General features: G+C 41.1%; 7 protein-coding genes across 14 annotated transcripts; 4 read left to right on the top strand and 3 right to left on the bottom strand.

The window, feature by feature from the left end:
- The first annotated feature begins 59,604 nt into the window (after positions 1-59,604).
- Positions 59,605-124,291, top strand: nr5a2 (nuclear receptor subfamily 5, group A, member 2). The gene is made up of 7 exons (XM_052074567.1): positions 59,605-60,182; positions 62,741-62,859; positions 65,528-65,669; positions 73,297-74,009; positions 91,757-91,876; positions 94,798-94,945; positions 122,532-124,291. Exons 1-7 carry the CDS (start codon positions 60,101-60,103, stop codon positions 122,777-122,779), a joined length of 1,572 nt encoding a protein of 523 aa, XP_051930527.1. The 5' UTR covers positions 59,605-60,100; the 3' UTR covers positions 122,780-124,291.
- A 1,411-nt stretch (positions 124,292-125,702) lies between these two features.
- On the bottom strand, positions 125,703-207,530 carry LOC127606304 (adhesion G-protein coupled receptor D2). The gene is made up of 24 exons (XM_052074527.1): positions 207,231-207,530; positions 207,115-207,151; positions 206,848-206,872; positions 206,145-206,369; positions 202,098-202,283; positions 201,260-201,339; positions 200,799-201,089; positions 200,426-200,537; positions 200,054-200,200; positions 199,874-199,976; positions 197,914-198,025; positions 196,789-196,844; positions 196,578-196,704; positions 196,303-196,406; positions 192,877-192,979; positions 191,660-191,813; positions 191,318-191,451; positions 188,342-188,457; positions 186,683-186,803; positions 167,700-167,741; positions 163,297-163,350; positions 159,698-159,845; positions 141,226-141,305; positions 125,703-126,192 (listed from the first exon to the last, which is right to left on the bottom strand). Exons 2-24 carry the CDS (start codon positions 207,148-207,150, stop codon positions 126,076-126,078), a joined length of 2,673 nt encoding a protein of 890 aa, XP_051930487.1. The 5' UTR covers position 207,151; positions 207,231-207,530; the 3' UTR covers positions 125,703-126,075.
- A 245-nt stretch (positions 207,531-207,775) lies between these two features.
- On the bottom strand, positions 207,776-223,970 carry kif14 (kinesin family member 14). Of its 2 annotated transcripts, none has more exons than XM_052074437.1 (29): positions 222,750-223,970; positions 222,176-222,430; positions 221,968-222,055; positions 221,317-221,415; positions 221,120-221,172; positions 221,007-221,037; positions 220,702-220,809; positions 220,451-220,567; positions 220,205-220,323; positions 219,654-219,826; positions 218,782-218,929; positions 218,387-218,450; positions 218,122-218,306; positions 217,328-217,430; positions 217,027-217,184; positions 216,502-216,649; positions 216,134-216,280; positions 215,713-215,845; positions 214,221-214,314; positions 214,014-214,146; positions 213,645-213,751; positions 212,768-212,868; positions 212,216-212,446; positions 211,684-211,871; positions 211,070-211,222; positions 210,101-210,223; positions 209,172-209,246; positions 208,617-208,770; positions 207,776-208,459 (listed from the first exon to the last, which is right to left on the bottom strand). In XM_052074437.1, exons 1-29 carry the CDS (start codon positions 223,781-223,783, stop codon positions 208,098-208,100), a joined length of 4,884 nt encoding a protein of 1,627 aa, XP_051930397.1. In that variant the 5' UTR covers positions 223,784-223,970; the 3' UTR covers positions 207,776-208,097. The 2 variants fall into 2 exon arrangements, with proteins under 2 accessions (XP_051930397.1, XP_051930398.1); XM_052074438.1 differs by having other exon boundaries at positions 208,617-208,767.
- A 418-nt stretch (positions 223,971-224,388) lies between these two features.
- Positions 224,389-229,117, bottom strand: ddx59 (DEAD (Asp-Glu-Ala-Asp) box polypeptide 59). Its single transcript, XM_052074555.1, has 8 exons — positions 228,978-229,117; positions 227,885-228,725; positions 226,687-226,869; positions 226,487-226,576; positions 226,150-226,401; positions 225,645-225,797; positions 224,987-225,115; positions 224,389-224,909 (listed from the first exon to the last, which is right to left on the bottom strand). The coding sequence occupies exons 2-8, from the start codon at positions 228,707-228,709 to the stop codon at positions 224,652-224,654; spliced, it is 1,890 nt and encodes a 629-aa protein (XP_051930515.1). The 5' UTR covers positions 228,710-228,725; positions 228,978-229,117; the 3' UTR covers positions 224,389-224,651.
- A 508-nt stretch (positions 229,118-229,625) lies between these two features.
- Positions 229,626-270,066, top strand: camsap2a (calmodulin regulated spectrin-associated protein family, member 2a). 5 transcript variants are annotated; one of them, XM_052074469.1, is made up of 19 exons: positions 229,626-230,228; positions 233,242-233,501; positions 242,301-242,462; positions 243,078-243,161; positions 251,014-251,046; positions 251,716-251,857; positions 252,714-252,853; positions 258,379-258,475; positions 258,623-258,719; positions 258,840-258,871; positions 259,049-259,118; positions 259,239-261,303; positions 263,929-264,065; positions 264,445-264,668; positions 265,299-265,371; positions 265,954-266,019; positions 266,757-266,872; positions 267,118-267,236; positions 267,499-270,066. In XM_052074469.1, exons 1-19 carry the CDS (start codon positions 230,090-230,092, stop codon positions 267,805-267,807), a joined length of 4,365 nt encoding a protein of 1,454 aa, XP_051930429.1. In that variant the 5' UTR covers positions 229,626-230,089; the 3' UTR covers positions 267,808-270,066. The 5 variants fall into 5 exon arrangements, with proteins under 5 accessions (XP_051930429.1, XP_051930430.1, XP_051930431.1 ...); XM_052074470.1 differs by lacking the exon at positions 251,014-251,046; XM_052074471.1 differs by lacking the exon at positions 265,954-266,019.
- Positions 270,067-270,581: 515 nt separating this feature from the next.
- On the top strand, positions 270,582-283,049 carry LOC127606305 (WD repeat-containing protein 47-like). Of its 2 annotated transcripts, XM_052074529.1 has the most exons (16): positions 270,582-270,603; positions 271,918-272,109; positions 272,175-272,258; positions 272,883-272,967; positions 273,566-273,874; positions 274,168-274,607; positions 274,712-274,805; positions 276,685-276,857; positions 277,920-278,150; positions 278,347-278,419; positions 278,499-278,656; positions 278,802-278,971; positions 279,045-279,215; positions 280,027-280,158; positions 280,936-281,154; positions 281,253-283,049. In XM_052074529.1, exons 2-16 carry the CDS (start codon positions 271,952-271,954, stop codon positions 281,393-281,395), a joined length of 2,640 nt encoding a protein of 879 aa, XP_051930489.1. In that variant the 5' UTR covers positions 270,582-270,603; positions 271,918-271,951; the 3' UTR covers positions 281,396-283,049. The 2 variants fall into 2 exon arrangements, with proteins under 2 accessions (XP_051930489.1, XP_051930488.1); XM_052074528.1 differs by lacking the exon at positions 270,582-270,603 and having other exon boundaries at positions 270,672-272,109.
- Positions 283,050-283,491: 442 nt separating this feature from the next.
- Positions 283,492-287,751, top strand: lim2.2 (lens intrinsic membrane protein 2.2). 2 transcript variants are annotated; one of them, XM_052074654.1, is made up of 5 exons: positions 283,492-283,714; positions 284,659-284,866; positions 286,191-286,331; positions 286,450-286,584; positions 287,628-287,751. In XM_052074654.1, exons 2-5 carry the CDS (start codon positions 284,689-284,691, stop codon positions 287,696-287,698), a joined length of 525 nt encoding a protein of 174 aa, XP_051930614.1. In that variant the 5' UTR covers positions 283,492-283,714; positions 284,659-284,688; the 3' UTR covers positions 287,699-287,751. The 2 variants fall into 2 exon arrangements, with proteins under 2 accessions (XP_051930614.1, XP_051930613.1); XM_052074653.1 differs by having other exon boundaries at positions 283,493-283,815.
- The last annotated feature ends 607 nt before the right edge of the window (positions 287,752-288,358 follow it).

Raw genomic sequence — 288,358 nt, 5'->3', positions numbered from 1 at the left:
TTTTTGTAATTTTCCTCAACTCATCTGGGGATTTTCTTGATATTTTTAAACACTTTCCTTTTGAGTGTCTCTGAAATGCACAATGTGGATGTAAAATAAATAAAATAAAAATTCACAATGTAGATGAAATAAAACGAGCTCTTGTTTGGTTATCTGTGGATGTTGTCACAGCTAAGAATCAATCTCTGTCGAAGAGGGACAGTTGGGGCAGTGAAGCAACTCATTGCAAACAGAGATGCTCTTGTGTGACACATCCAACCTCTGTAAACAAGTAACATATCAGAAAAGTGGGCTCATTCTCACTATCTGGGAGTTTCAGTTTAATGGTCAACCATGTCTAGAAAAAAAAATCCCAACCATTTACATAATTCCAATAAAAAGCCTAAAGCCTAATTGATGAGTGGAGTTTAATGTGGTTGGTACCATATTACTTGAACCCTTACAGGGACAGTGGTTAATGCAGTGGACATTTTACCATGCTATGAGATTACAGGGTACACGGAGGGGTTCATTGAACATTGAACAAATGTAGCACATTGAATGTATGGTCTGGCTTCAGTCAGTCTTTCCAGCATCAGTGGGGCTGGATGTCAATTTCAAATGTCCCCCCCCCCCCCCCCCCGTTTAGCGAGGAGCTGGAAGCATTCCCAGTTTCACGGTAGGCTGAAGCCCCAAGTGATGACTTCACCCCTAGATGACCTAATTGGGTAACCGTCATGATATTACAGCTAAATCCTCCTGATCTAAAGCTTGACTTTGAATCATGCTGTGAATTATGGTCTTAAGAAAGTTGCCTTCTGGGATTTTCAGTCTTTTTTTTTCTTTTTTTAAATGGTGTCAGAGGACAAATAATAAAATGGGGGTGCCTGTTCTTTAGAGGACCAATTGAATGGCAAATTACATCTCGAGTCTTGTCACAAAATGCTCATGAAAGACTAAGCCTTAAAATGGGGAAATATGGTTTTCCCATGCCATTACAGTCCGAACCACGTCCAGGTTTTGATCAAAACTATATTGAACTGTCCAGGTTTGGTTGCATTTTCCCATTTTTCTGTTTGCGTTCATTTAGGTTTGTCATCCGCTCTAAAGACAAAAAAAAGCCTACATGCACAGCAATCACAACCTGACACAATTGCCTAGGCCATACCCTCATGTTGTCTCACGACCATGCCGATTTTTCCCGGTATCCTGTAAGTGGACTCCTGTGTTCACCAAGAACTTAGTGTAAATGTCGCCTTATATGTCATTTTTTTAAAATTTGGGCCCACCATTTGTAAATCCCCAACAGTATTAATGGCCAGTCATGTTTATGTACATTAACACTTCTTCAGCCAGCAACGTGCTGAGGCTCAATCAACGCTATTGTTCTTTGTTGCTGACATTCAGTACATTTTATTGCTTTAAGACACATCTGATTGCACAACATAGCCTTTTTAATACCAGTGTCTCTTACTCTGTTAATGTTGTTTTTACTTCAGGGTGTCCATAAAGTCTGGGTACATGACTACCGTACTTACTTTTATTCAATTTTAATGTTGAGAAATACAATTTTCAACATGATTCCCATAATTTTCAATGCATCATTTAATGTGTGAGGTGTTGATTGGATGATTTTGTTTGGTCACACAGAGCGTGAGGGCAGGAGTGGCTGCCCCAGGTATCTCTCCCACTGCGGAAGCATACATCACAGATACTGATAGCCCCCCAGAGGACAATACGGCCCCGTCCATGTCAATAAAGTCTGACTCTGACAAGACTGGCAAGAAGATTTTGACTTTAAACAAATTCTAAGGTCACCGGAGCTTGGAAATATATTCCCACACCTCTGGATAGACTGAGCTGAAACTTGCCAAGACCACGGGGATGTTTGAAATCTTAAAAGATAAGGAGAACAATGGAAAACAAAAATGACAACTGTAGGTTTAATATCATCACTTTTTATGGACAAATCACTTGTTCAAGTTTATAAGTTCGTGGCATTACAGACAAATATGTCAAGACATTGTAAATCAGTGGTTGTTAACTTTGTTAGAGGTACCAAACCCAACCAGTTCATATGCACGTTCATATGTGAAAAATACCCTTCATTAGTGAAAAATTAAAATATGAATTCTTACAAATTCAAGATATTAAAAAAACACACATTTATTAAAAACAGAAGACTAAAGAAAATTACATACCATAAATATATATATATATATATATAATTTTTTGTTTTAATTGTATGGTGTACTATCACACGTTGACTACTGAGCAAACTAAATGTCCCGCAGCACTGATTGGACAAGCAATGTAATGTGATCATCTGCAGCCTGCGATGGCCAAGCGGGCGTGTCAGATCTAATTGACATCCTGAGTCAGGTGTGTCTTAACCTCCATGGTAGAGGCTCCGTAGAACCCCTGAGACCAATTCACCGAACCCAGGTTAAGAGCCACTGTTGTAAATGTTTTGGTCAATCCGGTATAGTGTGTCCATGGACCCTTTTTTTCAGAAGTGTAAATCACAGTTCTTGCTGGCACATTTACTAAAAGAAATAATTCAATATCCTTTCGTGCACAAGTGTTATTTTAAGGTAGAGTTAATCTCAGCTAAATAGTTCAAGTCATAAAGAGCCAGCAAGACATAATACGCTCCACTCACATGAGCCAGTAATGATTCTATATGAGAAATGCAATTTCAAAGTAGCTGTGGAGAGATTATAGGAAATGACTTAAGAAGGAGTACAGTATTAGTAAAAGCTGGCACCAAAAGCTGTCACACCCTGAAAGTATTGGAATCGCCATGTAAATTAAATATATAAATATAAATTAAATAAGTAAGGGATACAGACGTTACAAACGTCACTACAAAACATTCAGACATGTCTTTAAATGTATTTCCGTTCTCTGTGATGATGATATGACGCACGCATGCATGTGTGTATGTGTGTGTGTGTGTGTGTGTGTGTATGTGTGTGTGCGTGTGTGTCATGGGGGCGGAAGTGTCGTCGTGTTGATTGAGTCACATCCAGCAGTGCTGCTGTGGTTGTGAAACAGCCTCCGGTATTAGCATGTATAAACAGGCTTATAAAGGAGCACTATTTGGCTGTTCATTTTCATCCCCTTAACAGTAAACAAGGCGGAACAGGCCCTGACATCCACAAATAAATAGAGGCCCAACACACGCAAAGTCAGATACCAGGCGGGTTGTTTGAGTTAAGGTCAATCCTGTTTAAATCACATTGGTAGTCAGACTGTTTTTTTTCTTTTTTGAGGGCATTTTGTTGGCAGAGCTGTTCTGCCCGGGGAATCGTGTATACAGTACTTAAATCTGACATTGTACAAAGTAGTTTTTGTACTGTTGCTGGGCAGGCATATTGTGTGTGTGTGTGTGTGTGTGTGTGAGTGGGTGTATATATAATTCTTACAATTAATGATGTAAGAATATGTTGAGTCTACATATTTCTGTTATTAGATAACATAAATGTCAATACTGTATTCAATATTTCAAGCACATGTTATCAGCACGTGTGTGTATATATATATACACACACATATATATATGCTCCTGATATGTTATTTGAATTTGATTTGCCAAGTCCATAAACTACTGGAAACAAACATCATACAAGTAAACCTATTTGTCATCCGTGTTAGCCGATCTTCTCCCCAGTGACTGCTCGAAGTATTTGTGAGTAGAGATTGGAGTGGAGGAAGGAAATAAAACAGAGTTAATTTTTAAGCAATTTCAATAATGTGACGATAAATCATTAATTACATGTATAATTGAGTCTAAACCATGAGTGATACTGTTCTTTTAAATTTTATTTGCTTTTGTGTGGAGATTAAAACCATATTTACGTTGAACACCATTCCTGGCACTGTGCAGAATATCATAAAACACACCCATGCTCAGGCTCGGTTTGTATCTTTTGCATTCACTGAGAAACAATGATTGTCGTTGGTCTGTTGTTCTGATGCCACGAGGGTTTTTCGCTCAAGGCCTAAATGGGGTTGAGGTGGAGTCGGCTTCGACCGCATCTGATCAAGACATACGTTGCACGATGTCGCCCGTCTCATTGGGATTCACGTTTTAATCGCGCTTGGCTACCTGTAAAATATGTGTCAGTTCACATGCGGATGCACAACATGCACACATGGATCCACTTGCACATGGTAATGAGGTCATTTTAGAATAAAGCTGTATAAAACGTCACAGCGAGGGGTAATGTGGGAAGTTGGGAAGAGTTCCTCATTTGCACACTATTAGTTGGAGAACTTGCGGATTTAAACATGCATAGAGCACAGTTTGAACGTCTGAAGTTGATGGTGTCCAATGCACGCGATTACTTCCTAACATTGAGAGAGCGTCATATGAGGGGAAATATTTCCTGCATCCATGCACAAATGCTTGCACGTGTGGAATGCACATGCACGGACCGCTGGCATGCATGCCTGCATGCACATTGCCAGGCACTTTAGCAATACACACTCGTCGCTCTGTTGAATTAGTTTGACGAGGTTTATAGATTAGATCATTAAGTAACTTTTTTTTGCTGTTTTCGTTGTTGCATTGCATCCAAACAATTAAAATAAGCACTACAACAGGAGTTTTAAGATAAGTGGTGGAAAATCATTCATCCGGATTGACAATTTGTTTATTTAAAACTCTTTATTAACGTGGTTGTAAAAATTCACAGGCGTTTGAATATCATTTAATTGAATATTATTGTATTATATTGAATTAGCTTGTGCAGAGCAGTGGTTGTTGGCGAGTGTAAGCCAAATGCATTGTTTTGATGGAAATATTTGAGGTATTAATTCCAGTCACACGAACCACCGCCGTGTTGGTGCAGTAAAACATTCCACCAAGCGCTCTTGCGGACCCCTCGACTCATCTGATTAAGTGTTAACTGTCAATTTAGTTTGTTGAAAAAGCACCACCTGGCACATGACATCAGCCCTGGGAAATTGAGCTACATTCTCATTCCACATGATTCTGTTCACGTTCGACGTTAGCGTCAAAGCAGGATTTCATAATATCAAGAGAGGGTCCTATCCCATCCATTAAAATTATGAGTTTAACCTTATTTTTTCTCATGATGGAAGTGCAGTATTTCCATGGAACTGTTCATTTGGCAATCACAGAGGGAAAAAAAGTGCTATATTTCATTGTCGAAAGCTTCCTGCAACCTCAGCCATGGAAATGAACATCGGCCCTGGTTTGGTTATAACACTAATCAACCTCTCAGGATCAAATCCAAGCTGCGACTGTGGCAGCCATTCCAGCAGCCTATCGGCTTCGCTCACGTCTTTATCTCTCCTTCTGTCTTCTGCAGAGAACACGAATGGGAGAAGGGAGCTGCCTACGGCGTGCGGAAGAAGGAAACGTCCAACCTAATATCCTGTCTGGGGCGTGTATATGCTCGTTCGGCCTCTATCAGTAGATCTGGTGGATGTGTGGATCAGGTGGAGGGACGACAGTGCTTCAATCATATCCGATTCTCTCTCCACCTCTCTCTCTTTACTCTCTTTTTGCATGGTACATGTCAAATAGCAGACTAATTCATGAGGAAAGAAAGCACATGTGGTATAACTTTCATACGGGAACAATGCGGTCAAGATATTTGTGAAAGGAAAGAGTAACATGAAAAATAACTACATTTGGATCAAATGATGTCAATTACAACTGTGTATTCAGTCTGCCTTGACAAAGCTAATTGTGCTCAGTTTTGATACTGAAGGTGAAATGCAGAGGAGGTGTAGCTGGCAGTGGTGAAAAACGGCAGCGCATCACACCGATGTTTTAAAAAATATATTTTACAGTTCATATTTACCTCAACAAGGTCAAATAATCTTTCTCATGTTGCAGGTATTTCACATGCCTGAGTATAAGTGTGAATGCTTCACTGAATTATTCTAAATCCATCTCCTGTGTTGGCACAAGAAAGACCGCAGAAGCAATATTGACACAGAATGCCAGAAACCAACACACGGTTTTGTCAACAAATCTTCAGCCAATAACTTCCTGATTTAGTCGAGTGCAGACAGTATTTTGTGACAGCTTAATTGAACGGGTTTTAAATTTCTCATTCCTTTTTGGTGGTGAAGAAAGAGCAGATAGACAAAGCCAGAAAAAAAGCAGACAAAAGCAAAAGAGACAAAATGATGGGTCCATAATGGCCAAAATCCTATTCATGTCCCTCTCATGTGTCCTTCTCATAAAATACAGGCTGCAAACTTCAGGAATGTTTATAAAGTGAACTCAAATTCTAGCTTGCTCTATATGATGCAACTCCCCCCAAATCCCTTTTTCCCCACCTATCACCGATAATTTTACGCCAAATTGATACGGACAATGCCAGAATGAAGTTTATTCAAGGGTGTGAGACAAAGTGGCCATCATATGAGTGTATATTTAAAGACTTGCAACCTTCTCTTCCTGAATATATTATGATCGTAAAGTGAATTCTCTAGGTCTAGGACATCAGCATAGGTGTAAAACTGGAAAACCTTTGCATATTTTTTGACAGCAAGTGGAAAATAATGTTTTTATACACCCATAGTCTGGACTAACTGAATGTAATAATATAGATTAAGGATGCCTAGTGGAGAAAATTAGAAATCAGTACATTTCTTTGGGTTATGTTTTTTTTCCCTTGGGAGAAAGAAAATACTATAGTTCATTTTTTTTTCAGAAAGAAAAAAAATGTTACATCAACTTCAGCCTTTCAAACTAATGCTGCCATTTAAATGGGTGAAAGAAAATGTATTTGTATTGAATATAGTCATTTAGTTTACGAAATGCAGATTTCCCCCTAGCGAAAAAAAAATACAATAAAATAAAAAGATCACCCACTGTAATTCATCAACATCCATGGGAATCTCTGCAGATGGAATAAGGAACAGCCAAAACCGAGTCAACAGCATAACGAGGGCACTGGGGGAGGAAAGGATCACCGTTATTACTGAGCTTATCTTACATGAACCCGAGTTAGAATAAAGCGCAGCATCTAATCAAATTGTTATTGTCATTGTTTACTTGTTATGTATTTATTTTTACTTGTCCTGAAATTGTCAATGGAGAATTTGGATGTGCAAGTATCTAAATAATGCACTTTTTATTGCCCATCCTCATTTTTTAATTTTATTTTTATTTTTTATGGATTCTTTTCTTTTTTTTTCCTTTCTTGTTTTCAAGCATGCTGGGCTAGACGAGGTAAGGGCGGTGGGGAAGATTACGGGTGGGGGGACTAAGGTTTGTGTTTGGGGGCCCTCATACAAAAACCAAAACAAAAAGACAGCCTGAGTCGTCAGCATGGGGTGCAAAGTGCAGCTGCCCCGCTAATGAGATTTTAAAACAGGCCATAATGTCCCTTTAAATTGGCCTTACATGGAGAATTATATGCTTCATGCGTTTATTCATTTAAATGGGGAGGGAGATTCCTTGAACGAACTGCATTTGTGTGTGTGTGTGTGTGTGTGTGCGTGTGTGTGTGTGTGTGTGTGTGTGTGTGTGTGTGTGTGTGTGTGTGTGTGTGTGTGTGTGTGTGTGTGTGTGTGTGTGTGTGTGTGTGTGCGTGTGTGCGTGTGTGTGTGTGTGTGTGTGTTTGACATCAATAGCCCGCAGCAAGAACAAAAATTTGTTCTCATTTATCAATAGTTGAGTACATAAATAAATACAAACAATATGTTCGTAATAATAATAATAACAACAACAACAACAACAACAACAACAATAATAATAATATGTATTATTAATATTATTATTAGTCCAGCAGGACTTTACTCAGTGATGAGTATTTACATTCCTGAATCAGGAATTAAAACAGAGTCTAAAAATATGATATTCAATTATTTATTTGAACAATAATAAGGTAAGTACGGAACAGAGGAGGTCTGGGAAAGACGTTGGATGTGCAATTGCCCAATCGTCATTAAATTCAAATGCACAAAGCAAATGGAATAAAGTGATTGCTGCCTACTTCCTGTTAAGAAATGACGTGATGTGATAGGATTACTTTACTTTACTTTATTCCAATTTGAGTCATAGGAGGAGCTCAACACATCGACTCCAAATGTTTCTAGTCTGTCTTGACATGTACAGTAGTTATTGACATTCTTCGAGAAATTCGGTGAATTTATATATATTTTTTACCAGTTTATATTATACCATTACAATATTTACGGTTATTTCTTGATGAAACAGTCTAGTCACCAAATATTGCAATTGCTTCATTTTACATTAGTGGCGGTGTTACATGATGCGGAACTGCAACAGTACTTTTCATTTCAATTTGATCTAAAGTCCATTTGGACCGAAAATTGAATTACCGGTACTACACTGCTCTTCTTGCCAAGTAAGTGAAATCCATTACTGGCCTCAATAATTCAAAGCAATACAGTGTAATTAACACTGCAATCAATACTGTTTGTGTGATCGCCAAATTCTCGATCATCACAAATCAATACATCATATCCACACAATTAGAAATTAAAAATTGGCTAATAATGAGACAGCGTCTACCATAACAACACCGACAAACATACAAACGAGTGCCTTTTCAAGTAAGCCACACATCACAATGAGACAAAGAGGTCATGTTTTGCGATACTCGCAAAAAACTTGAAGGGGTTACTCTGTCTCACGTTGTCGCGTGAATGTCTCGATGCACCCATGCACAAGACATGAATGATGTTCTAGTCACTCAAATGGTACGCTGTGTGTGTGTGTGTGCGTATGTGTGTTTGCGAGAGAGAGGACAGAGACAGAGGGTTACAGGCCGGCGTGAAGCCATCCTTTGTATGTGTGATGCGTGCTCTTTGTGGGGGGAAAATTGAACATCAGCATGAGAAAAGATGGCGACCGCTGCGCCACCGATCATTGACACTTTGCTGAAACAACCCATAGATAGAAAATGACAGCCAGCCTTTCACACACATACAAACACAAGCTCACACATAAACACGCACGCCCACAAGCTGTGTGCTAGCATTCATGGCTTTTGGTGCACTAAGTGACATCGCTTCGTTATAGAAAAAAAAAACAAACAAACAAAAAAGTGCTTCCCAAACATTTGTTTCATGTCAGTTTTTTTTCAGAGACGCTGACAAAAGTGGACTCAAAATGTTAATTTTCGGTCTCTTTCATCGCTCCTGTATTTTTTTTTTTTATATTTATTGTGCGTGTGTGTGTGTGTTATCTTGTGTATGTATGTTGATGTGTGGTTCCCCTGTGAGCGTGTGTCTGTGTGTACCAGCATCTGTAGGCTGTCTAATTAGAGACTGCGCCTGGGCCAACCTCTTGTTTTTAAGATCACGTTTCAAAGCCAGAGACGGAAAAGGCTGATTTTTGGTCGGGTACGTGTTGGTTTATCCTCAAAGCTCCCTTGATTGAAGTGCAAGGCGACTGAATACATTACACAAGTGATGTGTAAGCTTGACTTTGTGCAGTCACAAGGTGGGATTTTGACAAAGGCAATCTGTCGGTAGGTCTGAATGGTGCCACTTACTAAGAAATTGGGACATTATGTGCAAAGTTGTTGTTGTTGTTTTTTTTTTTTTTGGGGTGGTGGGGACCGATATAAAACCAGGGCCAACCATTGCCTCCATGTGAAAAGACGGACAGGCCATTGCTACTGACATCTGGTTGAAGCGTTTTAAAAAGATTGACCTGATCTTATACTTGAAATAGTACAACTCAGAACCCATATTGTTGCCAAGATAGCACACGGAGCATTTTCATCTCACATTTTTTGCTCTCGCAACACCCAAAACACCAATGCTGCAGAAATTTTTCAACATCCAACTGCTAACAAGTAGTACAATGGCTGTCTGGAAACAATGATTTGAAATTATTTCGTGCATCTGAATGTATTATTTTACCATTGGCAGGATGTTGGACCTACAGTTGCCATTTCAACATGAAGCAGGCTTGTGCATGCTTTCCCTCTTTCTTTCAGGAAGCGAAGTGAGACAACAGAACATGGTGTTTCTGCTGCTGTCTTCTCCTGCCTTTATTGTGTTGAAGAAGGAGATGCTGCCCTCTACTGGCACGTTTCATGATCGCAAGTACAGTGGTTACTCGAGGGTCTGAGGGAATAAGGAATGAAAGAATTTTAACCCTCTCAGGCTCAAAATAAGTTCTTGTTACAGGTAAAGTAAAGGTACTTGGTTGTTACAAATCTGCATCACCTGCCCTGAGAGGGTCTTAACAATGGTCATTATATACTGATTGCAAAACAATTCAGACATCTAAATTGTGACTGCAATGTCATTTTATCATTATTTGTCAGGTGTTCCTGACAAAGATTAAGCTTCAAAATAAACTTTGACAGAGAAAATCCTCAAAATCAGTAACTTTCTTGAAAACATCCATCTATCCTTTTCTGAACCGCTTTATTGGGCATGCTGGAGCCTATCCCAGCTGCCTTGTTACTATCAAGAGGTATTGGGTTAAAATCTTGCCTTGGGGCTGGAGTTTTCATGTGTGTGGTGTTTCCCCCAACTACTCTGTCTTCCTCCTACATTCTCACCCCATCGATCATGATTAAGAGAGTGAGTGAGTGAGTGAGAGAGAGAGAGAGAGAGAGAGAGAGAGAGAGAGAGAGAGAGAGAGAGAGAGAGACGACGACAATATTGTTAAATGGGATTAAGTACACACCTACCACCATTTGAAATGCCTCTTATTAACAGGAAATACATGTTCTTTTTAATGCTCTTCTAGTGGGCTTTTCCTGTCTTTTTTTTTTTTGAACAACTTTCTTTTGTTGACAATGAAGGTTGTGTTTGCGTCAAGCATACCTTGTGGGATCATGGCCAAAAGGTTCATTGCACACTTCCACAAGGTACTTGGAAGATTTTGTGCATGTGACTTCACTTAGTTACTTGAGATCTCTTCCTCTATTTTCCAATTACCAGTCAGTCAAACTGTATGACAGATGCAGTGTCGTTCGGCCTATTTTTGGAGGGAGGAGGTCAAGTCAAGTCAAGTCAACAGTATTTATATATATGTATATAGATCCCCTATAATGCTTTCGTCCTTTGTCAATCATCAGCAATAGTGGGTGTCTGTCAGTGACAGACTGACGGACAGTCCATCTGTATTGATGGAATGCTCTGCTCAATATGAAACATTTTTGCCAAGCTGCATCATGAAGAGTTGTAGAACTTGAAACTTAGGAAAGTAGTGAAACTGGTTTATTTATATATATATATATATATATATATATATATATATATATATATATATATATATATATATGTATATATATATATATGTATATGTATATGTATAGGGGCGGCCCGGTGGTTAGCATGTCGACCTCACAGTGTGGAGGTCGTGCATTTGATCCCAGCTCCGGCCTTCCTGGGCCTGCGTGGGTTTTCTCTGGGTACTCTGGTTTCCTCCAACATTCCAAAAACATGCATGGCAGGCTGACTGAACACTCTAAATTGTCCCTTAGTGTGAGTGTGAGCGTGGATGGTTGTTCGTCTGTGTGTGCCCTCTGATTGGGTGGCAACACGTTCATGGTGTCCCCCACCGACTGCCTGAATACAGCTGGGATAGGCTCCAGCACCCCCCGCGACCATTGTGAGGTTAAAGCGGATTGGAAAATGAATGGATGAATATACAGTATATTTAAATATACTGTATATATAGCTTTTTAACAGTTTTTCTTTTATTTCATTTCCCTGTACTTTTTATTCATGGTAACGTGGTGAATGCACTTAGCGCCCTCTTTTGGCCAGTGGTGTGAATTGTTGTTTGCCTATTTTTGTCCTGCGATTGACTGGATACCGTGTCTCAAATCCCACCTTTTGCGAAATTTCATCTGGATACCTCCAGATCAATGAGGACAAGCACTACTGCCTAATGTTGTTGTAATTGTGTTTTGCCTTTTATGCCTGCCTTAATGTAACTTTGACCGTAACCAGTAACGTGTAATCAGTTGCAACCCTAAACACACATCGCCATTCAGTAGGCATCACTAACACTGAATAACTGATTTAGACAAGAATACATTCATTTTTCTGCAATAGAAAATGTGTGTCTTTGTTAGATAATGAAGATTTTAAGTACATGATAATTTCTTTAGGTACACGTTAAATATGACAATGTCATCCATCCATCCATACCTTTTCTAATCCATTTATCTTCACAAGGTTGGCGGCATGTTACAGTCTATCCCAGCAGTCTTCGGGCAGTAGGCGGGGCACACCCTGAACTGTTTGCCAGCCAATCACAGGTCATAGACGAACAACCCTTCGCGCTTTCACTCACACCAAGGGACAATTTAGTGTGTTCCATTCACCTGCCATGTACGTTTTTGGAATGTGAGAGGAAACAAGAGTGCCCGCAGAAAACGCATGCAGGCACAGCGAGAACATGCAAACTCCACACAGTAAGGCCTGAATCGAACGCTGCACCTTTGCACTGTGAAGCCAACGTGCTAACCAGTCGACCACTGCGCTGCTCAACTGGGACACGGTATATGAAAATGGATAGATGGATGCATACATGGCTGGTTGTTCCTTCCATCTCATCCAGCCACAGAGCCATTGTTCTGTGAAAGGTGGGGTAGTGAGAGGGGGTTTAGACAGATGAGAACCAGCGCACGCCACGCTAGTTCACTTTCCTTCTCCTTCAGTCTGACAGGCCCTGAATTAGAATAAATGATATCCCTCCTTGGTCACAAAGTGTTTTGACCTACCACCGTCACATTCTGTAGTCTCTCACCCACCGCGACCCTCTTTAATGGGTCCCACATGGGCGGTCAAGCTCCCTAAGGACCGTGCTTGCAGTGAAGGCCACTCTTTAGGGAAAGGTTTGCAGAAGTAGCATAATGACGTGAAGCCACAGAAATACAGATTGTTGTACAAATTCACAAGTCATCGAGAGAATGCAAAAATCATTGTCTTTGAACGCTACTATTATAGTGGATGGCAGCGGAAAGGGCTCATGTTTACTTTTCAGTATGTGTAGACAAATTCTGTATGAAGCTTGGGGGAAATTGGAAGTCATAATACACAAGCTGAGGGAGTGGCAACTGCCATCAGTGTGCTTTTATGAGCCCCTTGATATTTTTCAGATGACACCTTCATTCATTTTTCACCTTCTGACCTGTTTTATTGCTGCAAATCTACATTTAATCACAGTGCCAATAAAATATTTTTTTCGAAAAGGAAAGACGAGATTGGACGGAAGACGAGAGTCTATGACCTTCCCGCAACCTGCAGTGCAGGGTCAGATGTGTCACCTTCTCATTTGTCATAATATTTGTGTACCGTATAATTCTGTGTGCACTTGAGTTTTCTAAGATGTGCTGTGGATGAGCATTTAGTGGATATGCTTCGGCTTTGTGCCAATTTAAAGTTTTTTGATTCCACTTACCTTTTTGTAATTGTTTATCCTTAATTTAAGGCAAAACATTTTTTTAAATGTGTCTACTCACCAACATATTTGTGAATAAAGTCCATTGAACGCACCTAAAAAAGTAAACAACTCTGGGTATGCGGTGACAGAATCAGTTGTATGATAGACTTGCTGTCAATCTGTTGCCAGGGTGACAATGAACGGTCACTGTGAGCACATAACCTCCTCTTGACTGTGTTTCAGTTTGCTCAGTGAAGGCACTCCAACAAAAATAGCCAACAACATTGTTGCTGGCTGGACTCCATCCATCTTCTTGATCAGTTTTCGAACTACCATTGAAGTTGTCAAAATGAACTTGATCAACATTTAGGTCTCTCGCACCAATTGCAACTCCAGGAACAGGAATTTATCAGATTACCTTATGCCAATACACACAATAGTGGTACAGGTTGAATGATTGACGGGTCCACAAAACACCTGAGATTTTGAATGTGGTTTAAAATAGACCTGAAAAAGTATCAAACATGTTTTTTGCCTGAGGCAACTCATGACAGACTGCGTTGTTGTAAAACCTTTAGCATCCAGTAAACTGCAAATGATGAAAGTGATTCCAGAACCGGAGGATGGCACGTCCAATTATACTTGTCTTGATTGTAAGTGATTTTTTGAAATCTAGTGCACCATCCTTTAAACTACTTTTTTTTTTGTTCTCTTGTCCATCCTTGTTGATGAACAATTTACCTGGCAAATATACCAAATAGACAAGGGTGACCATATTTTGATTTCCATTGAACAGGATAACCGGCTCAGCCTCGAGATACTGAAATGACTCTCAAAGATCTCATACAATTAACTCTTAGCATTTTAAAGTAAGGCCGCATTAGATTGGGAAAACGTCCAACCTGCGATATGGGTGTTGGATTTTGTAGTATCAATGATGCAATATGTAACATGTACCTAATGAAACTACATCTTTATCTCACGAAAAAATACTTTTTTTAATGAATGCATTCTTATCTAAATAAGTTAATTGGTGTTAGTGATGCTTATTGGATGGCAATGTAAATTTAAGGTCGTATCTGATTGGTCTAAGCTACATTTAGGCATGCCATTCCACATGAATTTAGTGGACATCATTTACATTCTGCACTGTGTGTGCCATTATTACAATGACAATATTTTGTCAACTTATTGGGCCTGCTATGTATAGGTAGAAAATAATAAATAAATAATAAAACTGCAGTCTCACAATTTAACAAAGAGCAAAACATCACTTCAGTCTTTAGTTTTCTTCCTCATAAATGATTTCTTCTGCACCCTGTGTTCAAAGGTCTAACAATTAACAACTTTGCACTCTTTGAACTCTCTCCTGATATAGCTTTTTGGGTGTTTATCTGTGTCGATAATTGCTCTACCATGGTAGCTCGAATGTATGTCATATTTTCGGCTCTGTTTTTAGCCGTAAAGGATGTGTCACTGAAATCAACACAACCGTGTTACTCATATGATAAGATCATTTTGAAATACCAACATTTTTCACTTCATTTTTTAAATGATGTATTCAAGTTTGTTTCTGACAACTTTACAAAGCTGCTCACAAAGCTAGCATGCACTGTTGAGCAAAAACAGTATTTGCAGCCCTGTTGCTGCTTAGACGAACATTAAAATTGAATTATAAAGTGGTATTCAGTCATTTTAAAACATACCTTTCTTTATTTAAATGCAAATGATGTATACCAGGGGTCACCAACCTTTTTGAGAGTGAGAGCTACTTCATGTGTCCTGATTGTGTGAAGGGCTACCAAATTGATACAAGTCTGAAATAACATCTGTACAAATTACATTTAATAATATAATGTGTTGTTTTTAATACTTAATGATTTGAATTTTTAGGCTCTGATCATCTTAAAGGTGTCTCACAATACTGCCAGGGTTTGCATTTTGAAACCATAATTTCAACTAGCAAATCACAATCCTACCACTGGTGGGCTATTGGTGTGGTCCTCATGGGCTACCTGGTGCCCGCGGGCATCACGTTGGTGACCCCTGATGTATACAATAAATACATAAATATTTAAATAATATTGTTACCTGTTCATCTTGAGATCGGCCTGAAGGAATAAAATGAAAACCAGCCTTTCAGTGGACAAAGGTGGACATACAAAGTAAACTGCACACATCGTTTATCATTACTTTGATTTACATTGTTTACATTTGTTTTGTGCTCGCAGTGTTTGAAGACGACTTGTAAATTTGATCAGGATCAAAAACATACATTCATCATGTCTTTTTTAATCCAACAAACATCATTTTTGAATTTGTAGACGCAGTGTGTGTCCCTTTTACGTATGCCGTTAGATGGCAGTATTGTGTCATTAAAGGCTCTCAAATTTGAATGCCATTTTCTCAACTCCACTAATCATAGAGCACTGTAAAAAAAAAAAACGAACCGCCTTGTTGTAACAAATTGCAGACAAAAGATATAACACCCACAATAAATTATAAATCCATATAAATAATAAATAATGATAAAAATAACAACAAATAATAAACGGAGGACTAAATAAATTCAATAATATTTTCTAATTTTAATAAACAAGAAGAGGCCCCTCACATTGGCATTGGGCATCCAAACGCATTTGTCAAAGCACGACACAATGTAAAAATATCCCATGTGAATTTTAAACAAACGGGCAGCACAGGAGCCATTCTACTTGGGTTACTTTCGCCTCCTGTGCCCTAAAGTGCATTGTAATTGCTGACCCACGCAATAGTGCTGCTCTCTTGATGGTCTGAACAGGTGTTTTACCATCCTACTTTGTTTCTTTATTGGTGACAAGGGAGACACCAGTTCGGTAAACCAATTTAATAGATGCGTGAGGGTTGAGCATGTCCCAATTTAGATCATCCAAGAACTCGGAGGAGGTGTGAGGGGCAAAATAAATCGCCAAAGGGAGGTCAGTAACTGCACTCAACAGTGAGAAAAGACTTCCTAGATGAATTTGAGAAACAAGTCATACTGTGTTGCAACACTTTAAAAGTAAATGTTGTGAGAGTATTGGAAATATTCTTTACATTAAATGGAAATATGCCAACATGTAGAAGGCTCATCCCTTCTGAAAAAAAAAAAACACTGTAGATTTTCTTAAGGCCATGATTCGGAATTTACAATAATGATCAAGATTATCAGTGTGTCCAGTGTTTAAAAAACAAAAAACAAAAAGTTAAGTGTACTGTAGACAAAATTCCAAGTTGGGAAATTCAACAAAGGATTTATTTAAAGTTTTGGTGATGTGAATATTGGCTTTCCCGCATTTTCAACAAAGAAATGAGTGTACAGAACATATTGTCCTTTGTATTGTTCCCCAACTTAAAGATATAAGTGAAAACATTCATTCATTCATTCATCTTCCGAGCCGCTTGATCCTCACTAGGGTCGCGGGGGGTGCTGGAGCCTATCCCAACTGTCTTCGGGCAGTAGGCGGGGGACACCCTGAATCAGTTGCCAGCCAATCGCAGGGCACACAGAAACGAACAACCATTCACACTCACACCGAGGGAAAATTTAGAGTGTTCAATCAGCCTGCCATGCATGTTTTTGGAATGTGGGAGGAAACCGGAACATCCGGAGAAAACCCAAAAGTGAAAACAACTCAGCAAATATTTTTGGAGCAAACAACTTGCTTGCAAGCTGTTGCAAGTTTGATTTGTTATGCAAACATTGTTGACATAGATGTCAATAATTCAAATAAAATACCAGTACTGTATAATGAAATATAAAATGTTAGTGGTGTTCCAACATGGTGTTTTAGCACCCCCCAAAACACAAGTTGTGTTTTTTTATTTCTATTTTGGGAAGGACAATATTGATGCACTAAATGAAATTAAAATTATTTACAGTGCACCTTATTTGTACAGAAATGTTATTGATTGATCATAGACTATTAAAGTGATCGCTACTTACATCATGTTAGTGGCACAAAATGGCTTTTACACGATGAAACCAAAACCTTATTGGTAACAGTTTGACAGGAATCAATGTATGGTCCTTTGTCAGCTCAAGTGTGATTTGTCACAATGTTGAAGAGCTGCCAGACTGATTGGTCGGGCATAACATACAACACTAGCGCCTGCAGCTGGACCAAAAAAATGACCTTAAATGGAAATTGATCATTCGTTTTGTCTGGACTAGTCTCAAAATCCCTTTTCCCCTTTTTTTCAAGACCTCTACCAGAGCAAACCTCCCATACCACACCCAGGAGTCAACCGGGGCTGAAAACGACCCAAAATAAATAAATAGAGAATGCCTCAGTGTTTCGATTTCCAGCTGTTTTCTTCAGTCCATACCTGTTGCTCAATTGTGTGAGTGTGGAAATGTGTGTGTGTGTGTGTGTGTGTCTGAGTGTGTGTGTGCGTGTGTGTGTGTGTGTGTGTGTGTGTGTGTGTGTGTGTGTGTGTGTGCGTGTGTGTTTCCATGTTGGCAGAGTGAAATCACTATTTCGGACAGTGCTGCCATGTGCCAGTGTTAGCCAGAATGGCCATGAAACCTTATGAACCTCCACATGCATGCAGGAGACACGGAGTTCAAACACACTACTGAGCCATGTTTGTGTTGAAGAAATTTACCTGTGATTGAACTTTTAAGAGATTAATTGACTTTGTTTCCGCACATTATTTGCAGTCTAATTACATTATCTTTTCTACAAAGGTTTTCAACATGGAAGTGTGTTCACTTATTATTACTACTATTATTCATTAACTATTTTGACTTCTGTACAACTGGTAAGTACATTGGGTTTATGAGAGTGTATGCACAGTTACAGATGCAAATGCCTTCTGTCGATTTTCTGTGTATCTTAACCTGTCCAGGGTCACAGATTTGGCGTTGATTTAGGATGAAAGACAGGCAACGCCCTTGATCGGTAGCCAGTCAATCTCTTACGAACAGTGCATTGAATGGGAAACAAGCAGCCAAATCTGTGAGCACCTGGATCACTAATAACCCCAAGAAGCAAACATCCACAATGGAAACTAATTGAATCCAAGATCATTTTTGTCTCTGCTAGTAATGAGACACAAGCTATGCAGGGTGCACATCAAGTTGAACGAAAACAGTCACTGGTGGCAACAGTGCTGATCCATCAAGGATAGCTGCACCTTTTACCCTGAAAATTCTGCCAACTCAGGAGGGCAATTAACACCTCTGTAGCCTGGGTCAGAAACAAGCTAAGATATCTCCCCTGTGGAAGCTGTGGTTGACCACAGAGCTCTTTGCTGATGCTCTGCTATACATGTTGGCGTCGAGTGTATGCGTGTGTGTGTGTGTGTGTGAGTTAGAGAGAGAGAGAGAAAGGAGGGCCTTTGTGAGAGCCAAATGTGTGTGTGTGTGTGTGTGTGTGTGTGTGTGTGTGTGTATCTCCGGTGGTTTTGCGTCTGCTGGAGTGTGTGCCGGGAGCTGACAGGCGATGAGAGATGTGCAGGTAAGGTGCACTGCAGGATAATTATGCGTAACCTCTGGAGAGTTCACACTTGGGTATTGAGGGTAGTTTTTGTTTATGTTAGACATTTATTTTCTTTTCTTTTCCCTCCTCACCATCATTCACATGAATGAAATATCAAACGCACCTCTGTGGCTCGTGCAAGGTTGAAAAGAGCATTCATCTGCACATTAGGCAAGAGGGAAATGTGGTCACGTCTTTACACTCCAGACACAGGTTTTGTAAATTAATATGCACCTGATAGACTGGGAGAAGACCTCTCATGAATATTCATCGGGCTTAATGTGGATGTCTGCAAATGAAAGCACCGTCTATTAGAATAAACCAGTGGTAATGTGCTTAATTGGCCAGAGTCCCATGACTGTGTAAGGTTCTCATTTTATAAACGCTCAGCATGTCGAAGTCCAATCCGCCAGCCGAACCACTTGAATATCAAAGCGTCTGACCTTTGATCAAGGAAATATCCCAGCTCCATCAATTATCAAATGATGCCGAACATGTCCCATTCATATTCACCTACAGAATAAAATCCCATCAGTCTGACATTGTTTCCTTTACCTGTAAAGATTATAAGTGAGTACACAGTTTTAACAGCCAGACAATTTTGGAAGCCAGTCCATTTCAGGTGTTGTAGCCCAATGCCCATAAATAAATGTGGCAAGCATTTGAAGGGGCCGTGGCGGTGACGGACGTCTGCCATCCATCACAGATCCTTTGCAGACTTGTGCTGGAAGCCCAAGAAACCTGAGCCTCTATTAGACAAACACATGCCACTTCCAAAATAACAATGCACTCCTGTGACAGTGTGAGGAAAGCGACCGGGGCTGTGTCCACATATGAAAGGCATGCTGACAATGAAATGTGCAGTACGGCGTTGGATATGTGAGCAGGAGCCGAATAGGATAATAGCCTTGAAGAGTTGGTGGAAGATTGCTGTGGAACCTGCCGAACTGACCTTTCACCTTGGCTTCCTCAAATCATCTCTGTCAGTGGCTTGTGTCACGATTGGGTCTTGGTTTTCGTTTATCTAGAATTTTGTGGTTTCCTGTCTCCCGTTTGAGTCCACTCTGGTAGTCATGTCACCCTCTCCATCTGATATTACCTCTCCTTCCTTTGTTTTAACCAATCGCCATACTTCATCCATTCATGTCTTGTCCTAGTTGCCTCTTTAGTCTGTGTATTTAGTTCAGTCTTTGCTTTTGGGCCGTCCCTTGTAGCATTGTGAGCGTGTTATGCCGTTTATGGATTAGTAAGGCCCTGTTTTTTCCCCAATACCTTCTTCCCCTGAACTCCTGCCCTGCCTTGCCTGCTTGCCTGCACTTGGTTCTACCTGCAACCTCGACATTCAGGTTACTTTTAAAAAGATCACTTGACATTACGTGGAGGCGAGACAAAAACATCTTTAAAAACTCATTCACTCCCAAAGACGTGTTTAAATGCCTTTTCAGACTTGGTTCAGAATTGGCTGGTACTGAATGATTTAACTGTTGTCTGGTGTGTTCAAAGCAATTTGGTTCTTGTTCTGATAAAAGGCACTGGGGCTTTTTTCATAAGAATTTCCTGAAATGAGGTCTTATAAAGCCTTCTGAAAACATTTCACTGGGATTGCTGGACAGAGAAACAGACAGATATGTACTTGTCGATAACAATGTGTCCCTCTGCCACTTTTGGTCAATATTGGTCATTATGGTGGCATGGCGGACAGATGTAATGTGGACATCAGCTGGAGGGGGAAATGTTCTGTCATCATAGAGCAGGTATCTTTCAGCAGTTTCAATCCTTTCAGGTTCCAGGCGGAGGAAGCAGCCTTGACCAGGGCCTCCTGCTACATGCAGCTGTCCTGCAGGGGTAGGCGGTAAATCTACACAAGCAGTGCGCACACAGCATGGCGAGACTGTATCCACGCAAACATCTGCACCTGCACTTGAGTGTACATTTCCGTGGTGTAAGTTAGAGGCTGATTGATAGACATGAACCATTTTTGTGTGTGTGTGTTTCTCAGTAAAAGCAGTGAAGTGCGCACACTTACGTGATTAATTTGCAATGACAAAAAAAGTAGACCCATTCCCCTTGCCTTAAATTACAATACACCGGCCTGAATATTGAACTGAATATTGCAGCCGAGACATAAAGTTAAATAGTTTGTGCTAATGCACACAAACACCACACAGGAGGATTGGAGACTACGCTCCCCCTCAAGACCTGACCTCTGATTTTCTTGTAGCTGCTCAGATTTACAGGTGCCCACCGACCTTTTAATCACACCAAGTGCCTGCCTTGCATGGGCCTTTAATCATCGTCTCCTGCTCTTCCATCCATTGCACTTCCTTGTCCCACTTTTGTTATTTTCAGCCATCTTAAACACTGCTTCAATATGTGATTTATTTATTTATTTTTTTTACCCATTAAGAGGACGAGGAAAGAACGGTGGATTGGGGATTTGTAAGACTGCAGATGAAAAAGTAAAACAAGAGTTCCCTGGAGAGAATGAAAAACAAGTTGCAGCAAGTGTGTCCAAACGTTTGAGTCATCTCTGTGGTAGCTTCATGGATTTGCTGGTTTTCTTTGATTTGCTTCATCCAGAACGAATTTGTTACCATACAGTTGGAAAGGCTAAAACATAAAATATGATACGTTTTCAATCTCAATCGCCTCATGCTGCAGCCTGTAAGTGTTGATTTCCTTGTTTTTTGCCACAGCCTGCAACCACAGATGATGCAGCCACGCTGACCACAATGACTGTAGGTTCCCATGAGAATACCCTAGAGTTAAAACTTGGAGATTTTTTTTCAAGTTAAAAAGACTATGGGATCTATATTTGTAGACATCCTTTGAGAGAGAATGACAGTTTTTCACTGTGCGAAGCTGTGTGCGTCTGCGAAAATACAAAAACCAGCCTGCCTCCACACACGATTCGACATCTCGCTGTGCTACTCATGCAGTGGGCATGAGAACTGAAACAGTCAACATGAGATGATAAAAACTGAAGGACAAATGGGGAAAACGATACAAATGAAATAAATGCATACATGAATAAATAAGGGAAAAGATAAAAAAAGAAGAAAAAAAACGAGCATATATAAAAGAATAAATAGGTGGATGAAAAATCTAAATAATTACAAAATAAACCAGTTAAAAGCAAAACCAAGACATCAGCACCTGACCACTACATCAATACTAACATTATTTTAATGTAGAATCATTATTATCTAATTATACTTTTCCTAAGAGCATCGCTTCTTAAACAGTCCATCAGTTTGTTTTTTTATTTAGCTTACCATCTGTCTTGATGGCTCTTCAGTCACAGGATTGTTGTGGTCCAGCCCACCAGAACGATTAGTGAAAATAGCCTCTTATCTACCTAAAAGCCAATTACCATCCTTGTAATAATGAACTCATGAACCGAGCGCATTTGGAACAGGCTGAGGGATGGGAATCAATAAAAACGCACAGAGAAGACAAGTGGCACATTCAGCCAGCTTCAATTTCTGATCAGGGAAGCTTCCACAAACTTGGATTTATTTGGACGTCAATGGGCGCTGCACGAATCTATCACATGAGCTCACTCGGCTTATGCAGCATTCCTTATTTGCCGAGATAGATAGTGATAGAATTAGTACCCAAATTCAGCTCCTAAAGATGGATATTTAGAGGTGTTTCCAGCAGGATGTCTCGTCTTAATGAGGAAATAATCATTTTCGATACGGGTCCCATTTTGAAAGTGTTTGCAATACAGCTTTTACTTCCGATGAATAGAACCTCAGCATTCAGAGGTCCTGCAAAGATATACTGTATGTTGCTCAATCACAGAAGCACACAACTACACACACAGGCGCACTCACTGGAACTAAATGGAACCCAACCCGAAATGGAATCAAAGTCCATTGACCCCTGTACTCCATTAAGGAGAATTAATTTGCCTGCATATCAAAACACAATTAAAAGCCTGAGGTCAGAGTCAAATGGGGCCAAGATGTGATTGATTTTGGAGTTCACATGCCTGCGCAGAGAAATGCTGTCTTACCTCACTGGTCTAAGTCAGGGAGAGATGGACATGAGAAAATGTTGCTGACAAGAAGCTCATCTCAGTGTGTACAACATAAAACTGTAATCACCTTCCGAAATGTTTCCACAACTCATGCCTGGTTATTGAGGTTTTTGTTTGTTTGTTTTTTAATCCCAAGTCTTCCCTTTGTTTTGATGATGCCTTCAAAACCTCTATTTGACTCTCATGAGGGGATGTTGTTGTGACTTTTCTTTTCTCTAAGCAAACTGTATGTCAGGGAAAGTCAGTCCTTTTGTTTTGTTATTTGTTTGCATTTACTCCATTGACTGAACTATATGTAGAGTACATCTAAACTACTTGGATAAAATCTTTAGGACACATTACTGTTAAAAACCTTGGGAACTAAGGAGGGAAGATAATACAAATCAAGGGTCCCCTTGTCACACCAATAATTGCTTCGGACACATGATCAGACAAAACTCACTATGACATACAGACATGACAACTGAAATGAACAATGAACTGAACGCAACCAGAGAACTAAATACAAGCAAACTGACGAGACAACAAGGAACACCTGGACACGAGCAATAGAAGGGAGCTGAATGGTTTACACAAGCGACCGAGCTGACGAGAACAGGTGGAAACAAAGCTTAATGAGCAAGACACACAAAAGACACACAACAAAACATCCATCTATCCATCCGTTGACCAATCCGCTGAACCTCACGAGGACGTGCTGGAGCCTATCCCAGCTCTCTTTGGGTAATAGGCGAGGTACATCCTTAACTGGTTGCCAGCTCATCGCAGGGCACACATATAAAAACAACCATTTACACTCACAATCACATCTAGGGATAAATTAGAGTGTTCCATTAACCTATAGTGCATGTTTTTGGGAATGTGGGACGAAACCAGAGTACCCGGAGAAAACCCACACAAGCACAGGAAGAATAATATGCAAACATTACACAAGAAGGGCAGGGACTGGAACTGAACCCTGCACCTCTGCACTGTGAGGTGGATGTGCTCACAAGTCAAACACCGTGCCGCCAGAAACAAACCATAACCTGAAAAAGTATGCGTAACCGAAACAACAAAAGCATGCCTAAACCATAGAGTAAAGGTGACATAGTTTTGTGCCATTTTTGGGACAAATGTTTTTGAAATGTCCGTCTTTCATGCAAATGAGCCACTGCTCATGGAACAATTGATTTTAATACTGATTTAGGTGAGTTCCTCGAAATCAGTCTTTACAGTATGCATATTAGTACCCGCATATCACCTGCATTCTCCATTCATGATCCGATGCACATGATGACAACTTATTCAGGGTATTGTTGTCATAAATGCTCTTTGCATGGCAATCATTTTAAGTGTTACAAAAGTTAAGAACGTGTGCTACTTTTGTGTTGCTCTTCGCCGTAAGGTCATTCTGTGCCAATTCTTGGAATTCTATTGACACAACTTCGCCTTCTTGATGGCACACATACAAACATTCCATCGTTCCCATTTCTGAGTTTGATGTTTGTGTACCATTTTAAACAGAGATAAGATTATTTTATAAACACATACACCACTGTGTTTAACGACGCGGGGCCTCAGACCATTGAAAGTTTCCTCTGATGTGGACTTTATTGTGCTGCTTGTCCTTTTTCCTGTTAAACAGTACCTGGCGCCTTTTTCCTAACATGGGGATAGTGGCACGGGATCCTCAGGATGGGACGTAACCGATTTCAGCACTTCCTTGCGTCATCTGCCCCTTCTGTCTGTCGTGCTACGCTTGCTTGTTTTATTGTGAGTTAGGGTAAAAACAAACAGCAGCCTGGCTCAGAGGCTTTGATCTCCCGTTTCCTGGTTCATTTTTTTACGTCTGTTTCTCACAGAGCTTTTTTTTCTGGCACTTGATTACCATGCGCTTCCTCACAAATTTTCAGTCTCAACCAAAGACAATGTGTTGCAAACAGAACGGTTTCGTCGAACAGGAAGCTATAAAGGTCTTTTAGGTTATTGTCTCCAAGGCAAGAAATAAGCGGGCTTGCATTATAGTTTGTGAGTCAAAATTTGTATTTTGTGCTTCATGTCAACACTTTGAGGATCAGTTCTGTGAAGAGCCATCAATGTGGCAAGCATCGTGTCGCGTAACCAACATGTATGTTTCTCTCTGACGAAGACGCCCACTGACATTCATTTGATCTTGTTTCAGGTCCTACGCGGCGTCTTAACAGTAACATTAATGTTAATGTACTTTACTAACATAACAGAATCCCAGCAGCGGGCTTGGTATCTGTTAATTAATCTCCCCTTAACCCATGTTGTCTAGTAGCTCAGATCAGATCGATCAAAAAAGTACATCTTTAGTAGAACCGCTGTTTTATTCGTCATGATGCAAGACAGCGTTAGTTCCTTGATACCAAGGGTCAAACCGGGGCCTGGTTTGTGCCCCAGCTTGAGTTTGATGTACGATGCAGGACTGTTTTGGGGGATGTCGCACACAAAACACATTGGAAACTTTCCGGTTACTTTGCTGTGTGCTCATGCCCTTCTTTTCAGGGAAACACTTGCTGCCCTCATCCTTCCTGGATTGCTGACAACACCTTTGGTCACTTCATTCAATACCCTGCATACTGAATGTATACATTTTAAACTCTCAAAACTCTAGCTTGATAAATTTAGATTACCACATTTAAAAGAGGGAATGTAACAATTTGCAAAATGATTAGTTTTTTTTCTTTTGCTTGTCATGGGAAAGGGATAAACAGTATTATACTAGAAGGTTTTTCCGGTGATTGACTTGTTTCATTCATCCAAAAGTGAGAAAAAACATTAACAATGCCAACAACATCTCAGACTAAGATGAATTCCTATTTTAACCTACTTTAACAACTACAAATCTAGTAAGATGTATTTCAAATCTATACTTCTGAGCGTGTCAACCAAACAGGGGATCATTACATCTGCAAAGGGATTCTTTTTTTTTTTTTGCTTAGTATTGAGATCACCCAAGAATGAAGAACCATTTGACAATCAAAACCTGAGCAGTAATTTCCTCGCTGCTACAAATTCTCATTGAATGAATCAAATCCCTGGTTACTGTGCTGCTCGTTATGGACCTGAGTAAGCTACAGACAGAAAGTGTGTTTTTTCTTTGAAACGTTTTTTCATAGTTGCAGAGTCACCTGTCGGTGACACATTGCTTCACATCTGCCGGTCAGGTTCTGGTATCAGAAGCCGTGGAGAGAACATATGGAGGGATCTGAATCACATCACTTCCTGAGCACGTACTTAACACGTGAAATAATTGAACCAGGGTTGCGGGTATTTAGATCAACATAAAAAGAGTAAAGACTTCTTTCCAACTTTAAACGTCTGAGGGGGCGAACGTGTCAAAGAGCTGGACAGATCGAGAGGGTCGGCTGGCCAAGTGGGCTTGGCATTTGCGTGTTTGAATGTAACAGTTGGGACCCTGATGACAGAGTTGTCTTTGGGAATTTAAGAGCAAGGGCTCAGAAGTGGGTGTTTCCCCCCACTCCGAACTTTGCCAGGAAGGAAGGCTTTGGCTTTCAAAGCGTCCATGGCTTTATTTATATTACATATTTTCATCGCCAGCACTCTTTTCAAAGGCAGGAGCGGGATGTTTTTTTCGATTTCCAACTTTTTGGCCTCGTGTCTTTTTCCCCGCCACCCTCCACTACAATGCGTTTATTTCCGGAGTGTGTTTGACAGAAGTCTACATGGGAGGACTGCATTTACTGTTGAAACAAAAAGTCAAAGTCATTCACAGTACGACATGAAGAGAGTCAGCAGTGGTTGCATAATGGTTTGTTCCTCACCTGTTCTCCAGTGGGGGAGAGAGAGAACAAAGCTAATTGAGCAATTGTTTAAACATCTTGGGAAAAATATGTGATGAAAGCTGTCTTCAACGCACTATGGCGACATCGGAAAACTTTTCATTGAAGTACCCTTTGTTCTAATGTTCTTATTAAAACCAAATGTAATGTGAAACGTGAACCAAAGGCTCAAACAATAACAAACAGTCAATGGCTGCATTGTTCTTGTGCTAAAATTGGTGTAAGCATGTCATACTGTATGTTCTCTAAGTGACATTTATAGTTTACAGGGGGTTGGTGGGGGGGAGGTGAATATTAGACCAAGTAAAAAAGTTATCAAATGTTTTTCCTGAATGGACTTTGCAATCACTCATGGCAATAATAAAGAGTTTTATCCATGCGCCTGGCCATCTGTTTTCTCCAGCATTTTCGTCATTACAGTTGAGGAAGAGGTGGAGACAATGCAGAAGGTGGAACCCATCACCAGTCAGTCACAGCAGCTGCATACATCACGATTAATTTCAAAGAAAGCATTCAAGATACTGGCTCAACGGATGGTTATCTTCACATTCCAGTTCGTTTCAGGTGCACCTTGGATAGTTCTGGAAAGGGTTGTTTTGAAGAACTTGCAATGTGCCAAATAAACATCTTGTCACTTTCAGCATGGACCAATCAGCACACACCAAGACTAGATGAATGAAATGTGAAAACATCATTCGTATTAAGACAAGCCTTCAGTGTAGTTTTACAGTTTGAGTTGAAGTGCTGTGAAAAAAAAATATTGACTCCTGAGTTCAAGTTATTATTGCACTTATCTATCACACAAAATATTTCAGACCGTCAAAGTAAACTCCGTTAGCTCATTTAACATGCAGTAGTGAAAAAATTCCAATCGCTCCACCTGTTGAAGGACAGACATTGCCGCCGATGCACTTTCAGTCATTTTATAGTCAAGTCAACCAAAACACAGAATGGCTAACGTTTCCACAGGTATCAGCCAGCTCTACCCTGTAGTGTGAGTGTTAGTGAGTCTCACATCATTGGACAGGCCAAGCTCCACCTTTTAAAGTCACATGCATTCTGCCACCGTCACAGATACAGTTCTGTAAAAAGTGAGAATGGTGACCACAAGTGGATAAAAAAAAATACCTACACCTCACATGCATATAGTGTTGGTAATATGCATAAAGCTTTTCACGTCAGAAAGCACGAGAACTGGGAGTCCCCAAATCATCTGAACCGACGTTACTCCTTGTTTGACAGTTTGCCCAGGCTGAAGCACCCAGGGCATCGTTAACCATCATTACAGACAGCTCCTGATAAATTAGTCATCCATCAAAGGCTCCCATATCATCTTGTGTCCTCTGATCATTATTGGAGGCAAACAATTGTGTCGCCTGGTACTCCGTCAACCTCCCACCACGTCCCAATGCTGCTTCCTCTTGGGAATGAGCACCCCCATATCCAATCAGCATCTGCGTCTCAGAGGAATAAAATTAAGAAAAAAAATCAAAGGCAAGGCCTCGCTCAGTTTGTACAAAATGCATCCAGCTCCTACCTAGATGCAGGGAACTTCCTGATAAGTGGTCAGTCAGGTGGATGGAGTTTGAATAAGAAATAAAAGAACATGGGAACATTGGGGGAGTTCTTGTCAATTTTGATGACAAGCACAAACCCGCAATCAGAATGTTGTTCACTAGTATTTAAAAAGGTACTTTTATATATTGGAAAGTATACCTCGGATTTTCTCTCAGTTTGCAAACTGCCAAACTAGTAGCCAACTACGATCCTGTGAACTGCTGAGGCAGGTCAAGAAAGACATAAAGAACAAACGCAGGGGTCATCAGTCAGAAGGAGTCATCTTGCATCATGACAACGCAAGGCCTCACACAGCAGCTCAAATGGTGCAGACCATCAACTAGTTGGGCTTGGAACAGCTCCCTCATCCCCCTTCCAGTCCAGACATTGCCCCTTTGGACTTTCACCTGTTCTGTCCCTTAAAAGAGAGGCATGAAGTTTGAAAGTGTTAGGAAGTCAAAAGTGTTGTGAGCGACTGTCTGAGACATCAGGCCATAGATTTTTTTGGCACAGATGGGAAAAGTGTGTGACAGTGCTGGGAGACTATGTTGAAGAAAAAAAAAAGCTTCTATCTCTATTCGAAGTCCTTTTACCGAAATGTTCACCTTCTTATTTATTGAATGACCTTTGTAAATTTAGATTTCCTTGCATAAATAAAATTTCAGAAGGGTGTGGTAAAAATCTTTATGACCAATTCTAAACAAAATATATATATATATATATATTTCTATGTACCGGTATATACATTTTTATACCTTATGATGTGGCCCCTGAACTTACACACTTGCAAATTGGAGACATCTTGTCGAGAAGTACCTCTTAGCTCCTGTTCCCATTGGTGGGATACTTAATTAATTAAGAGGCGCTTGCCAGTTGTCCCGTGACTCTGGGGTAATCATACAGTGCAAATAACAGCATGTGGAGCTGCGGGTCGGTAGCGAGAACTCCCTGATGCTGTTGTCATTGTTGATTAATTTGCCTGTATAGATCCTGACGCCATTGTGCACGTGTAACTTGTCACAGAGCTCCCATGTTTCATTTTATTCCTGCGTGGGAGGTGTGTGTGTGTGTGTGTGTGTGTGTGTGAGTGTGTGTGTGTGTGTGTGAGTGTGTGTGTGTGTGTGTGTGTGTGTTTGTGCTTTAGTTGACCGGATCTCAGTGTTCCTACGATTAGTGTGTAGACATGACACATAAAATGTCATGTGTATAACTCGGCTGTACTGTTTGGACGGTAACACGTGAGTGGGTTCAGTTATATTCTTGGCGTGTACAGTATGTACTTATATTATGATGTCTTCTGAATCCCAATTGATGTGTTACGTCTACGCGTGTGCATGTGTGTGATGCAGGCAGTAGCCGCAGCAGGCATGTAAATAAGTAGGTGATGCCCGATAAGAAAAGTGACATTCCTGATGACAAATGCATGATAATGTCTTGGGACAGGGTGGCAGGAGGTGGTGAGGAAGTGTATTGATTAGCCTTATTACCCAAAGCATTCGCCTTGGAAATGAGCTGAGGGAGGTAGGAGGAGTGGGAAAAATTAGCCGGAATACTCGTCTGTTGACGGACTGATTACTCCAGGGGCCCAGATGAGAACAAATGGACCCCACATGTCTACACACACACACACACACACACACACACACGCACACACACACACACACACACACACACACACATACACTCTCTCTCTCTTTCTCTCGCTTCGTCATTTATGCCTATGTATTTTTCCCCTCCAAATCTTGCACAATATAACTTTTAGGAAAACACTGTGGACAGTTAAAAAAAAATTGACATTGTATACATGCTAGGTACAACTTAAGTCAATTCTTCATAACATGTTCCAAAAGAAGTAATGTTTTAAATCGCCGGCAATTGTTTTTTCCCCATATTTTACCGACTAAAACCTATAAATTTGCAAATAGGGTTTTGCCAGTAACATCTTTTCCGTCCTGTCTTGATATTATTGGCCATGTAATGGTTCTTTGTCTATATGTGATTGCCTGCCGAGCAATCTGTGATTGTACCCTGTCTGCTGCCCAAGGGTTGGAGAATATGCCGTGGCTCAATCCATTACAGCATCAGCAATAGGTGGATCCGATTACGCACGCTGTGGTGAAGGCGTGATAGAAAAGATTCAATGATACAATGATACATGAAGCCAGTTTAAACTTCACTTGTTGAGAGTAAAGAGAAACATTTGAGAACTGGGAAATAGAAAGTGACAGGAGAGAAGGTGAAGGTCCTGGAAAAGCTTCACCAAAACGTGACTGACAGAAGCAGAACAGAACGGAGATAAAAGGCCAAAACTAAAGATAAAAGGCCGACACGTCTCGTCATCACTAACAACTACACGCAGGAGAGCCAAATGTACTGTAAGTGCAATTTTCATCAAGCAACTGTTTCAATTGAATTTGATTGTCATTATCAGAATTAGAATAATCTTTATTGGCCATTTATGTAGATCACTCAAGGAATTTGTCTCCGGTAGTACAGGCTACACGAGTATCATCACTCTACCAAATGTGTGTGTGATTTACTACGTTCATTTCAGTCGATTAATCTACATGCCTCTCCACACTACCTTCAATTTTGGTGTTAATCACATTTCACTGTAATGATCTATCTTTCCAGAGCTTATTGATGAAACCATCTCAATTACTTAGCTCAATATTTCCAACATTAGTTGGCCTTAGAAGTGTTGCACGCAGCCATTTAGCTGCATGGGTTTTTAATAGGTATAAAATTGGCTGCAAAGTGCATTCATATTTTATTCTATTCAGACATTGCTTAGCTGATGGGCTGCCGGTAATTCACCACCCTAAGTAGGCATAAGAGCCTGATGAGCACAGACGTTCCTGATAGCAGAGCGGTCTCCATGGAAGGGGTTGCTGAGCTATAAACAATTCAATAACCAGTTTTACTGCCAAGCAGCTATGAAATATTCTGCTTGTTTTCTCACACAGAGACAAAAATGATGATAAAATGCTTTTTTTCTGATACTTCCGAGCATTTTTTTCACCGATACTGCAGTATAACTTGTTTGTGGCTGATGGGGGCAAAATTACTTTTGTGAAGTGCTGACTTGTGTGATACCGGGCATGTTTGGGTCACCGTTGGGGTGAGTGTCTCGGTACTGTTAAGATGAGGTCATTTTATTCTGCTGCCTCACATTCTTTTGTCTCTCAGTGGCGAGAACAACAACACATAAAGGTATCCAGCTGTGTTATAACCTACAAACTACACAGACCGATTCATTCTTTTACAATGCCGATATTGACCAAAATCATTTTTTTATTGTTGAATGAAATAAAAGATTCACCGTCATGATCAATCGTCAGATACATTGAAGAATACATGTATTGTCCATTTAACAGAGGGTCATAATCATCTTTTCAACGATGTCTTCCAGTGGCATTATTCTTGGTTAAGAAAAGTGCCTGCTTCATTAAGGCTCCATCCTAGGTTGTTGCTGTGTTAGAGGGATCAATCAATAGCCATCTTCCCCTCACCTTACTGTAAACATGCTAAAGTATTTATGAATTAATTGACTTCCCTGATCCAACTATTAGAAGCATATTACCACAATGCAAACAGCGGTGGGCTGGTCAATTCATGTTTGTAACAAGACTTTGCGCCAAATATTTTTTGGAGATGAAATGCATAGACTTTGAAAATCGGTGTTTCCCTTAAATGGGAAATCACATCAGTGGTGGCCAATTTGAGGTGCAGATGGATGCTCATACTACCTCGTCACTTTACACTTTGTACAATGCAATATTAGCCATAACCAAATCCTTGTGTTAATTGTATTCACAAAAACTGAATGAAAATACTTTAGTTGACGCACATTTTTCATTGGACAAAAACTAGACTGGGCAAGACCAAAAACTACATAAATAAATGACAGCTAGGACTAAATCAGGATGCATTTTCATGAATGAATGAACCTGAGATGAACGTGTAGTTCATTAAAGAAATACAGGGTTAAAATCTATGGACGTTTTAGTTCACAAGCAAATATGAGACTAAAATTATGTGATTTCTTGGCAAGTGATGGCAAAATAACACAAGGCGGCAAGTTGCCAGTCACGTCAAAATAACTACTGCACAATAAAGCATTAATGGCCATGCTTTGCACGGGGCCGGCGAGAAAGAGAAGAATTGACACTGAATTAAAAATCAAACAAACAAACAAAACAAGTTCAGAAGAATAATGTGATTCATTGACATCTCTGAGATTGTTTGTTTCTTTTTATGAGTTTACGTTTCACCATTTCAACATACAGTGATTTCTGCTGCAAACTGCACTGTAATCATCGCCAAGATTTTTAAAAGTAAAATGTGACACAGCCTCCTCAATGCCTCCTCAATTTGTTCTCCAAAAATATTGTTCCTCTCACGACAATTGGGGTTTCTTCTGCAGTGTCGTATATATATATATATATATATATATATATATATATATATATATATATATATATATATATATATATATATATATATATATATATATATATATATAACATTGTTCTTCACTATTAATTTGACTATGTCAATATAACAGCTGAAACACAGATGTTATAAATCTTATAAAGATGATGTATAACATCCCTATAACCATGCATTTTTCAAATAGTGTTTCTTTTCTCATCTTAGAGCGGTTGTGCGCTTCCTTGTGTCCTGCAATGAGGACACAAGGAATTGTGTCCTGCAATTGTGTCCCTCCCCCCCTCCCAAATAAAACACACACACAAAAAAGCTCCCAGTAATGTCTGCAAATTGCAAGTTACATTTTCCAAATGTCAGGGTCTTCAGTTGCAATTAACTGCTAAACAGGTGGCAGAAGTCAGTGATGCAAAACAAAGAAAGCACAAAGTAGTGCAAGGGACTTTTTAGCCATTCTTTGCAACTGCAAAATTTGGATTCTTCAAATTAGGCTTTCTACTATTGCTTTATATTTTGTTCCTTTCTCTTGAAACCTTGTGTCTGAAATTCTGTGGTTATGTCATCACATTCATATTTGGTCGTCACCATTTGCCTTGGAAGACAGACAACTTACCCTTGGGTGGGATACAAGTAGGCGAGGGGCAAGCCTCACTTATTAAAATGAGAAACATGTTGGACATGCCTTTTCCAAATATAATGGTCAGGCAACTGTGGAAGGAGACCAGTGTAACTAATCACCTTGACATAACATTGTGGTTTGACCAGAGTTTATGATGTAAGGTTGGATATGACCAGACAGTGATTGGTGAGGGTTTACCAACAAGCATAAGTTCTCAATGATTTTTTGGTCTTGCAAGATGAACGTGTAACATTTCTGCCCATTTGCTGTGAATGAAAACATGTCATTAGGTGAAATATACAGATTTGTTTTGCAGGCTCAGTGTGTGTGTGTGTGTGTGTGTGTGGGCGCGAGCCCAGGGAGTAGGTGGGTGGAGTTTTTTTTTCTTGCCTTGGCATTTACCACATAGAGTTCACCGCCTTCCAGCTGTGATATTAACTCTTTTCTTTTAGGTGAGACCACACGTGAAGACCTTTAACTCCTGACAAGAGAAAACCAAGAGTATTTTTAGAAGGAAAAAAAAAACCCTCTCCAACTAAGACTTTTTTATTTATTTTTTTACAAAGATTGATGATTCCCCCATGTCAAGAGTAAAATGTACACAAACACCAACTAACAATATCAACCACCTACATCCTGGAAAATACTGGAGTAGAATGAAATACCTTCATTATCTCTTCATTTTCCAAGGCCATCTGTTGTGCAAGTGGCGCAAGTACTGAATGGCCTGTGACTAGAGGTCGCAGGTCCAATTCCTCTGACAAGCACCAGGATATGGGTGAGTGAATGAGCAGCACCTCCCTCCACCTACATCTACCCTGCACTCACATCTCTCAGGTCTCCCCCAATTGCACATCCTGAGGTTCTATCAATCAATATCTCAGCCAAAACACAGCTCTAAAGCCACAGAGAACTTGAACTGTCATCATATATGATGGCACACAAAACGTGATCATATTGCAATCCTAAAATATCAAATGGCTAATAGCGAATGATTCATTTTGTGTTGTTTTGTATTTTCTGTCTTATATTTTATTTTCCTGCAAATTTAAAAATCCAGTGTCACGAAACAAACTGTCACAGGGTGCAACTTATGTGACACTTTATGAATGTTACTTAGTTTGACATAAATAGGCCTTCAAACCCTGCCTCTCTTGATAATGAATAATAAAAATAGTTATTATTATATGCATATATAGTATATTATGTAATAGTTATTATTATTATTATTGATATTAACCATCCATCCATTTTTCCACTTATGCTCACGAGCGTCATGGGCTTGCCAACTCCACACAGGAAGGCCGAGAGCGAGAATCGAACTCTGCACCTCTGCACTGTCAGGCGCACGTGCTAACCAGTCGACCACCATGCCACTCTATTATTATTATTATTATTATTGTTAGTAGTAGTGGTAGTGGTAGTAGTAGTAGTAGTAGTTGGAGAAGTAGTAGTACAAAATCCCTTTATGATGAATATGATATGCACGGATATATGTTCTTGTCACACGATCTACTGAATGCATTGATAACCCGTGTAGACGTAGAGTGAGCGTTTACGTGTTTGTGCAACTTGACAACATTATCTGCATCCTCTGTGGGCTCGGACTCATTTCCGTCAGGACATTTCCAAAATAACTGACCCAACCCCCTTTCCCTCCTCACACCGCGCATACTCACACACTTGTTGCTTCCTTTTAAACATGGCAGCACATCGATCAAGTCTACGTCTGGACTTTTAATCTCTTACTTAGATAGCCAGAAGGAACCTGACCGGAAGAACATGCAAATACTGAAAGCATTAATTTGTCTAGTCCACTTTTATGTATTCAGAGTCACACAGACACAAATGGTACAGTGGGAGAGGATTGGAAAAACACAACAGTATTATTGTCCCTTTGGGGCAAACGTTACGACCTGTTAGAATGATTGACACGAATGCACAGACACAAACTCCAGATATAAATCTGCTTTCAGTAAACTGTAGATACAAAATATGGATCTGCAAAAAGGAAACTAAAAATGTGCTGCACAAACCGGTTGGTGTTGTTCAGTTTCTCAAAGACATTTTGGCAATACCTGGGAACAAAACTCCTAAGTAACTAGTTCCAGTTTTTAAGGACTGCTTGTCATCAACATTTGTTTGGAATAATCTGGTCCCTAGCTGGTCATGAACCAAGCACCTTCCTGTCCGACCCAAATGAGCAACTTCCATCCCCTATTGTCTAAATGAACATATTTTTGAAACAGATTAATCCAAATGTGCATATATTTCCTGGCAGCAGCATATTTTTAGAGAAACACTCCAAGTGCAAACCTACATTAAAGTCCCAGTGGAGGCTAATAGTTTGAATCATATCAACACATCATTTCCTCTTGCCAGTGTTCCTAATAATTTCCTATTGTCTGTCTGGTTGCATTTTTAGAGCAGCGCAACAATGTTCTCCACTTACCTGCTTAAAAAAACACCCTCTCACGCCAGCTTTCTTTAACTGATGAAACTTTGCTTGTTTTGTCCCTTAGGGAACAAAGATCCTATAATCATGATATTAAAAGATAATAAACAAAATAATAATATTTCTATGGCGGTGAGATGGAATGCTGGCTGTCAATGTTTGTCATTGTTGCGATAACACAGGAGTGAGCGTGAATTAACGGCAGTTTTTGTTCCCCCCGCAACCATCTCGTGTTTGGTGAAAATCTTGAGTGGAAAGGCAAACAGGGCTGGAGACAGCAAATAAAGAGCGGCGTCACAAACAGCTAAATTCATCACCGTGTTATCCACTGCAACAATTCATTCATTCATTCATTCATCTTCCGAGCCGCTTGATCCTCACTAGGGTCGCAGGGGGTGCTGGAGCCTATCCCAGCTGTCTTCGGGCAGTAGGCGGGGGACACCCTGAATCGGTTGCCAGCCAATCACAGGGCACACAGAGACGAACAACCATCCACGCTCACACTCACACCTAGGGACAATTTAGAGTGTTCAATCAGCCTGCCACGCATGTTTTTGGAATGTGGGAGGAAACCGGAGCACCCGGAGAAAACCCACGCAGACCCGGGGAGAACATGCAAACTCCACACAGGGAGGCCGGAGCTGGAATCGAACCCGGTACCTCTGCACTGTGAACCCGACGTGCGAACCACTGGACTTCCGGGCCGCCCTCACTGCAACAATATACAGGTATTTTGTTGCTGTTTTGCTTTGTTTTGTTAAGCGCTTTGTTACAGCTGCAGCTGTTGTGAAAGCACTATATGAATCAGGAAGTATTGTATTGTATTGTTTTGTATTGTTGCCAATCATAGATGATGAAAATTAATGATCACAATATGTTTGAAACAGAGAGGCTTGTTATGATTTGAGGGGAACTGGTGTGCTCAAATAACACAAGACAAGCTTAAAGGTTTAAGTTTGTGGAATGAAAATGCTCACAAAATGTGTGTTTTAATTACGCCTTTTGAAAACTCAAATTACCGAGCAAATATCTGAAAAAAAAGCATCAAAGAAAGTATGTAAATATTGCGACTTTTTGCTTTCTTGACTGGGTCACAAGCTTACTTTTGTTAAAATATATTTTTTGATTTCTTTTCATGCGTTATATTCACGGACGACGACTAGGATGGCTTTCAGTTTACCTGCTGATGTCACGCACGGACCCCATCAAATTTATTTATGTTCCCGCAATGTCACGCACGGCATACTTGATCGTACTGTACAAATCAGCAATGCTTCGAGGATTGGCTGGGAAAAGACAACTTCCATCCCACAACAGCACACAAGGTTGATGGAGATTGTGCCTGTCAGAACAAAGGTACCTTGATGATGAGATAATGCATTTAGTTGTGAAAGAAGGCGGTAGGCGATAGGTGAGTGTGTAGGCTACTTTTACATACACACATACACAGTACACACACACCCCCCCCCCCCACACACACACATAATACCCACGCAGCTTCCAAGCAGCAACGAGTTGTGTGGAGAAGATCCTTTCCTCCGTGCTGGAAAATAAATGACACTTAAATAGGCCTTGTGTATTGAGGAACCTGGCTGGCGATAGCTAACTATGTCATTGTAGCACGTGACTAAAGGGAGTAATCATGAGACCGAATGCACGCTGCATTCCTCACGCATCATCAATTTCTGACGTGCGCGCAGCAGGTGTTGCGGACATGTTGCGTAGCACAACCCATCACTCATATGATGCGATCTGTCCGTTGTTGGCCGCACATTGGCCTGAACATTCGACTGGACCTTCTTGTGTCCTTTTTTAATTGGTTTCCAAATGTTAAGATAGCTTTTTTTTGTCTATGCTCAAATTCATACGGTAAATACTGTAAATTGAGCATAATTACTTTGGACAGATAAGTCAAAATTCAAAGGATTCAGGAATTGAAGGAATTTTATTACTGTGAGAGTGTCCTAGTTGATAAATATACTTATTTAGTGCAGATGTGTGTTTTGGACCAAAATGACAGAATGTTCAATATGTCTCCAACGTGGTTACGGATGAACGACATCTAAACATATGCAGATGTTTCACTGGCTCGAATGTAAACAGGGAAATGTTTTTAACATGTTAATACTCGACTTGTCTGTTCTATTTATCCCATTCAGCACACACAATAAACACATGATGACATGCCAAGCCTGCCATGAAGGGGCTCCATCTCATAAATAGGAAAACAGGTCCTATTTGGGGTCCACTGAAGTCCTCTTCATAACTTCTACAGTGCCAAAGAGCCGGCATGGCTCTCTTTACTTGACCCACAAGGCTCTGCAGATATTTCCTGGGGAAAACACATCACCTCAGGCTGGACCGATCCGCTCACTGCTGAGGCAGCAGCAGCCTGAGCCCGCAATCCACCACAGGCCTCAAGTCCCACTTGCTCCGTTTTATATCTTTCTTCCTCTTCATGTTCCCATGTCACATTTAGCTTAAGCCATATTCTCTTTCTTTTTTTCTTTTCCTTTGCAAACATTCTTCTCTAATAGGAGGGAGATGCCATTACACAAGGCAACATTAGGCAGGAATGAAAATCAATAAAACACGCTTGCTTGCTTTTAACACGTCTGATCGAGACCGTAATGAACTGTATAAGTCATCCAAGGGTTCAACCCAGGAAAACTATTCTCACTGCAGGCTCTGGTCTGTTTGAACAGGTGTCTTTGTAACATGGTAACATGCCATAAACTTAAAGTGATGGCTTAACAAAATTGGTAACGAGTCTTAAACTCCCCAAAATTGTATGTAATATGTTCAGATTGCCTAAATGTAATAGGATATTGACTGAAACGTTGAGTGCCCATGTCTTTTTAAACTGTAATGTACTCCGGTTTCCTCAAACATTCAATCATGCTCACTATGTCAACTGTAGACTACATTTATTATTCATTCATTCATTTTCCAATCCGCTTTATCCTCACAGGGGGGGGGGGGGTGCTGGAGCCTATCCCAGCTGTCTTCGGGCAGTAGGCGGGGGACACCCTGAACCGGTTGCCAACCAATCGCAGGGCACACAGAGACGAAAAACCATCCATGCTCACACTCACACCAAGGGACAATTTAGAGTGTTCAATCAGCCTGTCATGCATGTTTTTAGAAAGTGGGAGGAAAACGGAGTACCCGGAGAAATCCCACGCAGGCCCGGGGAGAACATGCAAACTCCACACAGGGAGGCCAGAGTTGGGATTGAACCTGGTACCTCTGCACTGTGAGGTCGACGCGCTAACCACTGGACCACCGGGCTGCTCACATTTATTATTATTATTATTATCTTTTATTTTCCTCTAAACTGACTGGAATCAAGTACCCAAAGTCAACAAGCTCTGAAAATAAGAAGTGGATAAGTGGATGGACAGATAACATCTGAATACAAGTTATTTCCAAGCCACAATGTACTAGTAAGGTCAAACAACCATCTGATATCAACAGAGGCATTAGCTCAAGGAAGTGACGTGTCGGTATGATCATCTCAAATAAACATCCTCTGATCATTTCGTAATTTTTGTTCCAATCTTGTCGTTGGAGTTTGTACATTGCACTTTGAAATGCCATGATTCCCTTGTTACAGTATGAGACTTGACTTAGTTGATCATGATGCTTTCTTCCAACAGAAGGATGACGTGATTGAAGAACAACATTGTTTCAGGGTGATGCGCCACCATCTCCACCTATCGGAACCGAATCACAAATATGCCATTTAGGTGTTATTTTAACACAAACAAATTGAATCTGTGGCATGAGAAATGAAAGAGCATTTTGTAAATGTGCTCTATTAATCATTTTGTAATTTTGAAATGGCAAGCTATTTCATTTTGGATCCACACTATTCAGGTGCTGATTGACCCAGGTCCGCTTCTCAGGCGACACCGTTGTTGAGGCCAGAGAAAGTCAAGGCAAAGAGGCCCATTACACCACGGGGTCTATCTCACTCGGCGTCAGGAGCATCCCACTTAGCATGAAGGATGACTCTATCTGTCCCTTGTCTCATTTTGCCTGTCCGAATGCCCCTCTGGCCCAAGACCACCTCCCTATTGAATGCAGTGATTTGTCAAAATCTGATCCCAGAGATGATAATTGATTTAATTGGAGCTGATAAATGGCAGACCTTCAGAGAGTATGGATCATAAGTTGGTGACAGTCCGGGGCATAATGAGGAAAGTTTATGGGTCAAAAGCCAACATGATCTTGCTGTGGGATAGCGAGGCTGTTTGTGTGGCCTATGCTAGGTGTTTTCTTAAATTGCTTCTGAAGGGCAAGTGATGCATTTAAAAGTGCAGTTCACGTCCAGCTGGCCTTGAAGTTACAGAGTGTGTGTGTGTGTGTGTGTGTGTGTGTGTGTGTGTGTGTGTGTATGTGTATGTATATATATATATATATATATATATATATATCAGTGCTATCAAACGTACGGCCCGCAGGCCGGATCTGACCCGCAAAGGAGTTTAATCCGGCCTGCGAGATGATTATGTAAAGCGGGATGTCAAACATACAGTCCGCGGCCGGAATCGGCCCGCAAGGAGGTTCAATCAGTCCCGCAGGATAATTTAAAAGTGATGAAAATGTATAGAAGACACATAATTACTATTTTTAATAAGGTGCAATTCATCGAGTATCCCCTAGGGGACACTGTTTTGATTAGAGAAGAAAACAACAGCAGCCTCAGTCCATCACTGAGACAGACCCATGACAGCAGACGCTATCAATAGCACTCTCACATTTACACATTTAATAGCACTCTCCTTAGTTTGTAAGGTGTAGGCAGGGATTACATTTAGATTTTATATGCACGTGTAAATGGTGTAAAACTTCCTTTCTTTATAAATCTTGTTTAATCTTAAAGTGCATTACTATATTTTTCAATACCAATTACTTGTTAAAGTTTGTACAATCAGTGGGATCAGTTGCAATGCATATATGTGAATGATAAAAGTAAATTACACATTTGTCGAAGGAAATGTAAGGTCCTTCATGAAATGATTTGCCAAAGATATGTTCATTTATTTTCAACATTTTCGTAATGTTCTTGTGCTTCTTTATACCAAAACAAAGGAAAGTTTTGGTTATTTATAGCAAAGTATGGTATCATTTTAATGGTCCGGCCCACTTGACATCTACTGAGGCCGTATGTGGTCCACCATGTGAAATGAGTTTGACACCCCTGAGATAGATAGATAGATAGATAGATAGATAGATAGATAGATAGATAGATAGATAGATAGATAGATAGATAGATAGATAGATAGATAGATAGATAGATAGATAGATAGATAGATAGATAGATAGATAGATAGATAGATAGATAGATAGATAGATGTATATTTTCTCAAACTAAAATATAGTTTCTCAAATTAAAATTAATGATACAGAATCCATTTTCTAATCTATAGCATTTGTTTTCTATTTTGTGTCAGAAAAATGTCATTTGAATGTAAATGTTTCCATCTTTTTTTTTTAATTAAAGTGCCCTATGAAGAAATTAAGACAATTACAATCAGTGAATCCAGGATGCACTTCCATAGTTCAGCATTGAATATTGAGAACCTAAAGCAAAATGAAATGAACATACTTCAAACTTCACTTCGCCGCAGCACTTTAAAATAAATGCCCAAAATGTGTAGTTTTCTTGCAAAATAGATTAAGATGAAATGAAAAGAAGCGAAAGGATTGAGTGGAAGTATGTCGGATGGAAGTAAGACCGATTAAGTGAATGAGAGGGCCGGTTGGGAGGACTAGAAAGGAAAGACAAGAAGAACAAAAAACACTTTGAGAAGAAGGAAAAAGGGAGTGATGGGGGTGAAGACAGGAAACGATTGTCGGGCCAAAAGCGCATGGTGGGGGGTGAGGGGTGGGGGGCAAACCCGCGAACTCAAGAGCAAGAGCAAATGACTCCAGGAAGTTAGTGGTGAAGCGGAAGAAAGAAACGGTGAGTTTGTAGGGTGTGGGCTGCCAGGATCCGATTCCCACATTCTTCCTATCACCACACCTAAGTCCTTAATTGTGTGACCACAGACAAAGTAGTGCAGAGACCACAGCACTCCTGTTAGCCGGCGTTTGGCTGCCGAAAAACTCGCTGTTTAAATTGGTTGGTGATCCTGTCTGCATGCGAGTGGGCTTTTTGGAGCGAGCAAGAGGGAAGAAAGGAATGAAAAATAAAACCAGGCAAAGACAGGAGAAACAAATGGGAGAAAATCCTTTTCGGAATCTGAGCTTGGCGAGGGCAACTGAAAAAATAAATATGTACAAAGTTTCCTCAAATCAAATTACCACCACAACATCAGCACGTCAAATGTTTGAGAAGGAGAGTGGCGCCTAACATTTCAATTATATCTTGTTAACATATACTTGAATGTAGTTTATCTTCCCCAGTTGGTCAGATACTGAAGCCAAAGGATGAATGAAGTTTGCACATAAACACAATGTGGGTATCTACTTACAGCTGGTGAAATGGTAATAAGCAGTGCAAGAATTGCCCTTTGCAGTCATCCTTTGAACATCTTTTTTTTCACATATTTGAGAACGAGTATCAGACTGAGAAAACTATGTGCCTCAGATTTGGTATGTCGGGGAATAAAATGAAAAGCCAAACAGTTGTGAATATACTTGAATTTTGTCATCAAAATGAAAGCACTGTTCAGTCAAAAATGAAGGATTTTTTTTAGAAAATCATCATAACAAATCCATCCATCTATTTTCTGATTCACATTATCCTCACAAGGGTCGCGGGGCGTGCTGGAGCCTAACCCAGACGTCTTTGGGCAGTAGGCGGGGGACACGCAGAACCGGTTGCCAGCCAATTGTAGGGCAGACAGACGAATAACCATTCTCAATCACACTCACACCTCAGAATGTTCCATTTACCTGCCATGCATGTTTGTGGACTATGGGAGGAAACCGGGGTACCCGGAGAAAACCCAGGCATGTGCGGGGAGAACATGCAAACTCCACACGGGAAGGCCGGGGCCAAAATCGAACCCTAAACATTGAGGCGGACATGCGAACCAGTTGACTCCCATGCTGCCTTATCACAACAAATGTAAAATTGAATACCCCAAGCCTAATTTATAAACAGCCAAGGAAGCATTCCACAGGAGACGACTGAAGGGAAACATTACCCATGACTCAGTGTAATTAATCAAATTTAAATTTCAGTAAAACGCGGAAAGAATAGTGGAACCTTGAAGAGTAGCAGTGCTCAGTGAACCTGATCGTTTCCTCCTTTTCCACACACACAGCAGACATTTTCAACAATGCAGATATACCACAAGAAACATAACAATGAAGGGGTTCAAGTATAATCACATCGGACCTCACCTTTAAAACAATCAAACACTTGAAATGAGCGGTTGCTGCTAAAGCACGACTTCATAACACACCCATGTATTAAAAAAGACGGTATGAGTGTTGAGAAAGTGCAGGACAGCAGAAAGACTGGGTGTCGTGAAAGTGTGTGTCGGGGGGTAGAGGGGGGATGGGGGCTGGTGTTCCTACATAAGGCGTTGAAAACTCAGTGAGAACATTATTTTTTCTGGAGGTCAACAGGCCTCAGTGCTCCAACACTTACCCCCCCCCCCCCCCACACTCCTGACTCCACTCGACATGCCGTCTCTGATCAATAAACCTCTATTTTCACCCCCACACAAGATTTCCCATTCAATACAGCTGCCACTGGCTTTAAAAACAAAGAAGCATGATCCATTTATTATTGGATCTTACTATGATCTAACTCCTCACACAACCACCGCCACAACCTCTTCATGTTCACTGCCTATTGGGGAATGTGGGGTTGGGAAGAGTGCGGGGGGGTCTTTTTGTCTAATGCACGTGCTTTGTATTGACAGGCCTTCACTGAATCAGTCATCACACCGCCTGTGTGAATGCAGCATGGAACAAAATTAGATTCAGATGCTTCTCTGCTGGTTTTTGAAAACAAGACACACGCAATGTTTGTAAAACCGTCATTGTGGTGTTTTAATAGCAAAGTACAGTGAGGACTAACTACAGAAAGTTTCTTTCGTGGGTGGCCAAGAAGAGTTCAATCTATGTAACGTTCCGAGAACTAAAACTTTGACACACTGTTTTTTTTTCTTGGTTTTGATAGGAAAAATGACTGCCAAGACACATGTTCAAAAATGCTAGAACCTCAGCATGATTCAGGCAAAGTACTTCTCAGTTTGTAGGAAATCATCTGTGAGGTGTCTGCGTGTTGGAGGGCAATGCTGAGTGACAGCATGGCTTTTGTATTTGCACAAGGTTTGCATTTTTGCACATTGGTCTCCGTCGCTCCATATTACAACATACGGCATTCCCACAATTTAGCATGGCTATGGTCTTTGCCAAACCAAAGCTGGCTCACCATTTTCTCAGGAGGACAAAGCTGTCAGCCCTCTAGCCGCCATGAGCCCGACTCGACCTGGCCACTATGGAGGTCCTCATGAAAAGTGGTGCACTGGATGTGCACCACTTTCCAACTTATAATAGCTGCACACAACCTCAGAACAGTCTCACTGCTCGATAAAAAAAAAAAACATGGTTAATGAAGAACCGTACCTGTCATGATGCACTGGCACGTCAAGAACTCAGACTATTTATTGTGAATTAAAAATATTTTTTTCAAGGCTCCTTTGTTTTTTCATTTCGATAAAATAAATCAATTATTTACATGGTGTAAAGTAGATGTCTCGCTTTGATATTCGCACATGCGCCATGTTTTCCTTGTCGCAATGCATTGTGGGACAAATAAAGATATCTTATCTTATTATGCTCAATATGGTGAACATCGATACTTACTATTTTTCCAAGTGCATTGCAGGTAATTTTGAATTCCCTACATTTATCCACCCTGGACATGCAGACACACCTCCAAAATTACATAACCCCTTAATAGGGCATTAGTCAGGGAACTGTGTGCCCTTTCGTACACAGCATGTGATGTCATTTTCAGTTGACAACAAGTGGCAAAATAGCTGCCCTCTGAGATGGATAAAAGTGACTTGATTTTGCCACTTAATTCATCCTCCATAAACATAATATTAATCAGAATACCCTTGTTTAGACTAGTGAGGCCTCATCCAAATTATTATAGGAAAGAACATTTTTGACTTGACTTCCCCTTTAAATCATTTTTTTCTTTTAGTAATTTTACAAACATATTTTTATTTCTTTACTTTCACAATGTTTTAAATATTTTAGAAGTTTTCTCTCAGTGTGTTTAAATGTTGTTGACGTATGTTCTTTTGGAAATTTGGTAAGCAACTTTTGTTTTCTCTGCTTTGTTCATGAATGTTGTTAACTGTTCTGTTTATAAATACTTGTAGGTGTTGTGCCTTTGCTTATGTGAAGCACACTGAGTTGCCTTCTGTATGGAATGGGTTTAATCAATATAAGCGACTTGACTATATGGACACAATAAAGCCATATGTACCGGTATTTAAACATTGCTCCTGACCAGTGTTGTGGTTGTGTTTTTTAATTTATTGTTGTGTTTAATTTTTTGCTGCTGTGTTTTGCTCTTCAGGGCCACCGTGGAGAGTGGATACAGAGACAAGCATTAAAATACGTGGAAATAGAAAGAGAGCCATCGACCCACTTTGTCTCAGATGACTTCACTCAAAACTTTTAGGTCTGATTTTGTACTTATTTTCCTTGAAAGACGGCTTAATTCTGAGTATTTCGAATACCTGTTTGAAATTGGCAGGGCCCCTTCATGTGGATCGAAGGGTAGATGGGAAGATTAATGTGCAGACAGCTGAGAGGAGAATCGTTAAGAAGAAATGGTGTTAATGACGCCTTAATTTCTGTGCAAATACAACATATATAAGTTACATTAAAAAAAAGATATTGAGGCATATTCAGAGTTACTGTATTAGGTTAAGTATGGAACTGGTATTTAGACGATATTCATTTCCGATTCCACTGATCCTGTTCACAGTCACAAGGAGCAGACTAGGACAAAAAAGCACAAAAAAGTACACCCTGGATCACCTGTCATTCACAGGTTGGTGCGTATCAGCAAGAAGAGATCTCAGCCATGTGAAAAGCAAGCTCATAATGTCATTTGGAATCCCACCTGAAGTGAAACTGTTTGTCTTGGTGATATAATCAATGGTAGAAGTTACCACAAAGACAACGACACCCTCACGACTTAGGTGGCACCTCAAAACTTGCTTACAACAGGAAGTTTTTTTTCATGTCAGCGGAAAAATGATGAAGGCAACCATTTTGTCTTCATGATAAATTGGACCAGCTGACAGATCACTTCTCACTATAACTCGCCTTTTTTTCTCTATTTTGTTGTTCTCGACGATCTTTCCTTCACTCATCCCTGCACAATTAGTTTCCCTCTAACTGCGAATCTTGGCGACAGATTTCAAATGTGTGACAGATTTATGGGCTTCACCAGCAACCGAAATGCCTCAAAACCTCCATACCTCGCCGAGTCCCTCTGCCAGCCAGACGAGGTTGAAGAGTTGTTTATATCCTCTTGGGTATCAATAGAGGGCAGCTCTTATATACAACCCAAAGCCCGTAAGACGCTTCAGTATGGTTCAACCTGAAAAGTAAGCAGTGAAATGTGCTGCTAAGTACATGCGAACACACGAGACTGTCCACATATTCTCACATTGACCTCTCTTCTCCATTAGACTGCAAAGAGAGAATTCTCCCATTCCTTAAAACATGACTGGATTTCATGCAGGATGTTTATTTACTTACTGTATCAACCGCACGTGAAACATTTGGCACTGTGGGCCCGAACGAGGAACAGCTGGGAGTCATTTTCACCCCGGCCGATTATACCTCCTGCCTCGTGTCAGAGAGTTTGAGGTTTGTCGTGACGGAGTTCACAGGTGTAACAATGTCGCCGCTACTCCGCTCCCCCAACGCGCCACAAAACCAACTCACACGTGGACCATCTCAGCCAAAGAATTGAGGCATACGGGTGTTCCAAAGGCACAGAATGTATTTTGCCGATGCACCGTATCATATGTACAGTACATGTGATGTCCTCGACGCGATCTCGTTCCAACCTCTTTAACATACACAATAGGTGCGCACATCTACTTGCGCAGCTCTGAAAACTATATAGCAAGGATACTGCGCAGAACCCTCTAGCTTCCTGGCCTCTGGTAGAGGACCCGAGCTTATTGAGGGATGGACACCACCCGAGCGGGGGTGAGACGAGGAATTTTATTTTAATTAATGTGTGTGTGTGTGTGTGTGTGTGTGTGTGTGTGTGTGTGTGTATATATATATATATATATATATATCCTCAGCCCGGTAGTCCAGTGGTTAGCACGTCGGCTTCACAGTGCAGAGGTACCGGGTTCGATTCCAGCTCCGGCCTCCCTGTGTGGAGTTTGCATGTTCTCCCCGGGCCTGCGTGGGTTTTCTCCGGGTGCTCCGGTTTCCTCCCACATTCCAAAAACATGCATGGCAGGCTGATTGAACACTCTAAAATGTCCCTAGGTGTGAGTGTGAGCGTGAATGGTTGTTTGTCTCTGTGTGCCCTGCGATTGGCTGGCAACCGATTCAGGGTGTCCCCCGCCTACTGCCCGGAGAAAGCTGGGATAGGCTCCAGCACCCCCCGCGACCCTAGTGAGGATCAAGCGGCTCGGAAGATGAATGAATGAATGAATATATATCCTCATCTCACCCCTCGGGTGGTGTCCGTCCCTCAATAAGCTCGGGTCCTCTACCAGAGGCCAGGAAGCTAGAGGGTTCTGCGCAGTATCCCTGCTGTTCCCAGCACTGCACATTTCTGGACTGAGATGTCCGATGTTGTTCCCGGGATCTGTTGCAACCACTCATCTAGTTTGGGGGTCACTGCCCCGAGTGCTCCGACCACCACAGGCACGACTGTCACCTTTACCTTCCAGGCTCTCTCCAGCTCCTCTCTGAGCCCTTGGTATTTCTCGAGTTTCTCATGTTCCTTCTTCCTGATGTTTCCATCACTTGGGACCGCTACATCCACTACAACGGCTTTCCTCTGCCCTTTAATATATATATATATGACGAAAAATGAGTTATATATATATATATATATATATATATATATAGAGAGAGAGAGAGAGAGAGAGAGAGAGAGAGAGAGAGAGAGAGAGAGAGAGAGAGAGAGAGAGAGAGAGCAAGAGAGAGAGAGAGAGAGAGAGAGAGAGAGAGAAAGAGTGAGCACTTGAAATGAAGGTGAAACCAGCCTCTCTAACTGTTTTTTTTTGTCCCATTCAATGATTGACTGGTTGGCTGAATTACTGAATTTTTATGGCAGCTCAAATGCCGCCCCGCCGACTGACTGACTGGCTGATATCTAAATTATTCAATGCAGGAAGGAATCGTTCCAGATCAAATAAACACACATCTCAACTCTTCTTATGTAAAAACTCCAAGTTGTCAAGTCACCGGTGCACCTCTTTTCTCCATTTCTCATACCAGATGACTATAGAAATTTTTTCGCAGCGTGGGTTCTCATGGGAAAGTGCAATTCTTTTCAGTGTCTTTTTGAGATTTTAGGGGAATTAACAAAGACTGTTTGTGAATACCTTAATGTCAAAGTTGTAATACTGCAATGATTAAAAGCGTATTCAGAGTTATATTACAAAGTTATCACAAGTGCATCTTTTGGATCATTTTTTTTCCAAATGCACCTGCAAATAACTCAATTGGTCCCATACTCGTTTCATTTTGACTTGGCTTTCGGCTTCTGTATAAGTTTCAGTTATGGACTGGCAGTCCAGTCATTGGCTCGCTTTTGCATTTTTCGTCATTGCAGCAGCACCACTAATTGAGTTTGTTGTCAATGAGTGTGCGTACATCCATGCACCTAAAACTAAAATCAGTTTTTCTGTTTTGTTTTGTTTAGTTTTTTTAATGGTTTACTGCATTAAAAATTGTCAGTGAGTGTTGATGGATCATTTGATATATGTATTGAACGCCACTGGTCATGATATAATTATTGTGTTGTGCAAAAAATGTGTTAGTTTTTATTAATGGTTGTTTTTAGTTTTTACTGTATAAAACTTATGTTAAATAAAATTAAGATTATTTGAGCAAAATACATCTGGAGGTCGGCCAAGGAAAAGCATATCAAGAGGAGCGAATGTGACTATTTTAGAAAGTGACTTTATTTTCTTTAAAGTGATGGAAAATGATCACAGCACAAGTGGTGAAATAAAATGCCCGACTTTACATTTTGGCACATGTGGCTAGGTCCCAAATAGAAACACTGAAAACAAAGAAGGAGACAATAAAAAGGGATATGTCATTAACCTTTAGGTACATTGTTTAATCATTACAAATATAGTTGGTTCCATTTTCCATCTTGCAGCGCCACTGGACGGAATGGACAACGTTCAGTCACAGCCCCACTTCTTTCCCCTTCTGCTATGTCTAATGTTTTGATGTTATTATTCGTCCGAAAAAAATTATTTTCATTTTGGTACCTTTCTTGTTTGATGCTCACCTTTTTTGTTACAATTCGATGGCTTCCCAAATGGAGGAATTCTTTACTCAATACTTTCGGCACTCCACAAATTCACCTTAAATGTGTCACCTGAATTTAAGGTACTTCTTCCCCTGCTTCAGTTTCATTGAGTTAGAGGAGCCACATTGTGCCTATTCTATCAATGACCACATTTTATTGAACAGTTAATGTTTGCGATCTCTGTGCTCTTCATTAGTTCCTACCACCACCTCTCTATTCCCACCCCCCCAACACACACACGGTCAAAATGAACAAGTGACCAGCACATGACTCACTAAAGCCTCTCACTTTGAGATCAATAAGCATATATAAAACAACATTTAAATGAAAAAAACAACAACCTTTAGGCATTTAGAGAGGGATGGGTAAACATTCTGTACATACAAAGGAGTTGAGATTTATCATTGGAAAAACAATGACCACCCTCTACCACAGTCTAAACCCATAAAGAAGCCTTTTGTGTCTCTTCACCTGCCTGATTTTATGGATCTCTGTGCTGCAATTAGTCTTTATTACCCATTCTACGCATGACGCAGCACAATAGTTGATCTAAATAAATGGCAACACATTGATTATAGGCCGTTGCCAATGGACATCGGTCAAAATCGGGGGTGGGGGGGGTAACTTTTTATAAAAAGGTGAGTTATAAATTGAATTTGAATTGAATTGAATACAACTTTATTGTCAAATGTGCATACAGCACAGAGGAAATGTCTTCCCTCACAACATAAAATCAGAGGAGCCACTACTAAAAGTACAACAAATGTGTATTGTACCAAACATGAATGCCAATTTTGATGTTCTCCATCATTTTGCTTACTTTGGATTGTCTCTCATGCATATACAGGAGTAGAGTATACATTTAAATGTAGTTTGTTTTAATAGTTATGTCATAATGGCAGTTTTTGTATTACAATGAAATTATATATTTCTTGAATGACTGCATAGTCCATTCTAAGGAAGGGTATGTTCTTATTAGATTTTTTCCCCCCTTTTTGCATTTGTCATGCTATCGAAACAAAACATGCCTTTTGGGTTGAGCAATAAGAAAACACTTCTCCTAATTTCTTGTTTGATGTGTTTGCAGTGTACGAAACAGGGAGCAAATTTCTTAAAAATACATTCTCATTTTGATTAGCCCTTTAAAATGGTCGTATGAAGGATACAGGAATATATGGCCGTGTCATTCGTACTTTTGGCCAATCGTGTACATTGCCGGTAGATTCAATGCATTGTTCTTGAAAAACAGTCGTCAGCTATTCTCTGTGGCACCAATGGTCATAAACTTCTTTCACTTCAATGCCTATACAGTCATGAACCCAAAGAAATGAGTGAAGACGATCTGAAAAACACAAAAAAAACACTCTCCTAACACATGTTATGTAAATATGAACAAATTGATAAAGTTTACATTTGTTTAGTCAATATTGATATCTGTCTCATTAGCGTTATAATAAATGATGTAGCAGAGGTGTAAATAAAAGCTGCAGAAAAGAGGATGGGACAGATCATTGAGCAGAGTTGAGTGGGAGAGTCTGTGTGTGTGTGTGTGTGTGTGTGTGTGTGTGTGTGTGTGTGTGTGTGTGTGTGTGTGTGTGTGTGTGTGTGTGTGTGTGTGTGTGTGTGTGTGTGTGTCTGTGTGTGTGTGTGTGAGTTCATGAATGTGAGTGTGTGCGCGTGCGTGTTTGTGTTAGCGCAAAGGGTCAGCCAAAGGGGATCCAATGTGTCTGTCACAAATGACCGCTCAGCCAACACAGACAGAATTGGACCAGCCACCAGTAATTGTGTCACAGGCAGAGAAAGCAAATCAGTCCAATCCTTCTCGGACACTTTTTCACCTACCAGACTGTTACAGGCAACCGCACGTTGACCTCAGTTGTTGTTGTGAGTTTGTGTAGGTGCGTCTGGTGGAAGACAAGAGCAGTCGACAACAAACACAATCACCCGGGATCCACTTAGACCAACAGCAATGTGGATAGGGGAAAGGTTTTATAGTCAGGTGTGCGTGCACGCGTGCTTGTGTGTCTGTGTGTGTGTGTTTCTTGTATAAGTGCACCCTTGTCATGAATGACCGCACACTCACCTGGTGTCTGAAACTGATTGTGGCCTTGCTGTATCCAAATCACCTAGCTTGTATAATGAATGTGAATGATGGGGTTAAAGGATAAATCCATCTAAAGATCATATGCTATACATCATAACACTGCAGTGCTTCTTCCATTATCATTCTATTCGAAATTTAGTGATGTAGTGTACACACAGATCTCGACTTGACATTATCCTGCTCGTCGCTTTTGTAAGTCCCTCCGTCTTTCCTTTCGTGTTTATTTTTTTTTTTAAAGCAAGCATGCATTCCAGATTGCGGGGAAAAAAAAGCCCGCTGTTGTTCCAGTCCAAAATACCGTATTGGCCCGAATATAAGACGGCCCTGATTATAAGACGACCCCCTCTTTTTCAAGACTCAATTTTTGAACAACAAATTTATTTTTATACAGAAAATAGTTACAGTACATCTGGAACAAATCATTTTAACAATATATTTGAGAGAAAAAGCAAGTTATTTTGCCTCATTCAAATCTAAAGTGCAATAACATTCATAAATGAATGGCTTCTGTTTTTTTTAATGTAAATGACATTATAACTTCTCAGCTACCAGTTAATCTGACCGATCTTCGATCCAGTTTTCTCCAGATTGTCACTACGTTTCTCCATTTTCTGTTATCGCTGCTATTATTTTCTTCTCTTTTCCTTCTTACCGCTATTTTTTATTTTTCTTCTTTGTGCTAACGCTATTTTTATTCTTCGTGGCAGGGGTTCACTTTGGCCTGGGTAGTCAAGTTCAGCATTCGTTTCATTGATATCTGGCGCCATCCAGCATCGTGAATGGGTATAATGTCTTGACCCCGAAAATAAGATGACCCCCACTTTTTCAGTCTTATTTCAATGCAAAAAACACCGTCTTATATTCGTGCCAATATGGTATACAAAAACAGCGATGATGACTTTGATCTGCTTTTAATTTCGTATCAGAGTTATTATACATTACAGTCAATTACACTGATATGAAAAATTTAGTAAGCTTTTTTTTACTTTTTAGCATTTGGCAAATGTAAAGTGAATAGATGCAGAACAGATAAACACTAATCAAGTAAAACCATTCATCAATCCTGCCATTTTATTTGTACAATAAATGGGTTGTCCGCATTAGTATCACGGGTGGACTGGATACAAATCCCCCTCAAATGCTTAGATGACACCAAATATCTCTAAGAACGACTTCTTACATCAACATCAACTTCCTAGTTTTATGGAATTACTCACATAGTTTACCAGAGGTCAGGATGCTTTTTCCTTGTGGAACACCACCTGCTGACAGGTGCCAAAAAGGTAAGACAATGTCAAAGGGCAAAAGCAGTGCTTAAATGTGTTTGTCATGATGTAAGAATCAAAAGTAGCACTAAATAGTGTAACTTTGACAGAAATCACTTTCAGTACTGAGAGGGCTTGGACATGCAGAAGTAACAATTACACCCTCTGGTCTTAAAGTGTCTGGAAAGAAGGAGACACATTAATTATCATTTGCAGCATGCCAGAACGTGTGCGGGTGCATATGTATGTCTGAGAGTGTGGATGGAGAAGTGGTTGGGTTGCGTAAATCACAGCCACCGCAGCACATATTCCAGGACATTCTCAGAGAAAAATGTTTACGCAAAGGAGAATTATATGTGTGTGTGTGTGTGTATGTGTGTGTGTGTGTATGTGTGTGTGTGTGTGTGTATGTGTGTGTGTGTGAGAGAGACTACTTTCTCATACTGCTCCAGTTTTTCATTCTCCATATTTAAGGTCTCCTCGTTGAAATTCTCTCATATCAGACATCTTAAGTTGCCCTGTCGCTTCATTTTCAAACTTTGAAATGAACTCCATTTATGAGCAAATCATTCATGATAATGTAATGATTTCAATATCTTGTGATGTGAAATAATATCAGCTGTTACGTAGCTGCCACCGTTTCCATCGTGCAACAAAATACTGCTACTTCAGTTAGCTGTATCTCATTGACAATGATCAGTTGAGAGGGGCGTCTTTTCAGCATGATCAGTACAAAGAAAAATAGTTTTTCATCATTTTGAAGCCTTGTTTTTAATACCCCATTTTTAAATTATGTTTTGTCACAGTTGTGAACAACGCGCTTCTTGTTTCTCCTTAACAGGGTCTTTAAAATTGTGTAGCTCATATGAAAAGACTTTGACTGAGTACAAAAAGGCAACTGTTGCAAAGGTGGTAGTCTGCTTCCTGACCATTGTCGAGGTGCCCTTGAGCAAGGCGCCAAAACCCCAACCCCTTTTCAAGAGGTCCTCCTAAAATCATAACCAGAACTCAGCAAATAACTCAATAATGTGTGCTGTCCCACTTTGTTTCTTAAACATGCACAACATAAAAACAAGTGAGGCAAAGAATTATGGAATGACATTGACACCAGACTACCAGCTCGCCCTTTGGCCCACAAGTTTTGCTTAGTCTTTGCATATAACATATTTAAAGTATATATTTAGAAAAAAAAACAATGAAATGTCAATCCTTTTCAACCTGCACAAAAAAGTGTTCTGTTGAATGTACTCAATTTTATTTTGTCAAGTGGTTACATAAAATAAATCATCTGAACCCAGACACATTTTTAAATAGTGCATTGTCTAATGAAAATAATGTATTTGTATCCAAATGATTTTTATGTGCAACCAAACTAAAAATATGTAAATTCAACAAAAATCTGTTTTCATCCATCCATCCACCCATTTTCTAATCTGTTTATCCTCCCAAGGGTCACGGGCATGCTGGAGCCAGCCAATCGCATTGCACACATAGACAAACACTCATTGCGCTTTTCAGTTTATATTCAATTGAATACACCACAACGATCGCAATTTTGGTTCTGAACCTAATTGTGTTTTTTGCAAGTATTGATTCATTTTTAATTGAATGTTTCATAAAAACTTGGATTGGCTGGGAAAGTGGCATGTGTTACATTGCCTTTCCTTTTAACAGCAATACACATTTGGGAAATGAGGACATCGGAATTCTTTCCTATTCTTACGCCATGTACAACTTCAGTTGCTCAGCAGTCTGGGTCTCCATAATGCAGTGCACATTTTTGATGGCACACAGGCCTGGACTGCTGGCAGGCTAGTCGACTACTGACACTCTTTTACTCTGAAGCCACGCTGGTGTAACAGGTGCAGAATGTGGCTTTGCATTGTTTTGCTGAAATGAGCAGAGACGTTTCTTCCAAAGATGTTGCTTCAACAGCAGCAAATGGTCCAATGCCCGAATGCACCTTTCTACATTAACGGTGCCTTCAGAGATGTACATGTTATCCATGCTCTGGGCACTAACACACTCCATACCATCACAGTGGTGTTTGAACTTTGCCCTGAATTATCTGGAATGATCCGTTTCCTCTTTGGCCCAGAGGACACATCGTCCATTATTTCCAAAAACAATTTGAAATGTGTACTTGTCAGACAACTGCATACTTTTTCACTTTGTGTCAATCCATCACAGATTTGCTCAGGCCAAAGGAAGCCAACTTTCACTTTGCATGGTAGAATTTTGACTTACATTTGTAGATGTAGCGATTGACCATGTTCACTGGCAATGGTTTTCTGAAAACAGTTATTTCGGTTTTTAATGATAGTGCAGTTCGAGGGATCCATGGTCATGGCCATTCAATGTTGGTCTTCGGCGTTGGACCTTACATGCCAAGCTTTCTCTCAATTTGCAGAATTTTTTGATGATATTGTCTTCTTCTCGAGTCACTACGTATCATCAGATGATTCCAGTCCATTGTTGGATGCATTGTCTGGCATTTGGGGTGAGATCAGCTAGGTCCTCTTGGACAGCTGAATGATATTATGAACCACTGAAAATTCAATCCCTAACTTCCTTGCTGTTGTTCATTGAGAAACATTGTTCTTGTGTTAGATTGGTGGCTATATTTGCTTTTGTAAAAAAGTGCATGTTCACACAGTGCTGAACCTTGCTGCCTCCTTCAAATGTCAGACGACACAAATACAGCCCAATTTTGAGATGACAGATGTGCCGCAGACAAACGTAATGTCTCGTCTGCAATTTTTAGTTGTCTGGACACGTAGCCCATATAGTGTGACATATTAAATGATTGCATCCTGGGACGCTTCATGACCACGGTGACGAAAGACGTCATCACAGGCCATATATACATCTATCTGTGGCGGATGCTAGAAATTAATTTTGGCCTCCACTAATAGAATTTAATTCTGCTCCTTTTGCATCGGCTAATCAATACCACTGCTTTCCTTTCTGAACTCAAATGGATAAAGTACCGAAAATATTTACATTTGAGTATCAGTTTTAGAGCATAAAATCTAGTATGAGAGGCATCGTTATTTCAGGGGGGTAATGAGTATCTCATCACTGCCAACTGCTTGCTCTTTTTGTTGTCATTATGTGTATTTTCTCTCTGAAATACCACTCCTCGTTGAACAAAGCATATGTATGGTTGTCAGAGCATTCTGAGTTACACTGCAAAAAGACTATTACATGAAGCGAACCAAAGCTGGAGCGCCAGACCACAGTGATTTTTTTTTTCCCTCTATGCCAATTTTAGTGAGGAAAACTCTGTTTAACTCCATCGTCCATAATTCTGCAATTTTAAAGTTGTGCAAATTATCTTTGTGAAATAAATAAAGATAGACAAGTTAATCCTCACATCCACCATTAATATAAGACTATATGTCTCACTTCATCTCATATTGCTTTATGTGCCGGTTGGTGATCAGCCCCAAAAATTCTTTGTGTGGAAAGACTGATGATGACATATCTTTATGTATTTATTTGTATATGCGGTGATGCCGTTGGTAAAGGATAAGTAGTGCTCCTGTTTTTAGTTAATACGAAAGTGGAGCTTCGGTTCCATTCTAGAAGACACTCTAAGAGGTGGAATGCATCCTCACTCACTCGCTCAAATCCAACTGTTTACGTCTCCACTTGCTTATCAGACCATAAATTATGATGGTCTAACAGAGGAAGAAGGCTTGGCTGAGATATCTACAGAACAGGCTGGAGATTGACCACTTTTCAAACATAGCTGCCATGTTCAGAACGTTTAAAAAAAAAAACCTTTGTGTAATAGGAGATTCTCTTGTAAAGCAGGGGTTCGCATAATTGTGATGTTTTCTTTCCAGCCTTGATTTGCTAGAGTATTCTGCATAAATTGATTCATGTTTAATGCACTTATATTGATTAGATGTCCAGTCCTGCATCGTGTGACGACTGATGTCAACGGACTTCTAGCCCCCAAAACTTCCTCCCTTCCTCTGTGTTGTGGTCTTTTCTTCTGTGTTGATCTTTCATCTTTGCGTCATCTTCTCCTTTTCCTTCCTTCTGCGAAAACCATTAACGCCGTAACTCCCCACTGAGGCTTTGCTTGCCAGATTCACACCACACTTTTATTAAATTTACCATCTGGTTTGCTGTCCTCCATTCTGATTTGACTGACATTTCATCAGATGTGAGGAAGTGACAGGCCTTGACCTGCTCTGGGTCACGGTGCTGCACCATATTTTTGTCAACTTTTAATCCCCATGGGCCACTAATATTGATACTGTGTGTAGCCCTTTACTTTCTTATATTTAATGATGACTATACCAGTATCAAAATCGAACTGTGGTGCATTTAACAAAACAACACAGAAACAAGTTTAGTCAGAAGAGTGGTGCCCGTCTATAATCTATTCTACTCATTATTATAGTGAATCTCCTTCAAACCGCCACAGATTACGATAGGATACCTCAGTCAACAAATGTATTAATTTTGAAGAGTTTTGTGGTAGGTTTTCTTTAGAAATTATGAATATGATTTCAAGTTGTGAATTTTCCATATCTAGTTCGATATGTGTCAGGTCAAATGTCATATCAGAATGAGTTGTTACTTCCAGCCAAATTATTTTAATTGCTACACTTTGGTCGTAAAAATGTACCCAAATCTGTTTTACTTTTTTTTTTTTTTTTTGGCGACACAAATGTTTACATAGGTCTAAAATGTAAATGCATGTAATAAGGACATTTGGAGATGGTATATAATGAGATGGCGGCCCGGTGGGGCAGTGGTTAGCACGTCGGCTTCACAGTGCAGAGGTACCGGGTTTGATTCCAGCTCCGGCCTCACTGTGTGGAGTTTGCATGTTCTCCCCGGGCCTGCGTGGGTTTTCTCCGGGTGCTCCGGTTTCCTCCGACATTCCAAAAACATGCGTGGCAGGCTGATTGAACACTCTAAATTGTCCCGAGGTGTGAGTGTGAGCGTGGGTGGTTGTTCGTCTCTGTGTGTCCTGTGATTGGCTGGCGACCGATTCAGGGTGTCCCCCGCCTACTGCCCGAAGACAGCTGGGATAGCCTCCAGCACCCCCCGCGACCCTAGTGAGGATCAAGCGGTTCCGAAGATGAATGAATGAATGAATGAATATAATGAGATGCTATAAAAATAATGTTATGGGTTTTTTTTTTAATCACGGTCACATTCTTGACCAGTTAATGTGTTCCACAGACATTTAAAATAACTTACCGGTACATATGTATTTTAAAAAATTGTTATGTTTTATAAAAGTGTGCAAATGGTCTGAATAGTTATTTATCAGTTATATGTTTATTGTTTTGTGTCCTTTTGTGGAACCAGACCTCATTAAAATGTTGGTGCATGTTCTCTATAACCTTCTGACTAACCTCACTTTCATGTTTTTGCCAGTCATTTGGGAGAGCGATAACCAAACCCTCCGACGATAGCAGTGTCCTTCCACTTTAGGTTGTCAGCAGCAAAGTTGCAGCATTGAAACCTTTCTGCACATCCGTGCACACACACACACACAGGCACGCCACTCAAAGGGGACAGTCTTTGTTTGATCCACTGTGAGGTTTATCTCCTAAACCCAAATGTCAACACTTACTGTTGACACACTCCGTTTCCTCTAACAATCCAGTGCAGTCCACAGTCAAAGGCCTGCGAAAGGACCAAGTAAAAGTAGTTGACCTGGGGCAGAATGGAAAGTCAAAAGGAATATGAACAAATGATACTGATCCCACAACACACACCTACAAATGTAAACAAGCACACCGTTTTGCATGCAAACTGTGCACCTAATTTAAGAACATGGATGGGTCCAAAGTTTGATTGTATTTTTTGGCAGTGTATTTTCCCTTCGTTTTGACACTTTTCCATTTCAATATACAACACAAAAGCCTTTTGCATTGTTCTACAACCTTCAATAAACATCAACATGAAGCCGGTCCATGTGTTTCGACATGACTTCATATATATTTCAACGCATGTGTCCCCCAATGTCTTTCACCTTAGCACCCGGAGAGGAGCTCCATTACTCCTGCGGGTTAATCATTCCAGCAGTGCTATCATGTCAGAAAAGGTCTTATCTAATAGCCCTACATGAAAATCCGCCCCCTTCTTTTAACCCCCTTTTCTACTTGTAAACTTGCATAAAATCTTTCAATGGGTGTGGGGGTATAGAATGTGGGATGAGTGAGATTTGGAAATTGATTTAGAAATAAAACGTACCTTTCATAAAAAAATCAGGAAATGTTCTGAATTGTATTTTGGACACACATATCCAGAAAATAATGATAACATATGAATGTTGCTCCTATCAAAATAGCACTGAAAATATTCTGCAGAGAACAGCATGCTCATCTCGATCAAACTTTAATAATATGGAATGGGAAGTCCCGCAGGCACATCATATAAAAGCAAAAGAGTTAGCCTGGCTATAATGCAAACCAATTCTATGACTGGTCGTACGTAACTGATGGAAATTAGAATTTGATTTAATCAAGAATTAATCCACAGGGTAGCACGTTAAATTATATGTAGACTATTTCTTTAAACACGGGCTTTGAAAGAAAGAAGCAAACAAACAAACAACCGTGACATTTCTCATCATTTACAAACAACCGTAAAATGAGTAGGATGCACAAAAAAAGACGGGAAAAAAATCCCCGAGTGTGTGAGAGTTGTACAGTACTTCATTTTCGTAGGTGGACATCTGCGCGTTCATGTGCTCGTACACTTTTAAGTCACGATACTCGCACACTAAGGCCGAGCTTTAAAATCCACACGATCATCGGGTTCGACCAGCTGAGATTTTGGAGAGACGAACCGGGTGCCTTCGATGAGATGTGTGCCGGTTCACTGGCCTGATTGGACGGGGGACGTATGACGTCACACGGCCGCATGAGTCCAGGATTGGAAGGAGGGGAGTAAACAACGCGGCGAGGAGGAAGAAGGAGGAAGAGACCTTTCCACATCTCAGGCAGTCCTGCTTGACGCGCCGAGTCTGATTTTACGCACAGGGGAGCGCGCAGGTTTTGTCGTAAAGCCTTAAAGTTATTTATAATAACTTTATTAGTCACACATTAGGAGCCGACACAAGTAAACTTATTTCGTATTTTAATCTACGTTTTCAGTGCCTGAGTGACACATTTCCTTTGCTTAGTGCGTAATTGTGACTCCGTATTTTTATTTTATTTTTTTGTAACAAAATGACATTGTGACATTTACAATTGCGGTCCATTTGCCAATGACGACAGTCAACATTAAAGCGCGCCCGGCCCGAGATATACAGGGGAAGAACGTCAGACATAGATCGAGAGAGACGCGGGCCACTTTTGACTAAAAAGTGCGCCCAAGTGTCTCGCATCAAGAGTGTCCCTCTCGTCCGAGTTTCCGCTGAGCTGAGGCCGGCGGCGCTGACATGCTGCCCAAAGTCGAGACTGACTCGCTGGGACTCTCTCGATCGTATGGGGAACAGGGACACATGCCAAGAAACGTGCAAGGTAAGAGCTGACACTCCTCTCACTTTAGACAACAAACGCGCAAATCACGTTTTATGAAGCAGAACTAACTGACCATCATTTCTATTTGGTCGTACGGTAGAGTCCAATATGGCATCGTTTCTGGTGGCTGTCAAGATGATGAAAGATGTTTGGGTTTGCAGAGCATTCCGTTGGTTTATCCCCGCGAGTCGGAATTAAACTAAAAATATAAGTGCATATGTGACATGGGCTCAATTTGTGGTTTGCGATCCCGTCACCGCTCAATTGCAGTCACGCTTATAGTGGAGGTGTCCTGACGCCGAGCGCGTAAAAACTGTGCAAAATGCCTAAACGGTCTTATGATGCTCCCAGAGTGACCCTTTTGAGACTTGATCCCAATGGTTGAATGCATGTGCAAAAGAAAGACTCCCGTTTTCTTTCTCAATACAATGTAACACGACATCCACAGCTGCACCGTCTTTATCCCAAGCTGTCAAGTGTTTGCGAAGAGTGCACGAATTGATTTCCATCTTCGATTTTGTATCGGAAAAATGTGTTACAATTAGAGTGTTTAAAATATATCCTTAAGAAACATTTTGAAACGTTACCAAAGTTTTATATTTTTTTTTTGTTCAATGAACAATATTGCAGTGATTCGTTTTGTTTAAAATTACATTGCATATTTATCCGCTTTTTTAAATGTCTGTAATATGCGACTTACAGGCATACACTTTTAACACCTGACTAATTCATATTTTGTGAGCTAAAATACTGGATCACTTTTACAAATGGTTCCAGTTCTGCGGATTTAATTGTGCCGTGGTGGGAAAATACAAAGAAACCGAGATGGCAACATTTCTCTAACTTCGTCACCTGTCAAGATAAAATTCAAGCTGCACCTCTAATTCCACTTTTTTTTCCGCGGCGATCTAAGCGGGCAATCAATTAACCCGCGCGTTTATGAGATGCTGATAACAGAGCCAAGACTCTCTGACAAGTAAAAGAGTGGCTTGTTAGTGAGACACTTATCAGATTTTACACACGCAGTAAAACAAGGTAGCCCGGGACACGTTTTTTCCGCCTTTGTTTTCTTGGAAGCATTTTGGTTTTGTTCATGTGAGATAATTTTTTTTAATAAACGTATTGCCTCAGTAAAAAGCCAACAACTGCAAAAGAGAATTTATGCAAATGAAATATAGTCTGTATTTTTTAAAAATCACACATGCGCCTTTTTTAATTGTCTTCGTTTTATCACGTGTGAAAATTGTTACAAAGCAGCTTGACAGCTTACTGGATTGCTCACGCTCTTACTTTCCATGAAATCAACGACAATCATGTCTCTCTAAACTCCACGATTGCAGCCTTTTCCCGAATAATGTAAAGTACTTTTAATGTAGCAAAATAAGTGAATAGATTTGGATATACTGCACAGATGAGAAGCGGTCCCGCGTTTCAATGATCTTTAGATTTATTTTTTTATTTTTTATTTTTTATTTTTGAAAGCCCAAGATGTTTTCTATGTATTCTTTCTGAATGTAAAATACGCGAGCGGCACACGGTGCAACTTGTTGATCCACCTGAATATGAATGCCTGGATAATTATTAATATTCCAATTTAAAAAGTCGATAAGATTGGCAAAATTGTTCGCGCGGAGGCCTCAATGGGGTATCGAGAAAGACAGAAATGAACAAAAGAAAAAAAACGTCTTTTTTTCAACAGTTTAATCCTGGCTGTTTTAATGATAGGGCTGTAATTTTTGCAACTGTTGTAAATGTCAATCCGGCTCTATTTTTTTCTTTTTTGTTGTTGAGTGATGCAACAATTTCTATAAAGTGTAAGAAATAAAAGAAGAACCAGGTGACCTAATAACATATAGTAAACTGCAAGTTTTGATGGGCAGCAATTGACAAGTTTACTCTATTTTGTTGAATAGGATTTAAGTATAAAATCGCGGGAGCATTTGCGATTATGTAGAACTCACGCGAGAAAGCAAAAATGTGAAATAGGAAAAAATAAATAAAGCGGCCTTTAGCATTGTGTTCGTTACAGAGGGAATAATCATGTTGGTTGTTTCTGTGCTGGCCTGCAGTGATGAGCGCTTGTGTGCATGAGTGCCTGTGTGTGTGTGCGTGTGCGTGTGCGCGCGCGCGTGTGTGTGTGCGGGTGTGTGAGTGCGTGTGTGTGTGTGTGTGTGAGTGTGGATGTGTGCGTGTGTGTGCGCGCGCGCTCGCATGTGAGCGTCTTCATTTGTCTGTGGGCGGCAACATGTTCTCCTTCGCTCCTTAGCGCTAATATCTCTCGGTCCCCCAGCGAGCTCGACTTGGATGTATTGCATATTTATGAGACTCTTTCATAGTCGTCTTTTTTGGGGGAGGAGTGTGGGTGTGTGTGATTTGCAAGCCAGTGTGTAGGAATTAAGCGAAATAATTTACAGCTTTTGTGCGTCGTTTTTTTCTCCCTTCAAAATAAACGTCCGAACGCAAAACTTTCGTCGCGTCACCTACTTTGGGCCTCGTTGCTCTAAGAGCTGAATATGGACGACATTGTGACTTTCTGTGTATGTATGTCCCCATTGCAGTTCCACAATTAAAAATGATGGACTACTCATATGACGAAGACCTGGACGAGATGTGTCCCGTGTGTGGAGACAAGGTTTCAGGATACCACTACGGACTCCTCACCTGTGAGAGCTGCAAGGTTATTGGACATTTTCTGCCCCTTTGTGTGTGTGTGTGTGGGTGTGTGCGTGTGTGTGTGTGTGTGTGTGAGAGTGTTGGAGTGGGAGGGGGGGAATTGAGTTGGAGGGGTATCACCCGTGACTTACGTTTAAACTGGATTTGGGGTTTTGGAAGACAATCCAGCGTTCTCCAGGGTGTTAAACATATTTTTGTTTTTTCAAAGAGAAGCAAGTGACATTTTACCAAATGATGAAATAAAATAATTACCACACAACATCATTTTAGAAATTTTGCAAACACCAACAGGCAAGGAGGAGGCTGTCAGAGAAGGCAACAAAGATACACTCAAGGCCACAACATAAGGCACACTTGCATTGCTTTATGAGATGCAACACAAGGGCGGTATCCGAAATTCTGCCTTTACAAAAATTATGTTTTGATTGACATTTTTAGAGAGGCATTTTCTGTTAAAAGTGTGATAATTTTCGAGATTGTAATTGTTAGTGGTGCAGAACTGCACTGCATCAAACCAAGAGCCGTTTCTAATATTTTGACCGTCTACGCATAGCTAAATGGGGCCACTACAAAAACAGAAAAAAAGCTATGACTGCAGTGTTACGAGACTGCAAAGACAGCACAATAATGTGTAGGTAATCTCACTCTCTCAAACAAAAGAGAGCATTATAACCTTCATAAAGGCAGAATTTTAACAAAGCTCTTGTTTGAAGGTGATGCCTACGACAGTATGTCGTGGTTATTAAGCACGCGAATCTCTATTTGTATACCTGATGCGTGTGGGGGAACTCTTCATAGCAAGTTCATTACGAGCCCAACGACAGTTCCTGAATAGAAAAGGCTTTCTCATACAATCGCTCCTGCAAAGTAAACAGTTTTGACTTGGAGCTCCATCAGCGGGTTTTTGTACCATTTCCTGCTCTCTCCTCATCCAGGCATTATCAAGGCAAATGTCTCTGTGTTATTACAACTTGGAGTATATACAGTAGATACACTGTTTTCAAAACAGTATTGATGCAGTGGCATCCCATTTTTTGCCGATGTGGTCATTATTTAAAGCAGATGTTATAGATTGGATTCTGTATTGCAACCTTGAGATGCTCGAAGCACTTGCTTAGAAGAAGACGTCAGTGGCATCTGTGCAGCTTCTCAGCGTCAAACACACCCTCACGCCTTTTTAACTCCGAATTGTGTGAGCGTGTGCCTGCAGGCTACATATGAAGAGGTGTTTTAATGAAGCACTGTCTATCCTTGTTGAAACATTAATAATATTGATATTTACCTCCAACCAGTCATTGATTGACTCAATAAAGCGACCACCCTGATTGTTAATGGCAGCCTTGTAATTGTCAGGCTGATGTAATAGTTTGCTGTCGGTTTGCATGCCCAAAAAATGTGCACACATCAGAGGCTTCTCCTTTGCCACTCGTATGACATTCAAGTGCACAGAGTAAAGGGTAAACAGACTCAGGATAAAGTATTAGTGAAAGGTGCCTGAAACTTCGATCTCTGCAAGCGGTCGGTAAAAAGGTCAGGCCTCAAGGTGCAGAATCACCATGAGCAAAGCAAATGGAGTTCAAGTAAACACATGGGCATTTTGGAAGTAACTTCAACTGAATGTGAAAACTTATATTCACTACTTGAACGGATGGACATGTGAAGGTAACTCTGTGACAAACAAAGCGTTTTTCCGTATGATTATTTGAGATAATTTCGTCACCTTAATTGGGAATCCTTGCTTCATGCGAGGAGACCACAATGACCCTTTGTGCAGTAAGATCTTTACATAGATAGACAGAGATAGATAGAGAGAGAGAGAGAGAGAGAGAGAGAGAGAGAAAAGAGACGGGCAGTAGATTTCACTATGTCAAATTCACACCACGTTTCAACAACAAAAATAAATTTTAAACATGTTTATCATGCAACTACTGTTAAATTGAGTCACTTTTCAAACGTTTGGTTTCATGCTTCATATTTTTGATGGTTTCTTTTTTTTTTTAATCACTCACGCAAACTTATGTTTTATTTAACGATCCAGATTGTCAATTCAATTGGTGTTTGGTGAAATATTAACAACAGCAGTCTCTATTCATTTAGTTTACTTTGGAGGGAAAGGGCAGGTTTTTACTGCATGCACTTATGGATTTAGAATTCATTACCTGCTCCCATCCTTCCTCCATTTGATTTTCATTACTTCTGCCAATAATTAATTCCATGTTGCAGTCAGGAACTCTATTATCCTGGAACTGGGAATTATGTAAATGTATTGGATTGTGTGTGTGTGTGTGTGTGTGCTCTCATGTGTTTGAATTATATAAAGTGGAATGTTGAAAGTTGATTTCCCTCAAAAGCTGAAGCGAGGCTATCATAATTAGGATTTTATGAGAAAACTTAATACACAAGATGTGATATGTGGATCTTTGTACACAATTCGTGCTGAGTAAGTTGAGACTACAATTCATATTACCAAAAAACCCTCTTTAGCATCTTTAGAAACAAGCTGTGTATACTTTTTTTTCATTAATTGTGCAACATAACTTTGTGTGTGTGTGTGTGGGGGTGTGTGTTTGTGTGTGCGTGCATACATTCAGGCAGTGTGCGTGTGAATGGGTGCATTACCATCACGTGGATGGGGTCAAGCAGGTTGACATGTTAATTGGTTCCCTCCGCAGGGCTTCTTCAAGCGCACGGTCCAGAACAACAAGCGCTACACATGTATTGAGAACCAGAGTTGCCAGATTGACAAGACCCAGAGGAAGCGCTGCCCATACTGCCGCTTCCAAAAGTGCCTCACTGTCGGCATGAAGCTGGAAGGTAAAGCGATACATTCACAGTTCGAACATTTCAGATGCCAGAATGACACGAACATGTTTTTCCTGGTCTTTTGCTCATTTAATTCGGCATCGTTCCTGCTTCATCTGAGTTTTTGTGTGTGTGCGTGTTTGTGTTTGCATGTGTTGTGTGTGTGTGTGTGTGTGTGTGTGTGTGTGTGTGTATATATATATATATATATATATATATTTTTTTTTGTGGGTGTTTGCAAAAGAAGCATATTTGACACGTAAGTTGTGATTTAGGAGTCCAAAAAGTGGCTTGTCTCAACAATTAATATGCATACAGTATATGCAGCTACGCAGAATGTCATGGCCGTCAAGCATGAAAGCATTAACACGCTCGACGAATCAGGCTTATTCAGACATATTTCAACAGCTAGGCCAACCAGCCATCTATTTACTGTACAAATACATTTACCTGTATGTACTTCACTTTGCTCATTATGGGGGTTTTATGAGAACACCACTCCATAAAAAATAAACTCCAAGTTGTGCACATCTGCAGAAGTGAAAATGCAAAAGCAGGCAACATTCTTTGCGAAAGCATCATATGCTTTTCAAGATATGAGCCTGTTTGTAATTACTGATGCTGAAAAGTGGAAGGAAAAAATTATTGCATGGAGCGGCTCAAGTAGGAGCCTGACTGCCTCTGGACGTCCACACAGGTGTTTTATAAACTTTTAGCGCTCTTGAGAAATGACAATTTCGTCATTTTCCATGAAATCACAGTTGAACGCTTTATAGCAGAACCCATTCATGCTTTGGCTTGAAATGTATTCTTCCATGATCATTTTGAATATGAATGGGTTTTATTCCAAATAGAGGCATCCACAAAAGTGCATTACACATGTTGAATATCACCTTTGACAGTAAAATAGTTATTCTTTTTTTTTTTTTTACATTGCACACTTGACGACTGGAACACCCCTCCTTCCCTTCTCATCCAGTGTGTTGAAAAGAAGCAATGCTTATGAGTATTTTAGATGGGGGTCAGAGGGAGTTTGGGGGTGTCTGGTAGCTTCTGGACACTTAATACCTGCCAGACAGGGAATAAAAAAAAAATCCCAAACTTGGCATGTGCGAGAGAATGGTAATGATGATACTTTTGGCCGGCCGGTTTGAGGCCTCTTTGTTTAATTTGAACGCAGCTCAGAAGCCCAGTCAAACATTGCTAATGTTGAATCGTGGACAGGATGGCAGGGCAAATGTTCCTCCTTTTCAAAGACAATATTTCAAATCAATTATTGTTTAGTTTGTCTCTGTAATCACTAATTCTGGAGCATACGTTGGCCGAGAGGTCACTTACAATGATCGCAAAACAAGACTGCAATTATTTAACAGAGAATCAATATTGCTATTCTTTATGGTAATGTATCATTCCTCTTGGTATTTATACACTACCAGTAAAAGGTTTGGGCACACCTGGTGGTGCTATTGAATGAGATCCATCCATCCATTTTCCGATCCGCTTATCGTCACAAAGGTTGCGGGGGTTGCTAGAGCCTATCCCAGCCGTCTTCAGGCAGCAGGCGGGGGACACCCTGAGCCAGTTGCCAGCCAATCGCAGTATTAAATGAGAAACTATATTTAATGTTTTGGCTGTAAAGGTATGTTAAATCTTGTCAAATGTAGACTTTGTTTACCTACAAGAATCATAAGAAGGGTGTGGTAAAAAAAAAAAAAAAAAGCCAAACAACAAACTGCCGAAGTAAATCTTTCCGGAGGCTGCTCTCTTCTTCCCTCCATGTGAGATGTTAAAATAAATAAATAAATAAATAAATAAATAAATAAATAAATCGCTCTTCATCCTGAATGGCCGCTGGGCAATATGCCCCAGCCTGCCATTTTCCAGCTAACGCGGGCGCTCACTTGGCTGTGTTTGGTTTGTTGGCAGTAACTTTCAGCTCGGGGGCACGACAGGCCCTCCAGCATTCTCTCAAGGCCCAGGAGCTCCAGTGGGCGATTCCTACCAAAACTACTAAAGAACTCCTCCACAGAAAGGCTGACACCTCTTGCCACACGCGCTCACATATCTTCTTATCAAAAACAACTATTCATGAAAAGGCCAAAGGTGTTCAGACTGCCACAGGCGAGATCGCGAAGCGGCCAATGGAAAAAACAGTAATGGTGAAAGAGAACAGCCCGTTTGGATTCATGCTTATTTCATGACATGACACAGCAGCTTGTAGCAATATGTGAAACAAGTGGAAACGACTGCGTGAGGGCTTATTTGGATTATCTATGGTTTGTTGATTTGCCAGCAGTTAATACAGTCTACTGTTTCCAGTTCAGAAATCTGCGTATCATTCAAGATAGTCAAAATTTTCATCCTCTTGTTCGTGTGGAATTTTAGGAGATGTGTGAAACTTCAAGAGAGACAACAACAAGTAATAGTAGAAATTATTCGTGGTCATACTTTAAAAAATATATCAATGTTTCAGACTTGCTAGAAGATCCCTTAAAGGGGAATTAAACCCCCAAATTGTCTTTGAAATACTGTGCCCGATGCAGCCCCACGAGTCTAAATATGGCCTTCTGATCAACAAGGCATTTGTGGAACATGAGTTATGCAGCAAAAACTCAGGGGGTAGCCATTTTGCCACTTGCCGTCAACTAAAAATGACATCACAATTTCTCAGGCACTCATGTCTCGGCTTGGTAAAACAGATGAGCTGTGATTACGGTAGTTGTTACCTGAGTCCTGAGAAATGTGTTAATGGCAAGTGGCAAAATGGCCATGTCCTGAAATGGTTTAAAACGGGTGGATTTTGCTGCTTCACTGATATTCCACAACGACAGTGGAACTTCAAGAAACAAAAGACATGGGGCCTGATTTCGTGAAGGATTGCAAAAAAGGGGTGCAAAGCTGATCTACTAGCGTGTGGAATCCATAATTATGTTTCATTCTGTTTGGATACATTCTAATCTGAATACATGGCTCCATGTAAACACGGCTATTTTTCAGCAATGCAAATTTGGAGCTTCAAAATGAGCGAAGGACTAATTGGAGCCAGTCACAAGAAGGAGTTATGCAATATCACCTATGACAAAACTATGGATTCACTCTGCAATTCTTTGCATCTGGCTCTGTCCCCAGCAAAAATTGGTGGTAGCTTCTCCCAGGTTTTAATGCAATCTTACTCAATCTTACAATTTGCTTTTGTGAAGTTGCTGTCCCTGTCCCGAAATATTGGAGTGATAGATTTATTTTTGTCTAATTCAGGAAGTGTTTGTTTATCTTCCACGAACACCTCCGGTTCCATCACTTCAAACCTGATTTTGTTCTTGTTATGCTTTCCCAAAGTTCTTATGATCAAAAATCATCAGTGACTTACCTCAAGCCCCTTCCCTACTGAGTGGTGAACAATAGTGAGTTTCTTCAAAGGCATTGAATGTTGCATTCGCATCAGGATTCGTCAGGGTCCCTTCAAGGTCGCAAATGGCTGCCAGACGTTCACCTGTACTTTTCTTGTTGCAATAATTTGAATTGTCATGGGTGCCCACAGCACATGCTACTGAGTATCGCCCGACTGGCAGGTTATTCTAGATGGTGCCTTGATTATATGCTTCAGTGACTTGCCAAATCTCCTTCATTGAGGGAATAGCCCAAAAGATGCAATGTGGCTTTAAGCCAGGGGTGTAAAATTCATTTCACATTGTGGGCCACATACGGCCTCGGTAGATGTCAAGTGGGCCGGACCATTAAAATTATACCATACTCTGCTATAAATAACCAAAATAATCTGTTTTTCCTTTGTCTTGGTCTAAAGAAGCACAAGAACATTAGATACTGGTGTTCAAATGTAATGAACATATCGTTCACAAAACATTTCATGAAGCACCTTAGATTTACTTTGACAAATGTGCAATTTACTTTTATTATTCACATATATGCATTGCAGCTGATCCCACTGATTGTACAAACGCACAAACCTTAAACAAGTAATTGGTATTGAAAAATATAGTAATGCATTTTAAGATTAAATGAGATTTATAAAGAAAGGAATTTTTAAACCATTTACACATGTGCATACAAAATCTAAATTTAATTGCCTACAACTTCCAAACTACGGAGAGTGCTATTAATTAAATGTGTAAAGAATTAAGTATTCACCTGGCCTTGATAGCGTCTGCTGTGTTGGGTCTGTCTCAGTGACAGACTGTTAATGCTGTTGTCTTCTTCTGTGATCTAAAACAATATTGTCTTCTATTCTGATCAAAACAGTGTGTGCCCTAGCGGATACACACTGAATTGCACCTTATTAAAAATATTCATTCTGTCTTTTATGCATTTTTTCACTTTTAAATGATCCAGTGGGCCTGATCGAACCTCCTTGGTGCCAGTTCCGGCCCGCGGGCCGTATGACACTACTGTTCTAGATGGTGCCTTGATTATATGCTTCAGTGACTTGCCAAATGTCTCCTTCGATGAGGGAATCGCCCAAAAGATGCAGTGTGGCTTTAGGCCATTTAGCCAGGTTCATAATTGAAGCATAATTAACCGTGAAAACCTGAAGAGGGTGTTACATCTACAGTAGCCCCGCCGCCTCCCCCAAAAAACACTTAAACATACCCTCACGAGCCACAACATTAGCTACACTGATAACAGAGCTGCGTCACTATATCCCCAGAAAAAAAAACAAGTTTTTTACTTGATGCTCTCCAACAGGTACAATAACCATCTTGGGCAAGGCTATGTTTTTGTTGCCTTTTTATTTTAATCTTCATTTGCAATAGTATGCCAAAATTATCTGATTTCCTCTAAACTCTGTGAGTGGCCATTGACCAATAAAGAAAGCATGCAACTGTAACTGAAACGATCGACAATTTTAAGGTAAAGCTTCATTGACGAATAGTTTACATTATCGTTATATATATATATATATATATGTATGTGTGTGTGTGTGTGTGTGTGTGTGTGTGTGTGTGTATTTTGTGTAGTTTGTGTATGTTTTGGTCCAAAGTAGAATCTTTTATATCGGTCCTGTATTTCATCTGATGACATTGGTGGTCAGTGAAAGTATTTGCATGCAAACAACATGTGAAGCCACTTTTAAGAATTAGAAGCAACAAACATCAACAGAATGCTTGTACATTCCGATTTAACCTGCTGCCATTCCCTTTTTTTCCCTTTGTTATCTCTTCCCATTCTGCCGCTACGTTGATTCGTCTTCCTTCAGCCTCCTGCTACGTGTACTGTGAAGCTAGGCAGCTGTTCCATTACTTATGCATAGGTATCATAGGTATTCATGTGTGCGCACAGGATAGGGTGCATCCGGAGCAGAGGTCGAGGCCCAGACATGACAAACAGGGTGTCAGCAAGGCTCTGCAGGAACCATTAATATGCTGGCGACCGACAGGGATCCTCACCTGCATGCACTTAATATTCCTGTATATTAAACAACCATAAATCAGTGAACATAAGCACTGAGAAATGTGTGTGTGTGTGTGTGTGTGTGTCTGTGAGAGAGAGTATGTGAAAAATTGTGCATTGTGTTTAGGAAGATGTGCACTTCGCTATGTGTGCACCAAGAAAAGACTGTATGTAAAGAAATGTAGATTTTGAAAAAAATCAAACAAAAACTACAAGAAACCATAAATGGCACAGAAAAAAACAATAAAAAATTGTCTCATCAAAAAAATCACCTGGGTTCGACCGAACCCTAGTCGGTCTCAGGGGTTCGACTCTGCCATGGAGGTTAAGACACACCCTACTCAACACGTCAATTAGTTATGACACGCTTGGCCATCACTGGCTGGTTAATTTTGTGCACAATTAAAAAAAGGTGTACTTGTGTCTAGAATTTTTTCCTGTTATTAATAAATGTGTTTTTTAATGTCTTGAATTTGTCCCCCCCCCCAAAAATCATATTTTTTATTTTTCACTAATGAAGGGTTCGGTGAATGTGCATATGAACTGGTTAGGTTTGGCTCTATAGTGAACAAAGAGGACACTGTGTTTGTCGACTGTGTTTTTGTAGATGTAAAAATGGAATGTAATCTAAGCATGTTTTTTGTGTGTGCATTTGTACGTGTGGGGATATTGGTGGGTATGTAATTCTTATTTTCCTGATGTAACCTTGCAAAAAGGCTGTATGAGCCTCATTTGTCTAGGACAGATATGGCTTTCTCGGCTCATTACTTGCAACTTTGTGGAGATTTCGTAAATACTTTTAAAAGGCCCCACACGAATGATGAAATGGATATAAGTATCACAACCCCAGATTTTTTTGATGTCAAGTCAATACTGCGTAAGTATAAATGGTTATGATAATTGCAGTGCAAGTTAAGTTCCAGCGAGGCTTTTGTGTGCATGGGCAATGCACTACGTTACGCATTACAGACTCCTTGAGTTGTCAAGACTTCATGCGTCCATCTATGTCTGTGAGCAAGGCAAGTGTGTTGCAGTGAGTTTAGCAGAGAGTGTGCATGTGTGTGTGTGTGTATTTTAGATCCTATCGTTCAAATTAGTGACAGACACTTTTCTAACAGAGGTCATTAAAATCACTCCCAAGGCATCTTAGGAGTGCATGTAAAGGGAGTGTAGAGTGGGGTTGCAGGGCAGGGGGCTCATCTTTTCCAGTGCTCCACACCCACTCCTCAGTAGTCCTCATGTGATCTTTTACTAATCTATTAAGACATTATGATCTGTAGTGGTCTAGGGCCAAGTCACCATGGTTTCTCAGGAATCAAAATGTAAAAGTGGGGCCAAGAGATTAAAATACTACAGATGGCCGATTACTGTAGTATTGCAGTGAGGTTTTCTCTTTAGTCCCCGATATCTATTAGCTCATTGCACGGGGTCGGAGTAAAGGGTGATTAAATATGAATAATTAACTCTCATGCCCCCCGACTGGGAGGTAGCAGAGCAGCTCTGCGAAGGCGGCAGTCAGCCAGATCACACATGGCCCCCGTAGCAGTCCAATGTGTAACTATCTCATTCATTAAACACACCAACAGCACACACGCAGTGATATCCTCGCCATGGGATCCTGCATGAAGATGATAGGGCATGGGGGGTTCCCCCCATGCAAATTGTCTGGCTCGAGTTTTGTCTTTCCAGGACAGTTTTCTTTAAAAAACCTTCTGTACGTGTCTGGCTGTATTTCCCATTTGTATTTCCATGCAGGAAGGTTTGTGTCTTTAGTGAATGAGTAACTTCACTATCTGTTAGACCCGTTGGCTATAAGAGTCAACAATGTCAAGTGTAATCACCGCTGGAAAACCTTTGTCCTACATAGGCATTACAATTATTGCGGTCACCTCTATAAAGCTATTTATCTGTGGACTAATTCTTTTTCAAATTATTTCCATGTGGAATCAAAGTGGACATGTTTTCACAACAAATCAAAAACACGGAGAACCTGCCAGAACACTAAACAACAAAAATGTGAAAATGTTGCCATGAATTCATTCAAATGGGGTTAGGGGTCAAGGTGAGAATCATACAATATATTTCCAAAATACACAGATTTTACACTCATTTTACCACGTTCATTTTTGGACAAAATCCGAAGAGCAGGATGTTCACAGAATGGCTAAAATGTAGTTGTAAGAATCATTTTTTCTGACCTCTTTATTTCTTCCCGTCATTGTGCTTTTTGCAGCTGTGCGAGCAGATCGCATGCGAGGAGGACGCAACAAGTTTGGCCCCATGTACAAACGTGACCGGGCCCTCAAGCAACAGAAGAAGGCGCTGATCCGAGCTAACGGCCTGAAAATCGAGGCCATGAGCCAGGTGATGCAGGCTGTCCCCACCGACCTCACCATCTCATCGGCCATTCAGAACATTCACTCAGCTGCCTCCAAGGGCCTGCCACTGAGCCATCACGCTGGCCACCACACCAGTCACCACCATCACCATCACCATCACCATCATGCCACCGCCTTACCCCCAACAGACTATGACCGCAGTCCTTTCGTCACCTCACCCGTCAGCATGGCAATGCCACCGCACGCCGGCAGCTTGCAGGGCTACCAAACAGCCTACGGACACTTCCAAGGCACACGCACCATTAAGTCTGAGTACCCAGATCCATACACCAGCTCCCCCGAATCCATCATGGGCTACGCCTACGTTGATGCCTACCAGTCGGGCTCGCCGCCCAGTTTCCCCCACTTGATCGTAGAGCTGCTCAAGTGTGAACCGGATGAGCCTCAGATTCAAGCAAAGATCCTGGCCTACCTGCAGCAGGAGCAGGCCAGCCGGGGCAAGCACGAAAAGCTCAACACCTTCGGTCTCATGTGCAAGATGGCCGACCAAACGCTCTTCTCCATCGTGGAGTGGGCTCGCAGCAGCATCTTCTTCCGTGAACTCAAGGTGGGTGTGCGCACGGTCTTGTGAGTGTCAAAATTGATTTCGAACGTTATATTCAAAATAGTTAAGTCCAAATATGTGGTTGTCTGCATGCTTTACACGAATGACCGGGCATGTACAAAAGCCAATGGAAAAATGTCCACGGACGTTCATTCAATCACTCGAAGCAAGACATGTCTTTAATCTGCCTCTCATACGCGCTGGTTCAACACCAATCTTCACAGGGCTGTGTACGCACACTGTCCTAATAACCGATCAGCAATTCAGCAGCCACTCATATTTTCCTCGAACATGACACATTTTGGCTATGGGCTGCAATAACTCCTGGTCCTTTTTCACAGGGTCGTAGTCTGGGTGATTTATCTGCCCATGAGTGATTCCTCTGATCTGACTGTGCACACTCCATGTGATGTATCACTGGTTAGCATATTGACTGAAGAGTCAGAGGAGTTACAATAACAGCACATGCGATCTGAAAGCAGATCAAGACTGACTTGATCCCCGGTAGCAGCACTGATGTGTCCCAGGGTTGGTGTTCACAAAGGTACTACCATTTTTGTACCGTAGGACACTTGATTTTTACACCTTGGCAACGTAGCAGGATTTATTTATTATTATTTGTATTATTCCTGTATAAATTGTATTTTAAGGGACATCATTTGACTCTACCACAGAGAGTAACCCGGTTGACAAGCCACTTATAGGGTTTAAGTCATCTTTGGTACCATGTCATGTAGCAAACATGATGTGAGCCATTTTTCTGCATTAAATTATGCTACACGGAGCAGTATGCTGTGTTATTACAGTAATTCCTGCAATAAGGAGCGGGCAATTAGGACATTCTTATATGTCTCCATCAATGCGCTAACTGAGCTTGATTCTGTATTCAAGCCCCTAATATGCTCCCAATTCACACCGATTGTACTTCTATGACATACAAATGAAGTTGTTTGGAATACTGCTTGGAAAACATACTACCCGCTTTGCTCATTGCTACGACGTAGTACAGTTGAAAGCTAAAAATTAACACTGAAACATGTAACACTTTCTGCAAGCCACTGAATCGGTTTGAAAGTGCTTCATGTCCTAATAATAATCAAATATCAGACTTATTGTTGCAGAAACCATTGCAAATAAACCTCAGCTCTCTATATTTGAATCAAACAAAGTCCAATTTGAAAACATCCGAGAAGATCTCGAAAAATTTGTTTGGAGTTACAGATGCAACCAAATGTCCTTATCCACACCTACCTGGTTGAGACAATGTCAGTGAGGAAACGAACCAAATGAATATATTTTCCACACACAACAATGAGCCCATACGAATATTTTAAGTGCAGGTGCCACTGTGGTTTTATTTTCCTTCCAATGAAGGTCAGTATTTTTAGCGGCATGGGCTTTGGGTTTCATCAGTCGGAGCTTCGCCTCATTTTACATACTCCTGTTGTTGCAACCTTTTGTCTGGCGTAGCACGTTGCCAAAGGCTCAATGCATATTATTAGGCTGGGGGCAGTAATAAAATTACCTCCACATATTGAATGTAATTTTATTTTCAGATGGCAAATAATACATGCAATAAATTCTTTTTTTTATATATATATTTAAAGGGCAGCCAATTACAAAGTCCTTGAAAGCACATGTTGACATTCAGCATGCTGTGTGTCGCGGCTATTGACATTTTTTGGGATTTGCATTTGCATTCAGCTGGGATCCTCACTTCTGCAGTCACACACACTCATGCACACACGAATATGCGCGCACACCCACAAGGACATACTCACAGTCTAGTTGCAGGGTGTGGTTACTGCTCATCATTGTGCACTCTTTGTCCATTAATTTGAAATAATCATTTTGCACCACTATTTCCCGTCCACTTATCCTAATTCAATTAGCACAACCACTTGTGTCTGCCGCTCCCCGATTAGCTGCGGAATGTAATGTCTTTATGTTCCCCTAATGACAGCATATTGTTGGAGCATGATGGCAAATGAGCTAGGTGCCTGTTACAAAAGTAGAGAATTATGTGAGCTCAATAGAGGACAATCCTCTTCCTGAACAGAACCCCCCCCCCCCCCTCCGCCGACCCACCCCACTTCGCTGCCTCTACAGCCTCGCTTGAACTATCTTCTCTTTGGGATAGGTGGGACACGATAATTTAGCTGATGGGGGGAAAAAACCTACTCGAATAACTATTTTGTAATTTTCAAAAGGCCCATCTAAATAATTGCAAATGCTGTGCCTGCTTCTCACACAGTACACAAGGTCCTGCTTTTACTGATTAATACGTAATTGAGCATATTTCAGTATCAGTGGTGGTGAAGCTCAATGAACACAATGACTGGAGGACGGTTATTGCTTTCTCATGGCCTCTTGTGGTTGCTAATTTTGAAAGTGCTGTCTCTGTTAAGTTTTACGGATTTTGTATTTGGAATGTATTTATTGATTTATGAACAGAATTGTGTTTGAATTCATGTTTTATTTGTCTGTGATTGTGTTTACATGAGAGTGCCTAGGTGGTCACTTTCTGCCACTGGCAGTCGAAGCTCAAGGAAATTTGAAAATCACAAAGACTCACATGACCTTAGCTCTCCGCATTCACCAGATGAAAGAGGGGGTGTCCCTATTCCATTGAAATATATGGACAAATGTTTGCACTTGTCGTTTATAGAAGTTAGTTTTGATGGTGCTATCATAAGAAATCAAATTTTGAACCCACTTTTTGGTTCAAAATTTGACACGCATTAGGATCCATCTGTGCTCTTTGATGTCTCAGATAGTGACTTGTGAGGTCGGGTAGGAACCAGAAGCAGAGTATGATTCAATGTTTGTCACAGGACTTGCTGGCATGAGGTTGTAGGTAACTATATCTACACTTTCATCTCCTTTGCTCTCTTTTTTTTTCTCTCTCGCTCCGCACTCTCTCCCGCACTCACAGAGACTGCACTCGCACATTGAGCTCTCACTATTATTAGCACAGTAAGAACAAAAGAATTTCTTTGGTAATCGAGCCAAGCTCGGGGGGTGTGTACAAGATGTCTGCCAAACAAGTGTTTAAAGATTTTGTTTCCGTAAGTTTACCTCCGTCACAGGACTCTGACGCATTTAGGACATTCTGAAGATCCCTGTGATGTCCTCTTCGAGCGTGGCATGCTGCCCCTTCTCTTTCCGATAAGAAGACATTAAGATTGTCTCTTCTCAAATGTCAATTGAACATACCAACCACGAACAGTGTTTCTCAACCTTTATTGAACCAAGGTTCTCATTTTACAGTAGAAAATTTTCGTAGCACACCTCCGACCAAAAATAGCACAAAAAGTATTCATACTGATCTAATTGATAATCTTGTCTCAATTTACAAACACACAAAAAACCTGCTCTGTGAAAATATGGGCATTTTTAGTTGAACACAAATCTATTATTCTGTTCTATGAAAGGTCGATGCGCAGGTTTAATGTACCGCATGAATGTACCTCATGAAAGTATTCTCTCTGGCACTACATGACACTGCGATAGATTGATAGATAAACACAAATAGAATTTTAATTTAAAAATCATTTTTCAGGTAAATTACATTACATTGGATAGCATCCCACTACATCCCTGATTATCTCTCACGGCAATCAAAACCGGCATGAGAAATGCAGCAGTACATAAACAAAACCACAAAAAAGAAACAAAAACGCTCAGTGCATATATTGTGCACATACATACATACATACATATATATATATATACATACATATATATATATACATATATATACATTCATATATATACACACACACCAGGGTACATATTTTTGTTTCAGAACGACATGATAATATTTGACTTGAGATATAAAATTATATAATTTGAAGCTTTTAGATTTTTTTTAGAAGTCACCAAGAATTTTAAATGGCTACACTAAGTGTTAATTCATTGTAAGTGTGACTTGTGGTCTGCGTCGTGCTGGGTTTCCACTTCACTGTGCTCCATTGTGCGAGCATTACGGGATGGTTGTCCCAACACGGACAAACAGAAAACATGAAAGAGAGAATTGAAAAGGAGATGTGGGATATTGATGATTCATGTGTTTATCTCGTACCTTCGTAACTCAGTTCGCTTTTCAACACATCATCTCCCCTGCACTTTTCCTCTCCACACCTTTTAATTAAGCAGATGGGCCGCTCATTTTTGAACCATAAAGCACTTTTGTGTGCCGAGTCAACACACACTAGCCAGCAGGTAATTACTGCAACACACAAAAGAAGAAGGAGAAAGTTCTTCGAGAAATTATCCAATCATCATTTTCACATCTGCTTATTCATTTTTCAGATTACCCTGAAGAATTTCGCCTTGTCATGCCTTCAGCCGCAATAGTCTCGGCATCTTAATTATCTTGTCCCTTAGTTACAGCGAAACAGTGTCACATAAATGATGACATATGTAATTCAGTAGCATGCCACTAAATCTGTTGTGCAAAATGCGGTGAAACTTTCCACATGGTGTATATTTAGTCCATCAACCTGCTGGTAGAAATGGAAGAGGTATGATTACCTGCGACATTTCCAAATGTGACTTCACTGTTTGTCTTAATGATTTCGGGACGGTTTTTGATCCATCCTGGAACTTCTTTTTCGATTTCTTGTTCTTTTTTTGTCTGCATGCAGCAGGAATTGCAAAAGCAGAGTGGAGGCCCATTAAGTTGAGGAGCAACTGTATTAGAAATCTGGTTCCCTGAGAAAGCTCCCAGCTGAGATGGGGCGGCCATATTGGATAAACAGATGGCCGGGGAGAAGAGAGAACAGGCAACGAGAACAGAGGTGAAACAAAAAGGGGAGATGAGAGAGAGGACGCAAGTAGACAAGGCATGCAGAGAGAACACAGAGACAATGAAGAAAAGTAAAGAGGAAGTGGAGAATACACCCCCCCCCCCACACACTCACACACACACACACAGCTATGGTGAGGTTTTCTTTTGCTATAACTGTATGGAAATTAATAAGCGATGATAGCCTGATATGTGAACTTTTGGGATATCTATAACACCACACACATACATGACCAGATTCTTATTCTGCTTTGTCCGTCTTGTCACAGAGGTCACTAATGTACCAACCGCCACCCGCTCAACACCCCTGCACTTGACAAACTTCGAGCATGATGGGGTTGGCCCTTCATGTGCATTTGGCAGAGATTTGTAACCGTGACCCTGCTCCACTGAATTTAAATCATTATTCTGCAGGATACAAAGCCTGCTATATGCCCCCCCCCCCCGCCTCTAACACACTCACTTTACACAAGCCACTGATGTTTAAAAAAAAAAAAACTAGAGAGGCACCATGAGATGGGGGCAAGGAGTTACAAGATGCGAACATGACACAAAAGTAGACGAGATTTTAACAGTAATGTGAGTGGATGAGTGAGAAAGCAAGACAAAGTGAACAATTTCGGTGGAGAGAACACTTGAAGATAGAGAGATATGGCGATAAAAGTGAGGCAAGTGGCAAAAAGGGATGAGAGGGGGGACAGTGAAGGAGACGCGGAGGTGGAGAAATGATGAGAAGGCACTGTCAGAGAAGGCTTGGATGAGAGGAAGAGGGAAATGAGGAAGGGAGGAAGGTCTAGGGAGCAGGGGAGGGGGTTAAATGGGAAGATGAACAAGAGGCTGCGAGCGGCGGCGACCAAGGGCAAGAGGAGGAGGAGAGGGACTGTGGTGAAGGACAGCAGGGGGGGGGGGGTGAAAAGACGATCAGTAGGTGGAGTTCGATAGGGGGTGTAAAAAAAAAAGGGGTTGGGTGGGGACAGGTGGAAGGTTAATGGGCCTGGAGCTACTACACCAGACGCTCATGTGCTTGATATACGGCGGCGGGGACGGCGCGGGGCGTAGGCTTTCAAAGATATATTATTTCATTTGAAGAGCAGCACCATTCGGGCCACCACCCCCCACCCCCTCCTGCAGCAGCCTCCCCAACAAGCTAGCATTTGTTCAGTGATAGATGACAGGCCCCTTTGCTACTCCAACAGACACAGGAGCACTTATGTGCAGTATCCCAGTCCACGCAAACACACGCACGCCAAGCTGATGAAAGTTGTCTAAATATCTGCTGAATTTCAAAATTTTCGTCCTCCTCACACCCATCTGCCTCCCCCTCGACTAGCCGTCCTTACCACTGACTGCTTGTAGATTCTAGAGCTCCGGGTGCGATGCTATTTTAGTGGTAACAATATCTGTTTGATCAGTCAGACTGGGAAGGAACAGGAGTTTGAGCTACTTACTGTTTAGAGGAGGAAGAGCGGCGGTGAGGGGGAGGCTTTGGGGGGAAGAGGGGCTCAGTTCATTCATAAATAGTAGACCAGCGAGCAGGAGATCAAGCTCGCTTTTTCATACATCGTGTGGAACACGCTTTCATGTGTCAGCACAGGTACAAATAAAAGTAAGTGGATTGAAGGATTTGTTTTGAGGAAGCCACATTCGAACCTACAGTGACTGAGGGCTAAAGGTGGATTCTGAATGCATCCATGCTGTTCCCAGAAGAGGAAGCACATAATATGACAAGATGGCAATTGCAGCCATGTGTTGTACCTGAGATCCTCTGGGCTTTCAGTGCCCACCGTGTCTTAGATGTTCCAAGTGTGGACAGCCCAAAAGTGAACTTCCTCCTCAGTTCCCTTGATGGTTGTAGACTTAGCTTTAAGACACTGCCTCCCCAAATACTGCAATGGTCCCGTAGGTCCAACCACAAGGGACTGCTGGGGGCCGGAAGGAAGTGCAGGGAACTTGTTAAAAGGAGAGATTTAGTTTGGTCCCTCCCAGAGGACACAACAGGAGGTTTGCATGAGCAAAGTCTGTTCATCTACTTGTTGCTTTGATGAAGGATGAAAGTCAGTCATTAAAAGTATGCGGAGGTCCGCTAAATAACTAAGCCTACCTCAAAAGCATTTCCTTTCACGCTCTCATCATCTTTTGCATTTATCTACTCAATTTCTTGATTGTTTCGACACGTTACTAACAGCCCCACACTTTTTAAGAGCAGGTGCAGAGTAATCATATCTGCTGAGTCTTCTCAGACTTTACCGGACAAATTATGCTCAGTTTTAATAGAAACTGTCAGAGATCTATTCATTCATTCGATGTTTAAAACGAAGGCTACAATTGGGTAATTGCGGTTATCGTTTGCAATGGGGGAGAAATGCAGAGTGTGGGATTAAGGGTCAATAGTCTCAATATGTGGGTTACTTTATTGAGATAAATGACATTTTACGTACCAGACAATTAAAAACACAATAGCGACAAAGGAAACTCAAATCTCTCTAACGATTGAAACCAAAACAGAGAACTACTCACACAGTATGCATTTGATCCCAGTTGTATTGGATCTCACTAGACATATACAGGTTAGCTAATAAGATTTATTTTGTGTGTGTGTGTGTGTTTTCAAATTGTTGCACCACCTCAATTTGGAGAGATGCATTTTTCAACTTCCATCTCCCCCCCACTTTTCTCCAATTTAGCCGCATGCCCTCAGCGCTGCTAATGAAGTGACAAAAGAAAAGCTAAAAATGGGAGACATTTGAGCTGCAGTACTTTTTCATTTTCAGGCAAGTTAGCGCAGCTTGATTCACATTTGTGAGCACTCTGGGCGCTCGACAGGAGAAAGCAGGTCGCGTTTAAGTCTGGTTTGGGAACGATCAGGGTAAAAGCCTTTTTTATTGGCAGGTCATCTTGCTTGTTAATATGGTGACGGAGGTGACGAGACTGCACACTTGCAGTCCTGCACAGTCGCTGTCACAAGTTGGCAGTCAAATCAGCGTGTTAAGCAAGGGAGCAGTTGAAAAGAGGGGGAGGAAAGTGCCAATAAAAGGGAATGAAAGTGGATGCGAGGGTGCCGCTCCAACAAAATTAAGTCAACACTTCACCCTTTCTACCAAAGTATGAAAAAACAACTTAGTAATTCCCCTGAGCTGATAGCTGGGAGCTGTGGTAAATATACATTCATATGAATGGATTGCCTCCTACCTGAAATGCTGAAAACAATATTATTATTTTTTTGACATCATTGAGCCTATTTTTCTTCCATTTTATTCGGGATTTACTTGATTTGCTTCAAAATGATTGTGGAAAATAAATGTTTTTTTTTTCCCGAGTGTTGGTATGCATTATATATCTCTATATAGTTTTTTTTTCTTTAGAAGAATATGTACACCTGCATTGACTTCGCCAGGCAGGATTTGGCTTACCTTTCATATGAGTCTGGAATAAAGTATCATCGCTCTTTGTCCTGATTGTGGCCCTAGACAGGCAAAAAGGTTGCGTGCAGGCAGGCTGGGTATGGTATGCCATGACGGTGGCCGGCGTGGTTAAGACAACTACAAAGACAAGCGTGAAGAGGCGGCACTTTACCTCTAAATAGCCTGCGACTATTTGGTTTCGTGGAGGTCAGAGGGGCCGAGGTGTGGCTGCTGTAGCTTTATGCTGACCCTCAACCTGAAAACTAAACACACCACACATAACTATGCAAACCTGTCTGTTAATCCATCTTCCTCTTTTATGCATTTTTGCAAATGTCTTAAGAAAATGGATTTGTTTCACACTTTGAGATATTGTGGAACCCGTCCTCAACCGGGAATCCCCCATGAGGTCGGAAAAAGCTGCTAATTATTCAATTACGGGTACCGGTACATACATTTTCACTTGTGTGATCAGGAAAGTGGAGTTAATTACAGTTGTAACATCATTAGCGTAAGAGATCAGATCCACTGGTTGCATCAGAACTTTGCACAGTACTGACAGCACTTTGTCACTGAAATACAAAAAAAAAAAAAAAAAAACGCTAACAAAACAAAAATCACTGTTGGTGTCTTATGTTTCCACATTGTATGGCCGCAATTATGTGGCTGTAATCCGGCCTGCCAAGAGGTTGTGACTGTCTCTGCTTCTTTCGTCACAGAGCTGTCAACAGTTGTCCTCCAGTATCTATTTCTGATGCTTATTTGTTGCTGGTCTATTCTTGAAAGGGAGTGGGGACGCTTTGGGGCATGTGTGTGTCTTGTGTGTGTGCGTGTGTTTGGTTTTGGGGGGGCTGGCCAGGAGACAATTTGTGTTTTAGTGTACAAGCATCAACGAGTGAGACAGATGATTGAATTTACACACGAGTTCCAAAGGGGTAACATATTATGTTCCTGTTATGACTACACGCGAGAAATTTCAAAAAGGGGGCCTCACGCCAAACAACAAGCCATGGAGAAAAATGCTCCGCTATTAGACGGTGGCACAGCAAAGTAGGACAAAGACACCTGTTTCGTAGCCCCACTTTAAGCATTCCTTTCTCTGCTGCTTTTAATTTCCTTCTTTCGTTCTCGACTTCTTTAACACCACATCAGGCCATTTTATGAGTCTCACATCGTTCACTCATCCTGTCAATCTTTCTGTGCTTTTCACCCAAAATGCCAGAGTGGCAACCTTGGCACCGGCTTTGGATAAATGATTCCATACATGCAAAAAAAAAAAAAAAAGCATAGTACTAATAATGTTCTTTACTGCTCTGCGTTCTTTTCAGATTATCTAAGAGGGGCATTAAGGAAAACACTTTTCAAGCAAGGTGAAGCAATGATGAGCAATAAATCTAAATCTATGCTGAAAGGGGAATTTCTGAGAAAGGTGTTGAAAACACTCTTAAAGCTACAGAAATGAACCAGGGAGTCAGGAACAAAAACAAGAGAGCAGGGAAAACGGCTTGAAGGTAGTGAGCGAACTGTTGTCTCAATGTCCCTCAGGCCTTTAAACTCCACATGCTGCTCTACACTTAGCTTAGACTGAACTGGCGAGTGGAAAGACGCCTGTGCTCTCATCCAGATGCATTTATGTCAGCATCTGTCAGAAGACACAAGGTGATGCACTTGAGGGAGACGGAGGCCTCCATCTGCTCTTCTGTCTTGTGGTTAGGGGACTTTGTCTTGACACAGCACAAAGTATACAAATGCTTAATTAGCTCATTCGCGTGTTTAATTTGCCTATCAAGGGCTGTGATCCCTGGAGTTGAGCCACATTCGGGTCGAATATCTGCTCCAAAATCTCACCACACCTCAAAATCATCCGAAAAAAAGGAACCTCCACCAGAAAGTATCCTCATTTCAAGTCTCTGTACTTTCAAACATTTTTCCTCAGGTGTGTTCAGGCCTTTTTCTGGTCTTGGATATGCATGTCATTGATTGTGTATGAGTGGGATTGTTAAAATGCCCCGTCTCTACTCTTCTGAATAATACAAAAGAGGGGAGGGCTAAACCTTTAGCCTCCTGTCTCCGTTGTCTCCTCTTATTCCGGAGTCTTTAATGCACAAACAGCCAGGCAAGCATTATGAGGTAATTTCCCACTGTCTCTCAATGAAAGTCAATCACACACGCATGCATGCACGCACGCACACACACACACACACGTACACACACGCACATACCCACACATTTACATCCATGCACACAAATCCTCAAATCCGCCACAAGTCTCTCACTTCTGTCAAGAGCAATGGAGGGATAATAAAATGGATGCACCCTCCCCGCCCCCCCACACACACACAAATACACACTTTTAACTGACACACACACACATATACACCAACTATAACCTGCCCTGTGTCATATTCAGACCCCACCTTCCTTTCACACTCAGCTCAAACAACAATACACAATAAATCACTGCATTAATTCATATAATGATTGCAGAGTGTGAAAATCCAGTGTGGCCCAGGCTTAATGCTTATCGGCCAGTATAGATTAAGCTGTGGGTGGGTGTGCGCTTAGAGGTTCTGCTGCTGATGGATCAACCAGATTCCTACAATCAGTAGAGTCTACTCCAACTCCTTTTACCTTTCGAAGCCTTTTCTCAATGTCTGATGTTGCATGCGGTTAGTGACGGGGGGTGATCGATTGCAATGGCTGGGAGAGAGCAGGTAGCAGCACACGAATGAGCAGAATGAACACACACACACACACATATATATATATATATATATATATATATATATACACACACACACCCTAGTGAGGATCGAGCGGTTCGGAAAATGGATGGATGTATGTGTGTATCTCTCTCTCTCTCTCTCTCTCTCTCTCTCTCTCTCTCTCTCTCTCTGTCTCTCTCTCTCTCTCTCTCTCTCTCTCTGTCTCTCTCTCTCTCTCTCTCTCTCTCTCTCTCTCTCTCTCTCTCTCTCTCTCTCTCTCTCTCTCTCTCTCTCTCTCTCTCTCTCTCTCTCTCTCTCTCTATATATATATATATATATATATATATATATATATATATATATATATATATATATATATATATATACACATATATGCATGCATGTGTCTATGTATATATATTGAGTGAGGAGGTTACTTTTACTCGAAGTAGATCCCTGGGCTGCACATGTATTAGTGGTCTAATGTTCCCGTGAATAATTGATTTGGTTCTCTCTGTTTTTTTGATAATTAGTTGATAGACTCTTAGCTCTAAGCCTTACGCTTTCTAGTGCGTGGGTTTGTTTCTGGTGGGGGTAGGCGCACTCCTGAAGGTATCCTGAAAACTATTGTCTGCAAAGAAAAGAAAAGATACTTTCCTTAAGCCGTGAATTTATGTATGAACTTTCTGAAGAAATGAGAGGACTATACATAGATTTGTTTCTCATTGACTTTTTAATCTCAAGTGCTCACTCAGTTTTCTTTCGTGATATATTCAGGTATGGTTCACTTGTGTAACAACAGTATTTCAAGTCAAACTTGAGTCCATATTTGTCATTGCCAACATAGAATGATAAAAGATATGCTCTCATTTTGATATACACCGTGCTAAAATTATTATGCATGTAGGATGAAGACAAATAAATATTGCGTTTTAGCTTTACCATGGAAGTTGCATAGATGGTCTCCCGTCATCTTCGAACAATTATATCAAGTGAAAACAGGACAACTAGATTCTCAGACGACTACAGCAAGTCAAAATGTCCATATACTGTAAACCAGCTTAGTTAATTTTCCGAGGGAGAAGCTTTAATTCAGATATGTTCTCATCCCGTATTGATTTGATTTTCCTTTCATGTAGTTATGCATTAAGTCAAAATGAATAGGGAAGTTTTGGTGCTGTCGGTTATCTGTTGACATAACCAGTGGCTTTGATGAAATACTAGTTTTTTCGTCACTGTAAACCTTTACACCTTCACAAATCTATTGTTTGGGCGGTCATATTTGCATGTCACCTTACGACAGGTCCTCAGCATCAACTAGTTCTCAGTTTGCATTTTTGCAATGCACAAATTGCAACTACAGTTAGTATCCATTTGTAAGCAAATGCATTTCCTGCTGCTGCACGGGGCAAACTGAGTGAGGGGTAGAAAAGTAGGAGGAGGTGGGAAATGCCCATTCGTATGTTGTCCATTCACATGAGTGAGGATGGTGGGATATGTGTGGACAGATGAGGTGAAGTGAACGTGCTCAATCGACAGGGACCCTCTCGTTCTCAGGATCAAAGGTCACTCTGCAGACTCAATTAGCGCAGTCACCGTGGGAAATGGTCAATTTCAAAGTCTCAGTATTATCAATCAGACATTGCTGAACGAACAACGTGGCAGGCTCAGACAAATGTGCTTTGCAGTGTTGGCACACCACTAGATGCTTTACTGTACCAAAAAAAAAAAATGAAAAGGCAATTATAAAATGATGCTTTTTTTTTTTTTACAGTTTTCATGACATATTTTGTCTTCCTTGATTGCTCAGTGTATTTTCATCCATATTTTAATTTTTCTCAAATGCAAACAAGACTTCTGTCAGAATCAGAATCAGAATCACCTTTATTATCATTGTATAGCATACAACGAAATTTGGGTGCCACTCCTTAGTGCATTTCGTAAAAAACATAAAATGTCAATGTGCTGGCCTTTACTCCGGCCCCTGCCCTGACAGGTGCCACCTGCGCATTTTCCCAGCTTTCTTATCACTCCAACAGCAGTGGGATCGAACACCAAATAGACTGTATGCCTTCTTCAACAAGAGTTTGTTTTGGGGAAATTAGGACACGGAGGAGGGGGCAAAAGTTATCATTTCTCTCCATTTCAGCAGAAATCCGGGTGGATTTTATCACAACCGTTGTTGTTCTTCCCAGGGACATATAGAAATCCTGCATTTGTGTCTTTGAAAAATTGGAAAACGTCAGTTACTTAAGTGGGTGCTTCAAATGGCCCCTTTAATAGCTGCATAAATTCACCTAGCTAATGCCGAAACAAAAATAGTTATAACTTGCGGTAACTAACAAAATTCCCTGAAATGGATTGGCAGTTAAGGAATCTCCCAAAATTCCCAATGGCCACCACACTTATGGCCATGACGGTATAACTTTGAATAATAATCACAAACTATTTTTGAAAAATCCATGAGGAAATGGGTCTTGTATTATCTTTCTTGGTTTGAACCAGTGTCTCGAACGTGTTAATTAAATGGCCAAACTGGAAGCGAGTGCACAGGCACGACATCATTAAGCGTTTGCAACACTCAGAAAACAAAGGGCGGCGTTTCTAGGTGAATTAATGCGCGTTCCCAGGTGAATACGGGGACTGTTTGGCTCAAGGCGAACAGATGCTAAGATAGGACAGCACCAAAGGATGAGCAGCCCGACACACAGCAGCATTGAAGTCAGCTTCAAACCTCACCTGTAGTCCACATTGATTCCCCTCCAGAAGAGGGAGAGAAGCACTGCTTATTGTTCATGCGCATTTCAGGCAGATCAGCTCTTAGGTCTCCAAATGCTACCCCTCCCTATGTGGAAAAAAAAAAATCCTGATTCTCGCCATTCATTAACATCCACAGAAGGAGATTCCATTAATCTCTTCATGAGTCCACATCAAAAAATGGAAGCACTTATTAAAATCAGGTCCAGCTGTGTCCACTCGTTAAAAGTGGCCGCGCCGTGCGCCGCTCAACAATGCACGTGGCGCGGTCCCAAGACCAGGGCACAAGAAAGGGGCTAAATTTCTATCACCCTGGCCTGTTTTGATTTAGCACCCCGTGATAATTGCTCTACTCTTGGCAGGAGGCTATGAATAAACATGACGTGTTTCACGGAGTATTTGATTGTGCCAATTTTAATTTGGTTTAATCTGTACAGCAACGTCTGCTCCGAATCACCTTTTTTTTTCTTTTTGACCATTTCCCCTCACTTATTTTCCCATTCTTCCATTCCCAGTCAGGTTCATTCGCTCTCTCACTTCCTCCCCTTTCTTTTTCCACATCTTGAAAATCCCATTAATCCTAGCCAGTGGTTTGAACAAAACATATGGGCTAAGCGATTGATTGGAGTATTGATCCCACTCAGCTGAACGATCATCAAGGTGGTAAATTGGTTTCTTGGAGGATTTTTTAAATTTTTTTTTTATTGCTGGTCCATGCATGTAGGAGTCAGTGCTTGCATTTTCAAACATCCTACTTTAGATAGAAATGTTGAATAAGCCAAGCCTAAGAAAGTAATGCATTCCATTTGGGTGTTGAGGTCAGTTTGAAGCAATCTTTCTTGAGCTTAATTTTGCAATGAGAACCCCAAAGCTCAACATTCTTGTTTGGTATTATTCAGGGACAGATGCATATTTGGGATTTTTTGTTGTGTTTTGTTTTATTTTTAGGGCCTGAAATAAGTGGCTCTGCATCGCATTTTGCAGGTTAAAATCTGCATCTCGGACCTTGTTAAAACACATTAAATAGCAAAACTGAGAATGAAACACTGAAACAACCATCAAAAGAAAGTAGAAGAACCACTGACGGGCCCAGAATTATTCGCATGGCTCACATCACTTATCGTGGGTAGTTGTAGACCAAGGGTACATCTGTGCTACTTCCGCAGACGCATGCCACCAACAACAACTTTTTCAGTTGAGAAGTCCAAGTCAATTGAGCAGCAACAACAATAACTTCCTAGGGGTTAAGTTCAGAATAAAAAACAAAAACAAAACAGAGGTATCCATGTACAGAAATAGTAATAGTCCATACGCATAGTATGAACAACAGTTGCGGCGACCGGCTTAACTTTGCTGACATTCACTGAAACAGCAGCTACACTCCAGTGGTGGCGGCGATGGGATGGTCATCTCTGTCTTGTTGCGCCACGTCTTCAACAGTCCATTAGATATACATATAACAATCTGAAAACAATCTGTGGTGGAAAAATGATTGGACCCTGAACTGCTGCCCTGAAGTGTGTTAAATTAGCTAGCAGTCTCACACGGTCTCATATTACAAGTCGTAGGTGGGTAATTAATTTTTCAAAATGTTATGTGGAAAAACTGAGAGCCGAGAGCCACACCAACATGATAAGTCAATTGTGTTTGTCGTAATCATGAAAGCAACACAGTGGTTGCAAACATTCCATTTTATGACCGCCAAAGTCAGATACACCTGTCTAAAATTTCCATCGTCTTGCGATAAGACCTCAGCAACTAAACAAGTACTTGAAGCTTTATTACAGGAATCAAACAAACTGCGATTTGAACTTTGTGTTATTATGTTCCGATTAAATCAAAGACAGATGAGTTGTAAACAGTAACTGGCAAACGGTCAATCATGAGATAAAGTTCAGGTATGTGACTCGTCTGCATAGAAATACAAAACAAAGTGCCTGATGCAGTGTCAGTGAGTTCATATTATGTGTGGAGGCAGGGAGTAGAAATTGGAATATAGGGCTACATGAATGTTGCTCATTTGACAGAGCAAAAGGAAGAGCTTGTCAGGGAAACAGTTTGTGTGGCTGGTCCTCAAAAGGTCAGCCAAATGAACTCCAACCCCTCTGCCGCTCTTAGGGCTGTCTGTCACCAGTCTCCCTCTTACAGACGGGTGTCCCCTGCCCCTCGTCTCGGCTGCTATCACCCGCTGCCATACACTCCCTTTGATGACCCATGCTTCTTGTCAGAGAGCTTCCAGGCAGGCAGGCAGGCAGGACGCCCTTTGATGGGGACCCTAACACTTGCTAAAAGCACTGACAAGCAATGGCAGTGGTACTGGTGTTGAGCGGGGTGGCGTTTGAAGATATTGGGCGATATATGTACCCGTCCTTTGACTGACACACACACACACACACACACACACACAATTACACTAGCTTCCAGGGTCTTTGGATTTGAGGGGCAAAGAGAGTAGGATCAGCGCGTGGCTCAAAGAAACCCTGACTTTGAAGGTCTTCAATGCTCTCTGATAGTTTTAATGAAGTCATTTGAATTTCGCTTTCGTCTTCAGCGTGTGATCCCTCCAATATGGGACCATAGAATACATGTATATGGAAAGGAGAGAAGACCAGTTGTCATCAGAAACCTAATTGACGGGGGAAAAAAACTATGGCCCTACATAAACTTTTGTTATCTTCTATAAATGTATAAAATAGTACAAAAAGAGTTGTTGCTTTGATTTTTAAGTCAAGCTGTAGCATATTATGTAGCATTATCTATCTGACTGAGAAGAAGAAGCCCAATATACAGTAGCTCAGACTGATCACTTGTCAATCACAGGACTGACACAATCACACTTGCATTCACATCCAATCAAAAAAATTGATCAAGGATTTGGGTAACACCCTGAAATGGTTGCCAGCACATATAGACGAAGAACCATTTCCACTCACAATCACACCTAAGGAAAATTCAGAGTGCTCCATTAGCCCACCTTGCATGTTTTTGGAATGTGGAAGGAAATCAGAGCACCTGAAGAAAACCTACACAGGCACATGGATAACATGCAAACTCTACACGAGAAGGCTGAACCTCTATCCTCTGAGTTGGATGTGCTAACCAGTCGTCAACCATAATCAACATTAGACTCCAGAGTTGGCAGTCTTACAGTGATGTTTTATTTCCCTAAGACGATAAAATATGTGCTGCCTTACAAATGCAACCAAATTCAGTTCAACATTTTGATCCCTGCGCAAGTTTCTCGTCACACAGGTACAAGAACACATTCCTTTTCATGGTACCCACACTTGCACCTGCTTCTTTGGCCAGCCTTTAACATTGATCCACATTCCTCACCATTCTCACTGTCATTTATACTAATGAAGATCAAGTTCTCACATACTGTTGTCAAAGTCAAAGTCAAAGACAAACTACTGACAAAGAATAACTTTACCCAAGGTGACATTATTTCTAATTATATAACATATGGGAATGTTTGTTGATGCAAAAAAAAAAAAGACAGACATTTTCCTCATTCCTTTTTTTCCCCAATACGGACTTTTTTGTTTGAGTCTCTCAATTGGGTGTAATGATTAACATGGCCAGTCATGGGAAGAGGCTAGCTGTTACAAAGGAAGATGTTGTTTTGGGGCACTGTTTGACCTGACCTGCTTCCAAAGCTCACCTTGCAGGCCCATGGGAGCCAGCGCCTGCAATTCAGCAGGCGTAAATGTTTTAATCATTGGAGCCAGAAACTGTTGACAAAGGGGCAAACACAGAAACCTGCACCAAAACCTGGTAAAGGGGCACGCAATCACACAACAGAAAGGAATGTGGAAAGATTCATATGAGAACACTTTGGACTGTTGCATGTGCAGGGGACCTTCGGGAAAGATTGAAATAAACAATATGAAAGTATGAAAGTAATCAATATCAGTCAGCCTGTGCAACGTGAGAGCAAGTCTCTCACTATAAGAGCTGATTGGGATACAGGATGCTCAAACATTCTTTTTCTTCTAAAATTATGGCACTACTCCCAAAAGACTCAATAATATTTGTACTGGAAACTGATGGGCTTTTGTTAATATTCCTAACCAGGTTGACGATCAGATGAAGCTTCTGCAGAACTGTTGGAGTGAACTCCTCATCCTCGACCATGTCTTTAGGCAAGTGGTGCACGCCAAGGAGGGCTCCATTTTATTGGTCACTGGCCAGCAGGTGAGTTTTTGCAAAGTAGAGTCTGAAAAAGATCAATTTCTTCAACGTACAACTATGGGTTATGAAAGATTATATAAGTACTATTGTTTAAGCAAGAGGAGAACATGAATGTGAATGTGGCAGAAGCAATGACTTGAGAAGTGATGATGAGGTGAAGATGTTGACACGGTTTAAAGAGATTGCATCCATTAGGATAAGGAGGACGAGAGATTGGTAGTCATTTGCAGTCAGTTGCAGGATGGCTATTTCATTTGCATACCTTGGTCAATGCGAACCTGCTATTGGAGGAGGTATGCGTTTTCGTGTGTGCGTGAAAGATTTGAATGAATTCATTGTCTCCTATTATTGTCTCCCTGGCAAGAAATGACAGCAGTGCCATATCGCCAGAGTGATTTGGTATTTTCACAGATTCATGTAGCTTGGTACTGTTAGAAACAGGTGTTTTGTGCCGTTGTGGTCGAGAACAGCGCTGACTTGCTTCACAGCCACTTAAAATCGGTGCACAGTCCTTCCAGACATGGCAAAAGAAAAAAAAAAGATTTTGGCTTGCAGGAGGTAAGCATGCAAAGTACATTTGTAAAGGAGCTGCAGACATCCATGGGCCAAAATCACCTAAAGCTGGCCAGGGCAATCACAGATCTCAGCTGTGAAGTGGGCACTTCAAGACCACATTCCAACTTCAATTACAGACTGTCCCCAACCAGCTCCAATAGCGATGCTGCGGCAAGGCATGTGAGTTTAAAAATGTAATAATGTTCATAATCGTAATGATACGTTCAATGAATTGATCTGAACAATGATTCAAAAGGATATGATGCATGCTGATGTCATATTCATGAATAAAAAATTATGACATCCATCACACACGTCCGCGGAGCGCACAATCTGTCTGCCTACACCTCGATCAAATTTACCCCCTGCACCAAAACTTGGACCTGGTTCTTGCAGCTACAAAAAATAGTCTACTTTCAGCCACCAATTAATCAGCTCTGCCAGCGGCATTGAAAAGAAAATGCCCTTGGTGCACCGGAACGCCCAGCATGGTGCAGGGCCGTGTGCCAAATTCCTATACATGCTAACCGAAGTGTACATGGCACGAAACTCAAGTTGCGCCAACTTTCACGCTTCAGCGCACTTAAGCTCAAACCAAAGTGAACATGAATGCAATGTCACTCTTAGGGTCATCAACCAAAGGGGCATCTGTGTTTTTAAAGAAGGCGAGTTCTTTTTCCTGTCATAGGCTCAAACATGAAATGATAAAATGACAAATGGGCTGAGCTGTTGAATGCCAAATCAAGGCCTCACAGAATCGAAACCATTTTCCAATGCGATGACAAGGATATTTTGACAGTCCAATACTGCTGGTGTCCATGAAATTCAAATGACAAATATTTAAATTAAAAAAAATGTCAAGAAAGTTTTACAAAAGAAAGGGAAAAAAATTATATGAGCAGCTGCATTAATTTGCTTTGAACGCTCCCATAACGCAAACACCCTTCAAATCAGTCACATTGTGTTTCAGGATGGATTCAAATCTTAACGATTTAATTTTATTTATCCAGCATGTCTCTACAAGAGGAATACTAAAGTAGGATTGATTGTCTGATTGATATGCAGGTCACTTGGGTTAGTGCTAAGTCTGCTATAGTGGTGTGATCGTGTTTTCCCCTCTCTTTGTACTTCAGGCCAGGAGGCAATAACCGAAGGCATCACCATCAACAGTCCAATCCTTCAATGAAGTTATTTCATGCACAGTTGATTTTATGTAAATTGATTGACACTTTGGAAAGGGGGCCACGTCTGCCTCTCACTTGAGCCATAACTCTCTCTTCTATGAATGGGAAGAAGAAAAGGAAGCACAAAAGCAGTTAGGAAAAGAAAGGGGCAGAAAAAATAAATGTGCTTTAGGGAATGGAGCACATATACTCTTACAATAAGACATCATTGGTCCAAGAGGGATATGATGGCTTTGGCATCTACACTCTGAATATGCCTGTACCATTTTGGCTCTGTTACCTTGGACTCTAATAATTAGGATTTCAGCAGTGCAGACTGGACTTTTAATGACACTAATAACAACTAATTCTTGCTGCTTACCAGCTCTACAAACAGAAGAGGAAACATAGACTTTCACTCAACATTTTCCGAGTACATTCAATGTCAGTCCTCCTACTTTTTCAATAAATATGTTTGAATTTCCCTCTGTGTTGTAATTGTACTTTGTAAATGGAAGCACACACATACCGTCCTGTAGGGTAGACAGACATCAAGCTTTCCCTAGAAATGCTTGCACAGTCAATTATTATAATAACGTCAATAAATATAAACATTTTATGTGTTGCTGTTTGTAGTGAGTGACAGCTAAGGATTTGCCTCCCAGACAAAAGTGTTGTGGCTCTCGATATCTATCTATCTATCTATCTATCTATCTATCTATCTATCTATCTATCTATCTATCTATCTATCTATCTATCTATCTATCTATCTATCTATCTATCTATCTATCTATCTATCTATCTATCTATCTATCTATCTATCTATCTATCTATCTATCTATCTATCTATCTATCTATCTATCTATCTATCTATCTATCTATCTATCTATCTATCTATCTATCTATCTATCTATCTGACATCTTTAATCAATGTAAGCAAAATGTTCCCTCTCCCTACCCAGTGTTTTCCTTTCTGAATTCTGACTGTAAATTTCCCCATTGCGGTACAAATAAAGGATATCTTAAACTTAAAATAGTTTTATCGACAGTTCTAACATGAAAGAATAAAGGCAGCCAGCAAGAGGATCTTTTAAGATAGGATAAGATAAGATAAGATTTCTTTGTCACCACTTCTTGTTTTACTCTTATCAGTTCTTGTCAAAAACCCACACATCAATTCAAATCACGTTGTCTTTCTTTTTGCAGGTAGACTATGCAGTGATCGCATCGCAAGCCGGGGCCACCCTCAATAATCTCTTGAGCCACGCCCAGGACCTGGTGGCGAAATTGCGTTCTTTGCAAATGGACCAACGGGAGTTTGTCTGTCTGAAATTCTTGGTCCTCTTCAGTCTTGGTGAGTCCAAACAGAGAGTATTTGGGAGTGTGATGATATATGAGAGGAAAAACCTTCACAAGCTTGCATGGCAATGATTGAATAATGCACAATGGGGGTACCTTAACTTTGTTTGGTTGCTATAAATGTATTTCTACAACTGAGATTGTTGTTGCCATGCTTTTTTCTTTTCTTTTTTTTTTTGCTCCCTGTTTCCACTGTTGGAAACAATTTCTGGTTGTGACTGAAACCTGACTGCAAATTCACCATGAAACATCCTGGATAAAATGTTGGAATCAGAGGTCAAGTAATTGGTAAAAGGTGTGACTAGTGAGGGGTGACAGTTTATTGTAACGGCAAATGAATGGGAAGGGAACAGAAAATGTAGTCAGTGATATAGAGGTGAAGGGATGAATTTTAATAGATTAACTTCAGAGTCACCTTAGTGATGTGTGTGTGTGTGTGTGTGTGTGTGTGCGTGTGTGTGTGTTTATAGTCTTGTGTTAGAAATACAGATCAGTCTCTTGTCAATGCCTGTCAGTTTAGACCATGGATAACGACTTTGAGAACACACAAGCACACACATGCACACACACGCGCGCACACACATACACATACACACACACACACAATACAAATTGTATATGTTTCGTTCTTTTGCCTAAAAACAAAGAATCGGTACTAATGAACTGCTGCTTGGATTACATCTCACTGGATTAATGTGGAGCTATGGACTTGGAGGAATTCAGAGGTGCCTTAGAGAACGCGTGTGTGCATGTGTGTTATTTGTGTGTGCGAGTCGGTTTTGTTCGGCATGTGTCTTCACGTGGCATAGGGTTTTCTGGGGCTCAGGGTCTAAATAATTTGGCAGGAACATCATCCATAATGAAAGACTGACCTCAGGGATGTGTATAGCCCCCGGCAGTGCCTGTTTTCTAGCATTGCCCGAGTCTCCCACATAAGAATCCCGACACAGGTGGCGTTGCATTTGCTGGGGATCTCTGCGGTGGAAATGGTGGTGCTTGGACTCAGCAATGCAAAGCCTGGAGATTTAGCATTGATTCACACTGCAGCTGAGCAGAGGTGTGTGATTGATAGGCTGATCTGAATATATGTAAGGGAATGAGAAAGCAAATGCTCACAGAACGGGCTTACACACTGCCAGCAGCACCGATTAATAAGGATGTAGCTAAATGAGGCTTGAAAGTAGATTTGCCTTGACCTCCGAGCGTCAAAATGAGTTCTAAAGAGGGATGAGATTTATTTAATGGACAATGAAATTCAGCAAGAATCAATATGAATTAAACAAACGCCCAGGTATCATTTCACCCCCACCCCTTTTTTTTAAACATGAATTATAAAATCATTATATATTATATATTATCATAATATCCAGAAGATCAAGGATTATGGACACATTCTTACAGCGTGCAATTCATCTTAACCCTGGAGAATCCACAGGGTCAGATTTGGCCCCAAAAATTATGCTACTCAAATGCTAACCTTAAATCCCAAATGGTCAAATCTGGCCCTAATCCTAAATAAGGATTAAAGCATTAAATATTTGAAAAAAACACATATTTCGGTGTTCGGTGATCTAAAATTCATAATTTTCCAAAGAAGAAAAGGGTTCTTGGGTTCTCCAGGCTTAAATTGGTGAAATCAGTTTGACTGGCAAATTGGATTCAAGAAGTGTACTTTGTACACTTTGTACTTTGTACTCCCACCCTTTCGTTAGAATGACAATCGATGCGCCGGAGCACGCCGGTTTCACGGGGGCTGGTTGCTTGCTCTAGAATGGCCGGCGCACCAGATCATGACCTTGGTGGCGACGTTGGGGTAGTTTTTCAGCGAATTAATTAACCCCACAAGTTCTGCAACTTGCTCACAGACACATTTTCAGAAATAGGCAGATAACTAAAGATTACTTGGTTTAATTTCACACTTGTTGTGGGCAGGCACTCCGGAGACACAACTGTTATATGTGGGTGTGTCCATGAACATGTAAAATTTGCTGTTGACCAATTTTGGATTATTGCGCCCTGCCTGATAACACCAATTTTGTAAGTTTGGTGTAGTTGTAGTTTTCTGTGGTGCGTTTAGCTGTGCTTTTGGTCCCACAGATGATTATATAAGACAAACTGTCCCCATTCTGGATATAATAATAGAAATGCTTTACAAATTTTCTGTGCCTGTACCTTGACTTTTTCCACTATTTCTCATATTGGCTGGGCGGTCAGTCAGTCACAGCCCTGACAAGAGAACTCTTAGTTAAGTCTCTTGCCGATAAAGACAGAAAGATATAGATGTCACTCCAGCTGAGAGAATCCGTGTCCAGATGTGAGTTTGGCTGTCTTTTTATTTTATTTTTTCCGGTCTTGGTATTATTTTCTCACTGTCTCACTTTATCCATCTCCTACCGTGGCATCCTCTCTATCTGCTGTCATTCTTTCCTCGTGTCAAGTGAAGGCTTTTGCCCTCTATCAAGAGGGAGATGATCACTCTACTAGCATTGATCTCGGTGTGTGAAGCTGTGAGCAATGGCCATGTGTGTGCTTGTATGTGCGGCAGTAAAGTCATGACCATTAAAGCTCAAGAGAGACAGAGCACAGCCCAGGTCACAGTTCGGTAAATAATTACTACTAGTAGTCTGTGACAGAATACTGTTAATGGGTCTTTGATTTCCTTTTAAAAGGCTTAAGTGCTTAATAGAAATACTGCCTAGCTGCTGCTTTATATGATCATCAAGTGACAGTTAAGCACAGAAGTGACATGTGGTCTTTAAATAAAAAAGGAGGTCTATTTCGTTCTGTTCCAGTAGTTTACAATTAAAACTATATAAGATGCGGATTGCTTTGTGAGTTCTGCAATGCTTTCCTGTTCAACGATTACATTATAATGAGTGGGGAGGCAGGACTGAGGGAAGCAAAAAGGCAAAAAACAAAAAACAAAAAAACATCACTTATAAATTTTCACAAGTGTGGTGTTTGATGTAAATTCCCTCAGCCAGAGGCAGACAGCCCTCATATTGGCAATGCACTTGCAGGCTCAGAGGTCAGAGTCTGCTCTGCCAACAAACGACTGGGCTCTGCGGGTCGGACCACGTCAGGTCTAATTGGGTGAGACGTGCACTGCCAGTCCTCGTCAGCTGGGAGGAGAACCAGAGGAGCTGTCAATGCTGTGCTGAGTGCTAAAAGCTCCCAGCAGAGAAGTGAGATTTGTGGACACAACTTAGAATAATGCTCCCAAATTGGAGTGTTTAGGCGCAACACCCCCTCCCCCAAAAGTTGACAGAGGTAAAATTATTTGGAAGTCTACTGATAATGGTGCACTCTTGGACTCCTAAGTCATTATTTTTGCATTTCATACCCAGCCTTGAATACCAAGTCTTACCCTTTTGCAAGTTGAAAGAAGCTACACATGCCTGAACAAAAACAACCCGTTCAATTTTCAATGTGTGCATTATTTGATTCTACTTTGCATTGATATAGAACTACTCCATAATTTTTAGAGCTCAATAATATGATAGTTAACATCGTTGTAAATTAATACATCGCTGACATTGTCAGTGAAAACTAAATTTTAAAAAAAACATATTTTTGATACCTCTAATAGTTCATCAAAATAGGCTGCAGTGATTGCAAATGCGTAAGCTTAAACTGAGGTTAGGTATGTGGTTCAAGACAGTAGCTGCACAATGTACCAATGAATGTATTACACAAAAATATTTTACTCCATGATTAACAATTCAATTGGTTATCGATTCAGTCATCACTTACTTACTTGTCCTCCAATTTAATGCAAGATAAAATTATTAATTTTTTAAAATTCCTACTTCAGTCACGGCTCCCTCGTTTTTTGTCAACAGGGACATCTTGACTTTATCAGTCAATGAAGCACTGCAGACGAGAAGACAAACATGGTAAATGTGACTGACCTTGATAAAACAGTGCACTTTCACCATTTCACGTCATGTCTGTCGAAATAGTGAGCAAGAGGCAAAACAGTCCCACTCAGGTGAATTCCAATTCAGCAACATCCGAGCTGCTCGGAATTAATCTGCTGATCCCTGATAAGGTTGTTCATAAACCACATCCCAACCTCCGTTCCCCATACGCCCGGCAAATATTCATTTCCTGAAATGAACTGAATCATTTGAATTTGTCAGGACATTGATCAACATAAGAAGACGGCAACCGTTCAATATTTACCCCCGCTGGGACCAATGTAAGATGGACCCTGAAAGAGGCACACCGCTATACAACTTCATGAAAAGTAACACAATAAACATGTTATTTTATGGGGTTGGGGTTTTTTGGGCTTATTCTCATGTACTCAACAGTATGGAATTACTTTGGACCTAATCAATGTATGCTCGCACTGCTCACAGTAATGGCACTAATTAGAATGTAGATCAATGCCACACCTTAAACAATCCCAAATTAGATGAGGAACCACTCCAAAATGTGATTCTTTGACCATGCTGACCCTTTATTTGGGAATTGTTTCTATAGTTTTTGCCAGTGGTGTGAGTAAGTCACATATATGCAAGTATCAACCCATAAACCTCAATTTTTAGGCAACATACAATATTTGGAGTGATAATACTTTATCTTTAAACAGACTTTTCACTCGTCATACCACAGAGATGTAGATTTTGTGCAATGAAACACTTTATCCCCCCCACCCCCATCTTGCTGTTGTAGACTGCAAATTTCCCCAGTGTGGGACGAATAAAGTTATCTTATCTTATCTTATCTTAGAGCTCTGAAAAGAATTAAATGAAAAAAGGACATTCACATCTCTAAAAAAATGAAGAATTTAAGAGTATGAAATACATTTATGGCACATCAAATATGGCGGGAATGCTCACAACCAGACAAACAACTCAAAGCCACTCAATGTGTAGGCCTACATGTCAATGCTGAAATTGTGATGTTTTGTTTTATTTAGTTTTTTGGATGATACACGTTCAAGATTACAGCCTCTATCATCTCTAATCTAACACTTTATTGTCCTCTCAAAATTAAATGCATAGCTGACATGATGTTAATGTTTGACCAGCTTTTCGTGAGGTAAACTCTCTCTCTCTCTCGCTCTCTCTCTCTCGCTTGATCTGTATTGTTTTGATTTACCAAATAGGTATCAATAAATGACATGATTAAATGTTGAAAAACATATTTTGTTCATTGGGTACAATCGTGACCACCCACTGTCCAATGCAAACATTAAAAAAACAAGAGGCTATTTGAATGCCACTGGACAGCAGCAAATTATTGTATTTTTCGCAGTATTAGGCGCACCTAAAAGCATTCAATTTTCTCAAAAGCCGACAGTGCGCCATATACATGGATTTTGATTTCTTTGATTTAGTATTTTAAATGTTCTGTAAAACACTTTGTTACAGCGGCACTGGTTGTGAAGACTCTATATAAATAAAGCTATATTATATTGTATTGTATTCTTTTCGTATAGCTCCATCTAGTGGATACACAACGCAACCTCAGCCACTATTGTAGCTTTTATTCTATGCACCTTATAATGCGGTGTGCCCTACTTATGAGTTTTAAGATTGGCCATTCATTAAAGTGCACCTTATACTCTGGAGCGTCTTATAGGGCGGAAAATACGGTACTTTCATTAATGCAGGAATTTAATCATAACATTTAACTATATACAGTACATTCACTTCACCCTTTAATCAGCTTACTGTATGAAAAATATGAATTGAACCGAAAGAAAAAGAGAGACAACTTCTGGATCTGTCACCCATGCAGAGTTGAACAATAGGATTAATTGTGTCTGAAAGATGGCATAAATCGTTGTGTTTGGTATGTACTGCATACGTGTTCATTTGAGTCCAACCTCCCACGTGTGACTGACAGATAGAAGAGTCAGTTGGTGCATTGGTGCAATGACAACACGATTGAAAAATATAGTGGTGGTGTTTGCAGTGGGGGTACACTATAGATTTATGTATAAGGCTAATAAAGAGCAATCTATGCACAATCCATTGCCTTCTTCATCATTCTGCTTTGACTGTCGGGTAAAGTGCTGGGCAAACGCATTCTGATTGAAAACTATTGGACTGTCATCTACTTTTCAAACAAATCTCTTTACCAGCCATCAGCATCCTCCAGTCTTCGTTCTGAGGCAGCAAACCAACAAATAAAAAAGTCCTTCGCCGCTCGCTCAAACTTTCTAGCCGACAGATCCAAACTCAACTAATCATGTTTGAGTGTCCAGACTTTTCTTTCCTCTTATTTCGTCTCATCAGGAGTCGGCGGAAATATGCCTCTAAAACAATCAATGTAATACTTGCACCTATTTCTGTCAGTTTTAGCCTAAGAAACATAACGCACCTTCCACTTTGTAGGGAATTCAGTGTAATCAGGCTGCGTAAAAGGCTTTCAGAATTTATGAAGCAATAAAAGCTCTGGCTTGCTATCATTACCGATTGCAGGCTGTTGTCATAAAGACCTGTTGCGGTGACTTGTGTGTAGTTGTGAGGAAATAGTCACACTGCATCTTTTTTTTTCTTCTGTCCTATGCCTCCACCTTCCAAATCCTTTGATTCTCAGCATTCATTCACACATTGCATTTCCAATCTGAAGTTAAAACTTCCACTTTATTCGGTCCTCAACATTCATCAAATGTGGACAGTTAAAACATTTTACAGATGTTAATATGGCTACTCAAGATGCACAGAGAAAATAAACAGAAAGATAGTCGGACAAATGAAAATGTATTCGCTGAAAATTTCTTTGATAACATCCAAAAAAAGACAAATATGTTGTCTCTCCAAAGACATCACATTTTACTGTAACATTCTTATTTCACCTTAAAAAAATGAGACAGGAGGAAAAAACAACATGAAGTAATCGTGTTTCTATTTTTACATGGGATATCAAATGTATAGATATAAGATATGAAAAAAAACATTCATCTTCCGAGCCGCTTGATCCTCACTAGGGTCGCGGGGGGTGGTGGAGCCTATCCCAGCTGTCTCCGGGCAGTAGGCGGGGGACACCCTGAATCGGTTGCCAACCAATCGCAGGGCACACAGAGACGAACAACCATTCGCACTCACACTCACACCTAGGGACAATTTAGAGTGTTCAATCAGCCTGCCATGCATATTTTTGGAATGTGGGAGGAAACCGGAGCACCCGGAGAAAACCCACGCAAGCCCATTTTGCCAATTTTTTCATAAATGCATATACATTTCCTGTCTTGAAAACCAGAGGACTCACATTTATTGCCAGCATCCTACCAATGCACGACACTGTCTATTCTCATCTTCCAAACAGTCCAACTGTCTCAAACTATGTTCATTCTTATAACTTCCATAAGTGCAAGCAGTGTTACTGATTCACCAGGATGACATTGGTATGTGCATATAATGCGGACAGTTCCATCAGTTGTAAAGCACGTTTTGCAACAGTCATAATCACTTTGCCACTACTCTGTCACAACCATAACACGTGCAGCACCACTTTGCTTGTCATATCTCAATATCTTGAAAGCAGTGTTGTGGCACTCGGATGTAGACCACATTTTAACCTCTACAGCCGTGTAGGGACTATGCTCCATGGTGCACAATCACTCCACCGCTAGACATGGGTTTGTAAAAGTTTTTGAAAAGAAAAGAAGTCTCCTCTCCTCCTCCTCGTCCCCCTCTTCCTCTGCCGATGTCCTGCTCTCTCGTGTGGGGTGATTTAAGGTGGCCCAGCAAAATTGTTGCCCACCGTCTCTGGCTTCCATTCTCCCTCTGCCTTATTACAGGCTGTCGGTTTATTATGAAACATTAGGAAAGCAGAGGGACACTTGCAGTTACTGTCCTATCGATCGGCACGGATAGATTCTGTGATTTAGAGTCCGCCTCGGCTCATGCTCTCCGTGTTCTCGGTCTCCCATTTGCTTTGGCTATTGATGTTTCAACATTAACAGTTACAAGCTGCTACAGAAAATCAATTCTCAATTTTTATTACCGGCTGGATAACGCCGAGGGCCCCGCTGCCAGCCCATATTTAGGAGCTACGGATACTCGGCCCGGCACGTCAGGTGTTTTCTAAGTGGTATGGGCACTATCAATCATTTGTTGACACACTATAGGGGCAATAAGGGGCCAAATGGGGGGCCTTAAGAGTACAGCATAAGTAATCAAAGTTGTTTTTTTTAATCCTGCATATTAATAAACTTATATTGAACCATTTTGAACACCAAACACACCTCAACCTGCCAAAGATGACGATTGATCCCCTCAACCATCTTGACTGACCAAGCATTCACCTGCTACCTGCGCGCACATGTGCACGCATGTGCGTGTTTGTGTGTGTGTGTGTGTGCCTGCGTGTGCATGCGCACACTCAAATGTTGTGAATGTAAAGAGGCTGAGGCCTTTCAAACATTTATGAGGAGCAGTAGTACAGGAGTTCTTCTGGGACAAACAGCCCCCGGTTCTGTGCTCACAGTCCCGATCAATGGAAGTCAAGTTCATTTCACCCCTCTCCCCACTCCTTTTCCAGTCGCGCAGTGGCCCACTGGTGGGCCTGCATCACACTTACACTCCTTGTTTTCGTGACTGTGTACATGTGTGAATGTGTGTTTCCCAATTGCCAAAGCTTCAGGTTATCATTATGTACAGGCCTGTCCGCTGCAATACTAATACTCATACATTCTCAGTGGTCACGTCTTGGGTCCCACTGCTCTCCTGGCTCGGAATGCGCTCCATTCCAATTAACGGCCAAGGGATGCATGATTGAGCCAGGGAAGACAGACCTGGGCTACCCAGGGCCCTGCGGTGAATAGGCTCATTTTCCTGAAAGAAAGCACACATTGTACAAACACGAGTGTTGCAGAATACCATATCACCACCCAGTGATTTCTTGGAAGTGTCGTGTCTGTCTCTTTACTGTAAAATAATCCGTTATTCACCACAGAACTATAATGATCCAAATGCTTCACCACCATTTAAATGGTTTCATAAATGCCCTCGCGACATAGTAGCTACCGGTTTGCTGGACTCATTGTCATAAACGAAGGCAGACATGTCCACCATCACAGAATTGGGTACAGTATCAAGTCACCTGCTAATAAATATGATCGGATTCTTACCAATGAAAAACACATAGATGTCTCTAGATTTACTACAAGATTGTGTCCTATGTGTGGTATGACATCAGGGGGAAAAAAAAACAACAACGGCCACAGTCGTGCGTTGTATCGATCAGCTCTCAATCTTATGTGTACACCGTGCAACAAGAGCGGTACAACCATAACTACGCCGCTGTGCTGTTCCTAGTCCTTTCTTTTTCTTTTCTTTTTATTAATAAAAGTTTGAGCAAAACAGACTATTTCCACCTCTGCTAAATATCGGTGCAGAGTGGCTTACCAGCAAGCGCAGCACTGGAGCCCAAGACATGACCATTGAGAATGTACCGTAGTTGTATTAGCAGGCCTCAATTCTTTATGCCACAGATTTCCGTACAGGAAAATCCAATTTAGCTTATTAAACACACTACAACTGACATATAAATCAATCAATCATTGTTTATATAATGTTGCTTTGAAAAACTGCTACCTCAAGACTTTCTATCAAAGTTGACAAGGCAAAAATAGTGTCAGATTTATTTTATTTTTTATTTTTTTATTTTTTGGGGGGGGGGGGGGGATTTTGGTGTAGCCCAAAAGCTAGCTCAAAATAAATCCCATCTGCAAATTCAGAACCAAACAAAGAGTAGTCTGTAGTACGATGACCATACTTGATGATCATTAATGTGATATGGTCACAAATCAAACATTTATACAAAGCACAAGTGCAGAAAAACATTATTATTTCGTCTTCACAGATTTTCTATGACTATTTTGCCTGTAAATGTATTTGTTGTATTTGTATTTGGAGTGGCGGTTGCCATTACTCATTTAGCCCTACATTTTTGACAGTCAACACTTCTAACACTTTTTAAAGAGCATCGAGGGCCATGTCAAATGTTATTTTCAGTACACATGGGAGGGTTTCAAATGGCCCCTGGACTGTAGTATGGACACCACTGCCCTATGACCATGTTCAGGGTCCATGGACAAGAAACTGACCCCCTACTTTCTCCTTTCTGTGTCAAGCTCACATGGATTTGGACTGGGTACTCCAGTTTTCTTCTACTTTCCAAAATTATGCCTGATAGGCAGATTAAATGTTGTCCAGAGGTGTAAAGGTGAACGTGAATAATTGTTCGTATAGTATCTGTGTCCTGTGACTGACTGGCCTCAAGTCCAATGTCTAACTCAGTCTCTAGATTCCAGCTTGTGGAATATATGTCACTCCGTTACCAAATAAAACACATTGCCTTTTTTTTCATGGATAAAATCTTTGTTCACAAGAACAGAATTACAGGAAACTCATATAAGATGAAATCATTGACAAATGCCTTCCTTGTGTAAACACAAAACGGAACGGGATGGACACCAAAGGGCAGTCATGGGGCCCTCTGTTTAAGTGCACCACGGGTGAAACGTTCAAAACAAAAAATGCAATCAGATGTACCCCCAGCTTTTACACGGCCAGCCTGTCAATCATTTCTTAAGGTGTAAGCGGGAATAGCATCTCATCAGCCCTTTTCTATGTGTAGACTCCACAGGAATGAGGGTTGCTGCTGTCATTTCCTTAGAAAAGACACTCCATTATGTCTTTATGACAGGTTTAGCTTATTATCACTCATTCGTGTTACTCTTTGGTTGGTAATAAGCAACTTATACTTTGAAACAAGTAATAATGTGCGTAACACTTCAAGGGCATTCAGTATGATTTCTTTGACAAGTGATAGTTATGCCGTCCTCATAATCAGCTGTAACAATGTATTTTCATTGTATTTGATGATGCTCGAAAAGGTACTTTTAGTATTTTTGTCGATAAATTGCAAATAATGGTTCGACTACCTCACGGTGTGGCATTCAGGGCATTCAGGGTGTTTAGGACACTGAACTTATTACTTCCCTCATTCCAATACCTAAATCAGCTTAGATTTGTAATCGTATTTGAATATACAGTATTTCAATGATTTTTATTTAATTTGATTGTGAATGTTGAACTTAATGGAAAGCCTCAATAATTTTAGATGTGTGGTTTTAATTTTACATCTTGGTAATAATTAGAAAAATTCACAAGAGCTGACGTACTTGGAGGGACATACCGAATCCGTATGCTACAACGGTAAATTGTTGTCACCATCCATCCATCCATCCATCCATCCATCCATCCATCCATCCATCCATCCATCCATCCATCCATCCATCCATCCATCCATCCATCCATCATCTACCGCTTATCCGGGGCCGGGTCGCGGGGGCAACAGCTTTAGCAGGGAAGCCCAGACTTCCCTCTCCCTAGCTACTTCTTCCAGCTCTCCCCGGGGGATCCCGAGGCGTTCCCAGGCCAGCTGGGTGACGTAGTCTCTCCAGCGTGTCCTGGGTCTTCCTCGGGGTCTCCTCCCGGTGGGACATGCCCGGAACACCTCACCAGGGAGGCGCTCAGGAGGCATCCGAATCAGATGCCCAAGCCACCTCATCTGGCTCCTTTCGATGTGGAGGAGAAGCGGCTCGACTCTGAGCCCCTCCCGGATGACCGAGCTCCTCACCTTATCTCTAAGGGAGAGCCCGGACACCCTGCGGAGAAAACTCATTTCGGCCGCTTGTATCCGGGATCTCGTTCTTTCGGTCACGACCCATAGCTCGTGACCATAGATGAGGGTTGGGACGTAGATCGACCGGTAAATTGAGAGCTTTGCCCTTTGGCTCAGCTCCTTCTTCACCACGACAGACCGATACAACGTCCGCATCACAGCAGACGCTGTACCAATCCGCCTGTCGATCTCCCGCTCCCTCCTGCCCCCACTCGTGAACAAGACCCCAAGATACTTGAACTCCTCCACTTGGGGCAAGATCTCCTCCCCGAACCGGAGGGGGCACTCCACCCTTTTCCGACTGAGGACCATGGTTTCAGATTTGGAGGTGCTGATTTTCATCCCAACCGCTTCACACTCGGCTGCGAAACGCTCCAGTGAGAGTTGGAGAGCCCCGTTTGAAAGAGCCAACAGCACCACATCATCTGCAAAAAGCAGGGATGCAATACTGAGGCCCCCAAAACGGACCCCTTCAACGCTTCGGCTGCGCCTAGAAATTCTGTCCATAAAAGTTATGAACAGAATCGGCGACAAAGGGCTGCCTTGGCGGAGTCCTACCCCCACTGGAAACGATTCCGACTTACTGCCGGCAATGCGAACCAAACTCTGACATCGGTGGTATAGTGACCGAACAGCCCGTATCAGGGGGTTCGGTACCCCATACCCACGAAGCACCCCCCACAGAACTCCCCGAGGGACACGGTCAAACGCCTTCTCCAAGTCCACAAAACACATGTAGACTGGTTGGGCGAATTCCCACATACCCTCAAGGACCCTGCTAAGGGTGTAGAGCTGGTCCACTGTTCCACGGCCGGGACGAAAACCACACTGCTCCTCCTCAATCTGAGGCTCGACTTCCTGACGGACCCTCCTCTCCAGCACTCCTGAATAGACCTTACCAGGGAGGCTGAGGAGTGTGATCCCTCTGTAGTTGGAACACACCCTCCGGTCCCCCTTTTTAAAAAGAGGGACTACCACCCCGGTCTGCCAATCCAGAGGCACTCACCCTGTTGACCACGCGATGTTGCAGAGGCGTGTCAACCAGGACAGCCCCACAACATCCAGAGCCTTGAGGAACTCCGGGCGGATCTCATCCACCCCTGGGGCCTTGCCACCGAGGAGCTTTTTAACCACATCGGTGACTTCAACCACAGAGATAGGAGAGCCCAACTCAGAGTCCCCGGGCTCTGCTTCCTCCAAGGAAGGCGTGTTGGTGGAGTTGAGGAGGTCTTTGAAGTACTCTGCCAACCGGTTCACAACGTCCCGAGTCGAAGTCAGCAGCGCCCCATCCCCACTGTACACAGTGTTAGTTTTGCACTGCTTCCCCTTCCTGAGACGTCGGATGGTGGACCAGAATTTCCTCGAAGCCGTCCGGAAGTAGGCTTCCATGGCCTCACAGAACTCTTCCCACGCTCTGGTTTTTGCCTCGGCGACCACCGAAGCCGCGGTCCGCTTGGCCAGTCGATACCCGTCAGCTGCCTCTGGGGTCCCACAGGCCATAAAGGCTCGATAGGACTCCTTCTTCAGCTTGACGGATTCCCTTACTGCTGGTGTCCACCAGCGAGTACGGGGGTTGCCGCCACGACAGGCACCAACCACCTTACGGCCACAACTCAGATTGGCCGCCTCAACAATAGAGGCACGGAACATGGTCCACTCGGGCTCAATGTCCCCCGCCTCCCCCGGAACATGGGAAAAGCTCTGTCGAAGGTGGGAGTTGAAACTCCTTCTGACAGGGGATTCCGCCAGACGCTCCCAACAAACCCTCACGATACGTTTGGGTCTGCCAGGACGGACAGGCATCTTCCCCCACCATCGGAGCCTACTCACCACCAGGTGGTGATCAGTTGACAGCTCCGCCCCTCTCTTCACCCGAGTGTCCAGAACATGCGGCCGCAAATCCGATGATACAACTACAAAGTCGATCATCGAACTGCGGCCTAGGGTGTCCTGGTGCCAAGTGCACATATGGACACCCTTATGTTTGAACAAGGTGTTCGTTATGGACAATCCGTGGCGAGCACAGAAGTCCAATAACAAAACACCACTCGAGTTCTGATCGGGGGGGCCGTTCCTCCCAATCACGCCCCTCCAAGTCTCACTATCATTGCCCACGTGAGCATTGAAGTCCCCCAGCAGAACAAGGGAGTCCCCAGCAGGAGTACTCTCCAGCACACCCTCCAAGGACTCCAAAAAGGGTGGGTATGCTGAGCTGCTGTTTGGTGCATATGCACAAACAACAGTCAGGACCCGTCCACCCACCCGAAGGCGGAGGGAGGCAACCCTCTCGTCTACCGGTGTGAACCCCAATGTACAGGCACTGAGCCGGGGGGCAATGAGTATGCCCACACCTGCTCTGCGCCTCTCACCGTGAGCAACTCCAGAGTGGAAGAGAGTCCAACCCATCTCGAGAGAACTGGCACCAGAACCCAAGCTGTGTGTGGAGGCAAGTCCGACTATATCCAGTCGGAAATTCTCTGCCTCACACACCAGCTCGGGCTCCTTCCCTGCCAGAGAGGTGACATTCCATGTCCCAAGAGCTAGCTTCTGCAGCCGAGGATCGGACCGCCAGGGTCCCCGTCTTTGGCTGCCGCCCAGCTCACATAGCACCCGACCCCTTTGGCCCCTCTCATGGGTGGTGAGCCCATGGGAAGGGGGACCCACGTTGCCTCTTCGGGCTGTGCCCGGCCGGGCCCCATGGGTGTAGGCCCGGCCACCAGGCGCTTGCCAATGAGCCCCACCTCCAGGCCTGGCTCCAGAGTGGGGCCCCGGTGACCCGCGTCCGGGCAAGGAAAACCTTGGTCCATATATTGTAGTCATCATAAGGGTCTATGAGCCATGCTTTGTCTGGCCCCTCACCTAGAACCTGTTTGCCATGGGTGACCCTGCCAGGGGCATAAAGCCCCAGACAACTTAGCTCCTAGGATCATTGGGACACGCAAACCCCTCCACCACGGTAAGGTGACCATTTCCAATAAAATGGTTGGTAACTCCAATGTATAATACAGTATGAACAGTTATAGGTGTAAAAACACGAACATGTAATTCATCTTACGGTAATTACAAATACATGTATACAGTATGAAGAAAAAATTATTTTATTAGACATGAAACAAACTGGAGCGTTACTACTTCATCTCTGAAAACATTCCGTCAGCAAATGGAAAGTGCCTTCTGCCGTTCAGGATGTGCCGCGCCCTGAAGCTGATTCCAATCGTTTTTCAATCTGAGCCTCGAAATATGCCTTGATTTTGTTTTCATCATGGATGATTGTGGAAATCGTACACTTTGCCAATTCGTAGTCTCCCTTTCGAAAGTAAGGCCGCCGTGGCAATTAGTTTCTCAGAGTTTGTTTTAACAAAGGCCTTTTCACTACTTTGTTGGGAAAATCTAGTCGTTATAATTAAGTTTACATGATAATGGTGTCAGGCGGCCCGGTAGTCCAGTGGTTAGCACGTCGGCTTCACAGTGCAGAGGTACCAGGTTTGATTCCAGCTCCGGCCTCCCTGTGTGGAGTTTGCATGTTCTCCCCGGGCCTGCGTGGGTTTTCTCCGGGTGCTCCGGTTTCCTCCCACATTCCAAAAACAAGCGTGGCAGGCTGATTGAACACTCTAAATTGTCCCTAGGTGTGAGTGTGAGTGCGAATGGTTGTTCGTTTCTGTGTGCCCTGCGATTGGCTGGCAACCGATTCAGGCTCCAGCAACCCCCGCGACCCGAGTGAGGATCAAGCGGCTCGTAAGATGAATGAATGAATGAATGAATGATAATGGTGTCTGTTGTAAGCAAAATAGGCAAATGGATGAATTTCGGGAAATGATAAATTTGAAATGTGAACGTTAAAGGGGTGTAAACATTATCAGGGCTAGGGGAAAAGAGGTCTGACTATACTGGCCACAAATAATATGGCTTCATTCTTTCGGGATTAACACTAAAGATAGGGCATAACTATTTGTGTATATCATTGAGCAATCTCCTCCGAAGTTGGCACGTTACAGTTATCTTGTGAATAACTTAGTGGTCAACTATATTATTTTAAAATGGGTTTCTAAAGTTATCCAACATACATGTAAAATAATGAAGTACATTATTTAAGATGAATAATAGTGTACATACGTGAAGTATCCCTTTCATTAAGACAAGTTGTCTTTATGCAAGTTGGGTTGTAAATATGTAACCTTTTGCAGTCACCGACTGACCCCAAATCATAAATGGAGCTATGTGGTGGCGTCAGAATCTTGCCTGCATTGTCAGCCATTGTGTTTCTGTATGATTGAGAAAAGAACACAAACATGTGTTCAAACTATGGCGGTGGTAAAATGGTGATCAGTTGACTGCTATCATACGAATACTCTCTTGTGTGTGTGCGTGTGTGTATGTGTGTGTGTGTGTGCGTGTGTGTGTGTGTGCGTGTGCGTATGTGTGTGTGTGTGTGTGTGTGTGTGTGTGTGTGTGTGATCGTTACTTCTCTGGACAATGTGGTTACAAGATACCTCTGAGCAGGCAGAGAAAAGCGGGGCTTTAAAGTTTTGGTAATGCACGCCGTGGTTTGTGTGTGTGTGTGTGTGTGAGTGTTTGTATGTAACCGGAGACAGTTATTAAATGTTTTAAAGCGCAGATGATCCAACAGGTGCCCTGGCTCACTGGCTCTGGTTCTCCCATCCTTGCTCTCTTGCCGTTGACGCCTATAATCCATCACAGCTCCTTATTGGTCTTTTCTTGTCCTGAGATATATTTTTAGCAACAAAGCTACATGACTCTACTGTTTGCACACACGCCCAAGCACATACATCCGCCACAGCTCTCTGATTGACTTTTTGGAAAATGAAAGATTAATACAGCAGTGCAACAAGGAGCTGAAAATAATTGGTTGATAATTCATTTGAAATTGTCGATGTATGCATCTATCGAAAATAATGGATGTATTATGAAGTCATATGCATCCTTCTGTCATCCGTTATTTCATGCCCTGACTTGCTGAAATGGTGTGCAGTGCCTTGGGGCCACCTGCTACTGAAACCCACATTATGCATTACACCGCATGCCTCTAAATTCAAACTCAACGTTCCGCAATGACAACTGAAAAACATGCTACAACTCAATAAAGTCCTAACTGGAAATGTTTTTCTTTCTTGGTTTCCTAAATGATTGAAGCACACAGTCAGTGACCACTTGATTTGGTATGCCAGTAAAACTGCCACAATGATAATATGTCCTACTGGTCTCCCCATCACTCCCCGTTAAAAAAACAAAACAATTACTGTATATGTTTTTGTTTGTAAGAATTGAGCCAGTTCAAATACTGTTACAGTAACTGTTTTTTGGATGACATTGAATGTCCATCCATCCATTTTCTTGACTACTTGTGCTACCGTCATAGATACATTGATGGATGAATGGATGAAAAAATGTCCTGACTTTTAGGGGTCCTCCTCCTAGGTCCAGGCGTGCACATGTGTGGACATGGCATCTTTGGTTTTCAAGACTATAATGTTAAATTTTGGACTATAAGGGCCTGGTGTCCACTTACGAGGACGTTTCATCAAGTAAAAAGATAATTCTTTCTTTTTACACTCATCAGGTCCCAAATAGCCTAAATATCAAAGAGAAAATAAAAATCAAATAAAAATGCATGCCTTGCAAGAGTTCGGGTCTTAGGAAGTTTTTAAGGAGATACTAACGTTGAGATGTCGAGTACTGTGACAAAAACACAATTTGAATGCTCTCCACACAGACATTTTCGGAGGAGGCTGGAATGATGGATGACTATGAATTACAATGACAGTATAAAGAAGCAATACCTGGTACCTTTGCATAGTATATGCAAATATTTGAGCTGAATTAAGATGATGGATCAGAGGTACATAATTGAACATATATACTCAAGTGCTTTGAATGTCATTGTATTGAAGTTGTAGTTAGAGATGGGGTCAGCAAATTGCATTGGGGTTTGTGTCCATTAGTAGTCTGTCATTTTGACTCATCTTTCTACGCTTATATTCTTCCACTGCGGGAAAATAATACAGTATTCAATATTGCTTTTGCAACCAAGGACCCAAATATCAAGTACACACACTTTTCTGCTCTAAGCAGCGGCTTGCCAACATGTCACATGAATACTAGGGCCACCACCATAGAGCAATTTGCACTTAAGTTGACTCCAGTTGTCACGTAGGGGACCAAAATCACACAGAGTGTACAGAGACCAAAGAAGGTGAAAGGACAGTGGAAAACATGGTCACACTCTCTTTAGTCAGCACTACCCACTACTTTCCATCATCAAGAGAGAATGATGGGTAAAGAGAAGGAGTGGTGGTGAAACAAGAGAGTGAGAGAGTAAAGAGAGAGAGAAAAAGAGGAAGCGTGTGGGGTGCTATGGATTAACTGTCCTTCATGCCGAAAATATACATCCCCAGGCACTTGGTGTTGAATTATTAATTCAAATTTGTCAGAAAAAGAATAAGAGGCGTCTATTGACGGGGAGACGGGCCCTTTAATGAGACCATTAAAGGAAAGGCTTCCCACAACAGGCACCTTACCGACTGCTGCAGGAGTTTTGGGAGAGAGCGTGTGGGGTGGATTGTGGGTGAGGTACTTGACCCCCCAATGATTTTCTGTCACTTCATCATAAACAAGAAAGGTTGACTTGCCCCTGCACCCGGCAAGCCCTCTCACAGCTACTAAACAAATCGTGTGTATAATTAGCCGAGGGGCGCAAAAGTGCACTGAATGTAAACAAGGTTAGAGAGAGCACGACGGTATCATTTGCCACTATATTGGTTGAAGAAGAGGGGAAGATTATTTGACTGCACTTGAAGTGTTTTTAATGTTTTGTCAGGGACATCCGGTATAAAAGGACAACCAACATTGTAGAACCAAGTCACAATATGACCAGTTCAAACTGCAAATACAGTCATAGAGATGTTGCTGACAGTGTGAGTCAGTTATTAACTTTACAAAGGCAGGGTTTTTTTCCTCCCAGCATTTGGATATGACTTTATTGTGAATGTTTACATCATGAAGTATCCAGTGAGCATACTGGAAGTGTGCTCATGGTTGGACAAATCCACCATTGCCAGTCTTGAACTATCAGCCATTGCACATAACTGTGCTTTGGACAGTTGAGACAGAATTGAGGTAAGAGAGCGTTGACCTTTGGGTGCATCTCAGATCAGCACCGTATTTCACTATTGTAGTTATTCCAGGAAGGTAAAGTAGATAAGAAGCAAGAAGATCAGAAGGACCTTGAAAAAACAGTGGGTTCATTGCTGATTCGGGATGGTGAGTGTCCCGCTGGCAAATTGATTTTCATTATGCTGAGACAATGTGATATTTTCTTTGAACTCAGCATTAAAAAGGAGGCAGCCTCTATGTCATCATGCGACTCGCCAGACTTGTCATCTAAATTGCATTTCGTTATTTGTCTGATAATCTTATATGAGGCCAAATCCAATCCAGATGCATTTGACAGGAAGTACTCTTTCTGCTGAATAGTTTTTTACTTCCAATGTCTCTTCCACTTGCAACAAATTGAGAGCTGAAAGTCAAAACCCAGAACCTTCGAACTGTGAGGCAGACGTGCTAACCAACAGAAACTCAGCAATGAAATAAATGTTGAAATAATGTATCCTTTTCCGACTGGAAACTCCCAGTTGGACCTGTCTCTTGAAGAAAGGCAAAGACAGAACAGAAGCATCTGATCCAGGATGTAAATTAACTTCAGGAGAAATCCCAAGCACCTTGCAGCTAGCATAGACAATGAGGAAGCTCTTCTGTCTCGCTTCCTCCAGCACAGAGCGCCTTCTCGCTTGTTTATTTTATCACACCTCAGGCACTTTTTTGCCTCCGTTCCATCTCTTGACCCCTCTCAATTGACTTACCGAGCCCACCAACCTGTCCTTGGGCGACAGAACAGAACAGACCGCACCGCTACATTTAATAACAACGGCAATGTTGTCAACCAAGCTGTAGATTTGACCTAATATATCCCCAAATGGGCTCCACTCGATTCTCTTTCAAAGCTACCTGACATCACACCTCTTGACTGGTTTAACGGGAAGTTTTGATGGCTGGATAGACAAATTGAGCCTTCGTATTTGATTCTGACATGCTGACAAATGCGTGTCCCCTTCGATGGCGTGTTGTGTGAGAGAAAAGAAGTGTGAGAGGTTTGTAATTATTTATTGCTCACACAGAGGATCGTCAGCCCCTGGACGTTGGGCGGGATACTAGCTCCAGGGCATGTGGCTATAGTACGTTACTGTAACGAGAGAATGACAGTGGAGGATAGTCTGTGTTCAGAGCCTAATGAGGCTTTTTCTTGAATGTCTAAGAAGTCTGAGTGTGATATTTGTCAGGTTCTTACAGCCTATTAAATATAGATGAGTGCTTTCAAGGGCATTTGAGGCTGTTTGCCTGTTTTCCCAAATTAGTCATTATAGGCCAGACTCCACTCAAAATACAACACAATAATTAACTATAAAAAGCCCAAAAGGTCAGTCTGAGAAGTAATTCCTGCTTATCCCAAAGCAAACTGCTTTTTAGTCCAGACCACATTCTGATACAGAGTGAAACCTTTTAACTTTCTCAAGCTCCAATGTTTCTCTTCCGTGTTTCAGAGTCCTCATTCACGGAAAGTAAAGGGTCACCAAAAACCTGATTCTCCATCTATTTTCCATATCACTTGTCCTGTTCAGGGCGATGAGTGAGCTGAGGCCCATCTGACTCAGGCCGAAAGGCAAACTACTTCCTGGACTGGTCGGCAGTCAGTCACAGGGCAGATCTACCGGTACACAGTCAGTGTCCCTGAGTGGTAATGGCAAAAACGGAAGTCCCCATCAGTTCATGAGGTGAACACAAAATAATACGTGAAGGGGTTTCAAATATTTTGGTTAATCTTTTTAGTGGAACCTGGCCTATAATGCATTTTCTATCACTTCCCGGGTCATGTGGAACCCGAAGCATGTCACAACTGATGGTGTGGGCAATGCTGTGGCTGCTCAGTATACAAACTGATTGGTTGGCAGCAGTAGTTTAGTCAGGAACTGGGAGTGATCAGTACCTGAGGTAATTAGTAGGTACATTTTTGGGACTGTGCACAATGGGCTGCGGCACGCCCCGCGGCCATCATGAGGATAAGCGGATTCGATAATGGATGGATGGATGAACACGTAAATCTACAACACATCTGTATTTAGATGTTGGTCATGATGGTGACGGTTGGAGCGCTCATTACATTTTAGGGGGGTCGTGGGGGGAGCAACCGGGCTGTACACATTAGTTGAATCATGATTTTTGCGATTATTATTAGTCATAGTATATTTTTGACCATTCCTGATGTTTGATTGTCTGATTTATAATTTGCAAATTCTTAATTGACTGCTCACTATTTACTTGATGTGTCAGTTTCTTCATTAAAGGTCAAGATTCTCTTGTTTAGAGCTCGATGAGATGACTCAATCTCTTGTCATGTGCTGAGTGCGTCCGTGTGTCCCTTTAGTCTCCAGCAATCTGAATCTGACAGAATCCTAATTAATTGTTAAGCATCGCACACAGCACCAGTCGTACGCCCGTTTTTTTTTTTTTTTTTGTGGCTGAAAAGGAATTCCCCAAAAGGGAGTCTGAGGAAAACAAGTGAGCGGCGCTCTCCAGGGTGCGACGCGTTTGCTGGTAAGCATAAATAGAAAAGATCTTTAATGGCCTAATGGCGCGGCACAATCTCCTGCTGAGGAAAGCTGCATGTTCATGTGAATTGTAAGTAGAGTATTGATGGGAAGTGAGGGGAATGTAGTCCAAATGCGTGTGTGTGTGTGTGTGTGTGTGTGTGTGTGTGTGTGTGTGTGTGTGTGTGTGTGTGTCCAAGTAGGTGTGTATGGGTTTGCTTATCTCCCAAGTTTATGGTAGCATATGTTTCCAGCAGGTGGTTAAAGAAATTGCGATATTCTGCCACAAACCCAGTGACTGGATCAGGGCACTGTACCGTTAACTCAGTGGGCCACTGAAACGATGACATCAGCCACGTGGCTGTTGGTCCTTTGCCCCATAGGTTTATTTGTTTCGAATGCCCCTGCGGCCTTATTTCTTAGCGCCACATGTACCAACACACGGACGTCACCAACTGTTACCACTGAGCCCTGACTTGGTCCCTTTAACCCACTCAGAATGAAAGGTCATCTGGTTCTCGTTTGTTGACGCCCTCAGTTCTGATTGGAGCTAAACTGCTTGGTGGATTAATAATGAATAAAGTAGCAGAGGACATTGTTGACATGATAACAACTAAAGTGAGATGCAATAAAGAGGCCCGGACTCTGATTCAAGTCCTCTTGAAAGGGCCGCGGTTGTAGTAAAAGCTGCTCCGACTTTGATAGGCTCATATAAAGGCCTGTTGGAAGGCCAGAGCCTGATGGCGGAAGTGACTTGTTTGTCTACTGGTTTACTGACAGCGCTTGACTCAATATCTGTTTATGGCCCACCAGCTTTTATGTGTTGTTTTGAAACCCAGAGGGAAGCACATGTTGTGACATTTGAAGGGATTCGCGATTCGCGCAGCATGTGACATGGACGTTTATTGATTTGGGACACTGAAAGTGAAAGAACATGGATTTATTTTGCCATGTTGCCCTGACAGATAGCTGTTTGTACAAGGAAGTTGTGATGGTAAATTGCGGTGCGATGAAGGAAGAACGAGAAAATATCGTCTTTGAGAAATTGAATCAGGACACCCATACCATATTTGTGTTCAAGGTGGAGTCAGGCACTTGAATTAGTACATGTGTAGTGTGTGGAAAATCAGGACTTTGGAAACTCTAAAGTTGAAGACTACTACTCCTAAGTTTGTCCAAAGAAAACCATGAAATGGTAGTACTGGAAAATGGCACTTGCTCCAGAAGAAGCAAAAAAAAAAAAAAAAGATAAAGATGAATAGGCTACTGTATAAGTACATCAGAAAGTGTGTGTGTGTTTAGGGGTGGGGAGTATGTTAAAAATCACTGTTTCATTGGAGACAGCATATTGAAAGTAAGATATTATGCAGATTCAGACTTTAAATCTTTGTACATTTTACTTATACTGTAGCACCAGTTAATTTGTTCCACATGTATGACAGTTAAGCAAAAGTTGAACCTTTCCAACATCTTGGGTTGACCACTTTCAGAACAAGTGTGTTTCATTCAACTCACCAGGAGAGTAACATGAATCCAGTGAGATGACATAAGCAAAATATGCTGGTGTTTGTTGCATGTTTGAAATAATTTAGGATACAATGGCAGGAATGTCCTTCTCTTCAACTAATGTGGTAAAATAAATTAACTTCAATTACCCGTAGGAATTTTTTACTCGTCAAAAGTTTGAACATCATAGAAACTTTGTCATGATATTCAAATTTTTGACGAGTGTCAGTATATGTAGATTCCACACATACTGATACTCGTGAGGAATCTACCTGGTATCTGGTTAGCACGTCGACACAGTGCAGAGGTACCGGGTTGAGCATTTTGCATGCAGCAATGGCTGTTCGAAAGTGCTCTATAAATACTGTTGACTTGACTTGACTTGATTTGAGTTCCAGCTCCGGCCTCCCTGTGTGGAGTTTGCATGTTCTCCCCGGGCCTGTGTTGGTTTTCTCTGGGTACTCCACACTCTAAATTGTCCCCGGATGTGAGTGTGAGTGGGAATAGTTGTTCGCCGATGTGTACACTGCGATTGGCTGGCATCCAGTTCAGGGTGTACCCCGCCGATTGGCCAAAGACAGCTGGCATAGGCTCCAGCACTCCCTGTGGCCCTTGTGAGGATAAAGTGGATCAGAACATGGATGGATGGATATATGCCCATCATTCTCCTATATGTCCATCTGTTCCACCTGCATACAGTCCATTTATAATATATGTGTCCTCGCCTCAAGATACAAAAATACAGAAAAGGTGACACATTGTTGAAATTAATTAATTTCCTTTGGGAATTTTCTGTTAAATCTGAAGAAATCTAAGGGAGAACAGCATTCCGGGAATGGACTGCGTTCGACTGAAGAGGTTTCAGTGTGTGAGTTAGTGTGTGTTACCTCAGGCAGGCTGTAGGAGAGAGCGTGGGGGCGGTGGGGGGGGGGGGGGGGGGGGGGGCGCAGTCTAACAGTGTAAAAACACACTTTGGCAGCGTGATAACATCTAGTTTTCAAGTCTAATTAAAAGGCACAGCGGGTTCGGAGAGGAGAAGTGTATGTGCGCATGTGTATGTGTGCGTGCATGTTTGTGTGTGTGAGCTTTTTCAGTAAGTCACTGGCTTCAGTGTGATCGCCCATCAAATGGAACAATGTACCTCAGGGTTTCTATTTGAGTAGTCGGACGCAGCACTGCGATGAACTGTGGTTGTTTTATGTGTAACAAAAAATATAGTTGATAATTAGTCCCACTGTGACTGAACGATGAGAAAGAAGAAGAGGAAGGGAGGGAGCGAGCGAGAGGAGTGGCTGAGGTGAGGGGGAGGTAGAAAAGAAAAAGGAGAGCACTTAGCACACTTAATGCTTCGACCTGACACTGTCTAGAGATGAGTGATGGACTGCTTCGTTTTTTGATATGAGCTTTCTTTTTTGTCTCTTTCGCTCTCATGATATACATTGCATTTATTATGGCCACATCCAAATTGGGAGCTTGCTCTTTTCTTTAATCTTATTTTTGACTCATCACATTTGCAAATTGTAGACAGAAAGCAAGCCTCTTGTATGGAAACCTTCATTCATTATTTTTTCAAAAGGGCCGCTCATAGTAATTAGCAATTAAAATGGAGTCTTTTTGCCTCACTTTCACCCTAATCAACTTGACAGAGAGAAGTACTTAACTCTCTGTGGTAAGCCCCTACGATCCACACATGCCTGCACACATACTGTACAAGCGCGCGCATACACACACACACACACAAATATTAATTCATCTTAGTTTTTATGTTGCCGCAGATGTTAAACTAAACAACAAAGACAATGGCAGCCATCCAGTGGCCATCAATGACCAGAACACACACTTGCGTGCATGCAGACACACATGCACATTATTGGAAGAATATGAAGCTAAATTCACTAGAATCGCTTGGAGCTCATAAATATCCTTTGAATTTCAACTTTTTAGGTGCCAATTTTAGAAGGCCATATGACATCATCCGGGGTAAGGTACTTGACCATTCCATGTTGTGCGTGCAGGTATCATGTTACACTTGAAACATGTTCACATTGCATGATTTCTTAAGGTATTACAATGGGACATAAAATGGTATCAATATTTGTGAAATAATGTGATCTCTTGTCAGAGGACTGAAGGTTTGATGGAACTTCGATTTATAGTACCCACTTAGATTTTCATCTACGTAGTCTTCCGGTAGCGCTTTAGTCTCTTTTTTTTTTTTTTGGTTTGTTTTGTTCACGTCTGGCTTTTGCGCTTTCAAGGTTATCCTGTTGAGACAAAACCACCATGCATAACCGACAAATTTATGCGCAGCCACCAGATAGTGAGGGGCGGGGTTTGCAGTCTGGTGTCAGCGCTGGATAGCGTCTGTCCAGGAATCTCCCGAAATTCCCGATGTGCACCAGGTCCCTGCTTAAGTCGATGGGAGAATCCACGTGGCCAACAAAGTGGTCAGATTTGCAACTTTTCTGATTTACGCACATGTGAAAATATGCCCCATAGTGAACAGTGAGTACACCCAGGCATTTGTTCTTCATAAAGTAGTGAACTTGTTATATAACCAGGCTTGGGCATCGATAATGGCAAATCGAATGGAACCGGGACTAAAATTCTGGCTCTCCCGCAATCATTCAGATTTTAATCTCAATTCTGAGTTAGCTGGGGGGAAGACGCACAAATGAAAAAAGTAACCCCTGATAGCCGCTCCCACTGCTGAAACTGACCCAGCACCTTTATTTTTATTTTTTTGCCAAGGATGAGAAAAGTGTCCTTTGCAAGGAGGGATTGAGCTCGAACTTTCCTTACCTCCCTCTACATTTTCTGCAATGGTATGCCTCCAGCAATGTTGGAACTGTTTTGGAGTTGCCTTTTTGTTCCAGTGTGATTGCCCCACTGCAATGTCTGTAGTGACAGGGTTGGATGAGAACACCTCTGGGGTGAAATGGAACAGAGATTGGGAGCGAGGCCCTTTTTGGGGTCCCACATCTGTAACCTCTGACCTCGCACATGTTCTTTTAGCCACACGGACAACAGCTTCCACAGACACACTCCAAATATATATCGTCTCGAAAATCCTTTGAGATCTGGCAGGTAAAAAAGATGGCAAAAAGATGATGAGCCTTTCGTCTGAAAGTTTAAAAGTAAATCAGGAACTTTTCTTTCATGCACCCTTAAATTGATTTTTTTTCCAATTCCTCGTTGACCTGCATATACTGTGCCTGTAGTCTAAGGCCCTATTAGTGCTTGGGAGCAATGCTGGTGCTGGTCCAGAAGTGTGGCAGCGGGTCACACAGCTGAGCGACAGCAGGAAAAAGCATGTCGTGTTTGTTTGGAGTCCCTCTTTGTCACCCCCTCCTACTGCCCAGCCCACACCCCCACACACACACACACATACGCACACACACACACACACACACACACACACACACACACACACACACACACACACACACACACACACACCCTTTCCTGTCCTCTTCTTGGCCTTATTTAGCCCCTCGTCGTGTCACACAGAGGTCACGGTGAGCATGCACACACTACTCACCAGCCATACTGCACGCACCACAAAAGCAGATGCAGACATGCATACAGATTGCAAATAGCATGGTAGAGTGCATCATAGATGGAAGTGCCTTGAAGGAGCTGATTCTCATACTCTTCTAGACCTCATTAGCTGCTGATTTATCCCCCCCCCCCCCAACCCTCCTTTCTCCCTGCTAATGCTCTGAGTAGCGTGTGTGTGGGTTTGTGTGTGTTAGAGAGTCATACAATGCAAGCAAGGAAGACAAATGGTGTGTATTTCCAAGGATTAGTGTCTGATTATACATGCGTCTGAGAAGTGAGAAAGATCAAGTGCGAGCAATGGGATGTGGGCATGTGCGTGTGTACATTTGTGTGTCCATACCATGTAATTATACATGCGTGTGCGTCTGGAGGTGTCAAAGAGAAACAAGCACGCTGTTGTTACGCATTAACCTACATAAGCACATCCAACCTGAGGTCAAACAAATTAATAAATGAATCACGCAGATGCATACGCACACACACACACACACCCGTGCGAGACAGTGGATGTGCCATCTCATTAAAAATTCTTCAGCCCTGCACTTCATGATCATGACTAGGACACACCGTGCGGTGGTCCACCATTATCCATTTAGCACTTTTTCCACTTGTCTTGCAATAATCTGCGAGAGCCCCCTGTGAGCTTATTATTGTTATTGCCGAGGAAAAGCGCTTGTGGCGGCACTCACAGGTAGGATTTGGGGAGGAAAAAAAAAATTACATTTGCACAAGGAATCAACAATCTACACCGAAAACACTTGCACTTTTGTTGCACTCGCCAAATGTTCACTTCTTCGAAAAGTCATTTATATTTTCTGACATTGTTTTGATATGACAAAAAAAAGGTGGCTGTAAGTCTGCCCTACATAATTTATTGACTCACGAGGATTGAATCTCAGGAGGACAACCCCCTTTTTTTCCTGCCTTCACCTGATTCCTTCGACACGGCTGTCCCGAGAGATAGCTGTCAGCAAAATAAACAGAAGAGAAGTGTTACTTTGAAAATCCTCAAAGCAAAATTTCACTGTGATAAAGTCAATTCATTACCGTGACAAGGTTTAGCGGACGAAATGTGGACTGTCGAAGGGTGTGGTTTTTATGGCGTATGTTTCCCATGCAGTGAAAACGCAATGGTCGGGTGAAATTAAAGGGCTTTGAAATTCTATGTGGATCTGACTTTTTTGTCTCTTCTCATGTCGGTAGATGTGAAGAACCTGGAGAACTTCCACCTTGTAGAGAGCGTCCAGGAGCAGGTGAATGCGGCGCTGTTGGACTACGTCATGTGTAACTACCCGCAGCAAACGGACAAGTTTGGTCAGCTGCTTCTGCGGCTGCCAGAGATTCGAGCCATCAGCCTGCAAGCCGAAGAATATCTTTACTACAAGCACCTGAATGGCGACGTGCCCTGCAACAATCTGCTCATTGAAATGCTCCACGCCAAGAGAGCTTAGGAGGGGAACTGCACTACCGGCAACGCAGCTGCTGCATGGACACGAGGAGTCAGGCCGCAGCCCCAAATCTTCTACTTTTATTTAAATCCACCTAGCCCTGAGTCAATTGCGTGAAGAATGGCAGAGTAAAACCTCGAGAACTTTGAACAAAAAAAAAAAAAGAAAAATACACAAACTGAGCGTGCGCGCATATGAACGAGGGGAAAGAAATGCAGACACATGACACAAAGAGGAACACTTGAACTAAATAAGGACTCACTGTTTATTACCACAGTGACTCTAACAAAGGACGATTGCTTTTGGGAACGTGGAGTTGTGTTTAAACTTTTCTTTTAGCTCTGGTTGGTACTGTACAGACGGCATTCATGTGGTCAACCAAAGCGGACTCTTACCTGCGATCACTGAACTCATCGATACGGCAGTGGCAGCTTGACCTGACCAAAAATGTGAGAAATGACTGTTGAAAAAGAAAAGACCCGCAATGGAATGCCCCTCAGTGATCAAAACAGTCCTAGTTCAGTAACAGAAATAATTTGGAGGGTCACCTTATGTGACCCCCCCCCCCCCCCACCCCCGAGTCCTTTTATTAAACCATGTACTTCATTCAGAAGATCGAATGTTAAAAACATATAGTTAATAATATCAGCTAAAACGATTGTGTATTTCCATTTTTCTTGCAAAAAAAAAACACCCTTAATTTTACAATTTTACTACAAAAAAAAATGGAACGAGACAACCTGTGGTTTTGGATGTGGTTCTAGCCAGCCTTTGCCCAGGAAGACCAAAGCTTGCTGCAGAAGAAGGAAATGACACGAAACCTTTATAATCAGTATTATTTCATAAAAGAAAATTCCAAAAAAAAAAAGAAAAAAAAGAAAAAAAGGAAAACATATATTGTGATGTCACAGTTATGTGAGTCTTGCCTTATTTCATTACCATGCTAGCTAACTGCAGATGTGAATGAAAATATGTACAAATATATATATATATATATATAAAGTATTAATGTTGGAAAATAAAAAAAAAAACAAGAATTGCGGGTGTTTACATTCATGTGGTAATATGGGAGACAACTGTGATGACGCATTAATTGCAAAGCAATGATTTCCTAAAAAAAAAAAATGACATAATCGACATGGGGAAAAAAATTGGTTGCTTTCTTTATTGTTGTTGTGCGTACAGTGTTTTTATTTGACTTTTAATCAGTACTTAAATTATGTCGTGAGACACTAAAATCATTGGGGAATCACACATAAAATATTAATTTCTACGTCTACTGGCATTGAAACATCTCTGTGTCTGTTAAGTATTGCTGTATAGGTTTTAGTTTCTTGGTCCACTTTTTTTTTGTACAACTTTTATTCATTATTTACAGTGCTTTACCTTTTTGATGTACAGAATGTCACTGGTTACACGTAATAATGAAGATAATTTATTGCGTCTATTGGTTTCCATCTTTGTGTTACATGACGTTAAGGTTTCGGCGCCACAATAAATTTGTCTACTGTAGAATGGTCTTGTTTTGTTTTTATAAACTGGGCCTGGAGGAAGGAATTTCAATACATGTGCGCACACACGCTTCATGAACGTTCCCGAGTGTCTTGATAGAACGTCTGTGACATGCCTTGGTCAAATGCACCTCACTTCATCGTAAATCATTCCAAATGAGACACTGCTCACGCCACCCCACCCTCTCCTGCAGCGTGGGTCGTCAACAAGAAAGTCTGTTTTCATCACATGTGAAAAACGCACCAAAAAAATATATGAATTGATATAAATGTATTTGTAATTGAATATGGAGACAGCAGAAGTTGAGTCGCGAGGTTCATTTGATAATCTAGATTATGTTGAGATGACTCTGACTTTGTGAAATCGTGTATGTGATTGTGTGTGTGTGTGTGTATGTTTCAGCACTATCCATACTAGCAAAAAATGCAGGAAAAAGTCCTCACCAGCACCGATGAACATCCAGGGTATGGACATAGAGAGGGTGACCTCCTACAAGTACCTCGGTGTTCTTCTCAACGACAAACTGGACTGGTCTACAAACACGGACACCCTGATTAGGAAAGAACAGAGCCGACTCTTCCTACTCAGGAAACTGAGGTCTTTTGGGGTTCAGGGGTCACTCCTTAAGACGTTCTATAACTCGGTGGTGGCCTCGGCCATCTATTATGGCATTGTCTGCTGGTCAGGCAGCATCTCGGCCCGGGACAGAAAGAGACTGGAGCGACTGGTCAGGAAGGCCAGTTCTGTCCTGGGTTGCTCCCTTGACACTCTGGAGGAGGTGGGCAACAGAAGGATGCTAACTAAGCTAAAAGCTATGATGGCCAGTCCCTCCCACCCCCTCCAGGCCGCCCTGACAGCACTTGGTAGCTCCTTCAGCCAGAGACTGTTACACCCGCGCTGCAAGAAGGAGAGATACCGGCGCTCGTTCCTACCGACTGCTGTCAGGCTGATGAATAAAAAATAACAATCATAATAATAATAATAATTTTTATCCATTTGTGTTCATATTGTATTTAATTGAAAGATGTTTGTTGTTTTGTTTTTTCTCTTTCTCCTTTCTTCTTTCTACATACATTCTTGCTGCTGGAGGCTGTAAATTTCCCCATTGTGGGACGAATAAAGGATATCTTATCTTATCTTATCTTAAAACACAAAACATGTGCACCAACATACAGGTATGACCTTGTTGACATGTTTTTAATTTTTTTTTTTAATTGTCATTCTACGAGTGGAGCAATATTGGAGAACTTGAAAGGCAGAATTTAAGAACACATTTGCTTCTTTGCGGACTGGCCCCCTTCACACGGCACATTGCTACTCATTGCGATATGCAGAGTACATTTTTATTTGGACGCTATTTCTTTCATTGTTTTTGACTGAGATGTGCGACACTTTTTTGTACGTAAAAACACAATTTCTGTAATCATTTTATTTCATACATTGTACACCGGGATTCATTTTACATCAAGTTTTGGAGTAAGATGACAATTAAAAGGGATCAGTTAACAGTTCTATCATGTATTTTACATTATCATACACAAAGACTTCCCAAAAATGCTCCATAATTTCATTTTAAAAATCCAAACTTCCTCACACAATTTGACACAGAGCCCTGATGAAAAAGTGACTAATCAGGTTCAGATTTACAAGATGTTTAGTTCATATTGTGTCACTAGGTAAGGTTAGGCCATGGTAAAATGGAAACAACGATCGCACGCACGCACACAGAAACAAAATCATGCAACAATTTCAATTCAAAGGTCCTCATTTGAGTCGTCAGGCTCTTTCTATGATAAAGTTGAAGGTCTTCGAGATGAGAAGCACGAAGCAGTCAACTCCAGCTCCAGGGGGACATGGAGACTACAACCAGCTGGTGATGCTTCCACTTGTGCAGGCGACAGCTCCTGTGTGGGAGGAGGTCGGACTATTTGCATTTAAGAACACAACAGGTAGTTGGTACTAAGAGTGTACCGTCAACCACATAAAATGTCCTTTTTTTTTCTTTTTAATCAACTGTGTGTTCTTCATGACAAGCTTTACGTCACAACTCAGGGAATGTTGACATATTATCCAACATCCAGCTAAGGCGAAAGAAACAGAAGTGACAAAATCACAAAGGTAAGGTCAAGAGTAAAAGGAACCAAGCTAATGAATGACACAAACAGAAACTGCCTACACTACAAGATCAAGCATTGAAATATACGTATTTTGTGCTGGTTCGTCCACCAACGTTGCCAAACTCGAAAGTGGTGAACTGGGGTCACTGTGGCAATAACCGAAACAATATTATTTTAAATACGAGTCACTTGCATTTTTTTTTTCTTAAGGTGCTCTCTCAAGTTAATTTGGCAACTGCACAAGCATTTCTGTATTATAGTGTTTAATATAATTTATCCGGGAAGATTTTTTTTTCTTGAAAGTTATATATTTTGAATGCCTCCTTTGTCGGAATATTCTCACAAAATAAAAATAAGAATATCAAATAAGAATTAAGTACTGTATAGAAGAAAAATGCTCAAGTATCTTTAGGAATAGTATGCGATCCGCTGTATGAAATTATTCTGGAGCAAAATTTCAAACTTGAAATATCGCGTGTATTATTGCTGAGAATAATAGAGCATAATTGATAGGGAGATTCAAATGCGCTTTATGAAACCCACATTGCCTAATTAAAAAAAAGTAAAACATCTTCACCAATAATACTTATCCAGTTCTCCTTTGCTGATACAAATAGAGACTGACTGACCAGACCTTCCCATGTTGACACACACAGTAAAGACAGTAAAGGATATCTGGTGAAACAATCCTAGTGGCACGTAACTGGTCACGATGCACATCCATGCACATTCATGCTCAAGTCGAGCCTGCTCCAACCCACTTTACCTGAGTTGTGTGGTACACTCAGGACCAGCCGCCATTCAAACACAAGAACACAAGCCACACAACATACAGACAAACCACACTTCACAGGTGGACATTTTTTTTTTTAGTTTTCCGCAGATACAAATGTTTTCAAATTTGAAGCTGGAATACTTGAAGAAAATCTGAAATGAGAACTCCACCCATGAAAAGGCCTGAGCTGAAACTTGAACCCAGAAACTGTAACTCTGAAGTGACATACAAAGCTAAGTGCATGTGCCAATCTTTGACAGTTTGGGGCATTTTTTACTTCATGGCCGGGTTGCCAAAAATATATTTATTTTTTCATTCAAGAAAACAAATGGATTGACTGATCATGGGATAGATATGTTCTCATGTAGCATAATGCATGCCGGGCAGTCAGAGTTGGGAAAGTAGCCAGCTCCACAAGCCCTCTCTTGGAGCTTGGCTTGCAGAGCCCGGCCTCTTACTCCATAAATGCGTTCAACCTGCCTGCCTTCACTCGCCCTGAATTTGTATAAATAATGTACATGAATTTATCTGCACACTCTAACAAGTGCAGCCTCGGGTAAAAATATTCAGAAATGCATGTGGTGTGCGTCCCCGAAGGTGGACATCAGCTCTTGACTGACCGAGTGCAAAGATAACCACGTAGATAGCGAGGAAAAAAAAGAGGGACACACACACACACACACACACACACACACATTAATAACTTGCCGAAAGCAACATAACACTCAGCTCACACACACACACGCGCAGATGTAACGCTGTCAATTTCTAAACAGGCTTTCCTTCCCATCACACAAACAGCCCCAAGTTGTGTCGGCCAGTGTTATTGTGAAGCTTTTAAACGCGTCACTCATGCTCTCGCGCACTTTTGCACGGCCATGCGGCAGGGTGACACAAACAGCAAATGAGGGTACAAGCGAAAGACAATTTACCATCGGAAGTGGATTTCTGGTTTGCTGGGGATCAGCCGAATGATGACAATTTATTCAGAAAGTGGATTCATTGACAGTAAAATGTGATGGCTTGAGAGCTAAGAATGTGCACAATACCCCACCTCCCAAAAAATGCATTTGTAACAAAAATAATCTATTGCCATAATTAAACCCTTTCAGGGACAGCGGTTACGACAGTGAACAGCCTATCATGTAATCAGTTAACAGGTTATCATTGTCGGTGGATGAAAGGGTTAAAAAAACAAATTGAAGGCGTTAGGAAATTATTTTTAGGAAATAAATAACTATGAATATATGTTTCTTTTCCATTTTATTTACTAACTACATTACACTGCCTTGTAAATCAAGGCCTACTTTAATGTTTTTGAAAACAGGCCCAGACTTAGTCTACTACTTACGTCATGTCATGGTCACACTGGAATTTCCTCTGTGGCATTTATTATTGGTAACATTGTTGAGTTAGCGCTCGCGTTGCTGCTAATGTTACCGTTTGGAGTCGTGTGTATTGGCTTGTAGAAAAAAAAAATGAAAATAACACGTGCCAAAACAAGATTTTTGAGCATGAGAATTTCTTCTTTGACGCAACGTGGAAGTTCACAAATGTAGTTGGGGGGGCGGGGCGGTTGTACTTTACAAGCCTAAGAGTAAAAGGCATTTATCAAAAGGTTTTTTTTCTGACATCAAAAATCTCATAACATTTTAACTGAGTAAATGTTACCAAAAAATAAAAATAAAATCCCTCATCTCCCTCCTTGTTAAAACTGATGGAGGCTGACCGAGACTGAAGAGAAAGAGCAGAAATCTTCAGAGAGCCAATTAGCCAACTTTCAAATCGCTAATAGCAGCAGTACCTTTTGTTTGCCCACCTGATGGACAAACTTTACACATGTAAAGACTCAATGAATAGGTGAGCATTGTTAATGGGAACAGCCGCCATTGTGACACAAAAGCATCACGGCGGCACGCAAAACAAACACACAAAGGTTGGGAAACGGAATGGTTTGAAGGCCGCTGCCGTTTCATTTCAAAGCATGCATTATACATCATTGTGCATAAAGAGGAAGCCTGCAGCATTATGATGCTCCCCCCCCCCCTCCTGATGATTATCCTTTATAAGTAATTATAAGGAGAGCGATAGAGGGAGGGGGGGGAAAAAAACAACTTTTAAGCACCTGAACCTCGCTGCCAGCATTCCATTAATTGCCTACACAATAGGGGGAGCCTTTAGAGATTTTTCAATTTCAAAAAATAAGGAGCACACATTCAGTGCTCATGTTATACCGGCACTTAAATCCTACAGAGCTCATAAAAAAAGGACTCAAGGTTGCATCCAATTGAAAGCCTCCAACTACAGCCACTTCAGAAATCCATTTAGCAAGCAGGGGGTTAGAACATCTAATTCAATAGGAGTTGCTCTGTTAAAACCGTTGCACCAATGTCTTTTAAAAACAAACGCGCGCACACACACACACACATGCACACACTTTGAGGAACGCGCACTTCCCCTGTGTTTGCTTGGCTCCATTGTGGAAAAAATTAACCCAGCACATAGAGAGAGCAAGACACAAAGGCATAATCTTGCCAAGGCTCAGTTGAGTGGCGAAGGTGAATGCTTCACTGCATATAGAATCTTGACCTTTGCCTCGAGCGTGTCAAAAAAAGAAATAAAATGTAAAAAATAAATCCCTACATGCGGGATCGACAAAGGTCTGCGGCGTCTGTCAGAAAACGACTACCTGAGTGTCACTACATGCATTATCATTGATTCCTTTAATTCTGTGCAAGTCATTTTGGAAATTAGACGAACCTATTTGAAAAGAAACACTTTTTTAAACATTTTATTTTATTGTTATTTTTATTTTTTATGGCTTGACAATTGCTAAAGCAAGAGGACATTTGCCTTGTCATGGAAAACGACCTTACTGCCTCTGCACTTGCCTATTTGTTTTGTTTTGTTTTTTTTTGAGGGGTTTTCTTGCACACCATTGCTTTTTTTTTCTACTGATTTCCCATCAACATTTACAGCCAGTATATTTTGCCGACAATCTCCACATTGATGGGGCATTCATAAAACAAACACCTCAGTCAAACAGTTTGCGAGGATCAATCTCTCGCGTTCACATCAAACTAAAGAATATGACCTAAGGATGCTATAACAAAGAATAAGTCCACTACAGAAGTAAAATTTAAAAAATATGCATAAAATGTATTTATAATAATGCAAACGACTAACAGGAAGGAGATCAAACTAAACTTTACCTTCTTTGAGCTAATAATTCTCTGAAACACAGTTGAGAAATTTCACTGACTGATTTTGAGGTCTGGCAAAATTTTCTTGATCTTTAGTTTTTGAGTGTTTATGATAACTAAGAGATTCCAAAGGGATAATTTGAGTCCGGTGCCAAAAGTCCTTGATGAAATCGTTTTATTGAATGTTGTATCAGGATTTATCACATCAGTGTAAGAACTTGGTCAAGACAAAAAAAATAAAATAAAATATGGTTTAAAACAATAGCCCAATATGGCAAAGATATGAATTGGCGTACGATGAAATAACTTTTGTTGTACAATAATGTCTGAAGTCAGTGCATGTTCCCTCATGCCAAAATGAATGAACCCAGTGGTAGGGGAAAAAAATGATGTTCAGCAGAATGAACTGGAGATGTGTGACGGCCTGAAATCGCCTCCCATAAAACCAGAAGATTTCAAGTCCCAAAGGAGCAACAACGGCCTTGATCTGTGTGACCTACCGCTGTAGAGCGGAGTAATCAACAGAGAGCGGGACCATAAGCCGTCACATGCGTGGTCTTGACACTTCCACGCATAACATCCCGCTATTTGCCGGCTATGTAGCTGCGCATCTGAGGGAAAGTGGACTGGGCGTTGTTCTTCATAAAATAGCAGTCGGATGCAAGTTCGACGAACAAAAGCAGCCAATCCATTTTGCTGATGGGATCCAGTGAACGGACTGCACCCCTGTGTCCCGACTGATGATGAGACTTGCAGCAGCTGAGAATAAATGTGAAAAATGCTTTTGATGACAGTGTGGAGTCAATGTCATTGGAAAATTGGTTCAAGGTTGCAATAAGTAGAGCACTCACAAAAGAATAAAACATGAACCAGAAGGACTTATGACCCGAGATACTTCAACTCTATGGAGTTTTTTTTCTCATTAATCTATGATAGTTTGCACAAAATAAACTTACAATTGTGACTGTCATGAATTGACAGACACATGCATCTATGGATCTGACCTTTGACCACAGATTGGATAGACTTACCATCATTATAAGATCCAATTATCATCATCTTTAAGATCCTTTTATTGGGTTTGCAATATGATTTGCGTTGAGAATAAGCAGGATGCCCCTTTTCCAAGCTATTCCGTCGGAAATTTTGAGCATTCCATTTTCTCCTTATACTTATAAAAATATTTATTCATTCATTCATTTTCCGAACCGCTTCATCCTCATTAGGGTTGCGGGGGGTGCTGGAGCCTATCCCATCTGTAAGTGGGGGACACCCTGAACCGGTTGCCAGCCAATCGGAGGGCACACAGATGTGGGAGGAAACCGCGGTACCCGGAGAAAACCCACGCAGGCCCGGGGAGAACAGGCAAACTCCACACAGGGAGGCCGGAGCTGAATTTGAACCCGGTACCTCTGCACTGTGAAGTTGACGTGCTAACCACTGGACTACCAGCCCACCTATAAGAATATTCAATATGCAAATAAAATAAAGTTTAGTCTGATTGGGCCTCTGTTCTCCTTATTTTGATGTGGAAAACAGCTACGGTCTGATTGGTTACTTCTTGGTATGTGGGCATTTTGTGGCCACCGTGTCTCTTCGCTTTACTGGTTCCATTGAAACTTTGTAGGCCGTTACCGGAATTGGGGAACTCCACGAGGGTTGCCTAGAGCAGAGAAGAGGAGGAGCTCCCTCACGCTGTGAGTGGCCGTGCCACTGCAGGTGCTGGGTGTGATGTACAAAGTATATTGTCAACGCCGATTGGCTGTCAGTGCCGCAAAAAGTTCGCATTTGTACACCCCAGCGAAACGGGCAAAGAGGCAAATTGAAACACTTCATCTGCAGCTGCTCGCGTCCGACCGCATGGAGTGTATTGACTACAGTATATATGCAAACGCACCACCAGAAACACTCAGCTCACGTTCCGTCTGACTGCAGCATAACATCAATCAGGATAGTATGTATGGGTATAATTGGGTATTTGCTAACTTAAGTCGGACGCGTGGAATCAGCAATCAAAATCAGCCATACTATCTTTACGTGTGCATCCGACTTCAGGCGACAGTCAGTCAATTTAAAAAAAAAAACACAGGAAGAGCTATCGGTTTCTTTTTTTTGCCATCATCAATCAATTAATGATTCTTAATAATGGCTCATAACCGCAACAACTAGAAGACTGACAAACGCAAAATCCTACAACTTAACCACTTGTGTCAACTCCTTATTATTATTAGGGCAAGCATTTTCTTTTTGGAATTCTATATTGACTTTCCACAACTTGTTTACACCAAAGTACGGAATCAAATATGTGGTGCGCTGCATTCCAAAGATATGACACAAACAAAAGATTAATATTCCGTTTTGTGTCAGTCCTCCTGCAGTGTATGTTTAAGTGCATGTAAGTAATCATGAACATTATGTTGTTGCACACAAACAACATATCTTGTGGTGTGACCCACACAAAAATATGTTTGAATGGAGCTTTGATCCTTCCTCTTTTCCGAAATGGCTACTTTTAGTTCTCCTACTGGCTTTCAGAGCACCAAGTCCAACTTGCTGGCAGGCCTTCACATGCCAACAGCTGCTCCCAAACTTTCACGGTGATTATTTAGTCCGCCACACCTCTCCACTTTTTGTATGCTTATTGAGGACTCAACAGAGGAAAGGTCCATTTCCAAAGTCAGCTTGAAATATTGGAACATCACAGAATGTAGCTTGGCTATGAAAAACACGAGCTTGGACCACTGGGAATATATGCTGGTTACCGTATTTTCACGACTATAAGGCGCCATTAAAAGTCTTAAATTTTCTCCAAAATGGACAGGACGCCTTATGGTGCGGAGCGTCCTTTATAGAGAAAAGGCGGAAGTGACTGTTGCCAGGCATGCGGGAAAGAAGTCGGCCAATCAGGGAAGGGTGGGCGTGTATATATACATATATGGAGAGGGAGAGAGAGGACAGGCAAGCTAGTCTGCCAATGGTGAAGGGTGGGCGTGTAAGTGGACGCTAAGGGACGCCTCAAGCCAGTACCAACACTTGTATAGAGTGTGGCAATGTGCTTTGTTGCAAAAACACTCCGGTTTTGGTTTCTAAGAACCCCTGAAAATAAATTCGACAAAAAGACACGCCTACGAAGCTCGCTTTTGGCATGCGTGCCCATCTCACAGCAGCGGTGAAAAAACAAGTCAAGCAAATGAACTCTGAGCTTGCCGTTATTCCCGGAGGCTTGACTAAAGAACTCCAACCGCTGGACATTGGCATCAACCGGGCGTTCAAAGTAAAGTTGCGAACGGCATGGGAACAATGGATGATCGGTGGAAAACACAACTTTACAAAGAGTGAGAGGCAGCGCTTGGCGAGTTACGCCACAATACGCAACAGCGAGAGGGAACGCGGCGTTTTTGATGGATTACGGTAGTTGCACAATTGTTCAATTCTTTCTACACACTCGCGCTGCCACCATGTTTCGCTCTGTTCTTTACTTTCAAATGTGGGAAAGCTTCAAACGAGAGAAATGTTGACTTTGCTGTTGCTACTCCTTCTTTCCGCTCGGCAATGCGTAGCAACTCACACTAGCATGTGATGCATTCAATGACAACTGAGATGTGCAGTCCTCTGCTTCTGATACAGAGGACTTTGATGGATTTCTGGGTGATGATTGATCGAAAAACGTGAGAACATTGTACGATGGCTAAATAAAATACACCCGAACTCAGTTCTGCTTTCGTTGCCTTTTTAAAAACGTGTTATTAGCTTATCTGTATGTCTTGGCATGCTACCGTATGCTTCAAGCTAACGTGTTAGAGTGCGCGCATGCATGCCGTATGTTTAAGCTGGCGTATGTTTTACCACTGTAAAACTGCGGCCATTTGTACGGTGCGTCCTGTGTATGTGTAAAATACAGAAATGTCACCCATTAATGAGACTGCGGCCATTAGTACGATGCGTCGAATAGTCGTGAAAATACGGTATATATATATATAAAAAAAACAACAGCATTCAAACACACAGCATTCAAACACACACATATATATATATATATATATATATATATATATATATATATATATATATGTGTGTGTTTGAATGCTGTTGTTTTTTTTGTTTTTTTTGTTTTGTTTTGGAGGGGGTTGTTGTTGTTGTTGATGAAAAGTGCTTTACAATGAACCCGTCTTGATAAGATAAGATCACCTTTATTCGCCCCACAATGGGGAAATTTGCAGTCTACAGCAGCGAAATTGGGGTGGGGGAAGAAAAAAACTTTTTGTTGCATGCACAAAATAAATAAATGTTTCAGAAAAAGAACTGTGCACAGTATATTCACCTCATTAAACTATCTAAACAAATTTTGAATAATGCTGATGATGGCAATTATGCCGAAATGTAAAAACTCCTCCCAAAAGATATGAAACTATGTTGTGAAAAACATATTTATCAATGCCTGATATTGTCAGAAAAAGGAGGGAGTAAAATCCATTTGCGCAGCTCATGTTAGCTGGTGCTCGACAAACCTTTGCAGTGGGAGTGTCGAACAAGTTCCAGATCTGATGCCAAGTGATAGACATGAGGGAGGAGAGTCTGAAGCTGTGTGATGCTGGAGCACAGACACCAAGGCACTGGCCATCAGTTTGATCAATACCAGCCAAGTATGGATGAGTTTGGAGTGGCAGACAGCAGCTAGCTGAAACAGTCTTTATAGTCTCAACACAAACCTGCCCAGGTCATAGCCAATTTGTCTGGCTGTTATGAATCATACGGAGGAAGTCTGGGGGGGGGGAAAGTATATTGGAATGATGGGTGGCTTCTAGTCTGGGGAGGATAGTCATAGTCAAAGAAGCTAAGTAAGACATTGCACGGAGGCCGCTGCTCCCTCCTTGTTGTGATGACTCAGTAGAAAAAGGGCGCATGTGTAAATACAGGTTTTCAACTTTGATTAGGGTGTGGGTTCATGAAAAACCTGCTTCATTTTGCAAAATTGTGGGTCGGGCAATTTATTTTTTGTTTTGAATTATTGGGATTTGGCCAAGGTCCATGCTCTTATGAGTGCCATTCTAGCGAAAATACTGTTACAAACCATAATTAATTCAGGTTGTCAGTTGGAAAGCGGTTATAATAGAAGGAAAACTAATGTACTAAAATGGGACTTTTGTTTAAATGACATAGAAAAGGTGTACTGTAAGAAGGGATTTGTTTTTAGGAAAGGGGTGGGCACCACATCCTGCATTAGGAGGCTTGGTGTCACCTTTAATTCAAGGATGAAGACAGTGAATGAGGCAGGGACTACTGGTTGGCTCTGTTGACCTGCTTACAGACATAAACAGGAAGTCGCCTAGAGGAAAGAAGTCCTATCTTTCGTTCATTTATTTATTTTTTGAGAGTCGTGAAAAAGGAATTGTGCAACAGCTAAATGTGAGATTTATACAAAAATTCTAATTTCATCAGCAGCCCATTTGGCATTACCCAGTATGAAAACACAACATGGAAGGTGTTAATTTTGTGTTGTGAAAGAAGGCAGTTGATGTTTCCTGAAAACATTGAAAGGACTACGACACATCGACAAACTTTTTTTTTCTCTGCTTTCGCTCTTTGATGACGAGCAAAGCACCAGATGCAGACCCACACGCATTTGCAGGAGGACAACGTGTCATTGTTTGGATAGCCAGCGATTTCCTTTTTTCAAACTCACAGATCTACCTCGTATCTGTATCTGGTATATATTTGTGTTTTCGTTGATGGTAGGGTCAGTTCTGGCTATGCGTGCGCGTGTATGCACGGACATGTGAAAGAGCAGCAGAGAGAGAGCGATGTTTTCTCTCGTGGTTGTATGACAACAAGAAAAAAGTGGTGTGGGGTTAGTTAATGCACGCTGGAAAAGGTGTGTGACTTTGCGATGCCGACACTGAACCGGTCGATCTCTGGAGACAGGCTGCTTGAAAAGCAGCTCTTGGGTCAGAAAAGATTGGGCACCTCTGTCCTTTAAAAAGCAAAAGAAGATGCACAGTTCTGCAAAGAGATCAAGATGCTTCATCAACTGCTCTGTCCTCTAAAAGGCTGGTTTAAGCGTGCTGGGAGGATGAAGAGGTTGAAGGGGAAGTAGGCCAAAAAGGAAGTGATTTAATGACCAAAAAGACACTTGTTTTCTCTCTGTCTCTTTCCTGTTGTGCTCTGATAGGGACTTCCTCTCTCCAGTGGAGGTGGATGTGGGTGTCACCTATCCATCCATATCACCCACTCCCACCCACCTAAAGCGTACGGAAATATCAATCTTCTCCCGTACAGCCCAACGAGGGAATCATCGAACCCTTTTGAATTCCTGAGGCTTTTATCTAAATCTATGATGAACATCTGAAGTTCATACTTGCATAAGCATCCAATAGTGAGTTGGTGGGGTTCTTATATGGGTTAAATTGTTTGTGTGGTAACATTCAATCCATATGTACAGTGTTTATAGATTTTCATGAAGATTGTATATGCAGAATGCTTGTGCTCAAGCAAATGAGCAACTGCCCATGTCATTGTAACCATGTAAAGAGAAGATGCTGCAAGCCATGGCAAAAGCAGGATGATCTCTTCCCATCTGCCTCAATATCTCTGTGACCCACTCCCTTCCTATATGTGCAAAAACATCCACCCACACTCATGCAGTGACACACACATGACCTACCTACCAACCTCTGTTATTCATTCGCCTCATCTCTTGCACTTCTACAGTAAGCCTGTCTTTTTCTCTATCATGCCCCCCCCCCCCCCTACACACACACACACACACACATCACACACATACACGCGCACTCACAGATGGAGGAAACTCTGCCTGTGTCTGCCGAGGATGTGAAATGCAGTGATGGCACATTAACGACAGGTTCCGTGACAACAGTATGCATCAGCTTCACTGAACAAAGCGTGGCCATTTTTTAATTCATTGTGGATTGTGTAAGTGAAACAATGGCCCCGAGGCCCGCTGGGGGTTGGGAGAGGGTGAGAAAGGTGAGTTTGTCAGTGGCAGTTTTTGTGTTTTACGCTGTGGCTGATCCCCTGGGTCCCGCTGAATTCGTGGATCTGAATTATCACTGTGGAGCAACATCCGCTGTTTTTCAGGTAACTAAAAACAAAAGGGAAAATCACAATGGAAAAATAAAGTCTATTTGGATGAAGTGTGTGTCAGGACGCTAACATAACATCCAGGGACTGGTAAATGAATACATTTTTATCAAACCACAATATTAAACCCTAGTGGACAGAGCTGTAATGTGCGGTTCCATGAATAAAGTCTCCAACGGCCATTAAATGCATTTTCGTTACGCCTCTTCTTACTTGGGTTTTCTACCAGAAATGCAGGGACTCATTGTGCACCACGAGGATATCAGGAATGGTCGTACGGTGTGGAATAAACAGCACTGGTCATTGGAAAAATGACTGTTTTTTCACATTGTACAAATGAATCATTTTCTATGATTATGATAATATATTGTAGGCGTTGCTTTTCTGACCCCCCCCCCAAATCCATTAAGAAGAAGAAAAAAAACTTTCTTTGTCTCACAATGGATAAATTCACAATTACACTCATGTTGTCTGTCTTTTTTTTTGTTTTGTTTTGTTTTGTTTAAGGGGGGAAGCAAAAGTAACAAAGTTGTTCGCAGTGATACGTTCACAAGAATGTTAAAAACCAATGACTCACCCTACCCTAACTACGGTATCTTCAGTGTAATGTGCAATATCACGCGCTCAGAGCAAGTCTGCCGTTACCAATGACACAAGGTAACTTGCGTCATGGTACAGAGATGTTGCTGTTTTTTGCTGGGTGTGCCTGAAGTATTTCAAGACTTCTACAACTTGCAGGGGACAGGGACCCAGCTAGCGAATAGTGAAAATCAGCGTATGACTGTTGCCTGTTAAAATGTAATTTCTGTTTAAAAAAAAAATAAAACAATAAACTAAAAAATACAAAATCTTCCCCAAAAATGTGATAAACATTCAATTTGCTTTTCCATGAAAAAATCTCCCCTAAATACACAAACAATAAAATTATTATTTTTTTTAAATATTGACTAAAACTTGGGGGGGGGGGGGATCTGAACCGCAAGTATGCTGGGGTCCACTGCAATAGTTGTAATTGGGTTGATGCGAGGGATCTCAACAAGCTCTCAACCAAGCACAGACATGCGGCAGTTGAGAATGGTTCTGGTGAAGTCGAAGCATAAAACTGTCTTGGTAAAATGAAGAGTGCTAATCCAAGCCATTGATTATTTTATCATCAAGTTTATGAATCCAACTAAATTTCATTTATTGTAAAATTCTGTGTCATTCATTGAGTTGCACAGGGAGACCGAGCCTTGGCATTCCTCACAGCCTGTGTGATCTATGCTAATCGAGTCCATTCATGCAGCACAGCTAGTCTTAATGAAAAACCTTTGGCTGGTGATCAGTGTTATTGATCAGGTTGAGCCACACCTTTAAGCAGGGCTAATTGATCAATCCCCACTGCTTGCTTTGGATTAATGGAACATGACCACTGCTTCTCCTACCGCGAGTGTGGACAGTTTGTATGTATGGGTGAATTGGCGTAAGACATAAACATTTCCAGATATGTCTATTAAAGCAAAAACAAAAAAAATGTGTGTGCATGGTTTAATGCACTATTTTACAGATTTGAAATAATATTTTGTGCTCACAGGACCTTTTTTCTCCAAAGTATGTATGTGATGTGATTGTCGTTTTTCACCACAAATATAAGAGACAATATAAAGTTGACATTTGACCTCTTATTCACTGGAAAGTATTTAAATCGTATTTTTAGGACAAAAAAAAAATACTGAGGCGTAGAGTGTTTTGGCAAGATGTCACAAATGGTTTGATTGCACCAAGACAAACACCTTATTCTATCATGTCCTATTATTTATACCATATCAGTTTACCCCTTGGGAAAATCGCATGTGTATCGCCAGTCCCAAAGATGACATGACACCACCAGCCCCCTGCCAGGAAGCACATGAGGCACACGGACCAAAACAGGAAACCCCCAAAACACTCCTGACGGATTCATGCACCGCCCATCAAATAACTGAATGACTCATTCTGCCATTAGTGTTTGCGTGTGTGGGGGTTAGTGGGGGCGGGGGGCAATTGTGTGTATTTCAGGTGTCTTAAAGTGGCCTGTCATGGGTCTCCCAATGGCATGTTAACAACAGGGAAAAACACTGAAACACTCAACAGGCTGCGAAGGTCAGCTGGGGTGAGATAAAACCAGGAATATTGTTTTGTTCCATTGAAAGAAATTGTCAATTTTTTTTCACAAATTGTGTTGGACTTTCATTTGGTCTCGTCAAGAATTGAGCATACTTTGGAACAAAATCCAACATTTGAAAATGTGTTGTTTTTCTGTAAATATGTTGTGCTTTGCAAGCAAAACAACACATGAATTGGATTTTAAATGAAAATGAAAAGTTCTGCCCTTTGCCTTGTAAAACATTTATTTACCCATTGAATCCTTTTATGATTAAATATTAGACATTGCCCACTCTGAAACAGGTCTACTGCACAGAAACTAAACACTGACACATTTTTTTTTAAATTGCAAAACAAAAGGCCTCAAAGGGTAAAATCCAGGCAATGCAGCTTATAACACTGCTAACCTCCAATATTTATTTAACCTTGACCAAATAACCTGCCAGCACTCCTAACCTCCCGTCCTCCAGTTGATTCACACGTTTTGCAGAACGGGACCATACTTCCATCCAATAACCTCTGGTGTGAACTTAATTGTGTATACTCAAGTATTGAGTTTCACCCCATGGCTGGATGCCGTGAAGCTCAAAGAGAAACAGACGCTGTGAACTTGACAATGAGTGAAAAGGAGATAGAGTGGAAGAGAACGCGAGAGACAAGGACCACCCAACATCTGAGAAGAAACAACAAAGCTGGATGGAGAGGAGAGTCAGCTTCAATCTCTTTTGAGGTAGGGCAGTCTGACATTGTTACGTAGCAGTTGTTTGGCCACAAAGCAGATAGAGAAAACGATGGTGATGGTGACAGATGTCGACTGATTTTGAAAAGTATGTTTCAACATATTTTAGCTGATTCTCATTTAGTAATAGTGTATGTGTAATGTTGTTAAAACCTTTGTACTTTTAAACTCATCATAACAAGTGATTTATTAGTAGTAGACTTGTACCTTGAGATATAATACATTCAATCAAAATGATTTCATACACTGTAGTGGGAAAGCCCTGCATGGCCGTTATGTAGTACTTACGTTGGTCACTAGGGGGACATGTAGACAAATGCCATGGAAATGAGCATGTGCTTGTGTGCAAATGACAGACAGAAAAGAGCAAGAGAGGGTTGGGGTGAATTGGTTGAATATTTGATGGTTTCCTATGATTGGATCATTTGAGCTCTAGCAAGTCCTATAAATGTATTTTTTTTAAATTAAACTGAATTTGAATTAAAGTAGAGTAGTATCATCTCCTGTACTGGTTGAATAGAAATTACAGTACAGTATAAAGCATATTTTCAGACTTGGAAAACATATAGTATGCACAATAATCTAAGGTGTCATGAGTGAATATTTATCTGGTTTAGTTTTAACTTTTGCACTGTTGGTGGTCTTAGGCATGGAATTTAAATAAATATACATATTTCCCAATTAAGCAAAACCAGCAGCATCTGGCGAAATAAGCTTTTAGCGCTGACTGTCTCTTACCACAGAACTGTAAAACGTTCAGCCTGGACACAGGTTGAATCAGTCCAATGGTTTTAAAGCTCAAAGTCAGTTGATAAACCCCAACCTTGAAGGCAACATTTCAAGTGACTGCATTATGTGGACATGTGCAAAAGGAGTGTTACCTTTCTATGCAGATGAGTGCCTGTGGAACATAGGGCGAAGGAATTGGACTCCGTTGGAACACAAGGAAGGGACAGCTGAGCTGGAGACAGAGACATGCATGTGCACTGTTCAATCTGTGAAGTCAACTTTCTCGGACGGCAGTCACGTGAGCAAAATGTTTCAGGAAAACAAAAACATAAAAAGTGAAACCAACACACATGGCGGAAAATAAATAATAGAAACAATCCGAAGTAATTGACTTTCATAGAGTAGATAGATAGTAGACAAAAATAAAACAATCCTGGGATTACTTTATGAGATTGCCTGTTTTAGTCTTCCTATCTATCCAAATTGAAGTTCAAATTCACGTATTACAAGACGAAACAGAAGCTGAAGAAACAATTACTGGGGGCTCTAAAGGTGAACAATCATTAATAAAGGTGAACGATCATGAACAGGAGCCCATTGGAGAAGCATGGCTAATGATACCATGCACATCGATTGCCGCCAATCATTCCACTTTTCATGCGTTCAGATCTGCAGCTGCACACACTGCCTGATTAAGTACTGCATTGCTAAGAAGTAATAGTGGCTCACAGACATTGAATTAGTACATTCATATCATTTGTGACACAATTTTCCTGTAAATTGTAGCTCCAATGTCTGATCAGTGATTAAATAACCAATTATTATGGTAGCTTGTGTCAAGGTTTTGTTTTGTTTTGTCTCCAGCAGGTGGCAATGGACAGCTCTCCCTCCCATTTCGCACCAGTTTCTCGTCATGTCATTATCTGTCACTTGTTATAAGAGACTGCCAAGCCATCATCAGTTGTCGGAATATTCGCCTTGCTTATGTCTAACGTGCAAGTGCTTATTTTCTAGACCTTCGTCAATCTTCATCTCGTTGCTAGTCCTACTTGTATTCTGGTTTGTTTCTCTTGTTATCTCTGTTTTGTTTTGGTATTGTGATCCTTGGTGCGTTTTTGTTGTATTCATTGTTTAGCTTTTGCTCGTCATTTTTGTGATTTTGGTTTTTTTTGGTATTTCTCTTGCCTTTTGCAAGCTCTTTTTTTAGTAGCGTTATTTATTTTGAAAATGAAACTTTTTTTGTTCTCAATCTTATCCTTGTCTGTTTGTGGGTTCCGCTCCTATTCCAGACTGGTCCAGAACCATAACAGAATTATCCGCATTCTCGCGGCAGAAAAGTGGCTTTGGTGACTGTGCGCTACGCAGCATTTTCCACCACGGATTAAGTTCCTCTGAGACTCTCTGCCACAACCGAGGTTCTGCGAAACCAGAAGTGCGACCCAACCTGGTGTTTTTCTTTTATTCATTGATTGGCTTTTCCTTGTCGTTTTTGGACATCTTTTTTTGTACCGGATCTTATCCTTGTCTGCGTTTGGGGGATCCGCTCCTGTTCCGGACTGGCCCAGAACCATAACGGCTTGTACGAAATTCAAGGCCCCAATTTGAATAATCGAACTGGAAAAATTATAAAGGCTAACCAACCATTAACTTCCAGTCCAGTTTTTTGTGATCTACGGCATTACCTCAGTCAGCATTCATCTATACATTGATTTTTGAGCAATTTATGCTTCTGTTTAAGCCTGTGATGATTCAGTCATTGTTGATGCAATTGTTGTCATTGAATGTACATTGTATTGTAGTCGTATCATTGGCGGGTGAGTTTCCTGATATGAATGAAAATATAAAAACAATGGTACTCCAATTATTATTGAAGATTATGAAGTATGTTTTGTTTCTTCTTGTGACAAATGTTCAAGATTTTTTTTAGTACAATGGCTGTCATCTGAAAATCAGATACGATAAGAATGATTGGAAGGAAATCTATTTGTTTGAGCAAGTGCTCCTTTAATGTTAAGCGATCGGTTTATTTCGTAATGTCACAAAATTGAAATGGTGCAGACAGATTTATGGACACCACATCTGTCTGTGCATCGGCATCGAAACATCCGCCCAATTTGTCTGAGCTACCTGTATCGCCTGTCATGTCAACTCTCGAACAGGCTCTCAGTGTTGAGATGAATCACCTCGACCAACGGTTAATCTGAAAATGGGTCGGGCACCATAAACTACTACCAAAACTAATTTCACAATGTCAATGCTTGGCTTTCCCGCCCACAAACCAAAAGAACAGCAAAATATTTTCATTGGTCTGTGACTCATCTACATGCGAGAGAGCAGCAAGGCAGGGAAAAGGCCAGACGGAGAAAGGTCAGCATGTCGGAGTAGTTGATCATTCCGAGGTGACAGAGCTGCACTTTAGGAAGTCAAGCGGTCGGAGAGCGCAGGGAGGTAGGGAGTAAAATTGTGTGTAGGTTGCCTGTGGTGGGGAGAGCATAAGGGCCGATATTTGTATGGTTATCAGCCATAAATTCCCCATACGCTGCAGCGTTGGCTGACAGCCACTCGGTGCAAATCAGCCAAAGTACTGTTGTTTGAACACATTCATTGGTTGCTTTTAATTGTCTCTTGATTATCTTCAAAATAAACACCGACATCATAGTCACACTTGTGATGGCCATTTTGTGGCCAAAACACGCAAGAGGGTTTCTTGCAACAACAAAAGCTGGTCGTCAAACATGTACATCCAAATGAGAAACAAATGGATCTTGTTGGCGTCTGGCATGAAGCAAACAGCTTTTAATAGAGTCAAGCTCACTGCGGTGCGTTTGGGACCATCTGTCCAGTCCATTGTGTGACTCTTTGGAAGCCAACAGAATGACAGCTGAGCAGTGGGGTCCTATGAAGACCCCTTCCCGGCTATTTTTTTTCCCCTGCCTGTCATCTATGTCTTCCTTCTGTCTCATTTTCAGTTCATTTAATTTTTCCTCGATTCCTAATCACTGCGTAGCTGCTGGCATTTCAGATTTGGAAACCTTCTCATTTGGAGACCACAGGAAGGTAACAAAACTGTCATAATCCTTTGAACACTCAAATGATTTACCGGTAACTGCATTACATAGCACATTTCTGGTTCTATGTATGGGCTGATGCAGTGGCGTGCAAGGAGGCAACTACAATTTACAAGTTAGATCAATCGTATGGCTAGGTCGGCTAACGGCCCCCGCAGCAGCGAGACTGCCGCCGTCAACTTCGGGCTACTTAACATCCGTTCGCTTACTGGGAAGGGTAATCTCATTCAAGATATCCTCACGGACCGTAAGCTTGACATTCTCTGCTTGAATGAAACCTAGCAAACTCCCGGGGACTTCTCACAGTTGAACGATTCCACTCCCCCGGGATTTGTTTACATTTCCAAGCCCCGCGATTCTGGTCGCGGAGGAGGTCTCGCGATAGTATACCGCGAGAAGTGGAAAGTACTTTCGGTTTCACTCCCGCCACTTTCCTCCTTTGAATGCCTTGCCTGTCAAATATCCGGACCCATCCCCACGATTATTGCCACAGTGTACCGCTCCCCCAAACCCCACCGCGACTTTTTAAATGAAGTGTCTACTGTCCTCTCCCATCTCTCCTCTCTGTCACCAAATGTAATAATCCTGGGAGATTTTAATATACATATGGACAACACTGCTCTTCCTCTCACCATTGACTTCACTTCTTCAATTAACAGTCTTGGTTTTGATCAATTTGTAGATTTTCCCACACACATCAAAGGTCACACCCTGGATCTGATCTGCTGCTCTGGTATTTCCCCCTCCAACTGTACTGCTGACGAACTTCCAATAACGGACCACTTCCTTATCTCATTCAACATTACACTCCAGCTCTCAACTGCCAAATCACCCCGGACCATTGTTTACCGTAATATTAAAGACATTAACATTGACTCTCTCACTGCATGGCTGACCACCCTGACTCCGGACATTGACTCCACTCCTGATGATTTGGTTTTCCAATACAACTCTGGTCTCACCAGCATCCTCAATACGCTCGCCCCTGTCAAGTCCCGCTCTGTCCTTTTTACTCGGTCTGCCCCTTGGTTCACCCCTCATCTACGTTCCTTGAAATCCCAAACCCGGCAGCTTGAGAGACTTTATAGGAAAACCGGCCTCACTGCTCACAAGGACATCTATGCAGCTCAGCTATCCCTCTACAAGGATTCCATCTCTCAAGCAAAATCACACTACTACTCCGGACTCATCTGCTCCAATGCTGGAAATACTAAGACTCTCTTTTCCCTTTGGAACAGAATCACTCAACCTCCTGACTCCCTACCACCTCACTTTTACTCTCGTGACACCTGCAATGCACTTCTCCTCTTTTTCAATGAAAAAATCAACAGAATCCACCAGCATCTGGGCTCCTCTGTACCTTTCCCCTCATCTGAACCTCTCACCCCTTGCAAACTGTTCTCTTCTTTTGAACTCCCCCATCTCTCATTAATTTCAGACCTCATCATTAAATCCAAGACTTCCTCCTGTCAGCTTGATCCCCTCCCCACAGTTCTGGTCAAATCCTGCCTACCCTCTCTGCTTCCCTTCATCTCAGCCATTATCCATTCCTCTCTGTCGACTGGAATTGTTCCTGTACTCTTCAAAACTGCAGCTGTCACACCAATCCTGAAAAAAACTGGTTCAGATCCCAATGACTTCAATAACCTACGCCCCATTTCCCATCTTCCCTTCATCTCGAAAATTCTGGAGAAAACTGTCGCCTCTCAGATCCACTCCCACCTCACCGACAATAGTCTTTATGAACAATTCCAGTCCGGCTTCCGTCCCCGTCACAGTACTGAAACAGCCCTCATAAAAATCACAAACGATCTTCTCATGGCAGCAGACTCTGGCCTTATCTCCATCCTCATCCTCCTTGACCTGAGTGCAGCCTTCGACACAATCTCTCACCCCATCCTCCTCAATCGACTCTCTACCATAGGCATCACCAACACCCCTCTACATTGGTTCCACTCATATCTCACTGGCCGCTCTCAGTTCATTCAAGTTGATTCTTTTACTTCACAATCCCTCCCCGTTTCTTCTGGTGTTCCCCAGGGTTCTGTCCTCGGTCCGCTCCTCTTCATTGTCTACCTCCTTCCACTCGGAAACATTTTCCGCAAATTTGGCTTACACTTTCACTGCTTTGCGGATGACACCCAGCTCTATCTCTCCAGCAAACCCGACGCTTCTCTCCCACCCTCGTCCCTCTCTCACTGTCTCTCAGAAATCAAATCTTGGTTCACCCACAATTTCCTCAAGCTAAACAGCAATAAAACTGAACTCCTACTCGTCGGTACCAAATCCACTCTAAACAAAGCCGACAGTTTCTCCCTCACAATTGATAATGCCACTATATCTCCTTCCCCCCAGGTGAAGAGTCTGGGTGTCATCCTTGACAGTTCACTATCCTTTCACTCCCACATCAATAACATTACCCGGTCCGCTCATTTCCACCTTCGCAATATAAACCGCCTCCGTCCCTCACTCACTCCGCACACCACCGCTATCCTTGTTCACAGTCTCGTCACTTCCCGTATTGACTACTGCAACTCACTCCTCTTCGGTGTCCATCAAAAATTCCTCCATAAACTTCAACTTGTTCAGAATTCAGCAGCCCGGATCATCACGAGAACCCCCTCCTTCCATCATATCACCCCCATCCTCCGACAGCTCCACTGGCTTCCTGTCAAACTTAGAATCAACTTCAAAATACTTCTCTATACATTCAAAGCCATCCATAACCTTGCGCCCCCCTATCTGTCAGATCTTCTTCAAATCTCCATTCCCTCTCGCTCACTCAGGTCCTCATCCTCCCTCCACCTTTTTCTACCCTCTGCCCGTCTCAGTACAATGGGGTGCAGAGCCTTCAGTCGCTCTGCCCCCAAACTCTGGAACTCACTTCCTCCCAACATTCGTAATATTGACTCTCTTTCCTTATTCAAAACCCAGCTCAAAACCCACCTATTCAGACTTGCCTACCCGCCTTAAATCTTTCTTTCTTTATTTATTATTTTATCTGTGTTTTATTATTGGTCTTGGCTGTACAGTGTCCTTGAGTGTTGTGAAAGGCGCTTACAAATGTGATGTATTATTATTATTATTATTCATTCATATCCAACAGTCTATTGTCATCATTTGATAGCGTGTGTCTTGGCGGACAGATTTTTTTCTTGTCCAATGTAATTTCACCTTCCTTGTGTGGCCATGTAAACGCAATCTTTCCAAGGCCTTCAGAAACACCAGTGCTGGCGCCGAACACAATCACACACACACACACACACACACATGCACGCACACCATTAAGGTGAATTTGTGTTATTATTTGAGTCATAAAAATACAGTATGTTAGTTCATTCACCTAGTAAAATTTAATGCTAAAGTTGCAAAATATTTTAAACAAGATGAATGGAGCTCTGTCTCTTGAATCTACATTACTCTCTTTCAAAGACCATGTTGCATTTGTAATACACTCAACTAACAAAACACCATTCTTGGTCATGAACACCCCCCCCCCCACCCCATCAAAAAACAGCCTAAATAAGGTTGGTGGTTGATAGTTTTGTGGGGTACACTTGGAGTTGAGAGGTGGGAGGTGAAAACTAGGTTCAGGAAGTTTTCACTCCTTTCTTCCTCGTATGCCCCTGGCCTCTCCGACTTCAAGTCAGTGACTGAAAGAAGCCAGACGCAGGCAAGATAATCACCATCTAATAAGAGGTTTATATTGAAAGCAGCTTGGTGCTGTGATACTACATCTCGGAGAAGGGAATGCACAGACGCATATGCCGTAAGAAGAAAAAGAAAAATCAACTTCAAAAAACATAGCCACAAAGTTGGGGCAGGTGTAATTATGGTGTATGATGACATACTTAAAAAAAAAAAAAAAAAAAAGGAGCAGATCATGTGAGACAGCCTACTCACAATTAAAAAAAAAAACATCCACCAGCAGGAGATCAAAAGTTTTCCTTAATAAAGTATTCCTTTGCTACTTGCTTGGAAAAGTGTTCAGACCACTTGTTGAGAAATTCATTTTTGATATTATTATCGATTTATGGAAGAATGCTAGTGTCCGTTGTCTTGTGACAGTGTGTTCATTTGCATTCATCTGTTAAACCGTGTTCAAAAAGCGCATTTAATTTCACAAAATAACTTGATAGATAGCTACCTGTAAAGAGATCATCAGCCTTGATGTACCAAACGACCCTCATCATTGTGCAACAAATTGAAATTGCCACAAGGTTAATTTTCAAGTATTCACATAATTGGACTAGAGCAAAGGCAACACATGAATTAATTATATCAGAGATTGGCAGTGTCTTACAAAGCTCAAAAGTCATATTTCTTAAGGCAAATGTTTGGTTTTTTTTTTTCAAAAATTAAAAATGAAGTTGCTCCACCGATTGTATTTTTGTAATAATTCTGGAAGTTTAGCACATAGCCAGGAAAGCAATTTTCTTCATCAAGACAGGTGAAAGGATGTTTCCACTCACTTCATTATCTCAAAAGCGAAAAACTAATTTGACTTTTCCAAATGACAAGAAGTACCTCCATATCTAGTTTGGCTACTGTCGCGCTTTTGTTCATTGATGAAGAAAAACATGGTGAATATTAAAATCAGTAAAACCATCACGATCCTGCTCTTTTTTGGGGTATACTATACATTGCCCCCCCCCCCTGGCATTCCCACTATCTGCAGCCTTTTAATTATCCTGCAAAGTTTAATTGGCAGTTAAAAATTTATATATCGTCAGTAGTTTATGCACAGTCCCCCAACTGTCGACCAAGTATGACAGTTTGAGGTGAATTTAATTCAAGAGCTGTATTCAACGCAATGATTTTACTGAAACTGTCAGAGCTTTTTGTTCGACAAAAAAAATAAATAAATCATTCTTATTGCACACTGTAGTGTTGGTAGGAGAAATGTCTACGAAATAAAAAACAGCTCAAAGGCCAGGTGATGAGTCAACGTGAAACGATACAGTCTCACATGGCACGTTTGTCCAAACACCCTTTAAATGGCTCAGAAACACCCAAAGCCCTGCTCCTTACACCATCAGCACCATTTATATTCTCTTGTCTTTTTTTTTTTTTTTTTTTTAGTTTGAGTGACTATGAGGACTACCAGCTGCAGCCTCTTGCTGCTCGTGCTCAGCCGGTGGAAGGCAATAGGTTTAGCAGACGAGGAGTCGAGCTGGATTTATGGCAAGGGAGGTGACCTCTGGGGCCGTAACACGGTGATGGGTGAGTGGCTCTCAACGGTAAGCTACTGGCACTTGACAAAGTGCCCGAAGCAGAATGAATTTACTTCTCTTTTCCTCAATCATCAAGCAGCCACTGCCCTGACCCCCATCCTGACTGCTATAACAAGATCTCCCATCTCACAGGGCCTGAAAAATTTACTGTCACATCTACTTTTCAATGAGCTCAAGCGAGCACTTCTTTCACCTTCAGCGGAGCAGGTACCAGTGTGGAGGAGGACTAACCTGCCCCTGTGCGTGTTTGTGCCCTTTTAATTTGATCCCTCAAAATAAATCCTGAAATATAACTAACCTGCACATGCTTCAAATTGTGCATATCATCGCCGTCCTGGGAAAAATCATGTTCTGTCCGTTTTTGTCATTTTAAACATTTTTGAAAATGACATTAATGGGGTGTTTCGGATTTCCTATTCACGTAAAACACACACCCAAGAGGACAGAGTTCGCTAAGGAGGAACATAAAGGGCCCTGCAATACATGTCAGCAGACACGTTTACTGTTTATATTCGGAATCAATCTACCCTATCACACACATCCCATGCACAAACATGTATTGATCAACAGCCAATATCTAATCTGCACGTATTCATCAGCTTATTGGTAGTAAAGTTGAATGTAATGATCCTAATCAATTTTTATATACAGTGGATAAAGCTTGATGCCTGTGTATTAGAGCTGAATGATTCTACCGATTTGCGATTTTTCTGATCGATATTGCAATATCAATTCACAATTTTCTTCAATTTAAGCTTCATTGTAATACTCAGTATGCACAGTAAAATGTTACAAATATGACATAAAATGGCATCACACCATCAAAACAAAGCTATTACTCGTACTCTATTAATTTTGAGATGCTTGCGATGCTGAGTAAAGGAGGCAGTTCTCTTTCAAGGTTTTTAAATTGGTTCAATAAAGCACGACCTTGCCGTCATGCATGTAAAAATATGATATGATGTGTAATAGTGTATGTAAAATGTGAACAAAAATTGTTTTAAATGATGTATTAATGTACATGTTTACATACTTGTAAGAGTATATGTATATTTTTCTTACCCTATTTTTGTCAGAGACTTGCGGTATTATAAAAAATAAATAAATGATCGCATACAATTCCACATACAACTTATTGCGCATCTTTGCAATATTGCGCGGGTCATTGTTGCAATGACACTATTTTTGGATATCTGAAAAAAAAAAAAGGCTACAGCATGTATTATTTTCTTCACACGAGCGGAAAAAGTTCGCACTTTGTTCACAGCTTTTATGGGTTGCTAGCCCAAGACAGTTCCGAGGCACTGACGGACTCCTCCATGTTCATGCCAGACGGTGACAATGTCATCACGGAGAGTGACTGCCTTTTACGAAGAGAGGCTGGTCATGCTAGTAGTATCACAATAAACTTGAATGCGTTGAGGATGGCGAGGACAGAAGGAATATACAAACACATTTGCAATCAAAAGTGCTGGGAACACTACCGATTTTACTGCAGAAGTGGACAACTGGATAAAAAAAATTATTAATACAGATGCTCTGAATTACACAAGCAGTACAGACTATTGCAGCGGGTGTGCTGGTTTAATCAGTGACTATGTTTACCACAAATGATAGTTGGATCACATTCATAAATGATGAATACAAATAAACACTAAATAAACGGATCAAACTGGATCGATACAGATACCGATTTATCTTGATTCCATCCCCAAATGTTATCAATGCACAGCTGCTCTACCAACGCACATACTTCATGCCTGCGCATTGCCATGCATTGATGCATATCAGTTATTCTTCACGCCCCTACAATGAATAGTCAAGAAAATGTATATTTCCTGAAGTGGAATATGGAGAATCAGGGAAAATGTCATTAATGATAATCATGCTCTATTTTGATTGTCACTGTCAGATTGGCTTTTTTTTTTTTTTTTTTACAGTAATCCCTCGTGTAGGTAGCAGGTAGCTATCCACCCGCGGCGAATGAAAATCCGTGAAGTAGCGACCAATTAATTTTATTCATTCATTCATTCATTTTCCTAACCGCTTGATCCTCACTAGGGTCGCGGGGGGCGCTGGAGCCCATCCCAGCCGTCTGCGGGCAGCAGGCGGGGGACGCCCTGAATCGGTTGCCAGCCAATCGCAGGGCGCACAGAGACGAACAACCATTCGCACTCACACTCACACCTAGGGACAATTTAGAGTGTTCAATCAGCCTGCCATGCATATTTTTGGAATGTGGGAGGAAACCGGAGCACCCGGAGAAAACCCACGCAGGCCCGGGGAGAACATGCAAACTCCACACAGGGAGGCCGTAGCTGGAATCGAACCCGGTACCTCTGCACTGTGAAGCCGACGTGCTAACCACTGGACTACCGAGGCCGCCACCCAATTAATTTTATTTATTTATTTTTTACCTGCATATGTTAAGTCCTCAAACAGTCCGCGAGAAGCTGCAAAACAACAGCGAGTCACATAGAGCAACATATATAGTACTGTACTCCATGTTCATATCCATATGTTTTTGTGTTTTTTAAGGAATGTTTGAAAAAATCTGCGATGCACTGAATCCGAGATAAACGAACCGTGCAATAGCTAGGAATCACTGTACTATAATTGTAGTTTTTGGCTGAGAAGATCTGCATTGCGATATATAAAAACTTATATTTGTGTTGAATCGAAATAAAACATTTTCTTTTATTTTGGAAAACAATATTTTTGCGGAAATTGGGTCAGAATGATGATATCAATTTGATGTATGGAAATTCAAGCAAAATAAGTGATAGAGTAAAGCAAAATAAGTGCTAGATTATTCAAATAATACTTAGCCCTAATGAAGTTATTTTCTCTTCTATTCTTTATCATTATAAGTTTATATGAATTACAAACATGTGCCGTTTCTGCTATAATTTGGTGCCAAGGAGAGTGTAAAAGTGTCAACGGGTGCATTCTTTAAGGGCCTACTCTGGTTTCCTGAAGAAATATGTTGACATATTATAATTGAAGACTGAAAATTGCATCACTGTATCCCCCCCCCCCCACCAAAAAAAGTGAACTGCTGCCTGTCTTTATGTGCTTGGTCCATGACTGAGTGGCAATTCGGCCAAGGTGGACAGGGCTTCTAGTCCCTGGCCCAAGTGATAATGCAACAAATAGATGGGTGCAAAAACAATCTTGTGATAACTTAGTGGTGTATTATTTGAAGCATATGGTATTTAATAAACCTTGGATAATTTGCGTCTGATAATATATGGACAGCATGAAAAAAGTATAAGAAAAAGGCCTTTTGAAAATTCCGACTGAAGCAGTAGTCGTGGCTCAGCAAACATCGTTTTTCTTTTAACTTTCAATTCTCCTAAGCATCCGAGCTTCACAACCCCTTGGGCTATTGCCTTTCTCAATCTGTCCCTGGAGAGACAGGAGTTATGGTCCCTGTCGATTGAGGAGAAAGGGATGTTATTCCCCTGTCACCTACTGGCCGTGTCGCCATCCTCTCTGCCCTGATCTACGGCCCGATTCACCCTTCTTTACCCCCCCCCCCCCCCCCTTTCTCTCTCCCACTTTGGCTCATCTGAAGCTGCCAGCATGTCGTTGCCACGGGCTGTTGAGATGCATATGATGGAGAACAGTTGTGGAGAATGGAGTAGCAAGACTGATACTTGTTTTGCGGTACTGCTGGCAGATGAAATGTCGTGGTGATGCTTAAGAACTGAGGTGGTCAGTAATGATGTTTCTCAGGGAAAATACAGTTCATGCATAAACGGGAGAAGGACACGGGCCATGACGTGTCGTGTCGTGAATACAAAAAAACCCATTAGTCTGCAACAAGTTACTGCTGCTAGCAAGTATCATTATGGATAACGTTTACAGTACATACAAATAGATGTTATCTTGAGTATACGTTGATGCCGCAGCCATGTTGGATGTGGCAAAGTGAAAGTATTTGTGATGATGACTCATTCACTTGCTCCATGAAGCAAGAACTCACAAGATTATTTCCAAACCATTGATTTTGATAGTAATATGTCATTCTAATGCAAAAATATCATCACCTCGTGTATTCGTCCCTGAGCTGCACGTTGAACGCTTTCTTCAACTTTCCTAATTCAAAATGACATTGTGAAATTCAAGCCTCTGACATTTTCGTTCCTCGATTTTCATTCTTAGCCCTGGAGAACCCAAGAACCTTTTTCTTCTTTGGAAAATGATGAATTATACATTAAATGACAGCTATATGTTCACTGAACACCAAAATATATGTTTTTTTTCAAATATTCAATACTTTACCTGGGTTGCTCCCTTGACACTCTGTAGGAGGTGGGCAACAGAAGGATGCTAACTAAGCTAAAAGCTATGATGGCCAGTCCCTCCCACCCCCTCCAGCCCGCCCTGACAGCACTTGGTAGCTCCTTCAGCCAGAGACTGTTACACCCGCGCTGCAAGAAGGAGAGATACCGACGCTCGTTCCTACCGACTGCTGTCAGGCTGATGAATAAAAAATAACAATCATAATAATAATAATAATTATATGATGTGAAGAAAAATTGTAAATAGTACTGCGATTTATCCATTTTGTGTTGTTCATATTGCATTTAATTGAAAGATGTTTGTTTTTTTTCTCTTTCTTCTTTCTTCTTTCTACATATATTCTTGCTGCTGGAGGCTGTAAATTTCCCAGTGTGGGACGAATAAAGGATATCTTATCTTATCTTATCTTATCTTTAACTCTAAATTAGGATTAGGGCCAAATATAATACTTTGGTATTTAAGGGTAGCATTTGAGAAGAAGAATTTATAGGGGCCAAATTTGACTCTGTGGGTTCTCCAGGATTAAACATCACACTTATTTCATAATCGTGCGTTATTATCACAAGTCTTTGGACTTACTGGGCGAACCAAAATTATTTGGGAAAAGTGAAACACAAGACAGTTGTAGCAGTAAAAGGCAGTCATCTGATGACTGTGCATGACTGAAATTTGATGAAATGGATTTGGAAATATGTTTGGAATGACCTCACGTATATATAGTTTGAACAAGAAAATAACCCTCTAGAGAAAACAACCTCATGGTTTATTCCTCTGGCTAAGGTTAAAGAGCAACCGGGAGTCAACAAACGTCACAGCCTGCACCACCAATGCACATCAACACTGACATCAACATATCCGACACTTGCTAAAGAGATGACTTACAGACCTCAAACAGCTCAGTGTCCATTTCTCGAATGGCCAAAACTCAACCTCCTTGAGGCCCTCGTGCGCCATCCTGTGTTTTGAGGGTCATTTTGGGTGAAGCAATATATAAATAAGCACATAAATACTGTAGATGAATAACCCAAGAATGGAAGCCCGTGTAGCTTGGCTATCCATCATCCATCCTATTACCACACATTCAGCGGCACCTGCAGTATGTATAATGCAGTCAGCCTCTGTAAGCAGATACAAATTCGGCGTGTTCGCAACCTCAATTTGTTATACATGACAATGTCGCAGCTTCTGCTCAGTAGTGACTCTGAATAATGAATAGATTCTCCTCTCGGGACTTAGGTCGGCAGGTGACAGCCTAGCGTTCTTCTGTACAGCGGCAGCATAAAACAAATTGGAGTTCACGCTTTGCAGCGGCTGGGTGGTTATGCATAAACAGTTTCCCTTAAAGCCACTTAAGAAGCACCAAATAGGCTCCGTTTTTCGTCTTTTTATTTGCTTCAGTGGGTATGATGAATCTCCAATGTTAGATACTTCATACTGTGGCTTCACTTGTTGGAATGATTTCTTGCAAAATAATTCAAGGGTCTGGCGCAAATTTGCAACATGATGCTCAATACACCCAAACTTGGCGAGCAAAAACACAGCCACACATATCGTTACTCCGATCAACGCATTTTTAACTGAAAAGTAGAACAGATCAAATTTAATTTATAAGTAACAACGGAGGGGAAGTTGTAAAGAATTGTGTTTCTTTTTATCTTGGCTGAACTTTTGAGCCCTGTTTGGTCAGACCAGATGTAGAATTAGTGCACATCACTTTGCATCAGGAAGACAATAAACACGGAATACTGTCGGACCAAACACACGCACGCACACACACACACACACACACGCATACACGCGCGCGCACACATAGCGCATCTGCAATGTGCATTTTTTTCTAGCGAGTTCACCATGAATGTGATGTAAATTCCACAGCAAAACATTCTTCCCGTTCATCTTGAGGGTTTCTGAATATCACTGAGTTCATCACACACACACACACGCACACACACACACACACACACACACAAAGTGACTGTATGTCAAGTGTGTGTAATTTCAATTAAATATCTGTGTCACATCTGGTAATAATCATTTAAATGCTGAAATTGTTCTTCATATTTAAAATGCTGAAGGATTTGTTGCCAAAATTTAAGTACCAGTGTGTGCAAAGCAAATACAACAGAAGTGGCGTACGTTTGAGTTTCTAAAAATTCAGATTTTTAATAAGAGGGAGAACAGAAGAATAAAGCAAAAATAAAGTAAGCGGACTCAAATTCTAAATAATTCCAACATTACCCAAAGGTAAGTTGTTCTCTAAAATGAGGTTAAGTATTAAAATTAAGTGAAGGCACGAGATAGTCAAATGTTTTTGTTACTTTCACATTACGATCGCCAATCATCACGAAAACAAAAAACGGTTGAGTTTTAACTGGATAGGTGGCAATTATTAATACATAACTAATAAAATGTATCTGATGTGCTTTCGTCAAAATACCCCATTCCATGACTTTTTCTTTGCCGTATTGAACTTGCCTTGTTTTGAGGGGGAGTATACAGTCACGTCATACAAATAAAATTGTAGAGCCATGACCATGATGGCCGTTATTATTTGTGGAAGCCACAGTCAAGAGTCCGAAGAAAACTTTGAGTATCTATAAAATTAAAAAAAAAAAAGATTGTATTTTTACTCGTGAAGGCAGCACGTCATCATCACCAAGCCACCAAATTACACTTGCCAGTAAAAGTCTGGATTCATGCACGTGGCACATGCAGCAGACACGTCATCAAATACTGCACATAGAGCATGTAGTCATGCATATAAACAAGACTCTGCCTCAAATGGTAAATAAGAACCTACATGAGCCACACCGTTTGAAAATTGACATTGTCATTATGGCCCAGCACTTATCATGGCTGCTCTGGTGAGGACTTACACATGGAGAAATGGTACCCAGATGACACTGTCATTACGCAATTGTTGGGGAGCACGGGATCCTGTTGCATGTCAAAGAATTGGGCAAACTAAGCATGACAACTTCAGTAGTATCAAAGAAGGCTACAGAGGAGGAGAGAAAGCCAATGCCGTGGCGTCGACGGCATGCAATCGGTGTACTTTGTACTATCTGAAAAGGATACATGCAATGGATCACATCACTTTCTCAAAATGAGGCCTTAAATTTGCAAAGGATGCAAAGGAACAATGAGGGAAAAGTTAGTGTGTCAAATGTTAGTCGTCCTTAAAGACATATGGTTCCTAAAAGCTGACTTACATCAATTGGGAATGACACATGTGATCAGGTTTAGTCAGATAACTCTGAGATACTTTTTTTTTTTCATTTTCGGTGGAACCTCTAAAGCTGAGCTCAATCCAATTCCCAGGAAGTTCGTTGAACAATTTGTTCAGGTTTTAGAGTCACTATTTAAAAAAAATGCATAAAGAGTACAAGCAGGGTGCTTCCATGAAAATAGATTTCAAGTCAAAACTGTACAACATTGTTGTTCAATTTAGGAAGAGCAAACCGTTTAACGGATTAATTCCGCCCGAAGAAACCTGGAAAGCATTATTGCTATTGCTGAAAAAGCTAATTTCAATGTATATTGCAGTGTTTGCTAATCTTTATAGAGACATGGCACACCATCTTACATGATAAAAATCTCAAGGCACACCCTCAAACAAAAATGTTCGAGGTTTGAATGATGAAATAACGCTGATCCTGTCTCCATTTACTTGCAAAATAACTTTTGTGAACTCTGCAACTCTATAGTTGAAGACAAAGGGACTCACGGGAATTCTTGACTTCATCAGTTTAATAAAAGGCAACAGGTAGATCCTTTACTTTCTCTACTTTCGGCCATCTAATGGAAGATCATTTTAATTCTTCAGCTTTTTTTTGGTTGGGGTTTTGTTTTTCCGAACCATGAAATAACTACTTGGTCTCTGCTCAGTTAGATGGAGGCTTTAATGAAGCATGCGCTCACACTGAGACCTGACATTTGATTCCCTTTGAAAAGGGCTTGCAACCTTCAACTTAGCCATTGTGTGGGGCCATCTTATCAGGAAAGCAACATGCACATACAGAATCACACACGTAACCTCTCCCCTTTTGATTCAACCCCCCCAGCCCACTCCTCACCACCACCACCACAAACACATCAACCCCTATTTTGTCATATTGCACATGTCCTTTTTTGTTCATTTATTTGTGCTTCCTCGGGATATACATTGAACATCACCCACTGTCTACCCCACAATATACAATACAAAACCACTAAAGCGAAAAATTAATATAAAGCAACACATAACACCAAAAGCATATTGAGGGCAGACTGTCCTTGAACATCCAGATCACAAAATAATCACACAGAGGAAGAGGTTTTGAAAGGAACTTGATGTTCTGCTTACAGTTGAAGTCCACCGGAAAACAGTGCGAGCAGCACAAATTATAATATGTAATGCACCATTACCCCTGTTACACCCAAAATAGCTGAACTTAATGATGATTGGTTATAATTTATTGTTTATGTATGTCACAGGCCTTCTCCCACCAGCGTGTCCTTGCTACATTTAATATACAGCAAGTCTGTACTGTACTGTATGTCTGAGTGCTCGGCCATAAAGCCAGTCAATCATGCACACCCAATTTGCATGCGGTAACATTGAGAAGGGAGTCGATTGAAGCAGCAAATGGTCTGATTAATCTTATCTGACAAACATTTATTTTAGTGATTGTGTAACATTAAACACATTATTTGTGATGCAGGGCCTCATTTGTCTGATTCGAGGGTGGTCTCATTCGCATAAATGTGACACAGGCAGTGACACTAGCCGCACACTGAGTGAGTGAGCGAGGCATTAAGAGTGTCGAGGACCATGCAAATCACCTGCAAAGGAAACGCTGTGTGTGAGGGCTGCGTGGCGCTGCGCACACTGGGCATGTGAAACTAAAATATTATTCGCGTGGTAACGTCACAAGCAATGATGCACATCGTTTGGGTCTATACATTTTCTGTTCGTTTTGAATGAATCATTTGCGATTAAAGTTTCATGTCTGAATAGCTTAACTGATGTCAAAGATCATTAGAATAAAAAATTCCTGCAGAAATTGCATGCTAAGAAAGGACAGGTTAAACTGAATGTGCATTTAGCTTTGCTTTTTACTTTCTTTTTTATTTTTTTAACGTAACATTTTTTAAACTCCATTGAGGAAAAAGTCGAACACATTGTAATCAACATATTTTTGGGCTAAAAAAAGAAAAATACTGTCAATATTTGATATATTACTGTGACGTATAATGGAGTTGATTATAAAAGCATTAGTACAATGCTTTTCTCTCAGCAGACTACTTAGCCAGTACTTGTTCTGGTGATTAGAAAGTAAGCAACTGACATCACAGATACTGCGTGAAATATATCTTTAGGCAGTGCTCCATTTTTTTTTTTTATATTCGGAATTTTGAAGTGTGGCAGGAAAAACAGAGCGTAACCTCTACTTTAACTTTACCTGCTTGAATCTGGAAACTCACAATTTTTACACAATCAAGTGTATTCTTCAATCAGCTCATCCAGATACTGTAGATTGATGTCGGTATGTCTGGTTAGTGTTACAGTGAGCCGGATATTTCTGATGTCTGATTTCACTCAACGGCTACACAGGCAGGGCCTTGCACTAATTCATCACAGATAAGCCAGCTGCTGAACAGTGGGGAAATGGGTTGCATTTCGACATCATTTTAGTGACTGTGGTATTTCTAAAATATTGACAATGGTAAATAGGGATTGACAGTTTCAGGAGAGTATTGAAATGACTTCAGCATGCATTTCACCATAGATCGGGTCATAGAGTGGAATATTCCCAAAACATGAATCGCAGGTTAATGGAGCACTCTAAATTGTCACTATGTGTGAATGTGAGTGTGGATGGTTGTTCGTCTGTGTGTGCCCTGAGATTGGCTGGCAACCAGTTCTGGGTGTCCCTCGCCTACTGCCCGAAGACGGCTGGATTAGGCTCCGACACGTCCGCGACCCATCGTGAGGATATGCGGGTTAGACAATGGATGGTCTACCAACTTACTTGTGGTACTGTCTTCCTCCTTCTGCTGACTTTGGGTGTTGCAACTATGAAATGTGTTTGCCTCCTCCTGGTTCAAGGTTGCTCCTGGTGGTAAACTGAGCGGACGAGAGCTCGTGACTGAGCTGGATGGACGGGAACTGGCACAGTTCTGTCACCAAAGGGAAGGTCACGTCACCACAAGACTCTGGGATCAGCGCAGATTCAGGACATTAATGAAAATAGACATTTCTGATGTTTATTTACCGCCTGCTGTCTTACAAATTTCTATTAAAACTGTAAAATAAGCTAACACAAACTACTAACTAAACTAATTCACTTACTGAGACCCAATTTTAATGCAAAATATGAGACAAAGAGGATTGTTGTTGAAATGTCATCATATTAAAAAAAGGTATAAGCCAATCTTTAATTGAAATACGTACTGGCTGTTTGATCATTTTGATTTAGTAAAATTGGCACATCTCTTGCGGCCTCAACTGCTATATTCCATAAGTCAGAAGAATGTTTCACCTGGCCACGTACATGGCTAATAGTGTCTCTAAGCAAACCAGGCATATAGGTTTGTGCTAATATTGGTTGAAAATATAATATGCTTTTACCTAATGGACAACATTTTCGTGACCTATTTTGGGCCCTGCTGCATGCAGCCCCTGGCCAGCCAACTGGGCTGCCAGTTGCCCATCCGTCATCTGAACCATCCAAAGTGGAACAGCATTCATCAGTGAATAGAACTATTTGAAAACTTTGGCTTCTAATGTGTCTTTCTGTATTCTCGAGCACACTGCGTATGCTGCTATGCATTTGGGGGACCCCGCTTCAAAAGGGTCTTTGGATTCCAGAGACATCAGCAGCTTCCAACAGCTGCCTGCTCCTCATCAGTGCCTGACCTCAGAAAACAAACCTATTTGCCCTCTGCGTCACACAATATTTTTTCCACAGTACAACGATCTTTGGAATGGATCATTTCGCACTTTTCATCGGCGGAACCAATCTTCTTTTTAACCATACTGCATACAGCATAAAGTAAGACTTGCTTATTAATGTGTGTCATGATGTTGAAAGACAAATATTGAAAATTATGTTTCTTTGTGGATTTTGGATGGAAGAAAGGTGCACATTTCTTTCCATCCAACACTGCTGTACTTTTTAGAACACTAATTGTTTCAGATGAGGTAATTGCAACCACCTGGGAAGGGACAATTGTTGCTTGGACCTGATTGGCCTGAAGCTCAAGTGAACTCCCTTTAAAAGAGGAATGAGGAAGTCACGGGGGGGGGGGGGGGCGGACAACTTGGAGAGCAGTGCTGCACGTGGGTTGCTCAAAACTGGTCAACTGTCACGCTTGAAAATAAAGAAAACTGGAAAATCTCCTTGCTGAATTGCCTTTTTATTAGTTTTCACCCGGCCTGCTGTTTCTCCGCACGACAATGTGGAAAATTAGTCATTTTCCTTTAATTTGGTAATGTGGGGAAAATATTTTGTAAACCTGTTGAAATCAGTCCTGTAAATGGGAGAAACAACAAACATGCTTCCCAAGAAAAATTGTAATTCCAAATCTTGCATGCAAAAGAATTTGGAACATGTAGGGTTTCTGTTTCTGACTAGCCTCTAATGAGAAAACATTTGCTTTTTACACTACGGCTCATCTACAACACCGGGATCAGAAAAACAAAAAATAATATTCTTTTGCTGCTGCCAAAAATCATTACAGGAAAACCCGACCATTTTATATCCTGTCCTAATGTGACTTATGATTGAGAAAAAGAAAAAAAAAAAAAAAAAAACGAATCCACATTCAATTTATATCAATATTTCAGCAGTGTCAAGGGCATATAACTCCAGAGTATTGAGAAGGGTCTGTTATTTTTATTTTGGTTCAGAAACTGACAGCTTTATTTCAAAAAGTAATTTGGCTGTGTAGGTCAGTATTTGGTATCAGACAAGAAAACTACACGGGTCACTTGGCTGTGTTCAAAATCAAAATCAAAAATTACATGTTACTCGAGTCCAGCGCCTCAATTTAGAAAGGGAATGAATGATTTGGATGCATCAGCAAAAAAGTGTCAATGCAACATTTTCTATTTATTCTTTATTTTTGGTGGACAAATATGGAGCTAACTATTTTCTGTAGCTACATTTATTAATTGTTAAACAGACACACTACAGTGTACGATAACAAATGTCGATGTGAGCAATTTCTCAACCGTAAAGAATCAAAAATATGTTTTAGCCCCCTGAATTAAATTGTTTCATCAGTCCCTTAATCCCTTCATTGTTACATATAATACAACATACACCACAAACTATTGTGGTTCATCTTCAAATGACCCCATATATGCTGTAAGACCAGCAAAGCTTCTTTATCCCATAACGTGCAAGGCACAATACCCAATCCTGTGTTTTACAACAAGGGGATATATGGGGGCATGTGCGGTCATCTAGCGCCAAATGTCTCCTACGTAACCAAAGGACAGTTGGATACGGTATTTCAAACACGATTTATGGCACAAAATGGCATTAGCTAAAAACCATCAGGTGGCAGAGAGGGCCAAAAAATGCATTTTAGTAGCGGAACCCAGTTTGATTGGAAAACCACCACCTCAAGAGCAAGCAGTAAAAATGACAGTGGAGGTGTGGTGGAGGGGAAGGGGGGGGGGGCTCACTGATGCCGTGAGCAGCCAATATATCAAGCTGCACCAATGGCAAGGGGCCCCATTAGCCACCAATCCAGTCCGGCAGACTCATCTGATCTATTTATTTATTTAATTTCTTCCGATTCTGACAGTGTCAATCTCAGAGGTGGCGTTTGGGTTGGGGGCGTCAAACAGAAGTGGAGGGACACGGGATATTTTGAAAATCAATCTGCACTTTGTAATGGTTTCATTCGTTTTGCAATGACCTGATGGATGCAAGGTGGGGAATATTGGTGGGTGTGTATGTGCAGGTCAGGGTGCGGTGGGAGGGGTAGGACAGAGTAGTCACGGCCGTAAAGCCTTAACTCACACAACCCAGCAAGTGGAGGAAACTTGATGGGATCACTAATGAGGGACAAATCACAATTTGCGTATATGCCGTGGTGGGCAAAGGAGACTGCAAAGATGAAAAGCGGTGCTTTGGAAATGTTTCAAATTGCCTAAAAAATGCTTGGCTTTGTCGTGTGCCATGCACACACGCACACACACACACACACACACACACACACACACACACACGGTCGCATCTGAGCAGCATCCAATGAGGTATAAATACTGGTCTGACACTTTAATGTAAGGGGACAGCTTGTCCTGGATTAGAAACTTGTAACCCAGCACAGAGGTTGACATTGCTGGGATGAAGGTGCTGCAATGGGCAGCGTAAAGAGGGTGGGGGTGGGAGCTATTACGGAGGGGTTGTGTTTGATCTATAAGGGCATCTAACGTGGACTGTCGGCTAGTGAGAGGATAGTAGATGTAAGAGGTTGTTTTGTAGTCAGCTCTCATTGGCATTGTTGGAGCGAGGATTTTGCTTCCCTCCACAAAAAGAAAATAGGAAAATTGAGTTTGCGGGGCGTGCGCATACACATTCTCGCACGGGCACGCACAAAAGAAGGGATTACATACTGAAAAATTAAGCGCCTTTCTCCTTTCCTTGATCCTGTTGACCGTCGTCCGAACCTAAAAGAACAAGAGATAGTTTGAGTAAGCTTGGTGAAGCACACTTTCATAGAATACAAATATAAATCAATTCCAAATTCTATGGAAAGAGATTCTTTCGTTGTTGCTGTTGTTAATGGAGCGGACATTTGTGGATTCTGACAGCAAAGAGCTGAAAGAAGGAAGTGTGCGCATCGACATGAGAGAAGGTCCCGGTGGCTAATGGGACTTGAAAGTGACACATAGAGCCGGCAAACTAAGAGGACTACTTTGAGATATCATCTGTCAACACAGAGCAGCGAGACCAACTAATGGAGCTATTGGCGGAGAAGAAGGGACCGCCCTTGCAGAACAGATTACATTTTTATATCCCGGATGAAAACTGTGTAAGATCAAACACGAACGAATTGAATTGATTCCAAAATTTCAGAGTAGATATTTAGAGCTATAAGAGAAAAGTGGTCCTGAAATGAAATGTGAATTGACACACGGTACAGTTGAATGTACTTTAAATGAAAACCAATAATTTTATTTTCAAAGGAAACATTTCTAATATAGTTGACTTGCATCTGCGTTTGTATAATTGTACAATAACGGACAGTGAAAAAAATGTCTGTTGAATTTATGCAATTTAATTTTTCACACAATAAAATCATATGGATCCATATTAAGGATATTTTAGTAAATAAAAACTAATGAAATAACTACAACTAAAATTGAAAAAAAAAATCAGTTCACGAAATAAAACAAAACCAGAAATGCTTTCAAAGAAAGAAAACCAACTGAAACTAAATGTTACGTTGATAAAACTAACAAGAACACAGATAATTCCAGCAAAAAATGTACTCCGTTTTCATTTTTGGCAATTAATTTAATGTACAAGCCTTTGGGGTTGATTTTAAATGTATTTATTTCAATATTACTGCACGGCTGTGATTGGAAGAAAAGAATGTCGGACAGTCGTCTGGAAGTTGTAGTTCTCCTACAGAGGCGAGATCATCAAGCAGCAGCCAACAAAAAATGGACACCAGATGACATTGCTCTTAGGAACAACTTTGTGTGGGGTTTTGGCTCAAATGTCTTCCCTGCTTTTGCCATTTAACATTGCCTGAAACGCAACACATTAATTAAAGCAGAATTTCCTTTTTTTCTTTTATATATGAAAAAAATAAAGGCACTAAAAAAATCTTACACTGTACAACCGGTTTTAATACTTCTTACCAAGAATTCAAGCTGCAATTCCAGATTAGAAGGCAACTTGGCAAACACGACATCCTAGCTTTATTTAAGGCTTGTGTTTTGAAGTAAAAATAATCATAAATAAATAAAATCCATTATATGTATATCCTTAAAGAACATATTTCTATACAAACAGGTACATACGGAACGTGTTTATTTTTATACAACAATTAACTGTTCCAAACTCAAGAACCATGCCATTCGGGATGTGTCGTGTCAAATCTGATACATCCCTACCAAATGCATTTATAATAGAACATTCAAGCTGTTCATATTAAAATAACATCTATCCAGTATTCCTTGTTTTAATGTTACTAAGTTAATAAAGACTTATTGTCCTCATTTACTATGGCAGTATTTCATCTGTAAATCGATTACACCAGTGTGATACGATGCGGACAGAAACGATGTGCGTGTGGCTAAAATGGTATCAATCGAAAGCCTCACATGAACGTTTGAATCTTTATGTGCATGCGTCTGTGTTCATGCACAGTGTCAGCGCTGACTGTAAATTTGCAGTAGCTGAGGGCTCACCACATGACATGCTGTTCGTGAAGCCTGACGCCATAATGCATATTCCCCAAGTCTCAAAATATACAGTATTTAAATGTATACACACAGCAAACAATTCTATTTTACATGCATTATACACTGTTGAAGAGCGACTCAATGAATGAAGAAAGACTTGTGTCTGCATAGAATCAATTCAGCCAGCACCATACTGTATATTCATAAAGATCCTAACAATTTTCACAAGATGCGCAACAAGTGCAAAGGCTCCATTATTTAATGGGGGGGAAGGACATCCCAGAGATTTCACTGATATCAAAAGAACCCCCCTTTTAAGGCAATTATATGACACTGCTTAATGAATCATTTGACAATGAGGGAAGGGCATTGTTTTAGATGATGCTTATGTGTTTAAGGGCTTGAGCGCATGCTCAAGGTTTCGCAATGATGTAAAGTTAAACAATTTACATATGAAAGCGGCATAGCTGACAACACCTGCCGACATCCTTGGGGCTGATGGAAATAAAAGGTCATCAAAGCGCTTTAATACAAGGTGACCACCAAGGAAAAGTTAATTACAATGAATAATGGGAAGCTATTCTCGGGCAATTAGTGATTTATATATTAAAAAAAACAAAACAAAACAGTTTGAGTACATTAGAGGCAAAGCCCATTCCATGCCAATTTTATAATGGTGGAAATCCGGCTTCATGAATTTTTTGAGATGGAGGCAGTATTTCTAAGCATATTAAAGTACTTTTTTTGCTTGTTAATGCATTCAAGTTGCTTTATGCAGATCTAATCTGCTTCATCAACAGAAAAAGAACCGTTTTTTTTGTTGATTATATTGACTGTTTTTTTTTTCATCAAACCAGTGGAGACAATCTAATATATGAAGAAGCAGCATCCATGCAGTTCACTGACAATTTTGATGGGAATGAATTTCACTTTTGAGGTATTTATGGATGTAGACGGATGACACATAGGCTGACGGCTGACTCCAAAAGATTTTTGCTCAGAGCAAACTGATTTGCACTCATTTGAGCATCATTTGACATTCTTTTGCTGGCTCGTTGTGGCTACCAATGCATTTTATTGCATACTTTGAAACATTTTAGATGCTAGAGAAGGCAAATCCAAAATTTGGGAAGGGTCCTTGACATGTGTGAGGACAAATGAAAGGATTCCCAACAAAATACAAAATGTTTCACAGGCATGAAAAAGGGTTTGTTTGCATTGAGCGAAACCATGAGTATTTCAATATTTTCCAACATCACAAAAGAAGTGTGCTTCTGTCTGCATGGTCATGTTCCTGTGCCCTAGCATGTGTACGGACATGTATTACAAATTGCAACAACCTTTGGGGTCAAGGACAGCCCGAGTTTTTGAAAGGGAATCTCAAAGCACAAAAAAAAGCCACTTAAGCAAGAATGCATCATAGATTTATTTTACGTAGATAAGTGCCACATAAGATGAGTCACAATGCCTCACCTTTAAACTTACGGACAACTCTACGAACATCGAGAGGAAACCACACAGACGATCGAAAGAAGGCAGAGATTCACATACTTTTTTTGCGCGACCAACTGAAAGCTAACACATTTTAGAATGATAGTCGACTAATGAATGATCATTACCAACCATGACAGATATTTACATCTGGTCCAGTCACCTTTTTATTACATGTTTCAGCCTAAGATCTGAGTTAATTGAGATGTCTAATTTTGGTACTGATCACGCATAAGGTATTTGTTTTGCAAAGCAAAAATTTGATTCAAATCCTCTTTTTGTTTTTTGGGGGGAGGGGATGGGGGGGGGGTTCATCACACAGGAAAAATTCACTGGCTTACTGTACACAGTACTTTTGTCAGAAACATATATGATTTTAGTTTTAGTACTAAAATCGCAATAGTATTTTACAACTGTTAACAAGGTGCAGTACTTTTTGCACATTTTTTAAATTGATTTAGATTTAGGCCAGCATCGCATCGAGTTAAGAAATTACACCAAAATAAAAGCCAAATAGATGTATGAAAGAGTGATTTTCATGAGCTGAGTCTCACACATGAAATCGCATTTAATTCTCTTGTCAGTAAGCCAGGCCTTATCTAAATGGTAATAATGCGGCGTCTCAGTATGATACGTTCTTAGTCCTTCGTTGCATGTTTTTTTCTGCATCTTATGTATGGAGACCGCTCGGGACCTCGCAAAGCACCGTCCAACGGCTTTGTCAGGATTCTAAATGGAGGGCCGTGAGTTTAAAAACTTAAAGAGGCAGTGAAATATTAGGCAATGTAGGTGAGCAATGAGTGGCTGAGAACGACGGCGTGTCAGTGTTTAATGGTCGGACTCGGATGCATATAAGTTAGTCCAAGCATGAAGGGCAGTGGGACGCTTGCGTGGAAGAGAAGTCCCCCTCCTTTCCATCTCAGAACTCCTTCCACCATCAACCGTCTCATACACACTCAGCCCCACCGCCCCCGCCCGCAACATATATACGCATGCACACACACTCTCCCCGCAACCCCCCAAACCGGCACAGCTTTTAACCATGGAGCCCATCAGAAACTTGTCATTTCTCTCATTCACTGCGACAGCCTTGAGACACAATGCAGACTTACCTCTGTGTTGTACACCCCATATATCAGGAAGATGAACAAGCCCTGCAAACAGACAAAGAGAGAGGGGTAATAAGATGGGAGGACAACGTTGTTACACTTGTTTTCTCTCTTCACAAAAACAAAAAAACAACAACAACAAAAACATTAGTTCTAATGACTGGAGTGATGAACAGTTTACAAAATGAGAAGTTGCGCTTAAAATGTGAACAGCTTCTCCAAACCGCCTTCCTTTGTATCCTCTACAATAGCAGCGTCCCTCATTCCAACCTTCTCAAAAAAAATTCAAACCCAAAGTAGAGGGGCATTTTTTTCCCAAGTTTTGTCAGAGATAAAACACACACACACACACACACAATGATGAAAACCAACCAGACATAATACACACAATGGGAGATTCAAAGACATACCAAAAGAGATAAAAACACCCTCGTGCAAAAAGAGAGCAACTCAAGTTTGTCAAAACCCTTGAGGAAAACCAATGGATGAAAAAAGAGAATGGGAGAGGAGAAGCATAATGAAAAAAATGTCACATAAAAGCAAATATTTCATGTTCAAAGAATTCTGTGGCTTGTACCCTGAACCCACCAATACCTTGCCCTTGAATGTATAAACTCTGCACTTTTTGGTCACAGAGAAAGTGTTTTTTTTTTCTTTTTAATATTTGTACATACAAGTGTGCACATTCGTTTTCGGCCCATGTTGTAAACCTGTTGCATGAATGAAAATGGCGACAAACTGCCACAAAAGAAGGAACATGAAAAGGTGGGTAAAATCGGATCAAAGGTAAAAAAAAAAGAGTGGGTTCTTCGATAAGGTAGCCTCACAATGATCCACATCTACAGTAGTCCATACAAATACACTTTTTGAATAATGTTTATGGCACAACCTTAAAAATTAAATGAACACGGTCCACTGAAAAGACATATCAAGCCAATAATACAAAAATGACCTATAGTCATTATCATTGTATCTGTAGTTTTGTAGTAGTCAGTGCAATTCAGTCCAGGCTTAGGTATGTTTTGTGTTTTTCCCGTTCCATTATCATCATTCCACAGAAAAAAAAATGACGTCATCAAGAAAACACCGGACTGCATCATGCCCAAATATATTTTCAAAACGTAAAAATAACTGATGATGATGATAATGACGCAGTTGGCTATGATAGTGTCAATGTCATGATTACGGTACTTTACAGGTACCGAGAATATGCTGTACGTGATTAGCTCCCTATTTTCATGATGATTATATAATTTCACTTCTTGCAACTAATCTTCAACATGAACATTTTTATTAAAGGACGAAATCTACTGCTGCCTTTCTTTTGTTTTTCCTTTCATTTAATAATCTCACTTGTGTTGATTGGTTTTATACTGTACTAGCTGGTTCGCCGCCCTCCGGGCGGCTCATCAGCTAGTTCTTGCGGAAGGCTGGTAAGGTGGTGGTTCGCCGCCCTCCGGGCGGCTCATCAGCTAGTTCCTGCGGAAGGCTGGTAAGGTGGGCCTTCGGCCCACAAAAGTGTTGTTGCTTGGTTCAACTTTTTGTTCATCTTCATTGCTTATCGCGAAAATAAAGAGATGTTTAGCTCTACTAACTATAAAATAACTAACAATTTCATTGCAATGCTTGTGGGTAGACAACATTTTTTCGCTAAGATGCCCGCGCGATCGTAGTGAGCCACTGCCTGAGCGGCGCAGTGGCGGCGCACAGCGGCGTGGTGAAGTAGGTACGTTTTGAAAAGTGACAGACGGAAGGACAGACCGCGTGCGGGACGACGCGCAATATATATATAGATATGTTTAATAAAGACCCCCCCACCCCCAAAACAAAAAAAAATCCCTACCACGGTTAAGGACATGTCCAAATGTGTATGGTACCAAATCAGCATGATGGTGGCAACACTTCATAATGGAAGGACGAGAGACGTGTATGACGATCTATATCAGTGTGTATCATTGTCAGTCACACTGCACATGTATAAAAACATACCGGTACATGTGCGCATGTACACAAGAACACATATTTCACACATAATCTGAAATGTGCTCCCGACTGTATTGCATTACAAGTGCAATTCCCAACTCATTGTTTCCAGTTGATTACCATGTTTTTGATCATTGCTCGTATTTGTAATTAATCTTATGTTGTACAGTGAACAAAGTGGGAAAAGCATCCTGCGCACATTAAGAAAAGTGGCCTATTAGAGAATAATTGAGTTAAAAATAAGTGGTGGCACAACAATAATGATGAATTGTTTAAAATGTTAATTCATTAATATTCTCACCATAAACAAACACAAATAAAATGGGGGCACATGATTTAAATGTGTGTGTACGTTTCTAAACCAAGTCCTGTTTCTTTTGAACTCTCGAGCAAATGGTACAAATTTATGCAAAGGATGATCACAGTTGCTTTCAAAACATTGCAATACTGCACATCAAACAACAGAGCATAAATTAATTAGCAGGCAACTAATTACGGAACAATTGTATGTTTAAAAAGTTAAATCCAGCAAACATCGTGTTTGACCAAAAACAATCATCCCCCAGGGACTGGTGCAATGCAATGCAATGCAACACAGAAAATTACATTTCATACAACAAGAACGCATTTGCTTCTTATTGGAGTTTGATCCACTCGATTGTAAAAGCACTTGCAGGAATTCACAATCACTCAGTTGTGTGTCATGTGATGTTATCAAGGCAGGTCAAATGTATTTGTAGCCCACAGTTGAAAAAGATCCATGGCACCCTCTGATCTAAACGCCCCCGAAACCAAAAGCAACCTTTTGGTTGTTGTCCTTTCAACGTATGTCCCCCTCTGACATTTTCGTGCTTTAACTAGAGACTTTTGGTGGACATGCATTGTAAGATAAGATTGTCAATGGAGTGGGAGTGGCAAATGCTGTGTGTGTGTGTGTGTGTGTGTGTGTGTGTGTGTGTGTGTGTGTGTGTGTGTGTGTGTGTGTGTGTGTGTGTGTGAAGCGCGCTGACTTCACAGTGCAGAGGTCGTGGGTTCGATACCGGCTCCAGCCTTCCTGTGGAATTTGCATGTTTTGCCCGGGCCTGCGTGGGTTTTCTCTGGGTACTCCGGTTTCTTCCCACATTCCGAAAACATGCATGGCAGGCTGATTGAACACTCTAAATTGTCCCTAGATCTGAGTGTGAGTGCGGATGGTTGTTCGCTCTGCAAATGGCTGGCAACCGGTTCAGGGTGTCCCGCTCCTACTGCCCGAAGACGGGTAGAATAGGCTCCAGCACCACCGTGACACTTAGATAGATGATGTATGGATAGATAGATGGGCGGCCTGGTAGTCCAGTGGTTAGCACGTTGGCTTCACAGTGCAGAGGTACCGGGTTCGATTCCAGCTCCGGCCTCCCTGTGTGGAGTTTGCATGTTCTCCCCGGGCCTGCGTGGGTTTTCTCCGGGTGCTCCGGTTTCCTCCCACATTCCAAAAACATGCGTGGCAGGCTGATTGAACACTCTAAATTGTCCCTAGGTGTGAGTGCGAATGGTTGTTCGTTTCTGTGTGCCCTGCGATTGGCTGGCAACCGATTCAGGGTGTCCCCCGCCTACTGCCCGAAGACAGCAGGGATAGGCTCCAGCACCCCCCGCGACCCTAGTGAGGATCAAGCGGCTCGGAAGATGAATGAATGAATGAATGGATAGATAGATATAAATGAGTTGTAAAAAATAATTTATAATGGCTACTTGCTAATGAATACAATTGAATGTTTGACTGGACCAACTCTTCTCTTTTATGAAGCTAAAGACCTCAACCGCCAGGTGCTTTTAAAACACCCACGAAAATAAAAGGGAGCTACTTCAGCAACTTAGGCCCTAGGCTAGATTCAAACACTTGAGACACTTTTCGCAAATCAGGATCCATACTTGGCCCAAAAAAGGGGGATTAGGGGGGCAGAGGGGATTTGCTCTTCACCTGGTAATCATTACGAAAATGAGAGACAGAGGAGGTGAAAATGCTGTGATGGAGCAAGAAATTCACACTTCTGCGCTGGGACTTGCTAATGTCTCTGACCCCTTCATGCATAAACAGTTTAATTAACATGTATACATAACTTTCACTTTAACTGCCCATGGCACGTCAAATCAAAGTATCTGTCAGTGCCGTGAAGCACCGGGTTGATGCTGTGCAGGTCCTGGGTTCATTTTCACCCCTGTCTAACAGCTCCAGCTGGCCAGAGAAGCTGGCAAGACCACATGAAGCCAGACAAACAGGCAGGTAGACAGCCAGGCTGCTCTGCTGTCAATTTGATGAGATAAACACCTCCCCGTGCATGCTTTAACACCCACAACCAATGGACAGGACATGATCGTTTTAATGGAAAGAACAAAAAGAATAAAAAGGAGGGCAAAATGCCTCCAATCAGCCTATAAAATACAACATACATGTGAGATCATGGCCGGCCATCGGTTGTATAAGTAAAACTAATTGGAAACAAATGCTAAAGCCGTTCACTCAAATTTTCTGGGTTCTCTGTGGTGGAAATCAGAACAGCCTTGGTATTTTAATGCCATCTTTATGAGCCCCATTAGTGGCCAAATAACCAGATTTGGTCATTGAAGTAGGTGTTTCAAATGGATGGATGGAATGAATCAATCAACGACAATCATTGAGTCATGAAAAATATATATATATAAAAACGAACCATATAGGCTACACATTTTGCGCCATGAAAAAGTATTATTCCCACTGTAATTCAATTAATCACATATACCAAGTAAAGGTAAATTGCAATTCTTAGTTGGTGATTTCATTTATTCAGTCAAATATGCAAAGCTCCATGGCTCTGTCTGGAAAAAGTAATTGCCTCCTTTAATAAATCAGGAATTACCTGTGGCTAATCACATTTTGAGAAAAGCGGAGCTCATTTTAACTGACCTCACCCAAACCTGTTTACCTCAAGACCTGCTCAATCAAGAAATACATTTAAATACAACCCATGTGACAAATTTAAGGTGGCCAAAATATCTCAAAAAGCAATGAAAACATTTTGTGTGTGGTAGCCAGAGAGTGACCCGAGGTGGTCATGTTCACCCATGGCCACAATGCTCCGCCCCTGGCCAGCCAACAAAAATGCCCCCAAGAGAACAGTGATGACTCTTCCAGGACGTGTCAAAGGACAACATCTTAAGAACTGCGGGCCTTCCGTGCCTCCATTCAAGTCAGTGTTCATGACTCAACAATAAGGCCGAGACTACGGATGGGTATCGTTCAGACTACTCGTCTTAATGATGCTGCTTAACTATTCAACACTTTAACAGTATTCCTAATCTGTATTTTTTATTTTATAAAAACACCAGAAATCAGTTCAACTGGTTTAGTAGAGCACTTCCAAAACAACCACAGCTGCTATCCAAAGGGCCACATTTGTTGGAGAGATCCTTCGTTCGTTAGCTTTAATGTTCACCAAGACAATTCATAAACTGTACAAATTGCACATCACTGGAAGAACTCATCACAGAATAACAGCATAGTTAAATATCACTACAGCAATGCAAGAGCTTTGACCTTATTGTATCATACATAGGTCATTCTTTGAGAGAAACTATTAGGATGGCGGCGTGCATTCAACTCTGTTGTCACGTTGTAGTGGGACACCCCAAAGTAAGTGTGCCACTGGGTCTAGAGTTATAGAGGGATCACACACACACACACACACACACACACATACACGCTGATGCTGGTGGAAACAACATTCATTGGTGTGCGATGGCTCAGGAGACGAGGGAGAGTTATTAGCTTAGCCCTGAACCACCTATTTAATATAGGGGCCGGCAGTGATCACTAACAGAGCCTGGCAGAGGTGACAGCTTTCGGCCCTGCTTGAGGAAATCCAATTGAAAAGCAGCCAAGAGGAACAACAAGCCCAAAACAGATGTTGCTCGCTACCAGTGACACAACTTGGGTCCTGGCGAGCCGGACGCGACAAAACACAACAGTAACTCTGACGTAAACACTGACAGACAACAGAGTATAACGCGCTAACGTAAAGTTTATGGTCGAGTACCATGACTTGAAATTAATGATGTTTACTGTACAAAGGGAGATGGGAGAACAATCCCACAGTAGACCACAAATATCTGATTCATTAAAGACTGTGATGGGTGGGTTCCTTCATCGATTGTTTGTTTTTTGAGAAAAAATAAAAATCTTGGTTGAGTTTGACCATTTTATTTGCATAAAGACTTTTTGTAGCAAAATAAAAAATCTATGCTCTCGGAACTTTGGAAATGTCCTTCCAAGCACACAATTGAAATTTTAGCAATCCATTAATTCAGTCAGTTCCAGGAATTTCAATTTGAAGATGAATACACAAAGAATAAGCTAATGTAAAAAAAAACATTCAGTACAGAACATACATATGAAAAGATATTTAACAATCACAAGAAAAAAAAATCCTCAATAAGTACAGACCCACCAAACAATTCATTTTTCTCACCGTTTTACTGGCAGGGCATGTCGACAAAAGTACAATACACATGGCCTCAAAACATCACAGTCTCCTTCTTGAAGATGAATTGGGCTTGACAAGGTTGTCCTTCCATCGTCATTTTTAAATTCCTTTTTGTTCCACTTCTTCTGCTACCACAAAAGAGCAATAAATGGTGGAGGTTGCGGATTGAAATGGACGAAAATCAATTGTATATCTTTATTGCCTGTCGATGACAAATGACGTTTGCCATTGCTGTAGCACTGACACAGTGTGTCATATCGATTTTACATCACGCCGACAAATGTCATTGTAGCAATAACAGATGAGCGCTCTCCTTTACTTGTGTTAATGATTAAATAAACCCGAATGATATACGGTGTGTGGAAATGAGAGTCTTATTTGGGCTCACCAAACGTTTAAAATTATCGGGCCTGGCGAAATTGTATCGAAGTCAGCACGCACAATTATAAAAAATACAGTGGATAAAAAACAAATCCAATCTCGATACATTCGACCTAGGGCTACAAAATGTGGGAGGCAAGTGTAGCACTCCGACCTGTTCAAAAAAGTCCACTGCAGCCATATCCTGTACAGGAAGTTAAGTATGATTTTTTTTAATGTCAGATTAGGGCGCATTTTTGCACATTTACAGGAATTCTACTTTTTTCATTAAATTTCATTTAATGACACATTTCATATTTCCTTTGCCATAAAAGAAGAAATGGCTGCACGTATTACAAAAAAATCCAAACTTCACATGTAAATAAAAATGTGCAACTTAAATCACCCGTATGAGAATATTTTGTAATACTTATTGCATCACCTTGTGGCAACTAGAGATGTCTTATTTTACATTTTAATGTACTGCAACGAGCCCGTTGGCCGAATCCAATTGAACATTTTTCAGAAAAACCTGAAGACGTTGCTCATGTCTTACAGTGTATATTGTGACCTTTCGACAAAGGGTGTGGCCAGGAAATACATGTTTAGTCCTTCATGATGTTAAAACACAAAGTTTGTGAGTTTTTGCAAAACATTGTTGCCATGGCAATGCACAGGTTGCAAATACAACACTGGCTTTTCGTGTCTAAACACACACAAACTCATACAATTTTGCATACACATCAGGCCTGGCAAAAACAGAAAATCCACATGATTTATTGTGCCATTAAAAAAAATAAAAAACAAAATCCCATGTGCCAGTATCACAACACGCCAGTACCCCAAAGTGGCCCCAGGCCATGAGGGCCGTTCATCGCTGCTTGCAGCTCGAGTTCAATTTGTTGCTACACACGCTAACATAATTCCAAGATATTTCCACAAATTGGACTTGTTGGGAGACCAGTGTGTTTTTAGAAATGCTCCTTTGAAAAAAACTACTAGGCACATGTGGTAATGGGATAGAGTGGTTGCGGGGCTATTGAGAGGGAGAGAAAGCGGACTGTAAACAAGCTAGCTTTTAAACAAGACAATTTAGGGTTGGCGTGCCTTAAGCGCCAAGCATAACATAGCTGTAGAAAACTGATCCAAAGATTCTGCACATGGGTCAAAGAAGGAGTCTTTGAACTGGTGAGGCAAAGTGTTCTGCCAATGCACAGAACTGTTTAATTAACAATACTAAGGTATCCAAGAAGGCATTCTGGGGCACCCCCTTGTCAAAGAGTATGTGCCTTCACTGTCAATCGCAGGGGGGTTTTAACCACTAAGTTTTCCCACTGATGGAATGGAGGAAACATTTTGAAGAGCAGGAAAACTTGGCTACAACAGCTGGACATCATATTCTTCTGAACACATCACATGAAAACGCATTCCTTCACTGTGCGGAAGCTAGGCACGTTGAATATGAAAGAAGAGTAGGGTATTTTAAAGTTTACAATTTGCAGTAATTCATCATCTGCATTTATCTGAAGCTTTTATGTCCCAAATTATTAAAAGTGTTAATCAATGAAATGGTATTAATATATTGTAATTTCAACTGTGGTCCATCGGGCCATTCTGCTCTTACCAATTTTGGTCTTTTTTTTTTAAGAATTTAAAAAGACCTAAATTGATTGGGGCAGAATGACACAATGAGCCACAATTGAAATTAAACATGTCAAAGAGGTGTGTAGACATGAAAGGAGCTGCCTGAGAGTTTGATTATATGATTGATACCAATTGGACATCATGGGTAATAGTGCATTCCACTCTTATTCCGATTGACTGCATGTATCACTTTTCGTATGTGCCAAATAATAGTACATTCATTAAAACTTTTCAACAAACCATGAGTAGTTTGCATGGGTGTCCTAAACCTACAGAATATGACTAACAGGAGCTATATAAACCATGCTTGTGCTTGGAGGAAGCCTCACTTTATCATCTGTTTGTGCACGTCTGCTTCTAGATACATCACTGTTTTGGGGCCATAAAAAGTGCATATTTTGCTGAAGGAACAATAGAATATTTGCCCTTGGTCTACTCCTCTGGCACAGGAGAGAAATGTGTCCTCTTATTCATATGCACACATTTGTAGGCATGAAAACAAATTTAAAATTGCCTGAATGATACTTTTTGGACACACACACACACACACACACACACACACACAAACACATACTCACCACCGTTTGAACTGAAACATAAAATTGCACCCCTGACAAGACTGTGTAGCGGTGCCCTTGACTAGCAATGACAAATGGATGCAATATGCAAAATCTGAGCAAGTTGCTTTTGGGTATCAAACGGGGGGGGGAAAAAAGATTGTTGCATGTATTATTATGGGATGGTTTTGCTCTGCCGTCTCACAGTTGAGGTGAGGCGAGTTGAGGTTAATGGCATGTGTCAAGATCACGAAGTATGGAGCTGGGAGCAGCGCAGACAAAGGAAAAGACAGAGCATCTTTCACGTTTTAAGGGTTAAACATGGTCAATGGGTGTGCCTTGTGCTTTATTATTGCATTGTACACGTGACCTTGTATTTCATGGGAACTTACTGATACATAGTTTGAGAATAGGGACATATTGAGCTCTACAAAAACTTGTAAATCTTGGCCTTACAGTCCTTTTACAGAACCCGAATAGCTTTTAATCGACAAGTTGAAAAATAATCATAATCATCACAGTACCATAGTCTCTCCAACAACTCTCTTGGGTTGATTTGGAATAACCAGAGAAGAAAAGCATTAAGTTTATAATGAGTCAATACTATTGAATAAATGAAGTGCATGTCTGGTTGCATTGAGCGTTTGCTCGTCAGTCTGGGAATTGGTTAAGATTTGGCATGTGTGTTTCTATATCAAGAGTCTTCTTGAAGCAGCTGTCCCTGCATCAGAGATCTGTGTGAGGGCGGGTTTCTGCGCTGCACGGCCCCAGTGGCACCATGCATCCATCATGATAAACAGGCAGACTTGGTGACTGTCACATGCAATCACACTTCACTACGGTTCGTAGGTCCTTAAAGTGAAAACGAATGGTAGTTCAACGACATGAAGACTTCATATATCTTTGTTTTTTTTCTCTCTCCCTCTCTCTTTTGTTTTGGCTATCACCACCTTTTATTTGGAGGGAGAGACGTGTTCACGTTTTTTCCTCAAAGCTCAGTTTAGCTATGTTTTGACAGTGTCTAAAGCCCAAAAAAGGGTTAATGAAATATTTGATGTAATTTGAATGAATTACTAAGAGGAAGGTGGGCTTGAGCTATGATCACATGGATTGAAACGAGCTGAAAATATATTCATAAAATAATGTCAGTCGTCGACGGGCCTGCGCCGAATAAGTAACAACGATTTACACTTATATTTTCACATCAGGGTTCACCTTCAACTACCTTCAAAACATGGGTTTGAAATGTGAAAGGAAGCTCGCGGCATAAGTGCTCACTGCTACTTCACCGTGCTACACATTTTATCATTCAAATTATGTTAATGTGTTACTGGACAATGTTGAAATGAATTAACAATTTGGCTGTTAAAGCGTAACCCCCCCTCCCAAAAAAAAGATATGACATAAAGCTATAATTTAACATGACAAGTGTTAACTTTTATAATCATCAAATTTGCAACCACTTGAAAGTCAAACGAGGATAATAATGTCAGTCCTGCAGCTGTTGCAGCTCTCTCACACCATGGCAAGGATTGCCTTTAATGTAGTAATGACTCTGAAATGTCACTGTGCTTTAAAAAGAGGAGAAGAGATGATAGGTCTCTCTACCTCCCTCGCTCTCTCCCCTAACCTGGCTCAGGCACTGCTCTTGCTAGCCAAGCTGTTTGATTGGCACATGCTTTCACTTAACGAGGGATAATTACCAAGGAAAACAAGTGTGAGACCACATCTGCTCAGTGTAAAAAGAGGACCAGGCCTGGTGCAATCTGTCAGATGGTGCTTTCAGGTTGAGTGTGTGTGTGTGTGTGTGTGTGTGTGTGCGTGTGTGTGTGTGTGTGTGTGCGTGCCTGCCTGCTTGTGTGCGTGACTGAACATTTTAGCCACCTTCTGTGGCCTCTGAGTCCAATACAGACCCTACAGGATCCACCCTCCACCTCGTCTTGACAAGAAGCAGATTAATAGGAATCAGCGTGTGGCTGTAAACACTCAGTGGGAGGAGCATATATGTGTGTGCAATGATGCGCATAGGAAATGACCTAAGTCACCTGAAGAGGACGAGGTAGGGGCCAATCTAGGAAGGGACCATAGGCCAGCTGAGACAACCCTCTCCATCCCAATCAGAGTCCTGCAGTGAGCTGGTGTTTCTTAACTCACATTGTGATTGTTTTATTGGCTTTCACATAATGCTTAATTGTAGCAAAATACATAAGTGGATACTGCATGGGTGTCGCATTGTGTTGGGTCGTTAAAAGGCCTCCTGAGTATACTACTTTAGTGCCAATAACCAAGGGTTGAAGTATTATTGTGCTAAATTTGAGTACTCTTGAAAAATTCATGTCTATTGTGAGATTAGAAATAATTTCATATTTAAATACACTGGTTGGAAGGCACACGACTTTGACTCTTTTCTTTTGCCATCTTATACATACATACAAAATGAATGCTGCTTTTCACATCCTAATGCACAGGTCACAAACCGATACCAATGAAGAGGCCACATTTATTTCCATGAAAGAGAATGAATGAGTTGATGTGATGATCATCAACTCGAACATTTCCAGAAATGTTATTTGGGAAATCAAGTTCAATGCGGGCGGCCCGGTAGTCCAGTGGTTAGCACGTCGGCTTCACAGTGCAGAGGTACCGGGTTCGATTCCAGCTCCGGCCTCCCTGTGTGGAGTTTGCATGTCCTCCCCGGGCCTGCGTGGGTTTTCTCCGGGTGCTCCGGTTTCCTCCCACATTCCAAAATCATGCGTGATGGGCTGATTGGACGCTCTAAATTGTCCCTAGGTGTGAGTGTGAGCGTGGGTGGTTGTTCGTCTCTGTGTGCCCTGCGATTGGCTGGCAACCGATTCAGGGTGTCCCCCGCCTACTGCCCGAAGACAGCTGGGATAGGCTCCAGCACCCCCCGCGACCCTAGTGAGGATCAAGCGGCTCGGAAGATGAATGAATGAATGAATGAAAGTTCAATACAATAGCGGCCTACCCGCTATAGCAGTCTACCCGACGAATGGGTTTGAGTGTCTTAATTCACCACACTCCAACTTATACCATATACGGGAGGAATGTTGTGTGTTATTCACTTTATTTCTTGCATCTGATATTACACAGTGACTTGACTTCTCTCTTGTGTGGGTACCGATCTACCACGCCCCTATGTGGTTTATTACTTAAATTATTTTTTTTTAAACTAAACAAAAAAAAAGATTTCAAAATGGATTTGATACATTATCCATCTCCCAAAATGATTCCAGAAAAAGAACAGACAGCACTGATTATTTGCTTTGACCTTAATGCAGTAAAAAGAAAATGCCTCAATGTGAATTGGCACTAATATTTGACAGCCTTTTAACCTCCCGACACTCTAACCCCCACTTCAACTCTATCCCAACATCTCCCTGCCACCCACTGGAAGAACAACATGGTTTTGCTTTCTTGCCCTGTGCTGACCCAGTTCTCACTAATTATCCACAAAGTATGCATCAAAGCTGCAGAAATTCTACAGATCTATGGCTGCGTGGCAGTACAACAGAAACCAGGAAAATTCTAACCCAATCGCAACCAGCCAACACCGCACGAATCCTGGATGTACTTTGTACAACGTATGTTCTGTATGTATAAATGCAAACGCACAAGACTGGATTTCTTTAACGATAATAAAAGAGTTGAGCATACATATATCATGGCCTTTGCTTCAAAATGGGTATTTTGAATGCCTCCCCACAATTACCCCCACTCCGACGCTGTCGGGGGTTGATGTAGGGCGGTGAGATCATGAGTTCTGAAACTGATGAAAGGGCACATCTGCTAAAGTTAAAACTTCTAATCCTCACCTTCCTAATTTTTGACACTCCAGCTGCCCTTTGCGAGGACCCCCCCCCAAAAAAAAAAATCATGACATGGTAGAAATCCAGAAATCGGTCTTCAGAAAACCAGAAAGATGTGTAGACCCACCCACAGGTAAGGCGAGACACGGGCAAAAATGATGGTTTGCTTTCTTATGACACAGACTATTACCAAATTGAGCTGGCAGGTAATTCTAAGCCAAATAAATGTCAGCAGGTTTCACACAAGGAGAGGTCTTACAACGGGAGGAATGTTGTGTGTTATTCACTTTATTTCTCACATCTGATATTACACAGTGACTTGACTTCTCTCTTCGATTCAAGTTGAGAGGAAAGGATTTTTTAAAACTCTCAAAATGGTCTCATTTTTGTCATTTTAGGCCTGTTCATTTTTTTGGAGGGGTGGGGAAATTTACTGTGTTGAGACATTTGTTATTTTGACTTCAAAATGGCGGCGCGAGAGTGGCTGCCTTTCCAGCAGCTCCTATTTTTTTTGTTGTTCTACTTCTTCCTTTCATAACTTTGCTGCTGTGAATCTGGAATTTCTCCATTGCGAGACTAATAAAGGTTTTAATTCTGTCTGTAACAACAAATCCTCCGAGTATATGACCACAATGCAATGTGAAATTAGCCACAAAACACTAATTTCAAATCCAACATATGGATTAAAGCGTAAACTCCAAGAAAATATGCAAACAGAAAAGGAAAAATAAGTACAAGTTGAGACAAAACACTATAAATATACAACTTAAAAAGGCTGTTCAACACCCTCATTATAAGTGGCACCTCAGAGAGGCTTGGTGAGAATCAGTCTGACCTTGGTATCCTGTTTGAATATTGTTTTAATGCTGTGGATGGTAATTGAGGATGCAGCACAAACAGGACTCCTTTTCAAAGGGAAAGTTATTTTCCCTGGCAATGGAAATGCAAACAATCATGTCGCGCATTTGTTTGTTTTTTATCCGCACCTCATGATTATCAAAGACCCCAATTAAAAGATGGATTTATAAATAAATCTACATGATTATACCTATGACTACTTTAACTTGAAAGTTTTCATCATTATTTTAAAAATCTAGAACATAACGGACATCACATCTGGCGGGCATGTCATGGCTGTGTCACAATCAAGAGGGTGCAGCCCTTTGGTGTGTGGTTTCTGCTTCACTGAATTGTGTGGCTTTGTTCCACGTTTCAAAATAATACATACAAAGTTAATTGAAGACTCAAAATTGTCGAAAGGCATGAATGTGAGTGTCAGTGATTGTTTGTCTATCAGTGACCAGCAACCACGTATATAAATGGAGTCTCGCAGCTGATGCCTGAGGGCAACTATTTTATGTTGCCACAGTTACTGACAACTTAGGTATTGTTAGTCAATACATATATTCAGATCTAAGTCTGTGCCATTCCCAGTTTCCCAAACTGAGAAAAGTTAAAAGTTCGACTTATTACTATGAACTCAAGTATGCAGTTGAGTTATGCAGACAATAAAAACGCTTGACAGCCAAGAACCAAAAATGTATGCGCAATATTGTCCCAAAGTCAAACACGAATGGCAAATAATGACAAAAATGAAAAGGAGTGACTGGCCCAAACGAGATAAATTAACTCAGCATCAGCATTATCCTAACATTTTTGATCTCACTCAACTTCCTTCATTTCCAGACTTTGTCTTCAGCTTCTTGCTTCACTGAACTTCACCCATTGCTCAAAGTTCTTGATAGTTTGATGTTATGGCCTAATAATAGGATGGGCAGAGCAGGGCCACGACCCGATTACACCTTGGTAATGGATAGTGCGAAAAGTTTTTAATGACATTGCCTAGACATTGGACGACAGTGGGTGGAGCAATCGATTTATGGGCCACCCAAAAAAATCCCTCGCCCCCTCACCACATGTGCTATTTATCTCTCACCTGATAAGCAAATGAGGCATGGCTGTATTGATGGTAAAGATGTGCATGATACTTATGATAGGTATTTTATTTTTGTTGCGAGGGATTATGTTAAAAACAGTTGTAATGAAACAGAACCCATTATTAAAAGGAATAGCGTTGTGGTTAGTGATGTGGCGCTAACTAGCTATTGATGCGAAATACAGGATAAACACAATGAGAATGAAAGCTTTTTATCTCACCACCTCAGTCACGTCAGATCTTGGCTAGAATAAAGTGACAAATAAATACATGTTTTTGTGAATGAAAGAAAACTAATATGACATATAAATGCTTAGCGTTCACTGTAACAATTTTGGAATGAAAAATAGAAATGCTCACTTGTAGACATCCGCTATGTATCCGAGTCACCCTGTATTTACTAATGACATATGATCAATACATTTACGGATATGCAGTACAAAGTGGATTACTACAAATCCGAGGCAAGGTAGCAATTACATTTATGTAACAGGTTGTAGCAATTTATGCTAGGTATGGAAAGTACTTATGGAGTCATAGTATACAAAAAGAAAACAAATTACTGTATGTGATACCAACAGCACACTTATTACTGTTCTAGCATAACTTTGATTAATTTATCTATGGGTAGGTCTGGGTTTAGCATAACTCGATTAATCGAATAAAATCAATTTTCCTTCTCATAGCCGGATATCGATTCACACAGTCATAAATCAATTCTTTTATTGTGTCTTTTTACCATAAATCTATGCGCACCACGTTAGATCAAGAAGTTTATACTATTTACAGCATTTCTTTTGAGAATGTCTTCCATATGAAATCAAAATCAGTACTTTATGAAATCCCTAAGTAACTCAAAAATGAAAGCAAACTGCAAATCGAATCGCATTAGCCCCTATGCATTGGATCAAATCGATTTCGGAAATCTGAATAAATACCCAGCCCTATCAATAGGAGAGCTAAAATAAAATCAGCATGGAAAAAAAAGTAATTTCCCCATTATCAAAATCCTGTAGGTGCCTGCTATATAATAGGCTAAAAAAAACAACAACCCACAGAAAAGAATCTCTGTGTCTTAAAGACACTTCCTCTTGAGAATTTCAAAAGATAGAGTGATCATATACTGCAAATGTTGATAATCTATACGATTTAAGGTCATTTCATTCATAAAAAAATAACATTGGTTAGTTAGAACTCAAACTTCCTGATTACAGGGTAGAGCAAGAGCTCAACTAAGGAAGATGCGATAGTGGAAGCATATCACTATGGGTCACAAGGGAAGAGGAGTAGAAGTGGACCATCAGGCGCAATGAAATGTCAACATTATCTGTTTTATTGATTCAACAATAAAGCTTGACACTTTAGCTTTATGTTGCTTTGGACTGGGGCACTAAAAAATGGCAGGCCAACAACAACAACATTTTTCCGTTAGTCACTCTAATTTTCACATATGTTTTGCAAGTGCCTTGTGATTGGCTGGTGACCAGTTTAGGGTGTACCCCGCCTTGTACCCAAAGTCAGCTGGGACTAGGGTCGGGCCTCAGAAGAATTTGTACAGTTCCCATTCGGGTTTCGAATGATTCTCGTTTCAGATTATTAAAAATAGGAGCAAAATACCCAGGTTTATTTTTGGACAAATCGTATGAACTTCTCTGGTTATTCAATTTCAATAACTTTTTACTGTTTGTGAACTTCCCTGCGAGTCATACCAAGGGATGTTTTTAAGCAGTATATTATTTTTTCACGAGAGCTTTACTTTTGACATCAATAAAATAAAATAATTCAGTAGTCACTTCAAGCATGCTTCTGAACACTGATGGACAGGCTAACCTGGTGTTGTTTTTCTTTAGAAAGAAGAAAATATATTTGACAAACAAAGCTGTATTTGAAGGGCTCGCTAGGAAAATGTATCTAATCCATGGAGACTATGTAACCATATTATGTACCTGTATGTGGATATGTAAACATTACATGCACCGTCCATCTTTCCATGCGTTTTCTAGTCTGCTTAGCCTCAAAAGGGTCACAGGCGTGCTGGAGCCTGTCCCAGCTGTCTTTGAGCAGGAGGCAGGGGACACACTGGACTGGTTGCCAGCCAACCGTAGCATTACATAAACAATTAATGTAAAAGAAAACTGGTTTAGAGCAACAAGCTGCGTGCAGTTGGTCTACAAAAAGCAATCCAGTGAGAGGAGAGTCACATTTCTAAATGTTTGTTAAGATCGCTTGTGTCTCCTAATTAATTTTCAATGAACTGTTGCACTTGTTGTAATGTGCATTTGTCACGTCAACCTTGTGAAATGTTACCACAGTTTTGACCGTTTCAATCTCTCGCCATGATTGTCAACCACTAAGAGCAGCGGGGGTGTTTTATCCATCCAACCATCCATTTTCCGATCCGCTTATCTTCACGAGGGTCGGAGTGGGGAGAGATGGCTTGCCTCCGACTGTCAAAATGCATCTTAGACAAACATGTCACACCCAAAACGGTGCAAACCGCCTGTTTCTAACTGTGTATGGCTGTGAAAAGGCCAAAAGATGGAAGATTCCAACAATGGGAACAAATATAGAACCGGAAGAGTTGAAAATTCACCATCAATACTGAAATGCACAAGAAAATTAGTGAAAGGGATGTGTTCATCTTCTCACAGACCTCGAAAGATTCTGCCTTGAAACAAAGCTCTCGCCCTGCCACTTTCAAACAGTCAGTGAACAAGAGGCGACGTTGATAAATGAGTCCAAGAGTTTATACTCCATTACACTTGAGCTTTCAGTGACCACTTCTTGTATCACTGCAGGAAGAAAAGCTTGCACTCTGCTTGGAAGATTTCAAACAGAGACAGAGCATGTCTCTCGAAATGACCTGTGTGAGGCCATAGGTCACTGATGTTGGCCCTCTGAGTGTGGCTCGCTTTATTCTGAAGGTGTTTGAAAAGGTTGAGTTCTGGACTCTTGACCAAACTCATTCATGACTATTTTGTAGTACATTAAAAAAGAGGGGGGCTTTCCATCAACAACTGTTCCCACAATTTTGGAATTATCCAAAGTCACCCAACAATAGGCTGGTGACCAGTTTGGGGTGTACCGCACTTCTTGCCCAAAGTCAGTTTCAGAGAGGCTCCGGTACAACCGCAGCCCTCGTGAGGACAGGTAAATCAGCTCAGCAAAACATTGTGCAATAATTATTTTCATGAAAAAATGAGCTATATGGAAGAGGCTATTTGTGGCAAGAAGGACACTTCACTTAATTATCTGATAACAGCTAATACCATGATTGATTCTTACCTTAAACTACAGCTCAATTAAGTGTACTGCAGGTGATGAATGCTGGGTAATGTGGAAAAAGCTACCACCCCGTGAGAATGGCATGACTTCTTTCCTTTTTATTATTTGATGAAAAAAAAATAGGAAAGGGATTTAAGAATTGAGCAATAATTATCTATCATTGCACAATGTTCTAACACAAAGGTAAAGAATGTACAATTTGACAAGAATATAGCCCCTCTCTAAAAATCTGGGACAAATCGACCTTTCAAATTCCAACACTAAAAGCATTTAAAGTGATCATCACAATAATGTTGACCTTAAATTGCCCATGACAAGAATAATGCAAGCAAATAATACAAATGGAATTCAACTGTTAAAATAAAACCACCTCTCTTCGTCTGTTTTATTACTAGCCCTCTTTCGGCACCAGCTTTTGCCAAAGACAAATAAAAGCCTTGAGAGTCTGTGTACATTCAGCGAGAAGGCACAATGCATGATGGAAAACCTTTCAATTTCTCATTGAAGTAAAAACAAACAAACAAAAATAAAACAGGATCAAGTTTGTAAATGGAAATATTTTTTAAATTGCTCTGAAGTTATGTTCTGGTTGCAATTTTTGTTTCTTATATATTGCAACTAAAGGAGGGTGACTTTAATTCTGAAGTTATGCAAATTTGACTCGTATGGAATCACAATGTTTATGTGATAAACATTGGGGGATGGGATTTAATAGGCTTCATGGTGATCGAGGTTTTTTTTTTCCATCTTCAGAAGGATTTGAAACATGAGAATAATGATGATGATTAGACTAGTTATAATAATAATAATAATAATAATAATAAAAGGAGAACCACTAAAATAAAGTGTGTTTTTGTATGTTTGCAACATCTTTGCATTTGTGTACTTTAGTGTGTACCTGTAGGGAATTGAGGAGGATGAAGATGTAGGCCATGACAATGGAGAAAGGCACAAGGACACCACACAGCCACGTCAATCCAAGAATGGGCAGCAGAACCAAAACCGCTTTAACGGCAGCCCTATGACCATATGACACGTATATTCAGCATACAGTACCCATGCATTAAAAACACACACGCACACACACACACAAATTACTCCATAAACATATTAAAACATGTTTAATTATTCAAATCCTCTTTTGTGGCCATTGGGACTTTTCTAGATTTTCTACTTTTATTGATTTATTTTTATTTTATTTTATTTGTATTTTTTGGGGAGGATATTTTTGAGCAACCTTGTATGACTCGCTGTTCCACACGGTGGCTGTGTGGCTGGGAAGACTCATGGGGTGACAACTTCCCACCTTAAATCTCATTTAATTCTGTTTAGAGTGGAATTAGCTATCCACTCAGGTGACTGCCAGACCACAGCAGCTGTGAATGCGTGTGTTCAAATTGTGACATGCATGGTGGCAAGCCCTAGCTTAGTCATTGGAGGAATTTGTTTGAGTTTCCGAGATGGCTGCCACCCAGGGGTGCCAAATGGTTCAAGGACATCTTTAAATTCTTATAGTGTGCCTACTGTGAGGCCTGGTGGGTTGAGGTTGAGAGAAAAAAAAATACACACTTTGACATAATTTTCACCAATGGAATCATTTACGAGACTTCTGGTCAGAAATCTACTGGATCACATGTGGGAGAGATTCACACACATTAGCCTATACCAGTTTCACCAGAAACGCAGCTGTGATATTTCTGTAGGGCAACGTATAAATACAGTGTACAAAAGTCAGACCAAACAATTGTTACGTGCATAATTACAATGAAAATGTAATATCCAAGCTAATTACTTTCACACATTGCACTGGTTTATGGGATCTGTTTGTTTATTTGAGTTGAAAACAGATTTTTGGATACACTTTGAATGACTAGTCACCATAAGTTTAGGAATATACTGTGTACATATTGTAGAAATAAATAAATACTTAACATGGACTCATTATTTGTTGATGAAATTTGAAAGATGATGCAAAAAATAAATAGAAATACATACTGACTTTAAGAGTTTAGTGAGTCATTTTTAAAAAAAATATTAGTTTTGTGTTTACCAACATGCTTAGTCAAAAATTCATACAACTAAATGCATCCCTGCCCATGCTTCATCATTCAAATTGCAGAAAGCTCACATTATACCTTTTCCCCCCAAAAAACATTCCAAATGGAAAAGACAATCAGGCGACAAACATAACATTTGATAATAGCTCAAGATTATTGGAAAAAGTTCAACTGAAATATGCTATCTAATTGTCAATGTAGAAAAAGTGTGTCTGAAATAATTCAAGTGTCTGATCAAAAGTTAAAGACCGTAAGACGTTCAGGGACACAGGGGTTGAAAGCATGTGAAGTGGCTGAAGACCGATGAATATTTTATGGACAACACTAATATAATCAATTCAAAATGTATTTCTATCCTATTTGATGAATGAGCCTCACTGGTTTACAAATGACAAATCCTTTTCTATGGTGCCTTCGGAAGACAACCGCCTCGGGAGGCCTGCGGCACTGTTGAATCAGCACGAAAAAGAGGACAAATACCGCCTCCTCATGGCCAGTACCTGACTTGCTCGTAGGTTTGTTCCACTGGACTGGCACCCACTGCCAACATCATGGACCTCCTCTTGGCTGTGGAGATAGTGATGACCAACACCCTTGTAAGTACCATGACATTTACCTGTAATAAAAATATCAGAAATGATGATAACACTTATGAGGATTACGAATAAAGATGAGTTGGAAAGATAACAAGAATTAAGAACAAATGAAAATTAGGAAGCCCCATAAATGTATTTTTTTTTCCTGACCATATCACTTATGAGGCCTGCTTTTCAAGCGACTTGACCGAATGCAACTGAACTGGAAAAGTGTAAAAAATAATCATAACACAATTTTTTTTTAAATACTGGCCATACTGCACACTCTCACACAAAGCGACCCTCGATCCCCTTCACAAACCAACTTATTACAACTTAATAACTGCGCTAGCAGGAAACACCTTTGTGAGATCCCACATATACTGGTCCAATTTTGTTTTGTTTTTTGACCGACAAGCTACATGGCGCAATTGTCAAGGTAGAAGCCGATTTCCCCGGCCGCTGTACCTATTTTATAATAATAAAGAGAGAAGAAATGAGCGAGAAATAAAGGAGAGGGTGACTATTAGAGAGGCTCTTGGCTCCATTCATTCACCGCACGCATGTATTTTGATGACAGAGACTCTCCACGCGTTGCTTTAAAACACAATATGTATACACACACACACACATGTATGTATATATATATATATATATATATATATATATATATATATATATATATATACACACACACACACACCGGTATATGTGTATGTGGTGTGTGTATACTTGTGCGTCTGCTATATTGGTGCAGCATGTAGTTAGATCTATCTGAAAGCCCATACATTTTTGTTAAGCTAATATGATACCATGCAGCATTTTGCTTGTTCGAGCGCCCTGCGATGTTGCAAATTTTGAAGTGCAACAAAACTAGAAGCCAAGGGCAAAAACTCCGCACGAGGCGTGACATTTCAATGACACTCTACCATGTCGTTCAGTGCGCGATGGGCCTTAATAATAAAGTTGATGCTTAACCGTTCAAATAATGTATACAAAAATAACCGAAAAAGATCCATCCATCCATCCATCCATCATCTACCGCTTATCCGGGGCCGGGTCGCGGGGGCAACAGCTTTAGCAGGGAAGCCCAGACTTCCCTCTCCCTAGCTACTTCTTCCAGCTCTCCCCGGGGGATTCCGAGGCGTTCCCAAGCCAGCTGGGTGACGTAGTCTCTCCAGCGTGTCCTGGGTCTTCCTCGGGGTCTCCTCCCGGTGGGACATGCCCGGAACACCTCACCAGGGAGGCGCTCAGGAGGCATCCGAATCAGATGCCCAAGCCACCTCATCTGGCTCCTCTCGATGTGGAGGAGAAGCGGCTCGACTCTGAGCCCCTCCCGGATGACCGAGCTCCTCACCTTATCTCTAAGGGAGAGCCCGGACACCCTGCGGAGAAAACTCATTTCGGCCGCTTGTATCCGGGATCTCGTTCTTTCGGTCACGACCCATAGCTCGTGGCCATAGATGAGGGTTGGGACGTAGATCGACCGGTAAATTGAGAGCTTCGCCCTTTGGCTCAGCTCCTTCTTTACCACGACAGACCGATACAACGTCCGCATCACAGCAGACGCTGCACCGATCCGCCTGTCGATCTCTCGCTCCCTCCTGCCCTCACTCGTGAACAAGACCCCAAGATAGTTAAACTCCTCCACTTGGGGTAATATCTCCTCCCCGACCCAGAGGGGGCAATCCACCCTTTTCCGACTGAGGACCATGGTTTCAGATTTGGAGGTGCTGATTTTCATCCCAACCGCTTCACACTCGGCTGCGAAACGCTCCAGTGAGAGTTGTAGAGCCCCGTTTGAAGGAGCCAACAGCACCACATCATCTGCAAAAAGCAGGGATGTAATACTGAGGCCCCCAAAACAGACTCCCTCAACGCTTCGGCTGCGCCTAGAAATTCTGTCCATAAAGGTTATGAACAGAATCGGCGACAAAGGGCAGCCTTGGCGGAGTCCTACCCCCACTGGAAACGGTTCCGACTTACTGCCGGCAATGCGAACCAAACTCTGACATCGGTGGTATAGTGACCGAACAGCCCGTATCAGGGGGTTTGGTACGCCATACCCACGAAGCACCCCCCACAGAACTCCCCGAGGGACACGGTCAAACGCCTTCTCCAAGTCCACAAAACACATGTAGACTGGTTGGGCGAATTCCCACATACCCTCAAGGACCCTGCTAAGGGTGTAGAGCTGGTCCACTGTTCCACGGCCGGGACGAAAACCACACTGCTCCTCCTCAATCTGAGGCTCGACTTCCTGACGGACCCTCCTCTCCAGCACCCCTGAATAGACCTTACCAGGGAGGCTGAGGAGTGTGATCCCTCTGTAGTTGGAACACACCCTCCGGTCCCCCCTTTTAAAAAGAGGGACTACCACCCCGGTCTGCCAATCCAGAGGCACTCTCCCTGTTGACCACGCGATGTTGTAGAGGCGTGTCAACCAGGACAGCCCCACAACATCCAGAGCCTTGAGGAACTCCGGGCGGATCTCATCCACCCCTGGGGCCTTGCCACCGAGGAGCCGAAAAAGATAACTGCAGCAAATAAGAAACAGCAGAAAAATACACACACACACACACACACACACACACACACACACACACACACACACACACACACACACACACACACACACACACACACACACACACACACACACACACACACACACACACACACACACACACGCACACACACACACACACAATAGCACTACTGTACTAATCATAGCAAAAGCACAAGATCAATTTGAATCTTGAGTCTCTTAGTTGCCGGAGAGAATTCGGGCACAGAATAGGTGAATGTTGTATGCACAGTGACATTAGTCATGTCAGCGATTAGCAAAATATTTGCTGCGTGGCTGTAAATCGTGGGATGGCTCGTCCGTAATTTGCTGACCATGATGATGAAGATGACAGGCCCAGCAAAGCCCCAGATGACACCGTTCTGGACACTGAGCCAACAATAGCCCTCCGCCAAGTATTTTTCTGAGGCCGAAGCCAGTGTGATGGTGACTATGAGCACTGGCAGACCTGTATGAAGGATGAAAACAAGTTAGAATCAACATTGTAGAATTAAAGGACCAGTGTACAGAAACAGGAATATAAAAAGTATAGGAAGAAATGTGAGTAAAATGTAAGCTAAAAATGGCACAGTCGAAGAAAATTTTGATGGAAACACAGAATTCTGCAACGACCGAATTGACCTTCATAACGTATCCCAAGGTAAAAATCACTGTACCCCAGCCGATGAGATAATAATACTTCATGTGTCTTTCTTCGCTGAGGTTGACAGCAACCACTTTGCTCCAAAGCAGCAGACCCTCAACCAGCATCCAGCTAAAGGCAGCCATGAAGAAAAGGTGGAGCAATGCCGCCACAAGTGTACATGCAACCTACAAGCACAGCAACCCAGGTCATTTCTGTTTCAGATGCTCTGGTAATGTTCTTCAGAGACACAACAGTAAACATCCAAATTTCCATAAAACCTAAGGCACAACGCTATGCCGGAATTTAATGAATGACTGTATGTATCTGGACAATTGCACATACACACCCAGGACAATTTTTCCTCTTATTATGAAAGTACGGGGACTTCTTTTAATCAGCAATTTCGTGTGATTTAGTTTTTGGAGAATGCCCCCAGTGGAACAAATCAATATAGAATATATAGAATTGGCTTACCTGGCCAGCAAATAAGCAAATACCAGCAATAACTTAAATAAATAACTAAAAAGAACTCTTTTGAAATGTATGCTTTTTTGTACAAAAGTGTAAAATGCTTTTACATACAGTATGTGGATGATCACAGTGATTTGTCCAAAAACCCGTATTAAAATTGACACTTAATGCTCACTCGGGCTATTTTGTATATTTGAAACTATGCCACAAATTTTCAAAACAGCAGCTCACCCTGTTGGTGCCATGGATCAACTGCTGACCACTGACTCAGCATTAAGTGTTGAATGATAACAACATTGGTGGAAGTAGAACCACTTCAAAAACACATTTAAGATATTAGTATTATTCTTCTTATCATCGTTATCAACTACTCTGGTGAGTATGCTGAATCGTGTATATTTTGAGGAAAGTGTCAATTTCCTGTTTAGGTTCAAGTTCAAGTCAACGTTATTGTCAAATGTGCTCTATGTGCAACATACAGCTTGGATAAAATGTCTTTCCTCTCAACAACAGGAGAGAGAGAGAGAGGAGCCGCTGCGGGTGCCTGCGCCGCCATTAATAGAACAGATGAAATGACAAAATAATACAACACAGACAGTCGTGCAATCTCAACTACTTTTTTTCTGCACACACTTTGTTGTTTGAAGCAGTTATTGATGAAAGGGGAGGGAATCAAAGTGTCCATTCACCAGTGGATCAAGACGTCAAACTGAAAGGGGTCATTATAACTGTTTGTCACCAGTTTTAATGTGTGTAATTTATGATTTTGTACTGCACCTTGTTGTGAATGGCCGAGCCACTGCACAGCAGAATCACTTGGGCAAAGATCAATGCAATAAACAAGTTCTTATGGATGGACGTCCGGTCAGATCGAGGTATGCTGGTGAAAAACAAGTGAAAAACCATTTTAATTTTATGAGACTAACATAAAGGACAGTCATTTGAAAGCAACAATTAGAAAAATAATATTGACCATTGTAGTAAAGTATAGATCAGGGGTGCCCATTACGTGGATCCTGATCTACCGGTAGATCCAAGACAGGTCCCAAGTAGATCCGAGGAGTGTCGTGGAGAAAAACAAACAACCATTTGTGTGTTTTTGTACATGTTAGTGATATATTTTTTGTGTTAACGTACGCAGCACCCTAATCATCCTATCAGTCCCATTTTCACCAAAAAAGATTTAAAAAATAAAATAAAGAAGGTAAATCTTGAATTTACGGTGGCGCGGGATTACATCACCGGAAGTTGTTAGCACTCAGCAGTCTGCAATTGCAGCTTGTGATCAGAGCTGTTGTGCTCTATCTTTTAACGTCATTATTCTCATTCAGAGTTTGCTTCGTGTACAATTCAGAGGGCACGGGCAAAGAATAGGAACCTAGGAGGGCTCAGGGAAGCACTTTAAAACGGTACGTGTGAGCCATGATAGTTAACAGGCTACAAAAGTGCATCGCATGCCTCAGTCTCAGGCTGTTTCTCATCATGGCGTGTGTGTGTGCGTGTGCGTGTGTGTGTGTGTGCATGTGTGCGTGCGTGCGTGCCTGTGTGTGTGTGTGCCGGTAAGGGTAGATCCCGGGAGGTTAGTTGATCGAAAAGCAGATCTTCGGTCCAAAAGGTTTGGGCACCGCTGGTATAGATGATTAAAAAAAATACACTCCAATGCTTTTATGCACAATGCAAGGTTGCTCTCAGTACACGGTAAATAAATTGCGAGAGCAGCTCCTTCATGGCCTAATAGGATCCCCTCTGTGGCCCTTCTGCTAATTAACAGCTGCAAAACGCTATCATAAACCTTTGGAGTGATCTCATGTGTCGACAACTGTAATGAGAAGATTAGCACGAGTCAATATTCAGAGCTATCCCAGCTATCCCGATGAAAAACTGCTCCTTTTCTTTAGTGAATTGGTGTGACATCAAATGCCATGCAGACAACAGATGAATGTTGCTTTCTTGTACTGTTAAGAATACAAATCATCTGAATAATAAATACTCAAAGAATGAAAAAAAACATTTTGGAATTTTTTGTTGGGAGAGGAGCTGATGCACCATACCAGGTAGTACACCTAATTCGTGGTCTAGTTTGTGAGTGAAAGGATCGTATGTGAGTGAGCTAGATAAAAATTGACCCAGGATAAATGTACAGTATTTTTTGCACTGTGTATTGCTAATTTAATAAATCCCTGTCACTGAACATAATTATTTGAGAATAACAGTCACTCGAATATTATACATCTCCCTCATATTACCGTCAAAAGCATTTGCTTCTCTGCAATTAAGTTTTATACTGTCCCCCGATTTGCTGGTATCTATTATCATCTGGCTGCACTTGAGAGAGTGCAAAAAATAAATAAATAAAAAGCACACCTACAAATGATGTCAAATTAATATAGAAATGTACACACATCAATGTATATATAGTTAATTTACTGGGGATTCAAGTGCACCATTTAAATATTTGTTTCAACTTGAATTGCTTTCTTACGCCACATTTGATAAGCGTGTGAGAGAAAAAAAGAGCGTGTGCGAGGTCTATTTGAGCGAGGCCGTTGAAAGAAGATGAATAAAGATGCAGCTGAACACTGTGCTGCTGTTTCGGTTCATTTTAGCAAGGAAGACAGCAGAAAAATACATCACAACAAAACATAACTGTAACCCGCCATATTCCATCCTCCAAAGATAGGTGATAACAACTTTTAAAGGTTACACTTTATTAATCGGTGCATGCTTCCATAATTCGTCTGCAAAACGGGAATCCGTCAGTGACGGTACTGACCCAGTAAATGCGGATTTCGTCAGTGCTTAGTCCGTAATTTTTTTTCTAAGTTTCCCGTCATTCATCAGATGAACAGGCATCCTGCAGTTATATTCAAGATTATTTGTCTTGATATTAAACTCATAACGGACCATTATTCAAGGAGGAGAAGGGAACAGGCTAAGCCCGCAAACAGCTAAAATCCGCATGTAATCGAAGCATATGGAAATGTATGGAGGGGTGAAAGAAAAAAATAACCAAAAATATTCTTTAAAAAAAAAAGATAAATATTGTATTCTATGTTTTTGCCACTAAAAAAACGGGAGGGGAAAAAAACATTTATAAATGGAAAAATTTGGTGAATATGCAAATCTACAGGTGCCGAAAAGCGAGTAGGCGTGGGCTGTGATGGGCATGTATGGTACTTTGCCGCCCATGAGTGGTGTGTTACTTCTCAACTCTTGAACACATCACTTATTTTTGCATTTGGGAACAGGAGAGAGACAATGGACTTGGAAGCAAACGAAACGTCTGTGTGCTCTTTATTCCAGCTTCAGCTACAACCATAAAAACGTATAATGCCTCCCTTTCATTTCTGACAATTTTTTGTGTTATTTTCAAAAATTATGGAACCATTTATTTGACACTCCATTTTTCACTCAGATGGTACATTGAAACAAATTAAATGATCTGCTCTTTCTTTAAAAAGAAAATAAATAAAAGGAAATGCCGCTCAGTGGTGCTGTTGCTCCTTTGCGTCAACAAGTGGCTGTGACCACATGATATGGCAAGTCAGACTACACGGACAATGTATTGAAACCCACAAGGGTTTTGTATGGAAAAAGTGTGTGGAGAGAACCACATTAAAAACACCTCTAGAGTGAACTAGAGATTGTGTGCCAGGCCCTCTCTTAGGTTCAGCATCATTGATCTCTGACTTCACAAATGTGCTTCATGAAATTCCCATCAAAGCACGCCAACATTTTGTAAATAGTATTCCCAGAACAGTGAAATTTATTGCTGAAAAGTGGCACTGACTCCATATTTTCCGCTGGTCGTGTCAGTATATAAGCAGGGGTTCTGAAAAAAAAATCTTTAAATAAAACAATTTCAGTGGGGTATGAAATCCAATGGTGATCAGCTCAAAACCGCACCGGTTATGTTTTCCATTGTTTCATTTCATTGTGTTCCCACATTTTGGCCCTGAAGTAGTTCAGTCCTGAAATTTTCAAGTGAAGGGGTCATCTTAAAGTGGGTCATAATATAGGTCTGTAAAAGCCATTTGTACTTTGGATCATATATTCGCAGACAGTAGTGGTGTGCTTGAAATTAAAAACTTAAAAATATTCGCTTTTACATACATCCTGTTCCACTGCAGCACCTTTGCTGAGCATTAACCTCAAATCCATATGATTTTGTGGGTGAGGAGGACAGTATGATCAGGTACTCACTCCAACACGGTGAATAGCATCAACGTCACCACCAGAGCACACAAAGATGCTCCCGAACCGATGAAAGTCAGCTTGGTCAAAATAAGCTCTTCCTCAGGACTCCACTGGGATGAAGGATAAAACGTGGGTGTGTAAGAGAAAAAAGGAGAATATTGTTGGTAAAAGTCATGCTTCACTTCACAAATGCTGAATAACAAAACCCTGTAGACTTTAAAGTAGACTTTAACTTTGTGTGAGGATATTAAACACTGTCCAGTACATGCTGAAGGAGTCACCTTTGGTTTTAAGTAATTCATCAATACTGCAAAGTTTGTGGTGTGGTTGCATACACAGGAAGTAACACCAGAGCCAGCAAAGATCACACTGCAGCCATCACTGGACCAGCCACTGGTATGATTTTTCCTACGCAACAACGCAAAGAAATACCACGAACACAAACTCAGTGATTAGCACAGACGTGTTCATCGTTTTGCTGATGAAACTTACATCAAGCTGAAATTCCAAAAGGCACAGACGGGAGAAAATCTCTGGGCATACTCCATCTAGAAGCAGAAACACATTCACCATTACATTTTGAATATTATATCGCTGATAGAAATACAATTAATTTACTTGCAATGTAATCTCTACAAGCTACAAAGTAATTGCAGTTTTATGGCAGCTTTATTTTGCTCATTCAGCAGTGTTGGAAGCATTAAAGTGGACTCAAGGTGACATCATAACTTCTTTTGAAATCTTAAAAGGTCAAGTATGCAAGTCAGTTGTGAGTAGGGATGAGCATTTGAGTAAAATTAATCGATCGACTGTGGGGAAGGTGAAGATCACTTAAATAATCCATCCATCCATTTTCCGAACCGCTTTATCTTCACAAGGGCCACGGGGGGTGCTGGAGCCTATCTTAGCCATCTTCGGGCAGTAGGCGGGGGACACCCTGAACCGGTTGCCAGCCAATCGCAGGGCACACAGAGACGAACAACCATACACGCTAACACTCACATCTAGAGACAATTTTGAGTGTTCAATCAGCCTGCCATGCACATTTTTGGAATGTGGGAGGAAACCCACGGAGGCACGGGGAGAACATGCAAACTCAAGACCTCTGCACTATGAGGTTGTAGCGCTAACCACTGGACGACCGGGCCACCCACTTAAATAATATTATTTATTTATATATTCAATAATATTATTATTTATACCAGGATGGGACATTCCATCTCTGAATGTTACAAACGCCTGTTTCCACACCACTGTTGTACAAAGTAGAGCAATGTTGCCTGGTTAAGATTTTCATGGGTGTAGTTCAACTTGCCATCGCCAAGATTACATCACTGTATAAACTAGTTGCAGCCAAGTAGCGCACTCCATTTTGCCTGAATTGCAAGATCACAAGATTACAGAGTATGAGCCCTGGCCCTCTCGGTTGTGCATGTTCTACGCACATAAATAATGTTGAGCAATACTGTTTGACTGACCAAGAATTGGTAGAGAAGCTACACACATGTGCACACACCAAAATGCATTTAAAGCATTGAAAAAAAACCACACTGAACACAAGAATTGTTTATAAATAAAATTAAAATAAAAAGTATTATTATTATTATCAAACATTACCACATGTGATGAGGAAAGAGTGTACTTGACAGCAACTGGGATTGTCTGGGCTTTTGAAGCATCACGAAGCGTGGCTGATATAACAGCAGATGCCAGGTGACCTGAGAGAATTCTGAAGAGGGAGACACCTTCAGTTAATGTTAGTTTTGTTTGGTCAAGCGAATAAAACAGAGGCACGTTAAGCATTCCCGAAAAAAATATTTCACATTGCCCTCTCAAAGTAGTGGAACAATGTTGCGAATTCATTACTTTTGCTGTACACTGAGTTAATTTCAGTTTTATATCAAGAGAGAGACAGTTTATACACTACTCGCCTTTCCCAGTTGACTGTTTTTGGGGACATGGCACAAAATCAGAGAAGCAAGTGAAACCTCTTTCAAGAATGAGGATTGGACTTGTGGTCAGTCAACCAAGGACATGTATACCGGTAATTTAAATCAGGAGTACCCTACCAGTCGATCACAGTCGAGCGGTAGTCCGTGGACTGGTCCCATGTCGACCGCGAGGCGTGTAGGGGGAAATGAAAAAATGATATTCTGTATACTGTAGAGATATTTTTTCTGTGCACTGCACCTAAGCATCCTATCAGTTGCATGTTCACGAAAAGTGCAAGGAGCAGAATTGTCATGTTTCTGCACTTAACACTGAACAAAGGTGTGCCCCTGCATCCCTGTGTCAGGTCTCCCACTAAGGTAGCCAGTGATTTCCCTGTCACACACTCAGTCGTAACTTGCATCTCGTTTATTTTTCTGTTCTGTTCATGCTCGGGTCTGTTATGGCTATTGATCATCATAACATGTGTGTGTACTTGCGTATGCACACAAGGGTGTGTATATCCATGCATGTGCGATCATGGGTCGATCACGGCAGGTTTGTTGCTTGAAAAGTAGATCTTCGGTCAAAAGAGGTTGGGCACCGTTGCTGTATTACAGTACGTTAGCCTAACGGAGTGGAGAAGATTTTGGAATAAGGGAGGAAGCTAGAGACTGAAGCTCTTTAAAAGGACGAGGACGGACGGGGACGGAGGAGAATTATTTTATTAATCAGGGCGGACGGACGATGACGGAAGGGTAACCAGGTTGCGAACGGAGGACGGACTTGCAAAATATCTCTGGGGAAGACCCTGGAAAGTCCACACAAACCTCCACCTGGATCTCTGTGAGGCAGATGTGCTAACAGCAGAACTCCCACTAAATCATAAAATATATGAAACGGCTCTTCTTTTCAACAGGAAGACAAATAAAAAGAAGGGAACACAGCATACAGTATTTTTCCAGTTCTAAAATTGTTTATACTAGTTCCGAATCATCTATAGAATAGACTTTAAAGTCTGTTACTAGTCCATAAATCACTGAATGGTTGTGATCCTGAATATATTAAAGAAATGCTCGTGGATTATAAACCCAATAGGGCTCAGACGTCTGCAGACTCTGGTCAAATAATGAAGTTCAAAGCATACATGGTGAAGCAGTGTTTAGCTGCCAACAGAAGTTTTTAAGTCCGAGATAAAAACTATTTTATTTATTTCTTTATTTATTTTAAATTTCTTCGTGATTTTGACCGAGCTCTTACAGCATTTTTTAATTGTTTTTTTTTCTTTTACTGTACAGTAATTTAGTAAAGTGTCTTTTATTTCTGTATTCTATTTTGTAATGTCTTCATTTTTTTGTGTGTGTTTTTAAATGGTTGTAAATGTTTCACTTAGTAAAGTGTCTTTTATTTCTGTATTCTATTTTGTAATGTCTTCATTTTTTTGTGTGTGTTTTTAAATGGTTGTAAATGTTTCACTTTTAATCACATAAAGCTTATGAAGTTATTGGGTACTATCGTATTCTATACAGGATCAGGGCATTCTTTTGGCAGGGGTTCAGGAGTAAGTTGAGTCAATTGTTAAGCTGTAAAATTTCTCGAACACGATCATCAAGAGCATTTTAGAGTACAGAATCATGAAATATCTAACCTCTTCGTGTTCTCATGCTGACTCAGAAAAGGCTGTGCTGCACCAGATATAATCTCGTTCAAATGGCTGTAATGAGTGTGAATAAACATCACATCCGTGTGACCTAAAAACAGAAAAGAAGTGCAAGTCAAAATAATGTGTAACAAATCTAAAAGCAGTGTGATTTTGTATTTTTGTTACCAAGTTTCTGAATTCTCTGTAACTCAGAGTCTGGGATGAGCAGCTCATCCTTATCGTTTCCACTCACTGTGCTGGAGCTGATGTCAGATGGTTTAAATGATTGACAGCAGCTTGTTTCAGTTAGCTTGTGGCTCCTGATGAATACATCTATTGGCAAAGACAGCAGGAGCAACACAGCAAAGAAAAACAGACTAAAATGAGCACATTCAATGTAAAACAAAAATCTGAATGATGCATGCCATTATATAAGTAGACCGGGAAAAATGATCCTCCAGAGAAAATAAAAAAATAATAATAAAGTATGTGCTAGTTAAAGTAAGAGTATCAAATATATCACAGTATTTTATTCCGTGTGTTAAAATGATTAAGTACTTATGTTCTTGGTCGAAAGAAAGAAGCTCTTCCCCTCAGCAGAGAGCACATCTGCCAGAGTTTCGGTAAGATTGTCAATGGTACTGATGATAGTAAATGGCCCCGTGTTGATCTGTTGAAGAAAATCAGATGTTTAAAAAAAAACATTTAAATTATAAATCATGTCAGGAATTATGGCCAGTTAAACAAAATTCAATGGACTTGACAATAGAGCTTAGTAATCAATCAAAATCAATGTTGCCAAGCTGTAGACTGGTACAACTAGGAATGTCTCAACTAACATATTTGATGGTAGCTAATTGCAGGTTTATCAAAACTGTACAACTGTTCAGTTTTTCATCGTTATCAAAAGGATGTTTTGATCAATCCTCACCCCGTCATCTGTTAAACCAATCCACTGTTGAGCCACATGAGGCTCCAACATCTCACTCGACATTTTTACATAATCTGTAGCAATGGACGTCATGGCCTCTGCGGCATGAGCGCTGGCTGCACGGCTACTCGCCAGTACAGACCAGCCCATCTCCATTCTTAGAGACAGAAAGTGGATATCATTGGGTGTGAGGACATTTGGACCATCAGCCTTCAGAGTGTCCAGGACAGCCCGGGCCAGCTGATGTAGGGAATTTCTCTCTCTGTCCCAGGCGGCAATGGCATTCTGCTCCTTTATTGTGGCAAAGAGACAACGACAAATATGTTAAATACATATGAATCCATTAATTTGAGATATTATCCAGTGTCATATTCTTACAATAGTTTTGCACTACAACATTTTTGTATTAAAACTTAAGATTTACAATAAGAATAAAAGACATAAAGACAAGTTCAACTCACGGGTGTGGTTAAAGGATACTGGCTCAATATGCTGAAGAATGGTGTCTTTGGGGAATGGGAAACATCTTGAACTTCTACAACTAACAAATGGGAATTGAATTAATATAAACATGCTTGAAAAAAGACAATGATTATACTGAAAAGATAAGAATAAAAATACATTGGTTTTCAAAGTGTAATGCACGTCTCCCAGGGAGTCAAGAAAAAAAAAGACTCTTGGTATGCTCACTTCAATTCAAACAGTGGGCCTTATTTTTGTGCCAAGCACAAGTGTCGTGCAAAAAAAGGTTTCTTTATTGTCTTTTTTTGTTATTTTGGAAGACGGCCACAGGTAGAAAGACTCGTCTGCAGAGCTCAAGATCTGTCTGCCTGCGCCTCGATCAAATCCACCGAAATCACACATTACCAGCGCCACAATTTACACATTATTATTTTTTGGGTGGTCTAAGCTCTAGTCTATTTTCTGTCATTAAATTGTCATGTGTGCCGGCGAGTGTGCCAGTGAGGCGCAACGCGGTCTGCCAAATTCGCAAACACCGTCCACTTAGACTTGCCCCGGCACAAAAATGAAGATGCGCTGGTGTTTATGTCGAGCACTCATGCGCCTGTTTATGAAAATAGGGCCCTGTATGTTAAAACAAGTGATTTACTCCTTTTGGTGAGAGAGGAAGGAAAGACACAGTGTCGGGCAAGCGGAAACAGAAAATCTATTTTTAACACACGCTGATCCTAAACTATTGACATACATACACAAAAAAAAAGGTTCATCTAAAACTGTGTATCTCGCATGAAAATGACATCACATCATCATCATCACAATCCACACTGTCAAACGCACCTTTCTTATACTGACAGACAGCTCCTCTGAAAGAGTCACAATTGTCGTGGCTCAATGTCCCTGTGGCAGGGTCAAGAATGTCACACTCTTCATACGGCTGAGGGCTGTGGACAAACCTGAGGGAAAATGTCTGATTCTCCAAGGACTCTCCATCCAATATAGAGCCCAAAATGAAAGATATGTTACCTAGATGAAGAAAAGAGGAGTTGTTAATAATGATCTCGGAAATAAACTGAATTAGGACCACATGCAGTATGATCCATCGTTCAACTTTGGCCAGCACGTGTTCTGAAACATTTCCAAATTACGAGGTAGCCTACGTTATTCTATCGTCTACCCGTGTCCTACAGCTGAAACAACAGCAAAATTATTTCTGTTCAGCAAGTCTGACTTCTTAGCAGATAGACACATTTTTATTTTGCTACAATTATGTCAGTTAGGGATCAGGTTGAGAGGATGACATGTCATTTGCAAGTTAAATTATCAAGATTTCACAAGATAAAAACTATTTCAAATTCCAAAAGACATACGGGAATGAAACCTAAGAAGTGAAACAATAATAAATTATTTCATGAGTCAAAGCCTGTTGCTGTGAGTTGCAACTATCTTGGACATTTACATTTAATTCATTCATTTTTTTTCTGTCATTTTCATAACCGCTTATCCTCACTACGGTCACGGGGGGTGCTGGAGCCTATCCCGTCTTCGGGCAGTAGGCGGTGGACACCATGAACCAGTTGCCAGCTAATCGCAGGGCACACAGAGACGAACAACCATGCGCGCTCACACTCACACCGAGGGACAATTTAGAGTGTTCAATCAGCCTGCCATGCATGTTTTTGGAATGTGGGAGGAAACCGGAGTACCCGGAGAAAACCCACGCATGCCTGGGGAGAACATGCAAACTCAAAACAGCGAGGCCGGAGCTGGAATTGAACCCGGTACCTCTGCACTGTGAAGCCGACGTGCTAACCACTGGATTCCCAGGCCGCCACATTTAATTCAGAAGTTGCAAATAAGCATTGCTGAATAAAGCAGACATGCGTTGACAGTGACTGTGCTAATCGGTGTTGCATAGGAGAATTTCAGATGAAAGAGAAAATGTTGGTCTCTTCTCACAAGCTTCGTGTCATCTTGGTAGAGATTTTACAAGGGTTTGGAATGTGACTGGGAAAATACACATGTCCATTCATCCAGAAGAAAACATTCGTTACATCTATGGTGATGATGATGAACCTACAAGAGGGCCTCCCGGTTCTCGCTTCTCCAAAAGCTTTTCAATAGGGTGGAGCTCAGGCCCCACAGTTTCTTCCAAATCAAATTCGTGGAATTCATAATTGTATGGAATTTTGCTTTGGACACATACAACCCATGACTTATTCATCAATAGATTTTGAGGAGTATTCATCTATTTGTTTTGTAAAGACGAGGGTGCGCATACTTCCTTAAAGTTTTAAGTTAAAGGAAACACGCGGTTTTAGTTATACCTGCGCTCTGGTAACTGTGGGGGCTGGGGGGGGGGGGTAATAATGAGATTGCAAACATTGCCGAAACAGTTTGTTCCTGAGCAGCGAGTTGTTCAATGATTATAAATGTAATGTTTTTGCTGCACATTCATCCTAGTAGGAGGAGAATTTTGGACTCTCAATACTCTTATGGGACTATGAAGTCAGAATGGGACAGAGTTTGTTTCTATGGGTGGATTACATGTGACGTGAGTCAGAAAACATTTACAAGAACTGTAAAGAGCTTCATTTGGGGAGAGCAGGGGAAACAGGCGAAAGAGAGATTCCGTCAGACCACAAACCCATTAAACATTAACAATGAGCATGTGTGCTTTTACGAACATATTGAAGTTGCCAAAAGCGAGGAAAACTCTCCTTTCAAATGTTTTGCTTTGTTAATACTGCAAGTAGTTTAAGAAAACTTGCTTATTCAATTGCATTCTCTTACAGTATAAGACGTGTACAATCTGCAGCACTAAATACTATGACTGCATTACAATTCAATCGCTTTTTTTCATTACTTCACAACTGGCAACGAAACATGATTTGGCAGCACTTTGGAGCAACTGTGTACAAAACTATTTTGATCTGATTTCCTTAGATTACAAAATGTACACACCAAGCAGTCAAACTGCTTATTAGACATTGCCTTAACGCTAATTAAGTTTTGAAAGTTTCAACATATGCTTCTCTTTCTTATGTTTACATGTCATTTTCCACATTCTTTTATGCATTTGTATTTTTTTTTTCAGCGCTTTTGTTCGTTTGAGGTCCATTAGCTATTGTGCTTGAGCTCTGTCTACTGCTATGACTGCATTTGCTCTCTGTGTGAAGGGGGAGTTGTTGGGGTGGGGGGATTGCATTTTGTTTTTCAATTTTTAGATTGAGATTTTGTTGTGTGTGTGTGTGTGTGTGTGTGTGTGTGTGTGTGTGTGTGTGTGTGTATGTGTGTGTGTGTGTCCGTCCCCCAATATTTATCTCATCTTGCTTGCATTACCAAATGGGTGGATTTTCCTCAGAAATGCATCTCAGATTTTTGGCCCATGTGAAAGTCAGGATGTGTGCAGGCCAACAAAGTCTCTCTACGTGATTTTTCCTGCACAGCAACCATACCCAACCCTAATACCAATACTGCTAAGATGCAGTGCCAAACCATATGCATGCGGTTGTTTCGTGTCTGTTCTTGATGAGCTCTTCTTTAATTGAATGTTGTAGCCCTTCATTATTTTTTTCTATTCTGACAATGATGAAAGCCGGCCAATTTACCGTTACATGGACTGTTGCTCCACAGCTTTGTAAGGGAGGACTCTATTTCCGCAGATGCCCATCCCCACTTGAAAATCAGCCCAGATGTATTTGGTGGACACAACTTTTCCATAAAAAGTTTCACTTCTTTTCAGTACCCGATTCCATATGTGAATCTCAGCGATGCTTCCTGAGAATGAGTCATCCTTCAAATGAACCCCCAAAGGTGTCCTGCTCCTGACCGATAATAAAAAGTCCATCTGGCCTAATACTGTCAGAAATGTTCAAGCAACAGTAGATAATATGACCATCAGCTAATAGTGTCCAGCGTCCACCATTTTGATTCCAAGAAACGCGAATCCAGTGCCAGGAGTCGTCAGGGTTGAACATTTTCTTGGTAAGCACCGTGAATACCATGAACTAGCAGAGCCAGCTGCACAGGCTTTCCTTGGATCAGATTTACACAGAGCTGCAACTCATTAATATATTACTGGGTGGAATAAGAAACAATGGTGGAAATTGTAAAGCAGTTAATCAAAACTTAAATTGGCACACAGAAACAATGCACCCATGGAAGAAAACTTGTGAAGAGGATGGACTTTTCTTCCGGTCTGAGCGCCAGCTGAACTCCAGAGTCAATGTTTCAAACTCACTTTTTTTCTCCATCCCACTGAGACACAAAACAGCCCTGCATAACCCTCTACCACGTTAAAAACAAATATTTTAAAAGCTAGCGCAAACTTAAGTGCAACTAGAATACAGTGCAACCCTTCGAGTCGAACACAATATATTATAGCACGATTTCAAAACCCTTCCGCGTAAGAAATCAGAAAAACAGAGATAATCAATTCCAGTATCCTACTGCTACCATCATAAAAAAACTGTAGCGACAATATTACTGGCAGTCAGTCTCGACTGATGAAGGTAAAAAAAGAAGGTGGCTTGCATGGGAAATGCACTTTACAGACCATTTTTTAACGTTCTTATTTTTCACACGTGTAATTCTTCTTTACCTTCTCTACCGTCTTTATTACGGATTCGTCTTACTGTTCATTGTGTATGTTAAATCGCTCCATGTACAGCACTTTGTATGCAGCGATGGCTGTTTGAAAGTGCTCTATAAATACTGTTGACTTGACTTGACTTTCATACAACATCTATTTGCAAATGCGCTCTTTAGGATTAAGTGTTTCAAAGTGTCAAAAATAAATAAAAAAGTGTGATGTACTGCACAGTAAGGTGTTTTGTGTTGTGATCTAACACATAAAGACAGCTCAGGAATGAATAATAAACCTACTTTTTAGATGAGTTGTGAATTTCTTGGCAATCCACACAGCTTTCGAGATGTTCATGGAATTTAAATAGTTCTTTATCTGTTGCTCCTCAACTGGACTGGAAATGTTCACTAAGGCTCCAGAGCGCTGGTAACACAGTTTGTCTGCACTGTCCCATTGCAACTCATCAGGGATGTATTCATAGAAGGTCTCCTCATATGTAAGTCCTTTGGTTTCCAATATAAGAGCTGTTAAAAAAGAAAACTGTCATTAGTGGGGATGGAAAAACACTAATAATTGCTCATGATTGATAGTAATATCTCAGATAAGACTAAACACTGTATTTCACAAAATATTTTTTTTCACTTTTTTTTTTGCAACTGATGAAATTGAGCTGTGTAGTGTGCCCTGTGAGACAAACTTTGTGTTTTGGCGCTATATTAATAAACTTGAATTGAAATTTTAAATTGAACTGAGATCTTAGAATGTTAGGAAGAGAAATTGATGTTTGACATATTCCTTGCATTACAAGACAAAACTAACAGAGTGACATTTTAACCAAAAGCATTTGAAACACACGCACAGAAAAAACAAAACAAAAACACTGTGATCATGAACATAGGAACACATTTTCGTTATGGATTATAAGCGATGCGCATAATTAGTAGCGGAACTATAGCATCAAAATGAATACTAAAATCAAATAGGAATTTTTAAAAAACTCACCTGATATAAAGATATGATAACACACCTGAGGAAAATGGCAGTTTGTTCAGTTAACTTACATTCATCAAATAAATAAACAAATAGGTGCTTGCATATATCGAGCTTTATACTTCAAATTGACGGATGATTTGCATTGATAAGTACGGAACCAATAACCAATCTTTTTTTTTCAAGCTGCAACCAGTGACAGTATCTTTAGAGTAAACATTCATCCAATATAAGCACTACATACTATAATTGTCAAAATATTCTGAAAAAAATACTTACAATCAGTCTTATATTAGGAGACATTAACCAGTGCATTCTGAAAATTAAAAAATCGGCATTTTTTTTAGAATTATAACGCCATTGTCTTTATAAATAAAATAAACGTAGCGTCTTACCTCAGTGATTGTCCTGGAAACTTTTAGCACGACTCATCTTAACTCTCCACTTTAGCGTCAGGTTTACCCAATAGAAGACAAAGTACTTCTTTTTCTCAAACACTGCAGCATTGAACTAAACCGAAAGAAGCTTTTTTTAGTTGAATGAGAAAGCGGCGGGATCTCTAAAGAGCAGTGGGTGTAACAAGCAGAGGATATCGCCCCAAAGTTGGCTTCATCGAGCCTCTGAGGTCCTCGAGCGTCTCTTCGACAAGGAGCGGTTTGAGGTTTGCTCGATGACGTCATTCACAGAGCATTCATCATTTGGATGTTTCATTCTTGGCGCTACCTCGGATGTAATGTTTGAAATCACGTGCTACAAAGAGCCGAAATACAAACTTGCGATAACATTTCGGAATAAACAGCTGGCAAAATATTCAACGCAGAAGTTTGATCTGATTTTTGAAACCGATTGCATACCAAGTAGACTTAATAACTTAGACCACATGTTTACTTTAAATGTGGTTTCAGAACGCAGAAGCGTTGCAAGGAAGGATGCAACTCCCTCATTTTAATGAGTTTATTGTCAAGTCTCAACCAAAGTTTCACGAATGGCGCTGACATAACAGCTACATATCAGTCGTTATTTTTAGTTTAGATCCAAAATGTTACAAATCCATGAATGTTTAAAAAATAACAAAAAACACATTTTAAAACAATGAAAGAACATTTTGTGAGTGCAAATACATTTTATGCTGGAGCAACACAAACAATGGCAGCTGCCTCTGTTGCTAAGTGTCTTAGACTGAGCCATTAAAAAATAAAGCTGCGTATTCATACTGTATTATTGTAGATAGCAACAGTCTTAATTTCCTTTCTCACAAGCAATTACACCCAACGTGGGCTACCATTGCCCACAACACCCGCAGGGAGGGAATGCACAAGCTTATTAACGGCCTGACTTCTGTCTGCAGAACGAGAGGTGCCATATTCCCTCGGATCATCTTTGCTTTCTTCTGACGTGACGGTGTTCCTGTTCTCGATAGCTTCCGGCTGATCCCAGGGTAAAGTCAGAGACTGCAGGGCACAGTGCAGCTCATCTTGTGCAGCCATCAGAGTGTGGCCAGAGGGAGAATGCAGAGAAAGCCCAACAGGTCCCTTGGAGAGACCACTGATAATCTCATCAACAGTCTTGGCGGAAGAAGTGACAAGCTCTCTACAGCTGCTGAACGCAGAGTGTCGATCTTTACCTGGGGAATGATTGCAAGCAGTTAATACGGGAAAGTCTATCCCACAATCGTCATCCTTGTATAATAGAATCAGCCATTGATTCCAAGTAAAAAAACGTTTGAGGGTTTTTTTTTTTAATATGCACAGGTGGCAGCTGGCATGCATCAGAAATCTCACCTTTCAGGGTGTTAGACAAAGAGCAGTGCAGCTCATTGATGGCTTGGTTTAACTTGAAGAATGTGGCTGCTGAAGCCTTCAAAGTCTGCAATTTAGAAACTGAAGCCTCTTCGTCTCTTTCGTCTTCATTTTGCTTGTCATTTTCACGCTCCTGCTTCACACCATAAATATAGACATCACGCACAATAAAGATACATTTCATAAAACAGTGAGTGCGGGAATCCACTCAAAAGACTTACACTTCCAAAGAGAGAACATTGAATTCAATTTCCAAGCAAATGGCTGAGAGGTTGATTGAACTTGACAATGTGACCACTTCTCACACAGCATTCACAGAAACTGTTGTTCAAATTAGATGAAAGTTGGGTTTTTTTGGCTGGTTTTAGAAGTTGTGAATTTTTTTCTCGACTAATTTGGATTTGCACAATTTAAACCCGGCGCGGTGCCGATCCCCGATCTACTATGGGCTGCAACAGGGTGTGTCATTTAGGCCAGAAAACACTAAGTGTTTCTAAATTGAAGGAATAAATGTCAATGCACAGTTGTCAAACTCACCGTAATGCGACAATGGATGTAGTTCTGCAGGGAGCGTGCTAAATCGAGCATCTTGGACTTGAGGCACTGCAGGACCTATAAATAAAAATGAATGACAGATGTTAACCTGGATTTCACTGGTAAATGGATTACGGTACAATAAAAAGGACCAAATTAAATCACAACAACCATCATTTCCCAAGAACATGTTTTTTTGTTTTTGCAAAGTAAATCAAAATTGAGGAGTATAATTCATAGGTTAAAAGAAAAAAAACGTTTTTTCATTCAAATATATTTAATGATTAATATTACAAATTTATATTTAACAATGTGGTGATTTTGACAAAAATTATAGTAATTAACCCATGGAACTAAGGGCCAGTCATTATGTTCCACGTGTGTTTTTGGCATCCCGGATTTCAGGGTTACTTCCTTTTTCATATTGCACCGTTTCTTGAAGTAGAAGTTAAAACAATTTTCGCTACACACTGTGAATCAAAGAGCAACACTAGCAGGGCCATTCTATAGCTGTTATCATGTGATATCTGTTGCCACCGAATCCGTTTGACGAAACACGGCATCAAACTTAGCGTCTTAGGTTATTTAGACAGCAGAAATGCTCATCCGTTAATTTGTAATTATACATTGCACACGCGCGTAATGATAATGATTATTTACACATTCATAACACTAAGTAACTGCATCCGTAAACAGAAATATGGGTGTCATCGGCACATGCACAGAAGAACAAGGTAGGTGTTTCCGGTTTCCTGTACTTTAGGGAAGCTTTCTTTGGGGGGGGGGGGGGGAATACTATGAGAATAATACTTGAGTTTATGAGCATTGATTATTTGAGTGTGTGTTATTCTTGGGAATTGACAGTTATAAATATACAATTCTGAGACACAAAAGAGATAGGCGAACGAGACCAAAAATGTTCTTGAGCTTACTGGGTTCCTTGGATAAGCAAGCTGAGCCTCTCTCATCATTTCTTTGGTGGTGATGAGGCTGTCTTCTAAAACGGAGTCGATACCTTTATTTGTTCCTTCCAGCAGATACGCTACGAATGAAGCCTGAAAAATATGTGAACGCTTCAATGATATCTAGATGTACAATATTCCCGTAAATGAATATGGTAATAAAATGGGTGTCTGAAAAGCCTCCCACAAACCAACGCACAAAAATAATCAAAATTTAGATCAGCACCGCAGATGTCTACAGTATTTCACCATGAAGACAATGTCTTATCTTCTCATAAAAGAAGTGAAATGTTTTTCGATTTAAAATTTGCCATTTTAAAAACAGGATAATACTGAAAGACAGACGAAACTTAAAGATGTCTAACACCCTCAAAGATTTGTGGATCTTGATTATTATTGTTTTTGTTTTTTGGGGGGCAGGGGGGCATCAGCAATAAATCTCCTTGGCTAATAAAATAAATATACATACAGTGAAAGAGGAATCACATTTTCTGATCTCTTTACAAACCTAACTTTGACAAGTAAGAAAATGTTACTTTTCTTTTATTTGTTATTTTTTTCTGAAGCTACACACGATATTTGATTTACACAGCCTATGTAAGGAAACAAATAAGTTCCAAATGCTTAGATCAAAAGGGACGAATGAACAAAAGCAACAACCCTGCGCCCTAAAAAAAATAGGAGGCACATGCATGTGTACTACCACTTAAAATCCTAGTTATTTAGTTAGTATACATACTGCAACTTCAATTAGCTGCATGGCATTATAATTGAATGACATCACAAACTTCAATAACTTTTTTTGTTTTGTTTTTTTAATCTCGGCACTCTATACAAGTAATGTTCTATTCCTAGGTATTGTTGTATCTCAGCTTAATTACGGCAAATCCCAGAGCCAGACGGAGGCTGATGCTACTGCGGTATTAATGGTGACGTTACCTTGCCTGTGGCCTGGATACCCAGCTCCACATCACTAAGTGGCATGCCTGAAAACACCGCCAGGTGGCTGAGTGCAAGCAATGCTGCACCCAGGCACCGACCGCTCTTCTTTCGTGCTTCACCCACCATTGATGAGATCTCAGATTCGCAACCCTAAACAGGGAGATTTTCATTTTCAGAAAACATCGAGCAAGCACAAAATAACAGGTGGACTTTGAATTGATTTCGCAGTGAATCGATGCAAGCAAGTGAACAAATGGGTTGAATATTCTGCAGGGCTCTGTAAATAAATGAAAACTTGGATGAGAAATTTGGACTGAAGAAATTTGTGTTTCGGTACTGAGGTTCATAAGGAATTTAGATTCATTTTCCATATATTCATGTTCTGTTTGAGGCTCAAGGTTGACAATTCCCTCTGCTTAGTCATTTCCATAGACACAGCTCAAACAGCTCAGAGCCAAGTTCCATCAATCAATGCTTTGAATTTTTATTAACCACCCTACACCAAAATCAAAATTATTTGACAGCTAAGATTTTTCTCACTCAATTAATTGAGATAGTGTTTAATGGCTTGGACAAGTACGAGATGGACGAGTGAATTCATGTATCTTCACCTGAATGAGCAGCTGCAGAAATCCTCCCATCTTCTTGACTTGGCTCTTGAGTTCCTCAGCAAGAGTGTAGAGTGTCCCGGAGGAGGCTTTCACACTGGGCAACCACTGCATGATGACAAACACTGCACTCTCTGTAGCTGCGGTGGCCCTGATCAGCTGAGTCTGAGCCGACAAGTTACACACAAACACTGAGGGGGGAGGGGGGGGGATAAGAAAAGATTAAACATGTCAGTCAATTGTCTTAACCTGACATTCCCTTCCTTTTCAGTGGAGTTGGTTACTTTTCACATTATATTACTTCACCATCAGTAGACAACCCCGTGTTTGTTGATTTGTCTTTTCAGTAAATGGCTTTCTTCAAGATAATTATCGGGCATGATGGATTTTAGGACACAGGATTCATTTAGCACCTGGAAATCGGTTCTATGTGGACTTGGATGTTGTCAAAATGTCACTCAAATGGATGGAATACTGTTTTGAGCTCTGATGAGAGAAAACGGATGTTTAATGTGAAGCGACATGGTTGACTCACCATTCTCTTGGCTGTCATCATCTAAACTGTCATACAGTTCAGATATGGTCTGGATAGCTGTGTATACCCAGTGCAGATCTGAGACCAACCTATCAGCCAAGCTCTCTTTAGTGCCTCCAAAGCCACGTAGACGGGCTACTGATTGGCCCACCAGCTCCTTGCAGATACCGGGCACTGAAGATTCTGTGGAACTGGAACGTGTGGAGGGTGGTGTGGCAACGCCCATTAATCCTGGGACAGACATCATGATCACTTGGGGTATGAAAAGATGACTGCACCAGATCTTTTTTTTTTCTTAAACAACAGCACGTCATATTAAAACACGTTATTTGTCACATAATCCTTTAGGACTCCCTTTTTAATTTGAAAAAGGCAACACCCCTGGATTGCAAGTTACCAATTTAAAAAAAGCAGAAGCAGCATTTGAGTTTGAGAAAGAACATTTTCATGATTCTCAGACTATATTCCTAGGGAACTGACTGGTGTGTCTTATGCATTTAAATTGTGAAAACAGAGAGAGAAAAAAAAGTCATTTTGAATCATTAGACTTACCATCAGAGTGGGAAGAGCCCTTAAGAAGACTCTGAATGGGATGAACACGGATCTCATAAAGACGCCCTGAGATTCTCTTGCCCTTTAATAAACTCCTGCTCCTAAAACAAAAGTAATATAGCCAAATGTAATATAATTATGAGCGTTAGAGCTGTCGTTTTCCTTGACCTACCATTGGCATTCAACATCTGTGACACAGAAACTACTAGCGTACTTGTTTTCTTCAGGAATTTTCATGTTGTTTTCTGTGCAATTGACAATTTTTGTCCATTGGCTCTGATATATATTCTCTGAATTTCACAATTGCTTGTTTTTCCACCAACAGAGAGCTCCCTGCTTTTCATGATAGTCAAGTTTTTTTTCCCCTGGATATAAAATTTGGAGCCAGCCACATCCGCCAAACTTCATGCTGCCTCCAGTTCCAAAACTTCTGACCTCATGAAAACAGTTATTTGTACAGCATTACAGTAGCAAGAGGAAAAACTCAACTCTGAAACCTAGTACTATTTATTGCTTGAATCATGCATATACCAGTAATTGGACACACCACGGCAACAAAAAGCTGTCAGGCACATGTTACAATACTTTTGTTAGGTGTTGACGGGTCGGATCAAACAAAAAGGTTTCATCTTTTACGTTCAAGGAACCCAATGTTTTTTTTGTTTTTTGGGGTAGCAAAAAGTAAGGAATTGACCTCACTGTTCCAATCAGGGAAACGTGTTTGGGATCAAATTTTAAATAAATAAATAAATAAATAAGCGAGTAGCGGTAGTAATTTGTTGGAGGCAGGCCACAGGTAAACACACACACATCAAATGAAGGAGCAGCTAAAATAACTACAGTACTTGATTGATGAAAAGCGAAAGTTGAATACTACCTTCGACGTGAGAAGGTGGAAGACGAAGCAGAGGAAGATGGTATATCTTGTTCCCACTCATCATCAGGGGCATAGAACACATCGTCATTTTTCGAAGCTGGATCTCCCTACAGAGAGGAAAAATAATTAATCATTACTGTCGAGGCACCCAGCCAAGGAAACTTGCAAACATATGGACTGAAAATATTATTAACATGTGATCAAACTGCTTTTGAAACACTGGGCAATATCACACTGAATGCCAAATGTTAAAAAGTCATGCCGCAATTAAGTGGTTTTAAGGCACAATTGGATTGGAACTTTAAAATCAGAAAAAATTTAAATTATTGTTAGAATTTAGATACATTATCATTCAACAGTGAAAGTAACCTGTTCCATTTCTCTCATGACAGCCATGTTGTTTTGAAACTTATCCAGGCTCCAGAAAGTAGAAATTCCCAGCTTTGTGTTTTGGACCCGCACTTGCAACACATTCCCTCGGCCATTGTCGGAGCTCTCATGTCTACAAGCACAGTAAGACCAAAAAGAAATAAATTCTTGGATTTTTGTGGTCTACTGTTGTGTGATCTTGTATACCTGCTGAAGATGGTGTTTTTCTTCAAGTTAGCGCTGATCTTATTGGCTTCTTCAACCATCAAGGAGAGTCTCATTGCATCCCAGCGTGGAGACGCTGCAATAAAGACATGACGCAAAAAACAAAAAAGGTCTATTGGATTGCATATACAGTAAGCATATACAAAAGAGTCAAACTGAATTTGAGAATAATCATCATTTCAGTTGTCATGAAAATTTAAAATGTGTATTTAGTATTATCATGTTTAGTTTGCATTAGATTCTGGACAGGAGATGTACAAAATGGTTCTCGGGCAAAACAATAACTCCCAGTAGTGTCCAGTCAAATTAAGATCTTGCTGCTTCTCGCAGTTACGGACGCGGATTGGCTGTCAGCAGTCAGATGATTTTCCAGACACCATCTTGTGACTCTTAGTTCGCTAATGTGGAATTCAATAAATTTGCGTGAATATTTCATTCTTTTTTGAATAAATACTGTGAAAACGGCCGCAAGTACGGCTGTAGGATGTTACACGCAAAGTGGCAAAGACATGACTCTCCACAGATTTAACTGGATGCCAAAAGACGGCTAGTATGGGTAGTGAGTGTGTCACCAGGATGGTTCGAAATGGAATGTCAACTCCTATATTTGGGAGGTAACTTTATTTTCCCTTATTACCAATTATGGAAGTAGAAAACCATTATAATCAATAGACACGGCATAGAAGTTAGTTTAGCCACATCATATTTTTTTTCAATTGTCCCTCAGGCACCACATAACCCGCTCGTCTTTTTGTTTGTCCACATATCAGGGAACTGACTATTAATTCCGCCATTTCATAAAAAGGTGGGTTGTAATTCTTATAGGCTCAACGTTTGGTTTGAGATGACAAAGTTGCTCGAAGGACTCGAGCATCTCGCGCTCGAGCCCTTCGAATTGATTTCTTCAATGTCATTTTGAGAAAGGTTGAAAATAATGGTTTGAGTGGATAAGGTATTTTTGAAATTTATGGCCGGCCCACCCAACTGTGTCGGTACCTTCTCACAGCAGTACATTTCTAGAGAAGCGCAGTTCAGTTTGGATTACCGGTATTTGTAAAGTGGTTGAACTGGCGATTTACTTGTTTTGGGGTCACTCATAAGAATACTATCAAAAATCACAGTGTGTTCTCAGTCTTCCTGAAAAAAATAATATATAATAAATAATAATAATAAAAAAATAGTATCAATATGAAAAAAAAATAAGTAAACCAGTGGCGTGATCGCTTTTCAGTCCATGTGTACAGCAATTTTTATGATGAAATTCTCATTAGTGTGGCCGTAGGAAAAAAATGCGCCAAGGCTGCATGCGCGTATTGTCACACAGCATGCGTCTCACAGACTGGGCTGCAAGATGGCGCCTGCCGAGCGAGGTAGCCAGACTCAGTTTATATATTGTGCTGACTCCCACTACGATCCAAAACTGAGCTGGCTCATGAGGTTGGGCGATTAATACTGATCTGCAAAAATGACTCACCATCTCTTGGAGTGTTGATTAACCTCATAGCTCGCTTCCTTTGCATTTCTTCAAGCTCTTTGCTGAGCTTTCGCTTCTCGACTTCCAATGCCTCAACAATCTTCGCTTGACACACATGGTGTTCCTCCATCACCTTAAGTAAACAACGGTAATGAATATTTAAATCGATCGTATCTCGATTCCATCTAAGTTGTGATCCTAACAGAGGTCCAAGACAAATTTCGTTTATTTTTATGACACAAATTTGGTCCAAAAGGCCTGTTTTTAACCTTCAGACGTAACTCCTCATGTCACTGTTATTTCAGAGCCCACAATGGTCTTAGTGTGAGTATATTTCAACATTTTGGTGGCGCAAAACCTGCACTGCACAATCCAAGCCAGCTTTCCACTTTTAAGTGAAAGTGTTTTTCTAAACCCTGACCTGGGCCTCCATGTGTAGACGAAGGCGTTTCTTCTGGGAGTCCACCTCCTGCTCCAACTCTATATTGGCCATTTTCAGTTCTTCCATCTGGCTGGCTACCCGTTGCTGGTCGAGCTCCTGGAGACGCTTACGCTCATTTTCCTCGTTCTGAATGAATGACAATGACTACACGGAGGACCAGCGGAAAAGGCAGAGCAAGCATATTGTACGTTCAACTCTGTCTAAAGAACCAGTTCCAAATGAAGAGTGAGTGTTGGTGGTTCAAAATCAGTAAAATCACAATTATTGCAAGTAGAAAACAAATAATCAACATTAGAGAGTGCAAATGATGTTTCCTCCTTTCGGCTACAGACAAAATTTTCCAGTACCAGCACTTTTTCCATTGCTCGTATCCTGTCCTCATAGAGGGCCTTCTGGTCGGACAGCTCTTTTTGGGCAACCTCTTTGGCCATCTGGATTCCATGCATCATTTCTTTTTTGGCCTTCACCTGAGCCTCTTCAATTTCTGCCTCCAGCCTGAGAGACAAAAATATGACTTTGAAGGTAATTGCCCTTAAACACTGATATTCAGTTGAGAAACAGCGGGATCAAAAAATATATACAGTACAGTGGACCGGTTTGGCACCTGCAGATTCGCCGATTTGAGGGGTTTTTTTCTAGTTTTTTTTTCTGGGGGGACATCCCCCATTTCTCATGGAAAATGTGTTGGCTCTTTATCCAGATTTTTTTCAGAATCATTGGGGCTAAAATATGTTTTTTTTGTTCTTCAAGGTATATAAGATGGGGATTAGTTCCATGCAGATTTTTGCTTTTTGCAGGGAATAGTGAACAGGCCGGCCCGTGGTCCAGCGCAGGGGTCCACTGTACAGTTGTTTTGTGCCTTTTTCACGTACTGAGCTCTCTGACCCGCAAGCAGCTCATTTTTGGCAAACTCAAAGTCTTTGTAGCCATCGCTTGCACCTGTCCAACATGATACACGCTTTCCACTCTGCACCTCTGCTGGATGGTTGAAACGTAAGTAATGGTCTCCACCTAGAATCACCCTGTCTCCCTGGAAACAGAAATTATGAAACAAATGTACAGTATTCAAAAAACATAGAGAAACCGTTTTAATTCAGATGATCTAGGTTTGCTCAAAATTTGCCCATGAGACACTTAATTTCAAATGAAACACCCCCTATTTTGCGTACTTACGTGGTGCAAAACAGTTGATTCTGATATTAAGTTTCCATTCACAAATGTCTTGGCATTTTCCATGGGAGTGATGCTGACGGTGCCGTGAGTGTTGTTTATAATACTGTAACAAAAAAAAACAAACAAAAAAAACACCCATTACTCAGATAAAGGTGTGGTATATGGACTTTTTCCCCACATTGCTCAATACTGCGTTTTGCTTGTCTTTATTTTTATCTATTTATGTTAATGTATGGTTTATGCCTGTTTAAAAACAATCAACCATGTATTAACAAGAAATACAACATGAATGTGCCACCAGCAGCAGTGACCTCATGTTTGAAGTTGCATGTGTCTCTTTGCTTTTGTTTTGATTGACTCCTTTTATTGCATTGTCTAAATGTTGCTGGCACGGTCTTTTCATATCAACCTGTATTTTAACTGTTTATAAAATCCCATCCAGGGATTTGCTAAAAGCACTATGATGCACACATCAGACTACTGTGCAACACTGTGTTTTTGCATTTGTCCCTCTCAAATAAACCAAATGAATAAAGTGTTTTCGTCTTATAACAGATGCATTTTATATTTCTGTATACGAGTGTAGTGACCTATCCCTGCCTTCTCATAAAAACTAAAGACAGAACAGTTTTCTTTTTAATCAGTTGAAGCTAAAAACGTTCTCATCAAAAAGGTTTTAGTCTAGATTTGAGGTGTGCCCAAATGAATGAAATTGAACTCTCATACTTAACAGGACCTTTGCAAACTAGGTGTACGTAATGTTGTGGCCGATGGCCATTTGCGTTTGTTCTCACCAGTGCTGGTCAGCAATGAGGGCTCCGGTAAGCTGGATGTCATGTGTGCAGTCAGACTTGAGTTTGCCAACTGTCGTTCGACCCTCTTTAATCATGTAGAGAAGCATCTCAGACAGCTGAGGGTCCTCATTCAGGTTAACCAGATTGGGGAGACGGTTATCCACTTTAAATGTCACACCTGATTTCTGCAAACAAGTAGAGCAAACGATAAATCGCATGGCATTTCAGTTAAGACTAGTGGATTTTTTTTTTCAGGGCAACATACCTGCAACTCTTTTGTTTCTTCACGTTTGCGTATTTCCGCTTGCTCAAGTTTCTCTCTCCATTCCCTATATATACGGTATATATATATATTTTTTTAATAAAGAAAAAAATAAACCCTTCAAGTTAAATAATTTCTCTTCTGTATATCAAATGTCCAAAATGTTCACTTTGTTCAAAACGTGAATCTGTGTCATTTTACTGAGGAATACATCCTTCTTTCAATTGTTGACTGCATGCAACACATTTTTAAAAAATCAATCCATTTGGCATTCAGCAATATTTTTCAAAATATATGGACATCTCAAAATAACACTTTGTAATTATAAACATATTGTTTTGCTGTGAATAAAATATTTTAAAATGAATCATCATAGAGGTTATTGCAACAATTCTGACCTGTTGGCCTCGACCATCTCTCGCTCTTGCTGGCAGAGTTTGTTCTTCAGAGCAGTGATCTCCTGTTGGAAGAGCCTAACCCGCTCCGGTTCAATACCTCGGGTGCTCGCTTGGGCGGCTCGCAGCTTCTCCACCTCCGCCTTCAACTCTGAGCAGCGAGCCAAAGTGTTACGAAAATGTGTTGATGTCTTTTTGATATCAGAAAGTTACTCAACAGGTAACTCCAGATCAAGTTGAGCTTGTCAAAAGAACATTATGGACCTAGCATTGACCCAAATTGTAACCTCAGAGTCACATCCACTTTAAGTTTCATCCTGCATCAGGGGACGTGAGCGAAATCCACAGCATTAGCTCCCCTTCGTGCTAAAAATGTCAAACGGGAGCCTGATGATCTAATGAAAAATAATACTTGCATGACAGTTATCCGCCATGTGCGGCTGACGGTGCATAAATATGGCCCGGAGGCAAGGTCAGGGCCCGGCCCTTAATTGAAGTGGGTCGGGCATAAGCTGGTGATGGATAGATGGGCAGACAGGAGGGCATGGGGGAGAGAGGGGAGATCAAGAGCAAGGCATAAACAGGAAAGTAAAGAGTCTCATAAGAAGAAAGGGAATGAGAAGAACCTACAGGATGTAGGACAGAAGGTCAGAAAGAAACAAAGAATATACTGGAGCAAAACAAAGTACAGTACATCAGAAGATAAACATTGTTCTCCCTGGGCAGCAAAGTGTGAGTTGCAAAGGCAACACAGATCACACAACTGGTCATCCACACAAACCACATGTTGATAACAATCCATTGACTCAAATCGCGGCGGCCCAGAGGTCTACTGATTCAAGTCGGTTCTAAAATGCATCAAGAGTATATCTGACCTCGGATGAGCTTTGCATTTGTATCCTCATTGACCTTGGCCACATTTATGATCGTGCGAGCCTGTTGGGCGTAGCGCAGAGTGCTTAAGCTTTCCTCAACGTTGCTTCCTGCTGGACTCAGCGTGGCAATCATGGCCGTCTTGGAGTTGCCACCGAGACTCTCCTTCAGGAGCCTGAACAAGAGTTAAAGGTGAGTGAAGGGGAGCTCTTCCCACTAAACTTGACATGGTGTTGATGTCTTCCACACAAAACGTACACAATTTATTTGTAACCATCACTTTTATTTATATATTAAAGGCACAAGCACACTGAATTGACAGTAAAATTAGCAGCACAGAAATAAGAAATAAAAACGTAATGAAACATGGAGGTGTTGATTCAAAAGTGCTTGACTGGGTTGAGTTTAAGTGTTCCAAATGTAAGTGCCTGGGCCAATGCTGGATTCATTAAGTATGAGGAGTGTTCATAACTTATGTACATGATGAGAAAGTCTGCCGTTATTTTTTTTTGTAATAGAATCAAACATAATTACAAACAAGAGGTTCTCTTACCATGTGAGAACAGACTCCCTGTAGGGTATAAAGACCTTCTTCTTAGTTAATGCTTGGTCAGCCAGTGCACAGATGACTTTTCCAAGTGTCAGCAGAGATTTGTTTATGCTGGCACCCTCCTAAAATGATGGAGAAAATGCTCTTTGTTAAGATGACCACTGATTCGTTGAAAAGATACAAATTACGTTTGTGATTTAAAAATTACTAAAACAAATCCTGATATTGATATTGCAAGCATGAATGTACCCGGAGTCTATCTCCACTTGTCTGTGCAGCGCTAGACCGTTCACTGCCTGCCAAGTCCACCAGGTTGATCTTACTGGTGATGTTGTGGTCATGTTCTTCTCCCTCCACCGACTCTGTCTGTGAATCAGCACATGTATCACTATCAATACTCATGTTTAATGGAATGCATTATATATAGAGCCAGAAAATGATTACAAATTTGTTTTCAGGAACTGTACATGCATTTAAACTATGAGGATGCAGTACTTCACCTTAGTCTGAGTCATAACAAGGGTAAAGACGGAGTGAGATCTGGAGCTTTTATCGTTCATCCCAGTGGCAGCTGTGGCTCTCTGCTTGTTTCCCAGTTCAAACCATCCCTGGACAAAATGATAGTCAGTTAGAACGTCATCACTAACTGAGCAGCCAAGTACTGATTGGCGATACCAGTGCCGCACAATTCTGAATAAGCCAAGTCACCCAATTTTATTTTACATTAGAAAAATTTCACATCTTGGTGACTGCTAATGTACTCTAAATTTACGTATATTCAAAAACACAAGAGGGTTTAACTTACCTGAATGTCACTGTAAGATCCCACAACATTCCTGTGAAGAAACAAAGGGGAGTAATTCTGCAATCAGCATGGGACATTCTATACATAAAATAAAAGAATGAATGTGTTCTTACGCAGATAGCTCTTCAACATAGGGTCCGTGAATCGGATGCTCCCTCACCCTCAGCTGAAATAACACATGCAAATTTATTGTACAAGTCCAAAAAGGCAACACCAATGACGACAACCATGCTGGTGTGGTTTGACAGAGGCCAGAAAAAAAAAATCAAGGTACAGTATACTGTAATTTTGTAAAATGCTCAATACTTACAGGCATCCTCATCTGGTTTGGATCATCTCTGGTCACCAGGAGGTCATGGATTTTCTCATTGTAGACTTCAAAGTAGCTCATCTCGACATGACATTTGACCTGAGGGGAATCCACAACCAAAGTTATCTAATATTTTGCCGATCATCAAATGCCATTTAATTAACCGCAAGAAATTACGGAAACCAAATTTGAAATACCTCCCAGTGTGACAAAGTTGTCAATCATTGAAAACTACAACCATAATAACAAACAACATTAAACATATAGGGAGGGATGATTTACAGCCTTTTTAATTTTTTTGTATCGGAACCTGATGGACTGACTGGATGAATTGGTGGACGGTTATCTCTCTCTGTCAAATGTGCTCTTGCTCTGTTTTAAGTGTCACAAGACATCTTCTGCTGTGAGTTGGCGCTACATAATTACAATTTTTTAACTTCTCTGGCATTGTCAAACTTAACCTTGCTATCTGCTTCCGTTTTTGCAAAAACCTTTAATTGTCCACCAACATGAATTTAAATTTAAACTTTGTGAATTTAGGTGTACCCAATGAAGTGGTTGGCGAATCATGTATCACACATATATTCAGTGTGTAACTGCAAGATCTGTTACAGAGAATCAATGTAAAAAATATGCTGGCACATAAAGTACCTGTTCATTTTCCATGGAAGAAAGCCTCAAAAAAAGTTCCTGGCAAAACCGAGGGATAACTCCAGCCTCCTCTCCAAAGCCCATCATCCTGCCAAACAAACATTTAAAATAAAACACAGATCAGCAGACCTTTCAAGCACAACATTCATACAGAGTAAGGAATCTGAAAAGATGAATGCAAATTAATTGAGTCTGGAAAAATACCCACGTATATGATTTTCCAGAGCCAGTTTGGCCATAAGCAAAGAGGCAGGTGTTAAATCCATCAAAAGCGCAGAGCAGCAGAGGCTTTGCCAGAGCCTCGTACACCATCTGCTGGCTGGCGAATGAGCGATCACTCGAATCCACAGAGCACAGGGAGAAGTCATAGGTGAAGGAATAACTCTGTTTTGAGTCTGGATGCTGTACAACTGTCTCCTGGCCATTCATGAAGATAACCTGTGAGGCATTTTCTGCCTTCTCCCTAGGATGGGCAAGAAACACATTGTGGTTTTCTTGCTAGGACAGTTTCAAGTAAAGACATTGCAAACTTCTGAAATCAGGAGTTGTAGATTTTCGTAGCTATTGGATTGCCATTTAGCAAAGGATGATTTTGTCAAATTTATTGTGTTATGATCAATTACAGATGATGGAGCATGGGGTAAGGAAGAACACAGAAGAATGACATGATGCACATCAGCATAAAGGTTCCATGAGATAAATATTAAAAGAATTCCCTATGAATGTTGATTTTAAAAGGCAGTTTGCTTTGACAGAATTCATGCAATAATGCAAACACAAACCTGGCATTAAAAGGGCGAACACGCACTGCTACAGTCACTGCACTGTTCTCCATCTTTAGTGAGTCTTGTGTCTTGGAGGTCTCACTGGGACAGGGCAAGGACTGTCTCTGTGCTGTAGCAGACGTGATTGTTGGTGTCCTGGTATTTTCTGGCCTTAAGCAAGAGGTTGTAGCAGTAGCCCTCACCTGTGACGCCGGGGTTCCTTTAAGCACACCTGTCCTACTTTTTCGAGCAACTGGGATTGTTTTGCTGTCCTGTGCTTGTTTGCTCACCCTGTATTTGGACCTGTCTAAACTTACTAATTTGACTGGTTTCGGGGATTCTTTCACGGTCAATTTCTCGAAGACGTCTCTCCGTGCGGCGATTTTGACAAACGGTGTCTTTTTAGTCGGAGTTTTGAACGTCTGGGTTTGCTCATCTGATGGCCTGCCTGTGGAGGATAGTGACTGGGAGGAGGAGGATGGCGTCTTGTTGGGTGCCTGCTTCCCTTGTGTTTCCATTTGATTTGCGGCGTCTCGTCCTATACTCGCAGTTTCTCTTGAGCTAACCGAGCGGTATAAAGTAGGGGTCCTACCATTGGATTCTTGAAGGACTTGAGGCGTTGCGTGAGAGCCAACACTGCTGACCACACGCGACAACGTAGCACTTTTATCCATGTAGGGCGTTCTAGGCCTGCGTTGCAAGGTCATTCTCTTCTCGGGTGCTGGTGTGACATTATTTTGGCTGCGCTCCACCACCGTGTCCTCAGCACTATCAGCTCCAGTCTTTCGCCGTGACCTCCTTTGAAGAGTGAGCCGGCCGCGGTAGGGTGTCTGTCCGCTTCTTGACAGCGCAGAGATGACATACGTCCGGTTAAGGCTGCCGCTTTTATCGCTGTCCTCACGCGCAGGTTCCCCGGGTGGTGGATCACACTTGGGCAGACTTTTGACTGCCTTTCTCTCGGCTAAGCAATCTCTACCTTGGATCCTAGTCGTTGACATTAGATGGTCGTAGTAAGCTGTGTGCTTTTTCGTCTGTACGCTGAATAACGACATTTTTGACGACTGCTAAGAACTAGACGAAACCCCGTAGTTTGAATTTAGAAACGCAAGCTTCCAGACGTCGTGATGTACCTTTACAAGTCATAGAATAACATTTCAATCAAGATCAAGTCGTCCGCGTCAAAACAGAGACTGCATACTTGTTTACTCCGTTCAGCGCGTTGATCCCCGCTTCCGCATTCGCCCGCTTCAATTTCAAATCCAAGCCACCAACGGCAGCTGATTGGCTCGTTGGATACATCCAATTACGTATTTTCACGTTTTTTTGCAATGTAGACCCCTCAGGCCGACACTGGGTGGAAGCACCGTACTGCTTGTGAAAACAAAACCATCCGGCTCCTTCCTTACATTTTACTGACAACCATTATACAAAATGTGAATTCAAGTCCGGACTGCTTTTTATTATTTTTTTTTTATTTTAAATCTGTATGTACAAGTCGGTATCTTGATGTATTCCGGCAAAAAAAGTGCATTTTAAATATGCACATTCCCAACAATTTGTGGTGAAATATTGGTGGACACATTATGGATAGACCACAGTGTGTCTTTATTTTATGATATATTTTTTTTAGAAATTACCATACACCAAGACAACACTATATGGATGAGGCAAGTTTATTATACATCACTATATTATACATCGTTATTATAATCACATGTGATTAATGTACAATATGTAACAGAATTTAAAAAAAAATACAGCATTCGTTCAGCACTTTCCCCCACTGCACTCTTCATTACATGCATCTGTAAAACCTAATGAGTCCATACAAGAGTTGAAATACAAAAATGACTTCACACAATACTTTTGCCAATATTTGAATGAGCATTTACTCAGCAGAGAGGGACCATTATTGCATGACTATTTTTTTCGTCTGTCATGTTTCTTAATAATATCGATTAGGTTATTTTTGTTCACCAGTGTGTCGACAGGCCCAAACTTGGCTTGTTTTTCTCTCCTTTGCTGCTCATGGAGGTGAGGTGAGTTGAGGAGCTGTGGGGGTAGGATGGTTCCTGTTGGTTTGACCCTGTTCACCACCCCCAGGAACAGACGTTTGTTGTTGTTGTTGAGAAAGGTGATGGCAGTTCCCCTGTGACCCAGACGGCCCGCTCTTCCCACCTAAACACAGACAAATGTGTCTTTGTGCTCAGTTGATTACAAATAAAGCAAAAATCTGTGTCTGCAAAACCACTAACCTGGTGGACATATTCATCCATGGTGTTTGGCATATCAAAGTTTACAACCACTCTGACATTAGCCAAGTCCAGTCCTCTGCCAAGCACACCTGTGCTGATCACCACTTCAAAGTCACCATCTAGAAGCCCCTAAAGACACAAATGAACGAAAACCGCACTATTACACCTTAAACCATCAATAATGCAACATCTGCATTGTATTGTATTGTGTCTTTGGCTTTGCAAAGACAGCAAAAACGAATTCAGTTCGTGAAATGAGTGTCATGAGTCACGTCACATTATTCATGATACACCTGTATAACGGTCTGTTTGGATATAAGATGCACACTTTTTACTAGGAATGTACTCACTGCCCTCCATAAAACCAATTTCGACAGCCTTTGATGTTCTCCAACTATTTTACTTGGAAATGGGAGAATACTGAAATGCATATTGTTGGACTGTAATCAACTCTACCAAACAGGAGGATGGAGTATAGGAATACATAACTGGAGAATTGAATAGATTTCATATTTCAATGGTATGATTACCAACTGATTGGGAATCTGTCTCACAATGGAGAGAAATAAATGATCAAGGATAGCATGGTTGAATCCAAAGTACATTAAGGCACAGCCAATTATCCTCTCAACCTCGTTCTGGGTAACACTGGCCTCACCTTGAGGATCCGGTTACGTTCCAACTGGCTCTTGTCAGAGTGGATTGCCACGGTATTGAGTCCTGTCACCTTGGCAACTGCTTCACATAGCAGATCAGCACCAAGCTTACAGTCTACAAATACTACCACTGGAGGCTGGTACAACTTGTTGTCCTGTAAAACCAGAGAAAAAAGTTGCATAAATGTATTGCACTGAAGAAAATAACTAAAAACGATCAAAAAAGTACACTGCTCCTATACTATGTTGAATAAATTACTGGAGTGCAGCCTTGACTTTGGGAATACCCTTTTCCTGCACACAGAGCTGCAGCTGCTTTGGGAGTCATTATCTAGTCAAGACCAACCTTTATGGAGAATTAAACATATTTTCAGAGAAGAAATTATATTCCGATATATCTACATTAATTTTAAGTCCACGGTCATTATATATACTAATTTAGTGCATTTTGTTTTCTAAAAGATTAAAAAATGTGCATATTCACAACCAGTTGTGTGTAGAACCTACATTGAGAATTTCAAACAGCTTCTTCTTTTTCGAGGGTTCCTCAACCCACAGTAAGATCTGTCTGACGTTGGCACAGGGCTGGTTCTTCTCTCCTACAGCGATGCGAATTGGATCACGCACCAGTCTGGCTGCCAGCTCCTCTGTCCCTGTCGGGATGGTGGCTGATGCAAGGAGGGTCTGATGGTCTTCAGGGACGTGCTCTAAAACTTCTAGTACCTGTTGCTGGAAGCCTAACTTCAGCATCGTGTCTACCTGCAGAATTTTACAAAATAATATATGTTAGGGCACTAATTAGTCTTGATAGCCATTTACGGTCTTGATTCAGTGTCGGTCATACCTCATCAACCACAACGATCTTCACTTTATCCAGCTGTGCAGCTTTCTGCTTTAAAATCTCGAGGAGTCGCCCTGGGGTTGCTATGACGATCTAAAAAATGTTGCATAGGACACATCAAAGAAATTTAAATATCAAGTGATATTTTTAAAAGTGTCAAGCTGTTCATGGAGAGAGAAAGAAAAGTTGAATTCAATGAATACTTTAATGCTGTGCTTGAGGCGGTGCAGCTGAGGTGGGAGAGGCATGCCGCCCACCAGCAGGGCCGTTCTCATGTTAGGGAGGCCAATCACCACCTCTTTAGCCTGTCTTTCAATCTGTATGGCCAGTTCTCTGGTGGGGGTTAAGATGAGTGCCACCGGGCTCCCCGCACTCTGTGATTGTTCCTTAAAGAGAGTATACACTTCAACTCAATATGTGCCACATGTGCAATACAAACAGTAACCAGTGGAGTAAATACAAAATGTACAATATGCTGATTATTTACATGTATGACATAAAACTAATCTGTTCATTATTTCACTGTTTTTTATAAATATTTTTGTTCTTTTTTTAATTAAGATTATTCTAAAAGTGGGCGGCCCGGTAGTCCAGTGGTTAGCACGTCGGCTTCACAGTGCAGAGGTACCGGGTTCGATTCCAGCTCCGGCCTCCCTGTGTGGAGTTTGCATGTTCTCCCCGGGCCTGCGTGGGTTTTCTCCTGGTGCTCCGGTTTCCTCCCACATTCCAAAAACATGCGTGGCAGGCTGATTGAACACTCTAAATTGTCCCTAGGTGTGAGTGTGAGCGTGGATGGTTGTTCGTCTTTGTGTGTCCTGTGATTGGCTGGCAACCGATTCAGGGTGTCCCACGCCTTCTGCCCGGAGACAGCTGGGATAGGCTCCAGCACCCCCCGCGAGCCTAGTGAGGATTATGCGGTTCGGAAGATGAATGAAATGAATGAATATTCTACAAGTTCGAGGATTTGACCTGGCGCATGTACACGTTCTACAAAATGCTTATGGACCATAAACATTTTAAATATCAATACGGTTTCTACACCACTTGTCTTAATTAGGGTTGCAAGTAACTGGGACCTATCCCAGCTAACTTTGGGTGCGGGCAGGGTATATCGTGGACTGGTCACCAGTCAATCCCCGAACATATCAGAGACAACGTTCCATTTATACTGATACATAGCAGTGTTTTCAATGAATTTCTAACATGCATGTTTATTCAGAGAAAACACAAGCATGGAGAGAATTTACATACTCCACACAGAGATGAGGAGATTCGAACTCAGATTTCCTGACTGTGAGGTTGATGTCCTATAAATATTCCACATGCTGTCAAGTGTACCAGTAATTTCATGCCAACATATACATAAGTATAAAAACTGAATATAACAATGATCTACGATACCTTCATTGCCCTCAGGACAACTGGCAGGAGAAAGGCTACCGTCTTCCCCGACCCTGTGTCAGCACTTGTGATCACATCCCTGCCGGTGAGACCAACTGGCAGCATTTGCATCTGTACTGGTGTGGGCGCGTCATAACCGGCTGACTTCAAGTTGGCGTTCAGAGTAGCAGGGAAGCCACAGTGTTCAAATTCTACGATTGGCCTCTTTACATCTGTCCCCTGGGTTTCAATCCCCAGTTCACGTTTAATACGCTGCACCTGCTGATCACTTAGCCCTGTTATGAACAAATCCTCCTTGTAGGAATAGTTTGATTCAAATGTATTTATAAAAGTTGGAATGAATTCAGCTTGAGGACTTTCTTTGACTCCATTTGTGTCTTTCTGAATAAACACTTCTGCCCTAGTCCCTAGGCCCATTTGTGCCAAGTGGTGGGCTTTGCATTCCAGACTGCAAACATCACTGTCAGTGCTGTCACAAATGTATTCTCCATAGCGACCACACATCACGCAGATAGGCTCTCCTGGCTCTGCCCATCTCTGATTCTTTTTGAACGATTTCACTGGTTCTTCCTCCTCTTCAGTACCACTTGAAGAACACTCCTGTCCCCCTTCTTGTAACGGGATCTCAACCACATCAACAGGGTCTCTGCCTGGTTTTACTGAGGTATCTTCGACTTTGCCGTGTTTGAGCCCTTGGCCAACATGCGTCGTAGAACCGCCTTCGCCATTTGTCTGATCCTGATCAGCTTGACCTTTACTCTTCTTCAAAGTAAGGTTTGCGTCGTCTGCTGTTCTCTTCACTTTCAGGGCTCTGGGCATAAACATTTTACGGGCTATTAACCTGGGAACACAAAGAATACACAAACAAGAATGATTTTAGCTAGATGCATATGTCAAATTTAACTTGTAGACGTACTATATGGGAGCACAAGTTCGATCGCTTTATTCGAGAATCTGCTTCAAAGTATCTTAATTGGAGATGATAGCGTATCATCGTGTGCGTGCTGCTGCTGGAGTGGCAGATATCGATAATCATACAGAAAGAGTAAGTAATAAATAAAAATAACCTTTGTGCTGAAAAAAATATACGAACCTGCAACATTCATAAGCATATCCAAATATATAACAAGATAAATTTGCCAGAATGAGGTAAGCTTTATACCGTTCAAAACAACCACGCTAAGGACGCAGAATAATGACGCAATACACCCAGCATCCTGGGAAATGTAGTTCATAAACGGTATACACACCTCTTGAAATTGAGTTCTGTCTCAATCGGAAAGAAATCACAGTATACTTTCTGTATGCTTCGTGGAATAAGTAATAAAGATATCAATATCGTACAAGTGCCACCTCAGTGGTCAACCAGCTTTTGCAAGTGTTGCAATGGCAGTGGATTTGTATGAATTGTGGGTGCATTAAATACAGTGTGTTTTGAACATACAAAGAACCTGTCAATATGTTGTATGTATGCATGGATATACTGTATATACGGTATTGCATTAAGTCATGCTTTCTCCAAGTACAGTTTATCAGCATTGTGTTCGATCAACAGGCCCATATTTTACAGTGAGTACATCATTATTAAAGTATTAATACTTTTTATAACATCTTTCTTTGGTGGTGTGCCGTAGGATTTATTTCTAACGTAAAATGGATGCCTTGGCAATTAGGAGGCAGGTTTAAAATTCACAGAAAAAATAACTTCTGACTTTTCATGTAGCACCGTGTACGCATGCGCACTAAGCCCAAATTGGGTGCAGAGGTTGGTTGGAGCGTGGTTGGAATGGCTCGCCGCTGCAGGGAGGCAAACGGCACCAACGAGTTAAAGGCACGAATCATGCCGATTTTCTTCACGAGAACAAATGGAAACGAAAGGAACAAACCATAGCAATCCATTTATATCAGAAAATGAAAACATTTCTGACTCAAATGAAGACCAATTTTCCCGATGAATTTCAAGGAAAGCTGCTGCTTTGTGCGAAGAAAGCCGTCTCATCTGATGAATGGATGAAAAACACCACGATTCATTGTGCCAACGAGACATATTTGAGCGACAGTACTCTCTACAAACACGTCGTCACATTGTTTTTTTTTTCATTTGACAGCTACTCGTTGTTTTCCATCGAATTCCATCGTGATGCTTTGGCGCTGATTCGGTGCTGCTTTGCTGCGAAGGACTGAAGAAAACGACTGCGTGGAAATATGGGTGAAGTTCAGGATCAAAATAATGTGAAGAAGGTCCTCGTTGCTCCAGCTATCAAGTCTTTTGAACAGTATGATTTCTCGCGTGCTAAAATCTGTTGCAGTCTCGCCTGGCTTCTGTCCAAAGCATATGGGAGAGGTAGGTGTATCAGCTACCTGCATCTTTGTTTTTGTTGTAGACCTGACCAATCCAGCACCATTCATTTTTTAACGTGACTTCGAGGCTATGCTTGTTTGTCACAAAAATAACGCAAGACACAAAATACAAAACAATATAATACAACTTTATATTACCTGAGCCACTTTGACGAAGTAATCTTTATGTCCTCAGATGTATTTTAGGCATCATTCGAAAAACACTACGTTTCTTTCTTTTTTTTAAGATTAAATATAAGCAATTCCGTGAGTGGTTTACAGGGATCAATATGTTTCAGATTTAAGTGATGGTAACTCAGTGGACTGGGTGTCAAGGAGTAACCTTGAAATCACTGCACACATATGCTTAGAACAGTAAAGATCATTATGTGTGGCACCTCAGATGGTTACTATAATAATGTTTATTTCAGATGGGGCTGCACAAATGACTGAATATTCAATTTTTTTAAAGTGTCATTTTATAGTTTATGGAGATTACTCTTAATCCTGGACATGTAAATAAATTGTTGTCAGAGTTATGATCCCAACTGGTTACACAATATTCACCTAAAGTAAAATGTATGAATATAATTTAATTACACATATTACATTATGTAATTAGCTTCAGTTCTTGATTTAGTTTTTCATAAAAAGCATAGTTGTACTCCTTTCCTCTCACAATGACATGGTTCTAGGTGAGAAATGTCTAGGCCTTCATAGAGGCCACTTGAGGAAAAATACATTTTAAAAAATATATAGGAATATCTGCCTTGTTTTCTTGGCTTCACTGCTTCAGAGCATCTTGCATGTGTTAAGAACAACGACACCTCAGTTAGATATTTACAATTCTAAGTTTTTTTTAATTGAATACCCTTGTTGAACAGATCTGTATGCACCTTTCACTTTGTTAGATTTGTATTTTACACCACTATTAATAGAGATTGCATTAAAAAAAAACTACGCCAGCAGTTGTACTGTCCTTTCAGGTTACGTTCATCGACAGAAGAACTGAAAAATCCTCTTTGTTGGAACAATATGCCGTCATAGCTGCAAATCACACAACCCATTGTCAGGTTGCCGGAAAAGCCCGGCAAACACGAGTTCCCTTGCGGATCCTCAGTTCATATTCTGTCAGCACTGAATGAAATTGGCTCGTTCCAAAAATATGGCCCTCCAGAGATTTTGAGCGAGGGAGCAGGCTTTTATCCAGATCTCAGCCTACGCTATTCTGTTCAAAATGCTTCTCATGCATCTACCTTATGGCATCCATGCAGGAGTGCTGTGTAGTTAATACAAGCCTACCCAGCTGGCCAGATGATTTCTCAAACTGAAGCAAGTATTCAGAATACAAACTAAACCTTATTAACAAAGTCCCACTTAATATAACATCATTTCAAAATAGCATTTAAAATCCTGTCAATTTTTTTCTGGGCACCCTGTATTTAACATTTATATGAATGCATTTATCTTTCTGTTAGCCTACAAGTGCTTAAAAATGGCAAAGCGGATCAGTAGAAACAAAATACAATTATGATTCATTCCTTAATCGAATGTTGAGAATGAATGTCCAACCACATCATGCTCACTGGGTGGGAACTAAATCAATTTCTTCTTCTCATGTTGGAGGTTGCTATGCTAAGCTTACCAAGGGCAAATTGGGATTCAGTATGGCCCAATGACAAAAGGGCCTCAACCACCAGAGCCATGGCCTCAATTTGAATTTGTTATATCACATCATGAAGCAGATGAGGAATTCCCATCAGTTACAGTGGCCAGTCCTCATAACTCAGCTTTGATGTCTGACTTCCTTGTCGATGGGACAGCAGCAAATATTCAATAATTGACTAGAATCAAGACTGTACCACATAAATGTAAATAGTAAAAGTTTTTGCGCAAAGAAGGCTCTACTTTTGTACCGACAAAGAGTCCTTCTGTAGATTACCTCATTGACAGTGGTCATGAGGATGTGATTTATTGACTGACCGACTGTTTAAATATTGTTGGGTTGGGGAGAAATTGTTGTAAGAAATTGGTCTGGACCATTACCATGTGCTCTCCACAGAAAATTATTTTTTACATCAATTTCTCTGGTGCTAATTTTGGATTGGATAAACATTCCCAATAATCTTCATATAATTTCCGTCTTTGCTTTCATCTATGATACGACTAAAGTCAATCAATTAATTGTCCTTGGGCCCTAACTCTTTCCCTTGAATCATAGTCTTATTTTGCAAAAAGCGTAGCAGTGGAAGAGTCTAATCAAATTTATACACGTAGCCCTTAATCATAAAAGAGTCAACAAGGGCTTCACATGCCAGCAGTTGACAAATATTAATGGCATCCCCTGATCTTAACTTCACAAGAGGGCAAGGAAAAAAAAATAAAGAAAATCAGAAACTTTGAGAAGGGTCACAGATGAGCGAATCCCCTTTTCATGATGATCAGGGAGCAATGGATGCAGAGTGGGCAATGTGTCACACAATATGGTGCTGTACAATGTTAGAATAGTATAAGAGTCAATTTAATAAGATGAAGTGCTGCAGGAAGACGCCTTTGTTGAAGAATCTTATTTGTTGGCAAAATGAATGCTAAGACCCAGGCAGTGTCTGGGAATGTACAACCTTCATCTGTGAACATGCACACAACTACGCAGCGCATAAAGAAACACACACACACACACACACACACACAGCATCTCTTTTTGATGAGACAGGGTGTTCCCAGGGAGCTGAATGTTGAGATACAGGCTCGATGAATCAATAGAGTGGTGCTCTGACTGCGGTTACCATAGCGACATTCCAGGTTTATCCTTGAATATCCATGTCAGGCATGGCAGGGGACAGTGAATAAGGGCTGTGAAAAAGCATTGTTGGAGAATCTGTGCACTGGTGTGAATATGTCCAGAATGTCCAGTAAAGCCAAGAATTGCAGCAAATTAAGATATTGTTCAGTGCTTCAGAAAATAAATGTGATATTCTTAGTCAGATTGTTACAATTTACACCTATTTGTTAAACAGACAGTATCCCTGAAGACTTGAAAGAGCCATTCTACACGGACCAATACGAGCAGGAGCACCTTAAGCCTCCTGTAGCCAGTCTCCTGCTGTCTGCTGACCTCTACTGCCGAGCCGCCAGCCTCATCTTGAAGAACGATCCTGCCGAGCCTCTGCTGGACCACGATGCTGTCATTCAGGCTCTGGCCCAGCAAGGTCTCCATGTCACTGACCATGACAGAATTATCACGGAGAGGGACCTTCGAAAGAGGCCTCTGCAAATGGTAGGCGCTTTTTTTTTTCTAAAAATAATTTCATATGTTTCTGTATTGTTGTATATATCGTTGTTAGGAATGTATTTTTTTTTGGGGTCATCTACCACCTTGTGAGCAAAATGTAAAATCACAAATAGAGTAATTTGTTCACTACCAATTGACATACTGTTCTATTGAACAAACTTCAAGCCAGCGTAATTAACTAGAACTAGAACCTTAAATCTAATAACTGTTCAACCAACCTAGCATTTACTAGGTTTTCTACAAACCTCACAATCATTCAGTTGTCATACTTGCTGCCTACCAACCGTTTATTATTTTAGCTATTCATTAAGATGGCTTTGGTGGCTGCCAGTTAAGCAGGAATTGAGCATCCTTGTTAGTTTGTATCTGTGACTCAATAGGAGGCTTTACTGGTTCAATGAGCTGCAAGTTGCTGTTTGTTTGAAACGATTAGCACACAGTATGCCTGCAGTCTGTTTGCAGAGTCTTGCTGCTCTTTATTTCCCTTCTATGCTAATTAAAAACATATTTAAATTCTGCCTGAACTTCAGCAAGACAACACGTTATAGTTGCTATCTTCCAAACAAATTTAAAAGAAAACAATATTCAACTTGGCAAAGGATTATTAGTTTTATATGTGTGTGTGTGTGTTTTTTTTTTCTTTTGTTTTTTGCGGGAGGGGGTCCATATTTATGCACCCGGGGTTCCGAAAACCTCTGGATGTTGTGCGGTTCTCCTGGTTGACACGCCTCTGCGATGAACATCGAGGACAGTGCCTCTGGAATGGCAGAGTGAGGGGCAGTGGCCCTTGTTTCTAAGAAGTTTAAAGTTTAAAGGTGTGTGCCAACTACAGGAGGATCACACTGCTCAGCTGCTCTCATAAGGTCAAGTCAGTGGTGCCGAGAGGTGGGTCTGTCGGGAAATCGACCCACAAATTCAGGAGGAGTAGTGTGGTTTTCCTCCTGGCTGCACTGCTACTACCACTACAGAACCCTACACTGTCTGCAGGGTTCTCATGAGTGCATGGGAGTTCCAATTGTAACTGGAGCATTTCGAAGCAAAGTGTGTGGCAGAGTATGAAAATCAGCCCCTCCAAATCTTCGACCAATGTCCTCAATCAGAAGAGGCCAAAGCCAAAGCAAGCCGTCCGAACTGAGGTCTCTGTAGTTTCATTACTATTGAGCAGTGTGGACAAAAAATATTTGGAATAAGCAACCTCTGCATGATTGCTTTAGTGCGTAGGTCAGCATCATCTTATATCACTGATGATGTTTTTTTTTTTTTTTTCTTGACGTGTAGTAGCGAACAACAAATGATGTTTCGGAGCTGATTTTGTGTGCTTTTGATTTTGCATGATTCTTCAGTCCTCTTTCCTCAGCCTCGTTAGAGAGACCATGACGTGAAGAACTATTTTTGATGTATATCAAATTGAGACACATCAAAAATATTATCAATAAATGTGATTAATATATTATCAATCAAATTTCCAGTAAGGTGCCACGGCGCACGTGGCACCCGCAGAATGCTCTTGAAGGAGGGCGGTTGCCAGCATAAAGCATGTAACAGTAGTTTAGTAGTAGTAGTAGTTTAAATGCTATGTCATCATCTTTGTTTTTAGACATTAAAATTCATAGGTCATGTACTTTCACAATTAATAAAATAAGGGGGGCACAGATAGATAATCCGGGATCTGGAATCACCGCAGATTTCTTTCATTTAGGGGATCAGTGATTGGCAGATCCCTTAATTTTTTTTTTTTCTTGTCCACCGGCTTTATCTCCCCTCCGCAGAGGTCTGAAAAAGGCAGCCATTGTCCTCTTCTCCTGTGAGATCACTGATACAGTTTTCATTTTTATTGAGATAAGTTTGTGTGCAGTTAAAACATTTTTTTAATTGTTTCACAGGTATTGTTCAATGTTTTACAACAAAACAAGATTGGAACATTGAAGTTGTATGCCATTGGTTATGAAAACAAAATTGGGATCTGAAAAAAATCGGGACTGGTAAGTCAGGCTTTTTAAAGGTTGGCATTGGTCATTGGCAAGAAAATTGTGATCAGTGTACCCCTAATTACAATATGTCTTTCATATTCCTTCTATCCATTCATTCATCCATCCTCCGAGCCGCTTATCTTGATGAGGGTCGTGGGCGTGCTTTGGGCAAGAGATGGCACACACCATTAACTGGTTGCCAGGCAAACGCAGGGCACAAATAGACGGACAACCATTCACACACACATATCCAGACCTATGGGCAATATAGAGTCTTCAGTGAACCTATCATGCATGTTTTTGGAATGTATGAGGAAACCAGGAGAAAACACACACAGCCAGGAATGCTGGAGCCTGGATTTATACCCACAACCTCTGCAGTGGGAGGTGGATGTGCTAACGAGTCGTCCACTGTACCGGCACTTTCATACAATTTTTAAAAAAAATTATTCAATGTATAATATTATAATGATTTCATATAATTCTTAACTACCAGTGCTGCTCGTGTATCCCAGCGCAAGTGCCATTTTGAATAACCACACTCTGTGAAATTTGGTTAATTGGCCAATAAATAGCTGACAGAGGAAACATTGAAGACGTTTACTTGGATGACTCACAGATTTTAATTTCAAGATGAATCTTTCTGACTGCATTTCCATGGAAATGGTGAGTGAGACGACTACTACGTCAATACAAAAAAGCCAAGTAATTGGAGTGGCGAATGATAGCTCCATGTTCTCTGACATTTATATGTGTGTTGTTTTTTTTTAAGACATATATTCGCACCCAAGTATAAGCTCTCTCGAGAGCTTGGCATTCTTTGGCATTTGTGTACTTTGTCGTGTCTTTTGATGATTTGCTTCATCAGCTGGAATGGTTAATGGCTTTGCTTGCAGGCATCCAAACAGATGTAACTGGAAATCAACAAGCACTGCTTTCTGTCTTCTCTTTGCTCAAAGCCTCTGCTGTGGATTTCATCAACATAAATGCATCTATTTACCATTTTAATTTAATTTTCATACTTCTATTGCCACTTTATAAATTGATTGTGGACATGTCTGTCATTTGAAGATGTGCAGTACAATATAATGACACTATTTTTACATTTAACAAGATATTGTCAGGGTGATGATGATTATTCCCTGCTGACAAAGATTGAATTTAGGAGTAATACTTGACAGTGAAATGGAAATTATTCTCCGGCGGATGTAAGGAAAGCCCTACCATATACGGTTTCTTATGAACCTTTTTTGGAAAAAAAACATAAAACTGCCAGGTTTGGTGTCATGCATAGAAAGGTTAAGTAATGCTTTCAAGCCAAGAGGCATCATCGGCCGTGTACCGTCAAGTTGTCATTAAAGCCATGAAGTTTTATGATCAATACATGCCTCTGAGCGTGCCCATCCCCAAATCATTAAATATTTATGGTCAAGAGGATTTTTTTTCTTTTTAAAGAGATAAGGCAATTAAAAATATCCTCACATGTTTTGTATATTTCTTGACTAATGTTATGAAAACATGTCAGCTCTGTTAAACTTGGCATCGAAGAGAGATGAACACTGTTCTTTCTGCCGGTCTCCATCTCTGCTACTTCCATCACACGATTGGGATTGCGTTACCATGGTAACACTCCAGCGTGCAAGGTGTTGTTTTTAAGTGTGGGTGGGTGGTTGCGAGGTGTGGGCAGTGTTCATGCTTGCACATATGTTCATTGTGCATGATGAAGGCGGGAAATGAAACCTCCATGGTAGAGAATTCTGAAATGCTGAATTCATGAAAACATCATATGGAGGCTGATCAGAAATTCTGATCAGATGCTTTAGCTCTCCCCTACATGCACGTAAAAGGCAGGCAGAAAATAATTCGACTCAATATTAAACCGACGTCCACCGCCCTTATTATTACATTCTGCGATTGTTCTAATGCACAAAGATGAGTGGAAGCAGCAGGGGAGAAGGAAAGCTGATCCAAGTACTCTCTGTTTTCATCAGCCTCAGAGAAGTCACAGCCAAGCCTGTTGTGCTCAGTGCCAGCGGCGCCACAATATGGATGGGTAGGCAGTTTTCTTTGTACTCGACTGCTTCTTTCTCTGTTGCTAACAGGATGGATGGATGATATTTGTCATATTTATGTTGACTCGAGCTGTGGGGTCGGTTGAGCTGCTGTTGTAAGATTGTGTAGCAGACTGTATTCCCTTGTGGACCCGGTGGGGGAATGACAATAGCCCCCTGCTGGGGTCTTCCAAGGATAATTCTCAGAATTCCAAACATCTATTGTTTGGTATCCTAGTAATTGGCTTACCTGAATAATGCACCACATTGCAGCAACAGTACAGATTCAAATTATAGTTTGATGATACACATTCCTAATTGTTTCATTTTACCTTTGATGGCTAAAAATGCTAATGATTTTTGAGTTTTCCCCACACACTGTGCAAATCTTCATAACAATCTTTCTTTGTACAATAATTCAATTATGATGAATTATTATTGCAATAAATTAAATGCTTTCCAAAGAAGGAAGCAAAATGGAGGAGTAGGCAATAAAACTACAAAACACATGCCTTGTTTACTTAGTTTACTTGTTCTTACTGATCGAGAAATAGGAGTCTCTGTGTTCAAAAGAACGCAATGAAATTAATGTAATGTAACGTAATCCTAGAGACCGTGTTGTTAATTGTCTCTTGTAGTGGTTGACATAGCTGGCTGTTATCCTGCTGACATGGCCTCAATTCCCACACATTGCGCTTTTCACAATTCAACTTTTGATGTGATACTGAAACAAAAGTGTCCTGGGATTTTTTGGTCTTACCCTAAATTTTTGAAAATATTCTCCTTTTTCTTTGTGTCACTGTAATAACATCTAATCAATTACAAATTCATATTTTTTGTACATTTTACCCCGGATAAGCGGTAGAAGATGGATGAATGTACATTATCCCTGTATGTAAATCTGCATAAAAGGATTCTATTTTTATATGGATAATATATATATATATATTTTTTTTTTTTTGATTAATCGGAATAGATATTGCTATAGTTTTATTTGATTCATTACAGCCCTGTATTTGCACAAATTAAATTAAATATATATAATTATAAATAATAATTTATAATTATGATTATTATTTTGAGTCTGCTGCGATTGGCTGGCTGAAGACAGCTGGGATGGGCTCCAGCACCTTCCCCCCGCGGCCCTCGTGAGGATAAAGCGGTTCGGACAATGAATGAATGAATTTTGAGTCAGAGTATGATTCCAGACACTGAATACAGTCTTTTACGGTAGAGGTTCCTACATAATTTCATGGTGGTTTTGGGAATGGTGACTGTATACAACTGAAAGTCTCATCTCCCTTGGCAATTTCAGACCACAGTTCTGTCATCTAAAGCTCACGGTTTGGCAGGCCATTCAATGACCTGCACATCATCTTTTAACAGAATTTTGAGACAGAGACATGGTCACATTTAGATTTAAACTCAATTCTGATCCTAGATTTTAGCAAACAAAACTGCGGTCTCTGATATTCAGATGACCATTTCATCTTAATTGAAATTGAAGGCGACTGACATTTTACTTAGATTTTCATGGTGAGAAAAAGCTATCGCCATTACCCTAGTGACTGTGCACTGTGTGGAGCAAAGTGTAATAACAAGCTTCTTAATTTATCTGGGATTGTACTAGTTGATCCCTAAAATCTTAATCCTTCATTTAACTAGGATTTGTTAAATAATTCTCATCATTGAAGCTCCAAAATCTTGTTCTTCCAGGTTTGCCTCGTATTAAAATAGCAACCTGTTGTCCTAATTCTATTGTCAAAATAGTTTACACCAACAACATTTTTGATCCTTTGTTCTCACCATTGGGCATGAAAATAGTACTCCATTATCTTCTTTAGACTCACTGCTTGGCATATAGGCACACAGCGGCTATGGGAAATTTTGGCATATTTACATTCTGCAGAAAAGTGTTTGTTTGTTTGTTTTTTTTAAATCTGTGTGTGCATGATTAAAAATTATTCAGCGTTATTGTGAGACCTGAGTAAAAATTAACGGCTGCAGGTCACCGAAGTGTTGGAAAATACTGTCGAGAAAATGTCCTCATTGTGACCCTCAATGTCGATAAGAGATGTGGGCCGCTGAGTGCTTTTCCATGTCCAACTGAGGATGCACAAAGTTACTTGAAGCTTGACAGATTCTAATTTTAACCTTTGACTGCAGAAAGGTGCCTGCTGGCCTGGATTGGAAGGTTGTAATACAGAACTCACCAGATTATTTTTACATTTTACCCTCCGGTATCACAGACTTGTATTTTCCAGCCAAAAGGAGGTAAAGTGGACTGCAGAGCAGTATATTATTTCGTGGTTGAGTTGGTTCGTTTTCCCACAGGATGCTCTTCGATTTAACCATACGTGATTTTGTAATCAGCACTGTTTTCAGTTTTGAAGTCACTGCGTTTCAAGGGCAGGCTGCCATGTGAGGGAATTAACCACTATGATCTTAAGATGCACTTATAAAAATCTTGTAGATTTTCTCGAAAATTGACAGGACGTCTCATAATGCGGTGCACCACATGCATGAATGCATGTCGGAGTTGCCGTTCAAAGTCAATGTCAACTTTATTGTCAAATATGCGTTTGTCTTTATTTCAACTTCTTTCCTATTACGTTCACGTTGTCTTTCTCATCCGCATCTTATCGCATTAGCCAAAGTAATGATATGGCCACTGGTCACCAGATTGACGAGCGGTGTACAAACATTTTTTTTTCCGATCTGTCGGAGGGTCCCCTCCTCGAAACAAACCCTGTGTAGTTGCACTGCGAACAAATCTAAGCGAGACGCTAGACAAAAAAAAAGTAAATAAATAAATAAAAATACCATCGTGCATCGAATTTAGAGGACTGAATAACATCGCCACTAAGCGTAGATATTCACTCCCCGCCATCTGTATCCCCTCCTTTGAGCCCCTGAACCAAGCCACCGGTTTCCCCAACTCTACTGTGAGCTGTTGGTTGTGGTGGGCGCCTATTGGCTTGAGAAAACTGTGAGCCCCTATCTGGTACTAAGAGTTCACAAAAACTTCACATTCCTAATTTCCTTTCAGGCTCATTGGGACTTGTTACTGGGGTGCTTTCATTTCTCTCTGTTGAATTGACCTGCTACACCCAGTCCTGCTCTCTGTGTTTGCTTTGTATTTTTGTATGTAAAGACTTTTTACTTGGCCACTTCCGTGTCCTGCCTGCATCTGAGTCCAAATTCTATTCCTCACCCCACAGTGAATACCCATTGATCTAATTTGTTTACGCATATATATATACACACACACACACACACCTTTTTGTTGTGAATGATGAATTTGTTGTGAATGATGAATTTGTTGTGAATGATGAATATTTCCAAATCCTGAGAACAACTTGCGCTGCTACATTGACCATTCTCTTATAAGGCCCTGGTGGCACTGAATTCACTAAGACGAGCTGGTCTGTGGTCAAATAATAATGCTGGTTCTTCTACATTGACATTTTATGTCCTCAGATTTTCAGTGGGTTTAAATCAATATCCGGATATTGCTCCTGAGAGGAGATCAGATGAAAGAGGTAGTTGGCCTCTGAGGAGTTGAATCACATTCTGATTGGACTTGCCTGGAGCTAATCGTTTATTGTGGCGACAGCCCTAAGAAATGTAGCTGCAACCGATAACATGGTTTGTTTGTTTATATTGGTTGGTTAGTGTATCGTTGGGGGAAATTTACCAAGTGCTTAGACAGATTCAATAAAGGCGAGGAAAAAACATCTTGGCAGTCTATTATTAAGTGGGTTTGGTTTGCTGCTGCGTTGCTCTAGACTCCAAATTTAGCATTACACGAAGCATTCAACATCACAGAGAAAGAATACAGTACACAGTCAAACTATACTCCTACATTTGGCAGATCGCATATGGTTTGCTAAATCTCATGAGGTAACACCTCCTGGGCTACTAGGCCTGTCTCACAAAGTAGAAATAAAATGTATTGATTTTGATGGAAATTCTGGTATCTGGTAGCAACATTAATAACAACTAACACTGTATTAGAATGCCTAACAAGACAATCAATGCAACAATTAAATATTAAATGGTTGTAAAAAGATACAAGTTGTCTTTTTTTTTTTGCAAAGTAAAATGGAATGGCAAAATGTGCAACTTTATCTGGTTGCAGGCAGGGGGAACAATGGTTTCAATTGGAAAGCAAGAAAATGTACCTACGTTCTCATTCGTTAAATATAATTTGGCTAATTCTTGAAAATATGTATGAAATCAATTTTATATTTCACAAAATATGTCACTTGCAATTTATTGTGCAAAGTTCAGTCACATGATTATAAGAACTACAGAGTATTGTATTGAATGTTGTTCTCATCGGCTGAACTGTTCTGTTTCAGCAGACTGATGCTTTTGTTTTGAAGACAACGCCCACAGGAGAGCGTTGCACTGTGGACAGTTTCAGATTTACTCTTCAATTAGCACTATTTTGACAAATTGTTCCAAAACATGAACGACGTTTTTGGTCTTGATGGTTCAGACAGAAGTTGATTGATGCCCACAAACATTGTGGATAATAATGTAACTCTCGTTTTATTGTCATTGCACTGTTATAGGAAAGAAACGGTTTTGTCCATTAGTCACTCCCTGGAAGAAGCAAGTGGTAAAAGTCAAAATATCTGAAAAACAAGTCGATATCAGCGTTTGTCCTCTCTTTCTCACGAATCACACAAACTCACACCATGAAACAAGTGATGCTGAAATTTAATCATCACCCTTTCCATGTTTTCTTTTTGCAGAATGCCCATCTGGCAATGATTGATTCACTGATGATGGCATACTCGCTTGACATTCTGATTGTGGAGAGGGTGATGGCCAGCATTTGCCAGTATTCATCATGCTTCTCTGAAGAGGACGCTCCATACGACACCGAGGATGCGGTCACCACCTGGATCAACAAGGTTGGTGGGAAAAAGTATTATTTTAAGTTTTGTATGTGCAAAAAGAACAGCTACAGTCACGGAGCAATCACGATACTGCATTTAAAAAAGTAACTAGTGTGCTTTTGTTACTGTGTCATAAATTCACGCAGTCGGCCCTATGGAATACTTTCCCCGTAAACCACACACAGCCGTAAAGTCCTGCCGGTCAGACATATGGCTCTCTGTAGTTTGCTGGCAACTCTGAGGTCTAAAATACAGTCCCACAAGTAGTTGAGTGAAAAACACAAAGCTGAGAAAAGTAATATTTGTGCACATTATTTTTTCTCTTGATTTAGCACATTGTCCCAACTTCGTTGGAACTTGGGTTTACGATATTCTCTAAACTGTTCCATGCCCACACTTCACTTTATTATTAATTATTTGCCCAGTATGGTCTGTCTTGACGGTCTCAGATTGGATCTCATTAGGTAATGTACGGTAGTTATACCTAAGGTTTGGCCAGAAGGCGTATATACAGACTATCATGGAATTATTCTTTGTGTGGAAACCTCATAGTATGTATAATTTCACCGAATTATTATGAGTGCTTTTGCTGGCAAAGCAAAAGTTGATCCTGCTTCTGCTCTGTTTTAGATTAATGAGTATCTGAAAGACACCCTGGCTCAGGAGAAGAAAAAGAAAGAGGCGCAGATTGCAGAGACTGCAGAAAGTCATCGGGTGAGTTGTTCTCCTTTCTCAGCAGAAACATGCAGATTTTGTTTGACTGACGGCTCGAGACAAGCTAAGCAAATCCACTTTATGAATTTAAGTCCCTGACATCTGTGTCACTCGGCTATCTGGAAGCAGCTTCCTCGACACTTAAGCCACTCAAATCCTACTTTCATCAAAGGAATCACAAAAAGTTTGGGATTAAATCGTCGCAAGAGTCCCTCGCTAAATCTGTGCCTTAACCAGAACATCTGCACTCGCTTGTCTTATTAGGCCAATACTTTCTTTGTGTGAGGCCACTAAATGTCCAGCCTGCCGGCCCAATTTGTTACATAATGGTGGTAGTCATTGCAAATGCCATAAGGCAGAATGCTCAATTTGTGCTTGCTTGTGTGCTCATGTCTGTCTGTCTGTCTCTGTGCGTGACTGTTCATGTGCACTTGTTTCTGTGTAAGTACCCAATCCTATGGTTAGGTGCGTGCCTCACTACCCAATCCTGTGCCCGCAGATTTCACTGTTGGATGCAGATCTGTCCGGTCAGAATGCAGAGGCAGCACAGCAAGCCCTGACTGACCTCTCACATTATTTCATCATGACTTCTTTCAGATTCCAAAAGCTTCCAATCCAAGTTGAAGTCTAAAATATCAGAACACACAAAACACACCAGTTAACCAAATCATTTTCAAAGGAAAGATAAAAACTCCGTTAGGTTCCATGTCGTAATATCAGCACACAACATGTTGAATTAAATATTGTCGTGCTGCTGTCACACTGTATTTAACCAATGCAGCTATCACTGTTCCACGTACGTCATTCACAGGGGAAGAGTTTTGCGAGTCAAACTGAACCACTTAATCAGTTTTGTGTCCTTGTAATGGCTGTTTTTTCAGACTTAGTCCACTTCGGCCGTTTTAACGTCTTTGTCTTAAACACATTGTTCCCTACGGACACCAATATGTGCAGCCAGAATGCCAACCAAATGAAACTTATTGAATGGATGGAACTAAACATTGTTATTCAATGTCTGTTCTTGTGTTATTTACATCCGTTATCAGCTGCTGTAATACCATCCATTTGACTGTATCTTCTATCCAATTTTTAGTGACACAACGAGACACATTTGGCCTCCAGGGGCATTCATATTAAGGACATATCATATTTTTAATGTCACCAAATAGGAGAATGCGTGCGCGCGTGTGTTCATGCAGCGTAGGCTGATGAGAACCTTACCTCTCCCCTGGGGGTTTTGATCTGGTCGTCTTAGAAGATTTTAGTCACAGTTTGAGCCCATTTAGCCTAAGACATGGCGCATCATCACCATCTTATTAAAACACCCAGGTCAGACCGTTTCTCCTTCAATGTGTACCTCTACAATGTGTGGATGACATGTTTTTAACAGTATAGTTTCTTGACTGTTTGTTTATCTTTTGATTAGTACACTGCACACACAATGTGAAGGATTCAGACAAAAAAAAACAACAACAGGAAATTAAACTAATTAGTTTGAATTATGACAAAAAGCTATTTAATTGAAGTCATTTTACCTTTTTATTTTTTTCTGATCTGCACCAGTTTTTGATATCAGATCTTGGTTACAAAATATTAGGTGATTATATGTTTGGTGGGGGCCCGGTGGGCCAGTAGTTAGTGTGTCGACCTCATAGTGCAGAGGTACCGGATTCAATTCCAGCTCTGTGTGGAGTTTGCATGTTCTCCCCGGACCTGTCTGGGTTTTCTCTGGGTACTCCGGTTTTCTCCCACATTCCAAAATCATGCATGATTGAACACTCTAAATCAGGGGTGGGCAATTATTTTGCCGGGGGGGCCAAATGAGAAGCAGAAAATATTGTGGAGAGCCGGGCCAAAAGTAGAAATAGAAAATAAAGAAGATAGCACAATGTCTTTGTATGCCAGTAATAATGTAACAATCTCCTCCACCATCACACTCAGCACCGGTTCTCCTCAAGGATGTGTACTGATGTTGTTCACGCTCTACCCATTTCCAGTTTCCGGAAAGTTTTTAACATGATAACAATCAAACCATTCTAGTTTGTTACTAGAAATGTTCATTTACTCGAGCTACAAGCAATTCACTCTGAGCATGGAAATTGCCAGAATCGGACTGAGTAAGAATTGCTTCCTTGTTTTTCAAAGTCTCGTAGATTTGAGTCTTTCCGACTCCAGGCGTCTCCTGAATGTTTCGTACTTTGTTACCCGCTTTGTTTAATCAGATACATATCATTTTCCCTTCCATGGTCATTACCCTCTCCCTCTTTCTTCGTCTTCCCCTCCCTCCCTGTGCTCTGCAACTTGAAGTAACTGCGCCACCTGGTGTAGAAATACCTATCATTACAAGTCCAAACTAATTGTGCACCAATCTTCGGCGGGCCGTATTAAAAAGACCAATAGGCCGAATCCGTCCCACAGGCCGTAGTTTGCCCACCCTGCTCTAAATTGTCCCTAGGCTTGAGTGTGAGTGTGGACGGTCGTTCGTCTGTGCGATTGGCTGGCAACCGGTTCAGAGTCTCCCTTGCCTACTGCCCGAAGACAGCTGGGATAGGCTCCAGCACCCCCCGCGACCCTCGTGAGGATTAAGCGGATGGGAAAATGGATGGATGGATGAATGTACAGTATGTTTGGTGTTTAAACATTATTGATTAACATTTTGTATGTTGATATGTTAATAAGATACTACAGTTCACCTTAAGATACTTTAGTATGTTCATTTTTGTCTTCAACAAGATGACTATTGAGGGCAGCATGACAAATGTCCATATTCCAAATCCTCCATCTCGTTTCACGCTCCCCTTCTTCCAGAATCTCTACGACCCCCCTCCTGCCACCACATGTCCAGTTTGGACTCAACAAAGAGCAGTGGATGCAAAGCCCTTACAGTTTTTAGCTGTTTGTTGTATGGGGAAATAATAATTGTCTTCCACTTGGAAATGTTCTTTGTCATTGCACATAATTCAATACTTCATGCAATGAGTGCTCGATAGCATTTCTGAAGCCAGTGATGTTTAGATGCTATGTCATGCATTCAGAATGGCACAGCTAAAAAATGTTATTATTCAGGAAACTAAATCGCCTTTTTCACCAAATTTTGCAAGCACTTGTATGTTGCTTACATTTGCAGTTTGATGTTGTTTAAAAAACAATAAATAGATACACACTCAATATGATGTAATGCTGTAAACTACAAGCGCAGGAATAAACACCTTGTTCCGTAGATAAATACATCTGACGGTTTCAATCAAAACTGAGCATTGTTGTCCTTATAAGTGTAACTCCTACTACTCCCTTGAAGAATGAACACCCCCTCTTTTTTTAGGACTCACTACACCACGATAGAGTGCTTTATGTTGCGGTCTCTAAAAATATATTGCTCTTCTTAACCCTATCATTTACTTCCCCACTTGCAATAGACTTGTGTGATGCGTCATTAAGTTATATTCCCGTACTGTATTTTCACCACCATACTGCGCACAGAACTAAAAGGAATCGTGTCAGTTACTATTTTAGTATTTAGCTCATACACAAGAGACATTGTATTATTGGACGCAGGCATGATAAAAAGTAATGCTCGCTCAAAAAATACAGGAGCATGCATGCATGCCGATGTATGTTTTTAAAAAGACACTGGGAGCAAAACTGAGTTTGGTTGTACTTGACTGAAATATTTAACAATGTACTCTAGTTATTTTTTGATCAACCCTCATAAACAAATCCATCAAAGTCCTCATCCTCTCTATCTGAAATGAATAGCTGACAAATTCTCAATCAAACATGGCAGGTTCCCTCGCGTCATTGTTGGAGTTAGTCTCATTGCCGTGTGATGCCGGCTTTTGCGAAAGCATGTGCAAAAGTGCAAGCAGACACCATAGCCTGATCCATTCACAAATTGGGGCGTGACTTGCCCCGGTGCTGCCTCCCAGTCTTAGTTAAGTTGCGTTCACCATCACAGCCACGGCGTTAGCAACTTCACCTTGACGCTGGCTGGAAACGTTTCTTTCTGCTTAAAAAAAACACCATAGGTGGCCGTTTTTTGTTCATTACCGTGGCAACCAAACACAATAGTAAAAGCCGACTTCTTGTGCGGGCCGGCAGAGCGTCCAAATAAAGGATTAAAATCTCAATGAAAGAGTCTTTACTTAATATAACGCAGAACATTACACTTTTTACTGCAGTAGTAACGGAAAATGGTCAACTATTCCTTGTCATCCGCCAGATGTTGCTGCGCCACAGTCGTACTTGCCCTGATAGATACATGGAGCCGTTTCATAAAACAAAACCACTGAGCACCATGGATTAGTTGATCTTGAATTCTCTCGTGGCTGCTTGACTCACCAGATCCTCCACGTAACTGATAGCTTGCAGTTTAAACTGTGCCTCGTAAGCGTGTCTCTTCGTAGGTTCCATTTTCACGATCTTGTTTTGCACAACGCACGTACTTTATACTACATACACCTCCAGGTGGCATGCCTTTAGCGTCCTCTTTCATGCCCTCCCTTCCCACTTTAACGTCCACATGCTGTTCTCATTTATGTCCACCTTTCCTCTCTATAGGCAGGATGTCAGCACACCATCAGTCTAGTGATGGGAATTCCGGCTCCTTTTGGAGAGCCGGCTCTTTTGCATCGGCTCCCTAAAAAGAGCCGGCTCTTTCGGCTCCCAAATGGCTCCCAATGGCTCCTCAGTTTTTTTGTTGCTTAAATTAATTTACTACCAAAAATAACGTAATATTATGTGTAAAATGAATTACTAATGCAAAAAATAGAGAGTATATCAAATATTTATTTATACTCAACATGGAGTACAACATGGAGTGCTACAAAAATAAAAACAAAGTACAAAGACCCACCTCAAAACAAGGTCAACAAAAAGTTCCAATCTCTGAATATTTATATTTATAAGCTTTTAACTGTTTACAGTAAAACAAGTAAGCATTGAATACAACACAACAAATTATAACTTAAAATTTGTAAAACAAAAAGAAAAAAGCAGCATCCAGGTAAAAGTTTTTAATGTCTTTAGTGAAGATTGGCATTAAGAAAAACCAAGTACCTCAGCTTTGAGGGGTTGATCCTGTTTCTCCTTTCTGTTAACATTTGCCCTGTTTTGGAAAAGATTCTTTCTGAGGGCACAGATGTTGCGACAACACACAGCCTCCGTGTCATCACATGTGTAAGACGTGGGTACAGTGAATCCTTGGCCTCCCACCAGCTCAAAGGGTCTGCACTTCTCGGGAAAAGGGGCTCCTCAAGATAGGATCTCACTTCCAGAATTGCATCTGATGAAGGATTCCGTCTTGTAGTGCTTCCAGTTACTCGTTCTTCAAAGAACCTCCAAACAGCAGATGCTTGTGGCTCTTCTTGTTGTTGCTCTGCTCCCTCTTCTCCCTCTTCGCCTCCTGGCAGTGCAGTTGTCTGGCTGGCTCTTGCTGCTGCTGCAGTTATTCTTTGAAGAGCTTCATCAGCCGCTCTATTGTCAGTGAAGGCCAGCTTCTTGAATCTTGGGTCAAGAATGGTGGTTTCTGACAGAACAGTGTTCCATTCCATTCTGTGGAATTTTCTGTCCATGGATGCACAGAGAGCATCCACTAACTCTTTCACTTTCCCTGTGGTTACGCTGGTCTGATGCTCAGCTGTCACTTTCTGAAGACCCTTGCACAGGATAGAGCTCTGGGTTGTACTTCTAGGCAGTTGTTGTGACATTGGAGCAGCAGCAACAGTTGCAGACACACTAGCACCTTCATTAACATCTGGTTCCCTTGCTTGTCTTTTCTCTCGCAATTGTACTGATGGGTGGACTTTTCTTATGTGCCTGTGCAGGTTATTTGTGGAGCCTGATTTATGGGATATTTTAACTTTGAGAGTCTACACGCTGCCTTTGAACTATCAATAACATTGAAATGAGTCCAAATTTCACTGCGTTTTCTATCCATTTCTCACCTTTTCGCTTTCCACCGTGTTCTTTTTTTGCTAACTAGCTCTGTCGTCTCCTCGTCTCTCTCGTTCGCGCGCTGCTGTTTCTTCTCCTCTAACCCCTCCCCCCTCTCTAAACTGTAGCGTGTGCGTGTGTGCGCGCGTGTGTGTGCGTGTGCGTGTGTGCGTGTGTGCGCGCGTGTGTGTGTGTGAACCCCCCCCCCCCCCCCCCGTCTACCACAGATCTTGACCAATCACGTGCGGCTTTAACCGAAGGGGGGGGGGGGGAACAACTGGAGAAACAAAAAAGGCGGCTCTAAGAGCCGGCTCGTTCACGAACGACACATCACTATAACCCTCCCGTTCCGGCTCCCATTGAGGAGCCGGCTCCCAATGAGGTGGGAGCCGGCTCCCATCGTTCACTTCAAAGAGCCGGCTCTGGGAGCCGGATCGTTCGCGAACGACACATCACTACATCAGTCAGTCAAGTGGACCTCTCACGGAAGTTACACAATAGCGTTCACAGATTTTGGAACTCGGTCCATACACAAGGCAAACCCTCATTATTAGTTGTCATGCTCATTTTGGAGAAAATGTAAGACTTTTAAGTGTGTCGTATGGTCGTGAAAATATGTTATGTTTCCATTGTGAAACATACAGAAAATTGGTCAAAATGTTTAGACTCCTCTCCATACGATTCCCACACACTGTTTTCATAACTCGGGCGACCTTACCTTAAGCTTGCGTAGTACAGTAAACCCTCGTTTTTTGTGGGGGTTAAGTTCCAAAAAGAACCAGTGATAAGTGAAATCTGTGAAGAAGTGAACTTTATTTTTTTTATAGTTATTATACAATACTTAACTATATACACAGGCCCAATTACAAAAAAAAAAAAACGTTTTCAACAAATAACTATAATAGTTTTTGGAAATAGTGTAATGTTGACACGCGGCGCCGTCGCCGCGTTCTGATTTAAAGGGTTAAAAAGCATTAAAAAACTGCACCAAAAAAAATCTGTGAAACAGCGAAGCTGCGGAAAATGACCCGTGTTAGAGCGAGGGATCACTGTATATATTTGCCTATTTGGTGGAAATTTTCCAACTGTTTTTTCCCCCTTCAGACTAGGTGGAAAGCACATTTGTGCTGCGATGTGAATGCTTTGTGGTCAGCTGCAAACAGATAAACCTGATTAACCATTGTATTTTGGATAATGAGTTTAGCCTTTGATGAGATCAAACCTCAGCCGGTGACTTAAATTACCACTTCGAACGTACAACTTCAATCACATCAGGAGAATCCAATAAAGTAACCATTGATCTTTCATCTACTCTGCTGCATTTGATATTTAGATGTCCACACAAAAGGGTTGCCCCACCTCCAACTCACAGGCCATTTTTAAAGGTGATCCTTCGACATTTAAATGGCACTTAGATTTGATTCTTTGAAAGGCAAATTTGGGACGTAATTCAATGTTTCAATTTGACTGTTTAGATTAGAGTGACATGGTTTTTAGCTGAAAAGGGAGTAGAATGTTTTTTTTGGGGGCAACAGCATTTTGATAATGCAAATGTGAACATCCATCCATCCATCCAGTGTAATTGAGCATCGTGCCCAGTGCGCTGAAATTCATAACATTTATTTTCCTTTGGCTGATTCTCATGTTATTGTGTTGATAAATGTATGTTATTAAATCAGGTCAATGTACATGCCTAAAATGCTAATGAAAGCACCGTCTCATTGAACACTCTGCCATGTCTTTGTTTCAAATGTGCAACATTTAACCTCTTTATAATTGACTGTGTGGACAGGTTCTTAACATTGTTTCATATCTGTGGCCTTACACCTCCTCTTGTTTGTGCTTGTGTGTGCCAATCATGCTGTTGACTAATCTCACTAACAGGTATTTCTTTGTTGCTGTTTCCCTTTTGCTACTGCAGTCTCCAACCAAGTGGTACATGAAGCTTGTGCCTGTAAGTCAACCCATCAATGCTAATCCCTTCTCTCATTGTACAATTCATGACCATCGCTACTGCCACCTTGAGCTTTTGTTACTGTAGTTTTACACCACAGGAAAATAAACCAGGAGCGGGAGCAAGCCCACTCACCATACAGTATATTTGACTTTCAGCCTTGAGCCCACAACACCCCAAAACATTTATAGTGGCTTTTTTTTAAGTTTGAAAAATCTGTATGAGAAAGTAGTTGAATAATATAATCAATTAAAATGGTTATCATCACCAGTCAAGTACCTCAAACTCACAAAAGAGCTAATTTCTCCCAAAATGATTGTATCCGTCTGGCAGAACTGGGCAAGAAATGAATGTCCTTGCAGGCTTTCCTCAGGCTACACTCTTTCCCCAAACACAACTGAGATATTTATATCCCTTTTTTTCTTATTGGATTCCATTCTCCCCATTGATATGCCCATTCTCTATCATTATAAAAATATACAGTAGATTCATAACTCATATTTTAAAAAAACAACAACAACAACAACAAAATGTGCAAGTGAATGATGCTTCCCTTCAAATTGCTACCTACAATTGCATTTTCCCTGAAGTGAAACATTTGAGCGGATTCTCCAAAAACAAAAATGAGGTACCTGTGCCTGCATTTTGACGCATGTTGATGCTGTTTAGGCCCGCTACAGGAAGGAGCAGAGCAGCAGCCAGGTGATGCCCTGGATCCCCCCAGTGGACAACCTGCTGAAGGACAGCATAGATGGATCGGCTCTGGGTGCTCTGCTGCACTTCTACTGCCCCGAGCTTGTGCCTCTCGATGGTAAGAGTTGCCCTGTGGCATAATAGACATTCATTCAGGCACAGATAATTCAGGCCAAAATCCCACTCCCAAAAGTTACAAATGTCTTTTGCAAGTGTGTGTGTTTTTTTTTTTTGTATTTTCCACACTTGATTTGGCTCACATGATAAATCTACTGAGAGCCAGTTCAGAAGTTGTATTAAAAATATATATATTTTCCATCATTTGCATTTGGGACAAATCGTTGCTGGCCTGTGAAAAACACATACTCTATGTCCATCTTTTTTTCAAATATTTTTACATTCACAGGGTGTCTGTGTTTCAGTCATACTATTAATGAAAAAGACATCACAAAAATTGACATACTTGTTTTTCACAGCACAGTGACAAAGTTGTGTTTGTTCAGTCTACATAGTGCTTTGTGATTGGGAGTTGATTTAGCAGTGGCAGCAATATTAAATTCGACAAAAATGAACGACAATAAACATATGTAATGCTTGGCTCAGGATTCAAACAGCTATTTCCCACTAACCTTGTCAAATGAGGCAAACTTTCCTGTTGTACACAACAGAATGTAAAGCGACAAAATCATGTCAGCTCTTAAGCTTGTTTAAGTCTGATTATGTGTGACGATGGCTTTACCATCAGGCACATTTACACAGAAAGACAAAAGATCAATCAGTCCACCTTGTTTTCTTTTCTTTCTCCGCCCACTTAATCATTGATCATTCAGTCTTCATTCACCAACACTTAAATAGCCTTCCATTTCCCAAGCCAAGTAAACCAGAACACTCCATTAGTGATCCCATTCAACATTGCATACTCACCGAAGAGAATCTAAGCAAAAACAGGCTGATGGCTCCCTCTGCGTTCCCAGATGTGTGTTTGAAGCAGAACATGACACTGGCGGATCGTCTCTACAACATGCAGCTCATTCAGAACTTCTGTCGAGACAACCTGGAAGGCTGCTGCCACTTCACTTTGGAGGATATGCTCTATGCCTCGTCCACCCTCAAGGTATTCCTCAGCAAAAAATTAACTAAAGCAAAAAAAAAATAATAATAATACCCCAACCAACACTCATAACAACTAAATATGTTTTTGTTAGTTTTGGGACATCTTCACATATTTTCATTGTTATTGTTGTTGCTGCTGAGGCTGTGGCTGTGCTCTTTGCTAAATAAATTTCTTTCCTATTACTGATGCAAAGCAGAAGTGTTGCAAACATTCTTTGGAGGGTATTTTGTAGAAAGTAGCAAAACTATGCAAGTCTTACACCACGTTTAGCCATTCGCCCATCATTTATTGTGATAGTAATTTTCTACATTAATCTATAATAACAATGTCACTCAAATGGTGCTCTCACGCTCCTCCATCAGGTTTTGTGAAATTTTCTGATTTGAATATGTATTTATTTGCTTTATTGATTTACCATTTACTGTTTATGTGTCAATCTGACCACTGTGAGAAGGTCTAGCGAGTGGTGACCCAAAACTTTTTTTTTCAAAGTACTGTACTGTAGCACTTCAAACTAGATCCTGCTCAACAAATCAGTGTCTGTTTTCTGGTATGTTATAGAAAGATTAGAAAAGCAGATGGTGTGGTCCTCTCCCAAGACAGGCGAAATGATCGCTTCTGAGTCAGTCCTTGGAAAAAAACATATTAATCCAAATGTGTCTTCATCAAGTCTTTCATTCTTTGTCTTTTCCTTTCCATTTTTCCTTTTCCTCTCTTTTGCCTGTGATAATTTTGAGATTGCATTTTCAGCCACAAATAAGAATGCAGTCGTTCTTGATCTCAAACTCTGCCTGAAACACAGTACCATGCCATTTAAAAAAAAAAGTGAAATTCGACTTTGCCATTGTCTGACACAGCAGTTTGTCCCAGCACAAACACAAACTGGTCCACTTTGAAATACACGTTTGAGTGTCTGCTTCCAAGCCACTTGATTACCGTTACGTGATTATTAAATGGCAGGAGGAAGACAAATCTATGCAAAATAATTGACTGCACTATATTTAGTGTGTAGTGCGTTGACAGTATTTTTATACAAGGGCATGCGTGACCGTCACATAGAGAAGCATTCATTTCAAAACGAAATAGCTCAAACATCAATTCATACCCACCCTACCTTAAAACAAATTGAATTATGTTAACGGGAGAATTTCAGCGTTTTGTTGGCACAGATCACATGAGAGAGAAAGAAATCCCAGCAGGGCATGGTCAAACTGCATAGAAGCTCATTAATCAGCAACCTTGACCCGGTTTTTCCTGCAGTCACACTCAGAGTAGCAGTGCGTCACGGACTTTATTGGAGAGATAGAGTCGAGACATGTTGTTGATATGGAGGAGAAGGTTTACAGGAGTGATATTACCCAAATAGTCTTTGAAATAAGAATTGAATTGAATTTTCCTTTCATGTATTGCAAATAAAAATGGCAAAGAAGAAACAGTGAATCTGCACTTTATTATGAAAGTGGTGAACCTGTGTTAGAAAAAGTCCAGGACTGCTGTCGTGAAAGATGTAGTAGAATGTATATAAAATCCAAACTATCCTCCACAGTTCTGTAGCCATCTTGATGTTGTCCACGTCTTCAAAACGGGTCCTCTTGATGACCCTCGTTGTGCTTGGTAGAGAGGGAAAAAGAAAAAAATCTCACAGGGGCCAATCGGGTCAAGTAGGGAGGTTGCTCCAGCATTTTAATGTTCTCCTCTACCAGAAACTGTCTGATTCTTTACACATTCTTAGCAAGTGTGTTTTCACTTTTCAGAACTGTTTGTCTGGGTTTGAAATACCGGTACTATACTTTTGTGACAGCAGTCTTGGAAATTTTCTGACACATATCTATCATGCTGCAAATACTAAATAAAGAAAATTTCCTGTTTTCTAAGTGCATTTTGCCTCGGATGTTGAACACTAAACCAGACATTACCAAGTCAGTTGAAAGGTAAAATGCTATTTGCACACATAATTATTAATTTCTAATCAGGCTACGCCGCTCATATACCTTCTGGAAAAAGAGAAATTGTAGTTGTAACCGCTGGGCTTTGCTCAGTTTGTTCTCACTTCAAATTAGAAGGATTTGTCTTAGAAAGGAAATTACCACACTACTCCTACGAGAGGGGGCAGCAGGAGCTCAGTCTGTAGTTTATTGATTTGGAAGGTTTGAATTCTGATCGTGATAACAGACACTTTTCTTATTCATGCTTGCTACCTTTTCCTAAATTAAGTTAACTGGTGAGATCATTCCTTCGATATGCTTGTGGCTTTGAGAAATATTAATCATCAAGTAATTTTTGGCATGAAATCACAAGGTGAGCAGGCAGATTAGAGTGACTGCCTACTCCGTGGCTGCGAGACCTTGATCCTTTCATCAACCATTCAGCCCAATGATTGTTGACAGTAATTCCCGGTGACTGCTCAGTGTGTGTTTTCCTGTGAGCGACGCCTCCTCTGTGCATTTTTTTTAGCATAAAGCATGCGTGCCACCTCATCGTGACAGCCCAAGTGTGATAGTATAACCCCGAACAAATCCACTCATCCTTATACAATCCCAGCAACAGCACACTCAAGCAAAATTGTCCACCCAACTAGATCTGGCAAAAAGGCAAACCTGGTAGCACACAAAGCTGCCATGACAGTCAATGGGGAGATTTGTGCGTGAGTGGCTCCCGTGTATGTGCGTTTGTGTCTGTGATTGCTGACTGATGGAATTACACGATAGCACTCACACCTGTTTTGTCGGTAGTCGTTAGACAGACAGATGGCACAAGAAGAGTCACCGTTGGGTTATTGCCGCCAACATGAACCAGGCAGCTTGAATGAGATGTTTCTTGATTTTATTTATTGATTTCTTTTTGTTTCCTGGTCACTGTAAAACAAGAGGAATACTGAGTACCCCCAAAGGTACAGTGCACTTGATTGTCTGCCTGATCTTTCTTTGTAATTTTATGCATGGCCGTAGCTGTATGTCCTCCCAAATAGTAATCGAAGGCAAGTTGAAAGCAAGTGTGTCAAAGTTTGGCAGCAAACTGGTCTGCTTCTTTTTTGTCCGATTCCTCAAGTAATTGACTGGAGTCGGCACTATCTGGTGAAAAACTCATTTGCGCTTTCTGTTATGCCCTAAAATGCCACAAGGTGGTACCAAATTAAAAAAAATAAATAGAAAGTAGTAATCAGTGTCACAGAAGTATGTTGACGTAATAAATCCCAAATGAGATCTTTGTGTGTCGGGAATGGGTTAAATTTAGCCTGATTTATCCTTAGTTGTTAAAGTTACAGAGGCTCTTTGCTGCATTTGTATGTTTTTGTTAGCTGGGTAGCGATTCTTAAGTCTTATCATTTTAAATCAAATTAAATGAAATTATTTTAAGGGTAATGTAAAATGAGTTTCAAATGATACTTGTTTTTTGGACGGCCCGGTGATCGACTGGTTAGTGCGTCTGCCTCACAGTGCAGACGTGCAGCGTTCGATTGCGGCTCCGGCCTCTCTGTCTGGAGTTTGCATGTTCTCCCCGTGCCTGTGTGGGTTTTCTCCAGGTATTCCGGTTTCCTGCCACATCCCAAAAACATGCATGGCAAGTTAAAGGAACATTTGAAATTGTCCCTAGGTGTGAGTTTGAGCACAGATGGTTGTTTGTCTCTGTGTGCCCGGCATTTGGCTGGCAACCAGTTCAGGATGTCCTCCACCTACTGCCTGAAGACAGCTGGGATCGGCTCCAGCACCCCCTGCTACCCTTGTGAGGATAAGCGGATCAGAAAATGGATGGAAGGACTTGTTTTTAGATCACATTTTGTGGTATATTTGCAGTTGAAACTGTTTTTAAGATGTTTTAAAGATTTTGGGGAGGGTTATTTATTCTTGATGTTTTCCTATTGGTGGAAGGGCTTGGTAACCTTTGTATTATAATGTGAAGTTACTCTTGAGGGGGGTGTCCTATACCTGATGTTAATTGCCTCTGCTTCACTCGTGTGCTTCTCATACTGCGCTTCGGGCACGATAATGCACGTGGCAATGTGTGGTTGATAGAAATGTTGCTGATTAGGTGAATCAGGTGTCTCGAGAGCTGAGCTGTGCAGCATTGTCTGCTTTGTCTGCAGACCACTGAGGGCACAAGGTGGGGTGGGGGAAAGCATGCTTCCTCAAGGTCGTTCTCGTCACACTGTTCTGGTTTTGCGCATGGGAGTCACAACGTGTTCACTTGCCCACCAGACTGATGATCAAGGCTTAATCTCGGGGAGTGCTGATCAAATGGCTGTGATCAACTCGCATGTGATCATAGTGCTTATTTTACTGTATTTAATCAGTTTCTTGAACCTGTTTCCGTTTTTGACAGTGATATACAGTAATACATTACATGTGACCAGCTGCCTAGATTTAATACGGACTAAATGAATGGAAATATAAAAAATGCAGACTTAACTACCTTTACTGATTTGATTATTACAATTGATTTTTTTCCCCTCTTCGTTCTTTTCTTTATCTGTTCTTCCTTTTGTTATTTATTTATTTTACAAAATTTACAAAGTTAAAATTTGGTGGACCATTGTCCCGAGATCTAAATTTTTGTTCTGGACCTAGCCACCACAATGCTAGTGATTGAAAGTGGGAAGAAAAAGCTGACCTCCTTTTTATAAATTAGGTTAATGCCATAACCTCTACTCTCAGCTGCCAATGCTACTGTTGACATAATTATGTGTAAGTGTAAATTGATTTTTTCCAGCATAACACACACACACTATTATGTTTATGGCTCTTACTAACAGGGACTACATGTCCAACGATGAATCGACAAAATTGACTAATCGTTCAGAGACCTTTAATAACATTTCAAATGTTCAAATCCTGTGTGTGTGTGTGTGTGTGTGTGTGTGTGTGTGTGTGTGTGTGTGTGTGTTTTTGTTCACCAATCAACAGATAGCAAAAAGACTCCCAAGAGGAAGTTGGAAGCTAGAGTAAAGTTGAATGACCTTTACTATTGTCCTTTTTCTTTGTGTTTCTTTTTCATGACAAGAGTATTTTGTTAAAAACAACAACAAGAAACTATGTTTTTCCAAGGCACAAACAGCAAAAGACAATGGGGAGAACCTTGCCACAATCACTGGGAGTGTATTACCAGAGGTGTCACGTGATTCAATCAAACTATCAAAACAGGGGCTGGAACAGTGATTATGCAACACCGCCAGTATAGGGAGACAAAGAAACACAAATGCAAGCCAGCTGATTTTAAGGAGTAGAATTGTGTCTCGCCCACTGAGGCCCAGTCAGGCCAGCATCTAACGATATGTAGTGGCCCAACACAGTGGCGCAGTGACGCCGGGCCTGCACGCCACCGTGAATGTTGAATGCCGTATGTTAGAAATTTAGCAGAATACTGTAAATACTGAACATAGTCTTTCACCGAAACGTTGTGTTATGGCCAGACAATGGAAGAGCCTGTTGAATTTGGTGCAAATGTAAATTGCAAACTAGGGGATTACAGTATTCGACATGAATGGGTGGCTGCGGTGATTTAATGTTGATCTTTGAATTCCCCCTCAGAATAACTACTTGGCATTCATGGCAGAGCTCTTTTGGTGGTTTGAAGAGGTCAAGCCTTCTTTTGTGAAGCCAAACGTTTTGGACAATGAAGCCCCGGGTAAGTCTTTTATGGTCCTGCATCACTGGTACGAAGGTAAAAGCTGAATTTGTATCTGAAATACAAACAATTAAAAGGTAAACGTGGTAGCTAGTGTAGGAGGCACTACACACAAGTCAACAACTTTGTTTTTCTCCCCCCCCCCAGAATTCTCATCCTCGTTGAAGAATATCCCAGCCATTCCAATCTCTAAAGCAACTAAGAGGAGTTTCATGGAAAGATCCCCAAGTCCTGAAAGACCAAGGTGCGGTATTATCTTAAGTCGAATTGGAAAAGTTCATGTTTGGTGAGATAGAATACATGGGTCACCTATATTAATTGCTAATGCTGATACAACTTTAATGTGGAATTCCTCTCTTTCTAGTTTGCCCCTGCGACCCCAGCCTAGAAATTCAGGTAACAATTTTTTCTTCCCCATGTCTACATTATGTGAAGTCCAGTATGACTATCATCTATGAATCTGTCTGAAAAGGCATCGATTCCAGATACAGTATTCTGCGCACACAAGATACTGGGTGTAAATAACAAAATGAAAGTAGTATTTTGTGCATATGTGTTGCTTTCATCAATCAGGTGAGATCAAGAAATCAACCTCAATGTCCTTTGTTGAAAGCAACCTTGGTACCTGGCCGAAAGAGAAAAGGTCAGTATTGCATATCTCAGTGGTCCTTATCTTGGGAAAAAATGTTTTTCAAAGTTAAGCATAATGTTGTATCATGATTTCTCAATATGTTTGCTAAATCAAGTCTTTCTGTTTTCTTAGGCCTGGGCCGTATGGAGTGTCTTTTGACATTCCCTTGGACAAAGAGGAAGCTACTTCTTCAGCTCATTCTGCCACACGTGGTATGGTCAGGTCTGTCAGCACTGATGACGGTTCTGGTTTTAAGGTCCACCGCCTTCCTCCTGGGATGAAGCGGAACCTTTCCTTCCAACCAGTCAATGGCACGAGATTTGGCATCGAGGAGGAGGGTTGCCCAGACAGTCTAGCTGGTCGGGACCCTGAAAGGCCAACCTACCCTAGCGGATCTACCATGACAACTCCCTCCATAGAAGAGGCCCTCCAGCTTATTCACAGCCCAAGTCGGCCCCCCGTGGAAGGTATCAACAATGGCTTCTTCCTGCACGGTCCGGAACTTGGAACCGGCCGTGGTAATTTGGCGCCGTTGTCCGAGTTGGACTCTCAAGGACATTTGAGCCAGACAGACACCACAGAGGTTGACACTGGTATCCACATCCACACAGAGGATATGCTGGATGAGGATTCATCACTGAAAGACTGCTCCGTGAACATGGACTTTGACATGGATACACCCAGCCCTTGCCCAAGTAATCAGAGCAAATCCCCCTCGGCGCTGAGGATGACCAACTTTGCTGAGCAAAAGATGAAGAAGATCACCCCATCAGCACTAGACTCAGGGCGCGAGAGCAGCAACTCCCTTAAAACCACTCCAGAAGGTTCAGATTTTGGTTTACCATTATCCGTTTCATGGGCCCCAACTCCAGAACACAGTCCCATTCGTCAACAAATGCCACCGCCCTCTGCAAAGGCGCCAGCTGTCCAGCTTCCACACGGTGACCCTGCTCAGGTCATGGCGACCGAAATGGTTGAGCTGAAAATGCGCTTGGAGGAGAAAAGGAAAGCCATCGAAGCGCAGAAAAAAAAAGTGGAGGCAGCTTTCACCAGGCACCGTCAAAAGGTGGGTCACTCTGCCTTTCTTAATGTGGTGAAGCGTAAAGGTGATGGAGCTGCGAGTGGAGCCGAGGAAGGAGGGAAGGTGAAAGGCGAAATCCAGTCATTGAGTCCCATATTGAGGTGTGGTCGAAGCAGTGCAGACACACCTGATGGGGCGGAGCAAAGCAGCACAAGCTGCTGTTGGCAAAAGTCTCCTAGCGGAGCTGAGGACGGTGGTCAAGGGCACACCCAGCTCACTGAAGCGGATCTTGCCGAGTACACACGATCCATCGAGAAGCTCAATCATTCTTTAGCCTTCCTCCAGACCGAGATGCAGAGGCTCGCGCAGCAGCAGGAAGTCATCATGGCCATGAGGGAGCAGCAACATCAGCGGGCATGGGTCATCCCTCCCTCTCAAGCGAACCCCTCGCAGCCAAAATATGGAAGAGGCGGCAATGTCACTCGATCTTCAGGACCCTCTTCCCCGGCGGACTCCCCTCGCTCAGCCCACCACTCTCCGACCAGCATCAAGCGCAAATCCGCCTCCTTCCACTCACGTAACCCTCGCACCGCTCGCCCAAATGAGCTCAAGTTGGCCCCTTACAACCGCGTCCTCAGCGCGCCGCAGTCTGTGGATAGCATCCCCAGGCTGCGACGCTTTTCTCCCCGTCTGCCCACAGACAGCTGCTTTGTTTACATGGGTGAGACACCTGCAGCCACCACTACTGAACCTGTCAACAAGCAGACAGACATCACCCCGTCATCACCCGTCTCCCCAGACAAAGAGCTGCATGATATTTGTACATCTTCTTCCAGCACGCCCAACGAAGGGCAAACACAAGAAGACTCAAAGGCTAAAATCCAAGAGAATGCTCCCACCCAACCGAGCACCACCGAGATGGAAAAAGTAGTAGATCTAAAACCTGCAACGTCGACATTCGCTGAGGTTCTGGCCCACCCGGTGGTTGAGATGTTCACGATAGCCCCCACAGAGATCCCCACAGTGCCGGAAGTCAAAAGCAACCAAATTGAGGTTCCCCTATCAGTTGCTAAGCCGCTGAATGATTTGACGCTTGATGACGGCTCGGAGACGGAGCTCGGAGGTGCGGAAGGCCAGGGGGACGATCAGAGGATGCGTTGCAGCTTCTTCTTCAAGGTCAGGTCTTGTTTCAAAGGGTTTTTGTCACCGTTTGCCCCCCTCTCCCAGATAACCCAACTGATTTGAAATCTTGAACTGTAATTGTACACTAGTTTGTGTTTCATTTTTACATGATGGTCTAAATCAGGGGTGTCCAAACTTTTTGCCAAGGGGGCCAGATTTTATGTGGTTAAATGTCGGGGGGCCGACCTTGGCTGACATTGAACAACAATATTGTTCAACCAATTTTAGTAAGCTAGTCTGTTTCACATTTCCATTTTTATTTTAATTTCAACAATCTTAAGAATTTCTTTTGGTTCATTTGAAACAGGTATATCACATGCAACTGCGTATTCACTTGACTTTTTCTTAAACAGAAGTCTCCTGAGTGCAAATTGATTGATTTGAAAGATAAAATGTATCACCATGACTTTTCAATAGTCACAAAACCTTTGACTCGAACAACAGGGAAATGAACAAGCAATACACATATCCAAGGATCATTTGAAATATGACATATCAGTCAATATAAACACGGAGTGATGTCTTGTTAACTCGTGAGTGATGCCCCCTAGTGTCTAAATGCTATTACTCATTTAGCCACTAGAGGGAAGCAGTACTCTATGAAACATCACTCACCAGTCTACGAGACCTCAGTCAATGCAACACGTGTTCCATTGCGCCCAACCTGCGGGCCAGACGGCACTGATTTTATGACGGGGGCCGAGGGCCGGATGAAATTCGACCGCGGGCCGGATTTGGCCCCCGGGCCGGACTTTGGACATGCCTGGTCTAAATGATTCAGGGAAGACGAGGGCGACATAATCTTGCCATTTATAGCTTACCAGCTGCAGTGTGCGCTGCGATGTAGGTCACAGAAGTGGGTCTGATGTGCATAATTCAGATCCCACTGTGAAGATGTGCACTCATAGAGAAGCTACATAGACCATGAGAGGTAGTAATAAGTTATGCTCACACGAAATAAGGAATCAAAACGATAATAATTACAGTGGGTGATTGTGGGTATCCGCTGATGTATGGCAACAATTGAAATCCCAACATTATTTCATTCATTTCGCAAGAGTGATACCAAGCCTGCCAACGTTTTGATGGGGCAATCTAAAAATTGCATCATGAAAGGTGCATGAAAATTAAGGGTGTGGAAAATAATCGATATTAATCGATACATCGATGCGCACGTGCGCGATGCGAGTGCATCGGCTCATTCACTGGGTACGACGCGATTGACGGGTGACATCGAGATTCATCACGATACATTGGTGGGTATCGGTAAAATCCGATTCAAGCGCAGTTTTATTCATGTTAAACGTCACCTATCTGCCCTTTCCTAGGTGCAATGAATGCACCATCATTGTTTTGCGTTTTGTGTTGAATACGGACGGTAGCTGTGCGTCACATACAGTCCAGTACACAACTAGCGAAACACTATGGAAGTTCGTGCAAGCAGCAGCGAGGAAACTACTGTATTTAATGCTTCCGCAATATTCAGTTCTTATGTTTGGAAATACTACGGCTTCGAAAATAAAGACGGAAAGATTGATAAAAGCTCCGTAATTTGCAAAGAATGTCGCACTACGAAGCCATACAACGGCAGCACCACAAATATGCAGACCGATGGCACCACATCACCGACAAGTTTCCCCCCGCCTCCCCGTCCAGTTCCTCGTTGGACACCGGAGAAACTCTTGGCAAACTAGGTCAGGATCAGAAAAAAAATCGCCTCTTATTTTGGGGGTCCACTTGCAGCTCACTGTGACCGCGCAAGGAAATACTATATATGGATGACTCTTTTGGACACACTCGGTGAGAGTGGTCTGTGTACGCTACAATACACACAGCAGCTTTGAGGCTGTGACTGCCACATTGTTTCAATTGTATTTTTTTTCTGTCCTATGGAGATTGATATTTCATATAAGACACTCAGTGAGTAGTCTGTGTTTACACTCCAGCAACAGCTGTGAGTCTCAGGTGCCAAATTGGTTACATTTTCTTTGCACAAAACCCAATTGTGAAAGGGCTTACATAAGTTGTTTTACACGTTCTACTGTTTATAAGGAATAAATTGGTCTACTTTTTGCAATACCATACTGAATTCCATCTTTTTTTAAACTTTTTTTCTTTGCGTATTTGCATCATGTTTAATTGCACAATATCACAACAAATTGCACTGTATCGTATCGGATCGCATTGATTTGAACTAAATGTGTATCGTGTCGTATCACATCGTGAAGACGGTGAAACGTATCGCATCGTGTCGCCAGAAAATTCCATGTATCGTTTAAGTATTGCATCGCTGGTAGTGCATTGAGATGTGTATCGAATCGTCCTCAGTGCTGAGATTCACATCCCTAATGAAAATGTTACATTTTAGAGTTTGAAAATCAGTTTAATTGTTATTCTTATAATGCTTGGAATTTGTAACGGCAGGATTTAAACGGCAGAATATAAAGTTGGGTTGACTAATAAAGAGGTGACTTGGTGGAATTCACCCCAACTGCCGGAACCCTGTCATTTTTGTGACAAAATATATAACTATGTAATGTCTGGTGAAGAAATATTTATTCTGGTCATACTTTATCAACCGGCGTGAGGAGACCTGACCTTGTCTCCCAAATTTCTCAGGAGGATGGAAAGGCAGAGGAGAACATGGCTCAGAGGAGAGCGGCGCTGCTGGAGAAGAGGATGAGGAGGGAGAAGGAAAGCCAGCAGAAGAGGATGCAGCAGGAGGCGGAGCTAGAGCAAAAGAAAGAGGAGGCTCGGTATACACTTTATCATTCTTTAAATCTTTGTCGCAATGTATTCGATAAGTCACTTTCTGAATAATGTTGACTCTTTTCTGGAAACTTCCGATGCATATGCCTACCCTTTTTTTTTGTAAATAAAAATGAATATTCTGAAAGGAAGTTTACTTGTTAACTGTAATATGTACTCTGTGACACTTTGTTTCAAAAGGTGTTGCATAATCAATATTGCTATTATAATGTTCGTATAAATAAACAGATTTATAACACAGGGCTCTGGCCGAGTTTAGTGTATTGCAACTAACACATTTTGTAACGCATTAAAGTCAAATATATTGTCAGATCAGGCCACTGGTTTGAATCGTTTTCTTGCCTTGTCCTTGCATTGTTTCACCAGGTTAAAAGCGGAGGAGGAGCGTATCCGAAAGGAAGAAGACAAGGCCAGGAAGGAATTCATCAAGCAGGAGTATCTTCGGAGGAAGCAGCTGAAACTGATGGAGGACATGGACACGGTCATCAAATCCCGACCAGCTGCCGGCACAAAACAACGACGAGGTCGCCCCAAGTCGATCCGTCGTGACAGCATCGACTCCCCAAAAACTCCTGTCAGAGCTGCTACAGGTAGCCACAGAGCCATGTGCCAATTCGGTCTTTATATATTTCTCTATGTATGCCACCCAAAAAAAAGTGTTTTCACGTCTGGGAACATTGTGAAAAATATACCCTGACTGGACATGTAATTATTGACACAGAATTCCACATTCAATCCAATAGGGGGGAGTCTGCCTTTACAAATAGAATAATGATAAACATTTTGAGAGCTCCTCATTTGATATTTTTAGAATCGTTGCCTTTACCCGTGTAGCAACATATTGACAGTTATATCCAACCAAACTGGATCACGAATGGAAAGGCAGATTTCCTTTTGTGACTGCTTTTGTATCAAATGTTTTTGTGCAATTGTATTTCACGGTGTAGCCAATCAGCGTCTACTTAACATACTAATTGAGCAATGCCGCACTAGTCTATTAGTCTATCTACTAATGCATTATATTACAGATGATGGATGAATTCCTATTCACGCGTGGTGTTATTACATGTGATGTGTGAGTTTGTGTCAATCTCAGCTCTGCCTGCATTGCTGTGGTGAGGCCTCCAGCGTTGTCATGCATGGTTGTCACTGTGACTGTCTCGGTGCTATGTCACATCTCATTGTCTCAAATTCAGGTCCACGCCAATTTCTGTTTTCAGTCTCTAGCTTGTCCCTGGCATCCCTCAATTTGGGAGACGGCGACAGTGTGGACTCGGAGAAGAGAGCGCAAAGGTGAGATTGTAAATACTGATGTGATCTTGCACATGTGAGTTTATTTCTCTTCGATTAAATAAAAATATTGACACTCGATATTATGTACATTCTACTTAAGACAATGGAAAAAGTCCAAATCAAGAGTTGAAGCAAGATTTTTACCTACACATAGATAATAATGTTCTTTTCTTTTTTTCTTTTTTTTTTTTGGTGTGTATAAAAATAAATAAGGAAATAAATAAACTGCATATGATGGCTATTATACATTAGATGCAGCAGTTCTTTGCAGAATGGCACGTTAATATATACAGTATATGTATTTTTTATTGCTGTTTTTACCATTTTAATGACGTGTTGACACATCTGACAGTTCTGTCATGTTTTTTCTTTTTCTTTTTTTCCCCCCTCATTTGGTTCGGTGTAAACAAACCGAATCGGCGGCTCTTAAACTGCAGACGGGGTGGGCCCTTAGGACTTATTATCTCACGTGTGCTGCCATGTTTGAGTAGACAAAATAACGCACTGCATTTTTGTAATGTTAACGTATTCTTGCCACTGTTCCTCCTTTTACTTCTGTCCTGTTTTAATCACAAATGCCAGAAGTGCTAGTTTAGCCTCTGGCGGTCTCCTCTGCTATCTGGGCTCTCCTAAACTGAGAAGGAGAAGGTTAGTTGCTGCTTGGTCCTCAGATCACAGTGCTTCATGTTATTCCAGCGCCAGTCCTGCACTGTACCTCGCCCTCACACTGACTTTGACTTGACTAGGCAGAGCACTTTTTTTGTTTGTTTGTTTTTTATTCTCATGGTCATCACTTAAAGCTTGTCTGTCTGATGGAATGCATAGCGGGTCTGCTGTATTTGTTCACGACCTGCCCTCAACTTGCATTCCTGATCATTTATAGAACAAACGTAATGAATGTTAAAATGATCTGACATGCATAAAACAAAAATTTGAATAAGATAAGATTCAGTTAGCGCTGTCGCAAGTGATTGACCTTAAACACTGCTACCAGACTGCTTCACATGACGGCTCCTTGTGCTTTGCAAGCTTTGCTGCTCGACTTCTGATTAACCCTTTCATGCACCAATAACGATAGCCTGTAAACTGATCAAAAATAATAAGCTGTCCACCGCAGTGACCGCTGTGCCTGAAAGGGTTAATAATGTGCACCAGAAGATCAGACTCCTTCTTTATAATTATTTTTTTAACTATCCTTGTTGCAAAATTACGCGGATTATGTCAACGTATGTGATGACATAGTGAGAGTGATAGTTCTTTGAAAAGATAATTTGACTTCACATTGATGCATGAATACAATGCATTTACACTGGATGCAGAATTCTATGGTGAAGCAGCCATTTCAAAAGTAGCTTTAATATTCTTGAGGTGGGGTTGTCTTCTAGGCCAGATTCGGCAGATGGCTTCCTGTCCCCAAGTCGCACCAGCAGCAAGAATGGGGAGAAAGACTGGGAAAATGGATCCACAACTTCCTCCGTTACGTCAGTCACAGAGTACACAGGTTGGTGTTTTTGCTCATTGTGCGCTAACACTCGTTGTTGGCATTTAAGATGTTGAAATACTGTGGCTGAGGTGGAGAACTGCACTGCAGTGTTACACTGGGAATTCGCAAGCCAGCTCTAGTGGTATGTTCGCCTTTCAATGAATGAGTCAAGACAGAGAGTAAGAAGTGGGAATGACTGGAGGCGTCTCAATCAATTATGATGAAAACTGAAATGAACAGCTTTCTGTCCTGTTTCCACCCAGGACCGAAGCTCTACAAGGAGCCAAGTGCCAAATCAAACAAGCACATCATCCAGAACGCATTGGCCCACTGCTGCCTTGCTGGCAAGGTCAATGAAGGACAGAAGAACAAAATCCTGGAGGTAAGAGCTTGACAAGCCACTCTGTGGCTTCAGTCATTGACGCCAAAGACACGCATAGTGTAGTAATGTGTACGCAAATTAAAATGATTATGTGAAATGTTAAAATTACAGTTAATAAAGTGTCAAGTATCATTTCTTTTTGTCACTACTGGTTTTACATTTGTTAAACCGCAGGGTTGGGCTCACCTTCTATTGCCGAAATGTGTTCTTGACTTCAGCAGATTGAGCTCACAATTTCTGATTTGTTTTCTGTTGCCAACAGGAAATGGAAAAATCAGAGGCAAACAACTTCCTGGTTTTGTTCCGCGATGCCGGCTGTCAGTTCCGCTCCCTGTACACTTACTGCCCCGAGACCGAGGAGATCAATAAGCTCACAGGCATCGGCCCCAAGAACATCACACGCAAGATGATCGACGGCCTGTACAAGTACAATTCGGACAAGAAGCAGTTCAGCCTGATACCAGCTAAGACCATGTCAGCCAGCGTGGATGCCGTGACCATCCACAGCCATTTGTGGCAAACCAAAAAGCCAGCCACCCCGAAAAAAGTAGTGCCTGCCCCTCAGTCCTGATGGAAACTTCAGTTTGCACTCCCACCGTTTATTCCCATGATGATTCAAACACCTGCAATGCCCTCTGCAACATGTTTTCCCTTTGAGTTTTGTCAGATTCTGCTCCCCGTGGTTCTCACTTCCCTACTACAAGTGGAATGTAAACCACTGATGTTGAATGATGTAAATATGTTGACATTTTTTCAAGACAAGATGTAGAAAATGATTTCATTTATATTTCCTTTTTGTGCCAAAAGGACACCAAAAAAACAAGACCGTATGAATGCTAGGACATTTTACTCAGAACACTGAAGTACTGAATGTTTCTATTTCATGTATAGATTGAATTTCATTTGCAATAAGTTTTAAGGTGCGGCCTTACATGCCATGGGCTTTAAGCGTGTGAGTTCAGTGAGCTGAAATTTAAAGCAACATTCAGAGATTTTGTTTTGTATGTTTTGGAATAAGCCTTTTTTGTTGCTATTTGTCGGCAAGCGTGTTTGTACATTGCGGTACATAAATCTAAGGGCCAAAAAAAGATTGATTGCATACAGCTAGCGTTCGCCACACAGCACGTGTGTGTTCAACTCAACAAAGTTAGACGGTTTCAGCTTTTACATAACCATTTTCTTCGGAAGAATGTAGGACGTCACTCCTGATAAGATTCTTCAAGATGTGGGAAAATATGTTCTAGGTAGAGGCGGATCTTTATTTATTTATTTTTATTTTTACTTGTAACTGAGTAAATTCGGTAGAATTCATCCATTGGTGATTTCTTTGCACTTACTGTATAGTTCACAAGTATGACCTTTTCCCCAGATCGCACAAGTAGGTGAAGTCTTGAAGTCAAAATGTCAACAATTCTTCAATGTCAAGATTTAGAAAAATGCCCTTTCGTTGGCATGAACACATTTTGACATGAATTGGATGGAAGTTGACCCAAGTCAACATTTTGTAAGAAAGCAAGAGCCAAATTTGTTCAGATGAACGGTTGTCATAACAGCCAAATTCAAAGATCGATTCAGTCAATGATGGTTTTTAGTCCTATACTCTGGAAATTGGAAGATTGTTCATATCAAAGCAAGAACTTTAGTTTCCAGCTATATGCAACATGATAAACAACAACCCAATTGGTTTTGAATTTGTAATTACAGCCAAGGTTGATGGGATTACAGGTATTGTAGGTGTTTATTGTTAGTGACCTATTCATAAATATTCACACGCATTGTAATTTATTTTGTATTTCTGTATATATTCTCTACTTTTATGTTATCAAGAATGTTATTTATTTTGGATTGATATCAGACAAAAGATGGCTGAGCTCCGGTAGCTCAAAGCACAAAACAATGCAGGTTCGCCATTTTAAACATCGTATTCTTGTATTTACCTCCACGCCAGAGCTTGAACTCGATTGATACTGCGGGATTCATCCAATCCAAGATGTTTCAAGTAACTTTTAGGCATAATGATCAGGTTTTATGTCAGTGCTCCAGCACCTTCCATTTTGACACAATTTCTTCATTGCTAATAGATGACAGCTATGTGAGGAATTGTCCTTTGTGATGGTTTACTTTAGGCTTTTCTTCAGAAAGATATTTTATATTCAAACATGGTGGAGTCGGTCATACAGACTAATATCCATCATTATGACGCCTGAGAAGCATTTCTCCTGCGTCAGTAAGTCGTTTACCTGGAGTAATAAATTGTAGATTACCACTCGGAAAGCTAAAAATCTAAATTCTATTCATGGTTGTACAACATTTATGTATTTAGAATGACAGCATTCTAATTGGCAAATGTGTTAACAACCAAATGAATATGATGAGAAAAGTGTGTTTTCGTTGGAACATGTTTATACAAAGTATTTTCAAGTAGGATCTTTCATTGCAATTGTAGAAAAATGACACATTGTTGTGAGACTGATGATGATTTGCTGCATACGGGTAAAAATGCACCATTTTTGTTGGTGCCAGTTCTAAACAGGTTTTCTGTGAGCATATCTAGTGATGTGATGCATAATTTAGGTTGGGGGGTGGGGGGGATTTTTGACTCAAGGAGCATATACTTTTGTTTAAAATGTACTCTTGGTAATTGACCACAGGAAAGGGAAGCAAATATTTAAACTAAGCTTTTATTGTACAGTGTGTTCATGTGCATTCATACCCTCTTGCTAGGATGACTCTTTTTTTTTTGTCAATGTGGTGTCAAAAGAGCTTGCGTAATATGTAGTTTGTTTGGTTTTTTTCTCCAATAAATAAACTCAGCATGGCCCCTAAAATACATGAGGATGTTTGTTGGCATTTTCAGTCTTAATAACTACAATCTTTTCCTACTCAGGCAAAACATCCATTCATGTTCCAATGCACTTGTTCTCACGAGGGTGTAATGGAGCCCATCCCAGATGTCTTCGGGTAGTAGGCGGGTTACACCCTAAGCTGGTTGCCAGCCATTTGCAGGGCCAACATAGACAAACATTCACTCTCACAATTACACCTAGGGACAATTTAGAGTGTTTCATTAGCCCGCCATGCATGTTTTTGTACTTTGTGAGTAAGTCACAGTGCCCGGAGAAAGGCATGGGGAAAACATCCAAACTCCACACCTCAAGTCCGAAGCTGGAATCAAACCTTGCACCTCTGCACTGTGAAGTGGACGTGCTAACCCAGTCGACCGCCGTGGCACCCTTGGGCAAAACAGTCAGCGTGAAAATCGCATTGTTGTCTTGTTGACATTAACAACAATGTTCTGTCATATCTCTCCATAAGGTCTCATTCAACTGGAAGAGGAGTTCCTTTGTGGGAGCCGTTCTAAAACCAGGTAGTTGAACGACTAATTGGTACGCAGGGCGGTCATTCATCAGCCGAACCTGTGACCAGCGTGTGGAAAACACACGATCGATCGATCGCTAGATCGATCTATCTATGATCGATCGTAGATCGATGACAATAGATAGATAGATGCACTGCACACAAACAGATGTGCCCACGTCCCTTGCAGGTGAGAAGTTGTCGGTATTCCTCAACCTTGCCCAAAGAAGGTGCGACGACGCTGCGTCAATGGCGCACCAGATTGGCCGTTTGCGGCTGCGTGCGTCTGCATGGCAACGCGACCTGCGCTCCACAAATAAGGCAGGAGGAGAGCTCTACTAGCAAGCCGGAATTTATTGACCGCACTTTGGTGGAGGCTGTTTGGTTTGGCGCGTCGTTGGCGCACTCTGTGACAGGTCAGGATGCGGTAGAGATTCGACGCGACATCATGTGTGGAGCGTTGGAATGAATGGCGTGGGGTCGTGTTGTTCCCTGCGTGCGTGTTTGATTGTGGAAGGACTGGGCGGTGCCGACCCACCACAAACGCACTTTCGGCTACTATCAATAAATAGTGCAGCCCATGCATGCAGCGTGAAGAATCTCGATTTGTTTTTAATAAACGCGTATAACGTTGCACTGAGTAACCGTTGGCATGCCAGCAGAGATGCACATGATGTATTAAACGCGTCACTGAGATTGCAGATGTCGGAATCTTAGATAACGACCGCCCTGGTGTTACAGCAGACCGAATACAACTTGCAGTGATGATTGCTGAAGTGAAAAAGCGAGAGAAAAAAACATGACCAGTGTTTGGGCCTTTCAGTAGCAGCACGAATTGTTTAACGTACATAAGCATCATATTTCTATTTTCCCCCCTTTATTTATGTATCGCTAGTGTGAAGCACAAACCAAATACCCGTTACAATAACTGGGAATCACACCAAGAGGTGCATTGATTTAATTAATGACATAATGAATTGATTGATGACTTGCCAAAACTGTTGTTGCAAAACGGATTCCTTCTGTGCTGTTTTATACTGTAACTATAGTCACAACATTAGGTACAATAATGACATCCAACAGAAGAGCTATTTTGAAACATCATATTCCCTTCATAAAGATAATGATGCTCAGGAAATGTTGGTTCACAATGGATACACACACAGAAGCCTGTACATTTTATGTTTTGTCTTGAATCGCATAATTTGAAGACAGGCATGAGGCTGCTGATATCATGTCGTGGATTTTTACAGTTTCTCTACAAGTCGTACCTGTAATAAATAGATTGATTTGTCACTTGTCTCCAAATGCGTCGGGATTTAAGTGGCTGGTAAACTGCCACTTGAATCGGGGTCACCATGACAGCAGAGGAGACAATCAACATCAAAGAGGCAGAAGTGGTCAAACTGGTCCTCGACTTCCTCAGCGCCAGGAAGCTGCACATTAGCATGTTGGCGTTGGAGAAGGAGAGCGGTATCATCAACGGTCTCTACTCCGATGACATGCTCTTCCTCAGGTGCAATCACATCACACATCTTATAAGAACTTCAACAAAAAGACTCATTCACTCCTCACTGATAGGCAACTCATTCTGGATGGTCAGTGGGAAGAGGTGATGCAGTTCATTCAGCCTTTAGAAGGGTTGGACAAGTTTGACAAGAAAAGGTAAAACCATCTAAACATCAACCAGAAGTCAAGTTCCTGTCATGGTCACATATTTACGATTGAATGAATTGAATTCCATGAAGACATTTTATCAAGTAACTCTTTTGTAACCTGCCTATTTTTTAAATGCGTCTGTAAGCTGTTATCAGTTTTCCAATTTACATAATGCTGCCACCTTACTGAGTTTCTCTGCCACTTTCTAGCAACAGCTGCGGTGTGGGATGCACAGTTTAGCATACAGTTGACAGTATCATCAACATTAGGTTCTGCTAAATTGTTGACAAATTTGGAGCAGGGTGGTATCTGCACATTACAATGTCAAATCTAATTTGGCAATTGTTTGATGAAGTGAGCAGTGACTTCAAGTGTGATTGCCGATGTCTCGTTTTGACTGTAGCTCGCAAAGTAGCCAGGATGAACCTTTGACCTTTGACCTTATGACGTAATCCAACAAACATTAAGGAAAGGTGGCATAAAAGTTAGGAGATATTTCAGAAAGGGTATAAATGTATTGTGAAAAGAATCCGATAATTCTTGGTTCTTGGGATATTTTGACGGAAGCATGTCACAGACATGAATGAATGATTTGTGAAAATATCAACACCATTTTGTTTTTTCTTTCAGATTCCGCTATATAATTCTGAAGCAGAAATTTCTTGAGGCTCTGTATGTAAATAATGCCATGTCTGCAGCTAAAGATCCCCAAAATGTACGTTTTTCATTTCTAGCACATAATATTTGTTTTTTGGCATGAAAATTCACACTGTTGCTAAGAAACAAAAAACTGAACAACACAGTTAGTTCAAACCTTTTTGCAAATCCCAAAGTATTGCCTCACCAGTCAATTTGCTTTATGAAAGCAATGTTAGGACACAATAATGTTTTTTTTTTTTTAATGGAATATCAAAGCGAGGTTAACAAAGATGTTGAAATTAAGTATTTCCTCAAAACTCATAAGAATCTAATTAGTTCGCTTTAATTTGCTCAGTAACTAACAATTGCTTTGGTATGCTAATCACCACTTTACAGTACTGTTGTCTACCATTAAAAAAAAGACAGTTTTGATATTTAACCTCTGCAGCAGCATTCACAGAGATCAAATCACCACCGATAAAGTAGAAGTTATCTTGAGAGGCTTACTACCTCCTTGGTATCACGAATGGAAATTAGAAAACCCGTTGAGATAGTTTTTGAGAAAGTAAACCTCCCTCAGGCCAGGATGGCTGAATTATTATATTCACTGAATATGCCATAATACTGACAGCTACAGTCCATGCTCACTGTTAATAATCATCTGCCATGTGCAGCTGGAGCTCACCATGCAGGAAGCTGTCAAGTGCCTGCACAACTTGGAGGCGTTCTGCCCGTCTAAGGAGGACTACAGCAAACTGTGTCTCCTCCTCACGCTGCCTCGCCTCACCCACCATGCTGAGTTCAAGGAATGGAACCCGAGTACGGCGCGCGTCCACTGTTTCGAGGAGGCTTGCGCGATGGTCGCCGAGTTCATTCCGGCGGACAGGAAGCTGAGCGAGGCGGGCTTCCGAGCGAGTGGGAACCGCCTCTTCCAGCTGCTCATCAAAGGGATACTTTATGAGTGCTGTGTCGAATTCTGCCAGGTGGGGCGACACGTTTTTTAGAACAGTGTCTGTTATTTTCTTTTCAATAGGGCGTGCAAGGAAACTATGGCTTATTCTGTGGTATGAATGGCAATGGCTTCATTTTATGGAAGAGAATTTAATTGTTCCGCCTGCCACTATTTCCGGCATTGCTCGATGTATTTGTAATTCATAAATGAATGAACAAATGAAGTGAGAATGGATGCTTATTGCACACCTCAATATTAGTTGTTCTCATTTGTACGAGCAAATCTATTGAATCGGTCCAACACCTTTACTTTTATATTTTGTAGAGCAAAGCAACTGGAGAGGCAATAACAGAGGGCGAGGTGTTACTCGGCGTAGACTTGCTCTGCGGGAACGGTTGCGATGAACTCGATCTGTCGCTGCTCTCCTGGCTGCAGAACCTTTCCCCCGGTGCATTTTCATGCGCCTTCCAACAGAAGACCCTCAGCATCCATGTTGACCGTCTGGTCAAGCCCAGCAAGGCCGGTTACGCCGACCTTCTTACCCCTCTCATCAACCGCCTCTCCCCATGCCCGGCTTCACCTTTCCGTCAGAGGCCGCACTCAGCCGACACCTACATGTCCAGATCCCTGAACCCGGCTCTGGACGGACTGTCACACGGCTTGGCTTCCCAGGACAAGAGAGGCACGGAGGTCAACATCAAATCGTCACTCAGTCGAAGCCTGGTGGAGAGTAATCTTCATCAACTGGATGATTCCCCTGAGAAGTAAATATCGGAACAGCTTCTTGACTACAGCATAACGGATTGAACATTGAACCTCTTGTTTGAAGTGATATTAATTGGCCCGTGGCTTTTTTTTCTGAATGTAGAAAGTACCCACGGGGTTTGGAAGGTCCCAAGACCACGCGCACCCCTCTGACTCCTGGGAGGGACGGTGGGACAGCATGCACAGAAACAGCTGAGGTAACAAGAAGGGCAAAGGCCGACAAGAAACTGCAGTCATATGTCTTGTTGTTTGCAGAGGTTATAGATAAATGTAAATGTCTACAATTTATAGTTTAAAGTTGTTCCAACATAAATGACTCTTTTCACCCCAACCGATTTATACCATCTTTTAATATTTGTTTCTGTCCATTTGTTCGCTTGCAGGCAAGGTAGCATCTTGGACTGGATCGATTCTAACTGGCCTAAAAAAATTAATAAATCTGAAAGTTTGAAAAATGAACTCAAAAGTTAGGTTAGAGAGGAAACAATGAGCTAACTTATCTTTTTGACTACATTGACCTGCCTCAGCCAATTATTCAAGGGAGGCATGTTATTGATTTTCATCCCAATTTAAAACAGTCTTTGACATGCTTTCATCAGAACAGCAATATGAATAATCACAGTTAGTACAGATTTTCACTTAATGCGGGTGGGTCTGGAATGTATCGGCACAATAAACGGGCTTGGTGTGCTCTAAAAAAAAAAATAATAAACATCTTGGTCAAGGAGCAGTCCATAAAATGTTGGAACAACATAGCATCATGTCATGATGCTGGCATGTGCTGGCACTTGAAGAGATCTGCTTGGTCACACTAAATACTGCTTTGATGATATTTATGGGACGTAAAGATCAGATCAAGGAATACTGCAAACAATTCGGGGCCACATTTGGATATTTTCATTAATTTCTTGCCAGAACAGTATGCAGATCATGCTGTTGGTGAGAAGTTTACATAATTACCTTCTAGTTAGGTTATGTGTATGTGATGTCTGTTGAAAGGGGATAACAAAAGCATCGCAGGTGGTAGTTTAAGTGCTCACCTTTGGCTGCTCAGGTTGAATTGCTTCAATGAATCAAGAGTGTAAAAACAAATAACAAAAGTTGTCTGAGGCAATGTCTTGTCATGGGAATTATGACTAAGAGTAACAGGAGCGTAAGAGATTTCGAATCGATTCCCCCTGAACCCTTGAACCACCTCATCTCCATACTGCCACCGCTCATAAATCCCTCCTAACTGCCCTGCCGCAAATGTCCAGAGACTCTTGTGACCTGGTGGCACCGCTGCGTGAAAGTAGCGGAGGTCATGGGAAGAAGTGGCTGATAATCTGATTTGATTTGCTGTCGCACCCAAGATGGGCCAGTGACTCCGACATCACTCATCTTTATGCATCCGAGGTTCCAGCTAATGGAGCAACGTGTTTTCATATTGGATCCAGTGTGTGTGTGTGTGTGTGTGTGTGTGTGTGTGTGTGTGTGTGTGTGTGTGTGTGTGTGTGTGTGTGTGTGTGTGTGGATAAAAAGTGGCGGTAACAGAGTTGAAGGGACAAGAGTGCAGACGAGCTATGATGAGTTCCCTGAAAACTTTTTTATGGCATGGATGATGTAGCATTAGGCCTTGAGAAGGGGAGACGTGGCAGTGGAGAGTTTGTCTATAATATACAGTAAATGGGTGTAGGTGTGTGCTCCTGTTCGTGATGATAATTGATTGACACATTTGCATCCATTCCCCCATTTTCTATAACAATTGTGCACAGCAGGGTCGCAGCTAAGCCGATTCCTGGTAGCGAGAGGGGGGAACACCCTGGACTGGCTTCCAGCTAATTGCGGGTCACTTATAGAAGAACAAGTTTGAGATTTCAATCCCTGTAACCAAGCCTGCATGTTCCTGTAATGTAGGAGGACATGAGAGTACCTAAAGAAAATTGCCTGCGTTTCAATACACAGAATACCAAATTGAGCGGCAATTGCAAAATGGCAATCAAACAGCAGCAACACATTGCGCCTCTTTAATCGGTGCTCCTGCTTATACAGACGAGATATTTATCACCATGTTTTGCTCTTGGTTTGTTTGTTCAGCGTCCTGATTCCACAGAGCACATGCAGGAGTACTACAGGCAGCGTCTGCGTGTGCAGCAACATCTGGAACACAAGCAACAGCAGAGACAGCTTTACCAGCAGATGTTGCTTGAAGGTGGTGTGAAACCAATCAATGGAACCCAAAATAACCTCACTGAGACCTTCCTCACTCGGTAAGGAACGGGTCTAAATCTATATCTTGATCTGCAACCTCTAAATACCGGTAATTGTTTCCTTTGAGGAGCATTTTGCTCATCAATGACTTAAATTTTGCAGTTTTGAGGAGCAATTTTTGGCAGGTTAGTCCCAGGGACCTAAACCAACAGTTTCATTAAACAATAAAAATATAATGGGGAAATTATAGGAATGCAGCCAGAGACTATTTTAGAATTTCATTTTCCTCATGGTGAAATTGTATATATCATAGAAAAATATTCAGAGAAATATATTTTGACTTTATGAAACGGCAATGGAAACTAAAGATAAAATAAAACAATTGACTAAATCATGAACGACCATATATTCTATCATTAGTTTGTATTTCTTAAATTCACAATGGGCGCCGGTGTTTACGTGCTCAGGTGCAGGACCCAAAATGACATTAACCAGCACTAAAATACATATTGCAGTTGGCGATGCTTTACATTGTTACGTGAAATAGTCCTTTTTAATCCATGTTTAAAGAATAGCTTCTATCTGTTTGCATGGCCAATGAACTTTACAGGACTTTTTGCACGTCCGGAACCTCTGTTTGGACACAAGTGAGAAGAGCGTTGCCAAAAATGCATTTATGCTGCCCCCTAGTGGCTATGCTTTGCTGCTTGGGGTGTCACTCATTATTTAGCACTACAGTACCGACATTTGATGAAGTCGTTTGTCGAAACGATTTTTTGTTCATACAGAGTCATAATGACTTGCATAATAAATTAGATAATTTACTAACCGTTAATCTATACACTTACAGTCGATTTAATATATATATATATATATATATATATATATATATATATATATATATATATATATATATATATATATATTCCCAGTATGTCGATCAAAGTCACATCAGCATGACTCACATTATGTCACCCGGCATTGTGGTTCACGGACAGTATGATTGGAGTACACCATGTCATTGTGGCTTCATATGAATCGTTTTGGACGTTTTTGAAGCGTGAGTGACATGGGTGGAAAGTATTATTTCTCTAAATGGACTCACAGTGTCTTCTGTCCAGATCCATTCAGAAACTGGAGGAGATGAACATTAGCATTGACCACCACGGAGATGAGGTGACCCCTCTGGGCCAGCATTGTAATGGTATGGCAGATGACGGTAGTACATCTAACACCCAAGAAGACCCGGGGGTGGTGCAAAGAGCAAAGCCTGGTAGTGTAAGCAGCATTCCCTCCCAAAGGCCAGGGAGCCATTGCCTGCAACACATCAGCGAGTCACCATTTCCTGTAAGGTAATGAATAGTGGTTTGTTCCAGAATTAATACATCAGGTCGATGGGATTAAAGTTCTAATAGGAGGCCACATGCATTTAGGACGGTACGCATGAACTTATGTGTGACTTCCTCTGAGCACTTAGTCTGCAAATTAAATCATGGCCATTTAAAAGGGATGTTTTTGTCTCTTTGTACTCATGCATTGTGACTGCAGTGCTGCTGAGAGGGTTGGAGGCCCAGGGCAAGATGATTCCAGCAGCCATGTGACACGTTGCACAACCCAGCATGTACTATCAACAAAACAAAATCAGTTACAAAGAAAGACATTTCGGCAAGGGGGTTATTTTTCTCTGACTTTCTTTATAGGAAGGAAAGGCCAAAACCCAGTTTTTCAAAGTGAGCCAGCTTGAAGACACACAGGCGGTACGATCCGTGGCCTTCCATCCGTCTGGATCGCTTTATGCTGTTGGTTCCAACTCGAAAACTCTCCGTGTTTGCGCCTACCCTGACACCGAAAAAAACAGGTCTGGACTCCTCCTACCCATCAACATGTTGTCAGGTTTTGTTAAATTACAAAATGGATGGTGGTCAGAGGGCACAGTTCAACGCATGCATTTAGATAAAGTGTTTGTACAGTTTCTAATTTGCAATTTTTCCCTGCATGTTTAGCACCTTGGATGCCGTTAGGCAGCCATTGGTACGCTTCAGAAGGAATAAACACCACAAAGGTTCCATCTACTGTGTCGCATGGAGCCACTGTGGACAGCTGCTGGCCACCGGCTCCAATGACAAATATGTCAAGGTTCTGCCTTTCAATGCTGACAGCTGCAATGCGACAGGTGCACGATTATTAGGTGTTGGGTCAGGCAGGATCAAGACTCGATACTGAGGTGGTCTCATGATGTCATTCAGGTCCTGATCTGGAGTTCAGCATGCATGACGGAACCATTAGGGACTTGGCCTTCATGGAGGGGCCCGAGAGCAGAGGGTCCATCTTGATTAGTGCTGGAGCTGGAGACTGCAACATCTACACCACCGACTGCCAGAGAGGACAGGGCCTTCATGCCTTGAGTGGGCACACTGGTATCTAAATATTTTTGCTCTGGCGTGGATTTTTTTGGAAGACTGGTTCAACATTTAGTACGGGTCTATAAGCAAACAAGGACTTCAGTTTAGTTTGAAATAGTAAACCTGATTCGATTCGATATGGTACGCCTCAGTTCAAGAGGGGATGCTGCAGTGACTTTTTGGTTGTCATTTTACGTCCATTTGAATGAACTTGTCAGCACTGTTAATGTGCCATCTCCTTCAATGACATATCTCTCCGCTAAAAGACGATTTGCTACGTAGCTCGATATATATATAGTGGAGCGATTTGTTTGATTCAAAAATGATTTGATGGTTCAAACCCTTTTTGTGACACACTGATGTAGATAGATAGATAGATAGATAGATAGATAGATAGATAGATAGATAGATAGATAGATAGATAGATAGATAGATAGATAGATAGATAGATAGATAGATAGATAGATAGATAGATAGATAGATAGATAGATAGATAGATAGATAGATAGATAGATAGATAGATAGATAGATAGATAGATAGATAGATAGATAGATAGATAGATAGATAGATAGATAGATAGATAGGTGTGTAAATTTGGAGCAAGCAAATAATATAAATTGAGAAAGTGCAGCGAGATAACCACGAAAGGATTACAGGACGTGCATAATTTTTTTTCACCGTTGGAAAAAGGTCAGAATACACAGAATCAAATGGGGGAACTGTGAAAGCATACCAACTCGACCCAGAAAGGACACAGCTAAGATTCAGTCGGTGTTGTATAGACCGGTATAGTTTATTCATGGGCTCACCTGTGCTTCTCAACAGGTCACGTTTTGACTCTATACACATGGGGAGGGTGGATGATCACTTCTGGATCCCAGGACAAGACAGTCCGCTTCTGGGACCTGCGGGTTCCAAGTTGTGTGCGTGTTGTGGGTACCACCCTGCATGGCTCAGGTAAGTCCGTCGCATTCATTCATTGTCATGTGAAACAGAGGCCAAAGTGCATCCGTTCAGTGTACATTCCGTTCTTTTCCAGCTCGTTTACAGTATTGTTACTTATTATTGTGACATTATTAAGTTTTCCCTACATACAGAACCGTGTGTACTGAATTACTAACTATGTGGTTAAATTGTATCAGAGACCAAGATCATGTTGTAAAATGTGTTGTGGAGATTCAGAATTCATTATTTAGATGCTCACTATGCTGAAGTCGCATTAGATTTGCTATTGTCACTGCAATGGTTGGAACTCCAATTATTTGAATGACTTGAGAGGCATCTTTTAGCCGTAAAATGCCGGTGGACATCCAACTTCGGAGGTTCCGCTTTTTTCAGCTTCGAGAATGTAATTGTTTTGGAGGGACACATAATGAGTTGCGGCAAACGATGGATTGATGTCACAAGTTCACTGACGAAGAGCAAATGTCCTACCCATCCATTTTCCGATCCTCACAAGGTTCGCGGGGGGTGCTGGAGCCTATTCCAGCCGTCTTCGGGCAGTAGGCGGGGGACACCCTGAACCGGTTGCCAGCCAATCGCAGGGCACACACAGATAAACAACCATCCATGTTCACACTCACACCTGGGAACAATTTAGACTCTAAATTGTCCCCAGGTGTGAGTGTGAGTAAATTTTAGATTGTCCAATCAGCCTGCCAGTCATGTTTTTGGAAATGTGGGATGAAACCGGAGTACCCGAAGAAAACCCATGCAGAATTTTGTTTTGCGCAGGAAGTGCCGTTATTTCGGTGGCAGTGGATCCCAGCGGTCGCCTGCTCGCCACTGGCCAGGAGGACAGCACCTGCATGCTCTATGACATCAGAGGAGGCCGCATTGTGCAGACGTACCGCCCCCACAGCAGTGACATTCGTTCAGTACGCTTCTCACCTGGAGCCCATCATCTTCTCACAGGTTCCTACGACAACAAAATCATCATCAGTGACCTGCAAGGTAGCAGCCAATAATTATGTTGCTGCGGCGACTCATGTTATGCTAACTATAAAACTTCGAGCTACTGACATCGCTTCATTCCTTGTCTTTGAATGCAGGTGACCTAACAAAAGCAGTGCCACAGACGTTGGCAGGAGAACACGCGGACAAGGTGATCCAGTGTCGATGGCATCCCAAAGACCGAACCTTCCTCTCTTCCTCCGCTGATCGGACTGTCGTCCTCTGGGCTCCCAACCCCTGAGAGAGTCGGGAAACTGTGGGCATAATAAGTCGCGAGCACTCAATCGGGCATGAAGTATATCCCAGTGTGAGATCACCAAAAAATTTTATTTTTTTTGTATTTCTGTGTCTTAAGGTGTCTATGCTGTTGGTTCATTCAGCGTAGAAAACCTGGTTTGTTTTATGCTCATCAAATCAGGCTGTCATTGACGTCAAAAGATATTTTGTTTGGGTATAGAAGAGAGCAAATACTTTCAGCAGCAACTTGGAAGTGTTGTACCATCACGAAATGTACAATTTGTTGAGCACACACCGCCTTGAAATAGTGTAGTTTTATGCTGTGCTTGCGTGCACAAAAATAATCAGACGATTGGATTGTAACTTGCACTTTAAATCCGGAGATTGTATTTGAGGTTGTCATGGTGAATTGAGTTTTGCCAAAAGAACCGCAAATGGGAGTAAACCTATTACAAAACCTTAATAGAACGTCAAGTAAACAATGACTTCAAAATATTTAAAATGCATATTTAACACCATCCTGCAGTAGAAAAGTGTTGTCCTATTCATGTTGGCTTACGAAACTTCATTGACAAATTACAAAAGATTGATATTAATAGATTCGAATGCTGTGATGAAAATTTTATTACATTATGTGCCTTTTTAATCATTCTTTTTTTTAACCAACTAAAAGATTTTGCGTTGGAATACGAAGTGATTGATGCATGTATGCAGGTTTATCTAGCTTTGCCATACACTGAATGGATCTTGACATATGCACATTTTTGTAATGTTGCTCACTCTGCACATTTTATGTCTGTGTTCTTGGAAGTATGAACTGAATGAAAAGTGGGTAACATGATCACATTGCACAATGTGAAAAGGAGCTAGCCATTTACTTGTTGAACGCATCAATTTGTCGATGTGTCACATGCGTCTGGTTGCACACAAATGGAATTCACGGATTGCACCGTTAGGACAGTTGACTGGTCTTTACAGGTGTCTTTGAATTCCCAACACATTTGATACTGAGTCAAAGATTAGCACAATTGATCTTTCTTGTAAGATGAGGTGATATTGAAATAAGAAATATTGTGATGAGAGTTTATTGACTGATCAAAAGCCGTGCCCTTTTGGGGTGATAATGTCATGTGGAATGCTGAATAAGCTTCAAGTAGCAGTCTTTCAAAGAATGGTTAGCATGCATTCTGTGACATCTCAGTCCAACCCTGCAGCCATTTTCCACCACATACCCTGTCTGTGGTCAAACTGGGGCGGTATAACCCAACAAAAATGTGTTTTGTTTTTGTTTTTCAATTCAGTCACTTTAAATTAAGAGATTGTGCACTGGGAAATATAACTATAGTGACTCGACTTAGCTACTATGCAGAAAGCTGTTGGTTTGATTGACAGATGTGTCAACAACTGTTCCAAACTCCCTCACTTGATTTGCACAATGTCTCACTTCAACCATTCCAACCTCAGCTTACCTTACACTATGAGTCGTTTGTGTTTGTATGTTGAAATACTTTTAATCGGCGCGTGTTGTCGTCAGCGATGTTTGTGCCACACATCTCGTCATTATTGGTCAACAGTGGGATCTTTTGTTGTGCTGTTTTACCTGCCAAAGAGCCATTTGAGTTCAATGGGCTGAAATAAATCAATGTCATGAGAATTAACGGGGCATTAAATCAATGTTTCTCTAAGGCGAAAAATTTGTGATTACAATATTGCATGTGAGGACCTCCCGCCTGTCTTTTTTGTCCAACTTCATGATGAAGCGAAGCCTTTTCAACTCATCCAAAAGTACACCTTTTTTCTTCTAGTTATTTTTTGGACTCAATTAGAGTGAATTATTGTGAGAAAGCCTCCTGGTATAATGGTAAAGTATCAATGGAATCACCTGAATTTGGCCTTTTCATTGTAAGGCCTTGATTGAACCCTTTGGACCACGACTAAGGCTCTCTTCCTTACGTATGGAAACGACAAAGTGTGTTCTTTGCGGTTCACATCTTCCATGATTATGATAACAACATGATACATTCAGTACCGATAATAGGTGATGAATGAAAGGTCAAGTTCAACTCTAAAATTATTTTGTGATGAAGGCCATATGTTCATGTCATGGAGTTTGTATGCCAAAAACATAGGGGACAGATGTGTTTGTTGCATGGATAAAGGTTATTAGAGGGTAAAATAGAGACTGTCATCACTCACATGTTGCACTCGATCATTCGCCCCTTTGTGAGGGGGGACAATGCAAGCCAACGGTTGGGGGGCTTAAAAAGCATACGCACCCTGTTAAACCCAGCCAGCCTGCAAGGACCACCCAACCAAGCAAGAGGTATCAGAACATGCTGGACTTTTTAGCATATCTCTGCTCTTTGGATGATATTTTCTTTCAAGTTCCAAAAGTCAACGTTGTGAAGAGCCTCAGATCTTAAGGTGAAACTGCCGCAGACATCTGGAGCTTGTTTGCTTCGCTCCTTTGTTTGGTTTGGTTTTAAATAGGTTTAACTGGGCTCAAAATATACATTTATTTAATTTTTTTATGTAGTAGACTGATGTCATGATTGTTTTTTATTGTTTCTATAGTCTAATGTTTAAATTTAGCAGAGAATCGTAAATAATCACACAGATTGTGTTTGGTTTGACCCATACCGTGACTGCTGACACCTCACTTGTTCATTATTGGCAGATGAGTGTGCGTTGCACAAAAGGGAATAAGTGAACAATGGCTCGGAGCTGCCGATCACGCACTCTAATTGTCAGTCCGCTTTGAGGTCAAGTGTGTCGCTAGCCTCAACCCATTTCACTAACCTTGGAAAACATTTTAGGTGGAAAACATTTGCTTTTCTTTTTAGAATCGCTAAACATTCTAATGGGGGTTGCAAGTGAATTCGCTGTGGTAATTTTTTTGTACAATCAAACTTTAATATGAGTGCCAACCCTACTGAAAGCTGTGTCTCATATTTGCGACTCCGAGCGAACCAAAATGTTAGAAACGACTAACGAGAAAAATTGGATTTTGATAGAATGAGCAGGGGTACCTAATGTTGTGGTCAGTAAGTGTAAATTGAGGCTGTGTTTAAAATTTAGCAGTGTAACGATTGAGTTATAACAACATTCCACAGAAACTTGAAGCTCCATCAAAAATAACATCCATTACTCTATTATCGTTGTGTCTGATGAATAATTTCTCACTACATATTTAAGCAATCCCAGAACAAGACAAAGGGAGCTCCTCTAATTTGTCCTTCACTCTCATCCTCTGCCTTGTGAGTTCAGGAGGAGAGAAGTTCAGCCGACTTCTCCAGCATGCTGTACACTCTGGCCGGAGGAGGCACACTTTGCGGCGTGGCTGCATTAGTGCTCCTAATTGTCTCCACGGCGACCGACTTCTGGATGCAGTATCGTTACTCGGGGAGCTCAGCCAATCAGGGCCTTTGGAGGTTTTGCATCAACCACAAATGTCATGCTCACACCATCACTGTAGGTAAGGCCTCGAGGATTTGTGAGGTGACAAGAAAAACGTTGTAAAGATATTTTTCGAGATGTATGATGTCATTCTGGCGATTGTGTGCGTTGAGTTTTCAGCCTAAATTTGATACATGATCTCTGTCCTGTGCCAGTGAACTCAACTCACCTCACAACAAGCAGTAGCTTGCCGAAAACAGGTGCATCAAGTTGATTAATGAGTTGAATTCCACTTTCAGTTATAGGTCACCGTCCAACAAAACATGCAGACAAGAGAATTACACTTGGTGTATGTAAAACATACCTGTATTTGCCATTGGTCAAGCCTGCATAGTTTTATGCTCATAACCAATGTAAAAAGCAGAGCGCTCAGGTTTAGTGGTGTTATTAACCTTTTAATCAACAGATATATATTTTTTCTTTTTTTGAGACCTTTCTGTGATTAACAGCTATTTGAATAAATCTGACTTGTCTTTAATGTAAACGGTGAAGTAAAACATGTAGACAGATAATAGAACAGGGGTGTCAAACTCATTTTTCTTGCGGGTCACATTGTAGTTACGGTTTCCCTGGGAGGGCCCTTATGAATTTGAGGAAACCATATAAATTTAATTTTAATCCCCTCCACGTATTACATACACAGCGTACAACAAATTGATGAATAACTAGTTTTAAAGAATAATGGCTGTTATTGTTGATTACATATGACAATTTGAAATTTTGGTTCAGACTTTAGCAAGCATTATGGAACTTGACATGCTTGATTTGCTTTCGCGGGCCACATAAAATGATGTGGCGGGCCAGATCTGGTCCCCGGGCCTTGACTTTGACACCTGTGCAATAGAACAATACTTACAGAAATTCAGTTCGTTCTATATTCTTTCTGGGGGAAAAATGGTACTACTGCAACCGACTGAGGACCGTCTTCATTCATATCAGTATTTCTATAAAATGATCACAGCAAAAGGAACAGTCCGATGAATATAATAGACACACAGTTTCATTCCATACATTATATTTTGTTATTACATTGTGTTTTTCATATATAACAGCACAGTTCTCTAGAGGGCTATTTTCATTATTGAAAAGCACCTTTTAAAAAAGGAGGGAGTGGGGAGCGCCGAATTTGTTATTAATTTCATTTCCATTCATTTCAATGGGTAAGAATGATTTGGGCTACAAGTTTTTTGAGTTATTAGAGTGTTCACGGAACAAAGTATCTCATAGTACCTCAATATTGTGTTTTCTCACATCTCTCAACCGAAAATGTGTTGATTGAAAGTAAGTTTTGGGTTTTTTTTTTGTGTGTGGAAACATTAACCAAGTGACCATGTAACCCTCAGCCTTTTGGGATGCAACTCGCGCCTTCATGTTACTGGCTGTGCTCAGCTGTTTTGCTGGTGTGGTGCTCGGCCTGAGTGCTTTCACCAATGGTACCAAGAACAAGAGGGTCCGCATAGGGGGCATTGCCCTGGTCCTCTCAGGTGACACAGAAAATATCATTTTCCATGAACTCTTCTGCACATCATCATTTCCATTCCACACATTCCAACTATCTTAGTACAATATCTGGTACAGTAGACTTATTAATGCCTCCCTCAGGTTTTCTTGCTCTCTTGGCTCTCTCCATCTACACGGGAGTGACGGTGACTTTTTTCGGGAAACGCTTCTTGGACTGGCGATTTTCGTGGTCCTACATTATTGGCTGGGTGGCCATCATCCTCGCTTTTGCAGCAGGTATTTCTGATTGTTATCATTACTTACTGTATGTGTGGTGATGGAATTCAGCCATCAATGTGGATGATCGAAACCTTGCTTGGTACACTCACTCCTCACATATAGTGATAGTGATACAGTGGACCCGCACTAAATTTTTGGAAAAAAAAAATATTTTAAAAATGCCAATAATTAAAAACTAACCCTCCGCCAAAATAGAAAAAAAGTACCAACTGATAGGCAAATTTGCAGATGCCAAACTGGCAGTTTATGATATGTTGTGCACAATGTTGGCAGTTTGATAAATTGCCCCTCTGATGTCCATCATTCGAAGCAGCTCGCATAATGATGCAGTACAGCTGCACACCTCTGCAAATGCTACCTGAAACAATATACTTTACATACTTTAACATAAGGTCTTCAAATGTGACTTTTCTGACAATGTGAATTAAAATGCAGTGGAACAATTACAGTATATCGAGGACTTTTTTATACAACTCTTAGCAAAAAATATTAGCATATGTAAATTACCGTAGTCAGCATTTTGATGGCATAGTCTTTTTCTGTTTGTTTTTACTTTTTAACTGTTTTACACACTTGACGTGTCCACACAAACTGTGGTTTCACTTCTGGTTTATTTACACTGATGGAATTTACATTGCTTAAAAAACATCTGTCATAAAAATTAAACGAGACGATCCAGTGTCACAAGGTGCTTTAATGTTCTTTTGATTTCAGTGAGCTTTTAGTGTTCATAATTTCTAACTGGAATTTCAAATCGGGATGCCAGAAATCACATTTAACATTTAAATATAGTTTCCCCTTAATGGTTGTTGAATGATAAAAATAAACATACCGGAATTCGACATCTCAATAAATGATAATTTGCTTTATTGTTGTTTCAAGTTTTGTGAAAGTCATTTTGAACTGCTAAAGGTTTTATAGTGTCCTTACATTTACGCTTCATTAAATCTTTCCTTGAAATCAAAACCGATTACATTTAGAATCTTGTCATGTCACTGACACACGTGTAATAACAACTCTCTATGTCTCATCCACTTTAGGTGTGTTTCAGCTGTGTGCTTACCAGCGAACACAAGCAGAACCTTCACCTTCAAATGTTCCTGACAGTTAAACGACAGCACACTGATGCTTGTCTGTAGTTAGAATAAAGTCAAATCATACCCATTCTGTGTGTTTTCTCTGATACATAAAAATAAAATACGGTAGTTTCGGCGACATACGGTTGGGACAGTCTACTCTCAAACATTCAACGTGATATACGTATACTGAAAGCCCCCCCCCCCCCCCACACACACACATAAAATAAAGAAACGCATGGAAACGGCAGTAAGTTAATAATCAGCGGCACAGAATACAGTGTTGTGTCCAAGAACCGGCAACCCGAGGCCAAGGCCAAGAACTTGACTCCAAGGCCAAGGCCAAGGCCAAGGACTTGAGAAATTTTCCGAGGCCAAGGCCAAGGACCAAGGACTTGCCTCCAAGGCCAGGGACCAAGGACTGATTTTGAAGCTGAGGCCTAGCCGAGGACATGTATAAAAACAATACTATCATACCACTTGGCAAGCCTTCATGATTTGCAACACCCCTCCATCATAACCCCTTGCACTCCCTAACGCTTGAATGAAGTGTTTTTATTCAAAGAGTAGAACAGTCAGGGTACGTGTTATTTATACTGAGAAAAACAAAAAAGCATATGATATACATTTATGATTTAATGTTTTAGTGCAGTAGTTTCTAAATGTGAAGTAAATCAACACTCAACAGGCATGAC

This window comes from Hippocampus zosterae, chromosome 8 (assembly GCF_025434085.1).
Source record: "Hippocampus zosterae strain Florida chromosome 8, ASM2543408v3, whole genome shotgun sequence".
Lineage (NCBI taxonomy): Eukaryota > Metazoa > Chordata > Actinopteri > Syngnathiformes > Syngnathidae > Hippocampus > Hippocampus zosterae.
The sequence above is the reverse complement of the archived record's forward strand: the minus strand, read 5'-3'. Positions and strand labels throughout refer to the sequence as shown.

Bases quoted from the DNA above. Each gene is read 5' to 3' on its own strand.
- camsap2a (XM_052074469.1), top strand. From the start codon at position 230,090: ATGGGTGAAGTTCAGGATCAAAATAATGTGAAGAAGGTCCTCGTTGCT. The intron at 259,119-259,238 runs GTCAGTATTGCA...CTGTTTTCTTAG, and splicing joins ACCTGGCCGAAAGAGAAAAG to GCCTGGGCCGTATGGAGTGT. The intron at 265,372-265,953 runs GTGAGATTGTAA...CACAAATGCCAG, and splicing joins TCGGAGAAGAGAGCGCAAAG to AAGTGCTAGTTTAGCCTCTG.
- LOC127606305 (XM_052074529.1), top strand. From the start codon at position 271,952: ATGACAGCAGAGGAGACAATCAACATCAAAGAGGCAGAAGTGGTCAAA. The intron at 278,420-278,498 runs GTACTATCAACA...CTTTCTTTATAG, and splicing joins CACGTTGCACAACCCAGCAT to GAAGGAAAGGCCAAAACCCA. The intron at 279,216-280,026 runs GTATCTAAATAT...GCTTCTCAACAG, and splicing joins TGCCTTGAGTGGGCACACTG to GTCACGTTTTGACTCTATAC.
- lim2.2 (XM_052074654.1), top strand. From the start codon at position 284,689: ATGCTGTACACTCTGGCCGGAGGAGGCACACTTTGCGGCGTGGCTGCA. The intron at 284,867-286,190 runs GTAAGGCCTCGA...TGTAACCCTCAG, and splicing joins TGCTCACACCATCACTGTAG to CCTTTTGGGATGCAACTCGC. The intron at 286,585-287,627 runs GTATTTCTGATT...CATCCACTTTAG, and splicing joins CATCCTCGCTTTTGCAGCAG to GTGTGTTTCAGCTGTGTGCT.
- LOC127606304 (XM_052074527.1), bottom strand. From the start codon at position 207,150: ATGCACTGGTTAATGTCTCCTAATATAAGACTGATT. The intron at 201,090-201,259 runs GTGAGTTGAACT...GCCACAATAAAG, and splicing joins AGTATCCTTTAACCACACCC to GAGCAGAATGCCATTGCCGC. The intron at 188,458-191,317 runs GTCAGCAAATTA...TTTTTATTACAG, and splicing joins CTGTCATCTTCATCATCATG to GTAAATGTCATGGTACTTAC.
- ddx59 (XM_052074555.1), bottom strand. From the start codon at position 228,709: ATGTTTATGCCCAGAGCCCTGAAAGTGAAGAGAACAGCAGACGACGCA. The intron at 226,402-226,486 runs GTATGACCGACA...AAAATTCTGCAG, and splicing joins AGATCGTTGTGGTTGATGAG to GTAGACACGATGCTGAAGTT. The intron at 225,116-225,644 runs GTGAGGCCAGTG...TTGTGTCTTTAG, and splicing joins AACGTAACCGGATCCTCAAG to GGGCTTCTAGATGGTGACTT.
- kif14 (XM_052074437.1), bottom strand. From the start codon at position 223,783: ATGTCGTTATTCAGCGTACAGACGAAAAAGCACACAGCTTACTACGAC. The intron at 218,451-218,781 runs GTCAGAATTGTT...CCGTATATATAG, and splicing joins GAGATGGTCGAGGCCAACAG to GGAATGGAGAGAGAAACTTG. The intron at 208,460-208,616 runs GTGAGATTTCTG...ATCATTCCCCAG, and splicing joins TTTGTCTAACACCCTGAAAG to GTAAAGATCGACACTCTGCG.
- nr5a2 (XM_052074567.1), top strand. From the start codon at position 60,101: ATGCTGCCCAAAGTCGAGACTGACTCGCTGGGACTCTCTCGATCGTAT. The intron at 62,860-65,527 runs GTTATTGGACAT...TTCCCTCCGCAG, and splicing joins TCACCTGTGAGAGCTGCAAG to GGCTTCTTCAAGCGCACGGT. The intron at 74,010-91,756 runs GTGGGTGTGCGC...ATTCCTAACCAG, and splicing joins TCTTCTTCCGTGAACTCAAG to GTTGACGATCAGATGAAGCT.